This window comes from Bubalus bubalis, chromosome 9 (assembly GCF_019923935.1).
Source record: "Bubalus bubalis isolate 160015118507 breed Murrah chromosome 9, NDDB_SH_1, whole genome shotgun sequence".
In the NCBI taxonomy this organism is placed as follows: domain Eukaryota; kingdom Metazoa; phylum Chordata; class Mammalia; order Artiodactyla; family Bovidae; genus Bubalus; species Bubalus bubalis.
In genome coordinates, this window is record NC_059165.1 from 21,860,876 (window position 1) to 22,149,233 (window position 288,358).

Sequence of the window (288,358 nt, forward strand, 5' to 3'; positions counted from 1 at the left end):
ATTAATCAAGCAGGATAGAGGATGCCTGGGAAGTGGAAAGACACTTAGAAGCAGGGAAACAAGACAGGCTATTGTGAAAAGCCTAGAAGTCATGGGGTTTAAACTAGGGCAGTGGCAGTGGGAACCAATTTGGCAGAATGAATGGAACAGTAATTTGCAGGTCCTGGCAACTGATGAAGCCCAAGGGACTTATAAGTCATTCCAAGATTTTGAGCCTGGATGACTGTTAAGACGGTGCCACTGCCACTTAAATAGTAAGCAGAGAAAAAGGAACAAATTTGAGAGGAAAAAGCACAAATTTAGGTCAAGCATGACACCCAGCTGGCAATGACCAGTAGAAAATTGGAAACAAACTGAATATAGATTTGAGAGCCATTTGGGAAGTGAAGCCACGATACAAATGAGATTGTTCAGGGAGAGAGACAGAGGAAAATTAAGGACAGAACTTTGTGGAACACTACATTTAGACAACAATAAGGAGAAGAAACAGAGATATCAAAAGAGGTATATTTTCACAAAGCCAAGAGATGAGAAAATTTCAAGGAAAATGGGGCAGGCAATTAATAGCACCAAAAGTAAGGATGCTTGAAATGAAGATGCTTTTTATTCTATTAGATTTGGTGACTTTTAAGGGAGCAGTTTCAGGCAATAACTGCAGTTAGCAGGTGATAACCAGAGGAGGTAGCCAATATTCAAAAGACTGAAGTAAACAGTGGAAAACAAATTGAGATGTGGTTTCTTCAAACAGCAGAAAAGTATTTAGCAGTTAAAATTAATGAACTAAATTATTACATAAGAAAACATATCTCATAAAATATTGAGTAAAAAAGCAAACTGCAAAATTACGCATACTGTATAATGATTAAACTTAGCAATAACAAAGGCAGTTAATGTTTATGAGTGTATATATATGTTATTTATATAACATAAACTCATGAAATTATGGATAGCAATTACATGTGGGGAAGGAGGGCGAAGCGATGCAAAAGATGTAACAGTATCAGTGTATTGTTTCTTAAAAAAAAAAATCAGAAGTAAACCAAAAAAAAGATGAAGAAAGAAAACATACTCTCTTCTTTAAATACATTAAATGTCAAAAGGAAAGAAAAAATATATATTGCAGATTGAAAGAAAAGAAAACATAATGGAAATGTATATATTTATCTTTTCAAGATTCCAGGAGATGAGAGAATATTTGTATGATGGAATGATGTACTTCTGGATGTATTTCTTTACTGACAGACAATGAAAAAATATGAAGAAGCAAGATATCAGAATCCAGAAAAGGAATGAATGAAAGATGTTATGTGTAAGGGTTAGGCTTAGAGAGAAGTGAAATGCTTTATAGTACAACCTCATTTACCCTTGTTTCTTCCATCATACGTATTTTATACTCCAGCCAATATGGGCTTCTCACTGCACCTTGAAGCCTACTTTTCTCACCTCTTTGCCTTCTCATGCCCATCTTTCAATATTCTTATCTAAGGTCAACTAGGGCAACTATTCCATTAATCCTAATTATCTTGTCATATTCTGCACTTTTATAACACTTTTTATTTTTTTTCTTCTGGCTCTTGTCATACTTGATTGTCTTATTTATTTTTTCTAACTCTGTCCATGTCTTATCTCCCTAAATTTGTGTCAGTGTTCTTATGTACAAGCATCAAAAAGCACTTTACCTAACTTGAGTGGAAAACGAATTTATTGAAGAATATCAGATGACTCATAGGATCAACAGGAAATCTGAGAACCCATCTCAAAAAGGGGCCAAGGACTAGGGAAGCCAGCCAAATGCAATCATGTCCAAGGTTGAAAGATGAAAGCGATCTGGGTCCAAGTCAGCAAGTGGCACCACTGACCCTGCATCCTCAAACCCCGCTGCATCTTCTTGAGTAGTTTTGCAACTCTTCGACGTTTATATCACTTTCTCAGTATTCTAGTCTCAGGACAAGAGCACTGACTATATGCTTGAGTTCCAGAAACTTCAAAAGGGAAAAGAGCTTCTTCATCTCTACTAATTGGAGGCAAAATGCAGATTGCTGTCAGGATTCATATAGTGAGGGTTTTTTCCCCAATATAAAATATTAATCGATTAGTTAATTGGCTGTTTAGAATTTAGGCAGCAAGAAATACAAGAATATACCAAAGCCTCATTTGATTGGGTCATTTTCATTTTTGGATTTCCTATTATATTGTAAGTGCTCAATATAAATTTGCAGAGTAAATCAAACAACTATGGTAGCAGGCATATAGTTAATTTACAGCAAATTTCAAAGAAAAAAACTTTTTTACACTGATAAACTGTTTATGATATGGTGTCACAAAGAGGTTTCTGACTTTGGAATTACATAAATGTATTCTGTGACCTTAAAGAAATGATGACCTCCTTAGCTTCAGTTTCTTCAATGAAGAAGGGAAGATAATAATTCCCACTTTGAAGAGTTTTTTCAAGGGCCAGAAATAACCTAAGTTACTTAATATAGTGTCTGGCACACAGACAGTACACAATAAAACTGCAGCTACTGCTTTCCCTTTCCCCTTTAGAGACGAAGAAGACAAAGCAAATGATATTATCTTTTCTGTATGCTAGACCATGAGCCAGAGGAAAAGGGAGCCAGACTTTCCAGATTCAAATCATAGCTATGCCATATATCAATAAACTAGCTGAGTGATCTTCAACAACTTACTTAACTCTGCTGTACCTCCATTCATGCACCTGTAAAACGGAGATGATGAAGCTGATGATAACTATGATAGGATAATGTTGACAACATTGGCGGTGGTGATTATAATTATGTTAACAAAATCCCCTCAGGGTTATGTGAACATTTACTAGATAAGCAAACTACTTTTTAAACAGCGTTGGCACATATTAATGAATTTATATGTGTATGCTAGCTATTGTTATTAGTATCAGGATTTATTTTAACTGTAGAGTTTTTCCTCCCTTCTCATGACAGGCCACAAATTTGCCACTTCACTGCCCTTACACGAGTGAAGTATGACTCTGTGATCATGCAATAGCTCAAATTAATTACACTTACCCAGATAAGGAAGTACTCCAAAGCTTGTCCACATTAGCACAGTGATCAAACCGCAAAGAATATTTATATTACCTTGTTCATTCAACAATGAACTGAACTATTAAGGACTTACTATAGTGCCACACACTGTTCAAGATCTTTGGGACATAGCAATGAACGAAAGCAGCAGCGTCTTTGTTCTCATGGAGCTTCTACTTCTCATGCTCTGTAAAATCAACAAATGATATGCTAAATTTTGACAAACATTTCAGACTGTTCTCCTAAAAAACATACGTCTTAGATATAAAATAAATAAAAATCCCCATAGTTATGGAAGTGACATTTCCTTAAGCTATAACCTTTAATATCTATTCAATTGTAAGATACAATGATCCCACTAAGCACAAAAAAGATCTTCATGACCCAGATAACCCCAATGGTGTGGTCACTCACCTGGAGCCAGACTTTGCACAGACCTTGCACCTGTAATGCAAAGTCTAGTGGGCCTTAGGAAGCATCACTATGAACAAAGTTAGTGGAGGTGATGGAATTCCAGTTGAGCTATTTCAAATCCTAAAAGATAATGCTGTTAAAGTGCTGCATTCAGTATGCCAGCAAATTTGGAAAACTCAGCAGTGCCCACAGGACTGGAAAAGGTCAGTTTTCATTCCAATCCCAAAGAAAAGCAATGCCAAAAAATGTTCAAACTACCACACAATTGCACTCATCTCACATGCTACCAAAATAATGTTCAAAATTCTCCAAGTCAGGCTTCAAAAGTATGTGAGCCATGAAATTCCAGATGTTCAAGCTGGATTTAGAAAAGGCAGAGGAACATGAGATCAAATTGCCAACATCCGTTGGATCATTGAAAAAGTAAAAGAGTTCCAGACAAACATCTACTTCTGCTTTATTGATTATGCCAAAGCCTTCGACTATGTGGATCACAACAAACTGTAGAAAATTCTGAAAGATGGGAATACCAGACCACCTGACCTACCTCCTGAGAAATCTGTATGCAGGTCAAGAAGCAACAATTAAGACCAGACATGGAACAACAGACTGGTCCCAAATTGGGAAAGGAGTATGACAAGACTGTATATTGTCACTCTGCTTATTTAACTTATTTGCAGAGTAAATCATGAGAAATGCTGGGCTGGATGAAGCACAAGCTGGAATCAAGGTTGCCCGGAGAAATATCGATAACCTCAGATATTCAGATGACACCACCCATATGGCAGAAACTGAAGAGGAAATAAAGAGCCTCTTGATGAGAGTGAAAGAGGGGAGAGAAAAAGCTGGAGAGAGAAAAAGCTGGCTTAAAACCCAACATTTAAAAAACAAAGATCATGGCATCTGGTCCCATTCAGTTCAGTTCAGTCACTCAGTCGTGTCCAACTCTTTGTGACCCCATGAATCGCAGCATGCCAGGCCTCCCTGTCCATCACCAACTCCCGGAGTTCACCCAAACTCATGTGCATAGAGCCATCTCATCCTCTGTCGTCCCCTTCTCCTCCCGCCCTCAATCTTTCCCAGAATCAGGGTCTTTTCCAATGAGTCAACTCTTCACATGAGGTGGCCAAAGTATTGGAGTTTCAGCTTCAGCATCTGTCCTTCCAATGAACACCCAGGACTGGTCTCCTTTAGGATGGACTGGTTGGATCTCCTTGCAGTCCAAGGGACTCGACTTCATGGCAAATAGATGGGGAAACAATGGAAACAGTGACACACTATATTTTCTTGGGCTCCAAAATCACTGCAAATGGTGACTGCAGCCAAGAAATTAAAAGATGCTACTCCTTGGAAGAAAAAAAAATGACAAACCTAGATAGTATATTAAAAAGCAGAGACATTTCTTTGCCAACAAAGGTCCATCTAGTCAAAGCTATGGTTTTCCAGTAGTCATGTATGGATTTGAGAGTTGTACCTTAAAGAAAGCTGAGTGCCAAAGAATTGATGCTTTTGAACTGTGGTGTTGGAGAAGACTCTTGAGAGTCCCTTGGACTGTAAGGAGATCCAACCAGTCCATCCTAAAGGAAATCAGTCCTGAATATTCATTAGAAGGACTGATGCTGAAGCTGAAACTCCAGTACTTTGGCCACCTGATGTGAAGAACTGACATTTGAAAAGACCCTGGTGTTGGGAAAGATTGAGGGTGGGAGGAGAAGGGAATGACATAGGATGAGATGGTTGGATGGCATCAATGGACATGAGTCTGAGCAAACTCTGGGAGTTGGTCATGGGCATGGAAGCCTGGTGTGCTGCAGTCCATGGGTTTCTAAGTGTTGGACATGACTGAGTGATTGAACTGAACTGAAGCACCCAACAGAGAGTAGTGATATGGCCCCTCAGTGTTTATCAACCAAGATGTTTTTAGTATTTTTTGTTGTTGTTGTTACATGGTACTCTGTTAACTGTTTTACATATATTTGTCTAATTCTCATAATAAGCCTTCAAGCTAAGTTCTCTATTGAGCCCCATTTTAAGTATGAGTGAGCAGAGGCAAATGTCATCTTGGGAATAAGTGGTAGAGCCCGATGATGAACGGAGGTTCCCACCTTACAACTTACAACACCTTTGACAGGATTTAAAGAATGGCCACAAAGCTCCATGGGCTACCTCATCCATGATATTCCCCACTCCCACATACTAATTTCATGGTTATCCTGGATTTAAGTTATTAATATGACTTCCGGTGCTCTATGACTCTTGGTGAGATAAAGCATTCTCTTGGCCAATACATAATCCTCAACAGAATTTATGAGAGGCCTACAGACTGGTGCTTTATTAAGTTCATGTTCTTGATATACACCAGAGCTGTTAGCCTCCTATCCCAAAGCCCAAGCTTCCATGGCATATATACAGCCCCTCTAGGGCAATCATTCTAAAAGACAAATGCCCTAAAGTTATATTGGCCTTCCCTAAAAGACCATCTGGACCAATTTTACCATGGCTTACATTCCTATCTATCAATACCTCAGTCCTCAGCAAAAACTCAAATTCTCCTGGGTCATTCATCAACATCCAAACTCTATTTTCTATTTATCTTTGAATCTAACCCAATCCTCATTCCACCCATCTCCACACTCCTTTAATATGCCCTCTGAAAGTCATGGCCTGCCATCAGCCATGAACACCTCTGTGTGCATTCTGAACACAACTTTCTAAACATTCCATTTATCACCTCTCTTTAACCAAAAACCGGCTTTCCCATAAGGGTTCTACTTCCCCTGATTCTCTTGCAAGTGGTGGATGTCTCATTCCCACATGCCACAAAACAGCGAGTCTGAAAGTGAAGATATTTCTTTTGAAACATACAGAAAGCTTCTACTCATTCCCTTAAAACCCTAACTGTTTCAGCTCGGGCCATCAAACATCTATCATCATCGTCTTAAAGCTGCCTACCAAAGTTTTGTCTATTCCTCCTATTTCATAGTTATCACACTTTGTGATCAGAATAGATTTAAGAGAAAAATGGAAGAGATTAATTGAAAACAATGAATATGGACACAGTTTGAAGGAATTCAGCTCAAAGAGAGAGTAGAGAAATGAGGAGGTGCCTAGAAAGGGCTATGAAGTTAAGAGACTGCCCTTGTTGTTAACACTGTTTTATTTTTATTTTCATGATAGGAAAAATACTGGCATATGTATAGCTGGGAAGAGTTTTTCTGTTTTAAAGGGAGGCAGAAGATGGAGGAGAAACTTGCTAGAGCCATATCCTTGAGTAGATGAAAGAGAAGGAATATAATGATGTGCTAGACACAAGTGATAGACCTGTCATTAGAAGCTGGCTCACTGTCCTCCACTACTCTCAGCACCAATCTTTTATTTTAACAACCATATAGATGACCCATTTGAAACCCTGGCCCTCCTGTCCTTTAGGAAATTATCTTTTTTCCTATCTCAGCCACCATTCCTCATAGTCCTATCCTACAAATTGTGTATAATAATTACTTCTTTGCCTACAAAGCTCTTCTTCCCTTTATTGTACTCTCTTAGCAAAACTCCAAACCTGGTTAAATCCATTACACAAAGGGATTTTTAAAAAAATTACAAACATAAAGCCACAGTGAATGGTTTCACATAAATATATGACCACAAATATCAAGTAGACCCTCTGAAAGCTGGGCTTTCTGATCATATATTTCCCTAGTTAATTCATTTCCCATTCTCTCAGACTATTTCATGCCTTTTCTCTTAACTTTCAATACCTCTTCCATCCACTCACTCTTAGCTGATGATTCTCTAACATTAATGAGCTTTAATATTAATGAACTTTAATTTTAAGAAACTACCAACTTTCCTGCAAATATTTCAATATACATTTGACCTATCTCCTGATAAAATGAATGAAATGTCTCCGCTTCTGGCTAAGTCTAACTTCTCCACACTGTGCCTAGATCTTATTCACATTTACCTCCATTCCCTCCTACACTATTTATCTCTCTCTGCTGAAACATTTGTACTTGCATAGTCATGTTGTAATCTCTTTCTATACACACACAAACACACATATATAATAGTGCTTATATATTATATATATGTATATTATATTAAATACTTATTAAATATATTTAAGTATTCATTAAAGCCCAACTGATACCTCTTTTGTTAAGTTCATCAACAAGCTCTGTGCTGCCAAGTCAATAATCAATGAATGATCTTTATCTTTCATCACCTCTTTATAGAACTCAATGCAGATGATCACATTTCACTTCTTGGAACACTTTTTTTTTTCATTTTATTTTCTTGATATTACTGAATTACTGACAGTCTATTCTCTTTCTGGTTTGTACTCTATATGTTAGCATATCTCAAAACTTTAACCACCTCTTTTAGTCTATTTATAATATCTCCTTAATTTTCTCATCTAACCTCATGACTCTCAAATTTATATCTCCAGTTTCAACATATTTCTTGAAATCCATATTTTTTAATCAATTTTCTACTCAAGATGGGCTTACTTGGTGGCTCAGTAGTAAAGAATCCACCTGCCAATGTAGGAGATGTGGGTTCGATCCTGGGTCAGGAAGATCCCCTGCAGAAGGAAATGGCAACCCACTCCAGTATCCTTGCCTGGGAAATCCCATGGACAAAGGAGCCTGGCTGGCTACAGCCAATCGGGTCACAAAGAGTCGGACAACTTAGCGACTAAACAACAAACAATTACTCAATACTGCCACTGGAAATCTTTTAGTTTAAGTGTAACATGACTAAACCCAGAACTCCTATTTCATCTCCCTAATTTGTTCTTGGGAGAAGGCAATGGCACCCCACTCCAGTACTCTTGCCTGGAAAATCCCATGGATGGAAGAGCCTGGTAGGCTGCAGTCCATGGGGTCGCTAAGAGTCAGACACGACTGAGCGACTTCACTTTCACTTTCCACTTTCATGCATTGGAGAAGGAAATGGCAACCCACTCCAGTATTCTTGCCTGGAGAATTCCATGGACGGAGAAGCCTGGTAGGCTGCAGTCCATGGGGTCACACAGAGTCGGACATGACTGAAGCGACGCAGCAGCAAAATTTGTTCTTACCATCATTCTCACTTCAGTAAATGACACTATCCACCATTACTCCAGTTGCATGAAACAAAAACCTGTATGTCATCCTTGAAAACTTCTTGTCTGGCTCCTCTTGTCCAATTCTTCCTTCAAAGCATAACATGAACCTAATCACACCTTGCCACTTCCACGGCTACCACTGGATTCCAAGTCATCTTCACCTCCCTTTTAAACTACTGCAATAACCTCATAACTTAACTTATAGAATCCACTCTTTCCCCTATACAGTAGCCAGAGGAAACTTATAAAACCTCCATCATATTACATTTTATTACTAACCATCTAAACTATTCTCAGAGAAATCCAACATACTCAGAACCAAATGAAAACTCCCAATTCTCACCTTCATCATTCAGTTCTTGCTATTTTTCCAGTCTCTTTTCCTGTTATGTTCCTTTGTGCCCATGACAATTTATCTACAGTGTCTTTCTTACAATTCCTTGAATATATCAGTGCTTACTCCTACCATAGTACCTTAATGCTTGCTGTTCTCTTTATCTGGAACAAGTCTTTGATCTTCTAATAAGTTGTTCCATCATTTTATTCATGTCTGTATTCAAAGATAATGAACTTAGAAAGGCTTTTCCTGACCAACTAGTCTTTGATATCTCCCCTTTCATTTGCAATTCCTTTAAACTACTTGATTTTTCCTTACTTAACAATTACTAGAAACTACATTAAATAATTTGTTAATTTGGGTTTTTTCCCTTGTCTCTGTCACTAGTATATTACACCTATTAAGGCAAAAGAGCAGTGCCTAAAACAACTTCTAGCACTTGTAGGCATTCAATAATTATTATGTTAAATTAGTGAGTAGGTGAATGAATTAAATTTTTTAAAATGCCTTTTACCTGGACAATTCAGATTTAAGATTTTATTCCCCCATTACAGTTAAGCTGTATCTTCATTTTATTTTTCATTTTATTTGGCAAATGTAGACATAATTTTAAAATATTTTGTGTATAACTTGAATGATTTCTGATTAAAAACTTAAAGGCCATGAATAAATGGAAGATCAAAAGTAGCTATTATGTAAGTTGAAACATCTAAGTAAATGTTTTCATCTGTTGGATCATAGAAAAAAACAGAAGAATCCCAGAAAAACATCTACCTCTGCTTTATTGACTATGCAAAAACTTTTGACTGTGTGGATCCCAACAACCTGTGGAAAATTCTTCAAGAGATGGGAACACCAGACCACCTGGCCTGCCTCCTGAGAAATCTGTATGCAGGTCAAGAAGCAACAGTTAGAAACAGACGTGGAACAATGGACTGGTTTCAAATTGGAAAAGGAGCACGTCAAGGTGTATATTGTCACCCTGCTTATTTAACTTATATGCAGAGCACATCATGCAAAATGCCAAGCTGGATAAAGCACAAGCTGGTATCAAGACTGCCAGGAGAAATAACAATAACCTCAGATATGCAGATGATACCACCCTTATGGCAGAAAGTGAAGAGGAACTAAAGAGCTTGATGAAAGTGAAAGAGGAGAGTGAAAAAGCTGGCTTAAAACTCAACATTCAAAAAACAAAGATCATGGCATCTGGTCCCATCACTTCATGGCAAATGGATGGGGAAACAATGGAAACAGTGACAGATTTTATTTTCTTGGGCTCAAAAACTACAGTGGACAGTGACTGCAGCCATGAAATTAAAAGATGCTTGCTCCTTGGAAGAAAAACAATGACAAACCTAGACAGCATATTAAAAAGCAGAGATATTACTTTTCTGACAAAGGTCCATCTAGTCAAAGCTATGGCTTTTCCAGTACTCATGTACGGATGTGAAAGTTGTACCTTAAAGAAAGCTGAGTGCCGAAAAACTGATGCTTTTGAACTGTGGTGTTGGAGAAGACCCTTGAGAGTCCCTTGGACTGCAAGGAGATCCAACCAGTCCATCCTAAAGGAAATCAGTCCTGAACATTCATTGAAAGGACTGATGCTGAAGCTGAAACTCCAGTACTTTGGCCATCTGATATGAAGAACTGACTCACTGGAAAAAACCCTGATGCTGGGAAAGACTGAAGGCAGGAGGAAAAGGGGACAACAGAGGATGAGATGGTTAGATGGCATCATCAACTCAATGGACATGAGTTTGAGCAAGCTCTGCAAGTTGTTGATGGACAAGGAAGCCCGGTATGCTGCAGTCCATGGGGTTGCAAAAAGTTGGACATGACTGAGCAACTGAACCAACTGAACTGAACTGACTGAAGTAAATATTTCCATTTTAACACAGTCCTTGCAAAGCAAAGACTCACCCCAAAAATGACTATTCATTTTTACAGAATAACATATAGAATTGCTGCTAAGGGTTAAACATAATTGAATTCAGCAAGAGAGAACAAACTTGAATCGTCTGATGTCACACAGTCAACAGCTTTTAAGAATATCTATTGTACTCTAAGAATCTGTTCTGGGCATTTGTGTTTTGTGTGGAATATAGAAACAATGACATAAAGTTCCTTATAAGAAAAGTTTATAATTCAGTAGCTTCTACAAAACACTGTACAGGAACAATTCTTAGAAAAATGTCCAAGCCACATACAAATAAGAACACACTTGAACTAGTAAAGTATGCTAGACTAGGAGAGGGATAAAACCAACACATTCTTTTTAAAAGGGGCCAATTTAATCATAAAGGTGGATATTTTTTCAATGAATGTATTCAATGAATACTGCAGAGAAGTAAGTGAATGAAGCATGGACAATGTCATTTTTCCAGAATAAAGAATGGTAAAGTTGTGTGGAAACAATCTGATCATCTCACTTAAGAAGAATTCAGAAACTGTGCTGATTAGATGAGTAATAGGAATCTTGGCAAGGCCTTGATATAGGAAAAATGAGTTCAGATTTAAACCCATTTGCACTCAACTTTCAAGATCAACAAGATCCCAAAGTCAGATGCATTAAATCATGTCTGAATATCTGTGGAGATTCTCTATGATTATAAGGATTCCCAGTGGGTAGAGATTTAGTTTCCACAACAGTAAACTAAATAACTTAGACCCTCCCATTGATAAGGACAGCTACATTAAAAAAAAAAATCTTTAACTTGAAAATAAAATTATGCTTGAAGGCCTAGAAATCTAACCCAATAGTAGAAAATTCCAGCACCAGGCTCCTAGAGAGGACAGAAGCAGGAAATGCACCAAGCATTCGGGGTTGGTTCATCCCTGAATATATATAGCTGCTGCTCCTGGACAGGGCCCCTGAAAGATGGAGGGACACTCTTCCTCTCCCATATACACTAAGATGTATTAAGTACACTAATCCTAAACTCATTGATCTACATAAATGTAGACACCTATGTAACAACTACTCGGGTTAAGACACAGTATTTCCTCACCCCATAAATTTTCTTCCTCAAGTTACTGCTACTGTATCTTCTATCATAATCACTTTGTTTTGGTTGTTCTTGAACTTCATACAAATGAAATCTTTAAAGGTAATCATGTCAAAATGCGGAGAAGGCAATGGCACCCCACTCCAGTACTCTTGCCTGGAAAATCCCATGGACAGAGGAGCCTGGTAGGCTGCAGTCCATGGGGTCGCTAAGAGTCGGACACGACTGAGCGACTTCACTTTCACTTTTCTCTTTCATGCATTGGAGAAGGAAATGGCAACCCACTCCAGTGTTCTTGTCTGGAGAATCCCAGGGACGGCAGAGCCTGGTGGGCTGCTGTCTATAGGGTCACACAGAGTCGGATACAACTGAAATGACTTGGCATTAGCATAGCATGTCAAAATGAGGTCATTAGGATGGTCCCTAACCTAATCTGAGTACTGTCCTCATCCAAGTGTTTCTTCACTTTGTTATGGCAGCCCCAGGAAACTAACACAATATATAAGAAAGATTTGAAGGCACTGGAAATTATCCAAAGCAGGGGAAAACTTAGGGATTGTATCTGTAAAAGAAGAGAGGCCCATTAAACAAGTTCCACCGTTATCTGAGTCTTTGCCTGAAAGCCCTTTTCAGTTTGGTGCCACAGTACAGGTAACAGAGATCAAGCAGGAAGCAGGATTTTTAGTAAATTAACGAAACACACAAGAGCTGGAATTTAGGGCTGAAAGAGTGAGTACAAATTGAGGGAAAATCTGGAGAAGAAGGAACTGAACAGAAGGGAGCCCTCTGCAAATGTACACAAATAGCCATCAAGCACTAGCTGACTCTAAGACAGCACACGCGCTCCAGAATTAAGCAACAACTTGGAAACTAAAGAATTGAACAAAGATTTCAATAGCTGCTTGATGCTTACAAGATAGTTTTGAAATACAAGTCTTACCAATTTAAAGGGGCTTGTAAACAACTTAGATTTTCACTAAAACAGCACAAGAGCCACTCCGTAATACTAGCATACTACATTAAGTCTGTCCTTACAAAGTCTAAAATTAATCTTCTATGGATCACTAATCGACTGCTACTCTAGCTGCCCCTCTTCCTCCACCTCAAATCCCCACATTTATTTGTAGGAAAATAACTTCTAGAATTTCTAAAATTGGTCATTCACAATGTCTAGAATCCAATCAAAATTTGTGAGACATGCTAAAAACATAGCTAACTGATTGGAAATCATTGAAACAAAGAGAATATTAGACCTAGAGATGCTTCACAAACTTAAATCAGTGAAAAAGTCTTAAACACACCTTTCATTAATTTGTTAAAGGAAATATAGAGAAATAGCTACCATGGAAGAAAATATGAAAAATTTCAATAGCAATCTGAGATCTATTTTTTAAAAATTCAATGGCCTTTCTAGAAATGAAAAATATACTTAAATGAATAACTCATTTAATGCTTATCACCACAGGTTCAACACAGCAGAAGACAGAAACTGAGAACTGAAAACCAGGTCAATAGAAAATCCAAACTGAAACACACAGATTAAAAAAAAAAAGAACAACAACAAAAAAGAACAATGGGGCATATGCAACATGATCAAATGTTCTATCATGCATATAATCAAAATCACAAGAGTAAAGAGAATATAAAGCACAAGAAATATATGAAGATATAATAAGCAGGAAGGAATTTCTCAAAGCTGATTAATTTAGGAAGCCTGAGGAACCTCAAACAGGGGTTATTAGGGAAAAGAGTTCTCTTGCTGTTTCAGTCATCTAAAAGAAATATGTTATGTGCACTAAGCACTGAGGATATGTCACTGTTGGGCAGTGTCTCTCATGCTCAAAGAGCTTGCAGTCTAACAAGTAAGACAAACACTAAATACTCCCATATTTGGTCACTGATTAACAGTGTGAAGTGAAGAAGAACGAGGAAACATAACTTTAATTCGAAATGAAAGACTGAAGACTATGATAGCAGTCTGGAAGGAGTTACACAAATAGAAAGAGATGGATATGCACTAAGATGTAAGTGAAAACAATCTGTTCAGATGAATGGAAACTGACAGGTAAACAAAGGTTAAAGAGTCCTGGTAGAGCTATACAACCATCTCTTTCTTCTTTCTACCACTAACATATTTTATTTCATAGCAGACATTTTTCTCAAAAATTTTGGGCAACTGACTCTCAAATCCATAATCCTTTTGCCTAAATCAACCACTTTCAGCCTTGAAGGAATGTAAAATGCTTTAACACATCCTTGAATGATGAATGTAATAGAATTAAGGTCAATATTTTTTTATATCTTTAAGTGCATAATAAAATCTTACTAAAACAACATAATTTTGTTGGATAATAACCATAAATATTGTATCTACCACACTAAATGACAAACTGACTACTTGTCTACTGAGCTACCCAGACTCACATTCTTTGATCTAGGAGAGAAAAGCAGGAAAAGGAGGGGAGAATGAGTCACCTTTCATGCCAAGAATGAATTATATTTCTCTCCCCCTAACTAACAAAAGCACTAAGTTTGAGTTATTTTTTTCAATTACCATCTCCCAGAAATATTTCTATCACCTTTTCAAATAAACTTTTCCCATCTCTTCCAGCAATAGAAAATCTGCATTGAAATCTCAGAAAATATAAGAATAGCTTAAGAAAACAAAATCACTAATAATTCCACAACCAAAGACAATTGCTATCAGCCTTTGTGTATTTTCTACTATCCTTTAACAAATTATTAATTACACTAATTCATTAGACAGTGATTGGCCTACTTCTTTTTCTTTACATGAATTTTACATTTAAAAGAGCATTTTTCAATACTATAAATCTCACTTTAAGGAATTATATTGTATTATATAGACACGCCATAATTTATTTACCAAATTTCTAGACTTCTCCCAAATTTTTCACTACTGCATTATTTGGAACTAGAGTTCAGTAAAATTATCCACTTGGGATCCACAAATTTAATAGTTTGTGCTATCCTTTCTACTACCCTTGAAAATAATATGAATTGTTTCTGCCTTGAGGTTTGTGATTAAACAATCTATTTTTTAAAAGTTTATTTTCATTCCAAAAGCCTTTATAATTTCTTCCTTTTAATAATACAAAAGTTAACATATAGATACCTATTGCAATATTTTTTTCATATTAACAATATATACCTGCTGGAATATTTCAATTTCAACATATCAATACATAAAAAGTTCCTTCTGTTTTTCTCCACAAATGCAGATTACTGCATTGTATGCTACAATAAGGAGCCTAATCAAATCTCATGCTCATGTGCAGAAATATATTTATAGGAAAGATTTCCATAAGTATGATTGCTCACTGAAAGTAAAACTGCATTTGTAACTTGTATCCATATCTTCTTTTATTTGTGTTAAAACACACACACACACACCTAGTAATATACACAAAAAAAATATTAATGCAAGTGATGATTAACTCATCTGGAGGGAGGGCTTTGGGCCAAGTATCAGGAAAAAGCATAAGATTAAAATTTTGCATATTTTAAAATTTGTATTTTTATTGTGATCCTTGTATGTCAGTTATTCAAAAAGCACATTTTAAATGCCTACCTGCCAATATCACCCAATACCCTCAACTCTTCATTCTAGCAGGATAGAGGTTTAAGAACTGTTACAACACTTGAACTGGTACACTGTGTACTAATTCACAAGGTTTTGTGACAAGGAGACATGTAAAAAGGCATCACCAATTCAGAGAGAATGTGGAAATGGCTGGACTGAATTAGAGAAGGGTCTTGAACACAATTTTAAGGTTTAGCCCACCATCAGTCGATTCCATATTCACAAGTTCCCAAGTGTATCTACAAATAAATCACCGCTGAGAGCATTTTTCCAATAGTACTAGTCCCAGTGACAGTGTTCAACAGTATAATGTGAGAACTGGTCTCAAGCATGGGGTATAGCCATTCTAAAACAGCTTTTCATTTCACAGTTTAGGACACTCTAGCCAAAGCAGCCACAGTGAAATCAGAGATCTCTCTAGGAAAAATGTCCTGTACACAGTGATCCCTATTAATATTAGATTTTTCTGGCCTAAAACAAAAGGCCTGAGGGGGTCAGGAGATAATTTTGTATACCCTAGGATGAAGCTTTTCTCTCCATCTCTCTATTACCCTTTGCCTCGCTCAGACATAGTAAGAATTAGAGGAACCATATGATAAAACCATCATTTAACTCTGCAGTATCACAATCTAATGATTTCTAATCTGCTTCTTTTTTCTTTCCTTTGTTTTTCCTATTTTGAACCATTTGGCCATATAGTAGATGCAGCAGGGGTAGGAGAAAGCTCACATTGGCTTAGAAAACTACCTGGGGGCAAGGGGTAACAATTCTTGTTATGCTGATATATGTAAAAAAATTAAATTTAATTTAAAAATTGCTATTAGCTTTAAAAATTAAATTTGCCCAAATTTATATGTAAATGTACAGGTGTATGTAAACAGATGAGCAACTGCTATCAAAGACAAGGGCCCCCGAATGATGGCTCAGAAAGGCGCCCAGGATTCTGTAAAGGAAGAATTCTCATCAAAACAGCACTTATAGGAGGAGCCTAAAAGTGAAGTAAGTGTCCTGCTGCTAAATAACTTTTACAAATATGGAGCCCCTACACTGAAAAAAAGGAGTTCATGCTACTTTAGGAAAAGTAGATGGCACCTCAATAAAGTTTACTTCATGAAGCTGAACAATTCTTTTTCAACAAATGTTCTTTTCCTTTCAGTTCAGTTCAGTTCAGTTCAGTCCCTCAGTCGTGTCCAACTCTTTGCGACCCCATGAACCACAGCACACCAGGTCTCCCTGTCCATCACCAACTCCTGGAGTCCACCCAAATTCATGTCCATCGAGTCAGTGATGCCATCCAGCCATCTCATCCTCTGTCGTACAGCGTGTTGAGGTAATTATCACCAGTTTTGCAACAGAATTGGTCAAATGTAGCCCCACCCTCATGTTTTCTCAAATACTCTTCTGCTGCTCTGTCTGCTCAGTCATGTCCGACTCTTTTGTGACCCCATGGACTGTAGCCAGACAGGTTCCTCTGTCCTTGGCATTTTCCAGGCAATGGAATTTTCCAGTTACCAGGAGTGGGTAACTATTCCCTTCTCCAGGGGATCTTCCAGACCCAAATCTGAATCCACATCTCCTGCATCTCTTGCATTGGCAGGCAGATTCTTTACCATTGAGCCACCAGAGATTTCCATACCTACATATATGAGGTAGGTTTTTTTTGTAATAAATTTTACCAATATAAAGACTGCATAGCACAAAACTTACCAATGATAATAAAATGAATGTGATATAATGAATTCATATATCAGAATGTCATCTACTCTATCAGTAACGTGTGAACAATTTTTTTGCCAAATTGGATAACAGTTTTCTATACTACAAGAAATATTTCTTCTATTTTGGTGCTATTTAAAGTATAACAAACACATACGAGGCATTTAAATTTAATATGCATTGTTAACATTTTGCCCATCACTTTCGTGAGCTTGTACAAACAACAAAATAGTAATTCAATCCCCTATTATTAGCATTTGGTGATTTCTGTGATGTAAATACACCCACCACAGCCGATTTCAAGTTACCAGTGTGACACTGATGAAGAGGGTGTAGGGAAAAAATGTCCAGTAACACATCACTGCATAGCAATTCCATTGTGTGATACAGTAGATATAAATAATCTCCAGCACATAGATAAAAGTAAACTGCAGTGAATTAGGAAATGATGATTTTGTATTTATTAACTTAAACATTTATTATAATGTAAGCCTGAATATTTTAATTTCTAATAATGGCCTACTGAAAAACTAGTTTGCAAAATTACTGAAAATTTAACAACTGATTCTCATGAGCTAGTAAAAGCTGACTCTAACCCATCTTTGGGTATTCCAATAGGCTATTCCCAACAAAGGTTTATTTTCTAAAATGTTTATCCTGATGTGATACCTTGGACCTCCTAATTTCTATTACCTATGAAAATAATATTATTAATAATGGTGGAAATAGGCCATAAATAAAGCTATGCTTTTATAATAATAATTCTAAACAACAAGGCAACTCCTGAGGTGCCATTTTAGTAAACAAAACATTTGAACTTGGAAGTCCATTTATTTGTAAAATAAAAAAGTGAAGGCAGAAGTTTCTGGTAATTTCAAAGGTGACTTCTGAGCATACTCCAAAGCTTCTGAAGTTGCTGTCACTGCACCTTTATTAAATCTAATTTACACTGGAGGAGTGGATATGGGATAAGAAAAAGGGAAGCTCTACGTCAGAGGATATAGGCAAGTCATCTTCTCAATTTGGAGAAGTATACTTAATGTTTGTTCAATTGTCAACATCGCCTCTAAGACTATCCACATCCACAGGGTCATCTTTTGCTGTTGCTGCTGCTGCTGCTAAGTCACTTCAGTTGTGTCCGACTCTGTGCGACCCCATAGATGGCAGCCAACCAGGCTCCCCCGTCCCTGGGATTCTCCAGGCAAGAACACTGGAGTGCGTTGCCATTTCCTTCTCCAATGCATGAAAGTGAAAAGTGAAAGTGAAGTCGCTCAGTCGTGTCCGACTCTTAGCGACCCCATGGACTGCAGCCTACCAGGCTCCTCCGCCCATGGGATTTTCCAGGCAAGAGTACTGGAGTGGGGTGCCATTGCCTTCTCCTCTTTTGCTGTTATACTCCCTTAAAACAAAAATACTCTCATACTAATCTGTTATATACATACCGACAAAGGATTTTTCGTATGTATGCTTATCGACCACCTAGAGTAAATAGAACTATTTTCTGTCCATGGGTAAGAATTTTAGAATTCTTTCCTAATAGATTTTTTAATACTAATGCCCAGCCAAATCAGAAGACAAATCATGTGAAACAGCCTTTAATGCTTATCTAAGTTGAGTCCTTAATCATAAAGCTCAGCATGAGCTTTGAGTTTACAATGAAGGGGGAAGGAAGATTTTAGTTTTTGCAGCATATATATTTCTAGTACTCCTTTCTGATTTTATGGGCAATTCTGTCTTCATGCTTCCTTAATCTTGAAGCTCTTTCAAAGGCAACATACTGTGCCAAATGTACAGTGATTATGTAATGTGGACAAAAAATCCAGTGGGAAACGTGTAGAGCAGATCAAAATCATTCCACTTAAGACCTTTTACAGTCATTTGATCTAATGATGTTCACTAGGGTTTGATGTACTAAAAGGCAGCCACTGTGCGAACATAAGGTTTGCATCAGCATATGACTTTTCAGTGAAACCGGGATCAGTGTGGCATTTTGAAGACTGTTTTACATACAAAATAATAATATCCTTACAAAACAAATCCCATGGCAAACTTTCTGAATCACTGATTTGTATGCTTTTTGCTAGGAAAAATCTCTTTCTCTGGTCAAATAGACATCAAAGTAGTATGTTATACAGATGGAAAGCAAAACAGAGAAATCCACTGATTACCCACATTGGAAGTATGGCTCATGTGAATTTTTGAGGAAGAGTAAAATTTTATATAGCTCACCAATTCAATTTACACTTACAGACACAGATCAAATTATTACACGTGCCTTCCTATTTAAGCTAGAAAATATTCTCATTGTTTTAAATGTTCTATTCTTACTTTTTCCAAAGCTCACCAATATTGTATATTTCAGAATTTTAAAAATACATGCCTGACTTCTACTTTCAGTTCAGACATATGAAGAGTTTGGAAGTCATTACTCACGTCCTTACAATAATAAAAACCTGAATAAACTGAAAAGCAGTGATTTCATGGACCACAGAGAACTGAGGAGGCAGGGCAAACTGCCACCCAGAAATCTGGAGAGACGGGCAAATCCAGAGCCAAGATCCGCTTGCCTGGAGTAGAAGCCGCCGAAGCCATAAACCGGTAGGACCGCGTATATGGTAATTTTGACAAATTGCTGGAGGCTGAGTAGACTAGTGTGAAAACGAGAAACTTGGGGAGGAGCCACAGTGTTGGGGAGACCCCACACAGTTTACCTCAAGGAACCCCACCAGATTCTCACAGTGAAGTTCTGAGAAAGATCCCTCAGGGCTCTGGCAAGAACAGGGAAGAATAATCTTGGTGAAACACAATCAAACTCTTCTTCCTAAGAAAGGTCTAAAAATGTAGGGAGAAACACTTTGCCTGAGGCTTATCCCAGCTGAGAGAAGGAACTTCCTCAAACTCCAGCTCTCTCCAGCTTTCCTACTCCACCTAAGGAAGGGAAAAACAAACAAGCTAGGAATCAGAGATTCAAATAGAATCGGAATCCTGAAGCCAGAGAAGGAGATAGGAGACAAGGGGGACAAAGTTATACCCCTGGAGGAACACAGGCCTAAAATACAGATCAGCTAAAAGAATTCTTCTCCTCTTCCATGTCTTATCATATTGTGGACTGAAAAAAAAAAAAATGCACAACTAAAAGTTACGTTTTACTTGGTGGACATTTGAGGACTTTGAGCCCAGGGGACAGCATCTCAGATAACACAGAGAAATTGTTTCAAAGAGGCAAGGAAGGAAGCCAGGATATATAGGAGATCTGCAACAGAAGACCAGGTATTCAGAATATCAATAATTACTGTTAATAAAAGAAAACAGATATGTCAAGTTAAGGAATTGAATGCTTTTCTACTTAGGGAAGATGCAAGAGTCTAGGCTCACTGAAATCATTCCTTTGATATGCACCTCAGCTATCTGAGGCCAACATGATGTGCTTTCTAATCCTGAGTCTCCTGGCGTGCACTGTAGGAGGTGGCTGGAGCAGTTGACTGCTAGATTGTGGGTATCCTGCATGTATCTGGAGTTCCCTCGGGGCTCACTATTGGGGCATCTGTAATGTGGTGGCTTGATGGCTGCAACATCCTTTGTTTACCGATATGGCAGGCAATATTTAATTCACATCAGTAGGGCTTGAGCATAGCACAGAGGATTATACTTGAGCTACAAAATGCTGACTCTCTCTGAGGAGTATTTAGGGAAGCCTAAAGCAGGAGGAGAAGGGGACAACAGAGGATGAGATGGTTGGATGGCATCACCGACTCAATGGACATGAGTTTGGGTAAACTCCGGGAGTTGGTGATGGACAGGGAAGCCTGGCATGCTGCGATTTGTGGGGTCGCAAAGAGTCGGACATGACTGAGAGACTGAACTGAACTGAACTGAAAGTCAATAGGGTAGATACAAGGAGAACATGAAACTTCTTGTACTTATAGCTATAGCAAATATAAACACAGACCAACTTATAGCCAGATAAGCATAAATCACCACACTACAGACCTGTTAACCTCAGTACCTATTACCCAAAATATCATGTCTGATTTTCAACAACAACAACCAAAAAAAAAGTTATGCTACAAGACAAGACAACGGAGTTGAAAGAGCCAAAGCAAGCATCAGTACTAGACTCAGATATGACACATGTTAGAATTATTAGTGAATTTTAAATAAGCTGAATAAATATGTTAGGGCTTTGATTTAAAAAGCAGACAACATACAAGAATAAATGAGTACCATAGCAAAGAAAGGGAAATCCTAAGAAATAAAAATCAAAATGACGGGTCTCCCTGGTAGTACAGTGGTAAAGAATCTGCCTATCAGTGTAGGAGATATGGATTTGATCCCTGATCCAGGAGGATCCCACATGCCTCAGAGCGACTAAGCCTGTGTCCCACAGTTATTGAGCCTATGCTCAAGAGCCCGGAAAATGCACCTATCGAGCCCACATTCCCTAGAGCCCTCTTTTCTGCAACAAGAGAAGCCATTGTAACGAGAAGCCTGTGCACTTCAACTAGAGAGCAGGCCCCACTCACTGAAACTAGAGAAAAGCCCAAGCAGCAGTGAAGACCCAAAACAGCCAAAAATAAATATATAAATAAATCAATAAATAAAATTAAAGAAAATAAAAAAAAGAAGTATCAGATATCAAAAAGTATAAAAGAAATGAAGAATGCCTTTAGTGGGTTTATCTGCAGATTGAGCATGGCAAAGTAAAGAATCAATAAGCTTGAAGATAGGTCAGTACAAACTTCCCAAATTGAAATAAATAATTAAAACTAAAACAAACAAAAAAACAGACTACTCAGGAATTGTGGGACTTTCAAAAAGTGTAATATATGTACAATTTGAATATAAAAAGAAGAGAAAATGAAGCAAAACAAGCATTTGAAGTAATAATGGCCAAAAAAGCATCTACTTCTGCTTCACTGACTATGCTAAAGCCTTTTGATTGTGTAAATCACAAAAAAACTGTGGAAAATTCTTAAAGAGATGGGAACACCAGACCACCTTACCTGCCTCCTAAGAAACCTGTATGCAGGTCAAGAACCAACAGTTAGAAGTGGAAATGGAACAACAGATCAGTTCAAAATTGGGAAAAGAGTATGTCTAAGCTATATACTGTCACCCTGCTTATTTAACTTGTATGCAGAGTACATCATGCAAAATTCTGGGCTGGATGAATCACAAGCTGGATCAAGATTGTGGGAAAAATATCAATAACCTCAGATATGCAGATGCCACCACCCTTATGGCAGAAAGTGAAGAAGAACTAAAGAGCCTCTTGATGAAAGTGAAAGAGGAGAGTGAAAAAGTTGGCTTAAAGCTCAACATTCAGAAAACTAAGATCATGGCATCCAGTCCCATTACTTCATGGCAAATAGATGGGGAAACAGTGGAAACAGTGGCTGACTTTATTTTGGGGGGCTCCAAAATCAATGCAGATGGTGATTGCAGCCATGAAATTAAAAGACACTTACTCCTCGGAAGGAAAGTTATGGCCAACCTAGACAGCATATTCGGAGAAGGCAATGGCACCCCACTCCAGTACTCTTGCCTGGAAAATCCCATGGACGGAGGAGCCTGGTGGGCTGCAGTCCATGGGGCCGTGAAGAGTCAGACACGACTGAGCGACTTCACTTTTGCTTTCACTTTCATGCATTAGAGAAGGAAATGGCATCCCACTCCAGTGTTCTTGCCTGGAGAATCCCAGGGACAGCAGAGCCTGGTGGGCTGCCATCTATGGGGTCGCACAGAGTCAGACACAACTGAAGTGACTTAGCAGCAGCAGCAGCAGACAGCATATTGCAAAGCAGAGACATTACTTTGTCAACAAAGGTCCATCTAGTTAAGGTTATGGTTTTTCCAGTGGTCATGTATGGATGTGAGAGTTGGACGATAAAGAAAGCTGAAAGTGAAGTCGCTCAGTTGTGCCCGACTCTTTGTGACCCCATGAACTGTAGCCTACCAGGCTCCTCCATCCATGGGATTTTCCAGGCAAGAGTACTGGAGTGGGGTGCCATTGCCTTCTCCAGGGGATCTTCCCAACCCAGGAATCGAACCCAGGTCTCCTGCATTGTAAGCAGATACTTTACCATCTGAACCACCAGGGAAGTTATAAAGAAAGCTGAGCGCTGAAAAATTGATGCTTTTGAACTGTGGTGTTGGAGAAGATTCTTGAGAGTCCCTTGGACTTCAAGGAGATTCAGCCAGTCCATCCTAAAGGAGATCAGTCCTGTGTGTTCATTGGAAGGACTGATGCTGAAACTCCAATACTTTGGCCACCTGATGTGAAGAGCTGACTCATTTGAAAAGACCTTGATGCTGGGAAAGATTGAAGGCAGGAGGAGAAGGGGACGACAGAGGATGAGATGGTTGGATGGCATCATTGACTCAATGGACATGGGTTTGGGTGGACTCCAGGAGTTGGTGATGGACAGGGAGGCCTGGTGTGCTGCGGTTCATGGGGTCACAGAGTCGGACATGACTGAGCAACTGAACTGAACTGAGACGGGAAAACAATGGAAAACAGTGACAATGTTATTTTCTTTGGCTCCAAAATTACTGCAGATGGTGACTACAGCCATGAAATTAAAAGACACTCCTTGGAAGAAAAGCAACAACATATTAGACAGCATATTAAAAAGCAGAGACATTACTTTGATGACAAAGGTCCATCTGGTCAAAGCTATGGTTTTTCCAGTAGTCATGTACAGATTTAGGAGCTGGACAATAAAAAAGTCTGAGTGCCAAAGAATTGATGTTTTTGAGTTGTGGTACTGAAGAAGACTCCTGAGAGTCCCTTGGACAGCAAGGAAATCAAAACAGTCAATCCTAAAGGAAATCAACTCTGAATATTCATTGGAAGGCCTGGTGCTAGAGCTCCAATATTTTGGCCACCTGATGTGAAGAGCCGACTCACTGGAAAAGACCCTGATGCTGGGAAAGATTGAAGGCAGGAGGAGAAGACGATGACAGAGACGAGATGGTTGGATGGCATCACCAACGCAGTGGACATGAGTTTGAGCAAACTCCAGGAGATGCTGTAGGTCCATAGGGTCATCAAGAGTTGGACACAAACGAGTGACTGGAATAACAAATAATGGCCAAGAATTCTCCAAAATTAAATGACAGACACCAAACCACAGACTTAGGAATCTTTAGTGAACACCAAGCAGGATAAGTACAAAAAAATCCACAACTGGCCATTTTATTCAGACTACAGAAACCAAAGACAAAGAAAAAAAGTGTAAAAGAGGAAAAATACACCTAACCAACAGGGAAAAAGGGGCTTCCCTGGTGGCTTACTGGTAGAAGAATCCACCTGTCAATGCAGGGGATGCAGGTTTGATCCGTGGGTCTCATTTCCTGGAGAAGGAAATGGCAATCTACTCCAAGATTCTTGCCTGGGAAATCCCATGGACAGAAAAGCCTCATGGGCTACAGTCCATAGAGTCACAAAAGAGTGAAATAGGACTTAGCAACTGAATAACAACAACAGGAAAAAGATAGAACTACGCTGGACTTCTCATCAGAGACCATGAAAGCAAGAAAAGAGTATATCGGAACTGTCTATACTACCCTTGTATTTTTTTTCTGTTAATCTAAAATTGCTCTAAAACAAAGGGTTATTTTTCTTTAATGTAAAACAATAGGCTTGTGACACTGACTGTGCTCAGAGGACATTTCCCTCTTGTCAAGATGGGTTTTATAATCCTCAGTGTGGTCAGATATTTTGGTGTTCTTTGTAATCAAGGAAGGACAATGAAAATACTGAAACTAGAAAAGGAAGAAATGAAGAACCCTGGGGTCATTAGAAGGAAAGAAATCTTAAAAATTTGGGCAGAAATAAATGCAAAAGAAACAAAAGAGATCATAGCAAAAATCAACAAAGCCAAAAGCTGGACTTTGAGAGGATAAATAAAATTGACAAACCATTAGCCAGACTCATTAAGAAACAAAGGGAGAAAAATCAAATCAATAAAATTAAAAATGAAAATAGAGAGATCACAACAGACAACACAGAAATACAAAGGATCATAAGAGACTACTATCAGCAATTATATGCCAATAAAATGGACAACTTGGAAGAAATGGACAAATTCTTAGAAAAGTACAACTTTCCAAAACTGAACCAGGAAGAAATAGAAAATCTTAACAGACCCATTACAAGCACAGAAACTGAAACTGTAATCAGAAATCTTCCAGCAAACAAAAGCCCAGGTCCAGACGGCTTCACAGCTGAATTCTACCAAAAATTTAGAGAAGAGCTAACACCCATCCTACACAAACTCTTCCAGAAAATCGCAGAGGAAGGTAAACTTCTAAACTCATTCTATGAGGCCACCATCACCCTAATACCAAAACCTGACAACAATGCCACAAAAAAAAAAAAAACTACAGGCCAATATCACTGATGAACATAGATGCAAAAATCCTTAAGCAAATTCTAGCAATCAGAATCCAACAACACATTAAAAAGATCATACATCATGACCAAGTGGGCTTTATGCCAGGGATGCAAGGATTCTTCAATATCCGCAAATCAATCAATGTAATACACCACATTAACAAATTGAAAAATAAAAGCCATATGATTATCTCAATAGATGCAGAGAAAGCCTTTGACAAAATTCAACATCCATTTATGATAAAAAAAAAAAAAAAAAAAAAAAAACTCCAGAAAGCAGGAATAGAAGGGACATACCTCAACATAATAAAAGCTATATATGACAAACCCACAGCAAACATTATCCTCAATGGGGAAAAATTGAAAGCATTTCCCCTAAAATCAGGAACAAGACAAGGGTGCCCACTTTCACCATTACTATTCAACATAGTTTTGGAAGTTTTGGCCACAGCAATCAGAACAGAAAAAGAAATAAAAGGAATCCAAATTGGAAAAGAAGAAGTAAAGCTCTCACTGTTTGCAGATGACATGATCCTCTAGATAGAAAACCCTAAAGACTCCATCAGAAAATTACTAGAGCTAATCAATGAATATAGTAAAGTTGCAGGATATAAAATCAACACACAGAAATCCCTTGCATTCCTATACACTAATAATGAGAAAATAGAAAGAGAAATTAAGGAAACAATTCCATTCACCATTGCAACGGAAAGAATAAAATACTTAGGAATATATGTACCTAAATAAACAAAAGACCTATATATAAAAACTATAAAACACTGGTGAAAGAAATCAAAGAGGACACTAATAGATGGAGAAATATACCATGTTCATGGATCAAAAGAATCAATATAGTGAAAATGAGTATACTACCCAAAGCAATCTATAAATTCAATGCAATCCTTATCAAGCTACCAACGGTATTTTTCACAGAGCTAGAACAAATAATTTCACAATTTGTATGGAAATACAAAAAACCTCGAATAGCCAAAGCAATCTTGAGAAAGAAGAATGGAACTGGAGGAACCAACCTGCCTGACTTCAGGCTCTACTACAAAGCCACAGTCATCAAGACAGTATGGTACTGGCACAAAGACAGAAATATAGATCAATGGAACAAAGAAAGCCCAGAGATAAATCCACGCCCCTATGGACACCTTATCTTTGACAAAGGAGGCAAGAATATACAATGGAGAAAAGACAATCTCTTTAACAAGTGGTGCTGGGAAAACTGGTCAACCACTTGTAAAAGAATGAAACTAGAACTCTTTCTAACACCATACACAAAAATAAACTTAAAATGGATTAAAGATCTAAATGTAAGACCAGAAACTATAAAACTCCTAGAGGAGAACATAGGCAAAACACTCTCCGATATACATCACAGCAGGATCCTCTATGACCCACCTCCCAGAATATTGGAAATAAAAGCAAAAATAAACAAACGGGACCTAATTAAAATTAAAAGCTTCTGCACAACAAAGGAAACTATTAGCAAGGTGAAAAGACAGCCTTCAGAATGGGAGAAAATAATAGCAAATGAAGCAACTGACAAAGAATTAATCTCAAAAATATACAAGCAACTCCTGCAGCTCAATTCCAGAAAAATAAACGACCCAATCAAAAAATGGGCCAAAGAACTAAATAGATATTTCTCCAAAGAAGACATACAGATGGCTAACAAACACATGAAAAGATGCTCAACATAACTCATTATCAGAAAAATGCAAATCAAAACCACAATGAGGTACCATTTCACATCAGTCAGAATGGCTGCGATCCAAAAGTCTACAAGCAATAAATGCTGGAGAGGGTATGGAGAAAAGGGAACCCTCTTACACTGTTGGTGGGAATGCAAACTAGTACAGCCACTATGGAGAACAGTGTGGAGATTCCTTAAAAAACTGGAAATAGAATTGCCATACGACCCAGCAATCCCACTGCTGGGCATACACACCAAGGAAACCAGAATTGAAAGAGACTCGCGTACCCCAATGTTCATCGCAGCACTGTTTATAATAGCCAGGACATGGAAGCAACCTAGATGTCCATCAGGAGATGAATGGATAAGAAAGCGGTGGTACATATACACAATGGAGTATTACTCAGCCATTAAAAAGAATACATTTGGATCAGTTCTAATGAGGTGGATGAAACTGGAGCCTATTATACAGAGTGAAGTAAGCCAGAAAGAAAAACACCGATACAGTATACTAACGCATATATATGGAATTTAGAAAGATGGTAATGATAACCCTGTATGCAAGACAGCAAAAGAGACACAGATGTCTCGAACAGTCTTTTGGACTCTGTGGGAGAGGGCAAGGGTGGGATGATTTGGGAGAATGGTATTGAAACATGTATAATATCATATGTGAAATGAATCGCCAGACCAGTTTTGAAGCATGATACAGGATGCTCGGGGCTTAGGCACTGGCATGACCCAGTGCATAAGGATGGTATGGGGAGGGAGGTGGGAGGGGGGTTCAGGATGGGGGACACGTGTACACCCATGGCAGATTCATGTTGATGTGTGGCAAAACCAATACAATATTGTAAAGTAATTAGCCTCCAAAAAAAATAAATGAATTTATATTAAAAAAAAAAAAGAAAGTACTGAAAAATCCTGGGAGGAGCTACTTTGCATATCTATTTCCACACTGTTTCAAGAGGTAGTATGACATAGAAGTTAAACATATGTAAACTTGAATCAAATTGTCAGGTTTCAAATACTGGCTTCACCAATTTCCAGCCATGTCAACTTGCCCAAGCTATTTAATTCCTCTGTGCCCCAATTTCCTCATGTGTAAAATGGGAATAATTGTAGTATCTACATTACAGAGCTACGATGAAGATATTTACACACATAAAGCACACAGATTGGTATTTAATATATGCCTTGTTTATCTAAGTTGAGGATTGAAGGTTTTATTTCTTTAACTTTCTTCCTAGTCTAACATATCGGATGTGTTAAATGTATACAGGCATATATTGTTTTATTTCATTTTGCTTTATTTTGCTTCACAGATACTGCATTTGTTACAAATTTAGAAGTTTTCTGATAACCCTGTATGGAGCAAGTCTATAAGCACCATTTTTCCAACAGCATTTGCTCACTTCCTATCTCTATGTCATATTTTGGTAATTCTTACAGTATTTTAAACTTCTCCATTATATTATATTAACATAATAATATGATGCAATTAATATGATGTATATTATATTAACATAATACTATAATTTTATAATAACATAAAAATATAAGATGGTGAACTGAATCGATAAACGTATGTGTTCTGACTGTTCCACTGACCAGTCATCACTGCTCTTCCGCCTCAGGCTTCCTTATTCTCTGAGACACAACATTATTCAGATTAGGCCAATTAATAATCCACAATGGACCCTAAGTGTTCAACTGAAAGAGCTGCATGTCTCTCAATTTAAATCGAGAGTTAGAAATGATTAAGCTTAGTGAGGAATGTATTTCAAAAGCTGAGGAAGTCTGAATGCTAGCCCTCTTGAACCAGTCAGCCAAGTTGTGAATGCAAAGGAAAAGTCTTTGAAGGAAACTAAAAGTGCTACTCCAGTGAACACACAAATGATAATGGTAAGTGAAGCAGTCTTATTAGTGATATGGATAAGTTTTAGTGGACTGGGTAGAAGACTAAATCAGGTACAAGTGTCCCTTAAGGTAAAGCCTAATCCAGGACAAGGTTCTAGCTTCCTTCAATTCTATAAAGGCTCAGAGACATGAGGAATCTGCAGAAGAAAGGTTTGAAGCTAGGAGAGATCCGTTAATGAGATTGAAGGAGAGAAGCCATCTCCATAGCACAGAAGTGTAAGATGAAACAGCAAGTGCTAAGAGAGAAGTTGCAGCAACTTATCCAGAAGATCTAGCTAAGATGTATTAAGCTACAAACTTTTCATGTAGATAAAACAGCCTCTTATTGGAAGAAGATGCCATCTAGGACTCTTATAGCTATAGAGGAGAAGTCAAGGCAGGGTTCAAAACTTCAAAGGACAGGTTGACTCTCTTTTTAGAGGTGAATTCAGCTCATGACTTAAAATTGAAGCTGATGCCGATTTATCATTCCAAGACACTAGGACCATTTAGAATTATGCTACATCTACCCTGGCCCTGCTCTATAAATGGAAAAATAGAGCCTGAATGACAGAACATCTGTTGACAACATGTTTTACTGAGTATTTTAAGCCTACTATAGAGAACTACTGCTCAGAAAAAAAATTTCTTTCAAAACATAACTGCTCACTGACAATGCACGTGGTCACCCAAGGGCTCTTAAGGAAATATAAAGCAAAATTATGTTGTTTCAGGCCTACTAGCACATCTATTCTGTAGCCCATGGCTTGTGGAGTAATTTAAAGTTTGAAGTCTTATTATTTAATAAATACATTTCATAAGACTATAACTGTCCTAGAGAGTGATTCCTCTGATAGGAAGTAAAGGATTCACCATTTTAGAAATCATTAAGAATATTCAAGACTCATGAGAAGAGGTCAAAATATCAATATTATCAGGAATTTTGAAGCAGTTGATTCCCTCCTGTGGATGACTTTGAAAAGTTCAAGACTTTAGTGGAATAAGTCATTATAGATGTGGCAGAAATAGTAAGAGAATTAGAAGTAGAGTCTGATGATGTGACTGAATTGCAGCAATCTCTTTTTAGAGGTGATCAAACTCTAACACATGAGAAGTTGTTTCTATGGATAAGCAAAGAGTGGTTTCTTGAGATACAATCTACTCCTGTGAAGATGTTGTGAAGATTGCTGAAATGACAACAAAGGATTTAAAACCATCACATAAACTTAGTTGATAAAACAGTGGCATGATTTTAGAGGATGGATTTCAAATTTTGAAAGAAGTTCTACTGTGGGGAAAATGCTATCAAACAGCACTGCATGCCACCGAGAAATCTTTCATAAAATGAAGAGTCAGTTAACGTGGCAAACTACATTGTTGTCTTATTTTAAGAGATTGTCACACAGCCACCCCAAGTGTGAGCAACCACTACCTTGGTCAGTCAGCAGCCATCAACACTGAGGCAAGATCCTCCACCAGCAATGAGATTATCACTTGCTGAAGGCTTGGATGATGGTTACCGTTTTTCAGCAATAAATTGTTTTTAATTAAAGTATGTACATTGCTTTTTTTAGACATAATACTGCTGCTAAGTCGCTTCAGTCATGTCCGACCCGGTGCGACCCATAGACGGCAGCCCACCAGGCTACCCCATCCCTGGGATTCTCCAGGCAAGAACACTGGAGTGGGTTGCCATTTCCTTCTCCAGTGCATGAAAGTGAAAAGTGAAAGTGAAGTCACTCAGTTGTGTCCGACTCTTAGCAACCCCATGGACTGCAGCCCACCAGGCTCCGCTATCCATGGGATTTTCCAGGCAAGACTACTGGAGTGGGTTGCCATCGCCTTCTCCAAGACATAATACTACTGAACACTTAATAGTATAGTGAACACTGCACAGTATAATGTAAACATAACTTTCATATACATTGAGAAACCCCAAAATTTGTGTGACTCACTTTATTGTGATATTCACTTTACTGCTGTGGTCTAAAGTGACTTCCCTGGTGGCTCAGATGGAAAAGCGTTTGCATACAATGCAAGAGACCTGGGTTCAATCCCTGGGTCAGGAAGATCCCCTGGAGAAGAAAATGGCAAACCACTCCGTACTTTTGCCTGGAAAATCCTATGGATGGAGGAGCCTGGTGGGCTATAGCCCATGGGGTCTCAAAGAGCTGGACATGACTGAGCAACTTCACTTTCTTTTCTTTCTTACTGCTGTGGTCTAAAACCAAATCCTCAATATCTCTGAGGTATGCCTGTATTCTTTGGAAAAAATATCATATCTAAATCAAGCTCATTACTCTAAATAATTCCGTATTTTGCATTAAAGCTTCAGTATATTTACATTTAAAATGGCACTGGACATATGTTCAGCAAGGTACAAGACTGATATACAAAGTCAACTGCACAACAGTAATGAACAATTTAACAGTGAAGTAGAGAAAATAATTCCTTTTATAATAGCATAAAAAGAGCAAGATACTTAAGAATAAATTCAATCAAAAAAGTGCCAGGCTTGTACACCAAAAGCTACAAAACATTGTTCAAAGAAATAAAAGGCCTAATAAATGGAAAGATACTATGTGTTCATACAACAGAAGATTAATATTATCAAATACTGGGGGCAATGCTACCTAAATTGATCTACAGATTCAACAAAAAGCCCATCAAAATACCAACAAGTTTTTTTAATAGAAATAGACTAGCTGAACCTAAAATTCATATAGAATTGCAGAGAACACAAACAGCTCAAACAATTTTTTTTTTAAGTTGGAGGAGTCATAGTTTTATTTCAAAACCTAATATACTGCTAAAATAATCATGCCAATGTGGTGTTAGTATAAGGACAGACATTGAATAGAATAGAATTGACAGTCCAAAATAAACCCATACGTCTAAGGTCATTTGATTGTTGCCAAAGATTCCAAGACCATTAAATGGAGAAACAGTACTTCCAAACAGTCCCGCTAGAACATTTGGCTATATAATGAAAAATAAGGAACTCTCACCATTATGTCACACCACACACAAAAATTAAATCAAAATAAATCAAAGATCTAAATGTAAGAGTTAAAATAATAAAATCCTTAGAAGAAAATCTAATGGTTAATCATTATGACTTCATATTAGGTAATAATTTCTTAAATATGACACCAAAAGAAAAAAAATTAAATGAGTCTTCATCAAAATGAAAAATTTAGTATGTCAAAGAACACTATCAAGAAATTAAAAACAACCCACAGGAGAAAAATATCTGCAATCAATAATAAGATAATCTTTAGAGTTTAATAATAAAAGGATAAATAACTAAAGAATGGTCAAAGGATTTGAACAGACATGTCTCTCAAGAAGTTATACAAAGGGCTAAGTACATGAAAAGATGATACCAGCTATGAGGCAAACACAAATCAAACTATGAGATACCACTTCACACTAAGATGGATATAATAAAAACTGAAAAATGGCAAGTAATGGCAAAGATGTGGAGAAATTGTCATCCTCACACATTGCTAGTGGAATGTTAAATGGTTCAGTCACTGCAGAAAACAGTTTACAATTTCTCAAAACATTAAGCATAGAGCTATTGTATGATCCAGCAATTCCACTCCTAGGTATATACCAAAGAGATTTAAAAATATAAACTCATACAAAAACTTGTACATGAATATTTATATCAGCATTATTCATAATAGCCAAAACATGGAAACATCCTAAATATGCATCAGTCAATAAAAGGATAAATGATATGTGATCCAATGGAAAATAATTAGGCCACAAAAAGGAATGAAGTACTGATACATGCTACAATATGGATGAACCCTGAAAACATTATGCTTAATGAAAAAAAAAGACAAAAAAGTGATATATCATATGATTCCATTTATATCCAGAATAGATATAGAAAGCAGATTAGTGTTTGCCAGGAAGTAGGAGTAGAGAGAAAGGGAGGGATACAAGGGATCCAAAAAAACATATTTTTGTTTTATTTTTTTAAGGTAATGAGAAATTCTGGAATTAGATGATAACAGTTGTACAACCTTGTGAATATACTAAAAACCACTGACTTGTACACTACTGATTTATACATTTAAAATGGTAAATTTTATGGTCTGTGAATTATATATCTCTCACTCTCTCCTGTATCAGTCAAGGACATGGCAGAAAGTAGATGGCATATTTAGATGGCTTAATGAAAGTGAATTTCATAAAGGGACTATTTATACATATAATAATAGTGTTAAGGTGGGGAAAGTAGAGCAGTTCGAAGTGTATTGGAATTAGCAATAGTGGAGCAGCATTATCACTAGGACTGAAAGGGCAACAAGTGAAAATTGTCCAGAACTTGGGAAGAGTTACAGCTGAAGGAGAGGGCCACAAAACAGACCCTGGGCCTCCAGTAGAGACTCATTCCTCTGCCAAACAGTCTTGGAAGAGAAGGAGGCTGGGTAATAAATATCCAATCTACTTTCTCCTCCCTTCCACTGATTAGTAGCAGTACCTCCACAATCAACAAAACTCAGTAGAAGTCAATAGGTAAGGAGCCCCATCTAACTCAATAGAAGTCAGCGCTCTGGGGCACAGAGCTGAAGGGAGAACAATTTCAATGCACCAAGAGAGGGCAAAGAGAAGAGACAGCAGGATCATTCTGATTACTGTCTGGAGAATCAGTTCTAGGGAGAGGGGAACTAGAGTAGCATCCTGAGAACAGGAAGCTATGTCAGAATTCCAGGATAATGGTGATGATGATTTGTTCAGCCATGATAGTCACAGACATGAAAGATTAAAAAGAAGCCTCCAATATCTACTTTGACCTTTAAAGCAGTACCTAGGAACAAAATATATGGTAAATCACAGACCAGAAATGTCAAACAACCTGATTTTCCAGTGTTGAGACGAGAACCTAAGTCCAACCCAAGTTGACTGAAAGCCAAAGCAAAAATACCTTGTGGGAAGATGAGGCCCCACAGAACTGCTATATTAATTGTTTCCCCAGCCCTGGTTCCCTTTTTACTGGGATTGCAGTCTTGAGGCTGAGCCTCTGCTGGCTGAGCAGAGCAAGTGATTATCTGAGGACTTTTTTCTCATAGATTTTTGGAATGGAAAGGAGCCTTTCAATAATTTAGTCCATTCTCAATTTATAAAGGAGGATGCTGAGGCCAATGGTTTGGCTTATCTTACCCATCAAAGCTGCTCAGTGAGCAAACGGCACAGCTGGTCCTAGAATCTAGGTAGTCCCATTGCTAACCTGAAAGGCTTTCAGTCATATTTCCGTAACTGGGAGGTGTCCATCTCAATTGCCTTGTCTTTCAGCAACCTTCTAATTATCTAACCTACCTAATTATTAAAGGTGATCCCAACCACGACAGTCTTCTTTTGGTCTTTAATCCTGCTGTGTTGGAAGAGGAAAAGCGAGCACACAGTTTAAAGTGAGATCAACAGTGAAAGGATTTCCAAAATATTAGTAGCATAACTCAGTGGTTAAAAATGATGTTTTTAGGTATCATTTTCAGGAGCGATGTATTTGTTTGGCATCCAATTATGATTCAGCATGTCAGACTGTATTACTCATGTAGTTTTACCTTCGGATATCACAGTTACAGCTCAATATAGTTAGTAGAGACTTCTGGAGGGAAAAGGCAGCTTTTGATTTAACTCTGCTTTCACATATGGAGCACACATTGTGGTGTCAGGGCAACAGAAAAAGAGTTAAGAAAAGGCTGAAACCTCCGGAGAAATGTGAGGCTTGTGGTCAAAATTGAAAGTGCCACCTGAAAAATGCATCCTGAGAGAATGCTGTATTTGCGCCTCGTATTGTGACTTTCTTATCTCACTTCGCCGCCAGGAAAATCTTGAGACTCCAAAGTCAAGATGAGAGTTACCTCTTCTCTCCATTCCATTTTTGTAGCATTTAGACCCAATTTGATTGTAAAGTTTATGGGTTATTCATTTCATTTTAAAGTATGTAAGAATATACATCAGTGATCAAGACAGGGATACTTTTCAGGTGCTTAGAATCCTAAAAAATATTTGTTGCAAGCCTCTATCTAGATGAACAATTTGAACCACCTCAAATCAGCTGTGTCATATCTGGGACTGTTCTGGCAATCCCATAGTACCAGACATTGAGAAAGAAATTGCATCAATACTTTCACCAGTGGGAGGCCCCTGACAGGCCTCTCTGTTGGAACGAGCTTAGCTGGGGGTCCCAGGATGACCCCACAGGGGTAAGACTCACAGCTGCTCCAGGATCTGGCTGACTGAACTACAGAGGGGCTGGTACTTCAGTGCAAAGTGGGAAATAGGACAGGGCCCATGCCCATTTCAGTCTGGGCTTGAGTTTGTGCTATTGCCGAAGAACAGAGGGAGACAAGAGTAAATTCCAAGGAAGTCACTTCAAAGGCAGATTCTTCTAAGGGTACGGTTAGGCCAGGTCCTTGCGTGTCAGTCTAAAGGAAGTTCTGAGGACAGATCTAAGTTCCTGTGTCAAAGACCTTATCACGTCCATGGACCTTTCCATCCAGTGGGAAAAGCAGACATTCCCCAACTCTGTACAAGTGAAATTGTTATTTTTCAAGGTGACGTTGATATGACATGGTTATCCTTAGCCCAGGCTTGAAGGGCATGAATGTCTTCCCTAAGGAGAAGATGCTTAGATGAGATGCAAGGGTAGGCATGGACTAGGTGACAAGTGAGGTTTTTTCCAGAGAGCATGCATAAGGGCTCTGAGCAGGGGCACCAGGATGTTCACCAGGAACTGAAAGTCCAGAATCAATGGAAAGAACAGAGTAAGGGAAGATGACCACTATTGAGTAAGACTCACAAGAAGGCAATTCTTCCTGCTTGCTAATCATTTTCTGTGGCCTTGTTACTCCAAGTGTGAAAAATGGAACCATGGCATTAATACCTTCTGAGTTTGCTAGAGATGGACAGCCTCAGGTCTCACTGCAAACTTACTGGATCAGAATTTCACTTGAACATTTCCCCCAGTGAGTTTAAGAAGCACTGGTCTATGATATTCAATTCTTTTAAGGCACTGAAACATAATTAGGAAGTAACTACACAAACCGTCCTGGCTACACTTGGCCCACACAATGAAGGAGATCACCATAGTTTTAAGATAACAATGTAAAATCTGTTTGGAAGGTGTGATCCCCACGAGCAATGTATGAATCCTCATTTATAACATTTATATACACCAGGTTAGAATGAAATTATAATTTCCCAGAGAGAGATGCTTTTTGTTAGCCTGGATTGCGGGTAATAGTACTGGAGATGGAAGTTGACATTCCTCCTTCTAAAGCAGTGCCCAGAAACTTGAAATTCTACACAGCACTCCTGTGTACCTCCCATTCAGAATTATACATGCATTTAAAACAAAGAGTTTCTCTCTTAAGGTTAACATGTCATTTCAGCATTATTTTAAAGGCCAAATCCTCCAGGAACCAATTTCTTTTTTTTTTTTAACTAAACCTTTGTTAACTAAGTAAATTTACATAGCTACACTTTTTAAAACAGAAAAAACAGTATCTATGTATATAACAATGCCACAAAAGTATGATTTCTACTAATTCCAGGAAGAAAGCCTATATAAAATGCAGCACCAGAAAATAAGAGGAGTTGCAATTCTTAAAAATGAAAATAGCTAAAAAACAAACAATAGATGGTACATTAAAAATCAAGACTTTTTGCTTTTCTTCAGGAGACAAAACCGCCAGCTTCAAAAAGTAATTCAACAAAATCTGTATACCTATTTTTCTACCAAAAACATCTAATAAACATCAGAATCCATGTATTCTTAATTCTTATTTTTAAAATGGTAAAAATTTGTATGCAGATGGCCAATAGGCACATGAAAAGATGTTCAACATCACTAATCATCAGGAAAATACAAATCAAAACCACAATGCAATATTACTTCACATCTGTCAGAATGGCTATTATCAAAAGACAAGAAATAACAAACACTGGTGAATTGGTGAGGATGTGGAAAAAAGGGAATCCTCATGTATTATCGATGGGAATGTAAACTGGTACAACCACTATGGAAAACAGTATGGAGGTTCCTCAAAAAATTAAAAATTAATCTGCCATACAATCTAGCAACTCTATTCCTGGATATTTATCCCAAGAAAACAAAACCACTAATTTCAAAAGATACATGCACCCCAATGTTCAGAGCAGCATTATCTACTACAGTCAAGATACGGATGCAACCTAAGTTTCCATCAACAGATGAATGGATAAGGAAGATGTGGTATACATTTTCAATGGAATATTACTCATCCATAAAAAAGAATGAAAGTTTGATTAAACGTAGATGGATTTGGAAGATAGAATGCTTAGATAAATAAGTCAGAAAGAGAAAGATAAATCCAGTATGCTTTTACTTATATGTGGAATCTAAAAAATAAAATAAACAATTACACCAAAATAGAAACAGACTCATGATACAGAGAACAAAATAGAGGTTACCAGAGGCTAGAGAGGTGGGAGGAAGGGCAAAATACGTAAAGGGGTTTTAGAGTATAAAGTAAGTTATAAGGATGTAATGGACAGCACAGGGAATATAGTCAATATTAACTGTAAAGTTAGTATTATTGTCATATCAAATTACCATGTTGTACACTGAAATAAGTATAATATTGTAACTTAACTATAATTCATTTTGAAAAAATCTGTATGGAATCAAGAATTAAGAAATCTCTAAACCCAAGTAAAATTTCTCTTGACAATGAAATTAGTAACACATTTCTTTAAGATAATTTTCTTTAGACAATTGTGTTTTCTTAGTCTCACACTTAGTGTGTAAAAAACACATACATACACACACACACAGAGTAAATAAGCCTAGTTGATAGACAGCAATGAAAGAAAGAAGAGTCCTAAGAGTCCAGGGATTTCAATGAGCTAGAACAAGGAGTTTGAGATCATTTAGGGTTATGTTTAAGTGAGAATCGACAAGTCTTAAAGTTCTATGCTTATTATTAAACATATATATTCTTTTAAAAATATTTTCTAAGAAAGTTTAATAATTTCCCTAATTTAAATTGATTCTTCCTTGAAAGAGTCTATGAAACAATACAAAAAATACACTTATAACAAGCAGTGCCTGGTATAATAAATGCCCAATAAATGTTTCTCAACATTAATTTAACTGAGAATGGCCAGCTATAAACAAAATTCCATCTTCTATCCAGTCTTTAAATATCTTCAAATCATCTCATCCCCTTCAAGAATTTTCTGATTCCCTGGCTCAAAATTCAGTCTATAAGTACACACATATAATGAGCCCTAATAATGTTCTTGTCACAGTGCTTCTTTTGGGATAAACTTTCAGGTTTTCTATCTTTTCCTCTCCTCTTGTTCCCACCAAGTGATCAACTGTTAATTGGCAAAAAAGTAACTGTCACGATAGTTTTAAAAGACAATAAAAGTGGCAATGTAGGTCTCCTCATGTGGCATAGAAACTTTTAAATATGGATCAAGGTAGTCACCTTGTCAAAATTTCACATAGGTCTACACCTCTGGAAAAAAATACCATTACATTGTGCTTCTCATTGTGCTATAACTGGTCCTGGGGCTACCAACGTGATACAGATTGTATGTTACAAAATGCAGATCAGATTTGAGTGCTTCTTCTTAAATGCCTAATGGGAAACAGAAAAGCCCTGTAATGCTACACTAACTTATAAGGGCTGTGGCTCCACTTACAGAAACCAGAACAGCTTCCAGCTGGCATGGAGCCCACAGCTCAGACTCAGTCTCACATAGAGAAAGCCCTAAGAGAAGAGAAAGGGAACTCCGATTTGACAGAGGAGTTCAAATAGCTTTCCTTTAATCTATTGAACTACATGAAGTATAGTATATGCCTAACGATTCTTCGAGGAAAATATTCTATGTAAATGTTATCATTAAATAATAGTGACGACAGTCATAAAGAACCGAGTGACCCTAAAGCATAATATTGAAAGACAGTGGAATAATAATGATACCAACTGAGGAGAAAATTGATGTAAGTAAATGGCCTGATAGACAAGAAACGAATGCAGAATTATAATAAATTTTCACTGCCATGGTTCTGAGAAACGTCTAATACAACCCAGTCATGTATAGTTAAGCAGTGTTTGTAGTACTGCTCCTTAGTTTTCCTTCCATGATCCTCAAAAATTTAAAACTTTTAAGATTATGTAAAACATACAGCTAAGAAGTGCGAGTTCAACTGCAGCCTCTAATAAATTGGAAATTGATACCTGGAGCTTGGCGTTAAGAAATATTCTAAGGTCATCTCAGTGGGGAAGGGAGGACCAGGATCCCTGAGTGTCTGTTGCATGAAGTAAGGAGTAAAGCAGAAAGAGACCATAGGAGAATGTTTCATAGTGGCCAGGACTGCCCTAGAGATTTGCTGAAACCATCCAGTGGCTGTACGGGTATCAGTAGTTTTGCTATTTTACAAAACGTAAGTTTCATGTCAAAATTAACAGCTTATTTGAAATTTTTAATTTTTTTCTAGTACTGTGCATTTCTTCCTTAACCCACCATCATTAATTTTCTGCCTTTATTATTATTTCACTGATGAAATGACTCCATTTCTCTCCTTGCTTCTACCTGTCCTGCTACAGTCGCTCCGTGTCCTAAGTGTCCCTTCTGTCACGTTGATCTTATTAAAACATTTATTTCTGACTTTGGACTCAAAAACAGTGTTACATTTATGAGATAAAAGTCAAGTTCTTAGCCTGAACCACTAGGTTCTTGATATGGCTAGCTTCTATCATGACCATTTCCAATGGCTAATTTGAATAAGAATTTATCTGTGACTCATGTAAATTCCAGCTGAAACAAGAGAAGGGCCTCAGCTCCGTGCAATCATTCAGGAACAAGAAATAAAGAGGTTCTGTGATCTTCAATGTGGGTATAAAATCAAGTCACCAAATGAGAAAGAGAGAAAGTGGAGATTTTTGTTAGTCAGACCTCCAATTCACATTCTACTAGCCAGGTTCAGTCATGTGATCAAAATATCTGCAAAGGAGTTTGGAAAATGTGCCTGGTAGCAGAAAGAAATGGATTTACTGAACAGCAAGGCACTGTCTGTCTCAGATCTACACAGTCTGCTAAAAACTTCCAAACAACTTTAAACTCTTCATCAAATACAGTCTTGCTGTTATTTAGCTGCTTCAGTCATGTCTGACTCTTTCCCAACCCCATATCTGCAGCCCATCAGGCTCCTCTGTCCATGGGATTTCCCAGGCAAGAATACTCAAGTGGGTTGCCATTTCCTTCTCCTTATCTATTTATTCACTCCTGGCTATGCCCATCCTATTTATAATGTTTTTCAGCAACTAAGGCTGCCCTTGATCCACCTTATTTGGTCTCCACTTTCTCGGCACATCTAAACTCTATATACCTTTCAGAACAAGGTTTACATTTCACATTGCCCATGAGGCTTCCATGGCTTCATGGTCATCCCTGCTTCTTTAAAACAGAGAGCACTATTTTTCATATTATTTATTGAAAGATTCTGCTTCAAATATTAGTAGGCATCGTGAAGAGACTGTGTGTGCATATCCAAGTCATGGAATGAACTATAGGGCTACCTGTATCAAGAGTTAGCTGTATCAAAGGAAGACTGGCTTGTTTCAAAGTACGAACCGACTACACGCACTCCTCTGCATGTTGTGATAGTCCACGCCACCCTGTGTACTCCATGACTTTTGGACAGACAAGACATGGAATCTGCCCATTCCATGGCCTAACAGGTCCGCAGTCTCTGGGACCCACTTCTCATTGACAGCAGTGAATCTCAGCTCTCACATTAGTGCAGAACGACTTCCTCCTCCTTTTTCCATAACTATTGGATACTAAGCTATTTTAAATAGGTTGGATGATGTAAAAGGCAAATTTCTGCCATGTGGCACAGCAGAGAAAGCCAGCCTGCAGAAAGAAAGAAGAAAGCATCTGTTCAGGAAGAAGTGACACAACAAAGAGAAAGCTAAGAAAAGCCTGACATAGTTCTAATTTCTGGTCCATCTTCTCCTGAAACTTCACTGCATTTCTACCCATTGGTTCTGAGAAGCACCCCTATATCCACATAGCTGTTTTCCTTCTTTCCTTTTGCCATGTCGGCAATGTACACAGCGGTCAAGGACATGGGACCTTGAGTCAGACAGACCCAGATTTGAATCTCAGCTCTGTCACTTACTACCCTTGTGATTGATGCAAACTATTTACCTCTCTGGATATCTGCTTTATGTTTTAAGATCTCATAAGTTTATAAAAAAGATACCCTTTGTGAAATGTCTAAAATAGTGGCTTAGAGTAAATGGTCATTAAAAAGTCATTGTTATCTTTTAAATACTCTACTTCATCTAATATTAACTGCTATTGGCTAGAAAAGACATCTTAATTATGGAAATGTTAAGTGAAATGTAGAAAGATGTCTCAGGATTGATGAAATATAGTGATACTGTTATTACTAAGCCTCTGAAAAGTATCCAAGAGTCCTTAGCACGCATTTTTCATAGGTCGTTTCAACTAAAATCCAAGGGTCACCAGGCCAGGTAGACCTAGAGCTCTTGCAACTGTTCTCCTCTCTTGTTAGAGACACAGACACTGTAACTATTATTAACATCCAGGTAAGTTTCTTATCAGAAGAATTCCAAATGCTACGTGTAAATTGAGTTTTTGTCTTTGGAAAAGTAACACTTCTCCACTTAGCTCAATGCTTCTCAGGTTGGAATGACAAGCAATAATTATTTGAGAATGAAAACTTTTTTATTCTGTTTTTCAATTTAGTGTGATAATTAATATGTGAAAGAGAAAAAAAAGGACATCTCCATTTTCATATGTTAGTTAGAATTAGCAATATTGACAAGATCAAGTAACTGTTTTGATCATTAAATAATTACAGATGCTATAGAATTTTGCAATAGAATAAAACACATGCAAATGCCAAAATTCTGTGTTAGTAAGTCACTGCCTTCAACATATGGAAATTTAATTTAATACAAATGCCTGAGAAGTATCTAACCACAGAAACAATACTAGTATCTAATGTATAAACAGTTCAGTTCGGTCGCTCAGTTGTGTCCAACTCTTTGAGACCCCATGGACTGCAGCACGCCAGACCTCCCTGTCCATCACCAACTCCTGGAGCTCACTCAAGCTCATGTCCATCGAGTCAGTGATACCATCCAACCATCTCATCCTCTGTCGTCCCCTTCTCCTCTTGCCTTCAATCTTTCCCAGCATCAGGGTATTTTCTAGTGAGTCAGTTCTTTACATCAGGTGGCCAAAGTATTGGAGCTTCAGTTTCAGCATCAGTCCTTCCAATGAATATTCAGGACTGAATTCCTTTAGGACAGACTGATTGGATCTCCTCGCAGTCCAAGGGACTCTCAAGAGTCTTCTCCAACACCACAGTTCAAAAGCATCAATTCTTCGGCGCTCAGCCTTCTTCACAGTCCAACTCTCACATCCATACGTGACCACTGGAAAAACCATAGCTTTGACTGGACAGACCTTTGTTGGCAAAGTAATGTCTCTGCTTTCTGATATGTTGTTCAGGTTGTTCATAGCTTCTCTTCCAAGGAGCAAGCATCTTTTAATTTCATGGCTGCAGTGATTTTTTTAGCCAAAGAAAATAAAGTCTCTCACTCTTTCCATTGTTTCCCCATCTATTTGCCATGACGTGATGGGACCAGATGCCATGATCTTTGTTTTCTGAATGTTGAGTTTTAAGCCAACATTTTCACTCTCCACTTTCACTTTCATCAAGAGGCTTTTTAGTTCTTTGCTTTCTGCCATAAGGGTGGTGTCATCTGCATATCTGAGGTTATTGATATTTCTCCCAGCAATCTGGATTCCAGCTTGTGCTTCATCCAGCCCAGCATTTCTCATGATACACTCTGCATATAAGTTAAATAGGCATGGTGACAATATACAGCCTTGACGTACTCCTTTCCAGATTTGGAACCAGTCTGTTGTTCCATGTTCAGTTCTAACTGTTGCTTCTTGACCTGCATACAGATTTCTCTGGAGGCAGGTCAGGTAATCTGGTATTCCCATCTCTTTCAGAATTTTCCACAGTTTATTGTGATCCACACAGTCAAAGGCTTTGGCATAGTCAATAAAAGAGTGTTTTTCTGGAACTCTCTTGCTTTTTCGACGATCCAACGGATGTTGGCAATTTGATCTCTGGTTCCTCTGCCTTTTCTAAATCCAGCTTGAACATCTGGAACTTCTCAGTTCACATACTTTTGAAGCCTGACTTGGAGAATTTGGGGCATTACTTTGGTAGCATGTGACATGATGCAATTGTGTAGTACTTTGAACATTCTTTGGCATTACTTTTCTTTGGGATTGGAATGAAAACTGACCTTTTACAGTCCTGTGGCCACTGCTGAGTTTTCCAAATGTGCTGGCATATTGAGCGCAGCATTTTCGCAGCATCATCTTTTAGGATTTGAAATAGCTCGACTGGAATTTCGTCACCTCCACTAGCTTTGTTTGTAGTGATGCTTCCTAAGGTTCACTTGACTTCGCATTCCAGGATGTCTGGCTCTAGGTGAGTGATCACACCATTGTGCTTATCTGGGTCATAAAGACCTTTCTTGTATAGTTCTTCTGTGTATTCTTGCCACCTCTTCTTATCTTTTGCTTCTGTTAGGTCCATACCATTTCTGTCCTTTATTGTGCCCATCTTTGCATGAAATATTCCCTTGTTATCTTTAATTTTCTTGAAGATATGTTTAGTCTTTCCCATTCTATGGTTTTTCTCTATTTCTTTATTTACATTGATCACCAAGGAAGGCTTTCTTATCTCTCCTTGTTATTCTTTGGAACTCTACATTCAAATGGGTGTATCTTTCCTTTTCGCCTTTGCCTTTAGTTTCTCTTCTTTTCTCAGCTATTTGCCAGGCTTCCTCAGACAACCAACAGTAGTAGGCAGAAAAAAGAACAAAAATACACATAATGTTTAATTGTGTGTTACATGAATAAAATTTTATTTGTTTTAAAGAAGTTTTGTATTGTCTAAGAAGTTTGCAGGAGTGCAAGTAGCTAGTTCAAAGACAGAAATAATGATTCCTAATTCTGCAGAAAACTTGAAGTCATAAGTACTTACACATTCTCTAAGAGTATCATAGAACTTACCCCATGAAATTTGTCTCTACCTCTCCAGCCCAACTGGAAGGACAAATCAGAGCAGTGGACATGTTGAAGATTTCTTTTTTAAAAAAGTGTAATTCATATCTAATATCATGGTATTACATTAGCCACATTAATTGGCAAGGGCAAACGTCAGAGGCCTTGCATAATACAACAGCATTAACTATTTTCATAAACATTGTTGACTACCTATTCTGGGCCACAAGCAGAGTGCTATGGATTCTAAAGCAAATTAAAGGATCTCAGAAAGATATAAAAACTCAAATTTTATTTCATTTTAAAGACCTATGCCAAAGAGAAAGAAAAAACAATAATAATGAGTGATATAGGGTTCCAGGTATCCCAATTCGAAACCTACTTTTAGTCTCCAAATATCTTTCAGGACACAACTCCCCTTCTGACAGCAACTGTGTAGGTGGTGAGGAAGGAAATCCAACTTACATCTGAAAAGTGTTCTTTATCACAATGACACCATCTGTCTCTCTGTTTCCTCACTCTGGTAAGTCCAAATCTTCTAGAGAGCTCCTAAGACACAAAGTTTACTATCCCAAGACATACCTAAGGCTCAAATGCATCTATGAATAATGGGGATGATCTCTTGTCTAAAAATAATTGTAATAGGGAAAGGAAACAACCTGAGAACAAAATAAGACATACGACTGTGAACCAAGTGGAAAGATGAGCAAAAGTTGGAGTTTTCCATATGGGAAAACAAAAGTAGTTGGGAAATTCTCAAAATCACAGCACCAAGCAAATGATAGGTGCTCAATATATTTCAATAAATACATTAAACTATAGAGATAATGTCTTCCTATATAACAGGAGTCAGCAAACTATGATCCAAAGGCCAAGTACAGGTCCCTGCCTCTCATAAACTTTATAAAATTTTACTGGAACACAGTCATGGTCATTTGTTTACACAGTTCGTAACTGCATCTGAGCTAAAGTGGCAGAGTTGACTTGTCAGTATAGAGAACAAATGATCAACAAAACCTGAAACAGTTGTTATATGACCTTGTATTGAAAAAAGTTTATTTACTCTAGACATAAGAATCAGAAACTCTCCCATCCTCCTTGCCAAACCTACCAGAGTATTCTCTCCCATCCAAACGCATTTTTCTTATTTTCTTATTATTCCAAGGCTGGAGTTGCCTTTAAATACTCTCTGCTTTCTTCTTGTAGGGTCTGACTTGCTGCAATTTATCACCTGTTAGGTCCATAAGGAGTCTACAGAAAGCCCATTCCTTATTCTTTCTTGCATAAATACATTCCTACTGTCTAAAGGGTAAGTTTGTACTGGAGCAATTTCTTTGAAGAATCATGTGGAAACAATAGATACAGTGGTAAAATATGCACAGTAAAATAATATGAGATTATCCAGCATTCCCAAGTCTTTGATGAAGCAGAGAGAAAAAGAAAGAAATGAGTATACATATATGCTAAAGATTTAAAACAAATGAAAGAAAATCATGAATCATTAAGATGGAGCTGATTCTATGCTTGAGATCCACTGATCTATTTACTTCAGTAAATGTATAAGTAAATCCATTTGATATTTAAATCTCCCTTTATGTAATAGTTTTACAGATATCAAACAAATGGCAGGAAATTTTAAATGTGTTTGCTAAAGAGGGAACTTTTGTAAAAGTTTTAAGAAAGTATGACTAAGTAGAAATAATTTTATTTATTAGAGGCTGTACATTTAAACTAGTAATTATTTTTGAACTACTAATTATAAGACCCTTTATAATTAGTATAAAATATTATACTTATTTTGCCAATATAACAGAAATTAAGTAAATTAGGAATGGGGTATATGCTTCACAAACATTTACTGAATATAAACCATATTCTCGCTCAGTCATGTCTGACTTTTTGCAACCTCATGGACTGTAGCCTGCCAGGCTTCTCTGTTCATGGGATTATCCAGGCAAGAATATTGGAGTGGGTTGCCATGCCCTCCTCCAGGGGATCTTCCCAAGCCAGGGATTGAACCCAGATCTCCCACATTGCAGGTGTATTCTTTACCAGCTGAATCACCAGGGAAGCTCATGAGAGTCTAACAGCTGTTAAAAATGAAAGACTCTAAGTTTACTTTTATGAAGTTTAGAATCTACTAGAGACATTAGTGCAAATAACTGCCCCCACCCAAACTGAGTTTTATAATAACAAAGACCAAAGTTTTTTTGGTCTTTTTAACCAATGTTAAAACCAAAGACCTATTTTCTTCCTAAGAACACATTCACATCACCCTCTCAGAGACTCAACCCTAAGCAACATGTTCCATTAGGCATGTTATTTCAGTAATTGACAATTATGGCCAGGCACTGTGCGATTGTTCAGTCACTAAATTGTGTCCAACTCTTTGTGACCCCATGGACTATAGCACGCCAGGCTTCTTTGTCCTCCACTATCCCCCAAAGTCTGGTCAAACTCGTGTCCATTGAGTCGGTGATGCTATCCAACCATCTCATCCTCTGTCGCCCGCTTAGCCTCCTACCCTGAGTCTTTCCCAGCATCGGGGTCTTTTCCAATGAGTCAGCTCTTCACATCAGGTGGCCAAAGTATTGGAGTTTCAGCTTCAGCATCAGTCCTTCCAATGAATATTCAGGGTTAATTCCTTTAAGATTGACTGGTTTGATCTCCTTGCAGTCCAAGGGACTCTCAAGAGTCTTTTCCACCACCACAATTCAAAAGCATCAATTCTTCAGCACTCAGCCTTCTTTATGGTCCAACTCTCACATGCATACATGAGTACCGGAAAAACCGTAGCTTTGACTATTTGGACCTTTGTCAGTAAAGGGATGTCTCCACTTTTTAATATGCTGTCTAGGTTTGTCATAGCTTTCCTTCCATGGAACATGCATCTTTTTTTTCATGGCTGCAGTCACCTCTGCAGTGATTTTGGAGCCCTAGAATATAAAATCTGTCACTGCTTCCACTTTTTTCCCCTTCTATTTGCCATAAGTAATGGAACCAGATGCCACGATCTTAGTGTTTTTAATGCTGAGTTTCAAGCCAGCTTTTTCACTCTGCTCTTTCACCCTCAACAAGAGGCTCTTTAGTTCCTCCTTGCTATCTCCCATTAGAGTGGTATTATCTGCATATCTGAGGTTGCTGATTACAATTAAATGAGTTAATGCAAAGGAAACACTGGCCAGGCACTGTGTTAGTGTTTTATTTGCATTAATTCATTTAATCCAAAACAGAACCCAGTAAGGAAGTTCTGATTATCATACTTCATCACAATATCCATGGTTAGATATGCCATTACATTATGTACCACCAATAAAGGAAAAAAAAAAAAAAAACATTACCAATTAAATCATGACATTCCACCAGCTCTAAGAGTCAACCTGACTTCAGAGTAGTTATCTGTACTGCTTAGATACAATTAATGATGGATATACATGCCATTTTTCAAGCGAGAAAATCAGAATGCAAACAGGTAAATTATTTTGTGTTATGTCACTTAGGTAAAAAGTGGCAAAACAGTCTGACTTGAGAGTCCATAACCCTAAATACTGAGCTTCACTGCATATTACAGAAAACTGGGAGTAACATAATGGATTTACTAAGAAACACAAAGCTGTTGGCTGCAGGCACAAATGGCAGGAAGCAAAGTCATAGGAAATATAGGAGCTGCCTCAAAGAAGTCTTTTTCTTCCTGTATTCTGTGATTCATTCTATACAAGCTTCTGTTATTTCAATGGTATTTGGGCTATTCATACCTCCCTTTTATTGCATTATAATCATGAGTTGAGAGAGATCAACCAAAAGAAAGAGAGCAAGTCCAATCCATAAGTATGTGTTAATTCAGAACACATTGGGGAAATAGTAACAAGTACCATACACCCAGGACTTCTACATAGCAGCCACGGATATATGGATATATACAAGACTAGAATCTAATATTTTAAGTGGTGAGGCACATATTTATATATTTATATTCTGTAGTAAGGTATAAATTTATAAATTACATATTTAATGCATATAGGATTCTTTTTGCAAAAGGCCTTTGGGAACAGAATATTAATATAGGGAGTATCTGATTTAGGTTACTACCTGCAAAGAAGAATAAACTGCAAAGCTGAGAAGTGCCTAAGGGCCAAGACTGTATGTTATCCTAGCACTTAGCACAGTAACTTCCACAAGTCAATAAGGTGTTTTCTTTTCCCTGAAGCAAATTCATGACTTTTAACACTTTCATCATAAAAGCAAACTCTTTGTTCATTTGGCAAGTCTTGTGTTTTGGTAAAAGATTGCTATCTATATCACACACAGTGTGTTGGCTGAGTATGCCTTCTTGACATGAAATGTAGGATTTCAGGATTTCCAGTGTAAGTGTGAAACTGAAGTACATTTTCAATTGTTCATGACTCCAATGGGCCAGAAAAAGAAAGAACCTGTACATATTCCAGACAGCCTTAGAGATCAAAGCATACTTAGATCCACAGTTTGTAAACTTCCTGAGACAGAAGAACAAGAAATAGGACTTTGCAATTTATGGATCTTTTCTATTGACCCTCCTTTGGTCATTAGTAACCATGTCTCTTGCAGTGAAGTTTGAAGTTATTTTATGAGATCTACTTTGGATGAGACCAAGGCCACCCTAGATCATATGTTTTGGCTTATCCAGTCCTAAAGAATTTGAACCCAAAATGAAACCTCATTGCCTTACATCATGTTCAAACTGAATTTTCCTTTCTAACGCCAGAATGTACTTCAATCTAATTGCAGTTATTTTGTCCTATCTCATCCCCTATAATCAAAGTATCATTTTAAAATGTTAAGAAACTATAGATGTCAAGAGTAATTGGAAATGAAACAAAATGTAACAATTTGTTCTTTCATGAGTTAGTCTCCATATCAAAATATAAACGAAAAAGGGATTTTATATCTGGCATCCTCTAACATAATGCTAAGCAAAGAACTGGACCGAGAGAAGAAAAGTGGCAAAGGGCAGAAGGGAAAAATTAAAAGTCTGTGTAGAACAATGATTGTTTACTTTAAATGCAAGGGATATTCTTTTGAAGTGAATATTGTGCTAAGTGTTAAGCCAAAACCAAAATTATATGAATGGAAAGAAAGTAAAGGCTTTGAGTCCCCGATGGATTTTTTAAATTCCTGTGGAAAGTTTGATGGGCTGTCTTTCTTCTTATAAATAAACTATTGTGGTTTCGAGACATGTGTTGCGTCTTGGTTTATTTAATTCTGAATAGCAGAAAGAAAGAGTCACTTGGTGGGTAATACACAATATATTAGCATTCAAAGTAAATACAACAGATCATGTTTAAATTTAAAAGGGTCTGCCTCAGAATAAAAGCCAAAAGCCAATATTAAAAAGGGCATTGTGGTTGTGAAGAAAATCCAGTCTCCATAAAAATAATTTAAGCTAAATTATGGCAAGAGAAATGTTCCTCGCTGGGCAGAACTCAGCCTAGCCTAGTCAGTTTGATTTAAAAATCATTCAACATTTGCTCTATTATTTGAGAAGGTAGAATTATTTGGTTGTTTGCATTTCATCTAATTTATAAATTTCAAAATTTTCCTCACAGTTTCACTGTCTCATATCAATGCAATATGTTAAAAAATTGCCTAAGAAACAGGCATAATATAAGAATTTTTTTTCAATTTAGAAAAAACATTTTGATTTTTAAACTTACAGAGTCTTTATTTTAATTCTAAATGAACCTTTGGAGAAGGGAAAGGCTACCCACTCCAGTATTCTGGCCTGGAGAATCCCATGGGCTCTATAGTCCATGGGGTCGCAAAGAGTAGGACGCGACTAAGCAATTTTCACTTTCACTTTATGCCAATGACCCTTGGAAATACAGATATTTCAGAAAATTTTTCAGTAATCTTAGTTTGATATCACCTAAACAATATATTTTAAATCAGATAGGAAATGTTCAAAATTACAAAAAAAAAGAGAAAGAAATCTGCAGAAAGAAACAAGAGGGGATTTCAAATCCTAGGGGGAAAAATAATATTTAACTGATTGATCCCAAGAAAATTACATTCCAAATTTATACCAATTTTGAAAACCTCAGAGAATCAATCTTTATGCAATGCAGAATCTAGAAATCTCCATTGAATTATAATAAGGTGCTTCTCTTCTTTATCTATTTTTCCTTTATTGGGGTCATAGCCCTCTATTCACTATTTATAATATTTGGTGGGGGGTTGCATGCAGAGATTGACAAGGATAAACAGGAGAGAAAAATTTCTAGGCCACCATCTAATCATTTTAACTTTCTTTGGATTAAAAGATATAACATTTATAACTAATTTACAGCAACTACCTTGCATAATCATATCAGCATTTTTTTTCTGCCTTCTCCATTTTACAACATACATAAACTGAAGGCAATTTGCCCCATATAAGAAATCATTCATTTTATCTTCGTATGAGTTTGAAATTACAGTCTTTCAATATTTGCTAGTGTTGTAAATTCAACATATCCATGTCCACAATATTTCAACTTACATTTTCATTCCATTTTTACATGTTCACTCCAGTAGGAATTTCCCAAAAGTGTGCTCAGAAAACCACCTCCATCAGAATTACTGGGGCACATTTGGAAAATGCAGATTTGGGGGTTCAAGCCCAATCCTGCCATGTCAGAACCCCAGTGGATGGGATCTGGAAATTAACCTGTTTTACAAGTTTCCCAGATGATTCTTGTAGGTATTCCATTTTGAGAATCACTTATATAACATATATTCAGAGGTAATTGAGAATGAGAGGATGAAGGGAAACAAAAGCTAATTTTATGAATATGTATAACAAAACAAGAAAAGCCTATATAAAAGTAATTCAAAGTAGTGGCGAGAGCAAAAATTTGGGCTAATGGATGCAAAACTCAAGTCCAGATAAGAGACAGATAGATAAATAGATAGACACCTATGTATACAAATAGAAAGACAGACACTCCTGATCCATCAGTGCCAGCAGACACCTAAGGAAAAAGCATTTTTATAAACGGATGCATTCCCTCTTTAATGACTTGCTTACATAGTATGCACATTATTTTCATTTTCATTATCCAATTGCCAGTATTTTGCAGACATTGTGGGATCTTGTTATAAAAACTGTTAATTTTATTAAGGCAAACTTTCCTGTGTTATATGTAATGATTTGAGTACTGAATTCTAAGCTTTAGTGTATAATATAGAGGTTTATTGGGCTGTCCCATGAGCAGGTTTTTTAAAATACTGTATGAAATAAAATCACTCCCTAAATATCCCTGATCTAAAAACCCAATAGCTGAACATCTCTCAAATTATAATGAGCTCAACTAACTAAAGAAGCTCAACTCACCACATTACTAGGTTTAAGAAGGAATGTTAATAATAAAATTATACCTTTGCTTTTGGACATAGCAAACAACTTAATAATTTCATTCAAAATACCATTATAGTTCAAGCTATATTTGATAATAATTTTTCACCAAGCAATATTTAAATTGATGTGCCGCCTAACATGTTCAAAAAACATTTTTGGATGAACTAATTAGTTAAACGATTGGCTAGGAAATCCATACAGCATTTCATGCAAATTTAACCTTTACCATTTAAGGGAGGTAAAAAGTTATTAGAAATTGTAGTGATTTAACTCTGAAAAGGAAATACTCTAATCATCGCCTTTAAATTGTATGCATTAATATAGTTTAACAGTCTTCAGAGATTTCATGGCAACTATTTTTTTTTTTTTTACAATGTCACTACTTATCTCTGTGTCAAGATTACCAATACTCTGAGTATAAAACAAAATATAGATTGGCTGCAGAGGCACCGAGATCCCGAAGATACAGGCTCTAGTAGCATACTGCTTGCGCTGGAATCTCACCTCCCACTTCACTATGGGTTCTAGAGAAAACTAGCCCATCTTGGCCCCATTGCCTTTTCTGTAAAATGGGAATAATGGTGATAATAGTAACTGTCTTTTAAGATTGAATGACATAATTCATCCCTACTGAATCACACATCTTGAGCAACTGTTGGTTATTATTGAAATTTTTATCCAATTTTTGTTTTCATCATGCCTTACTTTTCTCCTTGCTTACTTTAAAAATGATTTGATGTGAAATTTAAAATATATTTATAGTAATATACTGCTTTAAACTGTTATACACGTATATATATGTACACATACGTATATATGTACATGCGTATATATGCATGTTTGTGTGTGCATGTATATACACGAACATATATGTATATACATGCACATATGCATATATACATGCACATATATGTCTATCGCAATATAAGACTGCATTCTAACTGTTAAATAATGTTTGAAAGCCAACATAATATTAGTTGCCCTGTTAGTTGAATTAAAAATTCAAACTGTGCCTAGTTATTTATATATATTATCAAGTATGTATTATAATAGTTCTTTAAATTATACATTCTTATTTTTATTCTCATTTTACAGATGAGGAATGTGAACCTCATACAAGAGAATTTGCCCACAGCCACAAAGGCAGAAAACACCCAAGCCATGATTAAAAACATTTTGACTCCAACATATATGGTTTTTGTATTGTTATAATGCTTTCCATCACTGTGGGACTTTTAGCAGGTAAGACATTTAAACGACCTGTACTTAGGAAACTTCTTTTCAATGCAGGTAAGGAGTGAACCAGAGCAGTAAAGAGTGTTAAAGAAAACCAGTGGAGAAGATAAGAGACTAAGCTGGTGAATGGCTGGGATCTGCATATTCTGGCCAAACTAACCCTCTGCGCTAGGTTGCATTCTAAGATGATTTCGCCCTGGTGTCCATTTCCTTAAATGACTGCTGTCCACAGCTTCTTAAATCCATGCAGTAGCCATCCTGGAGAAGAATGCCTGAAATGAAACAGCTGCAAGGCTTCAGATGCCCTGTCAATCTCATGCGTCATTTTCCATCAAAGCCTTCTTAGCCCGACAAGCAGTTCTGTGGTATTCTTAGTTAGGGCCTACTTAGTCGGCTCAAGCACTGTGACCTTTCTTTTTATGGCAACCTATTCAAACGACTTCACTTGCCCAGTATCTCCCATTCACACTATTGTTCTACAACCCCTTATTTCACACATCTCCTTAGGAGAGATGTTTTTTGAATTGTGTTCGACAAATTAGCATCATTTTCTTCTCTCATTTTTAAAAATGACTGATAAAAACCTATCTCACCAACAGCAGGTCCTGATGACAAGCTATTTTCAAGGCCCATCCAGAGAGAAGTTTGAATTACTATGGTTGATGCCCTGAGTAAGTTAGAATTATGTTGTGTTGCTTAGGAATACAGAGTTGGCTCTAGCCTAGGGATCTCAGAAACTCCCTGTACTTGGTTAAGTGTCTTTCTACCATTTCTGATTTAGTTTTTTTTTTTTTTTTTTTTTTTTTTTTTACTGCCTACCACAGGAAGCTAAAATTGCAGCAATTTCCAGGGTCAGATGGGGAGAGAAGTCCTGGATGAAATTTAGACAGAACCACACACTTCCCTTCCCCAAACCCCCCAAGATGTGGCCCCTGGAAAAGGCCTTTCATAAAAAGAACCTATCAGTTAAACGTCTCCTTTGTGGGCAGATCTGGCTCCGGCTAAGTCTAAGGTGTATAAAGAGAGTGGAAGTTTTTACAGCAATTGCCCAAAATTGTGTTTTAATTTCCATACACACATTTGGAATCTTGCGTTATTTTTAGTTTTTGCCATCACTGTTCAAACAAAGCAGCAGGTTAAACTCTTTCCTCTCCAATCACATGAAAACCTCACATAACAAAAGTCCAGAGCTTCTTTTTTAGACCAAGCAAATACAGACAAGCAGACCTTAAAGCTCCTCTTGTCTTTTCTCTCAGCTTCAGTCTCAACTATGAGAAGTCTTTCTGGGGGGAAAAAAAATTATAATTCTTAAAATGAGTCTTTAAGAGACCTAATAAGCAACCGTTCTGCCTACAGTTGTTCTAAAGTGCATGAAGAATAATCTATAAAATACAAGACACGAGGTACCATGTCCTTCTGAACTGTTTCATTTTTAGGACAGTTCGTGGAGATGTGTATTCTGACAGCTTGTTTTGACATAATAACCATAAAGACTACTTCAGTCCTTTAATCGCATAATCAGCAAATACGTGTTAAATGTGCACTATGTACGGAGCCTTAGGCTGAGTTAAGAAGAAAACAGTGTCTTTGTCCAGACCTGGCCTTCAATGAGCCACAGTCCAGAAGGGAGATCAAACTATAAACAAATCATTACAACACAATGTGGGAAGTGTTGATATGTGTATGTGTGTAAAGTGCCATAAGAACACTGAAGAATGAACAATTTGCCATGCAGGAAGTTAAAAAAAAAAAGCAATTAAGAAACACTTTACCAAAGAGGTGGTATTTTAAGCTGAGTTGTTTGATCAAAATCAGTCAGAGTATCTCAGGCAAAGGTCTAAAGAGAATAAAACACATATTACATTCGGACAATCAAAGCAGTTTATGTTAGATTTCAAGACGAAATTTTAAAAGTAGAAGAGAGACAAGGTTTCCTGACAACTTCTGAGGAATTTGATCATTAACTGGAAGCAGGGGGGAACCTTTGAAAAACTTATTAAGTATATTCAAATAAGAGATACATATTAGCAAGTCAGTGCAGCAACATAGATAGGAAAACAGAAGGATCCAAAGTAAGCCAGTAGGAACCGAGACAAGGGGACAAAACCAGGAACAATCGAGGAAAAATAAGCAGAAGCCTTGGACGCCTGAGTTGTTGAGCAGGCTGAGAGAGAAAAAAAAATGGAATCAGAGATAATTTCAATAACTTCAGAGGAGGCTTTTAGCTGCAAGTGGTAAGACACCCAGCTCAAAACAGTCAAATAAACAACAATCTCATACCAGTAAACTGTGCAGAGGTTGGGAGAGCCACAGTTTCATCGGGGCAGACCTGATTATCTATGACTCTCTTGCACGGTTCACTTCCACCTGGCAGGCTTTTTGCTAGGTTGGCCCTCCAACGTGGCGGGGAGAGGACTGCCAATCCTACCTAAACTTCACACTTTCTGGTTAACACACAGGAGGGAGAGTCAATATCTCTTACAACCTGAGCTTTAGTCAGACCGGCTTTAGGTCTCTGCCCACCCTGGATCAGTATTCGTGGCAGTAAGAAAGTCATTTGTTAATTACTTAGGCGAAGGTTTCCAAAAAGCAATCAGTATGTCAAGAGAGACAGAATTATCCTAAATTTAGACTTACCTGGTCCCAGCTATGGAGCTGGAAATCATATCACTTCCATTGGAAACTCATGTCTGCTACATAATTGAATCTAGAGAAGAATATATGCAATGACCATTAACATGCAATGCAAAATCACTGTTCACACACATTACTATGTTAGCAAGTGGGCAAGACTGACTTCTACAAGCAATGTCAAGGCTGAAGAAGTAACTGCTTTATTTCCTGCCTGTTTTTGCAGAATCACACTATTCAGTAATTTGTAGATTACTACCTGAAATCTGCAGACAACAGGCACTTAGATGAATAATTATACCTTTTTTAAAAATATGGTATCTTGGAACATCAACCACAGAATTCTGTAAATTTGGATCAAGTCTCTATTTCTTCCTAAATACTATCCCTGACTATTTAGGAATAAATCAATTAACAATCTCCATTTTAAAGAATGCTCTAATACATGTTCCTAATGCAGGGAATAGGAAGGTAACTTTTCTACTATTTTCTATTTTCTGTTGTTTTTATTTTTATTTTTTTTGGTAGATTTAATCAACTTGTAGGTTTCTATTGGAAATATACTTATCCAGGTTAATCTCACTGTTGGTTATTATAAGGAAACTATGAATTGGTTTGAAATTAAATGCATTGCCTTAGAAATTGAAAACATATGTTAACTTTTCAAAATATTAATTTTTTCAACCAAAGAAAGTAGCCAAAAGTCTTGCTTAACTGAATTTTAATATTTCCTTTGCTATCTGATGAAGATTACACATTTTTTATTGTGTAAAGGATGGAACATAGTTTAAAATGTGATTTATTTTACTTTGGAATTTAATAGCACCTGCTTTGTTTTCACTGAAATCCATTAACGTATCTTCTCTTAGTTAAGCCGTATACTTTCTTAAAGAGAGCTGAATATCATGAGCTTAGCTGGATGCCATTATGAAAAAAAAAGACTATTTCACCATATATTGTGTATTGCATTATATTGAATGTGAATTGATTACAAAAACCATCAAAATGTTACCAATGTTTAGTGTGATATATATATAAGTGCAGATTGATGTTTAATAGTCATCTTGACACAGTCGTCTAGTGTCTACATTGTTAAACTTATCTGCAGAGCATTTTCAATTATACAAAACTACAGGGATTTCAGTCTCTGGTGCATTTTCAGAATTCCCCCAATGATACCACTGTCTAAACAGCAACCTGTCAAGATGAAATGACAGCTGGGACAACTGCAGAAAAAGTATCTGCTCCAAGGACTTCTGCCGAGTTCCCGACCACACCTTTCTTCTCAATGCACCCTCTCCGTGGTTTCCATGGCTCTATTCTTGTGTACTTTTATGATTTTCCTCCTAGTTCCCAGTATGCTTTCACTCTCTTTAATTGCCTCTTTTTCCTCACTGCAGAACTTAAATATTGCTATTCCCCAGGCCCTTGTATAACAGTTTTTGCCCTTCATTAATACCTATCTACCAATAGCTACATTCTAAGATATGTTCCAGGCAAGATACCTGATGCAAGGGAAAAAGTGCAAAGTAAGCATCAAACCAGACTGTGCTCTAGATGAGCTTGTAATATGGTTCAGTCAAATAGATAACCAGGTTCATCCAAGTTCCTTCCTGTATTAGAACATCTACATTTATCTTCTCACCTGAGTGATATAAAGTGCTGTACCTGAAGACTGTATTTTATTACATTGTTATGACATCTTAGGAACACATACAATAAAATCTAGTCCTGAATTTCCCTATTACTCGACAGATTCAGTTATGTCTGACCCATTCCTATTGTGTGGGGATTTTTTAAGAAAATTATGCTGAACCAAGCAAAACAGCATTGTATGATATACTTTAAGTAATCTGATTAAAAGTCTAAATGCCTAACCAGTTTTACTGATGCAGAATTTGTACTGGGAAAATAATGGAGACACTTAATATAAACAACTCTGAAATGGAGCATTTTAAAAAATCCTTTTTTCCTCCTCAACCCAGACAAAAAGCCACACCACAAGTTAAAGCAAAACATCCTGATTAGATTAGCACCAACTTCACTGGTGGCCAGCAACTGACTCCCTAACAGGGTGGGGCAAGAAAAGAAAGTTACTTGTTCTTTTCTAGGGCTGACTGCCTGCAACAGCCTTTATTTGGGCAGTAGCCTGAAGCAACCCGTCCATTATTGGAACCATGACTGAGGCAGGTTTATTGTTTTCCTTTGTGGAACCCCAAAGGACATAATGTTTATTGTTCATTTCCTCTACATAGTGACTATCTATCCAACCTAAGTAATGTAGGGTCCAAACTTGGGTTTGGCAACCTCTAGCCTCCAGGCTAAATCCCATAGGGATAGTACTAGTGAATGCCAGGCCTGGCTTCAAGTTTAAAAATTCCCTTGGCCAAATCTCATAACATACATGGTTTAACCAGATGTTGGGAGTTAGTCCCAGAGACCCAATCCTTCTCCAGACTAGGGGAAAAAATAACCACAACTCTCCTACTCTTTCTGATATCCTTGAAGGTCTTGCCCTTAACATGTTGGCATTCTATCAAGAATTCTGTACTGGGCATCCTTATAAGTTATATGTTGCCCAAGGACAATGATTTTGTCTTACTTGTATCGAGTGATCTAGAAGTATATGTTGACTTGACTTGTGTCCCCACTGGACACCAGAGCACCACTCAATGTGCCGCTAGAACATGCCTTCTCCATTTCTTGAGTCTTATCATGCAATACTTTGAATAAAATGCAATGACCAACTTCATGAGAGCACTTAGTGCTATTTTTACATTATGAATAAATTAATGAAAATGTTGTCAACTACACACAATTCACATAAGTCAGATAAACCTCTCAATGACCCTTTGAGCCATAAAGTATCAATAGGAAGGGAATACCGGTCAGCTAAACTTCACTGTCTCTAAAATTCCTAAGCTTCTCTCTAAACCTTCTACCCCATTCTAACTCCCAGCTTTTAGCCAACACTGAAGTTAGGCTATTCAGGCAATGGAGAATGAGAAAGTCAGATCATGAACATGATCTGTCTTTGTGCCAATGCTGCAGAATCACCCCACTGGCCAAGCCGAGGAATGTGAGTCCCTAGTACCATCCCATGTGTCTGGCTCCAGGCCCCAAAATACCATTGGCAACAAGCATCCAGTTGGCAACTGTATCTTTCAGACTTGCTCATAAACACACACCTATATATACACCCACATATCGCATTTCCTTGCCCAATGAGGTAAGGATGCCTTTTTTGTCTTGAGTTTCTAGTAATAACCCTAAACTATGGTGGGCTAAAATGTCATCCAGCTTATGGTCATATCCACAAGTGCTTTCTTAAGAGGTTTCCTGACACCATGGCTTCCAATGTCGGTATTTTTAAATCTGCTTGCACATTAAAACTCCCATACCTCTGGTATCAAAAGCAAGTGATCACATGAAACAGAAACATACTCTGCCCATGAACAAGGAGACTGTTAGCTTGTTTCAGTGTCAAAATGTCATCTGTGCTGGTATATATATTTTTTAATTCTCTGAAAAAAAAATATGTTTCTCTTCATCTGTTAAAAATTTAAAGCGAATTGAAAACTCTTTGGGAATGCAACCCCTGTGTGATTGACAGTGACAAGCACACATACCTTGAAAGCTCCACTGTAATGTTTATACTTAATAAAAACAAATACTGTGGCATCTGAGAGTAGCCTAGTCAGCCATGCAGCTTTCTACCTGGCATCTTGTAAATTAACCTGGGTGTTTATGCTGTAGATCATTCATGATGAACATATTGCTATAGCAACATGCATTTCTTCCATTTTTTTTTCCTGCTAATTACACTAACATCACCATCAGCTACTAAATCTTTGAATTACTAATGAATGTATGTGAAAAGCAATGTCTTGATAACACTCTTTCAGTATGTCCTTCTCTACAAAGTAAGGAAAGAAAAGATGCATATAATTTATTTTCAATTTTTTGTTAAAATTTGTCAATATAAGGTTAATCCATACTCAAATTTGAACATGTTAAAGAATTTGGGAGGTGTCTATTTAGAGCAACATGTATATCAAAGCGGAAGAACATGGTATCCTACATAGATTTCTTTCCTCCCATGTCCACACCACGCTATCTTTGTACCTACATTACATTAACATTTGACCACAAGGAAGTTTTATTTAAACCCATGAACAACTCAGGCTCCTATATTTCTAAGTAGCTCAGCCAACATGCATCACAAACATCAAATCTATTTAAATTAAGCTTTTAGTTGAGCACCTAATAAAAGATTGCAGAAAATTTAGTTGATATGCAGCATAGGTAGACACTTCTATAAAATTCATATTCATCAACACTAAGGATAAAGAAGGACCAGTTGAGGTAATGCCCTGACCCATTAATTTAAAAACTGCTGCTGCTGCTGCTCCTAAGTCGCTTCAGTCGTGTCCGACTCTGTGCGACCCCACAGACTGCAGCCTACCAGGCTTCTCCATCCATGGGATTCTCCAGGCAAGAACACCGGAGTGGGTTGCCATTTCCTTTTCCAATGCATGAAAGTGGAAAGTGAAAGTGAAGTCGCTCAGTCGTGTCCGATTCAGCAACCCCATGGACTACAGCCCACCAAGCTCCTCCGTCCATGGGATTTTCCAGGCAAGAGTACTGGAGTGGGGTGCCATTGCCTTCTCCCAATTTAAAAACTATTGATGTATAACTGACTTCCAGTTTTATATTCGCTTCAGGTATACAACATAGTAATTCAGTGTTGTCTGTTTGCTCTGCACAGCTTTCAGAAGCCTAGTTCCATGACCAGGGATTGAACCTGAGCTATTGACAGTGAAAGCATGGAGTCCTAACACCGTGAATTTCCCGATGTTTTTATACATTACAAAACGATTATTAGGAAAAGTCTAGTTACCATACAAAGTTACTACAATATCATTGACTATGTTCCCTACACTGTATATTTATTTTATAACTAGAAGTTTATATACCTTTATCCCTTTCCCTTACTATACCCATTCCCCCAACCCATAGCTTGAAAAGGCTCTATTAAGTATTCAGCTCAGTTGCGTATTGAGTAGTTTGGAAAGTTCTTTATGTGGTCACACAAACAGGTATTTTCTAGTCATCTATGGATTAAATTACTAGTGCTTATTCCAAATATGTCTAAATGTAGTCAAGTTGTTTAGGCCGAAAGCCTGTCTCATCCTTAGTAAAGTTGAAAATTTCTGAGATGATTCAACAAGGGTGAAAATAGAGGTTTCACCTATTCAACACATATTTGAATGTCAGAAACAAATGAGGAACAAAGGTGGGAGAAAGACAGCTGGATTCCCCTAGCTAAATAAACTACTTCAATAAAACTTAATGATCTCTGCTGACTGTTAGCCAGATTGACCCCACACAACTTCCTCTTTTTTAGGTTTTCCCATCTATTCTAAGTTAACTAGTAGTGAAAGGCTATCAAAAAGGTAAGAAAGGAATTGAGTCACTGCGGCTTTAATATGCTACCCAATATCCTAATTCCAAAGTTGTTTGTCCAAAACTTAAGAATTTTGATGTATTATTGAGCATATTTCACTGTGCGAATCATGAATATATGAAACTACTTCTGAGTCTTTCAATGTTCATGTGTAGGAATAAGGATAAAATGTTTGTCATGCAGCAAGAAAAAAATACAATAAATTAACCATAAAAGGAATGAATCATGAAGACCAAAGCAATTACCATTTATCTGTTGAGGTCAGTATCATTATTTCTCTTGCTATTTATTCCAGCGTCACTAACTTAAACGCTGAAAAATCTGAAATGATGGGTTCATCCAACATGTGTCTCCTTCAGCAAAACTGTTCTAGCTGTGCTCACTGTATTCTGTAACACCTACATTTTCCTACCAAGAGTAGGGAGGAGAATCTAGAAAAGATTTCTATCTAGTCATCAAAACATTCAATGAGTGTTATTTTGGGAAACGTGGGTTCAGGAGAAACCATTGAAGCTAAAATGAAGGGAGCAGTGAGTCTCAGCTGTTTTCCTCTACAAGAGAATGGAGGATTCACAACCAGTTCATTGGTGATAGGGTTACTGTGCATTCACCATGAGCCCACACTGGCCTTCAGGATTTCTTCTGTCAGGACACAAAGAAGTGGTGTGAATGTGAGTGGATTTGATGGAAGTTATTTGAGGGTAAATAATACAGGATGGCAGGCCATTATTTTTATTACTTGACACTAAATTCATGATGTATATGTATGGAGGTAATTTCTCAAAGAAAAGGCTGAAGAATGAGCACTGCTCATTGAGCCATCTATCAGTCTTCACGGAAAAAAAAAAAAAAAAAAAACCCCAACTCTACAACTGGAATGCAATTTAGAAGACATAACTATAAAGCTGACTCTCAAAAATGTGGTGAAAAAAAAGATGTGTTTGTACAAATACACGGAAATGTGTAGGAGAATATGCGACAAAAACAGATACCACTGAGGTAGAATTAAGAAATAATCGGGAAGGTTTTCAATGTGTTCCTTATACACCTATTATTTAGCCTCTGAGAACAAGGATGAGTTCCTCTTTTAACAAAGGAGTCTTCTACTTCATGAGAAAGGACACTAAATGTAGAAATGAACTATTTCCTCTTTTACTTCTCATGTATCAGGAATTTTCCACTTCGTAAGTGAGACACATGCCTGAAACTTTTTATCAAAGGAAAAGTACTTACAAAGCTTACAGAGAAAGACTTAAAAAAAAATTATAAAAAGGAAACTGCTTCCTAGCTGAGATCACGAATGGCAAGTTGCAGCTGAGAGTGATTTTTAATACTTAGTTAAAAGTCCTTGGTAATAGCAGCTGTATTATACAAGAGTTAACAAATCCTTAATTAGATCAGAGTTTGCAACAAAGTCCAACTGCATTATCCCAGTAGTTCAGCTCCTTATGTATATATTATGTCTATCTGATTCAATTAGACCTGCAACATAATCAATATAGAAAAGACTAAAACAATTGTCTTCCTTTTCACACTCTCAAAGTTTATCAGAGAGTAGCTTAGAAATAAATCTTTATTCTCCATAATTTGGGTTGTATGGGCTGCCAGTACCCAAGAGGTTTCCAACATGGTTCATATAATAGTTATCACTGTGTAATTTAAGTTCATTCATACTCATTCTGCTGTTTCAGGAGGTGGGAACCTAATCCTAAATGCTCTTTTAAGAATACTAAATGAGAAAACTCATTTTCAACTTTGTGAGGCAACAGGAATTATTACAAAAATTAGAAAATTATAAAAATCTGCTGTTTTTTTCTAGAAAAGCAGAAACTAGCCTTGCCAGTTATCTTCTTTACTGAATCTAACTATGGTCTGATTGAACCAGGATTTTTTTTTTTTTTTTTTTTTTTTATTGTTCTGTGTTTTGGCCAAAAAGCCACATGCTTCAGATTTGCTTTTACCATATAAGCAAATACAATTGTTCAAATATTTAAATATGAATAAAACCTCATTAAGTTTCCGTACAGAAAACCACTGTCCCTTTCTAATAAAAGGCAAAAACCCAAGGATGCCTTATTTGGAGACTGCCTGAAAAGTGCCTTCCAAAATGTGATTTGAATTCACATCAGAGGAAGCTCCTAACACGCCAACTTTTGTCAACTAACATCTTCTTTGCACCAACCACATATTAGTGAGAGAAGCGGTGCAATCTTCTGCCAGAATACTATGCTGTGTAAGGAGCACCAGCTGAGGAATCAGAAGACTCCAACTAAACTAACAAGCCCTTCACCCACCAGAGAAGTTAAGCTGTTTCCCCATTGGTCAGAGGCAGATAGCTTTCCTTATTGATCACAAGGAATTACCAGAGGGCTCAAACAAGATAAAAATATCAGCATATTTCCTCTCCTCTTCCCTATTCAAAATTATTTACTAAAATTCATAATGGGATATTGTAATTTAACCTAATTATATATGCCTATTTCCCACTATATTATTCATTCTTTCAGTGCACAGGTATTGTGCCTTTTTTCTTTATAACCCAATTACTGTAGGGTCACGATATATGTTTGTGATACGAAATATTGCTGTTTAAAAGTAAAGCACCGTATAAATGCAAAGTTGTTATGTATGATTTTGCCTCAGTTTTGACAAAGGGAGCAAGTCTTAAGATGAAAATCCCTCTATTAGGCAGTCATGCTCTGAACTGATGGAATCTGCATTCCTCTCTGAATTCAGTACTACGACCAAGGCCATAATCTCCTAGGCCCTGGCTTCCTTATGAACAAGTTCCTAGTTTTGTCAGTTTATATTTTGTATCACTCACATTAGATGAAATGCATTCCATGATGGAAGTATGTGTTAAAAGGAATCCAAGTAAACCGAATAAAAATGATTATCAAACTACAGGCTTTCTAAATAAGGTCCCCCCGTGCACCCACAAGATCACTACATATTAAGGACAGTCTGCACAAACATGAGCCCTTCCTTTTCAAACAGACAAGAAAAAACCCACATTTCCAACAAACATTAGAAAAACAGTCTTTTTTTCTTTATGTACGAAAAGAAATCTACTTCAAAGGCAGTATAGCTGTCTATATTCTAACACTGTATATACATTAATAATGATTTCTTTGCTTCGTTTAAAGAATAATAAAAATTATTTTCTTAGCTGTGTAAAAATTCCAAAAGCTACTGACTCACATATCTTCACATATACACATATACTTATATTAAAAGTTTCTGGATCACTCAAATAGTACATAAAAAGTATCATAGCAGAAGACCAAGACAAAGTAAAAAATCAATGGATGTGGATAAAATTATCCCTTTTAGTAGTAAAGAAAATTCCCCCAGCAAAACTGAGTGTTCTTTACATAAAATTTAATAAAATAATTTTCGTACCACCAACACCTGACATAGTCAGCAGTCAACAAATATAAAATAAATATTAAAAAATCAATACAGTGACTGAGAAATATGTTTAAAGAAAATACAAGGCTTTGTTTCCAGTTTCACTGCTTAATTGTTAATATAAAGTTCTAATTTAGCATTCAAGGTTATTCATTTCCCTTTTTATCTGTTTTGTGTGATCTAATATTTGTCCTATTTTATCAAGACTTTCTTGCTGCACCATTTTGCAGGTGTGAAATTAAAGAAAGAGAATTCAAATGACTTGAATAGAATCAAACAGTAAATTCATGACAGAGTTGCCAGTGCACTAGAATTCAGTGTCAATCTTCATTACCACTTCAGACCAAGTGTTGTTCTATTCACTCCCCTAGTAATTCTCACACCACTGAAAATAGATTTATATTAAATATATACTTATATATATGTGAGACTTTAGAAGTGGTACACTAATTTTGATGGGAGGTAACACACATTTCAATATACTGCGTAGAATTATTATTGATTCTCTGGTAAAGGGTCATGTGTACTTTTTAAAGGGCTATTTTTAAAAGAAACGTTTAGATTTAATACTGAAAACTGGAATATGGATGATAATATATTATTTTATAAAAGCTATTTGTTTTGGACTTCTGAGAAAACTCCACACATGATTAATTTAGAGTCACTGGCATTCCTTGCTCCTTTACACAAAGGCTAACAGAGTGAAGAGTTACTGGAAAGCAAATCAGGTGAGGTGGGTTCCCAGGTGGAACAGTAGGTAAAGAATCCACCTGTCCATTGAGGGTACGTAATAGACATGGGTCCAATCCCTTGGCCGGGAAGATCCTCTGGAACAGGAAATGACAACCCACTCCAGTATTCTTGCCTGGAAAATTCCATGAACATTGGAGCCTGGTGGGTCCATGGGGTCGCAATTACATAAATATCCAAAAATCTACCAAGGATATCAATATTTAAATATTCTCCATCAAGGGATCTATGTTTTGAGAGAGCTACTCTATGGCACAAATTACACTAAATAAGTTAATTAAGTATGAGCTGTCTTACAGTACTAAGTTGACAAAAACAAAGACTCTAATTATTCTCCATAGCTTTAGCAAGGGTAAATAGAGATTTCCTCTGAGGTGTACTGAAACAGTGAAAAGGCTCGTCCTAAGATCTCTAAGGTTTCATACCATGAACTGTTATACTGGGGAACCCAGTTTTGCCTCCACCCCCCAGTGTCCAGATCAGATCAGTCGCTCAGTTGTGTCCAACTCTTTGCGACCCCATGAATTGCAGCACGCCAGGCCTCCCTGTCCACCACCAACTCCCGGAGTTCACTGAGACTCACGTCCATCGAGTCAGCGATGCCATCCAGCCATCTCATCCTCTGTCGTCCCCTTCCCCTCCGGCCCCCAATCCCTCCCAGCATCAGAGTCTTTTCCAATGAGTCAGCTCTTCGCATAAGGTGGCCAAAGTACTGGAGTTTCAGCTTTAGCATCATTCCTTCCAAAGAAATCCCAGGGCTGATCTCTTTCAAAATGGACTGGTTGGATCTCCTTGCAGTCCAAGGACTCTCAAGAGTCTTCTCCAACACCACAGTTCAAAAGCATCAATTCTTCGGTGCTCAGCCTTCTTCACAGTCCAACTCTCACATCCATACATGACCACAGGAAAAACCATAGTCTTGACTAGACGAACCTTTGTTGGCAAAGTAATGTCTCTGCTTTTGAATATGCTATCTAGGTTGGTCATAACTTTCCTTCCAAGGAGTAAGCGTCTTTTAATTTCATGGCTGCAGTCACCATCTGTAGTGATTTTGGAGCCCCCCAAAATAAAGTCTGACACTGTTTCCACTGTTTCCCCATCTATTTCCCATGAAGTGATGGGACCAGATGCCATGATCTTCATTTTCTGAATGTTGAGCTTTAAGACAACTTTTTCAGTCTCCACTTTCACTTTCATCAAGAGGCTTTTGAGTTCCTCTTCACTTTCTGCCATAAGGGTGGTGTCATCTGCATATCTGAGGTTATTGATAATGACATCAAGAGCCATGACTGAATTCATCTATTATTTACTTTTTGTTACTTAGTCCATCAGGAGTTCCTGAGACATCTACCTCCCTGGTACATCTCCAGTTTTTCTATTACCCTGTTTTCTCTCCCACCTTTTTCTGTTCAAAGCACTATCATCCTTTTCATGGGCCATGTAACAGCCGCCAACCAGGGCTCCCTGCCTCCATCTTCCTCTCCCTAAAACTCATTTTTATCACAGAGAATGTGGAGCTTTCTCTTTAATGTGTCAATCATATCTTGCTGCTCATGTGTTTAAAGTTCTTTTAGTGATTTCTCATGACATTTATTTTTGTGGCTGTCTTTGTGGCAAGTTATTTTCTTTTTATTGAAGTATAGCTGATTTACAATATTGTGTTAATTGCTGCACAGCAAAGTGATTCAGTCATACACACACACACACACACACATTTCCCTTCAGATTCTTTTCCATTATGATTTATCACAGGATACTGAATATAGTTTCCTGAGATATACACAACCTTGTTGTTCATCCATTCTATATATAATAGTTTGGATGTAATGTTAGAGAACTATAGGAACTTGGTCTCCATGGGTCATACTGTCTCTAAGCCAGACCCGGACACTTTTCTGGAGCAAATGAAGATTCCTTGGGACAGGAAGGAAAAGACCATAGCCATACACTCATTACATTTAAAATAAAACTCAGACTCCTTACAATGACCTACAAGGTGTGATAATGATCTGACCCCTTCCTTCTGCTTCAACTTAACTTTCAAACCACTCCTTCCCTGGATGCTGATCATCAGCCTAACTATATTTTCTTACTTTCCTCAAAGAGGTCAAACGCATTTCTTGTACTTGCTGTCACCTTCACTTAGGGTTCCCTTCTCTGATCATCCCATGACTGGCTCTTTCTTCACTGCTCATCTCACTTCAAATGACACCTATTCATAAAGGCCCTCCCTGATGCCTCAATCTGTCAGAATCCTTTCATGAATCTTCTACCCCATTACTTGATTTTATTGTTTATCAGGATTTTTATCATTATCTGAAATCACATTCATTTATTTGTTTACTTGTCAATCAGTTCAGTTCAGTTCAGTTCAGTCACTCAGTCATGTATGACTCTTTGCAACCTCATGAATTGCAGCACGCCAGGCCTCCCTGTCCATCACCAACTCCTGGAGTTCACTCAAACTCATGTCCATCGAGTCAGTGATGCCATCCAGCCATCTCATCCTCTGTCGTCCCCTTCTCCTCCTGCCCCCAATCCCTCCCAGCATCAGAGTCTTTTCCAATGAGTCAACTCTTTGCATGAGGTGGCCAAAGTACTGGAGTTTCAGCTTCAGCATCATTCCTTCCAAAGAAATCCCAGGGCTGGTCTCCTTCAGAATGGACTGGTTGGATCTCCTTCCAGTCCAAGGGACTCTCAAGAGTCTTCTCCAACACCACAGTTCAAAAGCATCAATTCTTCAGTGCTCAGCTTTCTTCACAGTCCAACTCTCGCATCTGTACACGACCACTGGAAAAACCATAGCCTTGACTAGACAGACCTTTGTTGGCAAAGTAATGTCTCTGCTTTGGAATATGCTATCTAGGTTGGTCATAACTTTTCTTCCAAGGAGTAAGCATCTTTTAATTTCATGGCTGCAGTCACCATCTGCAGTGATCTTGGAGCCCCAAAAAATAAAGTCTGACACTGTTTCCCCATATTTGCCATGAAGTGATGGGACCAGATGCCATAATCTTCGTTTTCTGAATGTTGAGCTTTAAGCCAATTTCTTCACTATCCTCTTTCACTTACATCAAGAGGCTTTTTAGTTCCTCTTCACTCTCTGCCATAAGGGTGGTGTCATCTGCATATCTGAGGTTATTGATATTTCTCCCAGCAGTCTTGATTCCAGCTTGTGCTTCTTCCATCCCAGCGTTTCTCATGATGTATTCTACATATGAGTTAAATAAGCTCCTCCACTTAAAATGTAAGCTCTATGACAACAGGGATTGGCACATAGTAGGCATTCATAAACACTCACTGAACAGAAGAATTGATGCCTAAGCTAACTCTTTTAACTGAGCCTATTTGGAAATATGTCTGATCTCTACTACTAGAAGTGTTTATTCATGATGAATGTTCACTTTTGTTCTCTTTTTCCTGCACACAGTAGATAATTCATCAATTCTTTAAGTAAATGAATTTTAAAAATGCATAAATTACTTCAGTTCCATCAGAGACTTCTATTCTAGACACAACACACTCTGGGTTATTACAGGGCATAGAATTCATTAAGTGGAGCATTGAGAAGGAAGATAAGATCAGTTCTTGCCTTCTTGGCTGGAAAAAGGCATGGAAACAATAAACTATATTACAAAATAGGCAGAAATAAATACTACACAAGTGGAGGATGAGAATTAAGATCAGAGGTGGAGACTGATTAGTAAAGATAGACTCAAGTCTAAGGCATGTTCAAGGATACAATGAAAAAGAAAACTGAAGGTTGAAAAGATTTGAGTAACATCTTAATTTTGCATAAAGTGAGAAACTCCTAAAGAAGAGGAGTAAATGATGAATTAGTCCTCTGTTGAGATCTGCTTCAAGGAGGCCTCTCCTTTCTTCAATACATTGGTTAGGAGACCCCGCAGAATCACTTCCCAATAGAGAATCTATTACATTGAACTGTAATTGCCAGTTTACAAGTTTGATTTTTTTCATTGTCTGAAAGTTCTAAAAAGGCAGAATATAAGTATCTTACTCACCATTTTATCCCCAAGTTCTGGCAAAGTACATAAATCATGCAAAGGGCTCAATAAATGGTTTTTGAAAGAAAAAAATAAAGAAGATAAGGAAGAAGAGAACACAGAGGGAAGGAAAAAAGGAAGGAAAAAGAGGAGGAAAAGCAAGCCAGCCTCCTTTCTAATCTGTACCACCCCTCCCCACCCAGCAGTGGGGTGAGCAGCATCTACTGTACTGCCCACCATTTGAAAATCTGGATACAGTTCACCAAGTGAATGCAGTTGGCAGAATAAACTATTAGCAGCACATCAAATACATCATATTCATAGTAACAAAAATAAAGCCAGTTCCAACAGTTGTATTTATAGGTTATATCTTTTGCAGGCTTTAACTGAAGAAAAATTTTAAACATTTATCCACATTTCAAAACCATGTATTAGTCATTGATTCAATATATTCTCATACATGTGTTCAATATTTAGGCACTTTACTATTTTTATCTTAATTAAGACTTGTCTTTTTAACTTGCAGCTAAATCACACGTGTTGTCACCGTCAGAATTCTAAACTCTGAACTCCATTTGTTTGGGTACATCCTTAACATAAAAGCCATTCAATAGAGAGGGCATCTGAAAATATAAATGTACATGGTGACTTATTTGAAATTATGCATATATTTAATACTTGAAACTGAAGAAGGAAATGGTCTGAGAGAAGTTTTGATTCTATCCCGTGTGTGCTACAATCTTTTTTTGCAGTAAGACAAGGTCACTCAGAGAAACTAAGGGAGTCTATACAGGAAACTGCCTGCCTTACCCTTTTTCTAACAAGGAGACTGTGCTTTTAGTTCTACCGTTTACTCTGGAAGAACATGTACTGCCCTGGTAAAATGGCTCCTTAGATAACTCAAGAATGGGCAATTGCAGTTTTAAACTCAGGTCTATGAAAGACTTCCATTCAGGAAATCAGTGACTTCCTCAATATCATATCCATGTTCAGTTATAACATGGACCTGGTAAGTGAAAACAATCAATGAATAGTTGATATAAATATATAAAACCAATCTACTTATTCTGATATTAACATATTTACTTTTAAGTGATTTCCACTTTTAATTTGGTGTAATGAGAACCACATTGATTGTTTGCCTGCCAATTTAATGTGCTTGTGGCACAAAATTTATCACAAACCTCTAGACTTTTTAAAACAAGAGTAGAGTATTCCCTGCCCTCACAATCAAAATATCACTTCCAAAGAAGACCCAGAATACATTCAGACATACTGAAGTGAGTCTAGCCCATTCAATTTTTAGATCTTGAAAGGTCTTAGTCTTCTAAGACTTGTACTATACTTTCTCCTTCTTGATAAAATAAGCTAAATCTTAAGTTGTTGATGTACTGTTTCTTTGCTTATTGTGTTGGGAAGGAAAGGCAATAGTATGGGCAAAAGTGAGCACAGACTTTTGACCCAGAGCTCCCAGTTTTGAGTCTTCGATGTATCATTTACTACACATGCAATCTCGGAAAATTCATTTCCTTCCTCTGAGGGTGTCAGAACCCTCAGTTTATTTCTCAGCACACAGGTAAGAATGCACATGCTGGTATAACTCAACTGACTGCAGTGAAAATATCTAAGGAGTTATGTGTAGAATGCTACATAAATGCTTGTCATTACATTTCCATAATCTTTAAGAATCATTATTTATTATGGAAAACGTTTTAAACATTCCAAAAGCAAAAAATGGTAATCTGACAAGCTTTTTGATCAGGCGTTAGGTTATCTGCATGGATCTGGATGCTACCAGATCTAAACAAAGTCACAATGCACAGACTCCTCTCACTGAGTATTTTCCTTGACATTGATAAATTCCTTGTTGCCAAAGTATACAGAAGATGAATGCACTTGGGTGAAATAAGAGGAGTATAAAAGCACTACCCTTTGCACAGTGGCTGGCAGGCCCTCAATACAATGACTGAATGAACCTTCTCTACGAGTAAGTTGAAGGTCTTTTTGGACAAGGATCTCATTGGAAGAAATCTATCAGTCAATTTCTTCCAAGTTATTTTTTTAATCCAACTTCTTTGACTATGTCTGATAAATAAGAAAGTGAAAGTCACTCAGTCATGTTCGAGTCTTTGCAACCACATGGACTATACAGTCCATGAAAGAATTCTCCAGGCCAGAATACTGGAGTGGGTAGCCTCTCCCTTCTCCAGAGGATCTTCCCAACCAGGGATCAAACCCCGGTCTCCCGCATTGCAGGCAAATTCTTTACCAGCTGAGCCACAAGGGAAGCCCAATAAATAAGAAAGGTTTTATATTAATAAGAATGGTTTTACATTAATATCCTACAGTCTCACACCAAGCCAGAATTTGCAATACAATCAGCAAATATGGGGCAAATTTTCCTTCTCTAATTAAGCTTTTGACTTGCGTTAACAACTTATCTAACCAGTTCAAACATGTAGTAGTATTTCATGAATCTTTAGTCTCCTTTATAACAGCATGAAAAAAAAAAAAAATGATGTTTGTGAGATAAATCTTTAAGCATGGCTCCTTCAAGCAGATTTTGGAATTCTCCTAAAATAAAAACATGGAGAGTCATGGAAGATGATTGGGATAGCCAGCAGACCAGAGTTGGCACTAGCGAATGCCAACTAATACAGTTTTTATGGAGCAAATATATTCTTTTGCTGTTTTTGAAAATGAATTACAGAAACTGAAATATAATTCCCTTTTTAGGCAATTTTTGTAACTCTAATGGATTTAGAAAAGACAAGAGGACTAAAAGAGCTCTCTGACATCTGGGACTTTCCGACCTTATTATCAGTTCCAGGGTTTGCCACTCTGCTCTTACTGATCATGTGTTTCTTATTTGGTCTGGTGTTTGAGAAATGCCCTTTTCTTAATTAAAAATGAAGTCAGCTACCCTGCCTTCATGGTGCCTCTCCCACCATTAGTCTCTGCTTTACACAGCTCTGTCTTACTATCTTACTACAGTTCCAGCAGTCGTGTACATTTCTCCCTCAGATATTGTTTAAAATAAATAGAGGTTTAGCAGAATGTGGCAATGGGAAAACAGCCTGAAAATTACAGGGGCCAGAGTTGAACAAACTGTATGTTGTTTTCATGAAAATATAAATTGCTGGGAAGAATTTATAAAACACAAATATATCTTACAGACGTTCTAACACTGAAATCTTAACTTTTGGCAGTTACATACACTTCATTATTACTTTAACATTCAATTATATTAATGGCGAGGGATTCCCATATTTCCATATGTAGCTTGAAAGACCTGTATATGAGAAAAACATGGATAAATCTTGCCCAGCTGGGGCAAGAAGCTGACAATGTTATAATGTGTGACATTATAACATTGTTATAATGTACGACATTATAGTGTAGTGGTAGTGGTGTTGTTCACGATGGTGGTAGTGGTGAGGTAATTTTTGTTTTAGCTTTTTCATTTGATATAAATTTGTACCAGAATTGCATGGAAAACTGAATTCCAAACATATGTCTTCTTTATAGATTAAAAAACTTTTTAGCTATCTTTATAAATATATAATTATGTAAATTGAATTAAAATAGAGTAAATACAAAAATATAACTATACCCATAAGAAATATTAAAAATCTTAATGTCTTTGCAAAATAAGCCATAGACACAAAGTGATCATAAATTTGTGACATATTTTATATTTCATGTATTTTCCACATCAACATCAACAAAATTATAAAGAAAACAAAGCTTCAGACATATCATTTGTCTTCAAGAAAATATACGTTTTAGTAAACGGATGTAATGTGATATGACTGAATGACTCCCAGGAAAGAACTGAAACTCAGAGAAATTAAGGGACATTAGAGATGGCACATTAATAAATTTTTAAAGGATTTTTCATAAATTTTTATTGGGTATAATTGCTTTTCAATATTTTGTTAGTTTCTACTCTACTGTACAGCAAAGTGGAACTGCTTATATGTACACATATATCCCCCCTCTTTTGGATTTCCTTCCCAGTTTGGTCACTGCAGAGCACTGAATAGAGTTCCCTGTGCTAAATGCTTCAGTTCAGTTCAGTTGCTCAGTTGTGTCTGACTCTTTGTGACCCCATGAACCCCAGCATGCCAGGCCTCCCTGTCCATCACCAACTCTGAAAGTCTACCCAAACCCATGTCCATTGAGTCGGTGATGCCATCCAACCATCTCATCCTCTGTCATCCCCTTCTCCTCCTGCCCTCAATCATTCCCAGCATAAGGGTTTTTTCCAGTGAGTCAGTTCTTCTCATCAGGTGGCCAAAATATTGGAGCTTCAGCTTCAACATCAGTCCTTCCAATGAACACCCAGGACTGATCTGCTTTAGGATGGACTGGTTGGATCTCCTTGTAGTCCAAGGGACTCTCAAGAGTCTTCTCCAACACCACAGTTCAAAAGCATCAGTTCTTCAGTGCTCATCTTTCTTTATAGTCCAACTCTCACATCCATACATGACTACTGGAAAAACCATAACCTTGACTAGACAAAGTAATGTCTCTTTTAATATGCTGTCTAGACTGGTCATAACTTTCCTTCCAAGGAGTAAGTGTCTTTTAATTTCATAGCTGCAATCACCATCTGCAGTGATTTTAGAGCCCCAAAAAATAAAGTCAGCCACTGTTTCCACTGTTTCCCCATCTATTTGCCATGAAGTGATGGGACCAGATGTCATGATCTTAGTTTTCTGAATGTTGAGCTTTAAGCCAACTTTTTCACTCTCCTCTTTCATTTTCATCAAGACACTCTTTAGTTCTTCACTTTCTGCCATAAGGGTGGTGTCATCTGCATATCTGAGGTTATTGATATTTCTCCCGGCAATCTTGATTCCAGCTTGTGCTTCTTCCAGCCCAGCATTTCTCATGATGTAATCTGCATATAAGTTAAATAAGCAGGATGACAATATATAGGCTTGATGTATTCCTTTTCCTATTTGGAACCAGTCTGTTGTTCCATGTCCAGTTCTAACTATTGCTTCCTGACCTGCATACAGATTTCTCAAAAGGCAAGTCAAGTGGTCTGGTATTCCCATCTCCTTCAGAATTTTCCACAGTTTATTGTGATCTACACAGTCAAAGGCTTTGGCATAGTCAATAAACAGCAGGTTCTCATTAGTTATCTGTTTTATACATAGTAAGAAATATGTCAATCCCTTCTCCCAATTCATCCCCTCTCCATCCCTTGCTGCTGCTGCTGCTAAGTCGCTTCAGTCGTGTCCGACTCTGTGTGACCCCATAGACAGCAGCCCACCAGGCTCCTCTGTCCCTGGGATTCTCCAGGCAAGAACACTGGAGTGGATTGCCATTTCCTTCTCCAAAGCATGAAAGTGAAAAGTGAGTGAAGTCGCTCAGTCATGTCCGACTCTTAGCGACCCCATGGACTGCAGCCTACCAGGCTCCTCTGTCCATGGGATTTTCCAGGCAAGAGTACTGGAGTAGGATCCATACATCCATTCTCTACATCTGTCTCTATTTCTGTTTTGCAAATAAGTTCATCTGTATCATTTTTCTAGATTCCACAAGTATATTCATACTCAGTCACTCACTCACTCATGTAACCCTTTGTAACCCCACGGACTGTAGCCTGCCAGGCTCTTCTGTCCATAGAATTTTCCAGGCAAGAATACTGGTGTGGGTTGCCATTTCCTACTCCAGAAGATCTTCCTGACCCAGGGGTTGAACCTGCATCTCCAGCATTGACAGGAGGATTCTTTACCACTGCACAGCCTGGGAAGCTCCAGATTCCACATATAAGTGATATTATATTTGTTTTCCTCTTTCTGACTTATTTCACTCTATGTGATAGTCTCCAGGTCCATCCACGTCTCTAAAAATTACACAATTTCATTCCTTTTTATAGATTAGTGATATTCCACTGTATATAGGCATATTAATAAATTTTAACATCCTACAATTTTGTTCCTTTTTATGGCCCAGTAATATTCCATTGTATACAGGCACATTAATAAATTTTAAGATCCTGGCCTTAAACACAGGTATTTTGACCCTAGTATTGGTGTGCTTTTGACTTCCCATTACTCTGTTCCCAACAATTGACAATGACTTTCATCTGCTCTTCTGCTGTAGGTCTAAGACCTCCTGGGCAAACTAAGTTCAATGCAATTTTCAACTTTATAAACTATATGGCCAGTAATTTATAGCATTTTCTCTTTAATCTCTGGACGAATCTGGACTATGGGAAATATACTGGGGAAGAGATGCATAGAGAGCAAGGTATTCAAATCAAAATCAGGAGAGAAGAAAACAGAGAGCACTTCCTGATTTAAGAGCAGAATCAAAGAAGAAATACTGTGCCCATCTTCAATTCATACTGGGGATCCTACTAAAACCAATGATAAAATTAGTAATCTTGGTTTTTCCCGCTTAAAGAACAGAAAAGTTTTGGACCTTTCAAGAACCTAGAGTTTTCAACCAGAAAGACTTGATCAGTTAGGGGATGGGTAGACAGTAACTTTGGAGAAGGCAGTGGCACCCCACTCCAGTACTCTTGCCTGGAAAATCCCATGGATGGAGGAGCCTGGTAGGCTGCTGTCCATGGGGTCTCTAAGAGTCGGACACAACTGAGCAACTTCACTTTCACTTTTCACTTTCATGCATTGGAGACGGAAATGGCAACCCACTCCAGTGTTCTTGCCTGGAGAATCCCAGGGACGGGAGAGCCTGGTGGGCTGCCATCTATGGGGTCGCACAGAGTCAGACACAACTGAAGCAACTTAGCAGCAGACAGTAACTTGTTTCAAATTGCATCCAGGTATTATTAAATATTATAAACTTAAGTTTCAAATGATTTAAAGTAAAAGTTAGAATCAGTTTAAGCTTATCTCTATAATAAAAACACCTGTTTATGTGCATCTCAATATTGCTTCTCAAAACTTAAAGATAGGGTGGAATAACCATTGAAACTCAGTAAATTGCTTAGAGTCCAAAGCTCATCTGGGTGTGTCTATGGAAAAATTGAAGAATTAAAAATACTCTTCTACTAGAACCTATTATACAGAGTGAAGTAAGTCAGAAAATGAAAGATAAATATCATATTTTAATGCATATTTATGGAATCTAGAAAAATGGTACTGAAGAATTTATTTGCAGGGCAACAATGGAGAAACAGACATAGAGAATAGACTTAGGGACATGGGGAGAGAGGAGGAGAGGGTGAGATGTATGGGAAGAGTACCATGGAAACTTACATTACCGTATGTAAAATAGATAGCCAATGGGAATTTGCTGTATGGCTCAGGAAACACAAACAGGGGCTCTGTATCAACCTAGAGGGGTGGGATGGGGAGGGAGATGAAGGGAGGTTCAAAAGGGAGGGGATATATATATACACCTATGGCTGATTTCATGTTGAGGTTTGAAATAAAACAACAAAATTCTGTAAAGCAATTGTCCTTCAGTTCAGTTCAGTTCAGTCACTCAGTCGTGTCTGACTCTTTGTGATCCCATGAATCACAGCATGCCAGGTTTCCCTGTCCATCACCAACTCCCGAAGTTTACCCAAACCCATGTCCATCAAGTTGGTGATGCCATCCAACCATCTCATCCTCTGTCATCCCCTTCTCCTCCTGCCCTCAATCTTTCCCAGCATCAGGGTCTTTTCCAATGAGTCAGCTCTTCGCATCAGGTGGCCAAAGTATTGGAGTTTCAGCTTCAACATCAGTCCTTCCAATGAACACCCAGGACTGATCTGCTTTAGGATGGACTGGTTGGATCTCCTTGTAGTCCAAGGGACTCTCAAGAGTCTTCTCCAACACCACAGTTCAAAAGCATCAATTCTTCTCTGCTCAGCTCTCTTTATGGAGAAGGCAATGGCAACCCACTCCAGTACTCTTGCCTGGAAACTCCCACAGACAGAGGAGCCTGGTGGGCTGCAGTCCATGGGGTCGCTAAGAGTCAGACACGACTGAGCAACTTCACTTTCACTTTTCACTTTCATGCACTGGAGAAGGAAATGACAACGCACTCCAGTGTTCTTGCCTGGAGAATCCCAGGGACGGAGAAGCCCGGTGGGCTGCCATCTATGGGGTCACACAGAGTCAGACACGACTGACGTGACTTAGCAGCAGCAGCAGCAGTTGCTCTGGACAACTAAGCCAATGGACCAAAGGGGATTATTCTTGAATAATCATCTTGCCAGCTACTGTCTGAAATTTAAGAGTAAAGTAAACATGAGTAACTGGGAAATATTACACTGCATATGGATTGCAAGTATATTAATTCTATCTTTGTCAATGTTCCTTTGGTATGTTCAGAGAGTGATGGCATTTTTTCCAGTCAAATAAAAAGAAAAAAGTTTTTCTTAGACAGGAATTCCATCATTTCTGAACTTTTACAACCGTGTGCTCTACCTATCATTTTCATATGCTTCCTTAACCAGCAAATGATGTGGTAAAATTGTGGGTAGTGGCATCATGAAGAACAGAACCATTTTAATTTCTCCCATCTGGCATATTAGCATTAATAAAAGATGTTTAAAAAGAGAAGCACTGAAAGGCTTTCACCTCTTGATTTAACAAGATAATAAGGAAAGCTTACAATCTGCCACTAAATATAACTGATAAGAATAAGAGTGAGTATAATGTGATGATCACCAAGATTAACCTTTGAGACAATTTTTAAAACCCTGCTGATTACAATACAATTATGTTAAGACTAGCACTGAAACTGTTGTTGTTACTTTTTAGTACAAATAGGAAATTTTCCATAACATAGTAATATCGTCTACATAGATTAACACAATCAAAATTAAGAGTATACTTATAGCTGTTCTGTTCAAGTGACCATAATGGATCTCCTAGTCAATGGTTTATTTGCCATAGTATTACTATGAGATTGTAGTAATACTGGTTACTTACTGGTTTAATTAAGTAATTAAACATTACTGGTTTAGATTAAGTACAGCATAATAGTGATTAATCCATTTCTCCATTTATCTGTTTCAGCTAGTTTTGTTTTTATACAAACATTCCTCTTGCTAACAAGTCATTACCATTTTCTCATTCACCCTGGGTTTTCAATAGGACAGAAGCAATGATTTTATTTACCCTACCAGTTTCTCAATTAAACGGTGATTTGAGGATCTCATTCTTAATTAGAAAATTATCTGAGTTATTGGTCCAAGTTTTTCATAGCTTTGTTGGCTGATGTTTTGACCACAACTAGGGTTCAGAAGAATACCATAGCTAACAACAACACAGAGGAATAAAATCAACAGCTCACGAGGGAGTTTAACACACATGTAATCTCAATCCCTTTTCTTCAGGTTACCCTTGACCGCACATCAGATGGTGTATTTCAGATAGTTACAGGATTTTTAAAATAAACAAAGGAAAACTTCCCTGGTGGTCCAGTGGTAAGGAATCCACCTGCCAATGCAGGGGACATTGGTTGGATCCCTGGTCCGGGAAGATGCCATATACTGCAGAGCAACCAAGCCTGAGTGCCACAACTACTGAGCCCACATGCCGAAGCTACTGAGCCATGCACTGCAGTTTTTACTGAAATCTGCACATCAAGAGCCCAGGCACCACAACAGAGAGTAACCCCTGCTCACTGCAGCTAGAGAAAGTGTGCACAGCAACGAAGACCCAGCACAGCCACAAAGAGATAAACTAAAAAAAGGGGGAAACAGGCTGGGAGTAAACTTCTGCTTACAAATATGCTTTTTTTCTACAGAAACTTTCATGTAGGGCCAGTGAGGGCATCTGTTGATCCTGTTCTCAAGAAACATCTAGAAATCAAGGACAGGCTTGGTTACATAAGCCATACTCATATTAACCATTACCTTAAATGAAGGCAGAGTTGTTTGTTTCACTTATTCAAGGCAAAAGTAGGTCGCATGCTGCTCAGAGCTTAGACCTGGGAGTGATAGAGAATGTTCCTAAGACAAGGCAAATTTTTAAGTACCTGTAGGACAAAAAAATGTATTTATATAATGAACTGATAAGCACACAGGGAGTGTATGAGGACTTGCTAGTTAGGGTTGCACATATGGCATTCAATCCTCAAGGCCACCTTTGTGTTACAAAAATACAAATAAACCTGTAGCGATCACAATGGATATATACATGCCATGTAATCATCTTTATATCTTGTTTAATCTCTCAATTGAAAGCAACTGTGTATATTTAAAAGTCCAATGTAAAAAGCAGTGCAGACTGAGGGACAAATAATGAGAATTCTGTGCACAAAAAAAAAAAGGGCTGAATGTGGTCCATAGGAGGAATGATAAACCCATGGTAACCATGGCAGAATTTTATTTTTAGACAGTCTCAGTCAAAATCATTTGGCTAGAATTTTTTTTTAGATTGAAGACTCCAACTATAAAAAAAAAAAATGCTGCTCTATAGTCAGGGCTAGAAGAATACATAGTGTACATAGATTGTTGATAATTAAGAAGAAATTAAGTCTTCATTCATTCTGCAAATGTAGAAAACAAGGAATACAGAACTTGTATAGTACCTAAGAAGAATCATAACTTCTCATTTACTGTGTTTAGTATTAAGTAATCCCAAAATTAAGCATATTTCTTATTTATTTTTTTAAAAAAAATCTAAAAATCATTTAAAGTGGAATTTCATAGGTATACAGAATAGATCACATATACTAATGAGTAATAAGTACTATATTTTAGATAAAAAGATTCACCTATATCATAAGATCCTTTTATTTCTCTCAACTTTTTATTAATAAAGACTGCTAAATATGCTAAAAAAGTACACTATTACTATTTTCATTTGAAATAATTGTGTTTAGACATGAACTTAATGTTGAATAAGGATCATTGGCTAATTTTCCTAAAGCTAAAAGATATGTACATTCATTGCTTTCTGTATTTCAAAGACTTTAAAAAAGATACCAATTGAAAAGATTTTTTTTTCAATTTCCCTTAAGCTGCTATATTTTACAAAGTAAAGAACACTCGATTCAATGTTTTCCAACAAAAAGAAGTTTAAAAATCTCCAATGGGAAATCATTCTCTATGAATCTGTCTTCATGGCAAGTTTTTCTGGAAAATTTGGAACTCCCTTGATGGTGAATTTTCCAAGAATTATACATAAATTTAAGACAGTTTCTATAATGTGGATGAATCGTAAAGTAAACTCTTTGTTTAAGAATGCCACTGGATATGTATGTTTATCATATTGCTTGCGTGGCTTTGGTTTTGTTAAGAAGCTAGTGTGATGAATTCAAGGTTTCCACTTCTATTCCTCTAGCCAAAGGATATGGATGAATCACCAACAATCCATTACCACTACTGGAAAAGTAATACAAAGCACATTCCAGGTTAATTCCACATTGGTAGCTTCAACTTTGCATATGGAAACTGATTAAAAAAAAAAAAATTCCCTTTAATTAACTAAACAGAAAGCCAATACAAGTCATTTTGAAATAAAAAGAAATATATAACACTGAAAAGTTAATTTGTGTCAGTTCTTGGTTTTTTAATATCACTGTTAAAAAAAAAATTCAGGTAACTAGAGAAATGGAAATATGACTGATTCCAGAGCTAGGGCAAGGAAAATACAACATAACCCTGGAGTGTCTTGTACTAACGCAAGAAATGAAGGACTAGAGCATGTGCCCCAAGGACAACCTGAAAGAGCCCCAAAAGCCAAAGCTGGAGAACTTTGCTGAGACAAAAATAATGGATAGTGGGTTACAACCCAAAGTAAAAAATAAATATCCATCCATCTGTCCATACTTATATAAATAAATGTATAATTTATCATTTATTTATAGGAAGAAGAGACAAATCCTTAAAGGATTCTAACTGTATCTTTAGATTCTCCTACCCCCAGAGCTGGGGGCTTCCCAGATGGCAAGAGTGGTAAAGAACTTGCCTGCCAATGCAGAAGACATAAGAGATGTGGGTTTGATCCCTGGTTGGGAAGATCCCCTGGAGGAGGGCATGGCAGCCCACTCAGTATTCCTGCTTGGAGAATCCCATGGACAGAGGGCTATAGTCCATGGGATCCCAAAGAGTCAGACAGGACTAAAGTGACTGAGCACACATTCCTGGAGTTGGGTGTGAGTTCCCCTCCTCTTGAGTATGGACTGTAAATATTGATCACTTCTAATAAACAGAATATGGAATAGGAAAAATAGGAAGCTTACAATGGAGAAACCCTGAAAAAACTACTTTAACAAGCAATGAAGATTAACATCAGTGATGCCATGTGTGTATTATGTGTCCTCTTGATGTAGCAGATGAGAAGGGTACTTCACCTCTGTAATATTCTTTAGAAAACTTACAATCCCAGTATAATCATGATAAAAAAACATCAGACAAACCCAGATTGGGGGATATTCAATAGAATGCCTGGATAGTACTCCTGAAGACATTCAAGGTCATGAACAACAAGGAAAGATTGAGAAACTATTACAGATCAGAGGAGACTGAGGAAATATGGTCAGCAGATGCAATGAGTTACTCTGCATTAGATCCTGGAACATTAATGAAAAACTGGTGATATTTGAGTAGTATGGGGTTTAGTTGGGGTTTCTTCATTTCAAAAAAAAGTAGTATGGTGATATAAAATGTTAATAATGGGGAAAACTAGATAATGGGTATATAGAAACTCTTTGCACTAACTTTTCTGTAAACCTATTTTCTATAAAATATCCCCAATTAAAAAGTTAATTAAAAAGTAACTGTTGCAGCAGGGGCAAGGGGGACATGGGAAATTTCTGTACCTCACCTTCAATTTTGCTGTGAACCTTAGCTGTTCTAGAAACTTGAGTTTTAATGGAAATAAAAAATGTATTGTTCCCTTGCAGGAAAAAGTAACTGTCATAAACAGAGAGCCCAGAAATAAACACTTGTAAATGGTCAAATGATTTTCAAAAAGAGTGTCAAGACCATTCAATGGGGAAAGGACACCATTTCAACAAATGATGTTAGGAAAACTGATATCCAGCTGCAAAAGAATGAGTTTGGACCCTGACCTTACATGAAAGTGAAAGTCTTTCAGTCGTGTCCAACTCTTTGCAACCCCATGGACTATACAATCCATGGAATTCTCCAGGCCAGAATACTGGAGTGGGTAGCCTTTCCCTTCTCCAGGGGATCTTCCCAACCCAGGGATCAAACTCAAGTCTCCCACATTGCAGATGGATACTTTACCAGCTGAGCCATAAGAGAAGCCCAATAACACTGGAGTGGGTAGCCCATCCCTTCTCCAGCGGATCTTCCCAACCCAGGGCTTGATCCAGGATCTTCTGCACTGCAGGTGGATTCTTTACCAACTGAGCTATCAGGGAAGCCCATGATCTTATGTAATATAAAAGAATTAATTCAAAATGAATCAAAGACCTAAACAAGAAAGATAATGCTTTTGAACTGTGGTGCTGGAGAAGACTCTTGAGAGTCCTCTGGACAGCAAGGAGATCAAACCAGTCAGTCCTAAGGGAAATCAACCCTGAATACTCATTGGAAGGACTGATGCTGAAGTTGAAGTTCCAATGCTAAGTCACTTCAGTCATTTCCGACTCTGTGCGACCCCATAGACGGCAGCCCACCAGGCTCCCCCATCCCTGGGATTCTCCAGGCAAGAACACTGGGGTGGGCTGCCATTTCCTTCTCCAATGCATGAAAGTGAAAAGTGAAAGTGAAGTCGCTCAGTCATGTCCGACTCTTAGCGACTCCATGGACTGCAGCCCACCAGGCTCCTCCATCCATGGGATTTTCCAAGCAAGAGTACTGGAGTGGGGTGCCATTGCCTTCTCCGGAAGTTCCAATACTTTGCCCATTTGATGCAAATAGCCGACTCACTGGAAAAGATCCTGATGCTGGGAAAGACTGAAGGCAGAAGGAGAAGTGGACGACAGAGGATGAGATGATTGGATGGCATTGTCAATTCAATGTACTGGAACTTGGGCAAACTCCAGGAGATAATAAAGGACAGAGAGGCCTTGTATGCTTCAGTCCATGGTGTCTCAAAGAGTCAGGCATGACTCAGCAACAACAACAAAAGTATAAAACTCTTTAAAAAAAAATAGGAGAAAAGTCTGATGACAATGAATTTGGCAATGATTTTTGGATATTACACCCAAATCATAGGCAACAAAAGAAAAATAGACAAGTTTGACTCCATTAAAATTAAAAATGCTTTTGCATCAAAAAACAATATCAGCAGATTGAAAAGGCAATATGCAATGCAAGAAAATATTTGTGAATCATATGTTTGATAAGGGATTGATATCCAGAATATACAAGGAACTCCTACAACTCAATGACAACAAAAAATAATCCAATTTAAAAATGGGAAAGGACTTGAATAGACATTTCTCCAAAGAAGATAAACAAATGGCCAATAAGCATATGAAAAGATGCTCAACATCACTAATCATTAGGAAAATGTCAATCAAAACTATAATGACATACCACTGCACATAAAATTGATGGAAATTATCAAAAACAAATAGAAATTAACAAATATTGTTGAGAATATGGTCAAGTATGGTATATCAGAGAAGGCAATGGCAACCCACTCCAGTAGTCTTGCCTGGAAAATCCCATGGATAGAGGAGTCTGGTAGGCTGCAGTCCATGGGGTTGCTAAGAGTCGGACACGACTGAGCAACTTCACTTTCACTTTTCACTTTCATGCATTGGAGAAGGAAATGGCAACCCACTCCAGTGTTCTTGCCTGGAGAATTCCAGGGACGGGGAGCCTGGTGAGCTGCCATCTTTGCGGTCACACAGAGTCAGACACAAATGAAGCGACTTAGCAGCAGCAGCAGCAGCAGCATGGTATACAGATAAAATGGAATATTATACAGCCTTAAAATTTTGACACTTGCTACAACATGGATGAACCTTGAAGACATTATGCTAAGTGAAATAAGCCAGTCACAATAGGACAAATACAGTATGATTCCACTTATATGAGATACCTAAAGCAGCTAAAGCAACAGTTAGAACTGGACATGGAACAACAGACTGGTTCCAAATAGGAAAAGGAGTACGTCAAGGAGCTGTATATTGTCACCCTGCTTATTTAACTTCTATGCAGAGTACATCATGAGAAACACTGGCCTGGAAGAAGCACAAGCTGGAATCAAGATTGCCGGGAGAAATATCAATTACCTCAGATAAGCAGATGACACCACCCTTATGGCAGAAAGCAAAGAAGAACAAAAGAGCCTCTTGATGAAAGTGAAAGAGGAGAGTGAAAAAGTTGGCTTAAAGCTCAACATTCAGAAAACGATCGTGGCATCCGGTCCCACCATTTCATGGGAAATAGATGGGGAAACAGTGGAAACAGTGTCAGACTTTATTTTGGGGGGCTCCAAAATCACTGCAGATGGTGATTGCAGCCATGAAATTAAAAGATGCTTACTCCTTGGAAGGAAAGTTATGACCAACCTAGATAGCATATTCCAAAGCAGAGATATTACTTTGCCAACAAAGGTCCGTCTAGTCAAGGCTATGGTTTTTCCAGTAGTCATGTATGGATGTGAGAGTTGGACTGTGAAGAAAGCTGAGCGCCAAAGACATGATGCTTTTGAACAGTGCTGTTGGAGAAGGCTCTTGAGAGTCCCTTGGACTGCAAGGTGATCCAACCAGTCCATTCTGAAGGAGATCAGCCCTGGGATTTCTTTGGAAGAAATGATGCTAAAGGTGAAACTCCAGTACTTTGGCCACCTCATGCGAAGAGCTGACTCATTGGAAAAGACTCTGATGCTGGGAGGGATTGGGGGCAGGAGGAGAAGGGGACGACAGGGGATGAGATGGCTGGATGGCATCACCGATTTGATGGACGTGAGTCTGAGTGAACTCCGGGAGTTGGTGATGGACAGGGAGGCCTGGCGTGCTGCGATTCATGGGGTCACAAAGAGTTGGACACAACTGAGCGACTGAACTGAAAACAGCTAAATATACAGAGATAGATGAGAGATAATATTTGTGGATCATATATCTGATAGTAGAACAGTGGCTACCAAGGGCTAGATGTAGAGAGTAAAACATGAAGTTAGTGTTTAATTGGTAGAGAATATCACTGGAGGTGTTGAAAATTTCTGGAGATGGATGGTGGTGATAGTGGCACACAACATGTTTGTACTTAATGCCACAGAACCGTGTGTCCAAAAACTTGTTTAAATGTTGAATTGGTATGTATAGTTTACTACAAAAATTAAAAGGTAATTTTAATAGAATGTGCAATTTTTTAAACTATCTTAATTGATGTATACATGTTGTTGTGAATATTTCCAGAAACATGAATCAGGTTGCTGAACATAACAAATCAAGATTGGAAACTACTTTGTAAAGCCATTTATGACTAAAAAGCGAAGTAGTGCCCAAACCAGGTAAAAACAAGTCATTTAAACGTGTAAGAGACTTAGTAATAGACAACTTAATCTTGTTAGATTACCCAATTAGGAGAAATCTCTAGAGATCAGTAGTGGCTAACACATTAATAACTATTTTTTAAAAACAATAGGATATCACATATTAGTTTTCTTGATAGTCAAACATAAAAATGAGAATAACAATAATAAAGTATACCTTTATATAAGTAAAAATACACTCTGTCAAACACTCCACCTTTGTAGAGATATGTGCCTAAAGAACAACATTATAATAAGTGGAAGTAATGAACAGACCTGAAGAAAACGATTGAAAAACATCATAGTAATTTTTTTTTCTTTCTTCCTGAGGATATTTTCTTGTTCTCTTGATATGATTTTCCTCCCTCATTATAACTCCTGTCCTCCCAATCCTCATTGTTTCTCTAGTCAGACAGTCAATAAAAGGCAGAAAGATTTTATCTGTCGAGTTTGTCAGGGTACATAGAATATGCAGTTGAAAGAAAAGCCATTCATTCATTCAGTCCTTATTTAATACATACTATTAAGGACTTAATTATGTGTCGGAGTCCAGTACCAGCAGCCAGGGAATCAGCCTGAAGGGGTGAGTGGTGTTGGCGGACGATGGTGTAGTCTCTGACTCCTAGTATGGAACTACATGTTTATTTCAAGCTTCAGGTTCTCTTTTATACTTTGACAAAAGCATTAAGTCAGAGGTTTGATATTTTCAGTTTGCCCCACCCAGATTTACTGTCTCCAGAAATCACTGTTGTCCTTCAAACAGAGTTCCTGCTTCAGGGATTCTCTCAGAGTGGGCTTTACTATTATCTACTTTCTCTTATGTGTCTTATACTTAACTTGTGATTACATTGTAACTCATGCCACATTCCTCAGTTTATATCTTACCTTTCTAAATCCTGTTTGCCCCTAGAATCTTAAGATCACTATCTCCTAAAAAGGCTTCTAGCTATTCTTAAGTTCAGTTCAGTCGCTCATTCCTGTCCAACTCTTTGCAACCCCATGAATCGAGGCACGCCAGGCCTCCCTGTCCATCACCAACTCCCAGAGTTCACTGAGACTCACGTCCATCGAGTCAGTGATGCCATCCAGCCATCTCATCCTCTGTTGTCCCCTTCTCCTCCGGCCCCCAATCCCTCCCAGCATCAGAGTCTTTTCCAATGAGTCAACTCTTCGCATAAGGTGGCCAAAGTACTGGAGTTTCAGCTTCAGCATCATTTCTTCCAAAGAAATCCCAGGGCTGATCTCCTTCAGAATGGACTGGTTGGATCTCCTTGCAGTCCAAGGGACTCTCAAGAGTCTTCTCCAACACCACAGTTCAAAAGCATCAATTCTTTGGCGCTCAGCTTTCTTCACAGTCCAACTCTCACATCCATACATGACCACAGGAAAAACCATAGCCTTGACTAGACGGACCTTTGTTGGCAAAGTAATGTCTCTGCTTTTCAATATGCTATCTAGGTTGGACATAACTTTCCTTCCAAGGAGTAAGTGTCTTTTAATTTCATGGCTGTAGTCACCATCTGCAGTGATTTTGGAGCCCCCCAAAATAAAGTCTGACACTGTTTCCCCATCTATTTCCCATGAAGTGATGGGACGAGATGCCATGATCTTCGTTTTCTGAATGTTGAGCTTTAAGCCAACTTTTTCACTCTCCTCTTTCACTTTCATCAAGAGGCTTTTGAGTTCCTCTTCACTTTCTGCCATAAGGGTGGTGTCATCTACATATCTGAGGTTATTGATATTTCTCCCGGCAATCTTGATTCCAGCTTGCGCTTCTTCCAGCCCAGCGTTTCTCATGATGTACTCTGCATAGAAGTTAAATAAGCAGGGTGACAATGTACAGCCTTGACATACTCCTTTTCTTTTGGAACCAGTCTGTTGTTCCATGTCCAGTTCGAACTGTTGCTTCCTGACCTGCATATAGGTTTCTCAAGAGGCAGGTCAGGTGGTCTGGTATTCCCATCTCTTTCAGAATTTTCCACAGTTTATTGTGATCCACACAGTCAAAGGCTTTGGCATAGTCAATAAAGCAGAAATAGATATTTTCCTGGAACTCTCTTGTTTTTTCCATGATCCAGCGGATATTGGCAATTTGATCTCTGGTTCCTCTGCCTTTTCTAAAACCAGCTTGAACATATGGAAGTTCAAGGTTCACATATTGCTGAAGCCTGGCTTGGAGAATTTTGAGCATTACTTTACTAGCGTGTGAGATGAGTGCAATTGTGCGGTAGTTTGAGCATTCTTTGGTATTGCCTTTCTTTGGGATTGGAATGAAAACTGAAAACTGACCTTTTCCAGTCCTGTGGCCACTGCTGAGTTTTCCAAATTTGCTGGCATATTGAGTGCAGCACTTTCACAGCATCATCTTTCAGGATTTGAAATAGCTCAATTGGAATTCCATCTCCTCCGTAGTGATGTTTCTAAGGCCCATTTGACTTCACATTCCAGGATGTCGGGCTCTAGGTGAGTGATCACACCATCGTGATTATCTTGGTCATGAAGATCTTTTTTTGTACAGTTCTTCTGTGTATTCCTGCCACCTCTTCTTAATATCTTCTGCTTCTGTTAGGTCCATACCATTTCTGTCCTTTATCGAGCCCATCTTTGCATGAAATGTTCCCTTGGTATCTCTAATTTTCTTGAAGAGATCTCTAGTCTTCTAGCTATTCTTAATTATTCCTAAACCCTAAACTCAGCAAACTACTTTTGCCATAAATATTTCCCTCACAAACAGGTCTCAGAAAACAATTCTTCCCATGGCCTCAAGCTGCGGCCTACGTGCTCATCCTGGGACATTCTTTGTAAAGATCCTTGAACAAATGTCAATGGTTACTCTATAGATTTTTTTCTGGGCACAACTGCAGAAAGCTTTGTGTTTTCTCGTGCTTCTCTCAAGCACCTTAACATTCTTTCCAGCCAACTCAACCAAAGAAAGAAAAGAACAAGTCAGAATCACAAGATCTAACTCCTTCATCCCAGGGCCGTGCCTGCAAGATGAGGAGAGGGGGTTGGGGGCCGTGCCTCCATTTTGTCAGTAATGCCTAAGGCGGCTCCTGACGATTATGGCAAAGTTTGTTCCGGATACTGTGCTCTAGACAGATATTTTATTTCTGCTCCTAGTTTACCCTATAGAATACGTCTGGGTTCAGGATGGGGAACACATGTACACCCATGGCTGATTCATGCCAATGTATGGCAAAAAACACTACAATATTGTAAAGTAATTAGCCTCCAATTAAAATAAATAAATTATTTTTAAAGATAAAAAAACAGAATAAGTCTCCTCTTTACTATTATTAGTCTTGCTTTTTTTCCCCCTCTTCCAACCATAAGGCCCATTCTTTCAAAAAAAAAAAAAGCTTTCCAAAATTCCTTCTGATTTACCATTTCTTCCTAATGAATCTGAATCCTGCATGCAAATGCCTAGTACATAGTATAATAGTTGCTAAGTAAGCGTGGTGAATGCATCTATTGAATGACTGAAAAGAGGTGATCTTAGTGATACATTCTAACCATCAAAATGTAGAATGCTAATCGATCTATCCTGGGTTATAAAAATTTTAAACATAACCAAGTAACTACCCTCAAATCATTTGTGTTAAATTTCAAAGTTCAGTTGAAAACAAAGTCCAATTTATCTATATTAAAAAAAAAAAATCTGCCCCACGTGTTCTTTAAACTCATCTTAATGAGTAAAAAATAACTTGTAACTTATTTTTAAAACCAGTAAGCAATCACAGTGCTTGAAATACACTGCATTTATGTTTGATCACTACATTATCGATTAATTCAAAAAGCATTCAACAACCTTGTTTACATTTCACACATGTCTAGTAAAGGGAAAATAAGAAGTATACATCTGGTTAATTCTCTGAGTTATAAATTTACAATTAAAATTTGACCAAGCTTCAGATACTTAAGAGCTTAATTGACCGTGTAATTCTGAAACATGCTACAAGGATTTTATTATAGGAAACGCATGGTTATAGGTACATAGCTTAATGATGACAAATCCTGCACATCAAATTCTACTTTTATTTACATTTATTTTTTTTAAAAAAAGGCTTACCCTTGAATCAGAGACATAATCTCTTATAACATACCATATGTCTTTCCCTTTGTAGCACATGTTTAAAAGCAGCCTTGATTAGAGTCAATGCATTGTTTTGTTTCTCCACTGCTACTCCCCTCATACTGTTAAGTGAGTGTTACTTGCTCAGTCGTGTTTGACCCTGCGAGCCTATGAACTATAGCCCGCCAGGCTTCTCTGTTCATGGGATTCTTCAGGCAAGGATACTGGAGTGGGTAGCCATTCTCCTCTCCAGGGGATCTTCCTGACCCAGGGATAGAACCCAGGTCTCTCGCACTGCAGGCAGATTCTGTACCATATGAGCCACCAGGGAAGCCCCATCCTGTTGAGCACTATAGCAAAGTTAGCTCTGCAAACTTGTGCAGGATACAGATCACATTAGTGGAGACTAGGCTCTGAAGGATCCAGAAAATCTAAGGGGGCTACCACAGGACATTAACCAAAATTCTTTCAAGGAAACAACATAAAAGATCTTACTTTTTGTTCATGAACAAATATTTATTAGACAACAAATGCTTTTCTAGCTTAGTGAGGATAAGAGACATCATTAAATATCAAGTGAGAGGAAATAAGGAATAAAATAGTTTCTTACTTATGACCTTCTGTTTCTTATTTTGTCCAGTGAGCTAGGAGGATAGAATTCTATAATTATATGACCTTAAGAAAGATCTAAGGCCAAGTGTCCTGCTTCTAACTGTAAAGTTCATCGTGGTCAGAAGAACTGAACGTTGAAAAACGATCATTCAAGAAAGCTTAGTCTTTCATTTAATTTTTTAAAAGATTTTTTTTAATGTGGACCATTTTTAAAGTCTTCACTGAATTTGTTACAATATTGCTTCTGTTTTTTATGTTCTGATTTTTTGGCCACTAGGCATGTGAGATCATAGCTCCCCAACCAGGGATGGAACCCTCACCCCCTGCCCTGGAAGGCAAAGTCTTAACCTCTGAAAGTCCCATTTTGATTACTTTAAAAGCACTGAAAATACTAAATTATGTTCTTTTTCTTGATATCCCTCATTCCTTGTCTCCTCATCTTCCAATTTTCAACTCATCATTGTTACATAAATAAAATTATTTATATTGTTGTAGAAGAGTTTATTTAGCCTGGCTTCTTATTTAATGTCTTTTTCTATCCAAAGCCTTTAATTCCAGCCATGCTTGAGCTCTGGTTCTTCTCCCTTCCTTGCCTTTATAGCCAATCCTTGAGACTAGATAAATTTTTATCTAAAACTATCCAGTAATATCATGAGTTCCCTATAAACCCATCCTCATCAACAATACATCTGTGAAAAATTAAGAAATTAAAATGTAAAATAAACAAATACACAACATTATTTTCATTGTTTCATCTCAGAATTTAGGTAAAGAATCTGCCTGCAATGCGGGACACTAGCGTTCAATCCCTGGGTCAGAAGATCCCCTGGAAAAGGGAATGGCAGCCCACTCCAGTATTCTCTCCTGAAGAATTCTACGGACAGAAGAGCCTAGAGATACAGTTTATGGGGTCACAAAGAGTTGGACATGACTGAGTGTCTAACAATTTTATAAGATATTTAATTAGACAACAAGAATCATTTTTGAATGATGCTTTTCTAAAAACATTGGCTAACATCTGCTACTTGCATATGACTATTCTAGACACTTTTGTAGAAACTGAAACACCTGAATTCTGTCCTCAAGTATCTCTGAACTGCAAAGCAGTCATTAACAGAAGAAATAAATTCCTCCAGATTCCAGGAAATTGAATGGACAATCGAAAGTTAACATTTATAGAGAACATTTAGTTATTTTCATGGTTTTAATACATTAAATTTTTAAACTCATCTTTACTTCTTTGCTTCCTCACCAGAGCCTTCACATTTCTTAACACGTTGTGGTTCTCATGGCCCCCCTAAAAATCCCCAACACTCTTCTTCAAAGATGTGCTTATCATCCTTAAAAATACACACACACACACACACACACCAGGCAGACTGATGATATTATACATTTACATTTGAAACTGAGGTATTTTCATCATCCTAATTCTATTATATAATCATTTTATGTGCTGCCAATCATATCTGTTTATAACCCCCAAAACAGCTCTTCAAAACCATTTTTAATCTCACCCATATCAATGGCCCCTCATTCGACCCTTCAATTGCCTGCCTCCCCCTAAATCCAGGAATTAGAGGCCCTTAAGGCTAAACTCCCTCTGCTCAGTACCTCCTCTTCACAGCACCCTCCTACCTGAGAAACACACATCTGTAAGTTTCTCTACACAGGTTCTCTCTCTCTCCGTCTCGCGTTCTGTCCCTTCCTTGTTCCCTCCCTTTCTTCCTTCCCTAAAATCCCAGATTTGCTCCTCATAAAATATTGCACTGCCCCCTAGCATTGTTGTATATATGTTTACTTTCACCTAAAAACTTACACTTATGCTCACTTAGGGTTGTTCCTCTAAACATACACACACATCCTTTACCCTCTGCCCACCATGGACCCCCTTTTCATCTCTAATTAATAAATTCAGTAACTCAAAGACTCCAAAGGGGAAACGGCAGCCATGTGAAATGAAGTTCAGAGTTTCCTCAACCTGTTCCCCCCAAAACATACACACATATAAACATACCTATTTTGGTACCTGTATTTTACTCAACTTTTTCTGGTCTCAGAGGGGAAGATGTGGTTCTTTCTCCTCTCCTAGAGTAGTAATTATATTTCCTTCTACCTTACAAAGCATCATCATCTTTTCCTGTACACTCAAGCTCTCCCTCTCTAGTAGCTCCTTTCCTCCCATTTCAAATACCTTCAGATATCCCATCCTTCACCCCCAGCCCCGTGAAAACAAACCAAACAACAAAATAAAACAAAAAACAAAGATCTTCATCTTGATCCTAAATCTTTTTCACACTACTATTGCATTTCCCTTCTTGTTTTCATGATAAAATTACCACAACGGATTTTTTCCCATCTTTCCTCAGTACGTCATCCTTAGACGTCTGCCCCACAACCTAACACCTCCTGATATCACAAAGGTCAGCAATAGCCTCCTAACTGCCAAATCCTCATCAATTCTCTTCTTCCTCACAAATCCTCCATCCCTTAACATTCATTCACTACCTTCTTCTAACTCTTGCGCCTTTAAGATTGACTATCTCCCTTCTATTTTTGCTACTTCTCCTTTGCTTGCCTTCTATACGCTGGAATTTCGCAAAATCTGATCCACTTCTCACTCCCTGAACTGTCTGAGGGGCAAGATATTCTGAAGGAGATGTTTTACAGAAGTCCTGTGACGCAGTTTCCTCAACTCTGTGGTTCTGATGTCATTAAAACTTTTACTAATTCCTCAAAAATAGCTATTAAGTGTTAGGTAGCTTTTTCAAACTTACTAATTCTAATCCTCTTGTGTACCAAGTGGATGCAAACAAAATGGTTTCATCCAAGTATCCCTTGAGTAAAAATGAAAACATCAAGCTAATCAAGTCGAAATGTAATCTAATCTTACTAAATGTCACCTCTGTATGAAGATTTATAATCTAGTCCTCAGACTTCCTCTGTCTTTGACCTTTAGACGTAAATTTTTTAAAGTTTACTAGACCTGTCTACATAGATGTCTTACTGGTTCCTTTAAATCAACGAATCCAGAAGTGAATTTCAATTTTTCTTCTCTTCCTGAGTTGATCACTCTCTTATAATCCTCTCTTGGTTAACAGCGCCAAGATAAGCCATTTACCCCAGTCAGAAGCTCAAGAGCCATCTGTGATTTCTCTCTTTTTCCCACATTCAAAAGCTCATTAAATCCCATCAGTTATTTTTTCATTTAAAATCCGTCAAATATTCCCACCTTTCTCTCTCAATGCATGGTGAGAATTCAGAGCCCTCATCATCTCTGGGTGCCACAGTCTTCTAAGATGTCTCTTAATATGATTTAACCATTCTTCAATCCATGTTCCATGCCAGAAACCTCTTTCCAAGAGCAAATCTGCCTAAAAATGTTTTCCTTCTTGGCTTAAAACTGTGATCTGTTTGCTACAGTCCATAAGAATATGTTCTGCTTATCTCTGCAAAGTCATCATTTGCTACTCCCTCATGCGTATCCTGAAATCTAACCATACCAAACTAAGCACAATTCTTTTAACAAATACATTCATAGTAACTCCCTGGTTTTGCAGATGCCCTATTTCTCCCTACCTGTATGTATCTAATGAATACCCAATTAGTTCAGTATTCCCACTGGCCCTTAAACACACTTCCAGGAGTACATATACTACTGCAATTGTCTTTTTTTTCTGCTAAAGTTATTTAAAGCATAGTATCTTCTTTGTCTTTGTGTATCAAATGCATACCAGAGTGTGGACATTTTATACTTAGGAAATTTTATTAAGGAAATAAAGGCAATCAATATGTACATTTGGACAGTATAAAATTCTGATTATATTCCTTTGAGACAACAGCAAATCCATGGAGGACAGAGGTGAATACATGTGTGCAGTAAATTTGAATCAAGAACAAACTGTGATAGTACTGTATTTTTGGCATGCAAGAAACAAGTTCTTTCAATTAGATTTTCATTTTATTACTCTATTTACTTAGGATTAACCTCATCTTACTCTCTAATATTTCATCTGCAAAGGTAATCACTGGAAATTCAACTTCCTTTTCAAGATTCTCTCTTAAAAGTCCATTGACTGCTTCCAAGCAATACAATCATTAGAAGAAAAAATGTAGGCAAAGGAACAATCTGATTGTTTAGAAATAATCATGACAAAAGAGTTTTCAATGTGGTTAACTTACCCAACACAGACAGTTCACTAATTCCAGATTTATAAAAGTTACAAAGAATAAATTTTGCTTTACCAAGCTTTTGCTAGCATTTAATTTTCCAATGCTGCAAAATAGACTTGATCAAGTGTTTTTCCTCCATAAGGTTCTACTTTAAGACCTCCATATGCTCATTTTTAATAATCTGCTTTCAAAACCAGGAACCATTCCAAATATGAGTTATGGAAATATTGTGCTTCTTATTAAAAACAACATGAAAAGAAATATCTGAAGCCCAGGTATCAATCTGTAAAACACACAGCGGCAGATCCATGTGAAAGGTTTGTATGAAGAATTACCGCTGAAAATCACTTTTACTGAGGCAGTTTAACTCGTTTCACTACAAGTGAAAATTGCTATGACAAATATGTCACTATGGAGGTCAAATGGTAATTTGCACATGCTAAACAGCTCAGCAGGAAATTACATGTGATCCTCGCAATCACTAGCATTCCCACCAGAAATCATTTTAGAAGACACGGAGGTCACATGGATTGTGTTAGGGATAAAATTCTTTCAAACACATGTTCCACCCTCCCACTCAGGAAGAAGAATTGAAAGGTATAGAGAGAGGTATGGTCAAGGTGTTTAAAGTTGGAGAAATATTGTGATTTAGGGTAGTTACAGAAAAGGAAACTAGAGAAAAGTGTCATCGGAGACCAATGAAAATAACTGCTTAATGACCTCAATATTTTGATACCATTTTATCTCTTATTATTAGCAAAATGCAGTTATGCTTACAAACCCTGTGAAAAATCTCTCAGGGCAAAAGATCCAGAAAAGAAATAACACTTTCTTTTTTGATCAAGACTGTTATTTGTTACTATTTCATCTTAAAAAGTATTTACTTCTCATGCCTTACTCCAGTCTTGCATATAACTTCCTACATCTAAACATATTCCCATTTACTGACTTATTCTTAAATGAGTACAAATTTTGTTCTAGGAACTATACCCCAGTGGTGACCAAGATAAACAGTCCCTTTTCTCAAGGAGCAACGGGTTTAACAAGGAGTACAAATGGGATGATGAATAAAAGGAGAGAAACTATAAGTTGCTATGGCAGCACAGAGCACAGTTTTCGAGCCCAGTTTAAGTGATTAGGAAGACTTCCCTAGAAAAAGACCTGAAGAGTGTGGGGGTGGGGTGGAATTGGGGAGCAAAAATACTTCAGGCCAAGAATAAACTTATAGAACAGCCTAGAAGTGATATGAAGCCTGGTTTAACCATCACAGAAATCTTAATAGAGGAATAGGGATTGCTGATGTGAGTTGAGAGTCACTAAAACATAGATGCTATAGAGACTACAGCATAAATTAGTATACCAAGTGAGAAAAGTAAAGGACTAAATAATTTGAACCACAGGAAAACAAAACTTAATGGGTAGTTAAATGATGTTGCAAGACATCAGATCAGTTCAGTTCAGTTCAGTCGCTCAGTCATGTCCGACTCTTTGAGAGCCCATGAATCGCAGCACGCCAGGCCTCCCTGTCCATCACCAACTCCCGGAGTTCACTCAAACTCACATCCATCGAGTTGGTGATGCCATCCAGCCATCTCACCCTCTGTCATCCCCTTCTCCTCCTGCCCCCAATCCCTCCCAGCATCACAGTCTTTTCCAATGAGTCAACTCTTCGCATGAGGTGGCCAAAGTACTGGAATTTCAGCTTTAGCATCATTCCTTCCAAAGAAATCCCAGGGCTGATCTCCTTCAGAATGGACTGGTTCAATCTCCTTGCAGTCCAAGGGACTCTCAAGAGTCTTCTCCAACACCACACTTCAAAAGCTTCAATTCTTCAGCACTCAGCTTTCTTCACAGTCCAACTCTCACACCCATACATGACTACTGGAAAAACCATAGCCTTGACTAGACAGACCTTTGTTGACAAAGTAATGTCTCTGCTTTTCAATATGCTATCTAGGTTGGTCATAACTTTCCTTCCAAGGAGTAAGCATCTTTTAATTTCATGGCTGCAGTCATCATCTGCAGTGATCTTGGAGCCCCCCAAAATAAAGTCTGGTACTGTTTCCGCTGTTTCCCCATCTATTTCCCAGGAAGTGATGGGACCAGATGCCATGATCTTTGTTTTCTGAATGTTGAGCTTTAAGCCAACTTTTTCACTCTTCTCTTTCAATTTCATCAAGAGGTTCTTTAGTTCCTCTTCACTTTCTGCCATAAGGGGGGTGTCATCTGCATATCTGAGGTTACTGATATTTCTCCAGGCAATCTTGATTCCAGCTTGTGTTGCAAGAGATAAAGAGAGGTAATAGAAAAGCAAGAAAAATGAGGTTTCTAAAGCCAAGAAAAGAGAACATTTCAAAGAAGTCCATGCTCTATAGTATCCAATATTTCTTAAAAATCGAGTCAAGTATGGATTATGAACTGTTCCTTGGACTTAATAGTAAATACATAGATCCATAAACTTGGGAAGAACAAATTCATCAGAGTACCAGAAACAGAAGCCAAGTTATTTAGATTGAAGTGTAAGTAAAGGTGAGAAATAAGACAGTTGAGCTTACAACTCAGTAAATAACTTTAACCATGAAGCAGAGAAGAGATACAAGAAGAGATACATGTCAAGGTAGAGGGGCTCTGAGAGAGAAAGTTTGTATACAGTTTATTGTTTTTTGTTTTTTAATGAGAAATATTTGAGCGGTGAAAACTGATTGATACGGAGAGAATGAAGTGAAATGAGAGACAAGGCTGTTTCAGACCATGGTTAGCAGCATTAATCACACACAAAAGGAAGCACTGCTGCAGTTGAAAGACGGCACATTGATCATAGTTTCTTTATGATGGCTCACATTTTCTCTCTGAAGTTAGAGACAAGATTATCTCTAGAGGAGGGAGGAGAAGGAAGGATAAGAGGTTCAAAGAACATATAGAAGAGTTGAAGGACCACCCTGGAATACATTGGAGGGAGCCAATGAAGGAAACAGAAGTATGGCTGGACCCTATCCAAGGACATTGATTTTGGACATTTTGTGTATACAGTGGCATCTATCTTCAAGTGTGCTTGATTTTCCCAAGCTGTGGAACTGCACTGATCTAAGATTGGCCCAGTTAGATTTATCCAGCACTGAGACTTCTGAAAAGTTATGATAGGAGGACAAACGGGAAAGACAGTTAAGGACACTGGCAGCATATCTAAGTTGGGTTGGGAAAGACATGATGACCAAAGCAGACTTGCTTAGAGGGACAGGAAGAAAAACAAGGGGGTCAGAAGTTCCCACATTTCCCAGACACTATGTGGTAGAAAAAAATAAATGTAAGAACAGAACCCATGAAACTCAAACACTGTGGAGCATGATGGTTGAATTCTATACCTTGGAAGAAGGCTGAGGTTATAACAAGATCTGATGTTCAGCAATAGAACAGCTCAAGTGGCTTACAGACAAACATACTGGCATTGAGGACCAAGATCTGGCAGTCTAGGTAGTTGGACAGGAAGGTCACCCAAATGGATACTGAAGTCCCCTAGAAGGAGAGCAGTATTAGAGACTGAGAAAACCCAGTACTAACATCTTTGCTGAAAGAAGAGATATAGTCCTGAAAGATTGTTTTCAGTAGTTTCATAGTTATGCAAATAAAGATCATTCCAACTGAAATTCCAACTAAAATAACGAAATATGATTTCTAGAAGTGCCTGTTTTCTCCTTGATGATGATAATGATGAAGAATGCTATTTATGAGGAGCTCAAGCTTAATCCAAATCATGTCATTCACAATCCCCACAGGTTCTTCACTGAGGATGGCTCTCTCTACACTTGTCTCAATAAGCAATTTGTCAAGGAATGATCAATAATAAAGAAGTGAATCTTAGACCTACTAAAACTTACCCTCCCTTTAAATAACCCGTTGTTCATAGAAATACTTCAATAACATGGCCAAACTATCCTTTAACCATTTCCCACTCCTGTACTCTTGCCTGGAAAATCCCATGGATGGAGGAGCCTGGTAGGCTGCAATCCATGGGGTCGCTAAGAGTCCGACGCGACTGAGCGACTTCACTTTCACTTTTCACTTTCATGCATTGGAGAAGGAAATGGCAACCCACTCCAGTGTTCTTGCCTAGAGAATCCCAGGGACGGGGGAGCCTGGTGGGCTGCTGTCTATAGGGTCACACAGAGTCGGACACGACTGAAGTGACTTAGCATAGCATAACCATTTAAACAGAGAATGAAGCATATGATTAAGCCTCTTCTTAAGGTCCTAGGGCTATCTCTTATATAAGCTCAGATACTTTTGAAGCAGTGTTTACCAAACATTGCTGAAAACTGTTTGCATTATTTGTTAAATACGGATTCCTGGGTCCTATCCAAGACACACTGAATTCTCCAAGAGAACTGGAAAAGCTGAGTGTTTAAATAAGTCTCCCTGGTGATTCTTATTACCAGGGATGTTTGAGAAACAATAAATAGCCTTAGGGTGTATAGCCTTTGATCCACATTAAACAGATCTAGTTTACAATGTCTTTTGAGTTCTTTAAGAGCTTTTCTGTCATTTTCCTTGTTGTCAACTGTCACTTCTTTTTGCTACTGACATTCCTATCTCAAGCAGGTTTTTCCTTCTAATCACAATGTATAAATTACTGCAATGCAGGAAGTGAGTTAGCCAACTTTGTTTTAATTATAAATGAAGTAAGAATATGTAGGTGCTGGCTGATGATCAGAAACCACACCCAGAAGTAAAACTATACAAATTTTTAGAGAATTTGTAGTATCCAAATTTTACTCACTTGCAGATTTTTTGGCAATTATCCAGATAAATGTCAGATAATTTATTCTAATAGAAGCAGAAGTTTGGAGTTGGACAATACACCCAGGTTTGGTTTGTTTTTTCAATCTTACCAAATGGTCTAATTCCTATCCAAATATTTGCATCACTGTCTAAATTCCTTTTTTTTTTTTTAATAATAGCAGGACTAAATTGTATTTGATGTTTGGTTTCATGCATTTGACAGAGGAAAAAAAGGTTAAACAGTACACATACACACACACACACAAATTTCCCAAAGAGGAAACCATTCAATGTGGTTTCCTAATCGAATTACTGAATTTCACAATGAAGCCAATTCTGTTTTATTTGGGTATCAGTCCTCAATCAAGATCCTTAATCTAGGTGATCTGGCAAAGCCAGGAGAAGAAACCACCACAGAGCACTAGGAGATGAACCTATTTTAGAGTCCATTAAAACTGAGATTTCTGGTTCTTTGGAGATGCAGACAAATATTCAGCAACTGGTGTAAAACTACCATTAGTTTGTAATGATGTCAGAGAAAAATTAAAGCTGATTTTGCTTTAAGTCTTGGTATTGCCAGGTCTAAAACCTTTGGACTCCATGTTTAGAGCAGGGTTTATGTTCTCTTCAAGATTTGTTTAAATATACCTTGTCAGACCTTCTGCTTGAAAAGAGAGGCTGAAGAGTCTTCTTGAACTGTAATTCAAGTCCCTAAGCATTCCTAGTTGGCTTTCTTGAAATGCTGAGCCTCACCCTCCAAGTTGTTTGTGTTAGCGTACCAGGGCCAATGCAACCTGTCCCCCTCTTCCTTGCTGTGCTATTGAAACACAGTAAGAAGACCCTTTGAGCCAACCATCTGCTCTTCAATTAAACTCGCAAGCATTTTCTTTTCAATAATTTATTGTGGGCGTCTTTTTGTTTCCAAGTAACTGTTGGTTAAAATTCATGAATTAATTGGGAAAATGAACTAAACAAAGACACAATTTCACTTGCAAGATGGAAACTTAGCAAAGCAAGGTATGACAAGACCACATGGTGTTCTTTGCCATGATCGTTGGCCCCATATATTCCTAAACCCTATAATTCAGCCACTTTCCAATGAGAGTCTAAAAACAATTACAATGGTTGTGGCTATAAGTAAGCATGATGCAAGCTTTACTAATAAATTGGACTGCTTTATAATTACCCGTGAAATAACAACACTTGACCCTGATTTATTTTGTGGGCTGCCTTTTTCTCTCGAAACATGTTGAAGTTGATTTTTTTTTTCTTAAAACCAGATGTTTTAACATTTCAAAGAAGATGGATGGAATGCAAACTCAAGACCAAAACTGTTTTAGGTTTGCATTTGTTATTATTGTTATTATAGAAAGGACCAGGACTCTACACAAACTGGAAACAAGCCAAAATTCTAATTTAGATGACAGTGGCCATCTTGAAATTTTCTAAACATACCAACAACTTTGTTTCCATTTTCTGCAAGCACAGAAACAATGTGAAAACTAAATCAGACAATAAAAGAATTTTTATCTCTAAAGGTCAGCATGATTTAATGACAGTCCATTGGACCTCATTTATAACTGTTCGGGGCGGGGGGTCCTATTGCTTAGAATATGAAATTAAAGATGTTTTAGTTTATTTAGCAAAAAAAAAATGTATCAGCCCATGTTTATTTTTGCAAGTATCTTGAGGGACAATTTTGTCCCTGTGTTTGTGACTGGTCCCTTTGACAAAACAAGGAATTTACAATAACCTGCAAATTGGGACTTGGGAAGTTTCCAAGAGCCTTCTCCAAAGTGAGAAACGCAAAGAGCTCCTGTTCTGCTCCCTTGACTCCCTTGACTGTATCCAGCTGGTGTCAGAAAAGCAAGGACTCTGTCCACTCTAGGGCCAGAGCAGTGGTTCCAAATAGATAAGGACAGGGAGGGGGAGGTAAAAGATAAGATAGAAATGCTAGGACCATGCTGATAAGTGCAGTGACAATAATGAGGAAGGCTGACAGAGTGACATGTGGAAATGCAAGTCCATTCTAAGCCAGAAGAGAAGGAGCCCTTTCCAAAATAATGATTACTTAGGTAATCTCTCTTAACTAGATTAGATCACTGCATTAGTGCTTCATTTCACTTTATTTATTTTAAATAGATGGCCTTTGCTAACCAACCAAGGTAAGTACTTAGGAGAAGTGGACTGACAGAACATTTCTGATAGCATTTGCACAATATCAGGTTGTAATCACTGGTTTCTAGCTGGCTGAGAGTCCCTTGAAGCACTGAGGATTTAGTACAACATAGCTATTGGAGAAACAAATGGAAGGCTTTTTAAAAAATGAGGCAGGGTTCCTGTTACCACAGAATCACTGTTTGCCAAATCACCTTGAGAAAAAATGATCCTCAGAGGGGAGTGCTTATGGTTGTTGTTGTTCACTCTCTAAGTCGTGTCTGACCCTTTGCAATCCCATGGACTGCAGCATACCGGGCTTCCCTGTCCATTGAGTTGGTGATGCCATCCAACCATCTCATTCCTCTTTCATTCCCTTCTTCTCCTTCCCTCAATCTTTTCCAGCATCAGGGTCTTTTCCAATGAGTCAACCCTTAGCATCAGGTGGCCAAAATACTGGAGTTTCAGCTCCAGCATCAGTCCTTTCAATGTATATTCAGGACTGATTTCCTTTAGGATGGACTGGTTGGATCTCCTTGCAGGTACTCTCAAGAGTCTTCACCAACACCACAGTTCAAAAATATCAATTCTTCAGCGTTCAGCCATCTTTATGACCCAACTCTCACATCCATACATGACTGCCGGAAAAACCATAGTTTTGACTAAACGGGCCTTTGTTGGAAAAGTGATATCTCTGCTTTTTGATATGCTATTTAGGTTTGTCATGGCTTTTCTTCCAAGGAGCAAGCGTTTTTCAATTTTGTGGCTGCAGTCACCATCCACAGTGATTTTGGAGCCCAAGAAAATAAAGTCTGTCACTGTTTCCATTTTTCCCCATCTAGTTTCCATGAAGTGATGGGACTGGATACTGTAATCTTAGTTTTTTGTATGTTGAGTTTTAAGCCAGCTTTTTCACTCTCCTCTTTCACCATCAACAAGAGGTTCTTTAGTTCATCTTCACTTTCTGCCATAGAGTAGTAACATCTACATATCTGAGGTTGTTAATATTTCTCCAGGCAATCTTAATTCCACCTTGTGATTTATCAAGCCTAGCATTTCACAAAGTGTACTCTGCATAGAAATTAAATAAGCCGTACTCCTTTCCCAATTTTGGACCAGTCCATTGTTTCATGTCCAGTTCTGCTGTTTCCTTTCCTGCATAAAGGTTTCTCAAGAGATAGGTAAGGTGATCTTCTATTCCCATCTGTTTTAGAATTTTCCATAGTTTGTTGTAATCCACACAGTCAAATGCTTTAGCATAATCCATGAAGTAGATTTTTTTTTTTTAATTTCTTGGCTTTTTCTATGATCCAGTGGATGCTGGCAATTTGACCTCTGGTTCCTCTGCCTTTTCTAAATCCAGCCTATACCTCTGGAAGTCCTTGGTTCACATACTGTTGAAGCCTAGCTTCAAGGATTTTGAGCATTACCTGGCTAGCATGTGAAATGAGCACAACTGAATGGTAGTCTGAACATTCTTTGGCATTGACTTTCTTTGGAACTGGAATGAAAACTGACATTTTCCAGTCCTGTTACCACTGCTGAGTTTTCCAAATTTGTGGACGTATTGAGTACAGCATTTTAACAGCATCATCTTTTAGGATTTTAAATAGATCAGTTGCAATTCCATCACCTTCACCAGCTTTATTCATGGTAATGCTTCCTAAGGTCCACTTCACTTCACACTCCAGGATGTCTGGATCTAGGTGAATGATCATATCATCGCAGTAATCTGGGTCATTAAGACTTTTTTTTTGTATAGTTCTTCTGGGTATATTTGTCACTTCTTCTTAATCTCTCCTACTTTAGTTAGTTTCTTTCCATTTCTGTCCTAAATTGTGCCCAACTTTGCATGAAATGTTCCCTTGGTATCCCCAATTTTCTTGAATAAATCTCTAGTCTTTCACATTCCACAGTTTTCCTGAATTTCTTCACATTGTTCATTTAAGACAGCTTTCTTATCTCTCCTTTCTATTCTCTGGAACTCTGCATTCAGTTGGGTATCCTTTACCTCTCACTCTTCTTTTCTCAGGTATATGTAAGGCCTCCTCAGACAACTACTTTGCCTTCCTGCATTTCTTTTTCTTGAGTATGGTTTTGGTCACAGCTTCCTGTACCATGTTATGAACCTCCATCCATAGTTCTTCAGGCAGTCTGTCTACCAGAGCTAATCCCTTGAATCTATTTCTCACTTCCACTGTATAATCATAAGGGATTTGATTTAGGTCATACCTGAATGGTGTAGTGGGTTTTCCCTACTTCCTACAATTTAAGCCTGAATTTTGCAATAAGGAGCTCATGATTTGAGCCACAGTCAGCTCCAGGTCTTGTTTTTGCTGACTGTATACAGCCTTTCCATCTTTAGCTGCAAAGAATATAATCAATCTGATTTTGATATTGACCATTTGGTGATGTCCATGTGTAGAGTCATCTCTTATGTTGTTGGAACAGAGTGTTTGCTATGACCAGTGTGTTCTCTTGGCAAAAATCTGTTAGATTTTGCCCTGCTTCATTTTGTACTCCAAAGTCAAACTTGCCTGTTACTCCAGGTGTCTCTTGACTTCCTACTTTTGCACTCCAATCCTCTATGATGAAAAGGACATCTTTTCTTGGTGTTAATCTAGAAGGTCTTATAGGTCTTCATAGAACCATTCGACTTCAGCTTCTTTGGTGTTAGTGGTTGGAGCATAGACTTGGATTACTGTGATACTGAATGGTTTGCCCTGGAAAGGAACCGAGATCATTCTGTCATTTTTGAGATGCATTTCAGACTCTTGTCGACTACTAAGGGCTGCTCCACTTTTTCTAAGGGATTCTTGTCCATAGTAGATATAATGATCATCTGAATTAAATTCACCCATTTCAACCATTTTAGTTCACTGATTCCTAAAATGCCGAGTCACTCTTGCCATCCCGTTTGACCATGTCCAATTTACCTTGATTCATGGACCTAACATTCCAGGTTCCTTTGCAATATTCTTCTTTACAGCTTAGGACTTATCTATTTATTTATTAATTTTTACCACCAGACACATCTACAACTCAGAGTTATTCCCGCTTTGCCCCACCCTCTTCATTCTGCTCTTCTCCAGTAGCATATTGAACACCTACTAACCTGGGTGGGGCGGGGCTCATCTTCTGGTGTCATATCTTTTTGCCTTTTCATACTATTCATGGGCTTCTTGAGACAAGAATACTCAAGTGGTATGCCATTCACTTGGCCAGTGGACCACAATTTGTCAGAACTCTCCGCCATGACCCATCCATATTGGTTGGCCCAGCACGTTTATGCTTATTTGAAACAAAAGGAAATACTGAAGCAGAATAGAAAATATTTGATGGTTGTATGCCAACTTTGTTAGACAAGACACATTTCTAGGCATCATAAAGCAGCAATATATTGCTCTTGTATATCCTGGGTAGATAAATACAATGGCTAGTACATATCCAACAATACCTTGATGAAGTCTGAGTTGCAAGGAAGGAAAAAGTTGATCAGAAAGTAAGACTTGTTTTTGTTAAGTTTCCTGGGGTCTGGAAGAAGAAGTGGTAGACAGGGAGTCCTTTCAGTCATTCAGCATATTGGGAGACTTCCATGTGCAGGTATGCTGCTGGTATATTATCATGGTGAACAAAGTTCCTAGCCTTGTATATTGGCAAAGAAATATGGTGACCACGTATTACAGTTGTGATAAGTGCTGCAAAAGAAGTGCATGGTGATGAGAGGAGAGTAATGTGGGGGACTAAGGAAGGCACTCCCCTTCATGGATCACTGCCTTGTCATGGAGAGAGGGCTTTCATAACTCAATGAAGCTATGAGCTGCACCATGCAGGGCCACCCAAGACAGATGAGTCATACTGGAGAGTTCTGATACTTCATGGCAAATACAAGGGTAAAGGCAGAAGCAGTGACAGATTTCCTCTTCTTGGGTTCCAAAATCACTGCAGATGGTGACTGCAGTCTTGAAATTAGAAGATGACTGCTTCTTGGCAGGAAAGCTATGACAAACCTAGACACTGTGTTAAAAAGCAAAGACATCACTTTGCCAAACAAAGTCCATACAGTCAAGGCTATGATCCTTTCAGTGGTTATGTATGGTTGTGGGAGCTGGACCATAAAGAACGCAGAGCACCGAAGAATTGATGCTTTCAAACTGTGGTGCTGGAGAAGATTCTTAAGAGTCCTTTGGACTGCAAGGAGATCCAACCAGTCAGTCGTAAAGGAAATCAGCCCTGAATATTCACTGGAAGGACTGACGCTGAAGCTGAAGCTCCAATACTTTGGCTACCTGATGGGATGAACTGACTCATTGGAAAAGGCACTGATGCTGGGAAAGATGAAAGAGAAGAGCACGACAGGGGATGAGATGGCTGGATGGCATCACCAATGCTGCTGCTGCTGCTGCTGCTAAGTCGCTTCAGTCGTGTCCGACTCTGTGCGACCCCAGAGACGGCAACCCACCAGGCTCCCCGTCCCTGGGATTCTCCAGGCAAGAACACTGGAGTGGGTTGCCATTTCCTTCTCCAATGCATGAAAGTGAAAAGTGAAAGTGAAGTCGCTCAGTCGTGTCTGACTCTTCGCGACCCCATGGACTGCAGCCCACCAGGCTCCTCCATCCATGGGATTTTCCAGGCAAGAGTACTGGAGTGGGGTGCCATCGCCTTCTCTGATCACCAATGCAATGGACATGAATTTGGGCAAACTCTTGGAGATGGTGAGGGTCAAGGACACCTGGCATGCTGCAGTCCACGGGGTCCCAAAGAGTTGGACACGACTGGGTGACTGAACAACAACTACTAAGAAGGTAGGAGCAGGCCTAAAAGAGGAAGGAGGAAGCACAGGAGGCCTTCCAAGTGGAGGATATGGCCTGTGCACTAGTCCTACGTTGAAAAGCAGCTCTGGCAAGAAGACCAACTGCAAGGAAGCCTACGTGGGTGGAGGGTGAGAAACAGGCAGGTACCCTAGCAAGTGAATGTGGAGAGCTGGAAGAGGAGCAGCCTGGAAAGCTCTGTTAAGGATGAAATCCCAAAGAGCAATGGGAAGCCACTGATACATCTGAACTAATCAGAAGATCCCAGGAAATAGGATTTAGTGTTGCTGCCCTATCACACTTCAAAAACACTTTTTTTTTTTTTTTTTTCCAGGATTCCTAGCATTATACATATTATCAGATACTCTGCTCTTAATAATTAATACTTGGTCTCAATTAAAAAAAAATTCAAGAGACCTTGTAGACCTGAAGCAGAGCTCATTTTGCCCTTCTGCTTAGCACATTAAGAAAGGGTCAGAATAGGATTATTTTAAACACTAAATGCAGTGAATTCCTCAATAATTTTTCATAACAATAACCAGAGAAACCAAAAGGGGCACTCTGTGGGGGTCCCTGCATGATTATTTTACCATTTCTCTTAAGCCATTTCTAAGTTGTGGGGAGCGGCTAATACTTTCCTCTCGTATGCTGATGGTAAAAGCAAATATTTACAAGACAGGCTGTCCAGGAAAGAAATAGAATCCACATATAATCTGTTTTTATTGCACTGTCTGCTGCTCAATTTTATAAACAGCTGCTGGCCAAATGTAATTCGAACCCAAACCCAAAATTTTGTGCCTTTTTGTTGAAAGGAACAGAATATTTTGCTTAAATATGTCAAAGAAACTGTTGAGAGTCATTAGGGTTTTGGGTTGGGTGGTTTGTTTTTTTGGCAATTTGGAATCTCATTTTGAAACAGCCTACAGAACCATGTAGCAAAATAAGAATTATATTGTTATAAAAGCCCAGTACAAGCCTAAATCAGAGACATTAAAGTATGCGCTTCCAATCATGAGTAGGTGGCACAAACATGAATCCTACTGAGAAATAATGAGATGTGTGTACATATGAACCTCCTGTGTATCATTTTGAAAACATATCCCCAAGAGAAAATGACATAAAACAACTTGCAGTTAAACTTTATTTGATGCCAGATGAGAAACAAATGTTTTAGAAACTCTAATTTTTAATATAATAATTTTTCCTTTGCATGTGCAGACCAGCAGCTTCTTATAATGTACCAGTTTCTTAGCCAACATTTATTTCTAAAGTAACTCAATAGAAGCTGAGCTTTTAATTGCATTTTTTTATTTGTATATCTACTTTGTAAGATTTTTTCTGGAGAAATGAATTATTTCAGCTTGACTTTAGAGGTCAGGGACATATACACTATTATGAAAGTAAAGGCTTTATAGTCATTCCATAACCAAAAAAAAAGCAAATTTCTCAATCTACGATACGTAATAGCTCATAAATCTATTCCAACACTAAAGTCAGGTTCCTTTGGATTTCTGAGTACTATAGCAGTTGTTCCCAAGTGTTTCCAATACTAGGACTCATGGCAAAAATATTCAAGCATCTCTACCCACAAGATAAAAGACCTTAATAGTACATTGTTCATTAACTGGAAAAAAGCACAACGCAATATATAAGAAAATATAATAAGAAACACAATAATCCTGTAATAGTTTTAATACAATGTATGCTTTTGGAATATGTGAGGCAAGTTGTTAAAAAATCACTCTGGCTGCTATGGCAGGACAAGGATGGAAGCAGGCAAACTGGTAGGAGCCCACTGACATAGAAAAGTGAGGAAGGAAAGTGGCATGGACGCACTGGGTATACAGGATTTCCAACAGAATTTGCTGATGAACTGGACGTAGGGTATGAGGTAAAGGAGTCCCAGGTGACTCTCAAGGTCAGAGAGCTGGCACTTAGAGAGAAGACTTAAACTATATTTCACCTTATTTTTCATTAAATGATTTTTTAAAATCACAAGTTAAAATTCAAAAGAAATATAAGAATTTTACTCCCAAAACTATTTAATCAAAGGATATACAAGAATTCTTGAGCTTGTATCACATTACTACTACATCTTTACATCTGGAAATGCCTTTGCCAAACTAAACACTTACTCAATCACCTAGGACTCTCTATATGTCCTTTTATTTGGCCTCAAATTGACCAGACCATTATTTAGAACAAGAAGATCATAAAAAAATAAAATAAAACCTAATTTGCCTTTTTTTAAAATGTGTATTTTGTAACCACAAATACTTATGTACATATTTGAAAAATAGCAGTACAAACGCATTCAAAATATACTAGCTATTTGTCCTAAAGGTAATGCTTGTTTCATATGTGAGTCCTGGTAACCTCCATAATCTCTATCATCACTTTTCTGAGAAACCCCAATACCTGATAAAAGCAATCAGGCATATAAAATACTGGCGTGGGTAGCTATTCCCTGCTCCAGGTTGTCTTGCTGACCCAGGGATTGAACCCAGCTCTCCTGCACTGAAGGCAGATTTTTACCCTCTGAGCTACCAGGGAAGCCCATGTGCCTAATTATTTATACACACACACACAAACACAGAGAGAATATTTATGTATTTTATATATATATGGTCTATAAGATCATTATAGGTATGTATATGTGTTATAAATAATCTATAGGCTAAAAATAATCAACAAAGTGATATATAACCTCCATTGAAATAACCCTAAAAGTCTTAAATTGTGAATTTTTTAAACTGTGATATTTTTCATGGAAAATCTTGTAGTAAAAGAGATGAGAAGCTGGAAGCAGCTTCTGCAATATATCACTTGACAGGAAGTTAAGTTATCAGAATGAAGTCTTATAGGTAACAATCTCATAACCATACATGGTATATGTCTTAGCTACCACACAGATATGAAAGGTCCATTAAGGTTCCTTATCAGCTGCATATTGGTGTCATTGAGAGAGTTTGATAGCATGAACCTGAACTGCAAAAGTCTCCACACAATGCCCTGTTATCCGTCATCTAACCTTTGAGTTTAAACAGCCACAATAACTATCTCCTGTCCCTACCAGAGGACACCGTCCTCCTAAACCATTTAGTTAAAGCTATTAATTTCATTACCTTCTAATATTTTTTTTAACCAGAACACCTAAAAAATATTAGACCCTCAGGATTAAACAATACAGTGCAATCAAAATTAAACACACTGTTCATAGCTTGTTTCAATATACAGCAATTATGTGATGCAATGAGCAGAATCTCTATAGAAATCTCAGATTTTCAAATTGATCATATGTATCTTTAAGTCCCTTCACAGAGAGTTTCACAAATGGCTGAATTTTCATGTGTTTAGTTTCCACCACTCAGATACTTTTAGACCATGCTGAATAAAATACTGTTGCCAACTCACTGCCTACTAGGGCTGAAAACGAACCATCTGGATGCTCACTAGATGGCCAGAGACAAGGGTTAGCTTCTGAGAAGCTGTACTTCACAGTGAATCACAGAAGGGGAAAGAACCAAAGCCATATGGGAAAGGTAAAATTAAAAAACAAAAACCAGCTAGAAGAAAAGTTCAAGAGGTTTTTTTAAACAATGACATCAGAGACCGGAAGTAAGGCACTGAGAGGTAAATTTGATGGGAAAGTGACTACTGGATTTGGGAGCCACGGATGAGATGAGGAAAGTAGGAGTACCTAGACTTTTATTTATATTAGTAACTGTGCTTGAGAACCAGCAGGACTTGTGCCTAGGTGGGTTTCCCAGGCTTAAACAGCCAGGAAAGAAGGACTATAACCTACAGGTTAATCTTGCCTCTAAACCAATGGTTGTTCTTAACTAGAGCTCAAATTACAAATTCCACTTACACATTCTCATCTTGGAAGACCCATTGAGTCAATCTGTATCTCGCTATTAAATTCATTATCAGTTTATGTAAATATTAACTTTTTTTTTTCAGGCTGTACCACTCAGCAGGAATCTAGAATTTTAGAGGGCCAGGCTCCTCTGTCCGTGGGATTCTCTACAAGAATACTGGAGTGGGTTGCCATTTCCTCCTCCAGGGGATCTTCCCAACCCAGGGATCAAATCTGCAACCCCTGCATGGGCAGGCAGGTTCTTTACCATTTGAGCCACAAGGGAAGCCCCTCTAGGTAAATATGAACCTCTTTTTTTTTTCAGGCTGTACCACTGTAGTAGGAATCTAAGGGCAGAGCTATTGTTGCTATAAAAAAATTAAATTCTTATACTGAGTTATCTTGGCTTTACCCACACTGGCTCTCTTAATGTGAAATATTTATTCTTTCTCCCAAGTGAGAAGCAATAAAATCACGATGACATCATTATCGTCACCATCGACATTACCATCTCACTGCTCCCTCTCCTGATGTCCCCGTACCACCCAAATATTAAGTGAATCTCTCCTAAGGGAGTTGTCTTGATTCAAGAAAGAGGAGCAAAGACTGCACAATTTCATCTTATATCTTCTAAGGCTGTACTTAGTATGAAATGCCCAAGAATGATCCCCTTCCACAGTAGCTGCTTCTCTCTGATGCCTTTCAGGGACAATCCTTGAACAGGCAGCACCAAACAGGTGGGGGCCTCTAGGAAACAGTAGCAACGTCTAATGTCAGTTCCCAAAGGATTTGATTCCTATTTTATAGCATTCTTGAATCCTTCTTTAATTGACTGGATAATGGACAGCTTTACACTGCTCTCTATAACAACTACGAGCAAAGATACCCCGACTTCCTTCAGGGTTCACACAGGCACACACACAGTACCCCAAAGCCAAACGCATACACAGCCAGCAGTGTTGCTCTCTCTGTATTTTATCTCATACATGAATTTTTTAAATATATGAGAATAATGAATAAATGTTTAAAGAACTGTAATTGTCACGCAATTCCCTGCTTTTTAAGAACTGCATACCAGGACACCCAGAGGTTACAACTTTAATCTACTTCAATCTACACATTGATGGAAAGTTTCCTATTTTCCAAATAGGAAAAGGAGTATGTCAAGGCTGTATATTGTCACCCTGTTTATTTAACTTATATGCAGAGTACATCATGAGAAACCCTGGGCTGGAGGAAGCACAAGCTGGAATCAAGATTGCTTGGAGAAATATCAATAACCTCAGATATGCAGATGACACCACCCTTATGGCAGAAAGTGAAGAGGAACTCAAAAGCCTCTTGATGAAAGTGAAAGAGGAGAGTGAAAAAGTTGGCTTCAAGCTCAACATTCAGAAAACGAAGATCATGACATCCGGTCCCATCACTTCATAGGAAATAGATGGGGAAACAGTGGAAACAGTGTCAGACTTTATTTTGGGGGGCTCCAAAATCACTGCAGATGGTGACTGCAGCCATGAAATTAAAAGACGCTTACTCCTTGGAAGGAAAGTTATGACCAACCTAGATAGCATATTCCAAAGCAGAGACATTACTTTGCCAACAAAGGTCTGTCTAGTCAAGGCTATGGTTTTTCCAGTGGTCATGTATGGATGTGAGAGTTGGACTGTAAAGAAAGCTGAGCACCGAAGAATTGATGCTTTTGAACTGTGGTGTTGGAGAAGACTCTTGAGAGTCCCTTGGACTGCAAGGAGATCCAACCAGTCCATTCTGAAGGAGATCAGCCCTGGGATTTCTTTGGAAGGAATGATGCTGAAGCTGAAACTCCAGTACTTTGGCCACCTCATGCAAGGAGTTGACTCACTGGAAAAGACTCTGATGCTGGGAGGGATTGGGGGCCGGAGGAGAAGGGGACAACAGAGGATGAGATGGCTGGATGGCATCACTGACTTGATGGACGTGAGTCTAAGTGAACTCCGGGAGTTGGTGATGGACAGGGAGGCCCGGCGTGTTGCAATTCATGGGGTCACAAAGAGTCGGACACGACTGAGCGACTGAACTGAACTGAACTGAAGATCACTAAGTACATTCATTCTATAAGTGCTTCCTGGAATAGTGACTCTTTGGACATATTTTCTTTTAGTGTTTAAAATAGTTCCTGTGTAAAAAAGAATAGTAAGTTTCATTCTTGCTTTCTCTCATATTGTCCTCTTTAATTTAGTGACTTTAAGGGATGTAGTGGGGAATTGTGTGAGAGTATGTGTGTTTATTCTAACTCTTTTCTATAAAGTTGACATTATATTTATAACTTTCACTAAAACATCCTGCTTTTCTGTAAAAATCTGTGATCAGTAGACTAACTGCTATGCTGCCGATATCATTCATCGTGGCTGTCTCATCTTTCATTTCCTCTCCCCTTTCCTAGACCTACATGATTACAGATTCCTTCCTTCCTTCCCTAAGCTGATCATAATTAGAGATTTAGATCCAGAATATACACAAAAGAATGTTCCATCAATAGGCTTCAAGCGCACATTTTTCCTTTATCTAAAATGTCATTCTCTTCAGTCTCTGTAGTGGACAAGGTGTTACGTAGAAAAGGATTTTGGCTCAAATCATCCAAAGCCTTCTTCATTTATCAAACCACTGTCCACACTTGGCAAAATGAATAGCAAATGGCCCTCTATTCCTTTTGAACTGATAACTTGGATTAAAAGTCATTGACATCCCTGCTAAAAGGCAAGGAAAATTCCCACACTCCACCACCAAACCCTCACTTGGGAGATTTTTTCTAATGTTCACAGGAAGCCATAAATTGTAGAATACATTCTGCCCTGTTGACTCATAATTTGACATGGAACATTATAAGGTTTACACAGCTCTATTCTCCCCAAAAGTATCTTAAGGACACATAATGCATCTAAAATCCTCAAGGAAAATGTATCTTTCCCTGACACAAAAGGCACAGTGCCACTAAGTACTCATAGTCATATTTCCCAGAGAGTGAGAGAAAATAACAGAGTGAGACAGCAAGACAGAGAATTGATTTGGAGACTGGAGAAAGTTGATAAACTGCAGTGTAATTCCAATAACTTGCCTGCATTTTTTTTTTTTTGACAACTGTCTTTCAAACATATTTAAGAGTAAATTTTCCAAAGAATACATACTGCTCTAGAATATCTTTGAGATACAATCCAGGCTGGAGGAAACAGAGGGCATATACATATCTGAAGAGAGTTTTCTGTTTGTACACGCAAAAATTTAGTCACCATACCCATCCAATTTCTTTGCTAAAATCCTTGGGACCTTCTTTTAGCTCTACTCTCAACACTACCCTAGAAGCAACAGTTAATTTTTTTATGTCTATCGCCATAATTTCACTCTTAACTTTTCATTTCTTTCCAACGCTTCTCCATCTGGCCTGGCAAAGACTCTCATCATCTTTCATAACCTCCTAACAGAATTCCCTGTTCCATATTCTATACTGCTACTGGAGGGATTTTCTTGAAACACAACTCTAACCATGCCACTCAAAGCTAAAATTCTCTGATGGTATCCAATTGCCTCTAGGGCCAACTCAATCTCCTCAGAAACGAGACCCTAGCAATCCAGCCTTGACATCTTTTCAGATGACATTGAGTGAGACTCCTCACCCACAGCCTCTCCCTGAGGCTGACCCTTCTCTTATCCTTCTAGAGATGTACAACATACTCTTCTATTTTATCTATTGTCTGAAATGCCCCCGCCTCCCTCAAACTGCTTTATTTGATCAATTATTACTTTATTCACATAGCTAATATATTTATTGAATCACATATAACTATTCATTCCCCCTCAAGAGTAAGAGTTTTTCCAAGTTATATCTTGTCTAAATCATCTCTGGCTTATATTGCTTATGAATCACTAGTACAAAGTAAATATTAAATTAAAAATTTTGGAATAAATAGAAAAATAAATCCATGTTTGAGAATTATGATTTTTCACATAAGAAAACTAATCTCACTCTCTTCACCTCTCTCATCAACTTTCCGAGAACATGGCCCCTGGAAGAACGTTCCACCACCATCAAGCTTTTACTCCCACCATGGCTAGCTGAATACTATCCTCAAGGTCCTGAAACATTTTCTGGTTTCCTTTATTTTGCTCTGAGATTTCTTTCTCTATAAGGATGTGAGCTACAGGTTAATCAAGTATTTGTTATATCCCATTGGTTATGTAAAATTTCCAACGAAACAAAGAAGAAATAGAACCTTTTTTTCCCCCTTTGGTACTGATCTATAACCTAAAGAATGGTCATTTGTTGATAAGCACCTATCTACACAGAACCTCTATTCTAGAATCACCCAAGCGTAAGGAAAATGTCAGGACACTTTTAAATTTGGCAAGCTTTTAACTACAGTAAGTCAATGAAACAAAACAGTAACCATTAGAAAACATCTATGTAGTAATCTGGTCATGAGATAATTTTGTTTTGATGACTTTTACAGTTGGAAAGGCAGCCAAAGTGGCCTTGACTTTGACAGTTTTTCTTACTTCATGTAACAGGAGTCGTATCAATTAATCAGTAGCCTAATAGTTTGAGATTTCTGGCACTGCTCTTTCCATATTACAACCAGCCTGTCTAAAGGGACCATTTCTACTCACAGGCAGTAATACAGACAAAGGTAATACCAAGTAATTCATTCCACTTGAGGTATTAAGTCCATGCTACATTTTTAAACAGCAACATCACATTGAATTTGGTTGTCTTAAAGCAAGACCATCACCCTCTTCTGCCAGATGACTGTGTTTTCAACTGAGAAAGGCCTTCCTTGGATGATGAACAGGAATCCGAGTCACTGGGATCACTCCCTTTCCCTCATTTACCTAAGAGAGGTGTCAGACACTCTATAATCCAGGTCTGCTTCAAAGTCCTCTGCAAACTCATTTCCTTTCTTATAAGATAATATCCACTCCATCTGCTTAGAGTCAGAGGTTGAATTTTTTCCTTTCTCTTTTTGGTCCTTTTAAAGTATGCGTGTGTAGTATTTACTATGTATTACAGTTTCACTATCACCAAACCACTTTTCAATTTTTACCAAATGTCCCCCTTTCAAGGACAGGGCTGAAATGCCTGTCCATGTGAATACTTGAAGGGCTGATTGGAAAACTACAGGAGATTTTCACTTGCAGTCTTCATTTTCTCAGAAGGCTGAAGTACTTTGTCCCTCACAAATTCTGAAACGTAGTCATTCAAGTTAATTAATGGCCACGACTGGCTAGCTTCCAGGGTCTATGCACCATCCTGCACCCCGCCCCCCACCCAAGCTGACTGTGGTAAAGGCAACCACAATATGCCATCCACCCCCAGGCCCCACACCCTTCTACCACTCTGCAGTTAAAACTATGATCAGCAACTAAAATTACCAGGAGGCTTTTCTTTTTCTTTTGAGTCATAAAAAAACTGGGTAAATGTACAAACGCATAAGAGAGAAGGAAACTGTTCCTTTTTCTTTTCCTGGTTGTTGTACAGCTATGTGTGTTTGGAATTCTGCTTTCTTTACTATCATGGAATTGAAAATAAGATCTTTTGGCTGATATGCCATTTCTCTTCTAAATGCTGTGCTAGATTTCATAGTCTTCTGAGTGCTATCCTAAATTTTCTACATGACCGTCCTAAGTACAGGAAGGGTTTTTTTGGTTCCTTATGATCCAGAGGAATTTCTTACCAGCTCTCACTTTCTGCACCTAGAAAGATTTGGAACTTATTCTGAGGATAGAGCCTAAAAACCTTCTGTACACTGTAGCTGTCATGCCAATGTGCTTTTTCCTTCATATAATACAGAATAAGTTCAACTGAACTCTGAATTAAGTTAAATGCCATGATTAAATTCTTTTATAAAACAAAACTTACACATGAATCTGTAACTGGAGATCATTCAAAACAAAATATGAAGTTAAAAACCAATGAAAGTTGTTTCAGTAAACCTTTCTGTGATCTATTCATTAAGCAACATAAATATTTCAAAGAGATCTATAAATTAGACATGTAACTGAAACAAACCGCTGTAAAGCATAATTCTGTTTTATAAAAGCTGAAAAATGGTATTACAATATTTTGCTGTAAATAATAGTTTTTCTAGGAGAGGTAGATCATTTTTTCATTCATATAAATAATATGAATAACACAATTAAAATATTGAGAAATTAGCTAAGACAAATATATCTTGCAAGAGCTGTGTCCCTGCAGCAGTAACAGACAACTGCTGCTAAATCAAATTAATTTTTTCCCTCTTTCATTTTACCTCAAGTTTTGTTTTTTGATAGTTCTTGCTATAAAAAGGACAATTATCCAAAAAAGAAAAAAAATAATGAATAATTTTGTTACAAAGCCTTATTCTTCATATCCACTCTATAGATAATCAATTAGAAAAACGCAATGTATTTAGTCCAAGCACTTTAGAAAAGTTTGGGTCTAAGAACATTTGCCTCTTTTATACCAAATCTAAGATATGACTGAGCGACTTCACTTTCACCTTTCACTTTCAGGCACTGGAGAAGGAAATGGCAACCCACTAGAGTGTTCTTGCCTGGAGAATCCCAGGGACGGGGGAGCCTGTTGGGGCTGCCGTCTATGGGGTCGCACAGAGTCAGACAGGACTGAAGCGACTTAGCAGCAGCAGCAGCAGCAGCATACCAAATCTAAAAGTATCATTTCACATGCCATGATTTTTAACCCAAGATTATACTCTTTCCTTTTGCCCAGAATGAATCAGAGGTAGCTAGGTACATACTGATCAATTTAAAATTGTTAGTTCAATGTCTTTCCAGAGCCAAGCATCATGCTGAAAGTTTGATTAGAAGATAAGTCAAATCATGAATCCTTTTGAAAGCTTCCAGACATTCTTGTGCAACAAAGTCACATAACTCAGGTCCCAACAATTCAAGAAAATTAAAGCATTTTGTGATTCTTCTTTTACAGCTATCTGAGAAGAATCAGTGAAAGAAAAATATACAGAATTTTTTTTAAATAAAGTTGAATAATTCATTTGGGAGAACAAATTATTCTCAATGGTCAAGTCAAAAGAGTGATAACAGAGAGCTAAAACAAAGAATGGCAACTTAATGATTCACTGTCGAGGACGCACGTGTACTTTGCGGGTTTTCTCTTCTAAGGTTCTCACAGATCCTCCCAGGGGCTCCAATTTTCCAACACAAACATGGGAACTGTAACAGCTGAGTCCCTAAAGCCAAGTCTGTCACTCAAGGCTAACCTGATAGGAAACAAAACTCAAAAGATCTTGCTATCTTAAAACATGTTTTAAATCTGACAATAAACCCATCTTCTTGGTTCCTTTTCCTTACAAGCCATCAAGAAGAGTGATTGTCTCTTCCCATCACTAGGGTTGCTGACCACTTTTAATGTATTAATTTTAGGAGTACATGTTCATGCTCTATTATGTTCCCTATTTCAGCTTTATTTGTATGGCATTGTTTTTGGTTACACACACACACACAAAATTCACCAATAATTTCTTATACTACCCCAAGAATATCATCAAAAGTCTGAGATAATTTAAATTCAGAAATAACCCCCACATCTCAATTTCTGTCTTTCCAAATCAAACATTTTCTTAAAGCAACTAAATATTAAGTAAACTAAGTCATGTGTGATTGATTTTATTTCTTCACTTTCACCTGGTGGGTAAAATGGCAACAAGATGGTGAACCAGAGACTGGGGGCTAAATAATTCACAAATTGGACACCATTCTCTAAATAATTGATAGTTTATTGTATTTTACTGCAAATCTCTTTTATATATTTCTATCAGTTGGTTGTAAGAATTTGGAAAGTGTAAAAATACAAGGAGAATAACTACTATTAATATTTCAGAAAAATCACTCATTAATGTCTCAAAGGTTGTTAACTTTTTAATAACAATTGCTGTACAGAACTTATCAATAATTTTTGTATCAAGTTAATGAATTTTATAATTTTCTGTGAATATTTTATGGTTTTTTGCCAAAATTATTTATAACATATTAATTAAAAAGTTTATTATGACACAATATATGTTTACAGAATATCTGGTCAGGAAAGTATTAACATATTTTTTTAAACAATGTGGCCTCATCTGAGGCTCAGTTACATAGGGCACATGACAACTAATTTTTTTCTATTGCTATCCCATTACACAGATTTCAGATCCAAAATATGTTTTACTTATGCATCAAATTATATCACTGTCAGTGGAGAGTATAACCCATATCCCCAGGAAATAGTGTTTAATAATCACTATCTTAGTAAAATTCATTAGCACCCTGTCTACCTGATCAATTCTTTGTAAAAAAAATCTTCTCGAGCCTACTGTTTCATCTTTTTTTAATACAGTTAAGCTTCAGAGGTATTTTCTTATCACAAAAGAACTCTTTACTCCTAATAACGTCCATTGTATCACAGGAAAAGTAAGGGAATTCCAGAAAAACATCTACTTTTGCCATTGACTACGCTAAAGCCTTTGACTGTGTGGATCACAACACACTGTGGAAAATTCTTAGAGATGAGAATATCAGACCACCTTACCTGCAACCTGAGAAACCTATATATGCAGATCAAGAAACACAATTTAGAACCAGATATGGAACAACGAACTGGTTCAAAATTGGGAGAGGAGTACATCAAGGCTGTATATTGTCACCCTGCTTATTAAACTTCTATGCAGAGCACATCATGTGAAATGTCAGGCTAGATGAAGCACAAGCTGGAATCAAGACTTCTGAGAGAAATATCAATAACCTCTGACATGCCAATGACACCACCTTAATGGCAGAAGGTGAAGAACTAAAGAGTCTCTTGATGAAGGTGAAAGGGGAGAATGAAAGGGTTGGCTTAAACTCAACATTCAAAAAACTAAGATAATTTTTTATTTTATTTTATTTTTTTGGCGGGGCGAGCTCCAGATTCACTGCAGATGGTAACTGCAGCCATAAAATTAAAAGACACTTGCTCCTTGGAAGAAAAGCTATGGCAAACCTATACATTTATTAAAAAGCTGAGACATCACGTTGCTGACAAAGGTCCAGATAGTCAAAGCTATGGTTTTTCCAGCAGTCATGTATGGATGTGAGAGCTGGACCATAAAGAAGGCTGAATGCCAAAGAACTGATGCTTTTGAACTGTGGTGCTAGAGAAGACTCTTGAGATCCCTTAGACAGCAAGGAGATCCAACCAGTCAATCCTACAGGAAATCAACCCTGAATATGCATTGGAAGGACTGATGCTGAAGGTGATGCTCCAATACTTCGGCCATCTGATGCAAAGAACTGACTCATTGGAAAAGATCCTGATGCTGAGAAAGATTGAGAGCAGGAAGAGATAGCTGGATGGCATCACTGATTCAATGGACATGAGATTGAACAAATTCTGGGAAATAGTGAAGGACAGGGAAGCCTAGGGTCGCAAAGAGTTGGACAGGAGAGCGACTGAGCGACTGAACTTACTGAACTGAATATCTGTTAACTGTTTGCAGGAGGGACCAATTTAACCTCCTTGAAAACTGTACAAGAGCTCATACCATCTAGCCTTCTAGGTTGAAATAAAACCTAATTGTGGTGTGATTCTGGGAAAGTTACAAAGGTGTTCTAATAGGACAAATTTGAATACTGCTATATAAAAAAGATCTTCAAAAATCAATTTATGATACAAACTGTAAGTATGCATTATTCAAACTTAACTATTTTTCACTATATTAATAAGTTTTATAAATATGAAATTTGAAAATATCCATTATCACGATATTGGAATTTTATTTTTTTTATTTTATTTAAAAATATAGTGAATAAGCAAAGAAATAAGGAAGCAAAACTTGTCTTCATGAGACACTGGGGACAATAGCACATATCTCTAAGACGACTCAGGGAGAATTAATTTCTTTCAATTACTGTTTCATAATATTATATGAAGTATTGTTTTTGCTATTACAGAAATCCAAGATTTTTATTAAAAAAATACTGATAACACTGAAAGTGACCATAAAAGCACATATAGACCTTTCTGGAATAAGAAAATATGCATAAATTAATAAGAGTCAGAATCTTACAAATGTAAGCTCTAGTCAAGTAATAACCTTACTAAAATAGTTCACATTGGAAAGGCTCTAAAACCTCTCATTTCATCTACTTCATCTCCAAGAAATACAACATGACTATTCTGAGCTACCATATGGCCTTAAGAGCTGCATATATATTTATTAAGCACTTCTTTCTTCTGAGCATTAGTAGGAGCTAAAGCTGTCTAAAGATATATTACTTAGATATTCCAAATCTAAGATAAGAATCACTTCCCATGCACATGCATTTTTCAAGACTGTAAACAATGAAAATATATGAATGCTTTAGCAGTCTCCAAACATTAAACATTACTGTTCATCCCTGTTGCTTTTCTTTTCAGAAATACAAAATCCCTGCAATCAAAGCACAAAATCTGCTCTATTTCAGTGGTTCTTGCTATAGTGTTAAATTTATCAACATCAACTTTTTAACATGTAAATTGTGTTGTGCTTTTTTGTCAGAAAATAACTATATACTTTAGATAATAAGAGTGCCCATTTAAAGAATTTTGTTGAAGTAGACAAAATAAAAAACATTTTAAAATTTATTGGTATAAAGTATTCCATACTGAAAGCAACAAATGAACAGAAGCCTGTTTCTCCAACTGTGTGAACACACAAGTGCCATTAACACTGAAGCAAACTGTATATCCAGCCCTAAGAATTCAATGGGTCTGCCTTCTCAATAAATACTTTCCTTTTAATGTCATTCATACCCCAAAATTACCATGCTACCTTGGTACAAGGACTCATTTGTTTGCAATCCAGTCTGATATGAAATTGTTCCAATACAGCCTATGTTTTAATATTTGGTAGTGGTGCATTGGTAAAGAATCTGCCTGCGAATGCAGGAGACACAGGAGGTGCAGGTTTGATCCCTGGGTCGGGAATATACCTTGGAGTAGGAAACGGCAACCACTCCAGTATTCTTGCCTGGAAAATTCCATGGACAGAGGAGCCTGGCGGGCCACAGTGTGGGGTCGCAGAGAGTCAGACACGACTGAGCACACACACATTTTTAATAAGGTGCTTGTGGCTCTGTGAAAGGAAATTAGCAAAATATTGAACTCTTAGGAATGCAGACTGAGGAGTCCTAGGAGACGATACTTTTAAATTTTATGGACCAGAATAAACAAATGTGTATCAAAATACAAAACAATAGCAGATAAAATTCTAATCAGTAAACAGTTCATTTAAAAAACTTGTGATTCATTATACCTACTTCTTATAATGCTTCTTCAGAGACATAGGAGAAGAAACTATATTTCTGTTCAGAGGCTGAATTTTATAAAAGACCAATGTGAATGAACACCTATCTACTTCACATTATAGACTGCATATGTAATTACTTAATGCATAAATAATTTAAGTTTGAACTGGACTTGAGCTTTTCATTTCCTAGAACTTTGAGATACACCAGCAAGAGAAGTTTGACCCTTGAGTGAATCCATTTCTCTAAAACATCTATGTACCAGAACCTGGTTCAGATCTAGAAAGCCTCAGAAGCATGAGTTTATGTCCTACTTCTCATTAGAGGTTCTCAATTAGAGAACTCACTGCAAGGTATAGATTCTTTAAATTTTCTCAGACTTAAGGGTAATTTTCAGCCAGGCATTCAAGGCTGAATGCGAAGTATATTTTCAGAAAAGTAGACGTTATGACAAAATAGTCAGAAATATCTTCATTTACTTCCTGCTACAACTCCTACAAGGATTTAGGTATTGCTGATAACTCCCTTGCTGAATTGCATTCTCTAAGACTATGGTAGTCACAGTACTGCTTTTAGCTAGATAGTAACTTAAAGTCACAGTACTGTTTTTAGTCACAGATACTCATTTCGTTATAAAAACAATGTCCCTCCAGTTTTTTAAAGATATAACTGCAACTTAAGGGTTGTTTGAGGTATAGGAGTAAATAGGTTAAGTGCTGCCTAGTCAGAAATGATAAAGAAAAGGACACATATTGGCTGCTTCCTCTAACTTCTATTTCTCTTTTTGATAGGAGAAATCAGAAAGGAGAGCTTTGGAAAAAAATTTAGTTGGGTCGTCAGCGATAATGGGTTTGCCTGATGTTCTTAGCAGCATCCTGACTTTGGGGAGGTATTCCATCTGGTTCAGAGGTGGACATTTGTGGCTTGGATAATTCACCAAAACATGCCTGCTTTGAGAGGAGAAATGCGACTTTTCAACATTTTCTTTACAAGGCAAAGCACTTCTAGGCTTTAGCCAGTTTTTTTGGTATGTTGGTCAGATTTCTTATTTTGGCACTTTCAAAAATCACTGTAAGCAGACCATAGTCACTGAAGGCAGGGAGGGCCTGTGAGGATCATTTCTCTAAAACCTGGCAGCAAAATACAGTAGATAAAAGCACAGACTCTGTATCAGACCGCTTCATTTAGGTCCACCAGTAACCCTGGAAAAGTACATAATCTCCAGTTTCTTTATAAACAGGTCAGTATACATAAAGTACTCAAAATGGAGTCTGACATATAGTAACCACTCCTCTGTTCATGGAATTCTCTAAGCAAGAATACTGGAGTGGGTTGCCATTCCTTCTCCAGGGGATCTTCCTCTGACCCAGGGATCCAACCCGCCTCTCTCACATTGAAGGCAGACTCCATATGAGCCACCAGGGAAGCCCCATATAAACGACTTATTATTATCATCATCATCATCATCATATCATTTTCTCAGAAGCTAAACCTAATATATATCAATATCAGATGATGACTTAATCTAGTTGGTCAATAGTAACATAACATTTTCAAAATTACCCTATTTTAAATATTTCTTTCTATTTCAAATGCTTGTGTGCATTGAAATGAAACAAATATATCTAAAAGGATAGGCAGCATGAGTACATCAGTATATCCGTACTTTTCTGAAGCTCTGCATCACAGTTATCACAGTCGTTTTACTTATTTTGGTGCCAGTTTTTACCTAGTGATTAGTTAACCTTTCTGTGAAGGGAGTTTTATTAGCTTTTAAAAATCAGAGAGACTGGGAATAAAAAAAAAAAAAAGTTTCTGTTTGTCATTAGGGATGACTTAAATAAATGAGTATACTTGATAGAAATATCTCATCTTTTATTGTGAACAAACGTATCAGTAAAATTCACAACTTGCTTTAGGACAGCTTAGAGCAGAGAGTTCCTTGAAATCTAGCTTTGGCATTTGTTGAAACTGTCAGTACTCAAGTAGCCTTTAGGAGTTTGTTTTAAAGATGTCATTCTAGGAAGACACTTACTCTAAAAACCTATGATGAAGGCCAGCTGCAGGAAAGATGCGAGCTCACATATATCCTAGTGAGGGATACTGAGGAAGAAACTGTCCCTACTTATGCACCAAAGTTATCTAAAGGTCACCAGGAGAAATCATTAAAACATTGTTTTGTGTGGGGTCATCTTTAATTTTCTTGTGCTGTCTTTTACAAGATACATAAATTATAGGTCTACTATAGCCTTCTTGGAGAAGGAAATGGTCTACCATAGCCTTCTTGGAGAAGGAAATGGCAACCCATTCCAGTATTTTCGCCTGGAGAATCCTGTGGACAGAGGAGCCTGGAGGGCTGCTGTCCATAGGGTCGCACAGAGTCGGACACGACTGAAGCGACTTAGCAGCAGCAGCATAGCCTTCTACTTTTCTATCTATACATTCTACTAATTTTTGAGAGTCTGATATTGAAACTCCAACTAAAAATCTTAATTTATCAACTTCAAAATAATTGTAATAAATGGTGTATATATAACTTAGTTCTGTAGTTTCCAAGGTTCCTGTAAATGTGTTATCATTCTCTCATAATTTTAAAAATAAAAAAGAGAGAAAATATGCAAATCAATTACAATTGTTTCCAGCTCTGAGTCAAAGAAATTTCAAAATTGAAACAGAATATGGTGTGGGAAAGGGAAGAGTGAAAAAAATTCTTTGCTTGAAAACATTTTCCAGACTGTTCAGCTTCAGAAGGGCAAGGGCGGCAGTGATAGGAGGTATGCAGTATACGGTTATATCTTTAGAAGAACTCTCATGCTCCTTCCCTTTTTTTTTTTCCCCTTTTTTCCTTTCATGAAGGGGGAAAAAAAAGCAACAGGAAGTTTTATCTTCCACTATGATCTAGATGACTTACAGTTTTGTTTTTTTTTTTTTTTACTATCTAAAAGGGTAGAGAAGGAGTTGGCAGGTTTTAGTTTAGATTTTTCTAGTGTTTTTTTTAAAAATTAGCACTATTTTTATATCTCACACCATTTAAACTAAAAGATACCAGCAATCAAAAACCACTAAGTCCTTTCAACTTTTAAATGTGCACATATACCAGTGTTGCATATCTTATACACACTCATGATATTGCTTAAACAAAGCCATAAAGGAACGCAGTTCTTCAAAATCTACACATGCAAGATCATCTGGCCAAGAACACTGGCAGGATTCAACTGTTACTGCCCAAAGGTTGCTTCATCCTAATTTTTTATAGTGTATGGACATTTAACATAAATTTTAATACTCAAGTCCTCTATGATCGAGTATTCAAATTTTCCTTAAAGGAATTCTAGCCAGGTGAATCTTAGTCACATGCTCTGTTACTAACGTCAGTGGTAACCTCAGCCCAATTCAGGAAGTTTGGGCCACCTCACCAGGTGAAGAACCATGATCAGCTGAGGAGCTTGGTGAAGGAAAAGGGAATATAGAATGGGTAGTTAGAAATACCAGTGACAACCACACAGTCAGTTATAGAAATGAGTACTGTAATTATCATGAGTATTTCCTCCTTAATTGTTACATGTTTGTGTCTGTGTACATATATACATAATGTAACATATGAAGTATTGACTGTATATCATGGCATTCAAGTTATAGGATATCATGGAGAAGAGCAAACATCATTTAAGGACTTTGGATCCTCTTCCTGGGGAAACAGCACATTTTAGGTTGTATGCAGGATAGTTGCGTTGTGTTTTGTGGATGTATAACTTAGTTATCATCTTTATTTGGAGCTAAGTATGGTTTAAGGAGGTCTGTAGGGATGCCAACTCAACAATGCGTATACCTGAGATGGTTAATTGTATGTGTTAACTGGGCTGGGCCATGGGATACCCAGATATTTGGTCAAACTCTATTCTGGGTACTTCTGCGAGGGTGTTTTGGATGGGATTAACATTTAAGTTGGTGGACTTTGAGCAAACCAGACCATCCTCCAAAATGTGGGTGGACCTTTACCAATCAGTCAAAGGCTTGGACAGAACAAAAAGCCTAGATTCCTGCAAGCAAAAGAGAATTTTCCAGTAGACTGCCAGCAGACTTCACCTGCCATGTTGTTCCTTTCTGGTTCTACATCAAATGGCCTTAAGACTCAAACTGAAACATTTGCTCTCTCACGTCTCCAGCTGCTGAACCACTGTGCAGAGTCTGGACTTGCCAGTCTCCACGTTCATATAAGCCAATTTCTTGTAATACATCTTTTATTTTATATACATACACATCCTAGTGGTTCTGTTCCTCTGGAGAATTTTGACTAATATAATGGGTAAATTACCTTTTCTTTTTCATGACCAAATGAATACGTCTTTCTTGGTCCTTCTCCTAATTCTTGTTTTATTAAATCTCTTTTTTGTTTCTCTCTCTCTCTGCTATCCAGCCATCCTCCTAGTTCTGAAATTCATGATATTCACCAAACAATTCTCCCCTTATAAAAAATTCTTCCTTGATGATTTCATCTTACATCATCTTGAACTAGTACCTCAAATAATTCTCAAATATATACTTCCAGCCTGACCTCTCTCTGAAATAATGGATCCTCCTTTCCAACATCTTAATACTGATCTCCATCTGATTATTCACCACATACCTCAATATGTTTAAAACTGAACTATTTTTTCTTCTAAAAACTACATCATGTAGCATTTTCCTTATTCTGTTAATAACACAAGAAAATTGAAGATGACCCCACACAAAAGAATATTTTAATGCTCTCTCCTGGTGACCTTTAGAGAACTTTAGAGCATGAGTAGGGACAGTTCTTACTCAATATCCCTCACCAGGATCTCTCATCTTTCCGCCAGCTGGTCTTAATAACACAAACTTCCACCTGGGTTACCCCAGGTGAACTCAAAGTCTCATTCATTCTTCACTTTCTCTGTGTTCCTACACAATTGGGTTGGTGAATCCTGGCACATTTTCATCTGCAGCATCTCTGTGATCTTTTCCCTCCCCCTCCATTATTCCTCTTCCTCTGCCATTCACACTTTGGTCCAAGCCCCAGATAAGCTTCCCTGGCTAAAGAACTCTAAGAACCCTCTAACTGGTTTATCTTATTCTAGGCTCTTCCTCTTCATCCATTTTCCTTATGATTCAGGAATCATTTTCCAGAAGAGGTCATATAGAGATCTTAAGAGGAAAAGGAATGAATAGCCAATAGTTCACAGAAAACTCTTCCTACCAAATAAATATATCCAATTTCTTTCTTCATTTGGAGGTCCTGGCCATCATTAAGTCAATCCAGATTTTGAGGGAGCTATGTTACTGATGCAGCCCCAAAGCAGTTAGCCACATGCAAAGAATTTAAGGATAAAAGACAGAGTCAAGACAAATGCCAGATTTAGGATAATTCCAAGGGTTCAACAACTTGAAAAAGAAAGATGAGAAACCATGGAGGCTTCAGGGGCTACAGCTAATGAGAAGGCAAGAGACAGGACTATGACAACTAAGTCTCTTTACTGGGAAATTGGGAAAGGAATACATCAAGGCTAGATATTGTTACCCTGCTTATTTAATGTCTATGCAGAGTACATCATGCAAAATGCCAAGAGGGATGAATCACAAGCTGAAATCAAGACTGAGGAGAAATATCAACAACCTCAGATATGCAGATGATATCACTCTAATGGCAGAAAGCGAAGAGGAACTAAAGAGCCTCTTGATGAAGGTGAAAGAGGAGAGTGAAAGGGTCAGCTTTAAACTCAACAATCAAAAAACTAAGATCATGGCATCCAGTCCCATCACTTCATGGCAAGTAGAAGGGGAAAAAGTGGAAACAGTGACAGATTTTATTTTCTAGGGCTCCAAAATCACAGTAGACAGTGATTACAGCCACAAAATTAAGTCACTTACTCCTTGGAAGAAAAGCTATGACAAACCTGGACATTTATTAAAAAGCAGAGACATCACTTTGCTGACAAAGGTCTGTATAGTCAAAGCTATGGTTTTTTCAGTAGTCACGTAGGGATGTGAGAGTTGGACCATAAAGAAGGTTGAGCACCAAAGAACTGATGCTTTTGAATTGTGGTGTTGGAGAAGACTCTAGAGAGTCCCTTGGAGATCAAACCAGCCAATTCTGAAAGAAATCAACCCTGAATATTCATTGGAAGGACTGATGCTGAAGCTCCAATACTTTGGCCACCTGATGTGAAGAGAACTCACTGGAAAAGACCCTCATGCTGGGAAAGATTGAGGGCAGGAAAAGAAGGGGTCTACAGAGGATGAGATAGTTGGATGGCATCACTGACTCAATGGACACAAGTTTGAGCAAACTCCAGGAGATAGTGAAGGACAGGGAAGCCTGGCATTCTGTAGTCCATGGAGTCTCAAAGAGTCAGACACATCTTAGTGACTGGACAACAGTAACTCTCTTCAGCCTTTTGGAAATACATGGAATTGCCCTTAGATGCTGCTCTTTAATTAACACTGGGAGGGGGGTGCCCATGAGAATGATTTGGTGTATATCTTTGATACAACTCCCAACTATAGGATTCTTGAAAGCAAAGATGATCATTTCCATAACTATATCTTACACTGGGTTGTCAAAAAAAAATTGAACACATTTATGTTGGTGAGAAAAAGTCCTTTAGCCTAACATTCAGGTTTTCCATGAACTAATTCTAGTTCACTGCTTCAAACTTATTTTCCATCATAGATTCTTGGCTCCAGGAAACTTAACTAGTGTTTCAAGTACAAAGTTCAGATTTCCAGCCATTATTCTAGAACTGTTCTCTCAGTGACGAAAAAAAATTTTTTTTTCCAATTCTCTATATGTCTAAGGCATACTCAGCCCTCATGGACTCTATTCAGTATCACTGCCTCCAAGAAATCCCACACTTCAGTATGAGGAAACCTCCTTTCCCTTCTCTCCTCTTCAAGTTCAAGGTAAAAGCGAACCCTTTCTGAACTCATTGATAATTCTCCCCTTATATTCATGGTTTCTGTTATACGTCATACCTTCCTACTTTTCTGTCAGTTCCTTGACAACAATCTCTATCTGAGTCATCTTTGTATGCCTCCCCTACAACAGCAGTTGCCCTGTACACAATGAATGCAATACAAGTTTCTTAAAATAAAAAATTTCATGACTCACAAGATTTCTACCCCCGTTCCTTTGTTTCCTGGCTATAAAAACAAGCAAGTGAGCTATGCTCAGCACTGGCTCTCCCTACAAGAAAGTGGCTGGCTGTTGTGGCAGCAACCCCTGCTCGAATAAACTTTATTCTCCTTCCAAAAATATATAAACAAAATAATAAATTTCAGTTAAACTTAAGTTTTTTACATCTATGGTTTATGTAAAATTTTTGGTAACCTGGTACCCCCACAGTAAATGCAACTTTAACAAAGTAATTATTCCTTTCCCTTTTCAATTACATATATTCCTGTCATAGCTTTCTAAGAATCCAGTCATACATATATGGCAATAGATCTGTCATCCAGTACCTGGGAAATCCAAATAAAGCCAGCCACCCATTTGGATGATGATGATAATAATGATTACACACATATAGCACTTCTGATGTGCCCACTAAGTCATTTAATTCTCACAACACACCAGTGACATCAATACAAAGAAGAAACTGAGGTAAAAAGAGCTTAAGCTAGTAAGTGGTAGGGTTAGAATTCACCTCCATGTAGCCAGGACCCAGAATCCATGCTCTTAATACCATGCAGCAGAATACGTATTTCCCCTTATCACTCAGAAAAAGGCCCAAGTAGAAGGGATGCTCCCTGGCTTGCAAGGCCCATCATCTTCTGGCTCACCCCAGAGGGTGACCCTTGAGCCCCCCTTCGGGGTGAATGGAAAGCACTCTAGAGCAAAGAGCATGTGAGGGATCAAGGACTCTGCTGGGTATTTTTTAAATGGCATTTGTGCAATGAAAATTCTAGTAATACATCTCCAATGTCATTATATAAGGCTTGGGGCTCAGGGAGATATAGAAAATGACGTGTTTTAAGGGTGTTGCTTTGTAGTAGCCTCAGAACCAAATTTTCTAAAAAATAAAGTAGAATATATGAGAAGACTGGAATCACGAATATCCTTACTGCACACACCCTGCTGTGAGTGACTCTTTGAACAGAATTGCTGCTTAGACTTCAAACCACCACTGTGACCTCAAGAGGTTAGCAGAAAAGAGAAATTCTTTGGTTCAGAAACCATAACATGGGTATATAATGCCATTTAAAGGCACAAGATTTAGAACTCTATGTGGCTTTTTGGGAAAAGTAAGTGAATCCTCTTCTGAAAAAGTAGGAAACTCAATGAAGGATAATGCTTTTAATTCCAGATCAATATACAGGCCTAATAGTAAAATCTTATTTTGCTCATAAAAATAGATGCTGTGTTCTTAAACATCGTTAAATAAATTATGTTCTTCAACTGACATGGTCGTACTTGACATTTTTTGAATTTGTGGCAGTCTTTTCAGTGAAATGGCAGGTATCTGCTAGCACTCTAGAGTAAGAAATAGTGAAATATATTCTCCATGACATGTGCTGGGCCCATGGAGAAAACAAACAGAGCAACTGGAAGAACCTAAAGAGACTCAAGAGGTCAGCCAGGCAGCCCAGTCCAAAACAGTGGATTTAAACCACATATCTGTAGATCTGATTGATCAAGGACAGAGACTTCTTAAAAGATTATCATAGAGCAGAGGTCAGACATATCTACGTTAAGTTTATCATTGAGCTGGGGGAAAAAATGACTCTCATGTTTCCATTCAAAGGGAATTTTGAACTCACATCTCACAGGATCATACTTTCATGATGATCTTCCTGCCCTCCTCCACTGAACTCAGTAATTTTTGAGTATCTAACCAAAAGGGAATCTACTCTTCTTTTTCTGAAAAGCAGGAGACACAAACAATAAGAGAAATAGCTATTAATGTTATAAAGATAGCAAGGTGAAAAGGGGGTGGGGAAAATTGAAGAAAAGTATAATTTTAGTTTGCCTCATTTTTTACAAAATGAATCACGTTACATCATTCCCTTCTCCTCTCAGGGAAATTAATAGAAATAACACCTTACTAGTTTTCTGCAGTGTGTCATTCTGACTATGTTCATTGATATGAGGACAACATTTTGTTACAAGAGTATCTGATATATAATGATTGAATCTTCACTATTCATGATAAATGTTTGGTCAATATAGCAAATGTTAGATTTCCTTCAATGGATTGAGTAATATAAAAGTACTGGAGAAATACAAAGAAAAATAAAAGTAAATTCTAGTCACTTTTGAAAAAAAAAACTATTACTATAAGACTTACATGATGTTCACAGCCTCAAGTGAGTGATTTTATCATTCCAAGCTGTTTAAAATAATCAGCCTCATAAAACTTTAATGACCACCACTTTCTCACTCTGTATTTATAGCGAAGCCTCCTCATTCATTTACAAAGAGACAGACTAAATTCTCAAATACTTGCATTATTCAAGTCTTACATGGCATGAGCTTTCTCTGTTCCAAGTTTCAAATGTGTCCAAGTCAGTTTTAACCTCAAGATACAAACTATATGACTATTCTATACAAATTTCAGACTCAGGCTATTGAGAGCATTTAAATATTATTGATTTTTTAAATCTAATTAGCTTACTATACTGAGTCCACTGCCATATAGCTTTACTATTATTCCTTGGACTAAGAGATTATGATTTATTGGAATGATGCCAAGAGCATATAGCTAATAGATCATCTGTAAAAGTGGAAAAGCATATTCCTTCTGCACAGGTGGATGGTGGTATTTGTGCCAAATAATATAGCATGTCTCTCCCTACTTGGTATTTTAAACATGCATTTTGTTGTCAGGCTCCCTGCCAACAGGCTGCATGGGTCGAAAAGGAGCCTAGCTGATAATTCAAAAGGTGAGTTAATTAGGGGTTGCAGCTTGGAGTGTTATCAAGCGGCTGCTTAGACATCTATCTGCTTTCCATACAGGTGTGAAATATTGACAGCAAATTTTAGAAATGTAATGACATTTTACCTTTCACTTACTTGATTAAATTTTGATATGACTCAGACTTTAAGGGGAATAGAAACTATATCTTTGTTCAAGCAGCTATTTACGATGAGACAGCACTTGGGGTGTTCAAAAGGAAGTAATATTAAATCTATTAACAAAATATTCTTCAGGCCTCATACACTCTGCCAATATAGCACAAAGGCTGATAATGAAATATATCAGTCAAAATTAACCATTTATGCCTCAGTACTTTTTATTCACAGATTCTAACACTGAAGGCACGTCACAATGAAGCTTTTCCTAGCTTATATTATATTCACATATGATCACATATCCTAGATGAATAATAGACCACAGCAGAGAAAGAACTTCAACTGTGCAGCTATTTTTGCCTCAGGAGAAGCAAAGATATAAAGAGGCTCAAATCTTGATGTATATCTGGTAATTTATCTGGCCACAACATAAAGGGAGAAAATTCTATAGCATATATTTTGCCATCCCAATTCTAGGAGTTGAGTTTTTTAGAAGAGTGCATTGTGATTAGTGAGTTTTAAGTCAGATCAGATCAGTCGCTCAGTTGTGTCCGACTCTTTGCAAGCCCATGAATCGCAGCACGCCAGGCCTCCCTGTCCATCACCAACTCCCGGAGTTCACTCAGACTCACGTCCATCGAGTCAGTGATGCCATCCAGCCATCTCATCCTCTGTTGTCCCCTTCTCCTCTTGCCCACAATCCCTCCCAACATCAGAGTCTTTTCCAATAAGTCAACTCTTCGCATGAGGTGGCCAAAGTACTGGAGTTTCAGCTTCAGCATCATTCCTTCCAAAGAAATCCCAGGGCTGATCTCCTTCAGAATGGACTGGTTGGATCTCCTTGCAGTCCAAGGGACTCTCAAGAGTCTTCTCCAACACCACAGTTCAAAAGCATCAATTCTTCGGTGCTCAGCCTTCTTCACAGTCCAACTCTCACATCCATACATGACCACAGGAAAAACCATAGCCTTGACTAGACAGACCTTTGTTGGCAAAGTAATGTCTCTGCTTTGGAATATGCTATCTAGGTTGGTCATAACTTTCCTTCCAAGGAGTAAGTGTCCATTAATTTCATGGCTGCAGTCACCATCTACACTGATTTTGGAGCCCAAAAAAATAAAGTCTGATACTGTTTCCCCATCTATTTCCCATGAAGTGATGGGACTGGATGCCATGATCTTCAGTTTCTGAATGTTGAGCTTTAAGCCAACTTTTTCACTCTCCTCTTTCACTTTCATCAAGAGGCTTTTTAGTTCCTCTTCACTTTCTGCCATAAGGGTGGTGTCATCTGCATTCTGAGGTTATTGATATTTCTCCCAGCAATCTTGATTCCAGCTTGTGTTTCTTCCAGTCCAGCGTTTCTCATGATGTACTATGCATATAAGTTAAATAAACAGGGCGACAATATACAGCCTTGACAAACTCCTTTTCCTATTTGGAACCAGTCTGTTGTTCCATGTCCAGTTCTAACTGTTGCTTCCTGACCTGCATACAGATTTCTCAGAGGCAGATCAGGTGGTCTGGTATTCCCATCTCTTTCAGGATTTTCCACAGTTGATTGTGATCCACCCAGTCAAAGGCTTTGGCATAGTCAATAAAGCAGAAATAGATGTTTTTCTGGAACTCTCTTGCTTTTTCAAAGAGGATCCAGCGGATGTTGGCAATTTGATCTCTGGTTCCTCTGCCTTTTCTAAAACCAGCTTGAACATCAGGAAGTTCACGGTTCACGTACAGCTGAAGCCTGGTTTGGAGAATTTTGAGCATTACTTTACTAGCGTGTGAGATGAGTGCAATTGTGCAGTAGTTTGAGCATTCTTTGGTATTGCCTTTCTTTGGGATTGGAATGAAAACTGACCTTTTCCAGTCCTGTGGCCACTGCTGAGTTTTCCAAGTTTGCTGGCATATTGAGTGCAGTACTTTCACAGCATCATCTTTCAGGATTTGGAATAGCTCCACTGGAATTCTATCACCTCCACTAGCTTTGTTCATAGTGATGCTTTCTAAGGCCCACTTGACTTCACATTCCAGGATGTCTGGCTCTAGGTCAGTGACCACACCATCATGATTATCTGGGTCGTGAAACTTTTTTTTGTACAGTTCTTCTGTGTATTTTTGCCACCTCTTCTTAATATCTTCTGCTTCTGTTAGGTCCATACCATTTCTGTCCTTTATCAAGCCCATCTTTGCATGAAATGTTCCTTTGGTATCTCTAATTTTCTTGAAGAGATCTCTAGTCTTTCCCCATTCTGTTGTTTTCCTCTATTTCTTTGCATTGATCGTTGAAGAAGGCTTTCTTATCTCTTCTTGCTATTCTTTGGAACTCTGCATTCAGATGTTTATATCTTTCCTTTTCACTTCTATTCTTTTCACAGCTATTTGTAAGGCCTCCTCAGACAGCCATCTTGCTTTTTTGCATTTCTTTTCCATGGGGATGGTCTTGATCCCTGTCTCCTGTACGATGTCATGAACCTCTGTCCATAGTTCATCAGGCACTCTATCTATCAGATCTAGGCCCTTAAATCTATTTCTCACTTCCACTGTATAATCATAAGGGATTTGATTTAGGTCATGCCTGAATGGTCTAGTGTAGCCATCATGGTCAACAAGAGAGTCCGAAATGCAGTACTTGGATGCAATCTCAAAAATGACAGAATGATCTCTGTTTGTTTCCAAGGCAAACCATTCAATATCACAGTAATCCAAGTCTATGCCCTGACCAGTAATGCTGAAGAAGCTGAAGTTGAACGGTTCTATGAAGACCTACAAGACCTTTTAGAACTAACACCCAAAAAAGATGCCCTTTTCATTATAGGGGACTGGAATGCAAAAGTAGGAAGTCAAGAAACACCTGGAGTAACAGGCAAATTTGGCCTTGGAGTACGGAATGAAGCAGGGCAAAGACTGATAAGAGTTTTGCCAAGAAAATGCACTGGTCATAACAAACACCCTCTTCCAACAACACAAGAGAAGACTCTATATATGGACATCACCAGATGGTCAACACCAAAATCAGATTGATTATATTCTTTGCAGCCAAAAATGGAGAAGCTCTATACAGTCAGCAAAAACAAGACCAGGAGCTGACTGTGGCTCAGACCATGAACTCCTTATTGCCAAATTCAGACTTAAATTGAAGAAAGTAGAGTTTTAAATACTGAGTATCTAAATATCCTTTAAGAACTATCCTAATTCTTTCCTAAAATACTAGGAGATTATGCATAATCAGAAGATACAGCAATTAATTGGAAAAATGGTTTCTATTGGGTTGGCCAAAAAGTTCATTCGGATTTTTCTGTACGATGGTATGGAAAACAAACAAACATTTTGGCCCACCTGATATATATATTTTTTTCCCTTTTCCTCGTCTCTTCCAGGCAGAATCAGACATCAGTTTCAATCTCATGTCCCGATGTTGTTCCTTCCTTCATTTCATGGTCTCTTCCAATGAAAGGCAATTTTGCTAAACAACTAAGTATTAGATTTGTAGACTTTCAGGAAATACTTTACATGTGTCCCTTAAATAGGTTCACATATTTTATTCACTTTTACTAAGAATGATAAAGGTTACGATGGTGATAATTAAAAATGATACCAACAGAATTAAGGATAGCCTTGCTTTAAAAATTAAACCAAAAAAACAAAAAACCACCTAATTTAAATCTTTTTATGTATTTCGGGAAAATGTGTGTCTTAATTTGGCTCCACTGAAAGCAGAGCCTCAGACAAGGATGTGAGAGCATGTAGCTTAATTGGAAGGTCAGCCCAGTAAGCAGAAGTGAGGGAGTGGGGAGAGGCAGGGAAGTAAAAAATGCAAATATAAGAGCTTATTGTTGAGTTTGCGTCTGTCATGACTCAATTTTTCTGGGACCTCTGGAAGGCATGCAGAATGCGTTCTAACACAGTCTACCTCAAGAGGAGGAACTGACAGCTCTTATTTTCCCATTGCTTGAGGGTTGTCCTCAAGGGCAACGTACACCCCACCCTTAAAGACTCCATACTTCTCAGTAGTGCTCACTTCAGGCCACAGCTCAGAGAAAACCCAGAGGATAAAAGCTGAAAGATGCATATCATGTGCTTGAAGCCGAGGCACCATTCTGAGAGAAGTCACAAGGAGCCACTCAATACAAATGCTACTGTAATCACAGGTAGCCGAGGCAGTGGACAAGGGAGACTAAAAATGTCCACTGCAATAAAATTATTTTTTAAAAAAAACCCACTTTTTTTTTTTTTTACAAGCTTGCCTGTTGTTGAAATTTTGAATTCAGTCTTCAATCAAAAAGTGATTAAGCAATGATATCCTTGACTGTATTTATGTGGGACAGGAAGGGATTAGCTAAGACTTCTTGCCTCTGAGCATAGACTGGTGGTCTTAATTATATTAGAAAAAAATTGGTCTTCTTTGACAAAGTAGCCCGGGTGAAGATAATAATAGTAAAATGGTCAAAATGTATACAGCAGAGAGATGTTAGAAAAAAGTCCAAGAGAGCTTTTAAATTGCGGCAAATGAGATTTCACTGGCAAATAATTACTCCCTTCTTTCTCCATAGCTATGGTAGAATGGTACATCTGTAGCCTTAAACAAGTCATACTCTTAGATGTTCAGTGTTCCTGTGTAATGACCATGTGACTCTGGCCAATGAGACATCATTAACTATGATTCAAGCACAAATTTGATAAACATTTGCACATGGGGGCAAATTCTTCTAGAATTCTTTCTCATGAAAGGCAGCTACCATGCATACACCATGACATAAAGACACTCAGACTAAACAACTAAATGAAAATCCCTGGAGGAAAAGAAGCCATCTTAGATTTTCTGGCACTATCTGAACTCTTAAAACATTCAGACATTCAAAAGTAATTCAGTTACACCATGTGCAGTAAAAGAATTATCCATAAAATCATGAGAATAAAGCACAGTTGTTCAAGCTGTTAAAATCAGGTAGTTTGTTCTGTATCAATATATATCTGATACAGAAACTGATGCCAGACATGGAATTCTATAATAACAAATACCTAAAATATATATCAGTGATCTTAGGGATAGGAAGTGAGCAGAGGCAAAGAGACTGTTCTGTTCAGTTCAGTTGCTCAGTCATCTCCGACTCTTTGCAACCCCATGAACTGCAGCACACCAGGCCTCCCTGTCCATCACCAACTCCCGGAGTTTACCCAAACTCATGTCCATTGAGTCGGTGATGCCATCTAACCATCTCATCCTCTGTCATCCCCTTCTTTTCCTGCCTTCAATCTTTCCCAACATCAGGGTCTTTTCAAATGAGCCAGCTCTTCACATCAGGTGGCCAAAATACTGGAGTTTCAGCTTCAACATCAGTCCTTCCAATGAACACCCAGGACTGATATCCCTTAGGATGGACTGGTTGGATCTCCTTGAAGTCCAAGGGACTTGAGAGTCTTCTCCAACACCACAGTTCAAAAGCATCAATTCTTCTGCACTCAGCTTTCTTGATAGAACTGATCAATTTCCAAGCAGAATTTAGAAAGGATATTTCCAACCCAAACTTGATGGGTGGGAAAATGAAACTCCTTCTTAGTTTCAGTCTCCCCAAATAGCAAAAAGTTCTCTTGTAAGAAATGATCTCATGGCAAAGATAAAATCCACAGTACTACCAAAAAACATGATTTTGGGGTCAAGATCAAATAAAAGGTGAAGATGTAATCCCCTTCATTAAAACTGTAAAAGATTTAAGGAAATGCTTTACAGACCCTCTCTGCTAGATAAAAATGACTTCTAATAATTCTCAGGGAATTGTTCTACAGCAGGCAGTCTCAAGTAGAGGGGAACTGGTCTTGAAGAGATTTATGAATGTGGCTTTTTCTAAATGGAGTAAATTTGTAGTTTGATATATAGAAAACCCATAACTTTTTTTAAAGGAGTTGAATCAAGTTGGAGCAAAAAGAGTTCCAAATTAAAAGATGTCCTTGGGCCCTTACCTCTGCAGGGAGGAAATAGGCTGGGAAATTTCCTCAGCTGCAAACATATGGAATTTCTTATGGGAAAAGATGGATGAATCATAGAGCAAAGCCAGGAGCTGAATGGGTAAAGCTAAAGAGTCCAGAGTGTGCAGACATGAGCCATGGGTTGAACAACCAGTCCCAAGAAGTGTAACTGGATCCTGCTTAAGGAAAAATCCCTGAACTCAGAACAAGGGGAATTGAAAACATGTGCCCAGATTACAGAATTGCTATAGACAATAACTAGTCTGTGTTTTCAATTTCTCCCCCTCTTAAATAGGATCCTCTATTGGGTTTATCTTGCTGTAGTTTCACCACTGAACACTGGGTGTGTGTGGAACAGACAACTTTCTTAGTTTATAACCCTCTGCTACCCACAAAGCCATGCCTGAGGAATAATATCCAAGTAATTATATATGAGGAAGCATAGCAAGATACCTCACTGCACCTGTACCTGATTTGAATGATGAGATTCAGCAGTTCAAGCCTGAGTTTGATGCCAAAATGGGATTAGGATTTCAGAGTCTTAGAAGTTATTGAATTTTACAAGTGGAATGAATGTAAATCATTAGGGGCCAGTGAATGATCTGTGGTATACCATCACATTGCTGGCTCCCAATAAAACCCAACTCCATTTCTTCTGTTTCTTCATGTGCCTGTATAATCCTCTATCCTACTGACATCTTGGCCATGTGACCTACTTTGACCAATGGGACATTACAAGTGTGATGTAAGCAGAAATTTGGTGGGCACTTAAGTTTTGCTGCTTGTGACCTTAGAACACTTCCTTTAGGAAGTCAGTTGCTTTACTGTAAAGAAGTTCATGTTAAGCTGCTGAACTGAGAGCCATGTGATGAGAACTTCTGTTCAGATGAGACAGCATCTTAAATGATTTACACCTAGAGTGCTCCCAGCTGAATGTAGCCATTTATTAATACATGATTGCTGCAACACTACACGGAGCAATAAAACCACCCAACTGAGCCCAGTCAACACAGGATTGTAAGTGATAACTCACCATGATTTGTTATACACCACAGGATAATATGAGAGAACCATGCTTCCCCACCGCATCAGTCTTCAGCTTGGCCTGGTTTCTTGCATCTTTGTATTTCTCTACCTACCAAGGTCTTGCTGGATCAGCTTAATGTGCACAGAAATGACAGTGCTAGTTCTAGAGTAGGCTTTAAGGGGCATCCTGTATTTCTATTCACCCCTTTAACAACCTCTGACTTCTGCCACAAGAAGAACATTTTATAGGTGGCTACTGCCTTTCCAGCTTGGGTTCCAGACCAGGGCTAGGTCTAGACTAAGACAAGTAATTTCTCTAGGGATAACTTTAAGGTGCAAGAAGGTGGCTGTCTGCAAGTCAGGAAGAGAAGAGAATTGGTTTCTTACCGATTGGGAAGAAGAGTTCCTGACTTCCTTACCAAGTCAGGAAGATAAGAGAATTGGCTTCTTACCAGAAACCAAATTGTCCAGTATCTGACTTGGAACTTCTTGCCTCAAGATCTAGAACTGCAAGGAAAAAAAAATTTTTTTTTTTTATAAGTCAGTCTATGTTGTTTTATTATGGCAACCCTAGCCAACAAATACATATAACATGGCATTTAACACGTTTAAAGTTTGTTAAGTAAGAACTTGCCATCTCTCCTCCCAGCATAAAGTGTATCCTACCTTGAAGTAATTTAAGTTTCCAAAATCCTTCATTCAAAAAAAAACCCTGCTCACTAGTCATATAATGAAAATTATATCACTTAAACAGGACTCATTTAAATTTGTATTTGGGTTTTTAACTCTTGTGTTTCTTTGAGCCAAACTTCCTGGAATACAACCTCTATGTTGTCGTTCTTGTTGTTTAGTCACTAAGGCATGTCCCACTCTTTTGTGACCCCAGGGACTGTTTTCCACGAGGTTTCTCTGTCCGTGGGATTTCCCAGGCAAGAATACTGGAGTGGGTTGCCATTTCTTTCTCCAGAAGATCTTCTCTACCCAGCAGTTGAACCCATGTCTCCTACATTGGCAGGGGCTTTTTTTTTTTTTACCACTGAGCCACATGGGAAGCTATCTTTATACTATCTTTCTGTAAACCATACCATCTAACCCTTTTCTCCAGCATGCTGTTCTTTGTAATTTACCTAGTAGATTAAAATATGGCTGTTTAGCCTTCATGATTTTCCTAAGAATTTAATTATTATTAAGAAAAGGAATATGATTGTTCAAGTGGCAGAGCTGATGTTGGATAGGGGAAAATGGTTTGCTTAGAAACCTAGCCACCATAGTTAGAATCTTGTCACTTCAATCTCAGGTAAAGAAATGAAATTCTATTTTCCATGATTTTCTCAACTGTCAAAATGAAATGCTGAACTAGTGATTCCTGAAACCACTTTTTTTTTCCCCCTAAGGTTTTATGATAACTCTTAAGTCCTAGGACATACAGTTGCCTGATTACTTGATTTATAAGACATACTCTCATGTTATTTGTTAATGCTTTGGCCTGATCCTAGAGTATAGCACATGATCTTTTTTTTTTTTTACTGTAAATATACGATGTTCATTTAAAATATATCTACAAATTAAGTGTAATTTTTCTTAGAATTTTTGAACATGAGAAAAATGTACATCAGTGCTACATAATTAAGTACCATTTATTTTTTGCACTGTTTAAGCAAGCTACAGATATTCAATTGCCATTGAAATATTTTTGTAAACCATGCAACCTTTTACACAAAAGATAATTATGAAATAGCTAACATTCATTTGACCACAACCAATAAATAATTTATGAACTGGGTGTTTGAAATTATGCAAATATTCTAAATACTTTTTGTTGCCTGTACATCTGAGTAAGTATGATTCAGAAGAAAGTGTGCAATGGATTAATAGATTCAACATTGAAGAGATTTGCATTTCTACAGCGTTCTTTTCTTTGCTGGCTTCTACTATCTTTAGTATCATGGCTCAGAAAACAAGCTTGACAATACTGTCTCTAAATGTATTTGAATATCCTGGCATCCCTATTCATCAGCCTCTTTGATGCTTTAAATGTCTTTTGCTTTCTTTCCAGAACTCTTTATGAAGGCAGAGAGATATGCTTTTAGTAGAGTATCCAACTATCTTATAATACACACTAAATGGGGGAGAAAATGGATGTCTTTAAATATTTGATATATCTGTGATAGCCCATAACAGAGTTTAGTGAGAGTAAGTTGCAGAATGGGCTCATTACTAAAAGCATATTGCATACCAGGTGCCACACACAACATCCCAGCAATGACCAAGAACTGAAGACTTCATTAACTCCCTTTGTCCTATGGAAAGCTTATTGACACCTGTAAACTGGTGGACAAACCCAATTAGCAGGTACATATATATTGCCTTCAGTATGGAAGAACATTTCATGAAGGAGATGTATTTGATTTTGGTATTTAAAAAATCAGTATAAAATCAAGTATAAAAAAGATTTTATCACATATGATAGTATATCATCCAAAAATATTTCTTAGAAACTACTAAGAAACCTGGAGGTCATTTATTTTCATTTCTTTCCACACCCCGGGTGGAGAGTGGGTGGCATTTCTGTCAATAAATATATTTAGATGTCTTCAGTTTTATGACCCAGCTGATATTAACATACTAAGAAAAGACACAATATTTTTATTGCTAGTATATGTACTATTGTTTCATCCAGCTTTCTTTACCGAAATGCCTCTTGGTCTCTGACCAAATTTCATCACACAAGGTAACACATGTATTGATAGATTAGTACCTTCCATTGTTTTGTAAACTCAACAAGTCTGTAAGGAATAAGAAGGGGGAGCTACACAGAGTTAAGGATGGGTATAGACACTTGAGTATTGTTTATTCGGAAAAGCCTTTTTCCTGTAGTAATACACAATTGCTTAAGAGCTAACATTTTGCATATACCCAAAAAAGAAAATTCACATCATGGAAGCATATATCTCCACTAATAGTGACACTTACTTTCTCTGAAAGAAATAATTTTAGTTAAACCTACTACTCAGCCTTTCACAATCACAAATCTTCCTAAAGCAATCATTAGGTTTAAATATTAATCCAAACACAGGATTTTCTTCAGTTATCTCATTACTTAGTGCCCTGCTTACATCCTTATACATCTCCCTCTCAATCCAATCAACATTTACCTCCTTTATTTAAGTGTTTATTTTTTGTTTTTCTCCTCTGAACACCCAAAGCCACAAACTGACAACTTGAACAAAGAACTCCCTCTCCTTGGCACTGCTGTATGAATAAAACTTGCTTATTTGAGTTTTATTTAAATGTGCTCTGTCTTCTTCTATGGTGGCACAGCACAAAATCACCCAGCCCACCTACCCACCTCCCAAAAAGGGAAGGTGGCAATGTTTCCTTAAGTTATCCATAAATAGTGGAGTAAGAGAACACATCAAAAGCTAATGCACCCTGGGGGACTGCTTACTCTGTTCTACATAGAACTCAGCTGAGTTAACTTTAAAACATTCCTTTTCATTTAAGTACTCCCTTAAAACAGCATCAAGGATAGAGCACTATATAAGCTGCTTACAATTTCTACTGCACATTTTATCAGGAAAGCTATCTATCCCAGATTTCTTCTCTTCAGAAAAATTTTAATGATCTGAGGTCACACCTCTTAAAAAGAATGAGGTCTAGTTTTACATAAGAAGGTCCAACTTGTAGGGTTTTATTTTCTTTTTATGCTCAGACCTCACAAACCGAGGACCACAATCTTCAAATAGCATTCCTTGTTAAAATTGAACTCAGAAAAGGAGGTTATTCTACCTCAGAATTTTAAATAAAGCTTCTACAACAAAGTTCAGTGTTCCAAAGCTTTAAATAAATCTGAATTAAAGCAGCACTCCAACACTGAAGTGTTCAAATCAGGTTGCTAATCCCATACTCTTGAAACATGGCCTAGTGTTTTGGGGAGAGTCCGTGTAGACCAGAGATAGCTTCTCAAAAAGCTAGGGGCCTCAGAATATTTGCATCACAATCACCTACAGTGTTTACTGAAAACAACAGATTCCTGGGCCCTGCCATCTCCAGCTAAATCAGAATCCTTGCCTTGCTGCTGTTTAGTGGCTAAATCGCGTCTGATTCTTTTGCGATCCCATGGACTGCACCCTCCCCCAACCCCCACCCCCAGGCTCTTCTGTCATAGGATTCTCCAGGCAAGAATGCTGGAGTGGGTTTCCATTCCCTCCTTCAGGGGATTCTCCCCACCCAGGGACTGAACCCACATTGAACTCCTGCATTGCTGGCAGATTCTTTACCGCTGAGCCACCAGAGAAGCCCGAATGCTTGTCTTGCGGGGCCCGAAACCCGCATCTCTGACATCCTCCCCAGGTGATGCCTCCACACAGTACAGTTTGAGAATCACTGCTGAGGGACCCGTCACGGTGGCCAAGGAAGTCCAGGTGGCATCTTAAACCTGTTACATTCTCCCATTTTAAGAGACTTGGTGCTTCTAGGCTGAACCTCACTGCCACCATTTCGAGGCCTGGATTATGCTGGGAAGATTAAGGTCCCTTTGGATATTCAGAACTTTTGTCTCCCTGCTGTCAGCACCCAAGGAAGCTGGCAAATGCTGGTCCCTCACAGTAACATTTAGTGCCGGTCAACACACCGTATGGGCTAACATCTGAGCCCAGAAATAGGAAAAGCGAGTATAAATAGATTTGAATTGGGGTTGGACGAGGATTTGGCAGGCAAAAAATGACTGTGTGTTGATGGGGTGGGAACGGACAGCTGCCAATTCAGGGATCCGTGGTCGCGGAGCTTCCTGACCCCCGTCCAGCCCAGAAGTTCCTGTGAGCTCTCTGGACTGCGCGCCTCTGGCTATAATTAGGGGGGGTGCCTCTTTCCCTGGCTTCTTCCATATGCATGTTAGTTGTGTTTGGCATTCAGCAGCAGTGTTTGAAGAGTGTCTGGCCCCCACCAGCGTTGAGTTGAGTCAGTCAGTGGAAAAAATGACAATGGTATCTGGCATAGAATTCAGGTGTTAAAATACCTTTATTAAAATAGAGGAAATAGCACCTATTAGGAAGTGACCCCGAGCTACCAAATTTTATTAGATTGGGAGGAGGTGTTCCCCCCACCCCCAACCCCCGGTTAAAGCATACTATAAATTCTCTTATGTCTTCCATGGTATTTAACTACAGAAATGGATGCATTCAGTAATTTCAGATTTGCAAGTCACTTTTGTGTAGGTATCAGGAAATAATGAGCTGAGGCTTGGCACATTTCAATAAAACTTATTGTCCATGTTTAGCTAAAAAAGAAAATCTGTGATGGGGTAGGAGAGACAGTCAACCCTCTTGGCAATTTCCCACTAGCAGTGAAGGAGGTAAAAGTCAAAAATAAAGTCTGTGGGATAATGAACATGGCATCCAAGCTTAAAAAGAAATGCCATGTCTCTTTTTCATCCTGAGGTGGGAGAGGAGGCTTGACAGAAGTGAGTGAAACCTCACTCCATAATATTCGTCTGAACCAGCCCTGATTGTCAGCAGTGAGCACGCTGAGCAGAGGGTGAAGAGGGCCATGTCCGCCCTCCACAACTCTACAAAACCGCTTTAAAGTCAGCACGAGGTGCCGGCTTCCCCCTCTCTCAATGAAAAGCATACTTCTTGATTTAAAAATGTATGTTTCTACTTTATTCCAAAACAAGAGAGCATTATTTTCAGGATGATCACAGAAACCAAGTTAAATGTGTTTCTCATTTCGAGAGATAAAAAAGCATCACAACTCGGCGAAGAAACCTTTCAGTGCTGGAGGTTGGTTTAATGTAGCACTACTATGCACGTAATTTATTTTGAAACACAGTGATGCATGAAAATCTTCAGCATTTTTGACAGAATGAGATTACACATCCATCCCCCTCTATGCTTTAAAGGAAGAAAACCTTGACTTAGCCTGCCAATGTTGTGGATAATATGTGTGTGCATGTCTGCAGTGTAATACCCTCCTGTTAGATTCACTTCCAGAGATAGTCATTCCTGGGATAATTTCATTCACAGAGGGTTCCCGCAGGAGCAAGGTGGACGCCCAGGAAAAGATACCGAAAATAATTTGTAGCCCTGTTAGACAACTTCCCACATCAGTTGGCTTCTCCCTTGTCAGTCAGGAGACTCCGGATAGTTTTGGATGGAGAGCGACTGTGCAGGGGACCCAGGCATCTCTTTTCCCAGAGGGTGAACTATTGTATAAGAGGTCAGGCTCAACTGGTATGTCTACCTTCATATAAAAAGGCTCTTTCTAAACTGGAGAAAAAAGTGACTTACTGTCTGCCCTGGGAACTAAGTTACTAGATGACATTTTCCTAACCCTTGCCTTCTCAAGCATGAAGCAGAAATTATAGGTGAGTGATGTGCTATGCAAAATAGAGGGAGATGCAAAGAAAAACTAAAAAGTAAATTTGAAGCTTTGTCTTCCACAACAGGATGGGACAACGCCTGCATTATATTTTGGCTACTAGCTTGCTCCAGAACAATACTTAAAATGACTATCAGTTGGTGATTTTTGGCCTTGAGAATACTTTTCCCAGTAAATTCATCTACAAAGACAAATATTTGACCATATTCTTTTAGATATTTTCTCCTCTAGATAGCTTTTAGTCAGTTTATATAATTAAAAGCTTATTTATCCATCATTCTACAAACCAGAAGTCTCCATCAGCAGCTCTTTTTTGCTTTCACTAGTTTTGTTGACCTATACTAAAGAGACCTCTCTGGGATCATTAAGGTTTTACTTTGTTTAATTTAGGTTTAATATTAAAACACATGTCAAAGCAGGAAAACTTCTTGAAAATTATTTATCCATGAATAATATTCAGAATAAATATTTATTAGTCAGGATACTTGATTAAACAGCATAATGCATAGCACAACCATTCCAGACAATACACTTTTCTATAATAATGCTCTAAAAAGACAGACAGCAATATTAGAATGTGCAAGAATTCTAATATCAAGAATAGCTACATTCTAAAATTATATGTACAGCTATTAATATGTAGAAACCTTACAACAGTGGAGAGAGGCAAGGAGGGAGGAGAAAGAAGGGGAAGTGGGATTAAGGGATCCAAAGTACTAGGTATAAATTAAGATATGAGAATGTGATGAACAGGACATGGAATATAACTTAATATTTAATAGTAACTTTAAACTGATTTATAAACTGTAAAAATATCATATCACAATTTTGAACACTTGAAATTAATATAACTATAAATTAACTATACTTCAATTAAAAATATGTAAAACCTTAGAAATACGGAATTTAATTCATTTAGATTAGTGTCCACTAAAGACTAGAGATCTCTTCAAGAAAATTAGAGATACCAAGGGAACATTTCATGCAAAGATGGGCTCGATAAAGGACAGAAATGGTATGGACCTGACAGAAGCAGAAGATATTAAGAAGAGGTGGCAAGAATACACAGAAGAACTGTACAAAAAAGAGCTTCACAACCAAGACAATCACAATGGTGTGATCACTGACCTAGAGCCAAACATCCTGGAATGTGAAGTCAAGTGGGCCTTAGAAAGCATCACTACGAACAAAGCTAGTAGAGGTGATGGAATTCCAGTGGAGCTATTTCAAATCCTGAAAGATGATGCTGTGAAAGTACTGCACTCAATATGCCAGCAAATTTGGAAAACTCAGCAGTGGCCACAGGACTGGAAAAGGTCAGTTTTCATTCCAATCCCAAAGAAAGGCAACGCCAAAGAATGCTAAACTACCGCACAATTGCACTCATCTGACACACTAGTAGAGTAATGCTCAAAATTCTCCAAGCCAGGCTTCAGCTGTACATGAACCGTGAACTTCCAGATGTTCAAGCTGGTTTTAAAAGGCAGAGGAACCAGAGATCAAATTGCCAACATCTGCTAGATCATCTTTGAAAAAGCAAGAGAGTTCCAGAAAAACATCTATTTCTGCTTTATTGACTATGCCAAAGCCTTTGACTGTGTGGATCACAATCAACTGTGGAAAATCCTGAAAGAGATGGGAATACCAGACCACCTGACCTGCCTCTTGAGAAATCTGTATGCAGGTCAGGAAGCAACAGTTAGAACTGGACATGGAATAACAGACTGGTTCCAAATAGGGAAAGGAGTACGTCAAGGCTGTACATTGTCACCCTGCTTATTTAACTTCTACGCAGAGTACATCATGAGAAACGCTGGGCTGGAAGAAGCATAAGCTGGAATCAAGATTGCCAGGAGAAATATCAATAACCTCAGAATGCAGATGACACCACCCTTATGGCAGAAAGTGAAGAGGAACTCAAAAGCCTCTTGATGAAAGTGAATGAGAGTGAAAAAGTTGGCTTAAAGCTCATATTCAGAAAACTAAGGTCATGGCATCTGGTCCCATCACTTCATGGGAAATAGATGGGGAAACAGTGGAAACAGTGTCAAACTTTTATTTTGGGGGGCTCCAAAATCAATGCAGATGGTGACTGCAGCCATGAAATTAAGACGCTTACTCCTTGGAAGGAAAGTTATGACCAACCTAGATAGCATATTGAAAAGCAGAGACATTACTTTGCCAACAAAGGTCTGTCTAATCAAGGTTATGGTTTTTCCTGTGGTCATGTATGGATGTGAGAGTTGGACTGTGAAGAAAGCTGAGCACCGAAGAATTAACTGATGCTTTTGAACTGTGGTGGTGGAGAAGACTCTTGAGAGTCCCTTGGACTGCAAGGAGGGCCAACCAGTCCATTCTAAAGGAAATCAGTCCTGGGTTTTCATTGGAAGGACTGATGCTAAAGCTGAAACTTCAATACTTTGGCCACCTCATGCAAAGAGTTGACTCATTGGAAAAGACTCTGATGCTGGGAGGGATTAGGGGCAGGAGGAGAAGGGGATGACAGAGGATGAGATGGCTGGATGGCATCACCGACTCGATGGACATGAGTTTGGGTGAACTCTGGGAGCTGGTGATGGAAGGGAGGCCTGGTGTGCTGCAATTCATGGGGTCACAAAGAGTCAGACACAACTGAGTGACTGAACTGAACTGATGGACCTTATATCAAGTATTAAAATGTATCCAAGCAACACACGGTAGTCACTGTTTCTTTCCTCAAGACATTTACAACAGAGATCAGATTTTCACAGGGACTAGAGAAAAACACCGGAGAAGGCAATGGCACCCAACTCCAGTACTCTTGCCTGGAAAATCCCATGGACGGAGGAGCCTGGTGGGCTGCAGTTCATGGGGTCGCAAAGAGTCGGACACAACTGAGCAACTTCACTTTCACTTTTCAGTTTCATGCATTGGAGAAGGAAATGGCAACCCACTCCAGTGTTCTTGCCTGGAGAATCCCAGGGATGGGGGAGCCTGGTGGGCTACCGTCTATGGGGTCGCACAGAGTCGGACACGACTGAAGCGACTTAGCCCCAGCAGCAGCAGCAGCAGAGAAAAACACACTACAGATACACTTAAGAGACGATAGAGAAGAACACACCACAGAATGTACACTTAGAGACGAAAACACTGCTGTCTATGGGGTTGCACAGAGTCGGACAGGACTGAAGCGACATAGCAGCAGCAGCAAGGAATATACACAGTAAGAGATCAGCAGACAGAGACTTTTATCTAGGAGGAAGGAGAACAAAGCTGAATCTCACTATTTCAAAACCAGCAGCATTACTGTTTTCCAATCAACAATACTTACAAATTGCTATAACTCAACAAAAAATATCTAAATGGATGGATGCCACCCCAATATGTTTTAAAACTTTGCACAACTCACTCAGTTCAACGTCAGCACAAAATTATAAGACTTAACTGCATTCTACACAAATGGCCCTTAATGTTTCACATCCTGAAAAATCATGGATATGAAAACCTTAGTCCTATTCCTCAGGCTGAGTGGCCCAGGCACGGAAAATTGTTAAGACTGTTGGATTGGAGCGTTTTGGGACTGATGCTGTGCTACCACAACTTCTACCCAGGCATAATTGGTACTGCTAGTTCTTTAGTTATTGTTGTAGCTGCTAGGAGTCTTTTAATAGTTTATTTAGAGAAAGAAAAGAGGACAATTGACCCTGGGTGATTCTCAAATGGTGCTATTACTGGTTTGTTTTCATAGATTGGCAGTACCCCCACAACAAGCAATGTTCAAGAAATAAAATTACAGTTGTATTAACAGCTTCAAATTAGGGGTATTTTTTCAAATCATTGTGTGGGGTTTTAGTGGCGCAAGAATGAGTGGTTTTAATTGGGCCTTCTTCCTCAGAAGGCTTGAGGAAAACTCTTCAGCCCAACAACAGAAGGAAAAGGAAACCAGGGCAAGAGCCGCATTATCACTTTATGAAATTACTGGTCAGCATCTGAGGACACATTTTCATGATTTATTCAAAGAATTAAAATGCTGGGATCTGGGCCTTGGTAGTAGGACATATACGAAGTTGACAGATCCCATTTGACGGAAAAATCTTCAGAAGCTGAACTGCCCCAGGTTCCTGCATAATAAAATGATCTTCTGAAAAGTTGACTAGCATATTTTGGCTGGGAGCACCAGAAAATACCACAAACAAAATATTTGTATAGCTTATAAAACACTCAAGCTGAATATTAAAAGCATCTGTTTTCAAGGAATATAATTATAAAGTACTTGAAGTGAATCAAGAGGCAGGATTCACAAAACATTAAACATGTCATAAACAAGCCATTTGACTCATCCAAATACTATGGATAATAGATGGACTACTGACTTACAAAGGAATACTTTCACTGAAGATTTTGACATCAGAAATCATGACAGCAAGGGTCAAATGCTCTCTGATGTCATTCTGGGAGGGATAATTCTGGGCCACTTACTAAAGCAGCCTGATAATCTTTTTTTTGTTGTTTTTAAGAATAACACATGGTCAAGGATAGCCTTAATATTTTACCTTTTGAGAAACATGTAATCTGGCCAATTTATGCAGCCAAGACCACTCTTCAAAGTATGTGTTGATGGTGAACACTATAACGATTTATATACTCATGAATTGTGGCCACACTTGATCTGTAAAAGGGCATTAGCTGTCATTCAGGAGTGTAGAACTCAAATGTGACAAAATACAATGTATTTCTTTTGTTTTTTTATTTGAGCATACCAAAAACAAGAAACTTTACTGTGGACATTCCGGAGTCAAATGTTAATTCATAGTGCTATTGCTGTTTTGTGAAAAGAGAGCAGACAGAATCCACTTTCTAAGATTAAATTGAAACTTCCTTCCCCAAATGTTAAGCTAAAATTATGGGCAAAACTCTTTTCTCACATTTGCATCATGGGACTTAAGCCTGTTATTCTTTCCTCCTACGAGACAGGCTCCTAGGAGTCCTACATACTTATCAGGAGCAAAATACTGGATTTGACATCTGCAATATACATCTTTGTTGAATTTTGTCCCAAATCAAAATAAAAGCCTGTCGTATATTGTCCTCCAGAAGTCTTAGGAAAGAGTTTGTCATTGTACGGTCTCAAAAACTCATATGAATTTTCAGAAAGATAGCCTCTGAACGCATTAATCCTGTAGGAATATGCCAATTAAGATAACAACCTCACACACACACATGCATAAAATTTGTACAATTTACAGGAAAAGAGAGCAGTAGGAGGAAGATGAAGAGGAGAGGATGATGAAGAATAAAATACCATGATGAAAAAGCAAAAAACAAAAACAAAAAGTGATCACTAGGTGTAAAAACTAGATGTTTCCGAAAGCAATGGGATTCTGAGTGCATAACCTGATGCACTCAACAGAAAGTTCATGGGGAGCAGTTGCTAAAATTGTAAGACTCTGAAACAAGTCCTGAAGTTTTATGTCCTCTTTTATAAAATTCTCACTTTCCTTTTTTGCTCATTTAATGTTCTTTATTTGACTGCTGATTGGAGTATTCGACCCTGACAGTTCTCTTCACAGACCAAATACTAAGCCTGAGAACTTTTAGCAAGCCACACACAAGACCAGCCTGGGGACCCAATGACATCTTTGAACTCTGTCTGTTTCCTCAAGCTTGATTAGAGATTTTATCCTGACTGCCAAAGGGAATGGGAACCTTTAATGAGAAATGGTGTTTCATGCAGCAGCCATTGATACAGGGAGGAGAGGGACTCTACAAATTAGAGGCTAGCTGGGCTGAAAAATCGCTTTAAAGAACTGAACCATTATAAATCACCATATAATTAGGCATGTGATATATGGAATGAGCATAAAACATATGGAGAACAATCTTTGTAGATATTGTTAAGATGAGTCTTAAATGCCACCATAAATGTTTTGCTATCTCAAATTCATAGCGCTAGCCTGAATCAATGAAAATCCTACCATATGAAAAGTGAAAATATATATTACCACATCTCGTTATTTGATGTTCTTTTTACCAAAAGAACACTTTTCCCATTTTGATATGTACGGTTTCTGGGGGTGGGGGGGGGAGGTATTTCCATTGGTATCATTTTACCTGTACTACTTTCTTGATTTTATTTATATAGAAAATAACTGAGAAATCATTTTTTTAAAGAAAAAAGTGCAAATGCTTTCTGTAAAGCATCATGCTCTGCACTCTAGTAGGTATACCATTAAACATGAACTCATCTTGTTTCAACTGAGAAATAGCAAGCTTAAAATTAAAAATCTGAACTAGAGTGCCAAAAGACCCAACTAATGTGGTGAATATTATTTTGTAAATTAATAAATTATCAATGGAATTAGTTGTTAAGATGTGACTATATTTTTCAGTACAGGTGATCCATTATTCTATAGGTCTCCATTAAGTTAATACAAATTTTTCTGATGTCTCTTGGATATAATTACATGCATTTTCTGTATAGACTGTGATATTTAAGTCACATTCACAACTGCCTAGGAGATCATCAGATCACTCAGAGGAGAGAAGCATACCCAGCTTCTAAAGCTTTGTTTCAATGGTTGCTAATATGCAAGATGAACTTAAAAGAATGCTTTATTTTAAACTTTGTCAAAATTTCAGTGCTACCCATTCAGGAAAATAATGTTCAAAGTTTCAGACGAACTCAGGCATAGATTTTATATGGTCTGCAACATGACGAACTCAGCAAGAACTGTTGGGAGATACCATGACTCTTGCTTATTACTCTAGCAAATTGATTACGCCTACCACTTCATGGAAGGCAAACTTGTACTGTGATCTCTATCGGGGCCCTAGTTTTTCTTTTTTTTTCTTTTCCCTTTACCCATATTTTCACAATTCAATGCAAAGCACCACTGAGACACTCTTCTCTTTACCTTTCTTACAGGTCATCTTTTCTTTGTTCAGAAAGCAGAGCTATGCTCCAGCATACTAGATGTTTACCGTGGTTACTCGAGCAGGCTGAGCATTTTGAAGACAAAGAAACTAGAGCTCTCTATTTAATCTACTCCACCCTCCAGTGCTACAAAATGAAATAGGAAAATGTTGTTTTAAATATTTAGCAGTTACTAGTTGAATGAAAAATTAAGAGTCAGAAAAGATATAAACTTGATAGCATATTGGACCACCATAATTAATTGTAACTTTTAATGACCGTTCAGCATGGGAGTCCCACATAGACATAATGGAACAGTTCTCAACAGTCCACATGCCTGATCCCAATTCATTTTGACTGTTACGGGCACCAAGCTCAGGATTCTTTGGGGTGTTTGCTTATCACCTAACATATGAGCTGTCCCTTCCATCTCTGTGTTGTATGCAAATTTCACCAGCATTACTTCAACAATTTTGTTTTGAAAGTGAAAAGTAAAAAAACAGCTAGATAGTTTGTGTGCACGTATGCATGTTTATACTCTCAAGTGTACACACATTCATCTTGGGAACCACTATTTCTTTAGAGTATTTTTTGGGCCAGTGTCGGGGTCAAGAGGAATTTTTAATTTTCCTTCTTTTGCTTTTACAAATATTTAAACCCTCATTGCTACAAGAGTATAACTGATAATCGTAAAAGTCAGAATTCGAGTTTCCCCTTCAGAGTCACTATTTTGGAATCATTCTGGTGTTTTTGTTTTCGTTTTGGTTTTTTTTTAAGATTACCAGTTATGCTCTCTAGCAGTGAGTGAGTGAGTGAGTGAAAGTTGCTCAGTTGTGTCCGACTCTTTGCAACCCTATGGACTATACAGTCCATGGAATTCTCCGGGCCAGAATACTGGAGCGGGTAATGTTTCCCTTCTCTAGCGGATCATCCCAACCCAGGGATTGAACCTAGGTCTCCCATGTTGCAGGCGGATTCTTTACCAACTGAGACACAAGGGAAGCTCTCTCTAGCAGTAACAAAGGTTAAATATTTTAAATATCAACAAAGGTACCAAAGGAACCCAATGGAGGAAAGGCTAGTCTTTTTAACAAATTATGCTAGAACTGGATATCCATATGGGAAAAAAATGAATCTCAACACCTACCTCTCACCATACAGAAAATTATTTTTGAAATGAGATATAGATTTAAATGAGAAAGTTGAAATTATAAAGCTTTTAAAGGAAAACATAGAAGAGTACCTTTATGACCTGAGTGGTAGAAAATATTTTCTGGAGAGGACACAAAATGTAACCAAAGGAAGAGAAATTTAGAAATTAGACTATCAAAATTAAAAAACATCTGCTTATCAAAAGACATCATTAAGAAAATGAATAAGCAACCACAACTGGGAGAAAATAGGTATCTAACAAATAATCTGCATCTAGAATATACAAAGAGCTCTCTATGACAGCTTAATAATTAAAAGATAAACAACTCAAGTTTACCACATAAGCAAAAGATTTGAACACTTTACAAAACATATATATATAAATGACTAATATACACATGAAAAAGTTTATCATCAGGAAAATGCAAATTAAAATCACAGCTACGCATACCCTGAGAATAGCTAAAATTAATAAATGACCATAACAAGTGTTGGTTTGGAGGTGTAGAAACACTGCCCATGGCTACTTAAAATTGTATTAGCACATTTGTTTCTTACACGATTAAACACCCACCCTTTGGCCCAGCAACTCAAGGCATTTATTTACGAGGAATGAAAACATATGTGAATAAAAATACAGAGCAGTGTAGCCTAAACTAGAAACAACCCAAATGAGTAAGACGAAAATGGGTAACAGCATTGTGGTATGTTTATACAATGGAATACTGCTGTGCAATAAAAACAAACCAATTACTGATAACGTACAACAACATGAATGAATCCTGTAGACATCACACTGAGGGGAAAATGCCAGACAAAGGATCACAGATTGTATGACTCCATTTACATCCCAAAATGGCATGAGGAGGTGACTCCCCTTTGCTGGAGATAATCAAAAATAATCAAGGTGATCACTTGTTAGGGACACCATAAGCTAAATTAGTCCAGGCGACCCTAAAGAATCTTTCCAACATTCATCTTCTCCATTTATGTTTGTTTGAAAGTGCTTCACTTTCCTAAACTTCAAAAGTCAGTCTTAAACTTTAAACTTTAGCAGCAGACTGAATATAATTGCTCTGGCAGTACTTGTATTATTGCTATCTTGACAATATATCCAAAATATTGTTTGGAAAAATCGGCCGGATGCTGTTCTATGAGAAAAGGCAGGTAAGGACTCAAGCCCATTGCTTAATAAACATGGTGGCTTATATCCTGTAACAGTAACGTTGACACATTAGTTAGCGGTCAAATCAAATCTTAGTATGGGCTGAGAAGTAGAGGCATAATGCTGCCTAGAACCTGTCAGAGAGAAGAAATTTATCTGGCTTAACAAGCAGCTGCAGTTTCAAATCTTATTCTGCATGCAATCTGTTGCAACATGTTGTTTTGCTTGAATGATAGGAAGAAAATTTCGCCTCATGCAGGTAAGTCTGTTTCTAACTATAAACATAGAGTTAGGGAAGTATCTTATTAATATTTTTAGATTGTTGGGAATATTCCTTGATACTATACCAAACCCAACAAGTGGTAATTTCTTAAAGATTAGTTGCAATGTGGAATTTAAAGCAATATCAATGGATTTTTTTTGGTACCATTTCATTAAAATCAATTGGTCTACATTGCAATTTGAATGGATCTTTTAACTATGAATGATTTTGTAACATCATATATTGGTCAAATGAAAAATCTAGGTTCACTGAATTATAAAGATCTTCCAAATAATGGCATATTTTATTACACAAGAGCAAAAACCTCACATCACGGCTAAGCAGACAACACCATCTTCTGAATGACAGAGGATTAGAAGAGCTATCTGGCAGCAAAGGTTCTGTTATTCTAAGCGATCTTCCAGAGTGACCTTGTTTCTGAAGATGAAAGTATTTGAAAAAGATAACGAAGAACCTGCAATATATAAAGAACTAACTAACATTTAATACCACTGCTGATAACATCAGGGGAGCTTCCAAGTTCATAGTGGCAACTACAAATTTTCAAAAATTCTAATTTTCGCTTGAAATGTCAAATTTTTATCATTGGCAACAAATGCTATCCTTGAATCGTCATTTATTTATGAGAAAATACTTGCCAAATACCTAACTCTAAATAACCATATTGTGTGCATCAGTCATTCTTTCAAGTAACAGTGGTCTTCCGTTAACTTGCAACTCAAACAGTAGCACAACTACACTTTGTCGATAATGATACTTAAGGATGTAGCAGTTGTGCCTTATGTGTACCTGCCATTTTGTCACACAAAATATTAAAAACATATATACCGAAGGGTGGAGGCCACTGCCTTTCTGCTAAGATTTCAACAATTTTTTCCATCACTGTATCAGTGCAAATGTCGACATTATAAAAAAATTCAGTAACAGTTTACTATTATTGCGGAAATAGCTTTGACTTTGCAATCTAGCTGAAAGAGTCAATGGGATTCAGGGATCCGCAGACTACACAATTAAAACTACAGAAAAAGTGGGAGAGAAGGAGAGAGAGAGAGTGATTGACTTAATTAAATAAATATCATTCAGCATACTGAAGTGTGGGCTTCCCCCATGGCTCAGTGGTAAAGAATCTGCCTAGCAATGCAGAAGCCACAGGATACGTGGATTCTGTCCCTGGATGAGGAAGATCCCCTGGAGGAGGAAATGGCAACCCACTCCAGTATTCTTGTCTGGAGAATCCCATGCACAGAGAAGACTGGCAGGCTACAGTCCATGGGTTGCAAATAGTCAGACACGACTGAAGCAACTTAGCACACATGCAGCATATTAAAGGAATTATTATTAAGAAAAGCTATTAGTATATAATCAGTGTCTTAGGAAGGAGATAAATGCCCACCCATTCTCACCCTGGTTTACAGAAAATCAAGACTATAATTTCCCATTATCTAAATCAGAAATAAAACATATTTACATAATATACATACATATATATGTATAGACACATGTGTATAGGTATATACACACATACATGATAAACATTTTGACTCCTATCATCATGGTTTTGAATAATAAAGAGTATAACATGGTCTTGAACTGAGAACTTTAGTTGGTTTTTCTCTCTTGTGAGATGGTGATGTAGCTTTAGTCACTAAAACTAGTCAAGTTCTGGTTTCTTACTGTTCAGAGGTCAGATTTCCATCCACCCCAATCTCTGACCTTATCACTAAGCATCCCACTACACTGTATTATTCAAGAAAGACAGGACCATGATATTTAACTCTTCGATCTCTTAAGTGCATCATTTTATGGGACAGGTGCTAAGGAGGAGGGAAATTTGCCAAGAAAGGCTTTAAAAAGACAGTAATTAGCTAGAGACATCACTCCTCCCCCAGGACTAAAGAAAGACAACATTCCTGGGTTTTTTTTTTTTCTTTTTTAATGCCCTTTTAAAATATACCATAGCTCTCTGCACTTTTTAGCTCTCATCTGCCTGCCAACATAATAACATTTCTTCCCACACACGTCCACATTAGGTCAAATATGGATTTTGGAGCCGGGTGAATAAAATACAGCATTTGTGAAAGAGCAAAATATCAGTCACATCCAACCAGCCAGATATTATCAAATATCAAGCAGCCAACATTCAGCTTCTTTAATGTTGAGACTGTCAGTTAATAGGACCTCAATGAATTGAAATCAGACTCCTCTTCTCGTACTTTTCCTTTTATATTTAAGTAAATTTATATGAAAAAGATTACTACCTTCATTTTCCTAACAGGTCACACTGACTTGCTTGCTTTCTTCCTTCCTTCCTTCCTTCCACAAATATTTTTTTTTTAGTACCAGGTGCCTGATACTGAGTATTGTAGCATCTCACAGCACAATATTATGCCTCAATGTATCTAGCATTTTCAATCTATAGAAGTGATTAAAGAATCTTTGGGAACCAATGCAATAGAAACTGCACCTATAATACATAATTATCTAAGACAGTAATAGCTTATTTCCTGTCATTAGGAGCTTTCCCCCAGCCTCAGCTATCTTTTCTTCCATTGTGTCCCAATTCTGTGCTGATGATTGTATGCTGTATTTTTCAGTATCTCCTGTACTGTATGCAATTTTTCGTATTGTGTAATTTCCTATCTTTCACTTAGTTCCACTCATTTATCAACACTGTTCCCTTTGTAAATAGTTTACTTTTTCCTGCTTGGCTGTTTTCATTGCTGTTGCTTAAATTCTGACTTATCTACTGCCATACTTATAAACTATACATAAACCTAGGATGACAGTTTATCGTGATGTTTATTTAGTTTTTGAGGGTTTTTTTAAAAATTATTTAACTTACATTTTTTTTAATTTTGGTTGTGCTGGGTCTTTATTACTGCATGCGGGCTTTCTCTGGCTGCGGTGAGCAGGGCCTACTCCTGGTTGCAATGTGCCGGCTTCTCATTGCGTGGCTTCTCCTGCTGCAGAGCACAGGCTACAGGTGCACAGGCTTCAGTACCTGCAGCTCACGAGTGCTGGCTCAGTCGTCATGGCTCACAGGCTTAGCTGCTCCACAGCACGTGGAATATTTCCAGACCAGGGACTGAACCCATATCCCCCACCACATTGGCAGGTGGGTTCTTATCCACCTGTACCACCAGGGAAGTTCCAGGTTTTTTGAGGTTTTATCAACGTATAATTGACATGTAGGGCTTCTCTTATGGCTCAGCTGGTAAAGAATCCATCTGCAATGTGGGAGACCTGGGTTCAATCCCTGGGTTAGGAAGATCCCCTGGAGACGGGAAAGGCTACCCACTCCAGTATTTTGGCCTGGAGAAGTCGATGGACTGTATGGTCCATGGGGTCGCAAAGAGTCGAACACGACTGATTTTCACTAATTAACATATAACATTATATCAGTTTCAGGTGTTCACTAATTGGTATCTGTGTATATTGCAAAATAATCATCACAATAAGTCTAGAGAACATCCACCATCATACGTGGTTACAAAATCTTTTTTTCTTACAAGAGCTTTTAAGATCTCTCTTAGCAACTTCCAAATATGCTATTACTCCCTATTGCTGACTATAGTTACTGTGTACGTATACAGTATATGCTCTACATATACATCCCCAAGACTTATTTCATAACTGAAAATTTTTATCTTTTGACTGCTTTCTCCCATTTCACCATCTCCTTTCCATTCACTCCTCACTTCTGACAATCACCAATTTGCTCTCTACCTCTATAAGCTCTGTTTTCTGTCTTGTTTCAATTCCACATAGAAATGAAATCATGCAGGATTTGTTTTTCTCTATCTGACTTATTTCACATAGCATAATGCTCTCAAGGTCCACCCACGTTGTCACAAATGGTATGATTTCATTCTTTTAGGAGAGGATTATTATGGCTGAATAAAATTTATGATGTTTTAAGTAAAATCTTGGCTATGAAGTTTGAATTCTAACTCAGTGATGTCCTAGCTTTGGGACCCTAGGTAAATCACCTAACCTAAGCCTCTGTTTTCTCAACAGCAAAATGGGGCTAATAATAATAACTTCTTCAGAGACTGCTTTGAAATTCAATGAGATAATGTACACAGTGCTCTTAGCATACTACCTGGTGTAGAATACATGGAGTGGCAAATACTAGTCCAATGACATTTATATGGTAAATAGACTACATTCTTCCTAAATTCACTTATTGTCTTATTGCTCTGGCTTAGTTAGTATACCTCCCACTTCCCTTCAGGACACTGCCTTATACAAGGGATTACACCTTTGGTGGAACTCAAATACTCATTTGGAATTTAAACAACAACATAAAAGAATATATGACTTAATTGCAGTAAATGTGATCCAGATTGAAAGTATCATGAGATTTCAGAGAAGGGAGGAATCACTCTAGTCTGAACATTAAGAAGTTTTCACTGAAGATGAAAATAGAATAGGCTGAACTTAGCAGGAAAGATATTAATTAGCCAATGGCCAAGACAACAAGAACCTTCATAGTAAACAAGAGAACCAAATACAAAGGCAGAGAGAGTATGGTCTTTCCCAGAATATTCTCGGAGAAGGCAATGGCACCCCACTCCAGTACTCCTGCCTGGAAAACCCCATGGACGGAGGAGCTTGGAAGGCTGCAGTCCATGGGGTTGCTGAGGGTTGGACAGGACTGAGCGACTTCACTTTCACTTTTCACTTTCATGCATTGGAAAAGGAAATGGCAACCCACTCCAGTGTTCTTGCCTGGAGAATCCCAGGGGCGGGGAGCCTGGTGGGCTGCCGTCTATGGGGTCGCACAGAGTCGGACACGACTGAAGTGACTTAGCAGCAGCAGAATATTCTATGGCCTGATTTGATTTTTTTCTTCTACTCAAAGATCAGGTTGGAGAAGTGCATTGAGGCTCCATGGTGGTGAACTTGGGGTGCCTGGTTGAAGAACTTAAATATTGTATTATAGAACAACACTCACATTAATTTATTGATTTACTCAATAAACACATATTAAGTGTTTACTATGTTTGGCTCTAAGTGCTAGGGATACAACAGTGGGGGAAAAAAATCCCTGAAAAAATCATTATGAAATGTATTATATTCCATTCTCAAACCCAAATGCCCAGTGGTAGAATAGACAAAACAAGTGAGAAAGCTGACAGGATAAGTCACTAGGGACCACAGCACTGGGTGATCATCAATTTTGTGTGCCAACCTGATTGAGCCACTGGGTAGCCAAGTATTTGGTCAAACATTATTCTGGGTATGTCTGGGAGGCTGTTTCTTGGTGAGATTAACATTTGAATCCACAGACTGAGTAGGTAGTTCTTCCTAACGTGGGTGATGAAGACCTAAATAGAACAAAAAGTCTGAGTAAGAAGGAACTAGGCTGGCCTTAGAACTGGGACATGGATGTTTTCCTGCCTTCAGATTCAAACTGAAACACTGATTCTTCCTGGGTCTCAAATCTGTTGGTTTTCAGAACAGACCTATACCATCAGCTCTCCCAGGTCTCCAGCTTGTTAAATGCAGACCTTGGGATTTGTCAGTCTTCATAACTGCATGGGCCAACTCCTTACAATAAATCTCTGTTTATATACATAACTAATAGGAAACACATAATATGTGTGTGTTAGTTGCTCAGTAGTGTCCAACTCTTTGTGACCCACGGACTGTAGCCTGCCAGGCTCCTCTGCCATGGGATTCTCTAGGCAAGAACACTGGAGTAGGTTGCCATTTCCAGATCCAGTATTCTTGCCTAGAGAATCCCATGGACAGAATCTAGAAAAATGTATTTTTTAGTAAAATGTATCATAGTAAAATATACTGTATTTTAATTATACTATACATGTATTATACATATTATAGTAAAATGGAATTGAGAAAAATTATATTGATGAACATATTTGCAGGGCAGGAACAGAGACACAGATGTAGAGAATGGACTGTCCACAGCAAGAGAAGGAGAGGGTGGGACGAGTTGAGAGATTAGCATTGAAATGTGTATATTACCATGTGTAAAACAGACAGCCAGTAGGAAATTGCTATATAACGCAGGGAGCTCAGCCTAGAGGGATGAGATGTGAGGGAAGGCTTAAGAGAGAAGGGATATATGTATACCTGTGGCTCATTCATGTATGGCAGGAACTAATGCAACACTGCAAAGCAATTATCCTCCAATTAAAAAAATTTTTTTAAAAAGAGAAGTTTTCAGAGCAGAATTAATCTTCAGTACACAGTGAGAATTAGAAGACAGGCAAACTAAGGACTCAAAGACCAGTTGAGAGAGGCTCTTGATACGATTGAAGTTCAAATGATGAAAGTGCAGAACAGAGGCATGACAGCGAGACCAAACAGGTGCACTCGAAGAAGTGGCGGCAACAGAGAACGATGAGGAACGGAACCTACCATTCCAACACAGACTGACAGTTAAGGCTGCTGGCCGTGTTGCAAGTGTTAAAGTAACACTAATTAATATAAGGGATATATTTCAGAATTTCAAAGGCCCAAGAAATAAGTCCATTGCTCACCCTAACACAGTCCTGTGTAGCTGCGGAGTAGCTGTCCTCATCACAAAGATTCAGAGTCCTAGACTTCCATCTATTCCAACTACACCACATCATAGGGTCTTGGAATCTTTCACTGATTCAGAAGACGGGTAAATCAAGCCTGGAGAATCAAGCAGGGAGTTTTGGATGGGCCCAGTCTGAGAGCAGAGGACATCACACCTGCTTGCATTTTACTGAATAAGAATTTAGGCACAAGGCCATACCTAACCATAAGAAAGAAAGGAATTTGATAAATAACCCAGTTGTCACATGAAAGGAATGGGACTTTATTCTCTTTGAGCCTATCTTTACAACTATAAAATGAAATGTCTGGAATTTCTACTCTCTGCAATTCCTTCCAGTCTTTTTAAATTTTTCGATATTTGAGTGGTTTATTAACCAGTAGCAGAAAAAATATACAGAAGCCAGAACACTTCTACCTTAATTTACTATACTACACATACAGAATAAGGTCATGTCCTTAAGACTGCACCTTATAACATTATTTTAACTGGTAAAAGCAAGGTTCAAATTAAATATTTCATGACATTAGCAATTATCGTAATACTGATCACACACAATGGATTGATATCACACGGTATTTCCTTCCTATGCTCATGGATAACCATAGATCTTTCTGTAGTAATGGCAGTGAGTACATACAAAAGGATAATGTGCTTCTTTAGACTTTTATTTAATTAACACCGAATGGAATTATGCTTAGAATAAATAAAAGACGAGCAGCTTTCTTTTCATTCTCTTATCCTCTCTTGTTCCTAACAAAAATAATTTATAATTTCAACTTTTCCTGCTGCTACTCCAAAATCCCAGTTTTAAAACCCAATCAAAAGATGCCAACATATTCCAAAGTGAGAGAATGCTTTGGATTCTGTACTCCTCCTGTCTTCTACATCTTTAAGAGATTTTTAAGTCTTTTCTTTCCCAAGCTGCCAGTTACACTGAATTGTTCTGAAATGTGAATGATTTTTTGTGTAAATATGAGCTTCCATCGACTAGAGCAACAATAAGCACTTCACACTTGTCATTTACTAAAACCTGCCTTTTGAGCCCTGTCAGTCATGTGCCTCTACATGTGTGTTTCTTGGTTGGAGCAGCAATGTTTTATGGCAGCTTCTGTTCAGGAATTCATGTCGCTACTTGGCATTTGTGTAGTTCAGCTGTTAGAGAGTCAGGGTAAAAGGATAGAAAATACACAGGAGTGAAGGTTTCAGGAGCAAAGAGGGAAATAAGAAAGGGCTTTAGGTTATGAAACAACAATGCCAGTCAAGTGGCACCAGTGAACCACAGGCACACCCCTTGGGTTTAGGGAAGACACTGCGGCGAACAGATGTAGCTCACACCCATCCTGCTGATCCGGGTGGCCGAGTGCTGCTGTAGAGGGCAAGGGCTGCAAGAAGCATTAGCAGTTACGTTCACCTCTCAAGATTTTTTATCCTTGCAACACTAAGCTTGATTCCAATGTGTGCCTCTGAGCTTAGATGAGCTTAAAGCAAAGACAAAAGGAGCTATGGAAGAGACAGGCATATGAATAGAAAGCCAAATACTTTCCTTGTTAACCAGGGTTTACCGAACTGTGCATTATTCGTAACGTGGGTTCAAATATGCCCAGAAGTTCAGATATTTATCCAACTTTTATCTGCATAAAATCATATCCGTTGGGGTTGATGCATTTTAATGGGAAAATAATAGGAATAGGCTTTCCTCTGGAGTTCCCAAACACTCTTTGAACTTCTTCTTAGTGTCAAATCACTAGGAACCTTGTGTGCTGTGCTTAGTCGCTCAGTCGTATCGGATCCTTTGCAACCCCAAGGACTGTAGCCCACCAGGCCTCTCTGTTCATGGAGATTCTCCAGGCAAGAATACTATAGTGGGTTGCCATGCCCTCCTCCAGGGGATCTTCCCAACTAGATCGAACCCAGGTCCCCTGCACTGCAGGCAGATTCTCTACTGTCTGAGCCACCCGGGAAGCCCCTAGGAACCCTGAGTTTAGAGATTTAAATTTCAGGGAGCAACCTCTTCTAAAGTAGGTAAACAAAAAGTAATGCAAATTCAATTTCACCCCTTTCCCACATAACTCCAGGAAAGATAATTCAGGTTTTCACCCTGGTTTAACTGACATCTTCTATTTGTGCATGCCAAGGAGAGAACGTAGATTCGAGGGGTTCTTTGGAAGATGTAGGTTATAAAAGACAGAGGTAAAGACGCAGAGAGAAAATTTTAAATGTACAGAAGTTAAACATATTTTCTCCAAAAACCATTGCTTCCACACAACTGCTCTTTCACATCTTTAACTAAACTTGAGTCTTGCAAGTGATGCATTTTTAGATCTGTTGCAAAGTTTATACCATAAAATATCCATGTCTTATTCATATTTTAATATTAACATATTAATATTTTCATATTATCTTAGTAGAAAACCTCTTTAAAACAATCAAAAGGAAATGACTGTGAATAACCAAAACATATTAGATTTTAAGACATGAATACAATGTAATACTTATAGCAGATTCTCACTCATCTTCAACTCCCTGGAGCACTTACATGTATTCTAGCTTCATTTGTGCTTATTCATTTTTAGCTAAAAAAAAAAAAAAAAAAAAAAAAACACCTCAATCTAATAACTGAAGTAGTATTATCCATTATGGTCATGTGTATTGATAGTGCCCAACAAGAAGAATGTTTTGTATGTGTACACAATGAACAATGTTCTTACACTCAATGTCTCTTCACATATAATAGAAAAAACTGTCAGCCAGGGGTATATACAGCAATTTTCACACACTTATCGTTTCCTTCTTTTTAGTCATTTGCCCAACCAAAGAGTAAATTAAATTGCCTTGCTTTTCTCTTCCACACTTAAAAACTGTATTTCAACAACTCCTTGAGCCTTAGAATTTTGTTTTAATACAGCAAAGTGGTTAACAAAGTCATACCATCAGTCTGTTTCAAAAACTCAGCAACAGAAGTATTCCTAAGATAACAAAATAAAAAAAAATGACTGCAGGAAGCTAATTATCAACTAACACCCAAGTACTTCAAAAACAGTGAGGAGCTGGTCATGAGACCAGGAGAGCATCTCAAGTATCGAGTAACTCTATGCATGTCACAAAACTGGGGAGTTGCTCACTTTTTTCTCCAAGGGACTGACAGTATATTTCTAATCCACTATTAGAAATTGTATCTTAAAAGATTTAGTAAATGAACGCTGTAAAATGTTTTACAAACTAACATCTATCTAGTCACACCTTACTGCTGAAATCTGTGTTAAGTACTGAGGCAGCACATATATACCACAATGGGTATAATACTGAGAAGATTAGTGTGGCCTCTGTACCCAGAGGACGTTTAAAATTATGAAGTGATCTGTTTTTTCCAGTGATTACCAGGGACCAGGGGATGTAAGGGGAGGGTGGCGGTAATGACCACAGAGAGCCTTGTGAGCGGTAATAAAAATGTTTTATATCATGGCTGCAGTTGTGGTAGTATACATTTGTCAAAACTCAAATTGCAGTCCCAAAACCGGTAAATTTCAATGCATGTTAAAGCTTTCAAATATTAAAAAAAAAAAAAAAAAAAAAAACCTTTGTAAGATTTTTGATTCTGCCATACTTTGCGCTAATTGGGGTGATACAATTTCACAAGAAGCACAAGGACTTTACCCCTCTATTTGTCTCTGTTTGAGGAATCTGGGCATGACAGAACCAGCAGGTCTTATACCAACGCATCAATCTCTTCCAATGAGATAAAAATTCACCATATTTACTGCAATAAATACCTGTTTCAGTGGAATGTGTAATAGTTGCACATCACTGACCTAGGGCAAATATGGAAGAAACATGGAAAGTAAAATGATTAATCAATGATGTGCTGCTGCTCGGGAAAACAAAATACTTTTGAAGATAATGTCTTTCTCCAAGATAAAAATGATTAAACCTTTGATCACAAAAATCTATTTCTCTAGCCATTCATTAGATTAATCCTTTAAAAATACATAGGTGTGTGCATACATCTGCACATGTTATACAAAGAAAACTGGTATGTGTTTGTCTGTCTCCAGGACATGCAGTCAGGAGGGCAGCAGAAGTTTGTTTGGTAAGAGAGTTGCTTATTGTCTTTTCTCCCTCAAGGCTTTCTTTTTTGGGGGAGACAGGGGGAAGGCATATCAATCTGATGAGGTGGGAAAAATAAAGCTTGAACAGCAAACAAAACTGAAGCTAAAAACAATAGAGAAGATTGATTAATCCCATGTTATCAAGTAAGTGTCAATAGCAAGAAGCTACTGGGCATCTGTGCTGTTTTCCTCTAAACTTTGAGCCTTCCATCCGTCAAACCTCAAGATAACCATCCATCATGGAGTCAAAGAGGCGAACAACTGTGTGGTCTTTTGATAAGGGACAGTGTCACAATCTGTCTCCTTCTCTTCCCACATCTAATGGGGTAAGGCCCGGCCGCAACAGCTGCAAAGAGCCCGAAGACATTCTTTAGCATAAAAAAGTCTCAGAAAATATGTACAAGAGGAATCTTAGCCACCATCAAATAAAATCTAAACTCAATGATTATTTAACTTAGATGTTTTAAGTCAATTGTATGTTTTTTTCTTTCTAACACTAGTGTCGATAAACCAATTTTTATTACAATTAAATGGCAAAACTGGCATTTAGTGCCAAAATGCTAATACATTTTAAAATGTGATGATGTTAACAATCTCCTGAGAGCTACAATGCAGCATCTATGTAAGTAATATTTAAAATCTGTGGCTGAACTCTACTGAAATTTATCCAATGTCTACAAGAAGTAATTCAAACGTTTAGATGAACATTATGCCATTCAAAAAATGAAGAGGAAGCCCCGCCTCCCAGCAAAAAAACTGGCCTAAAGAAGAATGTTCAGCAGCATAAAGAAAATGACCATGTCACAATATTAGGAGAAAGTAAGCAAAATTTTAAAATATGAGCTGTGACTATAACTATGTTAATAAATACTCAGAGGAAAAAAGTGGTTGAAAGTTTACAATGAGCTCAATTGGTATGTTAGAGTGGTGCGATTATGGACAATAACTTTTTCTGCTCTTATAAATTTTTTCCAAAAATTGCTTTATTATTTCTTGACATATTTTTTTCTCTACCCACGTGAAAGCTTAGCAAGTTTATATTAAATGATTTCCTAACAATCTCTGTCAGCAGATATTAGCTTTACGAGAGTTCTGTATCATCACCTGTAGTGAAGATGTATGTCATATCAGTGCAACCTGTAACTATCCTGTTGTGGACAGCAGGTAGCAGCCTCTTGAAAGGAAGCAGTTCAAAGGTGGTGAGAAGAACTGTAATTCCAGGTAAGAGTTCTGTGGCCTTGTCTTAGTATTCAAGACCTTCCAGGGGAATGGAATAAAGTGGAGACTGGGAGAGACACTCTGAAATGTATGTAATCGGTTCAGAGCCTCATAGAACACCCGATGTTCTATGAGGAGATATTTGCCCCACCCTGACCACATTTCTCCACTTAGGCTATAGTCTGTGACTTCTTTTGCCTTCAGATCTACTTTGGGGGTTCATTTTTTACTTATTTTACATGTATAAAAAAGATTTAAGGGAAAACATTGAGTTTCCTCAGGCCTGCAGCCCTCTTCTGAGACTCCAACTGTTGTGATATCTAAAGTACTTTTTCTTATCCTGAAAGCATTTCAGCATTTTGGGCTTCAACCAAAATATACACACCTAGCAGAGAATTGTAATGATTTGGCATCATTATCAGTTAACATTAATTTGGGAGTGGGCAGGGATATGGGCAAAATAAAACCTGTGAGAATAGGACCACCAAAAGGGAGGAGAAGTTTACAGAAAAAGAAGGGAGGAATCATACAAATGAAATTTTGCTTCATTCACCATTTGATCCTTCGTCAAACCTGTTGATGCTGGTTGGGTAAGAATGTGAACTTAAAAATCTGACCAATCCGGACTCAAACTCCATCTTTATTGCTTAGTAGTCATGAGGTCATAAGCAAGTTACCTAACCTGTTTCAGAAGTGTGCTTCCGTTACTGTCTATTAGGGAAAGTAATACATACTTCACAGAAATATCTTAAAGCATAAATTAGGTAATTATGTATTTAACCATAATGGAATAAAAACCTCATAAATGTAGTTATTAAGTATTCATTTTATTTTCCATTTTAGTTTCTTCTGCAAATTAGGGATACAATGCGCCCCCTAAATCCATATTTGCAATGAGCTTTGAAACTTCATTAAAAATATTTGATTACAAATAAACAAACAAAACCTAATCAAACTTGAAAGTTTTTACACAGCAAGTGAAAGTCACTCAGTCGGGTCAAACTCTTTGCAACCCCATGGACTACATAGTCCATAGAATTCCCCAGGCCAGAATACTGGAGTGGGTAGCCATTCCCTTCTCCAGGGGATCTTTCCAACCCAGGGATTGAACTCAGGTCTCCCACATTGCAGGTGGATTCTTTACCAGCTGAGCCACCAGGGAAGCCCTTACACAGCAAAGGAAACCATAAACAAAATGAAAAGACAACCTGCAGAATGAAAGAAAATATTTACAAATGATGCAACTGACAGGGATTTATTTCATAAACATACAAACAGTTCATACAACTCAACCTAAAAGCAACCCAATCAAAAATTGGGCAGAAGACCTAAATAGATGTTTCTCCAAAGACAGACATATAGATGACCAACAGGCATATGAAAAGATGTTCTACTTGCTAATTATTAGAGAAATGCAAATTAAAACCACAATACGGTATCTACCATATGATCCAGCAATCCCACCCCTGGGTATATATCTGGAAAAGATGAAAACTCTAATTTGAAAAAAATATACATATCCTTATGTTCATAGCAACACCGCTTGCAATAGCCAATACATGAAAACAACCCAAGTGTCCATCAGTGGACAACTGGTTTAATATTACATAGTATGTACACCGGAGAAGGCAATGGCACCCCACTCCAGTACTCTTGCCTGGAAAATCCCATGGATGGAGGAGCCTGGTGAGCTGCAGTCTATGGGGTTGCAAAGAGTTGGACACAACTAAGCGACTTCACTTTCACTTTTCACTTTCATGCATTGGATAAGGAAGTGGCAACCCACTGCAGTGTTCTTGCCTGGAGAAATCCCAGGGACGGCGGAGCCTGGTGGGCTGCTATCTATGGGGTCACACAGAGTCAGGCACGACTGGTGACTTAGCAGCAGCAGCAGTACGTACATACACACACACACACATATATGCACAACAGAGTATTACTCAGCCATAAAAAAGAATGAAAATGCCATTTGCAGCAACATGGATGGACACAGAGAATATCATAGTGCGTGAAGTAAGACAGATATCATATGACATCACTTATATCTGTGGAATCTAAAAAATAATACAAATGAACCTATACACAAAACAGAAACAAACTCACAGACAGAAAACATGATTACCAAGGGAAAAGGGAGGAGAAAGGGATAAATTAGGAGTTTGGGATTAACAGATACAAACTACTATACATAAAATAGACAAGAAACAAGGATCTACTGTGTAGCACAGGGAATTATATTCAATATCTTATAATAAAAGAAAATTATCAAATATATAACTGAATCACTTTGCTGTATATCTGAAACTAACACAGCATTATGTTAACTCTACTTCAGTTAAAATATCTGATTACCTTCCCCTAAGTCCAAATTTGCAATGAGTTTTGAAACCTTATAAAACATGGTTAACAACATCACTGGCCTCACGATGGTCAAGACTTGGTCCCCAAAGGCCATGATGGTTCCTGAGGATACTATTTTCTGTCTTGAGAAGCTCTAGTTCTGTTTCCTAGCTGTTTGTGAGAGGGGCATGGACACTCCACTTATATGCTTCTTGGATGAGTAATTCCAACTGCCTCTTCCATACTCACCTGTTACAGGATGTGAGGCACTCCCCAGATGTGGCACTAATGTGCCACATGCAAACACCAGTAGAGAAATGACTCCCAACACGCATCCTCAGAAGTGGCCTCTAATATTCAGAGGGCTGAGCGAAGAGCCACAAGAAGCCCAGTTATGAGTGTGCAGTGTCAGCTGACTGTCCTGAATCTAAAGGTTTGCTCAACCTGAAAAACTGCCAGAGATGTTGATTCTTAATTAGCAACACATAGCTCTTGAAAACTGAATAGCAAAGAGGTTCTAATTGCATGTCTTTAGTTTGTCACATACAAACTGTTTGGAAGTCCCAAGTTCCAAAACATTATGAAAAAAATCTTCCAAGAATGTATAGCAAGAGATAATTAGAGTACGAGCAAATTGGGGTTTTTTTATTAGGTTTTTTCTTTTTTTTTTAGCTCTATAGGTTAGAATAAATTCAGCTTTAAACAACGATCTATGGCATGTTAATTGATTTATCCCTGATGTTCTCATGAAGTTAGCAGGAATTTTGCCCACAGAAGAACCATCAGAAAGAGCTCTTTGCTAGGACCAAAAAATACTACCTATTTTCTATTTGCTGGGAAAATTAAGTTCATATTGTATGTAATAATAACCCATGATGCTCTCATTATTTAGCATGCAAATATTACTCCTTCGAGTATTTTCAAATAAAAACAAATGTAACTCAACTTTTAAACATGGGCAATTATGAAACTTGGATCTATTAGACTAGTAAGTAGAATAAAATTCCTAACATTAAAAATGAGGGAAATGTTGTATTTTTGTTTACTATACATCTCAATAGCCAAAGAGGAAAAAAAAATTATTTTTACTGAAGCATTTCCATCTATGAGGAGCTACTTCACACACACACACACCCTAATACATAGGGTGTGAGTGTGCAGCAGTTTCTTCCAGGAGAGCTAAGCATATGATAGCCATGATAAAGCATTGCTATACCAGAAATACAGCTCTGACATAGTGATATGTGACTATTCAGTGAGGAGAGTGTTCAGGATAACCCAATTTGAGAAGGCTGTGTTACAAGATCAGATTCTATTTTTAGGCTGGATGTTTCTAGACAGATGTTGAAAACCTATAAGGAGAATTTTAAAAGTATTATTACTGGTAAGTTATTGCACCCTTAATGTGGTCTGTACTGTGGCAACAGAAGCTTCAGGAAAACATCTTTTCTTTCTGTCTCTTTCTCTCTTTAAACTTTATTTATAGCCTTGCAAAAGACTAGCATTCACATAACCCGCCTTTGCAGGCGTGCCAGAAGATTAATGATATCGCAGTGTTCTTGAGAACAAAAATGTGTCTACCACTGTGTTGAATAATCTCTCCTTTCACACATTAAAAGTGAGATGAGGCCTACTTTAGAAAGCAAGGACAATGTGTCACAAAGAGTTAGTTGGCTTAAAGACATACCCGTATTGCTATCCTGAATCACAAATTGTTTTCATGCATGTTATCTTGAGAGTAAGAAAGCTTTTATCACCACTTTTTAAAAATTTACATAAAGCCTCAAAATCTGACTTATTCCAGCATTTTTTTACAATCTGTTGCTTCTAAGAATTGAAAATTTAGAGAAAGTTGTACACTGTGACCTCTTTTACCTCTACTCTCCTTAAATTCAGCTAGGGCTGAAAGCTATTTCAAGATTTAAATATTATAGATGCAGTCATTTATGTTAAAGCTACCTTTGCCTAATTTATAGTAATAATAATAAGGTAAATTTGATTGGAAACTTTCCTTATGCCATGGCATTTTAAGTGTTCAACATGAATTATCTCATTTAATCCTCGTGACAATCCTAAGATAGTTGCTGCTATTACCCTTTGATGGAGGAGAGAATTTAATGTCTAGGGAGACAGATGACTCACCCTGAGTTAGCCCTCTAATAAGCAACAGAACTACATCTCAAATCCAGGTCTTCAAAGTCAAACTCTTAACCACCATGACATAGTGCCTCTTGGGCTATATGTAATATAAACCTTTATTCAGCTAGGTAATACTTATAGATTATGTATAACTTCCAGGAATTTCATCACCATATTTATGTGCATGCCATATCCCAGTCACTGCCAGTGACTTTTGGAACTATAAAAGTGAGTAAAACACAGTTCTTGCTCTCAAAATGTACTATGGCCATGAAGCAAACTTAAGACTTTATCGGGCTCTAGTAACTCAGTTTTCTAGATTCACATGACATCCTATAAAACACTACAACTCACATCTCACACTGAATAGAATTCACACAACTACATGTGAGTTGAGGGATGCTTGCCTGTGATTATTTTATAGGCATTTTACTATTCATTAATACTGATGTATTTTTTCATAACTTATAGCCAGTATGTATTTTCTCAAAGTTTTGGATATTTTTGCCCAAGTTCTATGCCAATAATGCCTAAAAGTACTTTGGCCTTAATGGGGAACACAGAAAGGCAATCTAGGAAAGTAACACAATGTGGTAATAATAGAAGGTGTGCGAAGTGTTATGGGAACCAAAGGTTATTGCTTCACAGAACAAAAGAAATTTGAGGGAAATCTTGAGATATAAATATGATCTCACCAAGTAACAAAAACGACCATTTACAAAGCTATTGAGCTATGTGATGTCCAAAAAATGTCAAGTAATATTGTGTGACTTAAGAAGCACATTTTGGCAGCATGACAAGAACATAGGGATAGAAACTAAATACAATTCAATGTCTTTTCACTGTACATGTTTCCCCTTATCTGAAGGAATTTTTGATATGTATTATACTCTTCCTTCACTGTACTGAACAGCTTGTTTTTTTCTAAAGCATAATTCAAATGATAATTAATATTCTTTTTCAGACATCTTTATTGCCAATTTTCCTAAAGGAACTAGCTATACAGTTAATTCAGAATATTAAAACAAGTATTTATCAATTATTTAGGATTATACTATATATATTCACATATAAACATAGTATTTATAGTTTATATGACATATATAGTACAAATATCATTATATAATGTACACATGAGGCTTCCCAGGTAGCTCAGATGGTAAAGAATCTGTCTGCAATGCAGGAGACCTGGGTTCAATCCCTGGGTTGGGAAGATCCCCTGGAGAAAGAAATGGCTACCCACTCCAGTATTCTTGCCCCGAGAATCCCATGGACAGAGGAGCGTGGCGGGCTATGGCCCATGGGATCACAAAGAGTTGGACACAACTGAGCAAGTAACACTTTCACTTTTTTTCCATGTACACATAGTATGTAAAATATAAATATAGAATAGACAAAAATATAACTACAGAGTGTATTTCTGTGTATGTGTATATATATTATAAACTAAATATTCAGTTCAGTTCAGTCGCTCAGTCGTGTCTGACTCTTTGCAATCCCATGAATCACAGCACACCAGGCCTCCCTGTCCATCACTAACTCCCAGAGTTCACTCAGACTCATGTCCATCGAGTCGGTGATGCCATCCAGCCATCTCATCCTCTGTCGTCCCCTTCTCCTCCTGCCCCCAATCCCTCCCAGCATCACAGTCTTTTCGAATGAGTCAACTCTTCGCATGAGGTGGCCAAAGTACTGGAGTTTCAGCTTTAGCATCATTCCTTCCAAAGAAATCCCAGGGCTGATCTCCTTTAGGATGGACTGGTTGGATCTCCTTGCAGTCCAAGGGACTCTCAAGAGTCTTCTCCAACACCACAGTTCAAAAGCATCAATTCTTCGGCGCTCAGCCTTCTTCACAGTCCAACTCTCACATCCATACATGACCACAGGAAAAACCATAGCCTTGACTAGACGGACCTTTGTTGGCAAAGTAATGTCTCTGCTTTTCAATATGCTATCTAGGTTGGTCATAACTTTCCTTCCAAGGAGTAAGTGTCTTTTAATTTCATAGCTGCAGTCACCATCTGCAGTGATTTTGGAGCCCCAAAAAATAAAGTCTGACACTGTTTCCACTGTTTCCCCATCTATTTCCCATGAAGTGATGGGACCAGATGCCATGATCTTCATTTGGTGCAAAAGTAACTGCGGTTTTTGCACTGTTGAACTTTGTCATTTGATATTAGAATACATTCCTAAATAAATGCGGTTATGTTGTACATCATTTTAATGCACATTTCTCAGTTTATGGTTTCTCTGCTAATGACATTACTTGCTGTATATTTTATATGTATTTTAGACTAGGGAAATTATATCAGACAAAAAGCAAATTTGAGCAATTTTCTTATTCAAGTTCAAAAGCAGCAGAGACAATTTGCAACATCAACAATGCATTTGGCCCAGGAACTGCTAACAAACATACACTGCAGTGGTGGTTCAAGAAATTTTGCAAAGAGGACAGGAGCCTTGAAGCTGAGGAACGTAGTGGCTGGCCATCGGAAGTTGGCTACTACCAATTGAGAGGATCATCAAACATGATCCTCTCATAAATACATGAGAAGTTGCCAAATAACCCAACATCAATCATCCTATGGTTATTCAGCATTTGAAGCAAATTGGAAAGGTGAAAAAACTCAGTGAGTGCCCCATGAGCTGACCACAAATCAAAAAATATCATCATTTTGAAGTGTTGTGTTCTTATTCTATGCAACAATAGTGAACCATTTCTCTATCAGATAGTGATGTGCAATGAAAAATGGATTTTATATGGACAACTAGCTCAATGGTTGGACCAAGAAGAAGATCCAAAGCATTTCCCAAAGCCAAATTTGCACCAAAATAAGGTCATGGTCACTGTTTGGTGGTCTGCTGCTGGTCTGATCCACTAAGTTTTCTGAATCCCAGTGAAACCATTACACCTGAGAAGTATGCTCAGCAAATTGATGATATATACTGAAAACTGCAATGCCTCAGGCCAGCATTGGTCAACACAAAAGGGTCCAAATCTTCTATATGACAACATCCAACCACACGTCACACAACCAACACTTCACAAGTTGAACAAATTGACCTACAAAGTTTTGCCTCATCTGCCATATTCACCTGACCTCTTGCCAACTGACTACCATTTTTTCAAGCAGCTCGACAATTTTATGCAGAGAAAATGCTTCCATAACCAGCAGGATGTAGAAATGCTTTCCAAGAGTTCCTCAAATCCTGAATCACGAATCTTTACACTATAGGAATAAACAAACTTACTTCTCTTTGGCAAAAATGTGCTGATTATAATGGTTTCTATTTTGATTAATAAAGATGTGTTTGAGCCTAGTTATAGACAGATAGGGGGAAAAATGCAAACAGTGATAGACTATTTTTGGGGGCTCCAAAATCTCTGAAGATGGTGACTGCAGCCAAGAAATTAAAAGACACTTGGCCCTTTGAAGAATGCTGTGACAAACCTAGACAGCACATTAAAAAGAAGAGATATCATTTTGCCAACAAAGGTCCATATAGACAAAGCTATGGGTTTTCCAGCAGTCATGTACAGATGTGAAAGCTGGACCATAAAGAAGGCTGAGCACTGAAGAACTGACACTCATGAACTGTAGTGCTGGAGAAGACTCTTGAGAGTCCCTTGGACTGCAAGGAGATCAAACCAGTCAATCCTAAATATTCACTGGAAGGACTGATGCTGAAGCTCCAATACTTTGGTCACCTGATGCAAAGAGCCAGCTCACTGGAAAAGACCCCGATGCTGGGAAAGATTAAGGGCATAAGAAGGTGGGGGGGACAACGGATGAGATGACTGGATGGCATCAACAACTCAATGGACATGAGTTTGAGCAAACTCCAGGAGATAGTGAAGGACAGGAAGCCTGGTGTGCTGCAGTCCATCGGGTCGCAAAGAGCCGGGCATGATTGAGTGACTGAACAACAATGATCTAAAATTCATTCTCTGAAACTGCAATTATGTTTGAACCTATTATATATACACACACACATATATTTATTAAACAAATAAATCAGGGATTATACACACACACATAATATATAATACTTTATGTGCATAACTTTAAAATGACTTCTTAAATTGCAGAAAATGTCCACCGGAAAAAAAATGACCAAATTCTGTATTTCCCACTTAGAAATGTGACCAAAAAACTGACCCAAAAAATGCTTTTAAGATTAAATAGAAAGCTTTGAAGTAAAACAATCTGTAAAAGTAGGGAGGAAATCTACCCTGTAACTGTTTTGTTTTTTTTAAGTAGTTCTTTCCAAACTATTCAACACATTAAAAATAATTGTCTCCAATAGCTAGGTAGAGGAGTCTCTGAATTAAGTATCTTTTAAAATGCTCAAGTGAAGATGCTGTACTGAAAATAGAACCTAACTGAAATGATAACCAACCAAACAGAAACAATGGTATATCACGAGTTCAGAGCTATACCATCTGAGAACTCTTGCTGTAAATGGAAAGGAAATATTCGTTTGGCCAAAAAGTTCATTCAAAATATTTCATGGAAAACCATGAATAAACTTTTTGGCCAACCCAATACTATGGAATTGGGAGTTTATCATATACATAAGTTTTCTTTGTAAATAAAGCAGTAGAATAAAAGGGTGAACATGTATTTTAAAATACAGGCTGAAAAAAATTTAGGCCATAAAGTACCAAAAAATTAATATGAAAAAAGCATAAAGAACTGGAAAAAAAAAAAAACAACTCTCCTTTTCAAATTATAATGATGTGACGCCTCTAAACCTCTGCTTATTAAAATAAATAAACTGAATAAAGTATAACATGCATAACTGTAGACAGACAAGACTTGGGTTGCTTCCCAATGCCTAGATATTTGTGCTGAGAATAACACCAGGATTAAGTTATGTTGTTCTATCATTAAATGGTACATTACCCCAAGGCAACATAACTCAATGCTTTAAAATCTTATTCCTGGTAGAGTAGTACCCTCAGTTTAGCTGTACTGATGTTTTAATAAAATTCTGTATTCTCTTTTATTTAAAAAAGAAAAGCAAATCATGAGCTTTGACCCATTACTCAGTTATTCTTGCTTGAAAGTCATAGCCTAATATATATGCACTTATACATTTTTATCCTATACATTTGAAATGACTAACATTAAGCTAGATGCCAAGAATATAACCTTGAAACACACAGACATGAACTTTCCTCTTTTCGAAGGTAAGTGTAATAAGGACAAACACGCAAATGGACAATTGCAAAGCAACATAATACATGCTATGAAGCAAAAACTAAAGGGGTCATGAGAAACGTCAAGAGAAATGACTTGGAGGAATCAATGCCTAGGAAGGCTTTTTAGAGGAAGTGAAGTCTAAGCTAACACCTACAGTATTACTGTCAACTGAAGGAGAAAAGGGTGAAGGAATCAGAGAAGTTTTTTAGGCAGAGGAAATAGCGTCTGCAAAATGCCAGAGGTAGGAAAGCAGGGATTTTGTGCAGGTGGGGAAATTGGAGAGTTAAGCAAAGATCAGTTCACATAGGACTTAACATGTTGCATTAAGAAGACTGAATATTTTTAAGCTAGGGAAGAACATAAGTATACCTGCTTTGTGAAACGGTCTTTCATCTTCTCTATAGAGAACTGAAGACTAGAGGTGGAGAGACCCACTATGAAACTGTTGTAATAGGTCAGGCAAGAAGTGAATGAGAGTAGGTACAGTCAAGATAAAATGAGATTAGTGAAAATGAAAGTTGCTCAGTCGTATCCGACTCTTTGCAGCCCCATGGACTATACTGTCCATGGAATTCTCCAGGCCAGAATACTGAAGTGGGTAGCCTTTCCCTTCTCCAGGGGATCTTCCCAACCCAGGGATTGAACCCAGGTCTCCCACATTGCAGGTAGATTATTTACCAGCTGAGCCACAAGGGAAGCCCAAAACAAGAATTAAAAAATATTTAAGATGAATAATACATAGGATTCACACTGTATGTGGGTTAGTCCGGAGGAGGAATGGTAGAAACAAATATAAACCTCAGTTTGATGAGAAACTAGGAAGATAGTGGTACCATTTAATGGGAGTTGGGTAGCCGACAAGCCCAATTCTGAATGTGTTGAGCTACGAGAATATTCAGGGCATCAAATAGGGAATGGTTAGGAGACCAGTAGACACAGAGATCTGGTGCTCAGTATTGAGGTCTAGGCTATAAACAGAAATCTGGAAAGCCATCAGTTTACAATAGTAATTCAAATTCTGAAACTAAACGAGATTGGCCAAGGGGAATGGGTGAAGCAAGAGCAAAGTGTCAAAGGCTGAGCTCTGATAAAGTCTAACACTTAATGAATAAGAGGAACAGAAGCAGTCAAAAAGAAGTGTAATACAATTATGTAAAGTTTAAAAAATAAAATAAAATTAAAAAAATAAAATAAAACTCAAAAAAAAAATAAAATAAAATACTTTAGTGCTTTAAGAAACAAACAAAAAAAAGAACTGTGGAAGAGATGGAGAAAACCTGATGAAAGTAAGAGTAGGGAGAATTTCTGAACAAGAAACTCAACAGTGTTCACTACAGCTGAGAAGTCAAGCAATACAAAGATTAAGAGGTGTCCAACTTCCCTGTAGCTCAAATGGTAAAGAACCTGCCTGCGATGCAGGAGACCCGGGTTTGATCCCTGGGTTGAGAAGTTCCTCTGGAAAAGGGAATAGCAATCCACTCCAGTATTCTTGCCTGGAGAATTCCATGGACAGAGAAGCCTGATGGGCTACAGTCCGTGGGGTCGCAAAGAGTTAGACACAACGGAGTGACTAACACACATTCTCAGACAGGCCACCAAGTGACACAGAAGATGGACTATCTCTATTAGTGTACACACAAATACATATATGTGTATATACATATATATGTAGGTATGTGTATCTTCACATAATGACACACATACATTCAATCCTCATTAACAACATTATAGGGTAGGTACTATTATTATGCTCTTTTCAAGATGAGAAAATGGAGACAGAAAGCAGTAGCAATTTGTCTAAGGTCAAACAGCCAGTAAGTGGTAGAGGCAGAAACTCAAAGAGGTTGAGGACTTGAGTGGGAGGGGGTACAAGTAAAGATCAGGAGTGCACATAACTCTTTCCAGCAATATCACTGTGATTTTCTGGAAAGACTGCATATCTGGGAAATACTACCCATACCACGGACTAATCTCCAAGGATACCAAGTGGAGAAATCCTTTTAAAAACCCAGTGCATTTGAATGAAAGTGGTAATAACATGGAATTTTTTTTTTTCCCAATATACCCAATGCTCCTTAAACCAAAAATTTAAGTATAACCCTGCCTGAAGCTACTTCAAGAATCAATCCAACAAAATTCTCCAAAAGGATCCAAAGTAACTAGAATCTTGAACACTGAGTTTTAAATTCTTAGGATGTCTTTTTATTTGTTTTTAATTGGAGGATAATTGCTTAACAATGTTGTGTTGGCTTCTGCCACACATCAACATGAATCAGCCACAGGTATACATATGTTCCCTCCCTCTTGTCTTTATGAAGTATCAATTGTGTGTATGCATAATCTGTTAGAACACTCTGTTCATGCAGAAATATCTTTACGAAGCCAGGATATGTTAGACTGACTGGCCAATCTGCTTCACCAGGAAAAATGAATTAATGATAAACTGTGCAACGAGGAGGGTTTTTTGTTTTTTTTTTAGTATGGGTGCAACACCACTGATTTGTGAAAGAGAAAAGAAATTCCTCAATAATTTTCATTTCCAAAAACTTTGAGAATATTGTATAACCACACTCATCATCTACTAGTACCTTATTATAAACCATTGTTGGATGAAAAACCACACTAAAGTATTTGCTATTTACATGATTTACCACCCTCATATATGCAAATTCTACCATGGTATGAGAGTATGTTTATAATTACATAATCTATTTTTAAACAGATTTAGAAACACAAAGTCATCTCCGTAGTAAAGAAAATACGAAAAAGATACTTAGGTAAAATAGTTAAAATAATGATGGATCAGCAATTTTTGGAAAATTTAGGAAACTATTCAATTACACTTATAATTCCAATTTTCAATTTGGTAATCTGTTTTCTGTTTCTTCACTTAAAAAAAATTTTCATTTCTCAAAAAGAATACCAATAACGTTTGCAGTTGCCTCAAGATTTTTCTTTGGCCACAACTGCTATTTTCCATAATTAAATTTCCCAATGACAGTCCCATGAACTTTACTGTGAGGTTGGCTAGCCAAAGACACTGTCTTCTCCCCTCCCCAGATGAAGAACGTAAGGGATGCTGAACACAACTAAAGATGAAATTGGGAAAGACAATGACTTGTTTTTAACCACAAAAAGGCATAATAATACTTGGTAGAGCCAAAATTTTGGAATAAAATAAGTTCTCTTCCAATATTCTGAAATGTTACATTGGCCATGTCAAAATGAGGTTGCTTTGTCCCTAAGACAACCCTGATGTTCCTAAGAGTCACCTCCCCCCACCCCCTGCCCCAAACCTCACCACTCTACTAAACCTGGTCTGTCACTCCCCTAAGAGAGAGGTTATGATGCCCTCCTCCACTGACAAAAGACACATTGGGGGCTGGAGCCCTGCGCTTGGCTGCAGATCTTATTTTAGCCTTGGACACCTGATTTTCAAAGGTTACCTTTCCCAAATTAAAGGATGGGGCAGATAATGTGAGGGCTCCCCTGTGCTGACTGCAGTTTGCTTGCATAAGATCCTTTAGTTTCTCAATAAGAAACTATACTTCCAGGTGATAAATGGGTCAGATTCACAGAATATTGAAAGTGTGGGAGGGAGGTTGGGGGAGAGAGAGAGAGAGGCTTTCTTTTTTTTTCTATTTCCAGAATGTGGTATAACTGGGATACTCACAAGATTCTGGTCTAAAGAAAGAAAGAAAGCCAGGAAGTATTAGAAAAGTGTGAATATAACAACTGGGAAACACCTCTGTGATTTCTTTCCTTTTATTTTTCTACTATTAATACTAAGTATCTTTTGGTACTTTTTTTTATTTCATTGCTTTTAACTGCCTTCTATTTGTCTTCACCTATCTCCTCTTAAATGTAAAATACTCATAAATTGCCACTGTGGTTATGTGATTCAGTGATATCTATTCATAAATATTGATTCAGACAATTACCATTAGATTCAAGCATAACGTTCCAGTAGACAGACATCTACCTTATAAGAAATCTCACTCCTACCACTCACCTAGGACACAGAAAATCTACTGGTACTGCTCTTCCTTTATTCCAAGTGCTTATTACTGAGACTAGAGAAGGATTACCCCTACACCATTTCATTCCACAGTCAAGAATCCTCACTGAACACATGTTTCCACTCTACTCCCATTCTCTTTCTCTTCTGGCTGATGACTGAAGTTCTGAGTCTCAGGCCAAGCTACAGAGGAATGTAAAGGAACAGAATGGAGAAGGGGAAAAAAGAAGGAAAAACCTGCATAGAAGTTAGTTTTTTTTGAGTGAGGAATCGCTAGCTCACTTTTCTGCCTTCTAGTCTCATGTTAGTTCTGCCTCTTCTCGTGTTAGTGAAGGATCTATCTTCTTTTTGCTTTCTCAGTAAAAACCATCAATCTTAACAGAACCTTTCTTCAGCGCCCCAAATTAGCTTCAGTTTTTGCAATACAAGTTGGCATAGAAGACTCTTTTTTTTTTTTCCCAGAATGATATATGCAACTAGAAACCTGGTACTCTGAAGCCCACATTTTTCACTCATTAAAGACAATTAATAATCCACTTTGACTCACAAAAACTAAACCTTCCATCAACAATTTCTTCTTCCATTTCTTAAACAGAAGCTCTTACATATACCTGATGAGCACACTGATTATGACTCCAGGGTCAGCTGATGTGGACTCTATCTTAAAGGGAGTTCTTTGCAGGCTCATTACCTGTCCCCCAACCCCCACTCCAGGCTGCTTAGTCAATTTATAAAAAGCAGCTGTTTTTCAACCAATTACATCATATTGTTGACTACAGTACCAAGATCAATGCCAGAGAGAGGCAGATTTTTGGTGGATTGGCTCTGCATCCTGACACAGATATGACTTGTCTTTGTTATTGTATCAGCAGCATCTTAAAACCTAGAAGGAATCCATACAGACAGGCTGATCCACCCCCATGTCTTCACACTGTTAAAGGATTATTTTTCACATTTGCATTTGAGGCAGCTGAGGTTCAAAGAGGTTAAGAGACTTGCTGAATATGTTTGTTAAAAGGCAACACGTAGCCCGCACCTGCATGCCCTCTTACACATGGTACTGTATACTCTTCGTTATGCCCAGGAAAGACAAAGGAAAAAGGCCTGCTTCATACCGTCGGTAAGTTTGTCATCTTGAAAAAAGTAATCTTCTACACATGAAACCCCAAATATTATATTCCAGTGAGCAAATATACCAGCTACCTGACCTGGATTAAATTGTACCAATTTCTTGAAACCCTCAAAGTCTATTTTCATAAAATGAAGAAAATAGTAACTGTTTTCATAGAGCTTTTTGAGGACTAAATGAGTCAACATACAGAAAGCTCCTCCTAATCAGTGCCTAGCATATATAAACAGTAGCTACTCTTATTCATCAAATCTTGGTGAGTTACTTAAATTTCCCTTACAGCTTGAATGAGATATATTTAGCAAACACAAGATAAAGCACCACTTTCAACTGCATGTAGTAAACATGAAATACTAACTTGAGGAAGAGATCAGGTATGCAAGCGGCTTCATTAAGTGTTACATTATATGGCATAAACAATGGACTCAGACAAATGAGAAAGAAGGTTGTCAAGAAACATCCAGCTTCTGAGGCTGTGCATTAGAAATGAAAACTTGACTCTCTTATAATGTCCTCTGCAGTTACCAGATTTAGCCTGAAGTGACTCCATTAGATAGCAACACAATTTCTCTCCTACTAACTAGAAGCAGGCGATCCAAAATGCCTGACTTGTTTCAACACGTAGGATGGGACAGAGCTCAGAAGCCTGGATGCATGGTGTGGAGGGGGGCAGAAAACAGTTGCACCATGCATGTCCAAAAGACGCAGCTTATGGGTAGGAAAGATGATAAGAACAACAAAACCCTCCATATGCCAACCATTGTTCCCACGGAAGGCTCCAGAAGCTCAGGGGAGACCTCTTCGTCTGGTCCTTCACTGGCCAGTGCAGGAGAGGCACAACCTAGGGACGCAGAGTTGTTTATCTTACCTTCTAATGTGGTCTATTTCACTGTGTGTGGTGTAGGGACTGCTTCGGCTGAACCCCGGTGTTCGAAGATCGTCTACATGATGTCTTATTCATGAAGAGCTAGCTCTTTACCGCGAGAGAAGGCGGACTGCCGAACCACCTAGTCGCCATCTTGATGCTGCCGCTCTCCCAGCTGCAGGTGATAAACCCAGCGCCTTCCTTTCTTTCAAATGCTATCTTCATGGGCAATTGAAGACACCAGGCCACCAGATCATTTTTATTTTTAACCACTCCCTCCATCCAACTGTGGCTGTCCAGTGCTTGTGCCAGTTGACCCAACCGCTTTCCTTGAAGCTCTACAAAATAAGCCCCATTTCAAAGACTGGGTTTTTTAATTTCTTGGTAAATGAAATTCCTTTTATTGGTGGAATTTGGCCATTTCTACTTTCTGCTCATGCCGGGACTGAATTCTAACAACAGTTAGCCAGAATTTATAAAACTGCATTTTTACAAGGGGACCAGTATCATTATAGCTCAGCATTCTTTTAAGAAGGTGGGTTCAGATGGGATATAACTTTGTTGGAACTCATTCACCCCCTCAGCTACCTAAGCGTCCTGAGCAGAGAGCAGTGAAGTGGCTAGGAGATGCTCACTGCCACCATTCGGGGTTCTGTCAACCTCTTTATTTCAGCTCCTCTGCATACAGAAGAACAATTCATACCCTTGCTAAAGCCAGAGAAGTGAAGCATCCAGAGATATTGCTTTCCAATAAAGTAATAATGTTCCATTAGCTGTTTGCTGTTACACGTTTTACCACAGACAGCTCTTCTTTACGCTGCCTGCCCGTATGTGGCCCTGTGATAAATTTTATCAGTGGTCAGCGGGACAGGGTGCAAGCTGGGCAGGAGCACAGTGGCTTTTTATCTAGCTTAGTTCCCTCTTCCATGCCCCCCACCCAAAGCGGCATTTTCTGGGCGTAATTTATGTTGTGGCATTTCTGTCAGTAGATGTGGGGTCAGCAATTTGTGTTCCTAATGGAAGTTTACATGGAAATGAGATACTTAGCCACAGAATCAAATTAAAGATGGGATAAAACTAATAAAAATTGTACAGCAAAGGTGTTTGTGCCTGCTTATATCTATAAAAAAGTTTGGTTTTTTTTTTTAATGAGGGTTGTCTTTTGCTGGGGAAGTTTGTTTTCCGTGTCTAAAGTACTAGTATAAATAATATGAATAGAGTTAAAGCTAAAATTGTGTCAGCGCTTATATTAAAAGCTGCTACATTCCAGAGGCCTTATAGCACTGGGATAATATTTTAAATTAAAATGATATTTAAAAGTTTTAGAACCCAGAATGTTTAATCAAAACCTGTGGTATTTGTACCTTGGGAAAAAATATGTACATACGATGTATATTTTTTTTAAGTTAAAAAAACAGCTCAGTGCAAATTTTATTGGAGAAATGATTTCCCTGAATAAATAGTCTTTGTCCCCCATATAGTTTGCCATAATAAGATTTTCAATAATCCCATTGCAGGATACTGAGAGTATTTAGAAATAGCTGCATATTGCATTAGAAATGAAATAGAAGCATTGTTTAGACTTCTTAGCAAAAGGCCCCTGAGATAGCCCGAGCTCTAGTTATTTAGACTCTCAACTTCTCCATCTTAGAAAGAGCTTTTACAGAAATGGGATCCTTATTCACTCTGAGAGCAGACAGTGGGGGCACAGTTAGTGTCCTTCCATGCAAATGGCAACCCACTCCAGTGTTCTTGCCTGGAGAATCCCAGGGACGGGGGAGCCTGGTGGACTGCCGTCTCTGGGGTCTCACAGAGTCGGACACGACTGAAGCGACTTAGCAGCAGCAGCGGCATGCATCTACAACCTGTCTGTTCCTGGCTCTTTCTTTTCCTCATAGAGCACAAATTCGCAAGAAACTGAGTGGCTCATAGGCATCGTGAATCCTCTAAACAGAGTTTTGCTATATTATCATAGGGAGCTTCCTGCCATTGAATTAACAACAGATTTTTGTCGCTTAAATTTCCATGTGTTTCTAAAGTATTTTCTTAAAAGATCTTAATGGCCTTTTCTGCCTTAACTAAAATTTCCTAGTCTATCCATTCATCATATGGACTGTATCTTTGAATATTTGCTAATATTTTAAGCTGAACATGAAATAATGGTTGTGTTTTGCATAAAAATGTTCAGAAAGATTTACTTCCGTGAAGGATGTCTGTATTTCTGAACCAGTTTTCCTCAAGTCACACTGGCGAGAAAGACTTGCACTCCATTAGTTGAATATTTTCACCCTTTTCAGATGATTTAAGGGCCTGTCCTTAGTAATTTTGATTAAAGACGAATGTTTTAAAACTCGGTCCCAGTATCCAAGGTGTATCCCCCAGCACCCTGCTAGGATTCTGAATAGACAGCAGAGCAGCATACACAGTTTACACATACCAAAATGCCAATATATGTATTCAGCTTTGTAAATATGCCTTTAAAAATACCTCGCCGTATTTAGCCACTCCTAAATATGTATTTACACAAGTCTACACACTGTAAGTGTTTACCTGGGAGACAGGAAAGGTCTCTTTGGTAAATAATATGGGTTTTATAGCCTTTCATGAAGGAATTTTTTGTTTGCTATGTTAAAAAAAAAAGGCATCTCCTCTCAGTTATAATTTAATAAATTTTTTCTTTCCCTGTAAATTTACAGCATAGCACTTGAGGTAAAGCTTTGCAATGTTAAAAAAAAAAAAAAAAAAGACAACACTGGTATTAGCTTTGGGTACAGAGTGGCTTTGATTCATTTTGCTAAAGACTATAGAGAGTGCAAAACATGGATATGATTTCTGAAAAACAGACAAATAAAAATAACCTGTCAGGTATATTTTAGAGCTAAGGCTATCGAGTAACTACCTATTTTTTTCGGATTAAAAAAAACCAGAAACTCTAGGAAGATGTAAATGATTTAAACTATCTTGCCCTGAATTTTCTAGATCACTGCTTAAATTTACACTTTCTCTTACATGAATAGATGTTGGTTAAATATTTTCAACTTATAAACAAAACTGTGTTAAATCTAAGATATGAACAAATTCTTCCAGAAAAGCAGCACTGCCCACTACACCAGTCCAAGGACAGAAAATTTTCAGTGCTTACTCTAACTTGCAAATACATGGCCTTGAGCAATTGAGTTGATCTGACTTAGGGTTCTGAATTTGTAAAATTAGGCTGTGACCTACCATAGACCTAATGAATGATGGATCTGTATTCAGATATTAAGTACTGAATACTAATAGCAAAATTTTGTCTTTTTTAAAAAGGTTCATTTTTCTTTTCTTTTTTTAAATTGAAATAACAAAGTGAAATAGAACATGATGCTTAAGAATTAAAGGCATGTCCCATTACTTGGTAGGTGCTCACAATTTATTCACCATTCTCCTCCCCACCTTTACTCTCCCCTGATTAAGGCTTTTGAAATCACTTAACATTAAGCAAGTGACATCAGCTTTTGAGAGCCACTTCAGGGTCCCAGAAATGGATATGGCTTAGTTTGGAGTCCATTTTTAAAAGAGAGGCTCTCTGAAGGGATCACTCTCCTCATCAGCTCACTTCCTTCTAGGAAATAAACGTGCAGGATTTCCAGCTGCTTGTCACTGGAACCACTGAAGATTTTCCTGTCATCATGGACTTAGAGACCTAGAAGAGAAGAACAACAGGAGAGAAGCCCCTTACATCAGTTCTAAAGATGCTTAATAAATTACAGTTTTGCATTTAAGGAGACTCCTCTTTCTTTGTTCTACATGTTTCAAAAATGTTCTCTTTCAGGATTTTCTGTATATGAGTGCCTGTACACAGAATGTTTGAGCGTGATTTATGTTCAGGTGGTGGGAAATGTGGGCATATTTGGCAAGTCCAGATATGAAAAATTTCAGACACTTTTCAGGAGAGAAACATATCAATTTTTTAATGGGCCTAATTATTTTACCCCCAACATAAAATGCTGGTTGAAATTTGTCAGTGCAAAACAGGTGCTTACATACTTTCCTATCTCATCTCTAAATGCAGCTTGGAAGAGATCAAGTTTATATATATATAACATACATATTTTAAAAATAGGTGTGAAACTGTTTACGTCTCAGATTCAGATGTTTTAAGATACTTTACTTTTAAGTCTTTTTCTTCCATTTATTCTCAAAATGTTGAAGGATACATCCTATTATAAAAGAATAAAACAATCCTTTAAAAAATAAAATTATGATTTGTTTTACCCTTGAATGTGCTAGAAATTTAAATACAATGATGTGCTTGATGAACATGGAACAAGGGGTTTTGCAACTAGGTCACCAATTCAAATTTGATCCAGAGAGTACTGAATACCCTACAGCTGTCTATTATGAATTTCTAAAATGAGTGCAACAAATAAATATCTGATTATATTTCCATACAGATTTTATACATACTCTACTAATTGAAATGGAGCATAATGTGCTATTTGTGTATTCAGCTTACACTTTTGAAAATTTTTCTGTATCATCTAACATTTTCGCAAAAGGAATAGTAAATCCACTGTCATGCTAATGATACCCACGCATATGTCCCAAAGGACACAATATATTCCGCACCTTCTGAATATGGACCGAGAAGATATAATTCTTTCGGCTCCATTGTAGATTTCTCACACACCCATGGACATGGCAGACAAGAAGGATCGCTCCTGTGTACAGCAAATTCATCCTGGCCATGATGAATGATGTTCCAGGGTACTGCAAGAACTAACAGATGAGCAAAGTCACTAACCATTGTGTTGGCATCTGAGTCTGTAGGAATAGTACTGCCTTCTGTCTCTTAATATCTCGCAGACATTTGGCAGGGGGAGTACAATTTCTATTCATTTACTTCTGACCAGTCATTCCACACCTTATTCCCGCTAAGACTCAGGCACACGTGTGGAGTGCCATAGTAGGGAAAAACACCTGCTCTGCTAAGAACTGCCCCTCCATCTCCCTGCCTGTCTTCCTGGAAACAAAGATGTGCACTTTGACTCTCTTCCCTGAGGGTTCTTTCCTGAAACTATGACAAGATTTCAGAATTCTTGAGTTTGGCTGGAAACTGAGACCTGCATTTGTTGAGGTGAAGGGAGAATGTGAAGGGGGCTCAGCTAGAATTAAAATCACAAGCCTTCATGTGGCTGCCAAATGTAATCTTAGAAGTACAGTCTCTATAATTCCTAGGTGGCAGTCCCACTGTAGTCTATACTGTTGAATCAGCCCTAGATGTATTTGCTTAGATCTTAATGCTACCTTGTAAGGCTGCACAGAATTCAGGGAAGAGAATATAGCTTCATAAGGGAAATACAAACATATCCTATAGAGCTCAGCTAAAAGCACTGGGACTGCTTAGAAAAAAAAAAAAATAGAAGGAATTTGAAATCCCCTTTAAATATCTCTGCTAAGCAGAAGCTGTGTTAGGCTTATTCTGTATGGAAGCGTCATGGGATGGAGACTGGCTGAATATTAAACACTTACTCTAAGTTGTGCTGTCCTAAGAAGGAAGACTCACTGCCTCAACAGAACTTACGCTTCCAGGCACAGGCTAGACGGTCCCTTAGGAATTGGGGCAGCTGACCTCAAAGCCTCTTTCCAGTGCCGAAGCTATATGGATATGTAAAACCAAATCACCTGTGGAAGGTCCAAAGGTGCTCATGGAGCAGTGTCAGGATACTTGAGAGTCAGGCTGTATAGTCTGGCCATTCAAGATGGCTGTTCTCTTGCTCTTTGTACATTCCCCTGGTCAACCAGACCCTGCTTCACCTACAGCCTGCCCCAGCAAGTGCTTGCTCTAATCCTTAGGCCAGAATGGCTTCACCTGCTAGTTTCTTAAAGGGAAACATCTGCCCTAATAATGGTCATTAATCTGAGGAGCTATGAGAAATGTGTCCAGCTGCTGGTTTCCCTGGTAACTGGTGAGCCAACCTGATGTCAATTCCTCCTACAAATGGTAGCCTCCTCCTTCCTTGAGTAGTGAAGATTGCTGTCATGTCCTGCCTGCTGCCTGCCATACATGGAGGGGTATTGCTTTAAGACCCATCCGTTTCAGATGTGTAAGACCCCTATCCAATAAACCACTGACTTCTCTGTCTCTGTTTCTGGGCTCTTCCTTTGGTCTCGAGGCTGGGCAAGTACAGGGTGTGCAGGCCTGTGGGGTACAGCCCAACACATGCCAACCAGGCATAGTCTCATTTTGGTCTAAACCCAGGACTTATTTCAAGGAGGATAAATTCCCAGCAGTGAATGTGACTGTAGAAAGAACATGGGTTCTACAATCAGAGATACCCCGATTGAGAATCCTGGCTCTTCCATTATACTATTGTGTACCTTTGAGGAAGCAATGAACCTAAGAATATCAGTCATAAAACTGGGGATTATTATTCCCAAGTCCCAGGGTAGTTGTGAGCATAGAAAATCATCTGTACACTGCCTGGTATATGCAGTAGGTATTTATTGATGCAGGCACATAATTCTGTGGTACAGACAGTGGCCTAAAAAGCCCACTTCTAGACATCATGGGCAAGGATGGTCATAATTACTGTAAGTTCTGAAGGCACTGAGGTATGATGATATGTGTCAATTGCCTACTTCCTAAAAGGCACCTTTTCCCATCAGGAATACACCCATGTATGTTAATGTGGACAAGGAAAAAGATCCTACTGTGGAAATTGTGCTATAAACACATAAAATGTGGTAAATGAAATAATAATCACAGTGATGAACTTTATCAAAATTTACATGAAATGAATAATGCAAAGGCAGAGGAAATTATTCTCTATGAGCAGCAGAAATCCTTCTACACAGCTCCCCCTTAATTTCAAGATTCTTCTAGTGAAGCAGAGTATGTCTGATTATTAGCACTCTATCTTTTTAAAATCAAATCACCTAAGGATGGAAGCAGTGGTCACAATGACAGTAAGAACTGTCTGATTTCTTTGCTAAGGAGATACTGTTCATATTTGGCACGTGATTCTTAAATCCCCAAACTAAAAGTTTCAATTTTCCTACCAGGAGGGATTATTTTCAAATATGTGATTATTTTCACATATAAATAGTTGGTGAGTTTGATCCAATTTAACTGCTGAGTTTATTAACTAGCTATTCGGTAAAATATAACCCTCAGCTATAATTATTATGTATAATTATCTCTGTGTTTATTCTACTTGCAGGTATTAAGCCTATGTTTAACATGGCTAGTCCTCTGAAACTCGAGTCAAAGATCTTTGATCTGGTCAGTCTTCACCACACATATGGGTATATTTCTGAAAGGAATTTGGACTTTTACCATCCCCTGAAGGACATTAACAGTAGAACTGGGTTCTTCTCAGTTTTGACAGGAACATGCAATTCACATGGAATTAGTAGTACTAGTTACAATTCCTCCTAAACGATTCTGTATGCCCAAGAAAGGATGACTAGATTTGACGGAACATTCACTCCTAACTTAAACCGGTAACCTCTCATACACAGGCAAGTTAAACACTCATTTTACTGTTTCAGTTTCTTCAGGCAATCTGGTTACAATACATGCCTTAATGCAGCATCTATAGTTGCCTGACTTTGAACTTGTGAGCTCTAAAGGGCAGTGGGGAGCTGGCATTCCAGGAGTACAACTCTCTTGCTCTAGCACAGGCGTTACTTCACACAGGAGAGGGGGCAAATTATTCGATGGCGAAGGCTCTGGGGAAGCCCCTGGCTTCCTGCCCTGCCTTCATGTGGCAGTAATTGCCCTACACAAGGAGGAGAGGGCCTCTCCTTGACACACGGTGCCTGCCTTGCCTCCCACACACAAACCCACAAGAAAGTCTGAACCAGCAAGTATTAAGAAAAAAAGTCCTAACCTGACCACACAGCAATTCTGGAGCATGAGCAGTAGCCACTGCCTCGCTCCTGGCAAAAGCTTCATTGCATCCAACTAGAAGTGGGCATAATAAAATTCCTTTGTCAAGAGTCCCGGTGGAGTGTTGGCAATTGAGCGCATATTCTCCCCTTGCTAGGAACGACTATGGAACAGCATGAAATCTATGCTTTGGCAGCAAGGGAACTTGGTGCTAACATTTTTCTAAACTGAAACAAGACGGATGAGTTGGCCTGCTACTTACAAGTTATATGATATGTTAAATCACCTCTAAAAATAAAAACAAAAGATTTGAAGAAAGTTGTGAATCTTATGAGAGGAGAAGAACAGTCAGACAAGCTTTCTGCTTGTAAAAAAGTAATTTTAAAGCATGTTGAGAAGCATGAGTAGGGGGATCTAAAATACAGAATTGTGAACCTCTAAAATATGTTCTCGGAGAAGGCAATGGCACCCCACTCCAGTACTCTTGCCTGGAAAATCCCATGGGCGGAGGAGCCTGGTAGGCTGCAGTCCATGGGGTCGCTAAGAGTCGGACACGACTGAGCGGCTTCACTTTCACTTTTCATTTTCTTGCATTGGAGAAGGAAATGGCAACCCACTCCAGTGTTCTTGCCTGGAGAATCCCAGGGACGGGGGAGCCTGGTGGGCTGCCGTCTATGGGGTCACACAGAGTTGGACACGACTGAAGTGACTTAGCATAGCATAGCATAGCAAAAGATGTTCTAGTGTGTTTAGAATTCAAGAACAGAGGGGTCTGGAAAAACTCCCACAATAATCCAGAGAGTATTTGTTTGCAATTGGTCAAAATTTTCTCTTATCCAGTAATCTATTACAGAATTCAATAAAGGCCAGGCATGGATCATAGACACTAAACAAACACAAACGTAAAAAGAAACTGCCCCCACAAAAATCTATTCACAGATATAAGGTATTAAACCCTCCGGAAAGCAAAAGATAAGCACTATAAACTAGAGAAAATTGACTATACGCATGAAAAAGAAATATTCTACAAAAACACTCAATTTTTTTTTTTTTTCAAATTTCTTAGTGTGATACCTGGTATTCACTTTTGTCCCTCTCCAGCTATTTAGATTTCTTCAGTGGTCAGAGACACTGCCTCAGTTTTCTGCAAAATCAGGATCATTGCTGTGTCTCTTTTTCCTAATTACTGACCCAAAGAAGACAGCCCTAGAATAACACAGTCACAATGCTTCTTCCTTAAAGGATGTTTGGAGATTTCTTTCATCAGAATATTGTGCTTTCTCAAAGATCCCCAATGAGTGCAGGGGACAGCCTTGCTCCTGGTCCCCACTAACCTCATGGAGCAGATCCAGGGGAAAGAAAGAACAGGGCAAAGCTTCCATTCTCTGAGTTCCCAAGACTTTGTGATAAAGCCACTTCATTGTTTGTCGTCTAATTCAATCTCAAGCTGTATTTGATTTGAAAAACACAATGCTTATTAGATCAAAAGCCTGGAGATTATTCATAAAATACAGGACAAAGAGACACAGAGTATGCACGAGCATGGTGCAGAGTGACAAAAAATAGAGCACAAGACCTGCACATCTTTTCCCTAATATGCCCAAGATTTTAAAAATAAAATGAAGAACCTGTCAATGAGGCTGAAATTGAACCACTCAAACCAGGCTCAGTGTTTACAAATGAGCAAGAGCCAAACCAATAATAATATTGTGGCATTGATTCTTCATGGTTCTCAGTCACACCCACCTCATCACTTAATATATTTTTTTCTCCTAATGTGTGTTCAATCCTTTTGGATGGCTTGGCTCAGAGCTTAGCTAATAGAGCCAAACCATATCCCTTTGGTTGGTCTTAAGCTTGGCTGGACTTTCAATGACTTCCACATATTAAGAGCCACTCTCACAAAAGGGCTTAATATAATAATGAAGCCACCTACCTAACAAGTAGGAAGAATCAGCGTTTCCCCATTGGTCCTGTAAGCCAGGCACTAGGCGAGTGTGTCACTTAATCCTCACAAGACGCTGAGGTAGGCAGCATTAGCCCCATTTTACAGATAAGGGAACTGAGGCCAGGAGGTTATTTTCCCAAGGTCACAAAGCTCACAAGCGGTGGGACCCTGGTTCGGTCCATTACATTCAAATTGCTGTAGGTCCACAGGCTGTTGGTCTGCTACACTTTGAGGCAAATTTCCTGACAAATTAGGATTGTCACTTGGAGAAAATTTGGAAAGCTTCACATGGCTGGCATCCTGTGAAGAACAGCCAGCATTTCCTGGGGAGACTGAATGAGAAATAAACCACTCACCTTCAGTTGGTGCAGAGGTCTAACGTTCACAAACAATTACAAACCCCCTTCCCTCAGCCACCAGCACCTCGGTGGGTGGCAAGAAAAAAATCAGGAAGGTGGCACACCCAGGATGCAGGTTATTTTCTGTGATTGGTGATTTTTTTTTTTAAATTTCTTTTTTAACGTAGTCAATGGAGGCTGAGGTCTCCTGTATGCAAACACTGGGGGGAGGGGTTACACACTGTGTGAGTTACCTCAGGCCAAACCCAAAATAGCCCAGATACTCCCATCACTGAACTTCAAAGCCAGCCACTTCTCCCCAGTGGTCACTGGGTGGGGCCAGGCAGCCTGGGTGGTCCCCCTACCCAAACACTCCCCCAGCCAGGGAACAACAACACATGCTTCGCAAAAGACCCAGTTGATAAATACACCCTGCCTTCCCCTAACTGCCCACCCTGCGACCTGGGGAAAGTCTACTATATCCAAACCCACCATGCTCGCCCAAGGCAGCACTTTTCCACAGTAATGCACCGTCCTGCATTGCAGGAGGCCACGTGGCACCTCAATGGTGGAAAAGGATAAAATGAGAAGCCAAGAGACCCAAGTTCTGACTCCAGCTATCACTCTCAAGCCCCCAAGTCCCAGCATTCTATGCCCACATTACTTTCCCTGGTGGCTCAGTCAGTAAAGAGACCACCCACAATGCAGGAGACACGTGTTCGATCCCTGGGTGGGAAAGATCCCCTGGTGAAGGACTTCCCACTCCAGTATTCTTGCCTGGAGAACTCCATGGGCAGAGGAGCCTGGCTCATACAGTCCATTGGGTCAAAATGAGTCTGTCATGATTTAGTGACTAAACCACCACCACATGCCCATGTCTGATCCTCCTCTGGGTATGGGGCATTGGAGCTTATTAGTTTGTTTCCTGAAGATGGGAAAAAATATAAAATATTTCCCGAAAATTTCCTCCACCCCTGACTCTATTAGATAGCACCGAGTTGCAGCAAACAAGCTTCAGTCCTCCAGAGAACTCAACTGGGAATCAGCTCTCACATTTTCCAGAAAGCAGACAGGTGGTCTCAGGGAGAACCCAGGCTCACCTCAGGCATACTTTTCGGAGGAATCAGGAACTGAGCAGTAACATGGTCCCTGCTGTGCACTGGAGAATCCTCTTTCTCCAGCCTCTTATTGAGCTTTAATCTGAGGGATGTTTTCTGGAAAAGCCTGGGAGAAACAGAGAGCCACCAGCCTGTGCAGCTCTGGGGGGAGTTTCTTTTCTTTATGAAACTCACAAAGGAATCAGTCCTATAGGATCTGAAAGAACACTAAGGTTTTTTAATTTTTTTTTTTAATGGCCTCTGGATGTTCTAAGACCACGGGGTACAGAGCAGGGAGGAAGAACTGGCTTTTCTTTGAAACCAGAACATCCATTTGGCATCGCTGTCCAGTAGACACAAGGAAAAGATCCCGTGGTCGCAAGTTGTTTTATCTAATTTTTTCCCCTCCTGGTTTTCTTTGTTGTGAGTTCCAAGCTGCTTTACACCCTCCCATCCTTTACAACCATTGAATCTCTTCTACAGATCTGTAAAAATAAACAGGCCATTTCCAGATTACCAGCCAGCAACACCACATCCTGTGTTCGAGCTGATGATAAATAAGAGTGAGGCAGGTAGTCCCCCAGACACATCTGGGAAGCATCCTCTGCTCTGAACAGAAGCACACAGCATTCAGTTCCAGCCAAAGCTTGTTTGGCCTTGTGGTCTGCTGAGTTGAAATAGTTATGCTATTTTTTTCTGAATCTAAAGATTATGTTTTTCCTCTGACACTTTCCCTTTTTAAAATCACATACACACACACACACACACACACACACACACATATATATATATATATATATATATATATATATATATATATATAAACCCCCTGGGGGAAACTCTATTGGCTTTAGCCATGAATCCCAGGTGTATTCTAATTAGCTTTAACTTATTAAAAAAAAAAAATAAACTTCAAGTTGAAGACAGCTAAAGCAACCAGCAGCCACAGTTTGGGCTAATTAACTCTTCTGGTAACATCCAGTGACTAGAAACTGTGGTCTCAAATATTCTGTGATGCTGTAACTATTCAGGATCCTATCTGCTCTTTTAACTTCTTTTAAATTAATCAGCTTTATAATGATTAACAACCCGAAATTATTTTTAGCTCTAGTTCTTATTTATTCTTCCATGTATGTATTCTTCACTTCTCCCAGCTAAATCCTCCAATCTCTGCTTAAAACACACAGGAATTTCATGAAAGCAGCATCACTCTGTCTCCTCCCCACACAAGTGCAAACATACACGGGGGTAAGTGTAGGGAATAATCTTCCTGAATGTAGCATCCTCAGAAGCAAGGGCAGACAGCAATAGGGAAAGAAAGGGGAAAACATTGCCAGAATTCGCATTTTGCTCCCCAGTATCTTAAGTTGTCCTCTCCCATCTTTGTCAACCCTCAAGGGAATGTGGCTGCCACTCAGCACCGTCTCCTGGTAACTGTGTAAGGAAAACCTCACCTGTGGTTACAGGGCAGCCCCCAGAGGGACCAGCTATAGATGCCTTAACCATGGCCCGCTGTCTGTCCTTCTGGGCAAGGCTGAGATGGCAAGTGGGCTTGGAAATGCTGCAATAAAAATGCACTCGATCCCGTTGACCTCTCTCCTGTGAGGGAAGCTTTTCTTTCGGCATGACTTCTGTTTGATCCAGCATACAATTTACATGACCTGAGAAGGCTATTCAGAAAACTTAGACAAGAAACAAAAATCTCTGATCTTCTAATGAGAAAAGAGAATACTGGCCCAGAAATCAAAAGAGCTGGCCTGTAATCCCTTCTTGGCTGTTTGCCGGTTTTTGTGACCGGGAAACATCGTTTCTTCACATGAACATGAAGCCAGAATATTTCTAAGGCCTTCCATCTGCAAGGATTCTATGAAGGGATGTGCGCTCCCCTTTGTCCTTTTGAAGGCCAACTGCTAACTTCTGTACAGCTATAAAGTGGAGAAATCAGACTCAGGGACCCCAAATTTACATGTCATAGGACCTAAGAGGGAATTTTTAAAGATACACGTTTACCACTCTTTTCTAACATCAAGAGATTTCGCAGGCCATTGCTAGTTCTGCATGAAACAAAGAGCCACATGAAACAAAATATTTCCCTGATGCCTTGATCACCAGTCAGAAGGTTAATTTGCGATTTCTTGGTAAGACAAGAAAGCAACTCTAAAAGTTGGACTAAAATGAATAAATATGACTACAACAATAGAAACAGCAAATGAACATTTTAGTCCTTATTTTGTGCCGACACTAAGCTAGGGATTTCTGCATGTGTTATCTCGGCTGAGTATTATAAACACGCTCTGTCCTTTCGTTCAGTTCTCCAATTATCCCCCCAGGCCGACCTGCCATATGCGCACCTCCTGCCATGGAGACGTTGAATAAGGCAAGACCTTTATACACAATCACACCAGACCAGTCCAAATCCACCCTGAGAACTTCCACAGCCCTAATCTCAAAGCATTACTTCCCAGTGGGAGGAAAAGAGCTCCATATTTGTCAAAAAGAAAAGTCTCCATATTCGTCTGCCTTTTCCAGGTGCACTTCCTTGAAGTCTCCGGGAGTATTTTATCTACACAAGGAGGAACACTCTAGTGTCTGGATCAATATCTGTAAAAGCTTTTAAGCTATAATAACCATGATCTTCAGCACTCAGTATATTCTGACAAGACCCCCCTCTATGTCAAGTGAAGTGGGTAAATTCTTAGGTAGGGATTTTTAGACCCACTCATTGCCTACTGGTTCTTCCAGTAGAAAAGTCCATAATCATTAAGCTAAATGCAAAGGGACAGGAATTCCCAATTATATAGTTTTAATTCCCTATAAGTCCGACCAGCACAAACTTCATCACTACGTTGCAGTGTTGCTAACTAATGAGTTGAATTTTGGCAGCCCATTAATCTTAATTTTGTAAACATTGATTTTTTTTTTCTCTTCCCTGGGTTTTGAATGGAGCTAAAATTAGCATTTTGCTGTTGTTTTGTGGGGTTTTTTTTTATAGTATAACCTCTATTTCAACTTCCTGCTACTGTATATTTATTACAACAAACAGCTCTATCCTTGACCAGGGTCTAAAAAGAAGTCAGAAGAGTTCTGGGAATAATGGTCCCACCTCTCATTTCACACACTTCCCCTGTCCCTTCTGGGACACAGAGCCGCCATTGACTTCTAAGGAAATTCACTTGAGGCTCAATTAAAACTACAGAGCACAGAGAAGAGGAGGCCTGTCCTCACCTTTTCCTTCCCAGTAAGAGCTGTGTCCAGGACCAATCCTATATAGGAGGACTTTTGAGGGCTTATGGTAAGAAACAAAACTGGGAGGTTCAACCTAGATCTCATTCATTTGACAACAGAGGTTCATCTCAAGTTTCTCTCCTAAGAGCAAATGCCAAAAAATGAAAACTTAAAGGCTGTCTCCCACAAAGAGAGGACTCACAGCTTCCAATTTCCCCCCACCGGTTCTCTCTGGCTTCTTGGTCATTGCCATTTAGCAAACAAGTTTAGGTAATAGTAGTTGTACTGAATAAGAGATATGGGGTATAAACTATACTGTTAAGCTGTCTGAGAAGGTCACTTCATATCACCCATTTTCTCACTGTGGGTTTTCTTTAGCATGCATGTGTGCATGTTAAATCATGTCTGACTCTTTGTGACCCTGTGGACTGCAGCCCACAGGCTCTTCTGTCCATGGGATTCTCCAGGCAAGAATATTGGAGTGGGTTTCCATGCCCTCCTCCAGGGGATGTTCCCAACTCAGGGACTGACCCATGTCTCTCATGTCTGCTGCATTGGCAAGGCGGGTTCTTTACCACTAGCGCCTCCTAGGAAGCCCCTTCTCTTTAGAATGTTCTTACTTAAATCAGGCTATCTACTCCTTCTCCTTGTTTTTTGTCTGTAACAGTACATTCTAGAAGGCTTTCATCCCTTTCCTCTTATTTTCCCCAGATCTACCACCCTGTGGCCTCCAATGCTTCCTTTCTCTATTGGACCCCTTTAGTCTGTTGCCATCATCATATTTCTGCTGATGAAATACCAGTTCAATCACTAAGCATCATCTGCTCACTTATGACAAACCCAGCAATCAGATTTCTTCTGAAGCATTCTGACATTTATTATTTTCCTTTGATATTCCATGTTACTCACTGAAAGTCTGGAAGCAGTCACCAAATCAATCTTGGGGGGATAAAAAGGATTTCCATGCAGAAGGCTATACTTGTGATGAAGCATAAAGGCCCCAAAGTCTGCAGCAGACAGCCAGGTAGAAATCTCAGTTCCACGGTCTACCAGCTGGGTGTCCTTGGACACGCTGCATAAGCTCTCTGTGCTTCCTTTTTTCCCCATCTTCAATCTGAAGGTAGGATAGTCTCTGCTTCACAGGTGGTTATAGAGATTCAACAAGAACCTGTATGTAAACCCTTACTTAGCACAGCACCAGATGGAAAGTAAATTATTAATAAATGATAACTACAAAACAAAGATGTTAACTACATTGTTTTAACTGAAGGTTACATCAGTTCCCAGTTGCCGTTTGAGAATTATTACCGTACTATATCATCTCATTTGCAGTAACATTTTATTCTATGGTATGAGGAACAGTGGAAAGGTATGTATATATGTATGGGGGGAGGACTTCCTAGGTGACGCTAGTGGTCAAGAACCCGCCTGCCAATGCAGAAGACAAGACGTAAGAGACGCAGAATCGATCCCTGGGTCGGAAAGATTCCCTGGAGAAGGGCATGACAACCACTCCAGTGTTTTTTGACTGGAGAATCCCATGGACAGAGGAACCTGGCAGGCTATGGTCCATATGGTCGCAAAGAGTCGGACACAACTGAAGCGACTGGGCACACATGCATGCATGGTTGTGTATGTGTGTGTGTGTGTGTGTGTGTGTACAAATATATATAAACACATATATATATAAAGTTTTTTTTACTGACCTGCCTCATGCAGTAAATGCCAGTATTTCATGACATGCTGTCAATCAGCACTGTGAAGGTGGGAAGAAGTAGGAAACCGAGTTCCTGCCCTCTGAAATCCAGCTGGAAGAGAGGACACACTCTCTACAAGAAAACAGCAGCCACACAAGGGCCATCTCACACACCCATAGTAGTCATTGAGTAAGCAAGTGGCACAGACAGTGCTTTGAGAGTTAATACAACGCCTGCCTGACAAAGTCTATGGAGGAGGCAGGGAGTGAGAAAATTAAAGCTGAGCCCTGAAACGCGGACCAAACAAAAGGAAGGTGAACATAACCAGCAGGGAAGTTTCAGAAAGAATGGTCTCAGAGTCTGGACAGACTGGTGCATGTTCAGCAGACAGTATGGTTCTGAATTCTGCCAGAGCAGAGCAGGAATATTTTCTACCCATACGTAATGGAAATTAGACTGGGATCAACTTATGTTGGGTTCACTGGATGTGGACTTTCACTTTGAATTTGCTGTTGTGGTCCAGGGGAAGAAGTTTCATCTGAAGAACTATCTCCCAGAGACCGACAGTGGTTCATGAGGACTGTGCTGAGGCCGCTGAGGCCACTGGCTCTTAGGAAAACCAAGCATGACTGATCATAAATGTCTGCCATGAGGAAGGAGCAAGAGGTGGCCGACATGCTTTATGTCTGCCATGCAGGCAATGTAAACAATCGAGGTCAAGGAGGGCGATTTTAGCCGGAGAGGGACATGATAAAAGAGATGTTTTAAAGAGATTAATCTGGCAACAGATCATAGGATGGGCTGCTGAGAGAAGAGAGGAGGCAAGAAAACCACTTTGGAAGCTTCTGCCAGAATGAGGACAGCAACGATGCAAGCATAAAAGGAGGAATATAGTTCAGAGACTGTAAGAACAAATCGATAAACCCAGCATGGCTTCTAAAGAGCCTTTAAACTGAGTGAGGGCGATTTTTAACAGGTCTTACCTTTTAGAGCAGTTTTGGGTTCACAATGATATGGCCCAGAAGGTGCCAAGATTGCCACACCTCCTGACCTCCCACTTGCATAAGCCTCCCCATTATCAACCTTCCCTAACACAGTGACACATTTGTACAGCTGATGAACCTACGATGACACAGCAGAGTCACCCAAAGTCCATGGTGACATTAGGGTTCACTCTTGGAGCTACACACTCCGTGTGTTTGCACACATGTTTAATGACAGGTATCTACCATTATAGTAACATAGAGTAGTTTTACTGCCCTAGACTCTGTGCTCTGCTTGTCCCCACCCTGCTAGCCCCTGGCAACCATTGATCTTTTCACTGTCTCCACAGCTTCATCTTTTCCAGAATGTCACCTAGTTTGAGTCATACAGTACATAGCTTTTCAGGTTGATGTTTTTCCCTTAATCATATGCGCTTAATTTTTCTCCATTAGAAGGAGCCCGATAGCTCACTCCTTTCTCGTGCTGAATAACATCAGTTGTCTGGATGTACAAAACTTTATTTATCCATTTACCTACTGAAGGACCCCTTGGTTGCTTCCAAGTGTTGGCACTTATGAATAAAGTTGCTATAAACATCCACATGCAGTTTTGTGTGGGGACATAGTTTTTAACTCTTTGGCATGAACTTTGAAGGAGCCCAGCTGCAAATAGATGGGGAAACAGTGGAAACAGTGGCTGACTTTATTTTTGGGGGCTCCAAAATCACTGCAGATGGTGACTGCAGCCATGAAATTAAAAGACGCTTACCCCTTGGAAGGAAAGTTATGACCAACCTAGACAGCATATTAAAAAGCAGAGACATTACTTTGTCAGCAAAGGTCCGTCTAGTCGAGGCTATGGTTTTTCCAGTGGTCATGTATGGATGTGAGAATTGGACTATAAAGAAGGCTGAGCACCAAAGAATTGATGCTTTTGAACTATGGTGTTGGAGAAGACTCTTGATAGTCCCTTGGACTGCAAGGAAATCCAACCAGTCCATCCTAAAGGAAATCAGTCCTGACTGTTCATTGGAAGGACTGATGTTGAAGCTAAAACTCCAATACTTTGGCCACCTGATGCGAAGAGCTGACTTATTTGAAAAGACCCTGATGCTGGGAAAGACTGAGCGCAGGAGGAGAAGGGGACGACAGAGGATGAAATGGTTGGATGGCATCACTGACTCAATGGACATGAGTTTGGGTAAACTCCAGGAGTTGGTGATGGACAGGGAGGCTTGGTGTGCTGCGATTCATGGGGTTGCAAAGAGTCAGATACGACTGAGCGACTGAACTGAACTGCTGGATTATGTGGGAAGAGTATGTTTGTTTATACAGGAAACTGACAACTTATATTCCAAAGTGACTACCATTTTGCATTCCAACCAGCAATGAATGCCAGTTCCCATTGCTCCACATCCTCTCCAGCATTTGTCATCAGTAATCTGGATTGTGGCCATTCTAATAGGCATGGAGTGGTATTTCATTGTTGCTTTAACTTGCATGTCCCTGAGGTCATATGATGTGAAGCAGAGTTAAAGCATTTTGATTCTTGAGAAGGGTTATCATTTTGGCTAGTTCTTACAATAGCAAAGACTTGTTTATTTCATTCATCCATTACCAAACATTGTCACCTAGGAGACAGCAAGGTAAGAGGGTGTTTGAAATACAGTACAGGTGAGTTCTGACACATAGCAGATAAGGACAAATTTGGATGAGGTGTATTTCTAACATCAGCGAGTATTCTGGTACAGATGGTAAAAGCTTTTCCCTGGTAAAGCAGAGACCACCAAAAGGGAGCCAGTGACCTTGAGCAGAGGTGTTGGAAGATACTAAACATCATTTTGCCTTCTTTATAATTTTGATGAGCCCTCTGGCCCTGCCTCAGTCGCCCGCTTTTGCCTCTCCATCTCGTGTGCATTTGTACAACGTGTGCCATGGCAGTCATGCCAGAAGTAAACCCAGATCCCATTTTAAGGACAAGTCTCTAAAAGCTTCCTGGAGGATGGGGCAGAGGGAAAGAAGGAAGACAGTCATCATCAACCCTGAAAAATGTATTTGTTTGTTTATTTATTGAGGACCGCTATGTATGAAGCCCTGAATTAAGAACGATCTCAAAAATATAGGGATGATATATAACCTCCCCAAACATAAACTCTTCCTAGAAGAAAAAAACACATGTTAGACTTCCCTGGTGGTCCAGTGGTAAAGATTCCGCCTGCCAGTGCAGGGGACACAGCCTCCTGATCCCTGGTTCCACACGCGGTGGAGAAACTAAGCTCATGTGCTGCAACTACCGAAGCCCACATGCCCTAGTGCCCTTGAGCTGCAACAAGAGATGCCACCGCAATGCGCAGGCCACACAGGCAACTAGACAGGAGTGCCTGCTCGTTACAACTAGAGAAAGCCCACTCGCAGCAATGAAGACCCGGTACAGCCGAAAATGCTTTTGAACTGTGGTGTTGGAGAAGACCCTTGAGAGTCCCTTGGACTTCAAGGAGATCCAACCAGTCCATCCTAAAGGAGATCAGTCCTGGGTGTTCATTGGAAGGACTGATGTTGAAGCTGAAACTTCATACTTTGGCCACCTGATGCGAAGAACTGACTCATTGGAAAAGACCCTGATGCTGGGAAAGACTGAGTGCAGGAGGAGAAGGGGACGACAGAGGATGAGATGGTTGGATGGCATCACCGACTCAATGGACATGGGTTTGGGTGGACTCCAGGAGTTGGTGATGGACAGGGAGGCCTGGTGTGCTGCGGTTCATGGGACACAGTTGCAAGGAGTCAGACACAATTGAGTGACTGAACTGAATTGAACAGCCAAAAATAAATCAATTTAAAAAATTTTAATTTATTTAGTTTTAAGTGAAGGATAAATGCTTTACAGAATTTTGTTGTTTTCTGTCAAACATCAGCAAGAATCAGCCCTTTAGAACACATGTTATTATAAAAATTAAGGAATACACACAAGAGATCGCATAGACCATACACAGCAAATATTCCTGCCTTGTACTAAGCCGGTAATAGTTTTTAAAAGTATGACCTGGGGGACAGGAATAGCCATTCACCTAAGTGCTAAATCACAGAGATTTCCCTAAGCTGGGCAAATGCTAGCAAGAGGGCATAACAAATGAAGAAGAGCTATTTGGAGGATGGGCATAGACTGGGCCCCTCTCCTTCCTGCACAAACGTGTTGATTCTGTGACTCCAACCAGGCTGAGGGAAAGATGGTTGGAACATTTCCTGAGACAATGGCCCGATTGAAAGGTCACTTCCTGCCACTTTCCATCTCCCTGAGGGGAAATCCCACACTGGCCCCAGTGCACAGGGATGGCTATGTTGAAAGCCAGGCTTTGAACAAATGCCTGCCTGCCAGAGTCACTGGCCTCTACTTCAGGATTTAGAGATGAATCAAGGATAAGTATTCATGCCTAAATGTCCACTCGAATATAATGCAATTGGTATCATTTTCAACTCACAATCGCTATAAAGTAGCTGTGAGCGTTTTCTTATACTTCATTGACTCTATGATTTTTCATATCATCTAAGAAACAGAAATTCTTCACTCCCAAATGAGCAACATTTTGAACTCAACCCTGACCCTAACATGATAGAAATCTGTGCCGTTGAAAAGAAACATAAAGTGTTTTGTTGTTTTGTTCTGTCTCTTCCCCTGAAAGCCATCCAAGGGCAGAATCCTGTTGCCTGTGTTCACAATGAATATGACATAGAAAGAACATGATATTTTAGACAGAGCTTTCAGAAAAATCCATATAAGGACAAAAAGAAACATTTGATGCTGAATTCTTTCCTAATTTAAGACATTTTGAGTCCAGTTTTTATTTCTTTTTTTTTTTTAAAGGAATAAGACAAATTCCAGGGCAAATGCCCCTGGGATTTCTTGTGTGAGCTGAACATAGTGATGAGCAGACATTGTCTAAGTCATTGCAGGAACCCTAGATAACCTAAATGTTCCCGCTGCGTGGCCAGCCAGCGCCAGCCTGCACAAGAGGTCTCTCCCTTCCCCAGCCACATCCACACTCCCTGAATTCTGACACATTTCAGTACCCTACCATTTTAAGCATGCTGGTGTGTTGTTTTGAAATTGCTCTCACATTATTTCATGGCAGCATTTAATAATTGAATGTGATGCTTATCAAAGCAAATGATCTGTATCAGAATCACCTGGCATTTTATTAACATGCAGAATCCTGAGCCCCTGCCTGGAATTGCTGACTGTGGAACACCTAAGCAAGAGGCCTGGGTATCTGCATTGTTATAGACACTCCTGTGGTTCGGATCCACAGTGTAAAGAACCCTGGACTTGAACTATAGTCTTAGTTCCAGTATTCACCATTCGTTACAGACTTTCAGCCAATCACTTAATCTCTGGACAGTTTGTCAACTATAACATAGGATTATTGTGAAATACATACATATATATATATATATATGCTAAAGTATTCATAAATATAGAAAACTATTCACATGTGTACTTGTGAATTCCCTGCTTCTGCTGCTGCTAAGTCGCTTCAGTCATGTCCAACTCTGTGCGACCCCAGAGATGGCAGCCCACCAGGCTCCACTGTCCCTGGGATTCTGCAGGCAAGAACACTGGAGTGGGTTGCCATTTCCTTCTCCAATGCATGAAAGTGAAAAGTGAAAGTGAAGTCGCTCAGTCCTGTCCGACTCCTAGAGACCCCCATGGACTGCAGCCTACCAGGCTCCTCCCTCCATGGGATTTGCCAGGCAACAGTACTGGAGTGAGGTGCCATTGCCTTCTCCATGAATTCCCTAGTTAGGTGATAAAATCTTTGAGACCCAGGAGTTTCTTTATTGTATTTTCCTTATCAGTAATGTCATTTTAACAGCAGGATTTCAGAAAATAGTTGTTTAATTTACCATACAGTACAAGCCTTGGAAGCATTTGTGCCCTGATACTTAGAGAAAGTTAATTAGCCACCAGGAAACCGTATCAATGTGGAATTTACCTTGGACCAGGGTCATCCCTAGGATGTGCAGGTTAATCAACTATCAGAGTTTCTTAATCTGAATGAAGTTGTTGCTTGCTGTCTAATAGTCTATTAAGATGGACACGTAAGGCCTCCTGGCCTATTTATTTAATTTTCCAGGATAAAAATAATTCAGGTAGCCTTACAAGTCAGGTTGACTACCCAAAATGGATCAGAGTAAGAGTAAGGGTCTTTTTTTGTTGTTATTAACTTAAAAAAAAAAAGAAAGAACTTCATTGGGGACATTATTTTAATGCTTTCTGAAGTCAATACATTTAGTACTGTGTTACATCCCTATTTTAAAAATGAATAAACTTAATTCACAGGAAGTTAGGTGGCTTTCTCCAGTAGGCTGATTTGTCTGTCTCCACAAGAGGAAAAGAACCTATCAAAGGGTTAGGCTGAGCACGTGGGTCTGGCAGGGTATCCTGCACCCAGAGACCCATGAGTCTGCTGCTGACAGTCACTGAGAGACTGACTCACCTCTGCTGTGTTCTATGGTTGACCAATTTCTTTTTGTTTTCATTGAGAAATGTATTTCTTTAAATACGATAGCAGACGGACTGGTTCAAAATTGGGAAAGGAGTACATCAAGGCCGTATATTGTCACACTTATATGCAGAGCACATCATGTGACATGCCAGGCTGGATGAATCCCAAACTGGAATCAAAACTGCTGGAAGAAATAACAACGACCTCAGACAGGCAGATGATACTACTGTGATGTCAGAACTAAGAGCCTCCTGATGAAGGTGAAGGAGGAGAATGAAAAAGCTGGCTTAAAACTCAACATTCAAAACACTAAGCTCATGGCATCACTTTATGGCAAATAGATGGGTAAAAAGTGGAAACAGTGACAGATTTTATTTTCCTGGACTCCAAAATCACTGGGGACACTGACTGAGGCCATGAAATTAAAAGACACTTGCTCTTGGCAAGGAAAGCTATGACAAGCCTAAACAGCGTATTAAAAAGCAGAGATATCACTTTGCCAGCAAAGGTCTGTATAGTAAAAACTATGGCTTTTCCAGTAGTCATGTACTGATGTGAGAGCTGGACCATAAAGAAGGCTGAGTGACAAAGAATTGATGCTTTCGAACTGTGGTGCTGTAGAAGATGCTTAAGAGTCCCTTGGACAGCAAGGAAATCAAACCAGTAAATCCTAAAGAAAATCAACCCTGAATATTTACTGGAAGGACTGATGCTGAAGATGAAGATTCAGTACTCTGGCCACCTGATGCTAAGAACTGACTCATTGGAAAAGACTTTGATTCTAGGAAAGACTGAGGTAAGGCACAGAAGAGGACAACAGAGGATGAAATGTTTGGATGCTCTCACCAACTCAATGGACATGAGTTTGAGCAAACAGCAGGAGGTAACTTCAGGAGTAACCTGAAGAAGGACAGCGAAGCCTGTTGTGCTGCGGTTCATGGGGTCACACAAGTAGGACATGACTTAGCAACTGAAAAAAACAACAAATACAGTAAAGTCTTCACTCAGGTATAGGTCAGTTTTATAGCCTTGGAGTCATTTTCATTTTGTAAAGTCAGCGTTTCCACAAGTTCGTGATACAGGATAAAAAGAAGAGGACTTTTTTACATGAATAATTATGTATTTATGATATGGTTATTGGAAAAAATGAATAACCAGTGTACCAAATCTTAATTTCAAAAATAGTATTACAGAGATGAGGTCAGTAATAGCAGCGATAGTTGCTCAGTCGTGTCCAACTCTTTGGGACCCATGGGCTGTGGCCTGCCAGGCTTCTCTGTCCACGGAATTCTCCTGGCAAGAATACTAGAGTGGGTAGCCATTTCCCTCTCCAGGGGATCTTCCCAGGCCAGGGATTGAACCTGGGCCTCCCACAGTGCAGGCAGATTCTTTGCCATCTGAGCCCTAAGACTTCATCAAAGATGAAGTTAAATACTTTTAAATGGTGAATTGATATAAGGCTAATTTAACTGAAAACATTAAATAATATTTTGGGTATTGTGCAGATTATTACCAACTTGTGGAAGAACAGTTTGGGGAAGACTGCTGTAAATTGACTCTGCATACCTCTCTGTTTCATTTTGAGCTGCTTTTGCAATTTAACTTGAAGAAAAAATATTCATTTCTCTATTTTCAAGTTCTTTAATGGCTGTCACAAAGGAGCCCTTCTTGAGCCAACAACCTATCTGTACTTCATTTGAAATCATACTATTGATTATGTGATCCCAAATCACACTAAATACAAAGAGAGTAATAATAGCTTCATGTATTGATTATTAACATGAACTATACACTAGGCTAGTCATTATACATATAGTGTTATTAACTGTCAGAATACCTGTGGGGTAGGTATCATTATCCGCCACTCCCCCCAACATGGGCTTCCCATGGCTCAGAGGTTAAAGCATCTGCCCACAATGCAGGAGACCTGGGTTCGATCCCTGGGTTGGGAAGATCCCCTGGAGAAGGAAATGGCAACCCACTCCAGTCTTCTTGCCTGGAAAACCCCCCAACATGCTAATGGAACTCAAATCTGTCATTCCATTAAGTCTTTATTCTTTCCTGGATACACATTGCCTTTCTGTACTAAATATTTCCGCCCCCCCTCCTTGATGAAATTCTTTTTTTTTTTTTTTTTAAACTTTACAATATTGTATTAGTTTTGCCAAATATCGAAATGAATCCACCACAGGTATACCTGTGTTCCCCATCCTGAACCCTCCTCCCACCTCCCTCCCCATACCCTCCCTCTGGGTCGTCCCAGTGCACCAGCCCCAAGCATCCAGTATTGTGCATCGAACCTGGATTGGCGACTCGTTTCATACATGATATTATACATGTTTCAATGCCATTCTCCCAAATCTCCCCACCCTCTCCCTCTCCCACAGAGTCCATAAGACTGATCTATACATCAGTGTTTCTTTTGCTGTCTCGTACACAGGGTTATTGTTACCATCTTTCTAAATTCCATATATATGCATTAGTATACTGTATTGGTGTTTTCCTTTCTGGCTTACTTCACTCTGTATAATAGGCTCCAGTTTCATCCACCTCATTAGAACTGATTCAAATGTATTCTTTTTAATGGCTGTGTAATACTCCATTGTGTATATGTACCACAGCTTTCTTATCCATTCATCTGCTGATGGACATCTAGGTTGCTTCCATGTCCTGGCTATTATAAACAGTGCTGCGATGAACATTGGGGTACACGTGTCTCTTTCTCTTCTGGTTTCCTCAGTGTGTATGCCCAGCAGTGGGATTGCTGGATCATAAGGCAGTTCTATTTCCAGTTTTTTAAGGAATCTCCACACTGTTCTCCATAGTGGCTGTACTAGTTTGCATTCCCACCAACAGTGTAAGAGGGTTCCCTTTTCTCCACACCGTCTCCAGCATTTATTGCTTGTAGACTTTTGGATCACAGCCATTCTGACTGGCGTGAAATGGTACCTCATAGTGGTTTTGATTTGCATTTCTCTGATAATGAGTGATGTTGAGCATCTTTTCATGTGTTTGTTAGCCATCTGTATGTCTTCTTTGGAGAAATGTCTATTTAGTTCTTTGGCCCATTTTTTGATTGGGTCATTTATTTTTCTAGAGTTAAGCTGTATGAGTTGCTTGTATATTTTTGAGATTAGTTGTTTGTCAGTTGCTTCATTTGCTATTATTAAATGTCTTACATAGAAAAGTTTCAGCAAGAGTACTGAAGTTTTAGAAAAACTATAGGCTATATCTGTATGTGTCTTTAAGTGAACTGAATTGATTCTATTTGTAAAGGGGTTACCTTCAAAGGGTTTGCCAACTCATTTTATCTCTTTTTGATGAAGCCAACGGTCCCTTTCTTTCCCATGGAGATCAAAACGTGTCAACCATATTTGCACATGAGACCCTACCTGGTTGTGGCCAGCTAGGAGTCAACACCTTTCCTAAGTCAAAGTAGCTCTGATTGATATTCTTTCCTGTAAATCTGGACTGAAGACTACTTTGCTAAACAATGTTAGTTGCTCAGTCTTGTTTGACTCTGCAATTTCATGGACTGTTACCCACCAGGCTCCTCTGTCCATGGAATTCTCCAGAGAAGAATACTGGAGTGGGTTGTCATGCCCTTCTCCAGGGGATCTTCCTGACCCAGGGATTGAACCTGGGTCTCCTGCACTGCAGGCAGATTCTGTACCATCTGAGCCACCAGGGCTCTGATGGATTTTATTTCCTGCAAATGTGGACTGAGGACTACTTTGCTAAACAGAGGACATGTAAATTGAGGAGCTGTGGATAGTAGAGAGTGCAGAGAAGCAGAGAAGGAAACCTGAGTACCTAGAACTCAAGAATAAGACCTTGAGATGAGAGAGAAAGAGAAAGAGGCTATGTTACACAACAGGAAATTTAACACTTGGTCTCTAGCCAGAAATTTTTGAATGAAGAAAAATATTTCAAGGCGTGTGAGTTCCTCACGAGCTCTCCTGCCCTTGTGCCCTGTGAAGTATCCTTACAATAAATTCTTATGTTTTAACGAAGTCAATCTGACATGGAACTCTGTTATTATAACCAAAAAGGTGTTAAGTAATACACTTGTAATGTTGGAAGGAAATTTCTCCTTAAAGACTCTCCTTTGAATGATTGTGTACTGTTCGTTTCTTTCTGATCATTTACTGGTGATGACCATATTAGAGATGATTTCAGTTAGTTCTAGAAGCCAGGCCATTTAACTTAATTGTAATGTAACTCAAGAAGCAGTCAAATGACTCAAGTTCTCTGATGGGTTTCATTAAATTGTCTAAATATTTTTGCATCATAAAGATATTCAAATGAGAAAATATCACATTCTCCTCAAAAGGGCAGAATCACAAAAATAATGGCTTTATTTATCCAACAAACACCTATTCATCTCATTTAAGTGCTCCTCTACTCATCCTGGCTTAACCATTCTTAATGGAAACTCCAGAATAATTTTTGGCCCAGACAAAAGTAGAGCCACATTTAGCAACCAAAGCATGTATGTTTAAAAACTGCCCCTTACTTAGCATGTGTTAATATGATGGTGCATACCAGAGGAACAAAATAAAATCATCACAAGAAGTGACTGCAAAACACAAGCACTCTGGATAATTCAAAAGAAGCCTTTCAGCTGGCTTGGACAATTTGGTTTTGATTTCATACATCACCAAAGTGAGACATTAAAGAATACTCTATACAGGGTACTTTTTTTTGTTATTCATCTATGTTTTCTCTTGAGTTTAAGAAAGAAAAAAAAAATAGTGGAAAATCATAGCATTTTTTTCATTGAAATGATTTTTTTTAATGAGTTTGGCAATTAAAATCAGATTTTTTTAAGCAAAAAAAAAAAACCAAATACATCTGAGTAAGAAACTTCTACTCAAAGTTTTAGCAGAATGTGGATTAAATTATTGGTTTTTAAACCACCCTTTAAAAGTGGCACTGACTCTGGAATGGAAAAATCAGTAGATCCAAAGTAGAACAAGATTTCAACACCAGTAAAATTGAAGGCTAAATTAAAAGTTCATGTACATTATTTACAAATTAATAATCCTTGGGAGGCTCTGACTATAACATCTTCCTAGTTGAAACTAATCTTTTCCTAAGTGTTTGCTTTTACCAATTGTTTCTAGTTCATTAGAGAAATTCTTCAGGCTTTAGCCTTTATTGAAATCTGGAGTTTGATCCTTCAAGTAGATTTTGGGTAGCAACTCCACATGAGCCTGACTATCCAGTCTCTTGACCTTATTTCTTTTGGCCTAAAAGTTTTCCTTTCAATACTTCTGCCCTGGAGAATAAAAGCAGAAGTGGGACGTACCATTGCTTTGTGAGCTGCCATAAAAGTTGGCATGTGTTAAAAGATCGGAGTGCTAGGAGACCACTGAAGCTATAAATACATGTTTTAAAAAAAAAAAAATCTGGTGAGTAGTACATTATTATTGTATGTCGGGTTGCATATGAGTTTACATCTACAAAGTGAACACCTTGCTGAAAAATGAGCCTGTAGAGGTTAACTTTGAAAGGAAGAATTAATGCAGAAGGCTTCAACTGAATATTTCTGTTTGAAACCTAAAAACTCAATGTGCATTACTTATCGAATTTATCAGACCATTCAGAGTAATCATTAAGCCACTGTTAATATACAAGTACATAGCAGAGTAATCGGAGAAGGCAATGGCACCCCACTCCAGTACTCTTGCCTGGAAAATCCCATGGACAGAGGAGCCTGGTAGGCTGCAGTCCATGGGGTCGCACAGAGTCAGACATGACTGAGCGACTTCACTTTCATGCATTGGAGGAGGAAATGGCAACCCACTCTAGAATTCTTGCCTGGAGAATCCCAGGGACAGGGGAGCCTGGTGGGCTGCCATCTATGGGGTCGCACAGAGTCGGACACGACTGAAGCGACTTAGCAGCAGCAGTAGCAGCAGCAGCAGAGTAATGGACCAGGCTGACCCTACATGGGAGAATAAGCAACTTCCTGTGAAGAGTCTATTAGAGACAATATCTCCTTAAACTCCCACAGTGGCTAATGCCAGCAGAAATCTGTAGCTGTTAAAAAGGAAACCCTTTTAAGGCTCCATGCAAACTCTCTCTGCTGCTTACTCCTTTATCTGGGAAGAAATATTTTTTTCCTTTAGCCTCAGTTTCAACCACATTCCTTATCTGAAGCTTTTCGCCTATCAGCTCCTTCCTTTCACCCAATCCCCACTGCAGCTGAATTAACAAATCAATCTCGAGCTCCTCTGTGTTACCATAGCATTGTGTTAATACCTGTAATACAGCGCTTACCATGTTGTATTAAAATTAGCTCTGTGTGTGTGGAACTATCATCACGATCCTGGAGATTTTTGAAAGTGGAGACAATGAGTTATTCATTCAGCATTTTCTTAATAATGTGCCTGAATCTTTTGTGACCCCGTGGACTGTAGCCCACCAGGCCCCTCTGTCCAAGGGCTTTCCCAGGCAAGAATACTGAAGCGGCTTGCCATTTCCTACTCCAGAGGATCTTCCCAACCCAGGGATTGAACCCACGTCTACTGAATTGGCAAGTGGATTCATCACTGCTGAAGCACCTGGGAAGCCCTTGTGTACAACAGGAACCCAAAAGATGTTCATCAGAACAAGTGAATGAAATCCTCTTGATAAAAGTTTACTCGTGCTTTCTCTCATTCACACCTCTATTCAACAAGTAGTGTTACTTAGGATATATTTTGTGTCTTACTGCAAAATATTTTCTCAGATCCATTTCTGAAAAGTAAAGGGTAGAGGCCTGGAGGCCACTGGAAATTTTTCAAACACATGACATCATGTCTTGCAGGGATCCCCAATATCTAGTATCTAAGGCCCGATGATCTAAAGTGGAGTGGATGTAATAATAAAAGAAATAAAGTACACAATTGTAATGTGCTTGCATCATTCAGAAACTATCCCTCCAGCCCCAGTCCATGGAAAATCCATCCTCCACGGAACTGGTCCCTGATGCCAAAAAGGTTGGGGACCACTGTCCCCAGGTGGTGCAGAGAAAAAGAGATAAGAATACAACTTCCCCTGATTAAAATTTTTGTTTATGGCTATCTCTGATACTAAACATATAGCATGTGTTTGATGCTTTTTGAATGATTGATTAATTGACTACAACTGAAGTTCAACTGTTTTCTGTGCAAGCAAGGGATAATAATTTCTGCTAAAAATTTCATCCTCTACAAAAACTTTTTTAGGTTTTGTCTTAGCAGCTAACCTACACAAGACTGATGCCATTCCTCACTTTAAATTTTCTGGTATATATATATCTTCATACTCTAAATATATATCCATCATGATTATATTTACACAGTATTTGCTGAGACTTTCACTCTCCCTCTTTTCTTAAAGACTTCCTTCTCTCTTTTATTTTTGGCTGTGCTGGGTCTTCACTGCTGCACGCGGGCTTTCTCTAGTTGTGGTGCTCTGCAGCTCCTCTGCATTGTAGTGTGTGGGCTTCTCATTGCAGGGGCTTCTCTTGTTGCAGAGCATGGGCTCCAGGCAGGCGGGCTTCAGTAGTTGCAGCTCACTGGCTCAGGAGTTGTGGTGTGTGGGCTTAGCTGCTCTACGGCATGTGGAATCTTCCCAGACCAGGGATCGAACTGGTGTCTCCTGTACTACAAGCTGGATTCTTAACCACTGGGCCAGCAGGAAAGCCCTTACACCCTTTATAATATGCTGATTTGCAGGGAGGGGATATATGTATACCTATGGTTGATTCATGTTGAGGTTTGACAGAAAACAGCAAAATCCTGTAAAGCAATTATCCTTCAATAATAAATTAATTAATTAAAAAAAACTGAATCACTATGCTGTATACCAGAAACTAGTATCATATTGTAAGTAACTATACATCAATAATAATAATGTGAAGAAAGCTGAGCGCCAAAGAATTGATGCTTTTGAACTGTGGTGTTGGAGAAGACTCTTGAGAGTCCCTTGGACTGCAAGGAGATCCAACCAGTCCATTCTGAAGGCGATCAGTCCTGGGTGTTCTTTGGGAGGACTGATGCTAAAGCTGAAACTCCAGTACTTTGGCTGCCTCATGCAAAGAGTTGACTCATTGGAAAAGACTCTGATGCTGGGAGGGATTGGGGGTAGGAGGAGAAGGGGACGACAGAGGATGAGATGGCTGGATGGCATCACTGACTTGATGCACATGAATTTGAGTGACCTCCGGCAGTTGGTGATGGACAGGGAGGCCTGGCATGCTGCAATTCATGGGGTCGCAAAGAGTTGGACATGACTGAGCTACTGAACTGACTGATACATCAATAAAAAAGATGATCAGATCAGATCAGATCAGTTGCTCAGTCGTGTCTGACTCTTTGCTACCCCATGAATCGCAGCACACCAGGCCTCCCTGTCCATCACCAACTCCCGGAGTTCACTGAGACTCACATCCATAGAGTCAGTGATGCCATCCAGCCATCTCATCCTCTGTCGTCCCCTTCTCCTCTTGCCCCCAATCCCTCCCAGCATCAGAATCTTTTCCAATGAGTCAACTCTTCACATCAGGTGGCCAAAGTACTGGAGTTTCAGTTTTAGCATCATTCCTTCCAAAGAAATCCCAGGGCTGATCTCCTTGAGAATGGACTGGTTGGATCTCCTTGCAGTCCAAGGGACTCTCAAGAGTCTTCTCCAACACCACAGTTCAAAAGCATCCATTCTTCAGTGCTCAGCTTTCTTCACAGTCCAACTCTCCCATCCATACATGACCACTGGAAAAACCATAGCCTTGATTAGACGGACCTTTGTTGGCAAAGTAATGTCTCTGCTTTTCAATATGCTATCTAGGTTGGTCATAACTTTCCTTCCAAGGAGTAAGTGTCTTTTAATTTCATGGCTGCAGTCACCATCTGGAGAAAAATATCTTCTCTTTGAACTGAAAAGTAATATTTTTATGCTTTTATAAACTGGGATTTAAAAAATCCCAGCGCTGGACCATAAAGAAGGTAGAGTGCTGAAGAATTGATGCCTTCGAACTATGGTGCTAGAGAAGACTCCTGAGAGTCCCTTGAACAGCAAGGAGATCAAACCAGTCAATCTTAAATGAAATCAACCCTGAATACTCGTTGGATGGACTGATGCTGAAGTTGAAACTCTGGTATTTTGGTCATCTGCTGTGAACAGCTGACTCACTGGAAAATTCCCTGATGCTGGGAAAGACTGAGGGCAGAAGGAGGAAAGGGCATCAGAGGATGAGATGGTTGGATGGCATCACCAATGCAAAGGACATGAACTTGGGCAAACTTCGGGAGATAGTGATGGACAGAGAGGCCTTGTGTGCTGCAGTCCACGGGGTCACAAGGAATCAGACATGACTGGGTGACTGAACAACAAGCAAGAACAACAAACTGGGATTGATTGATTGGTTCTTTACTAAGACAGCAATCACATATATTAGCAATGATCAAATTTGGGGGCTCCTTCTGCAGTCTTATCAAATGCCAGAATTACATTTTGTGCCATGTTAGTATCAAGCATGGATAACCAAACTCATAACTTCTTAATCTTTCACAGTTGGAAGAAACATAAGGAATGATCTATTTCAAGTTCAATATAAGAATCCCTTTCACTCCATTCTTCACAGCTAAAATCTATGGCTATAACTAGGGGCAAAATTGTCTTCCTGACAGTCTATTCCATTTCTGAAGAATTCTGATTCTTAGAATGCATTCCCCTTTACTGAGCCAAAATCAGATTCCTTGAACTTCAAACATTGATCCTGGCTCTAGCCTCTAGTATTTCAAAGATCTAATCTAATCTCTCTTCAAATATTGAAAGGCAGCCATGCTTCCCTCTAGGTATTTTCCAGTACAGCCTATAAACCTGGTTAAATCTGTATCATCTAGCACACATGTGTCTATTAACCACAAGGACATCATGAGAGATCACTTCAAAGTCCTTGCTCATGTACTAACGCCAGTATTTCTTCCACCACCAATTAAATAAGCAAAGTGAACCAGTCACGATTGTGCTTAAGAAACTCATGTTGGCTCTTAATTATCATTGCTTCCTTTGGGGTGCACATAAGCAATCTGCTTGGTAGTTTATTTGGAAATGGGCTCATTTTTGTTTCCAGAATCTCTATTTTGTCACAATTCAACTGGTGGGCATAGAGTGGAGTCTAAGTATTTGCAGTGGAGGAAGGGGATAGATTTAATAGAGGGAATTGGTTATATAGAAGCAGAAAGGCTCACTCAACTGGGGATTGGTGAGGTAACCCAGAGATTAGAAATAGCAGGAAATTACTGGGACTTCTAGGTTAGAAGGGAAAAGGGAAAAAGCCTGTGAGACCAGGGTCAAGTCTTAGGATCACTCAGTGGAAGACAGGACTGGGACAAGAAGGAAGAATAGGAGCTGCACGTACAAAGAAGACATGACTTGAGACATTCCAGAGATACTACAGGAGGCACAGAGAAACAGGGAAAATCACCTGGCTTCCCCCTTCCTCCAGCACTCTACTCTGCAACTGGGGTTTCCCACTGGCTGAATCCACTGGAAGGTCAGCTGACATGCAAGTCTGGGAAATGCAGCCAGCATGGCAGCCAGAGCAGAGCAGGGGAGAGGACTTGCCACAGTTCTCCAGGAAGTCTTCAAAAATTAAACATGGAGAGTATTGCAGTACTTCTGATGACAGCCTTATTGTGGTTTTTTTTGGAGGTTGCTCCTCACACAAATGTCTTGGCCAAATCTGAATATGGCATTACCTGTGTTGCTATTACTGTTACTGTTGTTGTTGTCTACCTCCACACTGGTATTTACCCGTGTGCCAACAAAGGTCCATCTAGTCAAGGCTATGGTTTTTCCTGTGGTCATGTATGGATGTGAGAGTTGGACTATAAAGAAAGCTGAGCACCAAAGAATTGATGCTTTTGAACTGTGGTGTTGGAGGAGACTCTTGAGAGTCCCTTGGACTGCAAGGAGATCCAACCTGTCCATTCTAAAGGAGATCAGCCCTGGGATTTCTTTGGAAGGAATGATGCTAAAGCTGAAACTCCAGTCCTTTGGCCGCCTCATGCGAAGAGTTGACTCATTGGAAAAGACCCTGATGCTGGGAGGGACTGGGGGCAGGAGGAGAAGGGGATGACAGAAGATGAGATGGTTGGATGTCATCACTGACCAATGGACATGAGTTTGGGTAAACTCCAGAAGTTGGTGATGGACAGGGAGGCCTGGCGTGCTGCAGTCGATGGGGTCGCAGAGAGTCGGACACGACTGAGCAACTGAACTGAACTGAACTGAGCACATGGGAGACATAAAGTTAAGACAAATTGTCTGATTTTGGGAAAGTCAATTCCATGCATGCATGCTAAGTCGCTTCAGTCATGTCTGACTCTTTGTGACCCTGCAGAGTATAGCCCACCAGGCTCCTCTGTCCATGGGATTCTCCAGGCAAGAATACTGGAGTGGGTTGCCGAGCCCTTCACCAGGGGATCTTCCCAACCCAGGGTTCGAACTGGCAACTCTTATGTCTCCTGCACTGGCAGGCAGGCTCTTTACCACTAGCACCACCTGGAAAGACCTCCTCCTCTGTTTGATGTTCAATTTCTGCTTAATCATGTTTGCACTGTGTTTTTTTAATTTGTAGTTGATGTTAATAATAAATTAACTGGAATTATCAGATCTAGCTTTTCCCTTCTTAGAGGGTTTACTTGACAATATCTGCACTTAATTGCTTTTCTAATAATACACACCCAACTTTCATTGTTGTGAGGAATATAAAATGTATCGTAAAACATTCAACTGACATTTCAATGGTGTACATCAAAAGGCCTTTGATATTATATTTTAAAAGTAATTCCCTGTATTCTTTTGAGATTTTTAGAATATTTATATAGTATCCCTGGCACAAACATTTTAGCATTTTAACAGCCAGGGAGCTTTATAAAATCATAAGTCAGCTGACTGAGTTTATGAATTTAATCTTTCCACAACAAAACGTCTGGCTTTAACAGTAATTGGGGGAATTGAACAGCAATTGCATCTTGGTGTTGTTTCAGGATGCATATCCAGCTTTTCCTGACTATCCAAAGGGAACATTTTAATCAAGGACACTTCACTGATCTTCAGATGATGACACTTGGAGCTGTGCTGTTTCTTATAGTAGACACTGGCCATGGAAAACTACCAGAAACTTGAGATGTGGTTCTTCTGAATTGGCATAAGCCCATTCTCTGACTAAGCATAAAATACCCCAAATTTCAAAGACTTAGTATGAAGAAAAAAAATGCAAAATACCTTATTTTATATTGATCCCATGGTAAAATGATAGTCTAGATAGACTACATTCAGTAAAATGCTATTAAAATTCATGTCACCTGTTTCTTTTTATTTTTGAAAACTTGGCTCCTAGGAAATTTAAAAATATATATATGGCTAACATTTGTGGCTTTGGTTGTATTACTTTTGGGTGGTGCTGGTTTAGAGTCAATGAAGAAGTGACTGTCTGCTGAGACAGGACATAGCAACCAAAGGAGAAGTCATCTCTCCTTTTAATTAGTTTTGTAGTAGCAACAGATTCCATGTCAGACAGTTAAAAGAGACAGGGCTATTCTCTTCAGTCAAGCAAAACTCCCACTGTGGTTCCTAAGAGTTCTCTGCCTGAGTGAAACAAATGAGATTAGGCCCATGATGTTTACTTCAGAAGAAAACATTCTCTTTTCTGAAACTTTCTTAGTACATTGTTGGCTACCAGGCTATGGAAGTGCAGAACCAAGACATGATGAAAGAACAATAAAGGAACAATTTGAAAGTGTTGTTTTGAAACATGTAACGAGCGCTGTCAGCCGCTGGTTCTTTCCATTTTGTACATTTCCATTTCCTGACTGCAGTTTAAGAACATTTCACTGCATGTTACTATCAATCATCCTTAACCTACAAGTGCACTGTACATTTGTAACAGTTAATTGGCATATTTAAAGTAAATAGCTCCTTAGTTTTGTTGTGAAGGTTTTGCATACAAATCTCTAACACCACACGCTTTGTTTGTTTCAGTAACAAATACCCGTGTCTACACCACTGCCACGTCTGTCAGTAGATGAATAGAGATGCAATCACACTGAAATACCCGGCCCGGGAAACGACAGCCCGAGTGATGCGCAGTGCGTAAGCAGGCCCTCCTTGCTCCTCAAAGATGCCCACACAGAGGGAAGAACACAAACACAGGAAAAGGAGAGCCAATGGCAAGTTTGAGAAGGATGGTCAAGAAGAAAGAGAGGAAAAAAAAAAGTTACAACTTTGCCTATGCATTTTCTGTGTGTTAAGCTGAAAGTCAAAGTGTTAGTTGCCCAGCCGTGTCTGACTCTTTGCGACCCCATCGACTGTAGCCCACCAGGCTCCTCTATCCATGGGATTCTCCAGGCAAGAATACTGGAGTGGGTTGCCGTGACCTTCTCCAGGGGATCTTCCCAACCTGGGGATCAAACCTGGGTCTCCTGCATTGCAGCCAGATTCTTTACCATCTGAGCCACCGGGGAAACTCTAATAAGCTGAAAGAGACATTGTTTAGCTGACATCGTCTTGGCCTCTGCCATTTGTTCAATGTCAGGTTCACACTCGGCAAGCTTCCCGAAGCTCAGGGAGAGATATCACTGCAATCTTCTTTCCGCCTGGAGCCCAGCAGCAAGTGGAGTTGTGCCTCTTCCTTGGGCACCAGAGCTAAAATGGGAATGGGTTAGATATTTGACTAAAAAAAAATAAGATTAATAATAAGATGACATGAACTTCTTTCCAAATGAGACATCAATAGAGTTATAATATATACCTTAAGAACAAACAATCCACATTACATTTTGGATGAACTCCTATATCTCCAATACCTAGGAGGATGAATGCTAACCTGAGTCCCAACAATTTTTTACTACCCACGCCAAGAAGTCAAAAGAGACCATATGGTAGTTATGTGTGTGTGTGTGTGTGTGTGTGTGTGTGTGTGTGCGTGCACGTGTGCACATGCACATACCCATATCGTGAATTATATGAAGTGCTACTGATTCCTGTGGTCACAATTCTGAAATAGATTTTCCAGAGAAGAAAGAATACAAATGGTTTTTCCACGTGGATCATTATTAGATTCTATAAGAACCCTAAATGGCAACCCACTCCAGTACTCTTGCCTGGAAAATCCTATGGGCAGAGGAGCCTGATGGGCTGCCGTCTATGGGGTCGCACAGAGTCGGACACAACTGAAGTGACTTAGCAGCAGCAGCAGCAGCAAGAACCCTAAAAACTTAGAGGGTCTTAAATAAATTAACAATATCATTAATAATGGTAGTAAAATTAGAAATCAGAAATCACAGTAATACTATTGTTACCACAAATAACATTATTTCAATTCTATTCAAAGGTTAAAGAAGAAAAATGAACAGTTGTTATAGAAATAACCTGGAGATAATTTCTATTATTATTTCTTTGACAAAATTCAAATCTGAGATACCAAAAAACATTTCACTTAGAACATCATTGAGATATATCATTACTAAGCAGGCTTTGCCACTTTTATTATGCACTACCAGCAATGGCATTTTTTCAGTGTCTGGAACATGCCAACACATCCTGCAAAGGCAAGAGTGACCTGAGCATGTGTCCTTCCTCCACTTCCATGCATTATGTCTATCTTATAAGGAAAAAGGAGGAATGCTGCAAATAATGTCTTTTCAAACATCAGAAAATGTGAAGAAGGGAACCTCTCTTTCTCAATAAAACTATCAGGAAGAATTTCCCATCTGTTTCTAAGTTTCTAGTATTGAACTCTTCAGTTGAGGTCCACAGTCTTTCATGATTCACTGTCAATTTCTAAATAGATGTTTGCCATCACTAATTTAAAACTAAAAAATCAGAATTCCTGTTGTTGCCAAGGTCCTATTTCCAATGAAGCTTTTCCATATCTATTGGGAGCAACACCCACCAGGCTGATATGGGGGAAGTACGTGCCTCTGTGTCACACAGCCTGTTCACTTCAGGACTTCATCCTATTCTTTCTCCTGTATAGTATTTCCAAGATGTATTTCCAAGTATTTCCAAGATCCCTGTCCTTTCACAACTATGGTTGAAGCTCCCGAGTAAGGGTTAACACATAATAAGTAGATGACTGCTCTAACCTCCTTGCTGTGGATGGATTCATTGTCTCTATTTTGATCCGTCTTATATAAAATGAAATTATGAACTCTACAGTGGTGCTTCTCACAGACACAGAAAACAAACTGTGGTTACCAAAGGGCAAAAGGGATGGGAGAGGGATAAATTAGGATTTGGGGATTAGCAGATACCAACTACCACGTATAAAATAAACTAGGACCTACTATAGAGCACAGGTAACTATATTCAATATCCTGTAATAAACCATAATGGAAAACAATATGAAAAAAATTACATATAAACAGATAAACACTGAATCACTTTACCAGACACTAACACAACATTGGAACAACTGCACGTCAATCAAAAACTAAATAAAAATAAAGTGGTGCTTCTTAAACTCTCTGTGCTAGTGAATGCAGTTTTTTTTCCTCCAATCTATAAGGGACTGAAACTTTGGTAAACTGAGACAAAACAAGTTTCTGAGAAAGTGATCACCTGCTTGGATGTCACAGTTAAGTCAAATTACTATGCAAATTGCTAAACAATGACTCTCAATTTCTGTGTCTATCATAGACCTTTTACCAGTCTGTTCATCCGATTCAGTCTTCTGACAACACTCTGATTAGCACCAATGAGCTACCTTCTATTAAATCACCATGCGTTTCTAGGCTTGCCATTTATATACTTCTAGTCCAAGCACCAAAAGTAAATACAAACCTAAATTAATTCTTCAAATGAGTTGTATTTAGGAAAGACCTGAAAAGCTATTTACTTGCCCATTAAATAATCTCTGATCACAAAATGCTTTATAATTATACAGGTGTTAGGAGAAGGGGGCAACCGAGGATGAAACTGTTGGATGACATCACTAACTCAGTGGACATGAGTTTACACAAACTCAGGGAGACAGTGAAGGACAGGGAAGCCTGGCATGCTGCAGTCCGTGGGGTCATGAAGAGTCGGACACGACTTAGTGACTGAACAACAACAAACATACTAAAAGACCAGAGATAAAATATTCAAAGATCTTTTGGCAAAGAGGCAACAGTACCAGGATCAAAGTATTAGAGGGCAGGAGAATAACAGAAAATATTGTGGCCACAAATGTCACATGGAAAAGCAGAGAAATAATAAACAAACAAACAAAAAACCCATCCAAGCTTCTTTTAAACATTTTTAAGAATGTTCTGCAAAGGGGACACACAAATTGTACCCAAGATCTCATCACCAAGATGGCCAAATCCATAACCGCGGGCAATATAGTAATAAATACTAAACAGTTAAGTTCTCCTGTGAACTCTCCCTTTATAGCTAGTAAGCTTTTCAAAAGTCATCAAACTGTTTACTCTGTTTTAAATAAACAAAATATCCAGATGAATCCCTGAAATTTCAACCGTATTGACTGATAGCATCACACTGCAGAAATACAGAGAGACATCTCAGTGCGATGCTCACCCTCCAGCTGTGCCTGGGTACACCATTTGTTTTATGGATTAAAATTCAGAGCTAGTGGTACCCTCACTCCTGGGCTCAAAGAGTCATAATAATCCCCTTGCTTCTGGGTTCCCTTGCTTGAGCCAGATTACTTTTCATACTGTTACTTCATATACTTTGCAACGCGATCACATCGCATTTTTCTTCAAAACTCTGGCAGATTGTTTGGGCTAGAGATAGATGGAGACAAGAGGCACCATCTGGTGCAAGATCTTTATTCCTTGTTAACACTACAAGAGTTCTGGTATTTTACATGGTTCATGTAGTAGCAAAGATTTTTTTTTTTTAAATATAAAGATTGAGAAGGTGTAAGATGATCAAAGGGCCTTGGCACTGTGTGATCACATCACTGCTTTCCTTGGTGTGGAGTTTTTTGTTGTTGTTGTTGTTATTGTTGTTGGGTTTTAATTTTTTTTCAATTCAGATAACCAGTGGCATATGGTTTCACGATTCACAAAGATGGTCCTTGACTATAGATTTGACGATCTCAACATAACTTCCGGGCTTGCCAGAGCTATGTTACAGCAGAGAGAGCAAATAGCTCATGATATTTCTCCTCTGATGAGTAAGCTCCAAAATCGCAGGTTTAAATTTGATCTGGTTTTGAAAGAAAAGGAGCTTTGTCCTCCCATGCCAGCATCCATGCTTTTTCGTCGTCAGAGATGAGTGTCTATTTCTGTATCATTGACCCATGGCTTCAGGGACCAAAAGCTCAAACAATGCCCAGGTGAATCCTGTTGACTCAGACTGAATACACACTTGCTGTTGGCCATAGCTTTCTATTCTTTGGAATTCCAAGCACTTCCTGAAATTTAGCTTATGTTCTAAAAATCTGGTGGCTGTTCAATAGAAAAAATGTTCACCATCCATATACAATTAAAGTCAGTAGTTTCTAACAGAATTAGCTAAGCACTGGGAGCCAGGAGATTTGCCTGATGATGCTAAACTAACTCACAGCTACCTTGTGAGGATAAGTGAAAAAATGAAGTGGAATGGTGTGTTGAAAACAAACCAAAACACCTTTAAAAAAAGGTGTGGTTTATACAAGTTAATTTTGACTGTAATTTAAGAATGAAGTTAAAGGAAGCCTTCACCTGTTGATCCCTGATTTCAGAAGGCTACTTGGAGTTACTGCTCTTGGTATGTGTTGCCAAAAAATCCAAAGCATCTTTCCAATGAACAGATTAATTCCATCTTAATCACTGTGAGCTGCTCTGCTATCACCCTCTACACACATGGTCCTCATTCCCATCTCCTCTTACCTATTTCTGATGCTTTTGTTAATCCCAAATTAAACCCTCACTTCTGTCTCATGCTTCCTCTGGATAATTTCTTACCTCAAGGCTCACCTTTTTACACAGTGTTCAGGTCCATGAATTAAGGTATTTTTTCTACTGAGTCCTTTGATCACTTGGCCCTGCCTTCCACCCCTCCCTCACTGAAAGCCTCCTTTATTGATATCACAAAATGGTGCAGATATCAGTGGACATGACTTGAAACAAAGAAGGAAAAGAAGAAATAGCAGAATATGTCTAAGAGAAAGAAGGTGCTATGTTGAAGGAAGCAGATGTCAATATGACAGCAGATGGCGTAGATAAACTCGGTACTAATACGGTCAGCTTGTTGCATTTGCCACATGGTTACAACTGCAAACTCCTTACGTACAAAACTCAGAAGTATAGCAAGCTTTGCAGGTAGTTATTCACTGATGCTCTGAGATCAAGAGTGATGCCACAATCAATTCTTTCTATATTTGTCCAAGAGGCAGAGTACCTCACAATGTGTAGGTCATTCTTCTTAAAAGCTAATGATCTGTGAGGAGTCTTATTTTTGTGTTAACAGTAAACAGTCTCCTTCAAAGTTCAAAGGAGACATATCAATATACTCCTCACATCCCTCAGATTCAGTTTTGTAATAGGACACATGTTTTTCTTAGGCAGATATCCCCAAAGAAAAAGTGAGTGGACTATCACTCTGTCTTGATAATTAGGTAAAAGCAATGTCCCTGTGGCAGTCTATTCCTTGTCCGCTCTGTGTGTGGTAGGTGAAACAGAAGCTGGAGTCCAAGCAGTGACCAGCATCACTGTGCTTTAAATTGCAATAACTTTTGAAATCCAGACTTGGGAGAGAAATCTGAAACTGGGGACAAATTTAGGTTCCCAGTTGCTGTTAATAAGTAGATCATCCCCAAATTGCCAATGGTTCAAAGTGAAGTGAAGTCGCTCAGTCGACCCCATGGACTGTAGCCTCCCAGGCTCCTCCATCCATGTGATTTTCCAGGCAAGGGTACTGGAGTGGGTTGCCATTTCCTTCTCCAGGGGATCTTCCCGACCCAGGGATCGAATCCGGGTCTCCTGCATTGTAGGCAGACGCTTTTATCATCCCAGACACCAGGGAATTAATGGTTCCAAAGTAAATATAAAATAAAGACCACACTTATCAAATTGACATTTATAGCTCTCTGCAATCTGATAGCAACCTATTGCTCCACAAAAAAAAAAAAAAAAAAAAATTTTTAACTTTCCAAATGCTGTTTACTTCACTGAACCTGGGGACAGGAAGAAGGTAGGTGAAAGTCTGGGACGCCAAGCCTAGGCACGCACGTTGACAACGGCAATATACAGGGCCGAGGTGCTGAGGGCCAGAAGCCCGGTCACCAGCAGTACCGTCCAGCTGCCCAGGGAACACAGGTGGACGAAGGTCTCCATGACAAAGGCCTTGTAGACACTAAGGAACATCAGGAGGAGGACTGCTGGTTGATAAGTGTGGTGCAGGTCGCAGCGTGTTATCATCCACACCTGGGCAGAGCCGACGATGCAATGGACCAGACTGATGTTGGAGTCGATGCTCATCTGGATGTATTTCCAGTCAAACTCAATGCCCCTGAGCTCCAACCAAGAGGGGGATGCCGCAGGACATAATGAGCTCAGCAGTGGCCCAGCCCAGGGCAACCATGATCTTGTATTCCCCCTTGCCAGCATTCCGGGACACGACAAGGTTTAGGTCTATCAGGGTCTGCCATGTCCACGCTGGCCTTCATGAACTCCCCAATGAGGTCACAGATGCCGCCTTCCCAGGTGGGAAAGAAAGTGACCAAGAACAGCACCTTGCACAGCTGCATGAACAGGTGGGTGACCCCGGGCTGGATACACTTCCAGAAGGCACTGGACTCAGGCCACCGTACTTGTAGGTGGTGGAGTAGGGGAAGTAGGCCAGGGCAAAGCAGTTCCAGAAGTGGAAAAGCGTCATGAAGCCGGCTGCCCGGCCCGCCGGAGCGCACCTCTCAGCCTCAGTGGCCTGGTGCCGGAGCCCGGGCCTGGCGCCTGCCTGCCTCCACCATGGCCCGCACGGTCTTCTGCGAGCCGAGTTCCTGTTCCAACATTTTAAACTGCTGTTTTCATTCCATTTCCTGTAGAAAAATCTATTTACTGTTACTTCAAAACACATTATATGGACTCCAAGGGCTACAATTCTGTTTACATGTATCCCTTTTTGAGACCCCCACCTCTTTAAGTCAGTTCAGTTAAGTTCAGTCCAGTCTCTCAGTCGTGTCTGACTCTTTGCAACCCCATGAATCACAGCATGCCAGGTCTCCCTGTCCATCACCAACTCCCAGAGTTCACTCAGACTCACGTCCATCGAGTCAGTGATGCCATCCAGCCATCTCATCCTCTGTCGTCCCCTTCTCCTCCTGCCCCCAATCCCTCCCAGCATCAGGGTCTTTTCCAATGAGTCAACTCCACTTGAGGTGGCCAAAATATTGGAGTTTCAGCTTCAGCATCAGTCCTTCCAAAGAACACCCAGGACTGATCTCCTTTAGGATGGACTGGTTGGATCTCCTTGCAGTCCAAGGGACTCTCGAGAGTCTTCTCCAACACCACAGTTCAAAAGCATCAATTCTTCGGCACTCAGCTTTCTTCACAACCCAACTCTCACATCCATACATGACCACTAGAAAAACCACAGCCTTGACTAGACCGACCTTTGTTGGCAAAGTAATATCTCTTTTTTCAATATACTATCTAGGTTGGTCATAACTTTCCTTCCAAGGAGCAAGTGTCTTTTAATTTCATGGCTGCAATCACCATCTGCAGTGATTTTGGACCCCAAAAAAATAAAGTCCAACACTGTTTCCAGTTTCCCCATCTATTTCCCATGAAGTGATGGGACCAGATGCCATGATCTTCGTTTTCTGAATGTTGAGCTTTAAGCCAACTTTTTCACTCTCCTCTTTCACTTTCATCAAGAGGCTTTTTAGTTCCTCTTCACTTTCTGCCATAAGGGTGGTATCATCTGCATAGCTGAGGTTATTGATATTTCTCCTGGCAATCTTGATTCCAGCTTGTGCTTCTTCCAGCCCAGTGTTTCTCATGATGTACTCTGCATATAAGTTAAATAAACAGGGTGACAATGTACAGCCTTGACGTACTCCTTTCCCTATTTGGAACCAGTCTGTTGTTCCATGTCCCGTTCTAACTGTTGCTTTCTGACCTGCATACAGGTTTCTCAAGAGGCAGGTCAGGTGGTCTGGTATTCCCATCTCTTTCAGAATTTTCCAGTTTACTGTGATCCACACAGTCAAAAGCTTTGGCATAGTCAATAAAGGAGAATAGATGTTTTTCTGGAACTCTCTTGCTTTTTCGAAGACCCAGCGGATGTTGGCAATTTGATCTCTGATTCCTCTGCCTTTTCTAAAACCAGCTTGAACATCTGGAAGTTCACGGTTCACATATTGCTGAAGCCTGGCTTGGAGAATTTTGAGCATTACTTTACTAGCGTGTGAGATGAGTGCAATTGTGTGGTAATTTGAGCATCCTTTGGCATTGTCTTTCTTTGGGATTGGAATGAAAACTGACCTTTTCCAGTCCTGTGGCCACTGCTGAGTTTTCCCAATTTGCTGGCATATTGAGTGCAGCACTTTCACAGCATCATCTTTCAGGATTTGAAATAGCTCCACTGGAATTCCATCACCTCCACTAGCTTTGTTTGTAGTGATGTTTTCTAAGGCCCACTTGACTTCACATTCCAGGATGTCTGGCTCTAGGTGAGTGATCACACCATCGTGATAATCTGGGTCATGAAGCTCTTTTTTGTACAGATCTTCTGTGTATTCTTGCCACCTCTTAATATCTTCTGCTTCTGTTAGGTCCATACAAATTCTGTCCTTTATTGAGCCCATCTTTGCAGGAAATGTTCCCTTGGTATATCTAATTTTCTTGAAGAGATCTCTAGTCTTTCCTATTCTGTTGTTTTCCTCTATTTCTTTGCATTGGTCTCTGAGGAAGGCTTTCTTATCTCTCCTTGCTATTCTTTGGAACTCTGCATTCAGATGCTTCTTTCTTTTTCTCCTTTGCTTTTCACTTCTCTTCTTTTCACAGCTGTTTGTAAAGCCCTCTCAGACAGCCATTTTGCTTTTTTACTTCTCATTTTATCTGAACCATGTCTTCCCTTTATATCCATCCTAAAAGGCTCACCCTAAGTTCTCTTCCCATTTGCTCTGGACGGTGATGATCCCTTCTCTCTTCTGATCAGTCAGAGAACTGATCTCCCACACATCTCATTAGGCTATCTTTGCTTGCTACTTAACATTTTTTCGTATGTCCCATCCTCTCCACCAAATTCTGCTATGCTGGGGTGCTGTGAACAAGTCCCAGAGTGTAAGTTCCTTGTAGGCAATCACACATTTCTATGTGCAGCCTTCATAGAGCTTTAAAAAGGCATTCATGATGTTTGTCAATGGATCATTTGATTGAATTTTTAATTTCTGCATTTTAAATATGAGTATAATCAATGTTGTGTTTGACTCCAAATTTATCCAATTCTGGAGATTTTTGCCAAGTTGATACTGGATTTACAAAAGCATATTGCTAGGCATTAATGTAAGCCTGAGATAACACCCTAACATCAAAGATAGAAAAAAAAATACAGATTAAAAACCAAAGAAATAATTTAGAGATAAAATTTTAAATTTCCTTTAAACTTCTGCAGTAATGTGTTCTGGTTTTTAAGATATCTTTTCAATATAACTAATAGTCTGACCATCAACACATTACTACAAGAGATCTTAAAAAAAAAAACAAAAACCAAGCTCTATAGAACTGATCCCAACAGGTACTAACAAAAAATTAAACATATAAACTTGACTGTGTTAAAAATACTGACACAAACCTAGTCTTGTACACACTCAGTTAAGCTCTGAAAGAAGCTCTCTTCTCAATAAGCTAGGACAATGGAGCATTTTTAAAAGAATTTTGGAAATGAAATTAGGGAAGGTAACAGTGTCTAGAAAAACAAATGTAGTGACAAAGACAAAATTTCACACCAGCTGCAATGGGATTGTATCTATCTAGGACTACTGCACAGACTTTATGCCAAAGTAACCATTCCATTCAGCCAAACAATTGGAAATTCAAACAATGAAGTGGACTGACTTCACTCAGTTAATTGGCCAGTCAACTGAACTGACTGAATATGCAGGCATTAAAAAACTTTGCTCCTTAATTAGAGTGACCTTAAAAATTCAAATAGTATACAGCTGTAAAAAGCATTTTCTAAGCTGAAAGTAACATACAAAATGTGGTGCCATGAACCATCAGCTGTCCACCAGAGACATGCTCCTCTCCATAGCGTAGAGATGTTACTGGAAAGTGACTATATGCCAGAATTTCCATTTCCCAGCCCCCTTACATTTAGGTGAGGCCATCTGACTAGTTCTCATAAAAACAAAAACCACCAGCCTAAGTGGTCCTGGTCACTGGGGGATGATTTCCTCAAACCCATCTGTGCCTTCACCATGATCCTTTTCCTCCTATCTGCCCAGACTCTTCTTCTATGCCTGCTTTCACCATTGCTACATTTTGGCCCTTGTGGTTGGAAGAAATTTTTCCATAAGCTAAGAGTATTAGTGGGGCTTCAGCTCAGCCTCTACAACAAAACAATTACCATAGACTGGGAGGGTTAAACCAGGGGTTCCCAAACTCCAGGTGGCAGACCAGCACCTCCTGTCGTATCAGTGGCAGAATTAGATTAGAAACAAAGCGCACAATATATGTAATGCACCTGAATCGTCCTGAAACCAACCCCCTGACCCCTGGTCCATGGAAAAATTGTTTTCCATGAAATTGGTCCCTGGTACCAAAAAGGTTGAGGACTGCTGGAAACAACAGACATTTATTTACCACGGTTCTGGAGGTCAGGAAGTCCAGGATCAAGGCACTCACAATTTAGATCTGGCAGTATCCTCATACGGTGGAGAAAGGAAGCTCTAATGTGTCTTCCTTCTGCTAGAAAGGCTTCTCTGGTGGCTCAGATGGTAAAGAATCTGCCCTCAATGCGGGATACCCAGGGTCCATTCCTGGGTTGGGAAGATCCTCTGGAGAAGGAAATGGCAACCCATTCCAGTATTCTTTCCTGGAGAATTCCATGGACAGAGGAGCCTGGCAGGCTATAGTCCATAAGGTCGCAAAGCATGAGACATGACTAACACTTTAACTTTTCAAGGGCACTATTCCTATCACAGGGGCTCCACCCTCATGACCGAATCTCAACCAAATCACCTCCAAAAACCTCTAACAATACCTCCAATTACCATCGTGTTGCGGGTTAGGACTTCAACATATGAATTTGGGGGGAGGGAGCACAAATATTCAGTCCATAAGAGAAAATGTCTATAACTAAATCTGATATTTATTCATTTGTATTTACCTATTCAAAGTTTGAACAGAGGCTTAGAAAAGAGCCCAATTATTTGAGGAAAACTAGGACCACTGTCCGTGCAATATAATTCAACATTAGATTGTAATAAAAATAATCATGGTGGTGATGATAACATAAAATGAAAGTTTTTTTTTTTTAAAAAAGAGATTCTTTACAGCAATTTGTTAAAATAAATATCATGTTCTAAAGGCTAAGTTCTTTCAAAAGGAAAAACAATTTCTGTCAATTAAAACTGAACTAGCCAGAGCTTAAGAAATTCTTCTGTAATTATGTTTAAGCCTGTTGCAATTTATTCCCCCCAAGATATACACTGGTAAGGCCTCTGGAGCACTGCTATAGCCTAGTGTTAAAGTTCGGAGAAGGCAATGGCAACCCACTCCAGTACTCTTGCCTGGAAAATCCCATGGATGGAGGGGCCTGGTGGGCTGCAGTCCATGGGGTCGCTAGGAGTCGGACACGACTGAGCGACTTCACTTTCCCTTTTCACTTTCATGCATTGGAGAAGGAAATGGCATCCCACTCCAGTGTTCTTGCCTGGAGAATCCCAGGGACAGGGGAGCCTGGTGGGCTGCCGTCTATGGGGTCGTGCAGAGTTGGACACAACTGAAGCGACTTAGCAGCAGTGTTAAAGTTAACTGATTCACACAACAGTCCATCCAGGTTAGCCCCCTGCAGAGCCCTTACTCAGTGCAAAGAACTACCTTGTCTTCCTAACCATCTAATTTAGAATGCACTTAGATGATTCCTTATCTGCACTGCAGTCTTGTGGAGCCAGCAACATTACCCAGAAGCTGGACCAGGAAAAATAGAAAGTCTGGTCCCGTGACGTGCAAAGGCATGGGACAAACCCTAAGAGTCCATAAGACCTTAGAAATAAAGCATACTTTACCTAATCACCCTAACATTTCTTTCACTGATAACTAATTAGCATTTAGAAAGTTAAATAAGAAGTTGCTTAAGCAAACATCTCATTTTTTTTAAATATTTAAGAACTAGTTTTCCTTGGTTTAAACTGATTTTCCTATTTTCCCCCCAACTGATGTTGTTATTTGGGGCTTCCAAATATAATAACGCTACTGACCATTCTTAATTGCACCCTGATGGATGTTAAGCACAGGAGTGTGTGCAAACAGACTCGACTTTTCTAGTCTTTGACTGTTCCTTGCCTCTGGCCTCTGTCAGAAAGGCTTGCTAACTGCATCTCAGGGGAGCAATCACACAGCTTGACTCAGCCTGTGGCCCTGACTATTGGGACTTCCTGAAGTCACAACCACTTTGGCATCCAGAACTGGGGCACGGCGTGTCTACTCTTCACAAAATCCAGAGATTGCAAGGGAAGTGTGAAACGTGAGAGCTGATTAGGGATGCACCTTAAATGGTATCAAGGGAGCCAGTTAGCAATGCAAAATATGAGATAATATAAACATAACATTCACTGCCAGTTGATCACTTATGTGAGCACCACAAAAAGCAAAATACAACGGAAAAAAATTGGAGATGAGCAACAAATACAAGATTTCCTCCAAGATAATTTTGCACGGAAGTTCAATTTCATGGGGAAAAGTACATAATAAAATGATGTGGAATGATATGCCAGAAAAATATGATATGTCTATTTGTCTTTCTGGACCTTTCTTGGTATTAATCATTTCTAATGGCTATATCCAAGTCATCTGTATACATACACCCTTCCTTTCTTGCATGTTATTGACATGAGGATTTAAAGTTGGAAGATGCAATTATTTTGGCTGTATTTAACTTCCTTCTGTGACTACAATAGAATGATTCTATTTTCATTAGTAAGAAGCCAAAGTAATTCTAATTCAGGGATTTCTCTTTTAATTATTAGTTTTTAAGGAACACAGCATCATGGTTAGCAGAGGGTCCCTTTCTTCCTCAATATTCTGGTGTAGCTACTCTCCTGTCAGCCTAGGCTTTCAGAGAGAGGAGAAAAAATCTTCACAAAAGCCTTGGCCTAATTAACAAGAATGAACTAGATTTTATGATGAACAATTTATAGGCAGTTAATAGAGCTCATACACGGTAGCCAGGAGCTAGATAATTTATCATAAAAGGAATCTCAGTTACACTCCTAATCCTCATTCTCTTGAAACTGCAACCAACTGCATTCACAATTGCCACTTTTATAAGCTTTGATTTCCTGACAAATGATGCTGCATTTTATAGAGTTATAATGAAACTTATAAATGCAGTAAATTCTTGTATCTCTGCCCATATGCTTCAAATTCTTTGCCAAACAATTTACTCTTCTACATTGTTATCTCCAGATAAAAATAATTTTTTCAAAGATCTCCCAAGGATTCTTCATACTAGCACAAATTAGAATAAAAAAAACAGCAAACTGTTTATTAACCATTCTAAGTATTTGTTGAAAAGAAACTGATTTATGCCTAAAAGAACAATGCAGCTCTTGTAATGAATTTTGAAAGATACTTTTCAAAATTATATGAGGTAAAATAGCAAATATCCAAACGTAATTTTTTAAAGGACAAAATTTAAAGTAGTTGAGACCCAGGAAATCATATTGTCTCTTCCCACTTGGTATCGTACTGCTATTTTTGTTTTAAAGTTATAAGTATAGCCCATTGGGTGGGCAGAACTGGATAACTGGAGATATACTGTCATCAGATCAGTCACATTTTGTTTATCCATTGATCTACATAAGGGTTTCTGAAGTTCCTCAAATTAAATAACACTTCCTCCAGGAAGGCTTCCCTGATACTCCTTTCCCTTTTATATACCATCTACCATCCTATTCTTCCTCTTACCACGAAAACTAATGCTACTGGATTGTAACAGATACTACTGCCTGTTTGGTGTTCCATCCCCTCATCGACCATGAACTCCAGCACAGTAAGGACCACCACTTTCTCACTCTGTAGTCTAACACAATGCCTGGGACGCACTGTATTTGTGACTGAATGATGTTCTTGGTTTCCAGAGCCTGTTATTGTAAGTAAGAATAAATCATTCTGGTTGTATGATCCAGGAATAAATTTGGTCACTGAAATGTACAATGAATAAGTCTGTGTTTTAAAAAGTTGAAGAGTCAAAAGTCATGATATTCTCTACTCCTTTCTTATGACCAGCCTTATAAGTCCTTTTAAACTCTGTTTATGCTCTGTTTAGATGTTCTGCCTTTTAAAAGGGACATGTTACAATTTTTTAAAAGGGTGATATCGAAAATAATAAAAATAAGAAATGACTAGAATAGAAATCCAAGGGAGAAGGTCAGAGAAATACAATTGTCTGACCTGAAACAGATGTGCTACATAAATATTACATTAATCAAGGTCTCTGGGGACACAGGGCCAGTGCTGCCTGTTTCTTGAAGGTACAGAGTCAGGGGCCGTTGCAAGGTTGTTAAGGCCCCCAGAAGTAACAGCTTTCTAACCTAACAGGCTATGAGATGCGAGATTATGTGTCTATGGGTCCACTCAACAGACCATTTTTCAAATGATTAGGGATTTAGTTCTGCCTGCCAGACAACCAATTTTTGTACAGTTGATCAAATTACAGGCACGTGGTCAAGTTTAGTTTATCATCAACTGTTCCAAAATATGCTGAAGCTGAAGCTCCAATAACTTTGGCCACCTGATGCAAAGAGCCGACTCACTGGAAAAGACCCTGATGCTGGGAAACATTGAGGGGAGAAGGAGAAGGGGGCGACGAAAGAGGAAGAGATGGTTGAATGGTATCATCAACTCAATGGACATGAGTTTGAACAAACTCTGGGAGACAGTGAATGACTGGGAAGTCTGGCGTGCCGCAGTCCATGGGATCACAAAGAGTTAGACACAACTGAGCAACTGAACAGAAAAAAACAACCTCTCTTTCAACCAGGTTTCTCCTCTTCTATTAAGAATTTTTGAAGATAGATTCTATTATTTTTTAGAGCAAGATATTTTTCTAGTTAAAAAACAAGAAGTGATCCTCTTCCCTCTCAGATTCACTCTATCACTACAGAGAAGTTGAGGCTCAAACAGCTGTTGCAGAAAGCAAGTCCACAGAAAGATAGCATCCTCAGCACACTCAGAATGGCTAGTAGGAGCATGCAGTTGAAAATCTGTTTGTTCCCTGACACCTTTTCTAATTTAGTCCCTGTCACAGATGGGCAGAGACCCAGTGTAGACCATGCCCCTGGCAATGTCTACTGAGGTTGCTAGCCCAGCAGGGCCAGGCCAGCCCATGATACCTGGGAGAGATGGAACCAACAACTCTTCTGCCCTGAGTCAAAGTAAAGCCTAAAATGCTATCTTTTATGATTCCTAATGTCAACTAAAAATAACAGAAGTGCTTAGTTCAGACCTAAGATTCACCTTGGAGACTTTTCCTAATCTTATATATTCTCCAAAGTGTCTTTTTTCCAAATGGAATTGGTCACTGACATGTGGATGTGCTCCTAATAGCAAAATAAAAATATTCCCTGCCTGAAGCATTATAATAAAGCTGTCTTTTTCCATTTCATTGTCTCAGAACATTTAATCAATTGACATGACATCTGGGGCAGGTCAAAAGGAGCCACCTCTATTAATTTACAATTGCAAGAGTCGACATATTGATGGCCTTCTCATTACTTTAACTTATTTTTATCAGTTTTAGCTTTTTGAATGTTGTTAAACTGGGAAGTCTCTTGGGGGTCAAGGATAAAAACCTATACCCTTTTAAACCTGTGTTCCCAAAAAAAAAAAAAAAAATCCAAGCCCAAGGAAAATTTTGACATGGACACACTTGTCTGCACAAAAGCTGGCCTTCTATTTAGGAAGGTTTCCAATTGCTTACCTAATTTTAAGAGATTAATAAGATCTTCCACCTACCAAATTCTCATCAAAGTTTTACATAAAATGAAAATTTGAAAGTGTATTTAATTCTTCTAAGACAGATTCAGGTACATAGCAGAAGCCACCTTCTTTCTCCAGCTCAGGAAAAGACCTATTATAAGTTATTTCCAAATGCATGAGAACATCAATCAATAATTTTCTTCCACCTGCAGTATTGTCTCTTCTCTAGTTATAAAATGAAAGCCTTGTCTCCTTATTAAAGAAAGTGTGTGTGTGTGTGTGTGTGTGTGTGTGTGTGTGAGTGTGTGTGTTTGCAGGAGAAGTGGGAGAGGAAGAAATGGAATGAAAGAAATAGAAACACCTTCCAGGATGCTGAATGAAACAAAGTCAGCAGTTGTCTCACTCTCCTACAAATAAAAGCAAATTTGCCCTTTTGTCCTCCCCTCTCCCTCTTCCACGTCCCCAACCCCATCCGCTCACCAGCCTGACTCTTGGGCAGGAGCCAACTTCCCTGCCTTTATCTTCCTGAATTTACAAGAGGATTCTGATGACCCTATCTCAATTCTGGCAGCAGAGAGCTAAGTACTTTACTGACAAGACAAGGCTGGTCCCAGGCAGACAATGGGAAGTAGATAACTGTTAAAAATGCTTAATTCCAAACATGGGAATGAATTAGCTAAATGGCTTTGGTAATGATTTTCCTCAGTAACAAATACCAGGAGGAAAAGCATTCCTTAGCACAGTGGTGTATACATGACAACTGGTTGGTTTCATTTACTTAATATGCTTTGCATAAATTGTGACAAATAGTCTACATTTTTCTGATATTGTCTCCATCTTCTTATGAATTTCAGGTCTTAAACAATGGCTGTGTTTTCAATATTTGAGAACATACCAGACAGGCACCCTCCACCCTATTACCAAAAATATGACAAAAACTAGCTAACTTGGGGAATCTGCATCCCATATTTGTTACCCTACCAAGCTTATAAAATGTCTGTGCATATATGCAAGTTTTCTTGCTGAACATAAGTATACTCACAAAGCCACAGTGACTCCCTTATTTGTGCAGCCAGGAAGTCTGTTAGAATAAGGGCTACATTTCATGCACAGTTCAGGGCACCTTTGAATGGCATATCCTCTCTACAGAATGTGGGCCACTCATCTAGACATCCTAGTATTTTGACATAAGCCCTGTCAGAGAGAAGATTCCATGCTACCAGATACACTTCTTTTGAAAATGTCATCCAGGGTAGAAATTGATTTTCTGCCTCGAATACAGCTGCTGCTCTGAGAAACCACCTATCCTATTAAAAGTGTCCTTGTTCCACCTCCACCAAGACATAGGGCACATGATGAAACTGACATATTTGTAAGAATATAAAATTCTCACTGATCATTCATTCAATCATTCATTCAACAACTGTTTACAAATCACTGCTGGAGATCTGGCAGTGAACAATATGGTGAAGGCCCTAGCTCCTGTGGAACTACTTTCTATGATTTCAAACAGCATATTGTTATGAAAAAATTATGTGAAACAGGGTAATTGCTAGAGAAAGATGATTTTCGATTGAATGGTCAAACAAAAACCTCTCCCAAGGCTGTGATATTTGAGCAAATCATATACAATTACACATATTAAATACCCTGGTAGAAAGGACACAGGATTTAGAGACAGAAGACTCAAGTTCTAAATTCTCAAAAGTCTTCAGGCAAGTTCCTGAAAGCTTTCTACCTTTTAGCGTAGAACTGTTATCCCACGGGGGACATTTCTCATTCTTCCTAAAAGGGTTGAGCCTGGTTCAACCTGATGAGCTTTTCCCATTATGATAGTTATGATTGAACCCCACTACATCCTCCTTTTTAAATATGAACACTCAAAATCAATGGTTCTCAACCCTGAATGAACAGTAACTTAGAATCCTAACTCTGCTGGCATTGTTTTAAATGCAGAAGTAAATAATGTAAGACAAATTACTAGAATGGATTCAGAGGCACAATCCATAAGCAGCTAAAACAAAGGGGGCAGGGTGGGGTCTTCCAAGACTGATGAGTCTAATGTCTCTGGATGCTCCACTGTCTTGAGAGTACCACCTGATAAAAGTAAAAAAAAAAAAAAAAAAATTGAAGCAATTCAACATTTCATAGCAGATTTATCCCAGGTGATTTTGAGTTAGATATCTGTATCAGGGGCAGAAAACAAATCCGTGATAACATAATCAAGCGACATTGGAGTTGGAGGTGATGTATATGTTTGTGGTATTACCACATTTGTTACCACATTTTTTTCAAGTTATGCAACAGCAATCACACTCTTTTGAGGTTAAATACTGCCCTACTCTCTTCAAAAGATTTTAAATTTCACACCTCCACCCACACATTAAATTAGTCGTCCAAACCAGATGGAGGTTAGCGTTTTAGGTTAGAATGACTGTCTGGCGAAAGTCTTTCCTTGCGTTGCCCATAACTATCACTTTACCTTCAGGCTTACTAGTGCTCTGCTTGATTTCTGACATTAAAGTGCATTTAAATGGTCTGAGTCTTACACAATTTTCCATACCATAGCCATGTGAGGTGGCTCAAAAACAGTTCTAGGAAGAACCAAAAGAGAATTCAGAGATGAATGGGAAGCATTTCAATAAAGAAATACATTCAAAAGTCAGCCTCTTTTCTCATGGTGCTTTCTAGCACCCCCACCAAGTATGCATTTCTTCTTTCTATTCATGTTTTACCCAATTTTCAGGGCTGAACTCTACCCTCATCTCCTTTCTCCCTCTACCAGCTTTAATTTTTGATGTATATGTACTTCTCATCCTTCTCACTGTTTCTGTATTTGATTGATTTAACTAAAGTGTAAGTCCCTACAAGATTAAAAAAACATTATCTTACACTGTTGCCTTTTAATTGATTCCAAGTAATCAGACTAGAATAAGCCAACACATGGAACCACTTTTGAAGAAGCCTTCTTGCCTAGGGCTATAGAATTAGAGCCTGACCTGAATCATGTGTTCAAAAAGAAGTGGTAGAATAGACCCACTAAACATGTTCCTGGCTAGAAACTAGTAGTTTTAAAGACAAGAGGAAAGACTTCAGAATCTGAAGGCAGAGCTAGATTTGGAAGTGAGTTCAATCACTCCTCTGGAAAATGGGCTCATCGGATTCCAATAGGAATAAATGTAATATGTGTAAAGCAGCCTTATGGTGACCTGGTGACTAGTATACAGTAAGTGCTTGGTAAATAACAGCTGTTATTAGGATGGCCCAGGATTATTTGAAAAAAAAGGCTTTTAATATATTTTTGCCTGACAGGATGAGATGAGATATAAAACATTATAAGCAAAATTAAAATTTGGGAGAAAGATTAACTGGGTCACACTGAGCACTTGGCTCCAAGTGAAATTTGGATCAGTATAGGAAGAGGACTTCTCTCTGACTTCTCTCTTATTATCGCAGAAATGTATCTTTTTGCCCTTCCTTTTTTTCTCTTTCCTTTAACATAAAGTGTTAAAGTTTCCATGTTCCAGAAATTACAACAATATGGTACAAAGGAAAGAGTCCAGTATTTGAAACCAGCATATGTGAGTTCTGGTCTCACTGAAAGGAAGTGAACAAGTATTTTAAAATTCTGTACCTTGTTTTGAAGGGCTTCCCTGGTGACTGGTTTTGATCCAATATGAAATGGACATACCTACTCCACAATGCTGTTGAGAACATCAAGATGGTTTCTAAACTTTATCAATACCTTGGAGTTGATCAGCCAAACAATTCAGTAATCAAATAAAAAAAAATCATTAGATAGTGAATTAGTACTTACTGTTTACCATGAGCAAAGAACCATGAAAGACATAAAAGAAATGGGAGCCAGAGAATCTAACTAAGAAGAACCAGTCACCAATGAGAACACAATTCAGTTAAACAGGGCACAGTGCCAACTGTGAACATAGAATATTCTGTATAGAACAATGATACACACAGCTTGATCATTAACCCCCCTTCCAGGGCTATCACTCAAAGGCCACCTCAACAGAACTCTAATCTACTTCCGAAAGCCTCATTTCTCAAGTCTTGCTTGGGAATTGCTTCAGCCAAGTTGTAACACAAGCTGTCCCCAAACACGAGCTGAACTTCCCTCTGTCTGCTCATGCTCTTTCTTTGTACATCTAATTACTCAGCTACCCAGAATCTTCCCCCCCCTTTACATGTCTCCCATTCACAACCATACATCCTACTGGTCACTTTTTCCATGAAGCTTTCCTAAGTCTTCATTTTCCACTTTTGAACCACCCCTGCCCCCCGCCGCCATTCCATTTTGTTAGTGACTCTTTGTGGCAGTCTGCACAGTCTACTTACACATTATTTTTTTTTTCTCAGATTATAAGAGAGAAAATTTAACCTCCTTCACCTTGTATCACCCCCACCAACTTGTTCATAGTAGGTATTAACTAACATTTTAAAAATGAAATTTACTAATGGGAATGAATTGGGATGCTTATAAATCATGAAATCTTAATCTTGATATAAACAAAACAACTTCATGCTACCTCATTCATTTGCCCCTTAAATAGGTATTGGCACCTATGATGTGTAAGCCAAGGGGATGAACGCAAGGAAAGAGCTGATTGCAGAAGCAGATGAAAGGGCTTTGATAGAAGTACAGGATGGGTCACCTGGGGGTGGGGAAGAGATACAAACTCATTCCTGAAAGCTCTCCGATGGACTTTTAATGACTAAAGAAAGGAGTTCTCTCAGTAGATGATTTACAAATCAGAAGGCTGACTTCAGCATCAACCCTCTCTCTCCAAAGAGGGAAGGAACAGAATGATTCAAGTTCAGCTGGACAAGAGACACAGAGCCAAGGCAGAAAGACCTCTTCCCTCTCTGCATATTGAACTTGTAGTCCTTATCAGAAGAAAATATTGGGAAGACTGACAAATATTTCTCTCTCTCTAGTCAGTCCTAAAGAAAATCAACCCTGAATATTCATCAGAAGGACTGATGCTGATGCTAAAGCTCCAATACTTTGGCCACCTGACACAAAGAGCTGACTCATTAGAAAAGACCCTGATGCTGGGAAAGATTGAAGGCAGGAAAAGAAGGGTACGATAGAGGATGAGATGGTTGGATGGCATCACCGATTCAATGGACATGAGTTTGACCAAACTCCAGGAGATGGTGATGGACAGGGAAGCCTGGTATGCTGCAGTCCATGGGGTCACAAAGAGTTGGACATGACTTAGTGACTGAACAACCACCAATAAAAATTCATGTTACATACCATTATTACCACTATTACATGGTTTTTCTCACTTTTTAAAAAACTGATTCAGAATAACTGAATCTCAGAAATAATAGTGTTGAAACAAGGCAAACATCTTACTTGCATCATCAATAAACTTGAGGCTGAAGCCTAATGTTTTTTGTGTATTCCTTCTCAATTTTTCCTTTTGGATTATAGATTATGAAAGAGGGATTTTATGCAGCAGTTGGTGACAAAATATATTTCTTATTAACGTGTAATATTTGCTACATTAATAATTTTAAGGCTTTAATTATTGATGAAAACTTAATTGTGCCCCATGTCCCTTTTTCTTGCAGCTCAATAAAAACTATATATTTCTTTAATTAGGCTTCATTTGAAGACTAGAAGACAATGCAGGAGTGATTTCTTGCTAATTCACCTATCTACAGCCAGGAAAGAGATGGAATTAGCATCTTCAGTGCAGTTTAGTGAGAAAAAAATAGCTAACTATTCTGAAAGTGTGACTTTCCTTTGCATAGTTAACCTCACCCAGAGGCCAGGGATATAGAGCCAACTGAAAGCAAACGCTGCAACGAGGAATGATATTCCCTCCTTCCTGGCTCTGGGGAGCGAGTTCATCGATTTTAGTAGAGATGGAAAGGAACAATTGGGGTCACCTACATGGTTTTCATACTGCCTTCCCTCTATGGTCTCTGCTTTACTCAAAATATAATCTTTGTCTTCCCTGCCTGATTCAACATTTTGTTGTGGTATTCTACTTACAATCACCAGGAATGTTATAACCACTTTATTCTGTGTCCAAATGTTTCAAAACAACTACCAGAAAGCCTGGATGGAGGGAAAGTCACATTTGCTAAGCATCTGGTCCGGGTTATGCGAGGTGCTTTCAATCAATTATTGCTTTAATCTCCAGGGGTCACAATCACAAATGCCAACAAGTTCAACAATGAAGAAAGCAGATAGGGCTTGAGAAACAAGGAGCCCCCAAGCTCCATTTTTCCTTTTCCACTTTTGATAGAGAAGTGATTTCAGGAAGAAGAAAAAAAAAAGTTTAAGAATAATGTTTGCAACACTCTGTGAGAATAACAACAGACCCATGAATTACACATCTCAGTGTCAGGTGTGACATCAGGAGAAATAGGGCTGGCCAATTTCTCACATCCCATTCCAGTGAGATTTTCAACTCTAGACCACCATCGCCTGGTTGAGAATTATTCTCAAATTTTAAAGGAAGCTTAAAAGCTTCATTCTTAACTATATCCATTTTCTACTGTTACATGAAAGATTACCACAAACTCAGTGCATGCGTGCATACTAAGTCACTTTATTTGTGTCTGACTCTTTGTGACCCCATGGACTATAACACACCAGGCTCCTCTGTCCGTGGGATCCTCCAGGCAAGAATACTGGAGTGGGTTGCCATGCCCTCCTCCAGAGGATCTTTCCGACCCAGGGATCAAAGCCAAGTCTCTTACGTCTCCTGCATTGGCAGGTGGGTTTTTTACCACTAAGGCCAGTCTAAACCAATACAAATTCATTACCTCACTGTTGTCCTGCTCAGGAGGTTAACCTGGAGTTAGCTGGGTCCTGTGCTCAGGTGTCACCTGGCTAAACTCAAAGTGTTGGCAGGGGCTATAATCACATCTGTGATTCTAGAATCCTCTTCCAAATTCACTGACTGATGCCACAATTTCTTTCTCATAGCCACATGGCCAATAACCCTGTTTTCTTGCCTGCTGTTTGTTAGGGACTATGCTCAGCTCCTAGAGGTTACCCTCATATCCTGGCTCAGTAGCCTTCTCCACAGACCCTCTCACCGCATAGGAAGCTTAGTTTCTCAAGCCTAGCAGGAGAATCCAATGCTTCATACCTCTCTCTCCTCTTTTAAAAGCTCACCTGAGTAGCTCAGGTTCACCCAGGAATATCTCCCTCTTGATGAGGTCAAAGTGAAATGATTAGTGACCTTAACTACATCTGCAAAATCCCTTCTGCCATATAATGCTCATGAAAGTAACATACATCGTATTCCCAAGACTCATTCCTACTCAAGTTGCAGGGGATGATATACAAGAGGGAGGGGTCTTTGTGGCCACCTTGGAATTCTGCCCACCCTGACCTATTTCTCAAGCTTCCCATAGAAACACAGCACTCTTCAAAAAACGAGCAGCTGTATAGCCATGAATACTTCAACTTCCTTTCATTTACGGCTTTGACCTCTTGGCATTATCTTACCATTATCTGATTGGTCCAATGCCCATCGACATTCAGTGCCTGTCACTGTTTTTAAATTTCAGTGTTGGAGCCTTTTCCTGCCATTTGATAAGTATAATAAATAGTTGTCACAAATGAAATTTGCACAAAAGCTGACTGTGATGTCAATAACGGGTATAGTTTTTGTAACTGCAATGTAGGTTGATTCTTGAAATCCTAAATTTATCATTAGTACGCTCTATTCACAGAGACTTACTCGCTTGATAAACATAAAATATTCAAACTTCAAAGCATTTTAGAAAATGACAGGCATCCGAAAGTCCCATTTTTATTCTAATGAAAATATCTTTTACCAAGAAGTTAAGATTTCTCACAAAATGTAAAGAGACTTAAAAATAAGGGTACTAAAAAGTGTTATTATTTGCAAGACAACTCCTAACCATGTTGATTTAGAAAAATCTTCAAGGATTTACTTAGGCGATTGTAAGGTAAACTCAGTTCTTACAATGAAAGGAAAATGCTTTGAGTTTTCTGGGGTTTCCTTTCAGCTTGTTTGCTTCTTTGCCTATGAGAATATTTACTATCGGTTTTCAGGGCAAACTATAAGAAATATTTATGTTCAGAAAAGAAATCCATCTATAGGAATTCAGATTTAATTTAAAAAACAGGTAAACAATCCTATAAACAAAATCAATGGTCTCCCTAGGTACTTTTTGAAAATAAATAAAAACAAACTTGCTCTGGTTGTCTCATGTGTTGTTTGAACACTAAAGAGCAAGGCACTGGGATTTTTAAGAGCAGCTGTATTATTTTAGACTTTACAAATCATATACAATAACTCATGATTTAGAAAAGAACTGTTGTGCTATCTAGCTAGTATTTTCTAAGAGTAGCAGTTGAAACAAACAATCAGCTCGCTTCATGCATGGAAGAGAATTCTTCAAACTCTTTCCCTTAAACAAATCTTCAATCAGATAAATGACAACTTTGTTTAAAAGAGAATTATTTGGTACTTCTCCAATTCTTATTGATGAATCTCTCATTCTCAATTTTAAAATTTGTTGTGTCAACTAAATGTCTAAAGATGAACTAATATACTTTTTATAGTACATATATTACCTAGATCAATTCAACCAAATACCAGTATTTCACTCTATCAACACAGCATGTTGGTAACTGTTTACAGAAAAATGTTTCTGTATATATTGTTTCCAGCTTGAGAAGATTAATAAGGTTGCACAAATGTAAGCCTAACTTAGAAGTATCATGTGATAAGCAACATTTCCAGGCACTTTTTGATTGTACCAAGGGTGATTTTTGAAAGATGTGTGATAAGTTTCTTGTGGTCATTTGGTAAAAATAATAATTTCAAAAGACTCGAGTAAGAGGTGGGATTATTAATAGCAAAAACTTCATTTTGAAAGCACACTCTTACTGATTTTTATTCTATTTAAAAATAAAAGCAAAACCAACATTAGCTCCTTGTCTACTTCTTCATTCCTGTTGAATAAATAGAGAAATTTCTACATGGTATAATTTGAGAAGCACTGAGCAACTTCAACTGGCCTTGCCTTAATCCTGGTGACTAAGACTTCAAGACGTAACTTTAAAGGCACTGGCAACCACCATTTAAAGGCAGAAGTTATCTAGCAGGGGGAATAAGTAAAGTCATTATCACTTAAGATTCGTTCTGAAAGATAAATTGTGGCCTTCTAATGAGCCCCTAGCAAAACAGGAGCCATAGCAGTTGGATTTAAAGAGGACAGGAAAAGGAAAAAATCATCTACTAAAACACCCCAGCCATAATAACTATCCAGTGAATAACTGCTGAGCTGAATCAACCTGAACAGAGAGCAACAAGAGCCTACCTCTGGGACCCTGTCAAAGGGTAACTCTTTGTAGCTGAATTTCAAGGGAAAGGTGGAGGGCCAGGAGAAGGAAAAGAAACAGAAGCTGCAGAATGAGGTAAGGAGAGCATCATATCCATGTCTGGACATTTGATGTAAAGTAGGAGTGAGGAAATAGGAGATGTTGTACAAATACTACCCAGAGATATGCCTCTCGTTCCATAAGTATAAAATTCAAACTTTTTATGGAGCTGATAATTCATCTTAGAAACCCATGAAGGTTGAACTGACATCTAGAATTCTTTACAGAAATTTTTCATACATCTAGGTAGCCTGTAAGTGTAATTTTCTTATCATTTAAATAAAACAGAATTTAAAAACTTACCTTTTGTATTGTGAACCCATGGGATAATTCAGCTATGATTAAGAAAAAAACAGAGCTATGGGTTAGCAACTTGAACAATCACCACGACGTATAAGATTAAGCCAATTTTGTAGTTTTCAGATTGGTCAGAGCTTGAATTAGGCTGTAATCACAGAATATATTTTCAGTTTCACTACTGGGTCATTTTATCCAAGATAACATAGTTTCCAAAGTTCAACTTTATACTTAGAATCATCAACTTTTATTTTTCTTCAACAGAGTATCAATAATTTCTGTCAGTGAATTGGCCAAGTCAGGGGCTTTCTTATTTTTTGCCTCTCAATAATTTTGCAACCCAGCTCTGTTTCTAAGAATTCTGCTTTTACTTCATGCTGGAGAAAAGAAATTTGTTTGCATAAGGCAACAAGATTTAGGGATTGGTAACATGGGAAATAGATGGGGAAACAGTGGAAACAGTGTCAGACTTTATTTTTTGGGGCTCCAAAATCACTGCAGATGGTGACTGCAGCCATGAAATTAAAAGACACTTACTCCTTGGAAGGAAAGTTATGACCAACCTAGACAGCATATTCAAAAGCAGAGACATTACTTTGCCAACAAAGGTCCGTCTAGTCAAGGCTATGGTTTTTCCAGTGGTCATGTATGGATGTGAGATTTGGACTGTGAAGAAAGCTGAGCACTGAAGAATTGATGCTTTTGAACTGTGGTGTTGGAGAAGACTCTTGAGAGTCCCTTGGACTGCAAGGAGATCCAACCAGTCCATCCTAAAGGAGATCAGTCCTGGTTGTTCATCGGAAGGAGTGATGCTGAAGCTGAAACTCCAATACTTTGGCCACCTCATGCGAAGAGTTGACTCATTGGAAAAGACCCTGATGCTGGGAGGGATTGGGGGCAGGAGGAGAAGGGGACGACAGAGGATGAGATGGCTGGATGGTATCACTGACTCGATGGACGTGAGTCTGAGTGAACTCCGGGAGTTGGTGATGGACAGGGAGGCCTAGATTGCTGCAGTTCATGGGGTCGCAAAGAGTCAGACACGACTGAGCGACTGAACTGAACTGAACATGGGAAACTGAGATATTGTTTCAATATTTCCACCAGTAGTTTTCCAAGGGTAGGATCATGTAACTATATTTAATCAGAAGAACTTATCACAGAAGCTTAGGATACAAATGTCAAGATATTGCGTATAATGCAGTGTTGCCTGTTGGTATCCAGGATCTTCAGAATCCAAAGGGAAGACCCCCCAAAAATCCTTCCCAGAAAAGTCAAGAACTCCTGGATATTTCAAAATGCTTACTCCTTAGTTGAATAACTGATCATATCTCCTTGATTCAAGATACCCATTTTTGACAACTATGGTTTCCAAAATCAGGAAGCAACTTGTAAGTAAAGTACACATTTAATTCATCCATCCATTACTTGCTCAGTTGTGTCTGATTCTTTGCGACCCTATGGACTATAGCCCACCAGACTCCTTGTACATGGGATTTTCCAGGCAAGAATACAGGAGTGGGTTGCCATTTCCTTCTCCAGGGGATCTTCCTGACCCAGGAGTGGAACCCTTGTCTCCTGCAAGTCTCCTACATTGCAGGCAAATTCTTTACCAATTGAGCCATTAGGGAAGCTCCTTTTAATATGGTGGGGTTTTTTTGGGGGGGGGAACCTTTTTTAATCAGCGTGAATCTTAAATTATTAGTGATTACTTAGACTCCAGAATGGAGAAGGCAATGGCACCCCACTCCAGTACTCTTGCCTGGAAAATCCCATGGATGGAGGAGCCTGGTAGGCTACAGTCCATGGGGTCACTAAGAGTCAGGCACAACCGAGCGACTTCACTTTCGCTTTTCACTTTCCTGCATTGGAGAAGGAAATGACAACCCACTCCAGTGTTCTTGCCTGGAGAATCCCAGGGACGGGGGAGCCTGGTGGGCTGCCGTCTATGGGGTCGCACAGAGTCGGACACGACTGAAGTGACTTAGCAGCAGCAGACTCCAGAAAATAGGCATTCTAACAGACAAACATGAGACCAAGAATAAGAAGAGCAAACCTTATGAGAAGATCAAGATTTGCCCTGATATGTAAAACCTTAGAAAATGAAGAAAAATTAGAAAAGGAAAAGTTCTGTACTGTGGTAGAGATCTTTGTTATTAGACACTAGAACTATGTTTAAAAGCATGTGGAATGTGCCTCCAGACTAAATTTAGTATCCTTGTGGGGGAGAGAATTTACTTGTTATTTATAAAAGCACTGAGTGTGTGTGTGTGTATGAGTGTGTGTGTGTGTGTGTGTGGTTTCCAAGTAATTCAAAGCACACTAGAGACCTTAATATCATATCTACAATATGACAATTACTGTTTTCATGAAAGATAAAATGGTTACATGTGGTTAAGAGTGGTGATAGCAGAAGAATTTTTTTTTTCATTGATAGCTGTAGTTTGACCTGTTTTGACATATTAAGGGGAGACTTCAAATCTGAAATTTTTTTCTTAATTCATAAGTCAATTCAGTAATTCTAACTGAGGCTGTAATTGAGCATTTTGGCAATGCAAAGAGACTTAGAGATTATCTAGAACATCTGGCTCATTTTTCAAGCAAGAAAAATGAGGTCCAAAGAAGAGAGTCATTTGCTTCATCTGGTGTTGCCTAATTACTTAGTGACAAAACCACAGGTCGAACCCAGTACTTCTTTTTCCCAATGTAATGCTTTTTGTCTATGGAGAAGAGACTAGTTCTGTCCACACATATGCCAGAAATACTGTGGTTCTGGGTACCTTTGCCAGAACCTACAAATTGAGCCCAGGTCTCAGAGGAGTTTTGAGAAAGCACAGCTCAATACTATCACAATATTTCAAGTGGTTCTCTGTATGCCTCTAGCCACTGCGCAGAGATTAATGTCTGTCTACATGATTTTTGTAGTGGACCTGGGAACGCTTTCCTTCAAACACAGCATTTTAAGTGGTCAAGGAAGTCTTTAATAAGTCAGAATCATATATCATTGTGAGAATCGGAAGAGCCTTCTGCCATACGTTGCATTTCATTCCCTCGGTTTACAGAAGAGGACGATAATGTCTGGGAAAGGAACATGTCTTATGGGTGTAGGGTCAGGACTGGAACACAATTTTTCTAACTCCTTGGTCACTGCTTTTCATGACAGCACATAGCTTCACCATGACTTATGCCTAGGAAATGGAAAGGCGCAAAGGTGAAATAACCAAAGACAGCTTTCTAGGAGAGACGTCTCAAACGACGCAGTGAAATGGGTGATCCTTGTCCTCAGGCCTGGCAAATTCTCTAGCCCCGTCCCTCTCGTCAGGGTCCTCCCTCATGGGCTCTCCCCCTCTCTCACTACCAAAATACACTTTTTTAGGAAAGGTTTCTCCAGCTGTCTTATTTATTCTTAGCCACATATGCGGTAGGCACTGGTGTTAACCTTGCCGTTTAAAGATGGTGGAAGTCGAAGGTGTCTGAGGAGTGAGTCACTTCTCCGTGGCTCCACAGTTTGTAAGTGGCAAGCAAAGATTCAAGCCCAGAACTGTCAGGATTCTCTTAAACATTTGCTAATTCAGCACGGTATCTAGAACACAGTATGTGCACAAGAAATGTGAGCTACGGTAAAAATAAAGGGAGAAGGAAGGAAGGGAGGGAAGAAGGGAGAGCAGAGAGGAGGTAGGGAAGGAAGATGGATGTGGGAGGTGGGAGGAGGGGAGGCAGGGAGGAGAGAAGGAGGAAGGAAGGAAGAAGAATTCTATTAAGACCAAGTTGTGATGAATAACATTTGAACTTGCTATCTTTCCGTTTGCATGTGAACAGGAAAAAAAAAAAATCTTAAACTGAAGAAATAAATTAAAATTTCAGACATCTTCCAGCAGGGTGAGAAATTTGGCAGAAGATAAAGGTGCCCTAAAATTCCATGTTGGCCTTTTCAGAGCTTAGCAGTTACAAACTCATGATAAAACAGTTCTGTGATTATTTCAGAGAGGACTTCTCAGGATGCAGCAAAATTATCAATCCTGTTTCTGCCCAAAGACCACAGACAAAATGTTCCATGAAGCCCAAGGGTGGTTCCTTCCCTCGGTTTCCAAAGGGAGAGCTCAGGGAGCCTCAAATGCCAGAGGTGGACGCTGAGAAAAGTGGGTTCAAAATGTCCTGGTTTGTGGCAACACAGTGGAAAGTAGGGAGGGCGAACCTAGAGCCAGAATCCAGGTTTTAAAGAAAGTGTCAGCCCTTCAGTCGTGCCCGACTCTTTGGGACCCCAAGGACAGTAGCCCACCAGGCTCCTCTGTCCATAGAATTCTCCAGGCAAGGATACTGGAGTGGGTTTGGGTTGCCATTTCCTTCTCCAGGGGATCTTCCCAACCCAGGAATCGAACCCAGGTCTCCTGCATTGCAAACAGATTCTTTACTGTCTGAGCCAGCAGGGAAGCCCAGGGAAGGTTTTATTGAACTCATCTGCAATATCTTTGGGTTAATTCCTTAGATTTTGCTAAGGCTTTTAGGTTCAAAGAAGTGTTTCCAGGTAGGCCTAGCCATGGAGTCAAGCCCTGCTTCTGGAGATTTCAAGTTCCCCCCTGTTCGTGGTTCTGTCTGTATGAGTAGGCCGAGGAGGGGAAGGAGAGGCAGAACCAAAATGCAGAAGCTAACAGGAGGCTATTGATGCTTTTGAACTATGGTGTTGAAGAAAACTCTTGAGAGTCCCTTGGACTGCAAGGAGATCCAACCAGTCCATGCTAAAGGAAATCAGTCCTGAATATTCATTGGGAGGACTGATGTTGAAGCTGAAACTCCAATACTTTGGCCACCTGATGCGAAGAGCTGACTCATTTGAAAAGACCCTGATGCTGGGAAAGATTGAAGGCAGAAGGAGAAGGGAACGACAGAGGATGAGATGGTTGGATGGCACCATTGACTCAATGGACATGAGTTTGAGTAAATTCCAGAAGTTGGTGATGGACAGGGAGGCCTGGCATGCTACAGTCCATGGGATCGCAAAGAGTCAGACACGGCTGAGTGACTGAACTGAACACAACTGAACAGGGAAGGGAAAAGGAGGAAGACTGGGACCTTCTTCAAGTCAACTTAAGTGAGCCACTCAAGGATCCCAAAGTCTGAAGGTCCTCTGGATCACTCTAATGTCATTTTCTTCGTCATTTTCTTCATCTTCTTTCCTTAGATTACCTATGGCCTACCATCTGAGAATCAAAAAGCTAGGTCAAAGGCTCAGCACAGTATAAGTGCTGGTCAAATGGTCTGGGACAAATCAGTATTATACCTCAAATTCATACATATATTGATGACAATTAATAGCTGTGTGATCCACCTCACTTGATGTGTGTTTTTAAAAAAAGCCTTTTATATTTAAAACATTCTGCAGCTGTGACTATTATCATTGCTTTATAATATGAATGTTCCTTTGTAGCTGTTTGGCCTTGTTCTTTTTCCCCTAAATTGGGATACTTGGAGGCCACTCTTTACAAATAGGTGGAATGGCTTATCACAATGATGGCATACCCTAATGCCTCCTTATATTTAACATGAGTTGCAAAGACCATTGCTATAGAAATAGAATCATATTTCTACCTACTTCAGGTAGATCTCACCAAAGGTAGCACATACCTACATGTAAATTCATAAACCTCAGGAAAGGACATAAGACATATATGTTTTAATAAAATATTCCCTAGGAAAACAGTTTGAAAGTGAAGAATATATAAGCAATTTCTACCTTATATTAATAACTACACAATATGTAAAATAGAGGAAGGATTAAGGAAAAGACAACTTCTAGATAACAAATGAATATATTTCACATATTAATCTCATATGTTCATTCATATATATCTTATACCATCTTTACATGTATATATTGAATCTAAAGGTAATAAATGTCACACAGATTGCAAGGTATAAGCCAGAGTTCATTTTTTAATTGTTGTCCAATTTTTTAGAAAATAGAATACAAAGAGACAAAATTTCTTTAATATTTCAGAAAGCACACCATGGCTCTAATGAGTAGATTGAGAAGTTAAAATTTGGAGATCTTACTGTACATATTTTAATTTTAAACTTTTTCTATAAAAGTCAATGAGTGTATGCCTGCCAGTGAAGTTTAAAAAGAGAGAGAAAAGTTGAAGAAGTAAATGCTGTAAATGAAGTGAAGTGAAAGTGTTAGTCACTCAATTGTGTCCGACTCTTTGTGACCCCATGGACTGTAGCCTGCCAGGCTCCTCTGTCCATGGAATTCTCCAGGTAAGAATACTGGAGTGGGTTGCCATTCCCTTCTCCAGGGGATCTTCCCGACCCAGGGATCAAACATGGGTCTCCTGCATTGCAGGCAGATTCTTTACCATCTGAGCCCCCAAATGCTGTAAACATTTAAATAAATACAACATATTTGTACATACACAACTTGCTGGTAGGTATATTCCATTTCTGCCTGATAATTTTCTGTCTCTTCTCTGTGTCTTCCACCTGAACACAATACACTTTCTACAGAAAAACAAATGATACCACTTTCTCACTAGGTTCTCTGCAGGGAATAAAACTAATGGACAACTGCATAAGGCACCATGGGTGAGAAGTTATACCTGGTTGATAGTAGCCTGGAGCCTGACAGGACCAAGGGTTACCTAACACAGTGAGGCTAGAGGAAAGAAAAGAGTAAAGTTGAGGCAACAGGACTGATTTGAAAAGGCAGACAAAATGATAATGGAGTCCATGTGCAGAAGATGAAACATAAGGTTGGAGACTGGAAGAATGAGGACTGGAAGGCTTGGTGAAAATGGGTTCAAGACAACACAAAAGAGTCACAGCCCTGCCTCTGTGCAGGTCCTGATGTGAGGGAGGACCTGATGACTTAGGAAACTAGATAGTTACTGACATGTATTTCTCAACTCACATACTATGGAGTCTATGATGACACTCTCTACTGTGCAGACATGCCAATGGATCAGACATATGTGGTCAACTTCAATAATTTTCTTGCTACTGCTAATTTGTTCCCAAACTGAATTTTTAGAAAACTTTGCAATGTATTTATTGGGAGAAACATTGGGATTTCTAGAATCCTAAAATGAGAATGCATATAACCTTCATTTTAAGAAAAAATATATTTCAAAGAAAATCTTCAAAGGGTTATAATAAATATCCCTCTTAAAATCTCTAGTAATTATTAATAATTTTAACAATGGCTTTCATATCTTTCTCAGTTGGGTATTTTGTTTAGCTCAAAAAAAGAAATAACTATGATATTTCTTTTCTAATAATGTCAGGAAGTTTCTATTATTGGCCAAAATGAAAATATTTCACGGTAGCCTAATTTCCTTCTTCATTATATAGCATAAAGATCAGGTGACATAAGAGTAATTATTTTCCTGATGACTTCAATCTTCCTATTTCATAAAGGAACACTACCTCTCAATATTCCCAAGCCAGTTTGCTTTTGGATTTTGCATATTCAGGCAACTAACTGTTGGCTGTTTTACTGGTTTGAATAACCCAACAAGGTACAAGAGAATCTAACTTCTATGTTAGAACCTACATCTGCTTATGCTAGAATGAAAACCCATCTGAGAATCAATGAAGCACATGGAGAGGGTCTAATTAAACCCCTATGCCATTTCCTTTAAAACTGTCAAATTGAAATTGTAATCGTGTATTCATTCACCCCCAGTGGTGTAGTGGTAATTTTAGAAGTGGGAATATTTAAGCAATAAGAGCCAACAGGGTGTGTTTTGCTAGGATATCAACAAGCCTGGATAGTTCCTAGGTAAGCAGCCAATAGGCTAAAAACAAAACCTTTCCTATACGGTGAGTGAATCAGGAGACCCACTCCAAGTTTACAACCACATTAATGACAAAAACTTAATTCTGTATCAGGAATGAGAACTTATAAAGTATGTATGTATTAAATAATAGTATAAAATCACACAAAACTACTGAAATGAAACAAAGCATTGGCATATTAAAATCAAAATGATAATATGTTCAACAAATTAAAAATCAAACTTCCGAGATTTCTGGCTTTTGAATTCCAAATACTTGTTCTCTTTCTTCGTTGTCCTTTTTCTTCTTTGTCTGATTTTGTGGCTGCATTAATCCTCCAACAAAAATCTAATTGAATAAGTATGAGAGGGATATATGCTCTGCAGTTTGTTGTTGGGGTATCTTTTGACCTCATTTTAGGGAACAGCAATACTTTAAGGATGAGCCTCTTAAGAGTATGGCTATGCTCTTCACATATACTAAAATACATGGTGGCTCAGACGTAAAAAAGAATCTGTCTGCAACACAGGAGACCTGGGTTTGATCCCTAGGTCGGGAAGATCCCCTGGAGAAAGGAATGGCTACCCATTCTGGTATTCTTGCCTGGAGAATTCCATGGACAGAGGAGCCTGGCAGGCAAGAGTCCACAGGCTTGCAAAGAGCTGGACACAACTAAGAGACTAATACTTAACACTTTGGGCTTCCCAGGTGGTGCTGGTGCTAAAGAACCTGCCTCCCAATGCAGAGGATGCAGGGGATATAAGAGACACAGTTTTGATCCCTGGGTCAGGAAGACCCCCTGGAGTAGGAAAAAGCAACCTGCCCCAGTATTTTTGCCTGGAAAATTCCACAGACAGAGGAGCTTGGTGGGCTACAGGCCATGGGGTCACTAAGAGTCAGACATAACAGCATACACACACCCCTACATCATCAGCTAAGACCCAAGTTACCCAGGATGGTTTTTGTACTGTGTTTAAATAACAAATAGGGAAGAAAGGCAACCACATTACACAGGTAATTCACTGGCTTCATATAGATTCAGCCTGAGTTAAGAGACCACCAGGGTATCTCCAGACCTCATCATTAGTATCTACACATTCTTGCTTCTAGGCTATGGTGTGGTTTACTCAATATAGAGAATGATCAAAAAAAAAAAAAAAAGTTATGCAGGTTAAATTGTTAAACTGCTTTCCTTGATATACTTGTTGACCAGAGAATTTGGTAGCTGGTGGTGGTTTAGTCACTAACTCGTGTCCAACTCTTGCGACCCCATGGACTGCAGCCCTCCAGGCTCCTCTATCCAACAGATTTCCCAGGCAAGAATCCTGGACTGGGTTGCCATTTCCTTCTCCAGGGAGAGGCCAGTAAAACAGGCTAGTGTGATGGTGTTCAAACAATCTGCATATTAAAAAGTCCTCCTTTCACTCACTTTCTCTCATTTGATACCCTCCCCTCCTTCTCCAAGCCCAACCCCAAACATGAACACATCTGCAGGGATGGGTGTCTGGCTGCTCTGCAGATGAAACCAGGCAGCAAAGATCATCAAGGAGGAGCAAGAATGGATAAAAAGGAAAATAGAGAATTTGGTTCACTCTGTCCTCCCCACTCTTTATGCCAGCCCTTGCACCACACAAAGGCCCCTTCGAAAGCCTTCCTCAGTCAAGCTGGGCTATCCTCCAATGTCACTGTGTACCAGTATAGGGACTTCAGAGGAAAATTAAAGGGGGGTTTCCATTGTTTGTCTAGGATATCCTTAAGGAAAGAATTAAAGTAAGCAGTATTGGTGGTTAAAAAAATTTATATAAAGTAAAATAGACTTCTGTACAAAGAACTATGGAAAACTGAGTAGAACTAGAGGTCACATGAAAGAGAGAAACAACTGGACAATGGCTAGGCATGCTTCCCACCTTTCTTGCCACTTAGATTAAGCCTGTTTAACTTCCGGTGTCTGGGAATGGGGGAGGGTTTGGAACACTTGAGAGAAAGGACATCTACTGCTTTGACCAAATAAATTCACCTTTTCTGATCTGATTCTCCTAGAATATGAAAATCACTCACAACCACCAGTATGAAGAATCACAACGCCAACTCACACAAGACGTTCTCTACCCTACACAGGCAACTATACAGAGAGTAAGAATTTATAGACAAGTTAAAGGAGGATAGAATTCAGAAATAATGAACAGGAATTAAAAACCATCAGAATGCCAAGAGAGTCCATAAATTACATCTCTCTGCAATGTCAGATCCCCAACATCAATCAGTGACAGGGAGAACATACACAAGGTTAACATGAAATTCCAACACTGAACTAACTCTTGTAAAAAGCATCATAAACTTTTCAAGCACAAGCCAACTTTTGAATTCTAAGGGATTGCTCTTCGGGCTCTTATGTTACCTGAGCCACTTTTGTCCATTCTTATAAAGAAGACATTGCCTTCAAAGAGCATATATTCCCACTTTCCAGCATTAGTGATAAATTTCTAAAACCTCTGCAGGGAGGGAAAAAAAGCAATAAATAACTTGTTTTCAATTCTCATCTGACAACAAGTTTGAGGACTCAAGTTAACTGAATATTGTCCAGTAGACCATTTCAGAGACATCAAACACATGATCCTAAATTATCAGTATATTTTATATAATTTATTTCCACAAAAAAGTGATAAGTTTTGCTGAAATAAAAGCATTATCCCTCAACTTGTATTTTCCTTTTTTTGGCAAAGAACCATATAAATGGATTTCAAAAAATACCTTTCACTTATCACAGGATATACTTTTTCATTTTTGCTAGGTTTTCATTTTTACATATAATATAAAATATCATAAATGTCTACAGTGAAAGGACTGTATCTCCACTTAAATAAATGTGCTGATTACTAGCATTTTATATTAAAAGGAAATAATTTTATAGCATCAGATGATTCACTCTTTCGTATATATCCAAAACAAAAACGAACCATTAATAAGTACTATTAGCACCTTAAAACATAAGTCAATCTGCTACAATGTAAGCAAGTTAATAATGAAAAATAATTAGTTATCAAGCTGGTATTTGGCCAGAAAAGAGACATGTAGAAGACACGCGCTCTAGGCATTTTAGACTAGATAACACCTGACTTGCCTTGAGAGAGAAAAAGAGCAAAACTTGTTAAAATCTCTGCTGTTTTAATTAGAGATGTTACATCATGAAATACTTACTAGTTGATTTTTTTTTCCTGCTGCTAGAAAAACACCTGCTTCTCACCCATTACTTGATCTTTCCAGTGCCCAAAGAGTGGAGAGCAAATGTTCATTACCAAAAGGCTTTCTGAGCAGTATGTCTCAACTAAACTTGATACACAGAACACAGGCTTGATAGAGGAATAATGATCCCAATAACCCTAGCAATAATTTTTCTTTGGAAGCCAAATGTTTATAAGTTTTCTTATTTCATGTGGGTTTTGTCACACCTGTGTAGCTTTGCCAGAAGGCATGCTGGGAGTTCATGGATGGCTAACATGAGAAGTTACCTAAGGTGAAATTATGTTGAGCCAAGCCTGGGAACACTCATTAAGCTGTAGATCCAGCTCTCAAGGTGTTCAAACCAGTCAATCCTAAGGGAAATCAACCCTGAATACTTATTGGAAGGACTGATGCTGAAGCTGAAGCTCCAATACTTTGGCCACCTGATGCAAAGAGCTGACTCATTGGAGAAGACCCTGATGCTGGGCAAGATTGAAGGCAGAGGGAGAAGAGGATGACAGAAGATGAGATGGTTGGATGGCATCACCAGTTCAATGGACATGAACTTGGGCAAACTCTGGGAGTTGGAGAGGGACAGGGAGGCCTGGTGTGCTGCAGTCCATGGGGTCACAAACAGTTGGACACAACTTGGTGACTCAACAACTACAACCAGCCCTCAAGGAATCAAAATGTTATACTTAGGAGAGCACCACAGTCTGAGATGTATTCCTGCCTCGTGTTTATACACAGGAAGCCATGCATGGGAAGCATGCAATAGCTTATGCTCAACAGGATGGACTGGAAGAGGAATGGTAAGAGTTATACGAGAGGTAAGCTTATAGCCGAGTGGCCTGGTGTTTGTGGCAGGACCCCCTCACAGCAAACTGAACTGAGTGACACCTGAGAAAGAAAGCACAGTCATGGAAACAGCACAACCGGGTCAGGAGATGTGGTTGCAGCTTGGTAGGTAGCACATGGGACTGACTCAAGACAGGAAGACCTATGCCAAGCTCCCCTGAGGGCAGAGAGCCAGTTCATATTTCTCTTTTAGTCTTAATTCTCTCTGCTCAAACCCGATGGAAATGAGCCTACAAGGTAAAGGGTTTTGATATCTAAATTTAAATGAGGCTAGAGAAGTTGTATATCTACCTCCACATGGTCATTCATAATTTTTTTTCCAACAAATGCTAAATTCTACATTCACATAGGACTGACACATATATACATGTGCTAACACACTTCTGTAAATATACTATGAATGATTTTCTTATACTGGACCTTTCAAAGGTCCAGATTTATTGCTGACTGCCAAGCCTTCTTGATTTAGGATAAAAACTAATAAATTTTACTTAAGAGTAGAAAGGCCACATTAAGTTTATGACCTTTCACATCTGAGCATATTGTTTAAAATGTTCTAAAAATGATGTACTTGACTGAGAGATGTGCTTCCGGCTTATATGCCAGAACAGATTATGAAAATGAGTGGGAAAACAGAGCTGTGGAATAACCAGTGGAAATATATACACTTGCAATTCTGGGTTTCCTAATTTTAAGCTCTTGGTATCTTGATTTATCAAAAGCAAACTTTGAGCTTCTCCAGTTGAAATATTTCTTAAATTCTAACATAGAAGCATTTACGTATACTCCCCATTGTTCCATTTACTTAGAAAACCAATTGAAAAACAATGATGCTGGATTTCAAATGTCTGGAGGAAATACTGCATGCATGACATCTGTTTTCCCTGGGGATTTGACACACATTTGCTTTAATGTACTGGTGTGTTCTTCAATACCTTAGAAGCTATATGCTAAAAACAAGTGTGTCTTTCAGTTTTCAAGGAAAAGAAAAAAAAATTCATAAATCCCAAAGCCCTTGTCTCTGAAGAAGAATAATTTAAGTGTTAAGCTTTCACAAAATAAAAAATGCAAATGATCATGTTTCTATATGGCCCAGCTTTTTAAAGATTATGTGTAAATCTTCTATAGACTTCTATATAAGTCTTCTTCACTACTGAAAAATTATCCAGAGTCAGAAAGAACGGGCCTTTGAAAATCAACAGCTAAAAGAAATAAGATCTTCATTTCAGTTTGAGATGTTTGAAGTATTAATCTTCTGGAAAATTACTTGGCCTCCAGAAGCAGTCAATTGCTAAACATTTTTGGTGGATACCCTGGAGTTTTGCCACAAACTGACACATGAAGTTTCAGGCGGAACACAGAAATCCAGCACTGTACACTATACCAGCTGGCTTGGGACATCTACATCTATGAAGAAATCCCCTTAATTAAAAACATATAAAATATCCAAATTACTTCCATGATTCTCACTCAGTATATGTTCAACCAACTTGCAAATTAAGAAACACCCCTGCTCGGCTCACCTGAATTTCAAAAGCTTTTGTAAAGATCCTTCATAGTGAAGGAACACAGTTCAGTATGAAAGCATGAAGAATAAAGTACACTGCAAGTTGAAGTTCACACATTACATGGGTAGATGAGATAAAATCTTTTTTCTTCCACTTTATTTGTCCTTTGCCTAAAACAACCACATTAAATGATCAGATGTTACTCTGCAGCATGGGAACTTGATGGAGCTCTGAAATCAACAGTCTCAAATCATTTCCTAAGTCCAGACAATGATAATAAACATCTCTCGAAGGGTCTAAACCAGACCCATTAGTGAACATAAGCTGCTTCACCTCAGCTAAAAGGAAAACTGTCTCCTCCTGAAATTAAAGGGCAATTGATATCAACATTTGCTTTCTCCTGGCACCATCTTTAGAATCTTGGATTCAGACCTCTGACTCATGTATCCTGGTGCACTTAAATAAAACTGAAAAGACTTTAAAATCCCCCACTCAGTGAGCTGAAGTGTATAAGTGAGTAGACATAATAAATTGCATCCATATACTTAATTTAATTCAATTCACAACTTAAGTTGGAGAATTAGACTTAAGTTTACATTTATTGTAAGTGTCTTTTCCTATTAAAAACGCAGACACCAAGAGAATCAGGATGAGTTAGGTACAGAGGTTAGAAGGCTCATACTAAAAAAACTAATAAAAAGTGACTTAAATGTCACCATCTCTCTGCCAAAGTGTGTGAGTGATATTTTCGGTTTGACATGAAAATGCTATCCTTGTTTGTTGGTGTTGAATTCTAAACATAAGTTCTACAGTTTTCAGAAAGAGAGGATATGTATGTACTAAAAAGCTGAAATACTGACATCTTGGAAACCAAAATCTTCTGTTTATCCAAAGGTTAGGGACAGTGTACTCAACCACATACAAAGGCAGAGTACCTACAGAAGCTTTCCAACAGGAATCTTTAGGGTAGAACAGTAACTCAATGCCCACCTTAGCTAGGCATTCAGCAGGCATAGCTGGCTAAGTCTAGCTGACTAAGGCAAGTTACTATTAGCAAAGATTTCCGCTGAAGATGAGATTTGGTAGTTTTTATGGTCTATGTCTCTTCTGGCTTGAATATTTTCAAAGCCTAGGAAACTATAAAAATATTAGAGTGCGAGCTCTTTATTGATTTAATGAATAAAACAATACATTGATTAATTGATTGGTAGAGACTGAAAGTATAGATGGGTGGACAGATGAATCTCAAAGACTGTAATTTATCATTTGTTCTCCAGTTTGTGGGTTGCCCACCTGTGGCTCTATGGTAGGGCTACAGATTCTATGGTAGAGCTAACGGCAACCTCCTCCAAGAGGACTTATGCCATACACTGCACCTCCCAGGACTGAGGCTGCCAGGGCCCCTGTCCCCAAGGAAGGCCACTGCTGACCCATGCCTCCATATAGTTTGTACATAAATAAGAGACCAAAATGCTTTTCTTCTTTTTGTAGTATATGGTCTGAAATTGTACCTAGTATATGGAAGACAGCTGAAGGAACCACTAGAGAAATTTTTCTTTAAGAGGCTATAATGACTCAACAACTCATTTTGCATGTATCATAGACATTATCATGGAAGGCAAATTGAAGAGATATTCCAAGACACAAAAGATGTCATGACCCTAGGTATTAATTCTTCAGTCAAGAGTTTGCCCTCACGAAACTCTGTTTACATTTTTCACAAAACTAGATTTCAAATCTCTTGGCTGGATATATGCAGTGCATCAGAAAAAGCAACTAATTCATGATAAGCTAGATTCTCCATACACCAGGATCATCTCCAGTTGTAAATTAAGTACCAGTGGAAGTCAAATCAGCAGAGTATAATTTATTAAGCTACTGCTGTGTTAATGCAACTTCCAAAGGTAGCTCATTTACTATCCAGGATTTGATTAGCCCCTAGAAGAACCTGGTTCATTTTATTCAAATAAGACTATTTCAAACCATAAATTCCACAAACTGACCCTCAGAGGAAAAAAAAATGAATTTAAGTATATTGGAAATCTGTAAAATTCTAATGCATTCATTTGCCATCCATATTGACACCTTGCTGTTGTACTGGGAGTTATAAAACATGTAATCCTGCTGTTTTTCAAAGATAAGTAAGGGAATATCATGGGGAGGCATATTTTGCTCAGGGATCCTTACTCCATTATGATACTACCCAATATGTTATGGCAATTGTAATACTTTGTAGACTGGTGGAAAATATATCTAAAAATAACTGTGCCATTTCTGAGCAAAAGCAGAAGTAATTGATGTTTCCTAGAAAAATGATCCCACCTGGCTTTGTAGAAGAGCAGCATGAGCGTTTCAATGACAGGTAGATCCAGAACAGAGCTTTGTCCTCAATATCATTCCAATTCTCTGAAACTCCAAAGCAAGGCTCATAGAGATTCTTTAGAATGCTCCACTTGAAAGCCAGATTACACTATTTAAGTGGCCCATGGAGTTCTGTATTAAAGGCTCCCTGCTGCTCAGGCATTTTTTCCCATTATAATATATTGCTGTAGATTTAACACTGTAAATGTTCTATCATTTAACTAATATGGCTCAAAAGGTTGTCATCCGGGACGCTTCTAAATTATTATCACTGCAAATAAACCTTGCTACAGAAGGAACTGCTTATTTAGCAAAGACATTTCATGGCATATTTGCATAAAAATACTACTGCTGTCTTTCGAGTTCATCTGTAACATTGCTGCTGAGCAGAAGAGCATTAGATGTGTTACAAATACAAGCAACTTTGGCAGCAAGCTAATTTGTAAATGCATATTTGCAAACTTAAAGTGCACTGCTGTGCCCTAACTGATGCCCAGCATAACCCATAGATGTTTGTATAATCAGAAAAGAGGGGGAAAAATGCTTATTACTCAGCTTTCCCATTTAACTTACGGGAAATTAGTAACCAATCGTTGGATGTTAGTCCCCCATTATATGTGGCCTGCAAAGCAGGTGAATGAAGCAATTCAAAGCAAGGCAAGGCAGTTTCCAGAGGAGAATGAAATACTGGTCACCTGGTTAGATTATTTGAAGAGATTTTTTTTTTTACCACTCGTCTGAAACCAACCAACAGTGAACGTGAAAGCAGACGTGAGAATAAAGCTATTTACCAAGTATTTCCAAGGCCTCTTGATCTCAGTTGAGCGTCTGTGCTTGTTGGATACTGCAGAACATGCTAATAGCTTAGATTTCAGAATCAGAGAAGGCGAGGTTCAATATTTGTGTTAACGTATGTGCTATGTGATCTTAGACAAGCTGTTTGACCTAAGATTCAACTCCCTCATATCGTTTTAAATGTTCATAATACTCTGATCTTTGTGGTTAAAAGAAGTTAATAGCCTTTTGAGTTAGATGAGGCAGACACCTTCACTTAGGTTGTTTAGACAGGGAAAGTAAGGCTCAATGAATTGAAGAGATTTGTCCAATGTTACATACCTAGGGAACAGAACAGTTGGATACAAATTCCCAGATTCTGGCTCTTGACTTAGTGATATTTCTGTTCCATAAGGTTTCTCAATTTGCTTAATTTTTCACTGGGGAGTCCAATCTCACAAATGTATATATTTTCATTTTTCATTATTTTTCATTTTCATTTTTAATCCAAACAAATCTTTATTAGATTCAGGCATATTAAAAAGTGGGGAAAAAAAATCAGACAGTAGTCATGTCAAAAACCTCATATTTGCTATTTTGAAAGTCGGTCCCTAGTTCTCCTAAACTGTTCCTACTTTTTACAGAGTCTTCATTTCACTTCTGAACAAAAAAAAAACATAAAGCTTCAGTTTCTCTCTGAGAGCCAGTCATGTCCTGTGACACGAGGGAATACAGGATGAAGGAGGCCATTTGTAAGTATGTCATCATGGACTGCATGTTAACTGGGCAATGCCGTGGTTGCCACATGTTTGCTATAATTTTTCCCTAATTAACATGTTTATCTCAAAAACAGATGAAAACAATAGTCATAACAAAAATACATGCCTACAAATTAATTTACACATACAATGAAAAAGAGTTTTAAGTTTGAATTTATCCATGTCTTTTGTACAATATACCATATTATATAATTCATGTATTTATTTCCTTTATTTGCTGCAGAATTTGTAATGACTATTGTCATACTACATCCCCAACACCTGGAAAGAGTGCTTCAGATATAGACATGTATTAAATATTTGTTAAATTAAATAAATGAATGAATGAGTGACTGAATGAAGGCATCTCTCAGTATAATACATCCCCCTACCTTTCTGTACACTTGTACTCTGACTTCCCTGGGTCAGGAAGATTCCCTGGAGAAGGAAATGGCAACCCACTCCAGTATTCTTACCTGGAGAATCTTTCATGGACAAAAGAGCCTGGAGGGCTACAATCCATGACTCACAAAGAGTCAGACACGACTGAAGAGACTGAGCACACACTCTGACTTCCACCCATACCCTAAATGGGGGTATAAATTCCATCTAATGCCAATCCAACTATTTTTGTACTGTATCATCTTTTCTCATCTATTTAAGGTTAGGTTATCATCTGTTTAAGGTACAATTTCCCCTACACCATCAATTTACACTAAATTCTTCCCATACACATACAATTATCCATTGATATCTATCAACTTTAAAACTAATACCTTGAACCCATAGCTCTCTCCAGCTCTGTCCTCATTTGTCTGCTTCCTTTACATGAATCTTCTTGAAAAGGAAGTCTCCACTTCCTGATTTCACTTTCCATTATTTCTTGTCATACACCTCTAAAACTGTAATTGTTTTTATTCTTATTAATGATCTCATGTTGTCAAAGTCAGTGGTCAGTATGGTTACTTTATCTGACTTTATCTGACTCTTGGGACACCACTTATCTGTTTTCCTCTTCCTTTCTCATTGGTATCTACTTATCTTTTGAAACTTGAATCACTGGAATTCTAGGGCATTCATCAAGGCTCTTTGCTTCCATTTTCTATTAACACTCACCATCTAGGTAATCTCACCCAATACCATTGGCTTTAAATATCATCTATGTGAAATTATTCAAATTTTAATCACTAGCACTAATCTCCCCCTTGACTCCAGAGTCATATATACAGTTCTTATTTAACATGTTTGCCCTGATAGCTGAAAGACTTCTCAAATTTAACTTGCCCAAATGCAAACTCTTGATTCCACTTCAACCCTCAAAACCTACAACTTTTTCCAGTCTTTTTAATTTCAATAAATGGCATGTCCATGATTTTAACCATTTGAATTTACTGTCATATAAAATTTATGGTCATAATAGATACCCTTTCTTTCATACCCCACATTCAACCCATCAATAAGTCCCAAAAGCTCTACCTTCAACACATATGCCTAAAAAACAAAACAAAACAAAAAAACACATATGCCTAATGAACTACTTCTTAATGTTTCTAACTCCCTAGTTGAAATCACTGTCATCTGTCACCTATCTTACTTCTATTCTAAAGCTTCCTAAATGTTTTTCCTCTGTGTTTCTAACCATGCCACTCTAGCAGCCTATTCTCCATACAGTATCCAATAATATTTATAAAGCATAAACTGAATCATGTCAAAACTTTGTTAACAGCCATCCATTGGCTTCCCATATCACTCAGAATGAGACCAAAGTCTTATCATAGCATTTGTGAGTTGTTGTATGTTAGTTACTCAGTTGTGTCCTCCTCTTTGCAACCCCATGGACTGTATCCCACCAGACTCCTCTGTGCATGGAATTCTCCAGGCAAGAATACTGGAGTGGGTTGCCATTCCCTTCTCCACTGTCATTCCCTTTTGCCATTCCCTTACTGACCCAGGAAATGAACCTGGGTCTCCTGCATTGCAGGTGGATTCTTCACCATCTGAGCAACAGCATACATGACTCTAAATCATCTCCTTCTACCCATCCTGCAAATTCTCTGATTTCATCACCTATCATTCTTTTACTAATTCTGACCAAGTAAAACTAGACTTCTAGCTATTCCTCAACTATTCCAAGCACCCTTCCCTCATTGCAATTATATTTTCCTCTCCCTAGAAGAGGCTTCCTCAAAATGTTTCTGTGGCTGATCCATCACTTCCTCAAGATCTGTGCTCAAATGCAGCTCTAGCTGTGAAGGCTTCATTGGTCATTCTACTAATACACAAAATAATGTCCAATCCCCTCTCTGTATCCCTAATCCTTCCTTCCTAGGATTCATCATTAACTCCTGTACATTATTTGCTTGTTTTTTTCTACTTTAGAACATAAGCTCCAAGAGAGCAGAAACATTATCTTAAGTGTGGACTGCTATATCCCAGTCTTGGGACAGTTCCTGGTATGTGGTTAACACTCAGGAGACAGCTATTGAATCAGCCGAAGGGCCCCTCGTAATTATGAAAATACAGTGTAAGAAGAAACTGATGTCCAAGGGAAAGTTAAAATACTATGACCTTGAACTTCCTGGTGGTACAGTGGGTAACAATCCACTTACCCAATAAGGGGACATGGGGTCGATCCCTGATCCTGGAAGATTCCACATGCTGCGGAACAACAATCCCCTGCACCACTACTAAGCCTGAGCTCCACAGCCCACGAGACAACTACGGGGCCCATGTGCAGCCACTGCTGAAGCTCGCACACTCTAGAGCCTGTGCTCCCCAACCAGAGAAGCCACTGCAGTGAGGAGCCTGCCTGCTACAACAAAGATTAGCCCCCATTTGCCACAACTAGAGAAAGCCCTGGTAAAGCAATGAACACCTAGCACAGCCAAACATCAATTACTTTTAAAAAATACTATGATCTTGGTCTAACTTAAGGAGTCTACTTTTCACTGCTATTCTTTGACATTCAGAGCCCTGGGGATGGGTTCAACCAGTCTGAAAAGGGAAACCCTGGGCCTTCAGGGAAGAAAGTTACAAAGACTCTATCACCTATTACCCAAATTTGAGGTTAGAAAGACTGTTAAAATAGATTAAGCTGATTCTGTCCATAGTCTTCTGGTCCAAAAGAACATGAAGTCACCAAGCAGGAACTCACTAAGAGGGCAAGGGGAGTCTGAGCTAGAGATTCTGATATTAGAGCCTATGTACTGAGGTAGCTAGGCTGACCCTGGAGTCAGACACTCTACATTGTTTTATGCTTGATGTGTCAGTGGCTGAGAAATTATTATAAAATGGCATTCTAATATTAAGGTCCCAGTACAGTGCGCCAGTGATCAATGTCGGGCTAGCAAAGAGAGGCATATGGATCATCTTCTGTGGGTTTGTACAAAGCCACACTTCAGCAAAGGAAAATGTGGATTGTGGTTCACTCTCTGCTCTGTATTCAGAAAAATAAAACCCTCGTTTAGGACTGAGTAAATATCAGAGTTCTTAGACAACTTGAGAGACTGAGGATAGGATGGGGAGTGCTGGAGATGTTGATCCAATACAAGCGAGTTCCTGCACTAATGGCAAATCAAGCCTTCAAAGAAATTTTTAATGAAAAGATGTATGACTATATTTGCATATAGGGTTGGTGAAACAGATCAATTACACGAACATGTCACAAAATATATTCCATGGACTATAAATGGAAGCTACCTAAAAAGAATTTTCATGGCCAAATAAAGTAAGAAAACACATAAATTTTAAAAACTTCCTTTACTGGAGGAAAGAGGAAACAGGATAGAGTGCAGCATTTCCCAAATGTATAGGGTTAGCAAAACCTTCTTTACAAGGGAGATTTCATTAGACTAAAATTCTGGAAGTACACTGGAGGAATGCTGTCAATTTTAAATTGTATAGAATGAAACATATTTTGCAACAAAGTTTTATTAATGACTTGAGTGAACACTAGTGGGGCCAGTTAGATATGGCACCAGAGTTTGTATAAAATAATGTATTCAATGAAAAATAGTTTAATTCTATAGACATGGAAAAAATATTTTTAAACACCTAAAGATGGGAAATTTATAAGGGAATGAGCTACTGTGTATGGCAGGCATAAATTATTCAACTCATAAAGTCCCTCACTTCATTGTCATGGGAACTCTATAAGATGTATACTGTTATCTCTACTTGTTATATGAAGAAAACAAAACTTGGGCTGTTCAAGTGACATCCTAAAAAATTAATGGCAGGAGGACTCTGACCAGGTCATTCCATTGCCAAAACTCCCACGACTGACAGACTGATTGATTTCTTCCTTTTTCCCAACCATCCTTCCTTCCCTTCTTTCTCTTCATGATACCTCACCAGAACTCAAAATCAATTTTAAAAAAATCAGCAATATCACCACCAAGGTTATGGGAGAGATACTCTGTCTTACAAATCCAAACTATTTTGCAACTTACATAAAAAAACAGATCCCATTTCATTTTACAGTGATCCATTCTTTTATAAGGACCACCCTGCACTTCCTATATTCTCCCCAGGCTCTCTTTATTTCATGGGAGCAAAAAAATTTTTTTCTCTTAAAACAAAAGTTTCATTTAAAAGGAAAATTAACTATTATTTAAGGTGCAGTTTAAATTACCATTTCAAACCATACCCTATTTCTCTACATCCAAGGCACACTATATAGAATGCAGACTAGTTTTAACACGGTCACTTTTTTCCAGTCCATGTTTCAATCACTTATGTGGCAAGCAGGAAAGCAAAAGTGTCATGCAAATGTTCTCAGTTGCCACCTAATACTGGTATTTTGCATTCTTGTTTTAATCCTCCTTTAAAACCAAACCAAGAGTTATTCACATTTGGAAGGTATGATGGATCAAAAACTTATATAAATTCAAACAAATTGCTGGAAAGAAAAGAAGTTAATCTGCTTTTATGCCTTTACATTCTCCCCACTGCCTATAAAATTGATTATGATTTTGCTATTTCATGACCAAATTCTGCCTTAAATACAGGTTCTTTGCCCCAAGTTGAGCTCTGAAATACTACTGCTGTGATAAATCCTGACTGTAAGATTTGTCTTAATAATACTTACTTTCTAGCAACTTGAGTAATTTAAGCGTTATGAGGATAAATGATAGTATTGCCAAATTTGTAGATTCGTTCTCTAGTAACTTTAACTTTCACTTTCTCTTACAGCATCAGTTCAGATTGAGATTGAGATTTTAAATCCATATATATAAATCCATCAACATAAATAAATACATAAATATTCATAAGTAATGAAGAAAATGCAGATGTAAACAATAATGCATACCATTTTTATGTAAGGGGATAGAGTTACTAATACCACTGTGATAATCATTTTGCTGTATATAAGTGTATCAAGTCAACATGGTACACACCTTAAAATTATACAATGCTATATGTGAATTAAATAAAGCTGGTGAAAAAATGAGATAGCATGCTGCAGTTCTTGGTGAGGGCCCTTTTCGGGTTTATAGACTGTCACCAGCTTGCTGAGTAATCACATGACCTCATCTCTGTTCTCCAGCAGAAAGCAAGAGCTCCTGGGTCTCTCCCTCTTCTTATAAGGGGACTAATCCCATCATGAAGGCCCTACCCTCATGTTTAATCTAAACCTAATTACCTCCAAAGGCGCTACCTTCCCATATCATCACTTTGGGGGTTAGAGCTTCAACACACAATTTTGGGGTGGGAGAGGACACAAACATTCAGGCCATAATACTGACCAAGGACAACTTTAGAGTATTTGTCAGTGGAGACACAAACATGCATAATCCTCAAGCACAATTCCTGCAGTACTGCTGATGCAAATAAAATAGATTTAATTATACTGAGAAATTGTAAAAAAAAAATAATACCAAGTGAAAACAGAAAGTAAAAATTATAAATACAGTAGTGATACAACTAACATTAAACATTTTTAAACACTTATAAATTATTCATAATACATATATGTATATAAAATAAAAATGAACTAGAAAGACATATACCAAATTCATGATAGAGATTTCCCATGGGAACCAGTACAAGGCTGATACTGGTGGATAATAGTAACTAAATATGAAAAATTTTTTTAATTGTTCATTATGAAAAATACAAAGTAGCTTACTCAGCTACTCTTAGAAGAAATGACTCCCAAGTCCATTCTTTGTATTTTTGAAATATTCTTTGTATTTTTTGGAAATATTTACATTTTTAAGTATTTTTAAAACAATTACATTATTAGAATCTAGCTACTTTGTGCTTTGTAATAAATTACTAACTACACCAGGGTTCAGGAGGCTAAAGGAGGTCATGTTATCTTTATCATGATTACAAATAAATGGGACATACATTTGCAGATAACCAGAACTGTTTCACAGGATTGGTAATTATATATTGAATGTTCCAATGAAATATTTACCCAGTTTGGATGTTGGAAAGACATTTTCAAATATAAAAAACCTGTGAAAATTTATACTATAATATGCTAAGACCACGCTGGTTGGCATTAGTAATGTGTTACATGATTGCATGGATTGCAATATGGATAAAAGTAGTGTAATCACACCCAATACTGAGCAACCTAAGGAAAGATTATAGTGTGATTGGAAGGTGGAAAATGTTGTTTTATTCAAAGACAATGTTGGCATGCATTCTAAAGTAAACCACCAGTGGATTTAGCCACTTGAGTTTCAAAACAAGTTTGAGATTAAGGATAGTTTACAGGAAAGTGTACAGAATAAAGGAGAAAGAAAAGAAGCATGGATTTATGTGACTTAATAATACATCTTTCTAAAAACTCCACCTGAGCTAGTGGTAAATGTTTTGAGCCTATGCTTCTCTAAGCTGCACACTCAAGAGTATCTACTGTCAAAATTTTAGAATTAGGTAATGGTGGCCACTGGCATTTTATTGAAACATGGTATATGGTAATTCATTACTTATTTGAAGCTTGTATGGCTTCCCTGGTGGCTCAGATGCTAAAGAATCTGCCTGTAATGCAGGAGACCCAGGTTCAATCCCTGGGTCTGGAAGATCCCCTGGAGAAGGGAATGGCAACCCACTCCAGTATTCTTGCCTGGGAAATCCCATGGACAGAAGAGCCTGGCGGGCTATAGTCCATGGGGTCACAGAGTCGGACATGACTCATTGGCTAACACACATGTGCTAAGAATATGTCCTTGCCAAAACTGAAGGCCCCATAGCTCATGCCCCATCATTTGTTACCTGCTTATTTACCAATTTGCCTCCCTCCTCTGGGTCCTACCCGCTTTCTAGCTCCTTGTTCACTCCAACATGGTATCTCTGATAAAAGATATTCTAGTCACATCAGTCTCTACCATGAGCTCGCCCTATGGACTTGGGAGTCATTTATTCTAAGAGTAGCTGAGTAAGAAAAGCAAGACATGGAAAAATATGTAAAGTATTCTTTCATAAAGCAAACAATGGCCAAAAAAAGCTGTGTGTATGGGTACTGTATATAAATATATTCACACATATTTGAATACGGTTATATAATCAAGGAGAAAGAAAAAGGATACAAAATAAGTGTAAACATGAGTTGGGAAGAAAAGAGGTGATTTGGGAAGGGGGAGAAGATAGAGAGGAGACAGAACAATGGGAGGGAGGACTCAATATAAAAGGAAAAGGAGAAACCAGTATGTATATGCTCACTTCTGCACATACTGAAATACAGTATGTGTGTAATATTTTTAAATAAACACTTGAAAAGCAAAACAATAATTGTAACTTCTCTCACACGCTAGTAGAGTAATGCTCAAAATTCTCCAAGCCAGGCTTCAGCAATATGTGAACCGTGAACTTCCAGATGTTCAAGCTGGTTTTAGAAAAGGCAGAGGAACCAGATATCAAATTGCCAACATCCGATGGATCATCAAAAAAGCAAGAGAGTTCCAGAAAAACTATTTCTGCTTTATTGACTATGCCAAAGCCTTTGACTGTGTGGATCACAATAAACTGTGTAAAATTCTGAACGAGATGGGAATACCAGACCACCTGACCTGCCTCTGGAGAAACCTGTATGTAGGTCAGGAAGCAAGAGTTAAAACTGCACATGTAACAATAGACTGGTTCCAAATAGGAAAAGGAGTACGTCAAGGCTGTATATTGTAACCCTGTTTATTTAACTTCTATGCAGAGTACATCATGAGAAACGCTGGGCTGGAAGAAGCACAAGCTGGAATCAAGACTGCCGGGAAAAACATCAATAACCTCAGATATGCAGATGGCACCTTCCTTATGGCAGAAAGTGAAGAAGAACTAAAGAGCCTCTTGATGAAAGTGAAAGAGGAGAGTCAAAAAGTTGGCTTAAAGTTCAACATTCATAAAACTAAGATTATGGCATCTGGTCCCATCACTTCATGGCAAACAGATGGGGGAAAAGTGGAAATAGTGACTGACTTAATTTTGGGGGCTCCAAAATCACTGCAGATGGTCATTGCAGCCATGACATTAAAACACTCCTTGGAAGGAAAGTTATGACCAAACTAGAGAGCATATTAAAAAGCAGAGACATTACTTTGTCCACAAAGGTCCCTCTAGTCAAGGCTATGGTTTTTCCAGTAGTCATGTACTGATGTGAGAGTTGGACTCTAAAGAAAGATGAGCACCAAAGAATTGATGTTTTTGAACTGTGGTGTTGGAGAAGACTCTTGAGAGTCCCTTGGACTGCAAGGAGATCAAACCAGTCCATCCTAAAGGAAATCAGTCCTGAATATTCATTGGAAGGACTGATGTTGAAGCTGAAACTCCAATACTTTGGCCACCTGATGCAAAGAGCTGACTCATTTAAAAAGACCCTGATGCTGGGAAGGATTGAAGGCAGGAGGAGAAGGGGACAACAGAGGATGAGATGGTTGGATGGCATCACTGACTCAAGGCACATGAGTTTGGGTGAACTCCAGGAGTTGGTGATGGACAGAGAGGCCTGGCATGTTGCGGTTCATGGGGTCGCAAAGAGTCGGACACGACTGAGCAACTGAACTAAACTGAATATCTTTGGGGAGAAGCCAAAACTCTGGTATAAAACGAAGTCTTTCCAATCACTAAGTTTGTATCTCACAATCGCACCAGCCTATGTACCAGCTGCTTCATTGTCCCCACACCACAGCATCCGAACGCTCCCTTTCTACTTTAACACAACCAGTGTGCATCTGGAATGCCCTTTCCTCCTTTCTTCCCAGGGAATCCCTATCTCCCTTCAAGATCCAGTTTAAATGTCCCTTGTGAAGCCTTACTTTTTTTTTTTTTATTGATTTATAATTTTGTGTTAGTTTCTGCGGTAGAGAAAAGTGAATCAGTTATATATACATGCTGCTATTGAGTCACTTCAGTCGTGTCTGACTCTGCGACCCCATAGTCGGCAGCCCACCAGGCTCCCCCATCCCTGGGATTCTCCAGGCAAGAACACTGGAGTGGGTTGCCATTTCCTTCTCCAATGCATGAAAGTGAAAAGTGAAAGTGAAGTTGCTCAGTCGTGTCCAACCCTCAGCGACCCCATGGACTGCAGTCTACCAGGCTCCTCTGTCCATGGGATTTTCCAGGCAAGAGTACTGGAGTCGGGTGCCATTGCCTTCTCCATATATATACATATGTCCTCTCTTTTTTAGATTCTTTCCCCATATAGACCATTAAAGAGTATTGAGTAGAGTTCCCTATGGTATACAGTCGGTCCTTATTAGCTATCTATTTTATATATAGTAGTGTATATATGTTAATCTCAATCTCCCAATTTATCCCTTCCTTCCCTTATCCCCAGGTAACCATAAATTTGTTTTCTACATCTGTTACTCTATTTCCATTCTGTAGATAAGTCTTTATACCCTTTGATTAGATTCTGCATATAAGCGATGTCATACAATATTTGTCTGACTTACTTCACTGGGTATGACAATCTCTAGGTCCATTCATGTTGTTGCAAATGTGAAGACTCTCTTAAATTCAAATACTCTGTCTTCTGGGCCCCCTTACATCTCTACAGATCCCTCTACTGTGATGTTAAATTATATTGTGATTACTTGGGGACTATTTTAACAAATGATTCTCTCACTAGATGATTACTTCCATAAGGAAAAGTACCATATGCAACATTTTTGTACATCAAGCACCTAGGATAATCCCAGCATTTAGGAGATGGTAAGGATTTTTTGGTTGAATGAATTGACTTACTGGTTTCTATGTGATTCTACATTTCTTAAATGACGTGCAATATTGTTTGCCTATTGTGTGCCAAGTTTAAGCATTTAAATCTCCATAAACAAATTAGCTTTATTCTGGTCAACAGCCATGTTTTACACATATCTCACAGTTGCCTGTGTAACAGGTATTAGGGAGGGATCCCTTCTAAGTTTTGCAGGAGACCTGCCGTAAACTAAGAACAAAACAATAGGTAGCATGTTCCCCCATCTAAAATGAGGCTCTATCTCTCCTATACAAGACTTGAAAGGAAGTGCCTTAACTACCCTCAAGGTCTCAACGAGGTGAAATTGAGGGTGACTGAAAGAAAGGAAAGACCTTCTCTGGAGAAAGTCGCTGGGGGCTGCCACAATATTCCATCTCCCTCACCCATGAGAGAGGCTTTGAGAGCCCCTCTCAGACTGGTTGCTGTTTACTCCTTAAAGTTGGGAGGACAGAGAAGACAAGTGCTCAGTCCACTTTTGGAAAAGGTCAGGCAAAAGACAGTAGCACCAGAACGGTCTCCTCTGCAGCAGGGCGAAGAGACCAGCTGTACTTGGAGCCAGCAGCATTCCAGACGACAGGGTAGAGTTGTGCGGTTCTTCCGACCCAAGGTGGGGGTATAGATGGAAGCTGGCGAAGGGGCTCTTTTGGGAGGGGTTTTCTAGGAATGTGGGAGACCCGGATTCGATCCCTGGGTCGGGAAGATCCCTGGAAAAGGAGATGGCAACCCACTCCAGTATTCTTGCCTGGAAAATCCCACGGACGGAGGAGCCTGGCAGGCTACAGTCCATGGGGTCGCAAAGAGTCAGACAGGACTGAGCAACTTCACTTTCTCGTCTTTCTTTCTTTCTAGGGATGAGGTAACCTGAGCATCGAGAAGCTGTGAAAGTATTAGTTGCTCAGTCGCCTCCAACTCTGCAACCCCATGGACCGTAGCCCACCAGGCTCCTCTGTCCATGGGATTCTCCAGGCAAGGATACTGCAGTGGGTTGACATCTCCTACTCCAGGGATCTTGCCGACCCAGGGATCCAACCTAAGTCTCCTGCATTGCAGCCGGATTCTTGACTGACTGAGCCACCAGGGAAGCCACCATAGAGAAGCTACAGGGTCCGAACTGATGCCAAAGTTGAGGAGCAGTTAAAACATTTGAGCAGAAGAGAGATGATTGGATGGCTCTGGTGAGAGAGCCTCTGAGGAGCTCACAAGAGTGTCCACAGGTCAGCCATATACATGCCACAAGGCAAGCCTGATGTTGTTGCCCCACACATACCCCACCTTGCTCCCTCCCGCCCCAGCAAGCAAGGGCGAAACTCCAGAGCTGGTGGTTAGGGAAATGGCAGGATGGCAGCAGAACCACAATGGGGATGAGAGGAGCTTGGAACTTTACATGAAACTGGGAGTTCATTACTGAAATAGGCTTGTTATTGTGACTATATATGACTAGAGTAGTTCCTTTACTGTACAAAAATGAATGAAAGAACTATGGAACTCACCTGAGATTTCAACCCAAGGTGGGGAAAGAGCTAATCCATAGGCAAGTCTGAATTTAACATGTTCTACTTGCTCAAACTGCTGATGCATGTTACTTTACACAACAGGAATGGAATGAAAAATATGAATTAATTTGTATACATTTATTGCCACTAGCTAGGGGGGAAAAAACCTCAAATGCATGCTTGGCTCAGAGAGAAATACTGGATCATTGTTATTTTGAAGGCCAACATTAGAGTAAATTGCCTAATTCATATCATATATATATATATATATATATATATATATATATATATTCATGATTGAAACTTGCAATTAAATCACTGCAGCAATTCTAACACCAAAAAAAAAATAATGTTATCTTCATAAGGAATTTTAAATGTTCACACAATATAAGATACTCTCATAGTCCAATAGAGTAATTAAGAGAATACTACTTTTAGAAACTTTTTTCTGCTATATTAATTTACTGCATGTCAGGTATGGTAGTAGGCACTGGGGAAATAAAGATGAAGATAACACGTCCTTATTACCAAGAACTTCACAGCCAAGAAGGAAGATAAACACACAGACAAAAAGTGCCAGCCACTGGGTAGTGTCTGGCCACATCACATCTAGACTATTATAGTGTCACCTAACTGTGCTTCCTGCCTCTAGACTCACGGCTCTCATGCCCATTTACATTAATTTCTAAAATAAATCAAATGTGCCTACAGCATACACGTGTATTGAATGTCTACTAGCTTCCAGTAAACTTCAATGTTCAGTTCAAGTGCCTGAATCTGGGATGGTGTTTACGATCTGCCCCCTAACTACTTCTCCAGTCTCCCTTCTAAACACTCCCCTTTTGTAAACTTTATACTCCCCTGCCTCAAACCACACATATTGTTTCACACCTCTGCACCTTGGCCCATGCTATTCCTTCTCCCGGAAATTCCTTCCCTATCTGGTGTGCTCAATCATGTTTGACTCTTTGCAACCTCATGGACTGTAGCCCACCAGGGTCCTGGGTCCATGGGCTTTTCCAGGCAAGAACACTGGAGTGGATTTAAACTTCCATCCTATAAGGCAGCAGTCCCCAACTTTTTTGGCACCAGGGAGCACTTTGGTAGAAGACAGTTTTTCCACAGACTGGGGTAGCGTGGATGGTTTGGGGATGATTCAGGCACACTACACTTACTGTGGGCTTCCCAGGTGGCTGCTGCTGCTGCTGCTAAGTCGCTTCAGTCGTATCCGACTCTGTGCGACCCCATAGACGGCAGCCCACTATGCTACCCTGTCCCTGGGATTCTCCAGGAAAGAACACTGGAGTGGGTTGCCATTTCCTTCTCCAATGCATGAAAGTGAAAAGTAAAAGGGAAGTCGCTCAGTCGTGTCTGACTCCTAGCGACCCCATGGACTGCAGCCTACCAGGCCTCACTAGTGGTAAAAACCCACCTGCCAATGCAGGAGACATAAGAGACATGGCTTCAGTCCCTGGATTGGAAATATCCCCTGGAGGAGGGCATGGCAACCCACTCCAGTATTCTTGCCTAGAGAATCCCCTGGACAGAGGAGCCTAGCAGGTACCAGTCCATAGGGTTGCAAAGAGTCAGACACGACTGACATGACTTGGAAGTGAAAGTGAAGTCGCTCAGTCGTGCCTGACTCTTTGCGACCCCATGGACAGTAGCGTGCCCCAAGCTCCTCCATCCATTGGATTTTCCAGGCAAGAGTACTGGAGTGGGTTGCCATTTCCTGCTCCAGGGAATCTTCCCGGCCCAGGGATCGAACCCAGGTCTCCCGCATTGTAGACAGACGCTTTACCGTCTGAGCCACCAGGAAAGTCCGACGTGACTTAGCATGCACAGTTATTGTGTACTTTTATTTCTATTATTGTTACATCAGCTTCTCCTCAGATCATCAGGCACTGGATCCCGGAGGTTGGGGACCCCTGCTATAAGGACTTGGGAATTCGAAGAAACAATTAGCTCCCACTACTGAGAAATTAAACAAGAAATCCCTGCAGCTGGGAACAACGTTCTTCTGAACTCTGCTCAAGCTCTACATGCCGTTTGTTTTTTCATATGGCTACCATGTTCCCCTAGCTTTCCCTAAGGCACACTCGTGTTTGGAGAACCTGCAATAAAAAGATTAGATAAACAATAACAATGGCTGCTTTTCACTTATTGGAAATTCACACAATTTATATAAATGTATAAATGTCAGGAAGAATTATTAACCAGACACACTCCCCCACCACACACACACACAATTCTTTGGTATCTTTCTTTTCTTCCTTGATCACATTTTTTAAAAACAAAAAAGACTTGAACATTTCCTCCTAATTTTATTATTCCTGAATAGCAAATAATAATAAATTGTTCCTGAGTAATAATAGCTGCATGGGAAATATATATTTATCTTTAATTTATATATTTTGGCCATCCCACATGCATACAGAATCTTAGTTCCCAGACCAAAGACTGAACCCACGCCCCCGAAAGTGGAAGCATAGTCTTAACCACTGGAGTGCCAAGGAAGTCCCATGAATGGGAAATACTTACATTAATTTTTCCATAGCACCATGATTCACATCTTCATTTTAACATCCATAGTTGCGATTAATGGTTCCTCATCTCTACCACTATCACTATCAGGAGTAGTAGAACATTTTTAGGGTCTTCTTATCCCAGAGACCAACTTACGTTGGTTTATAGATTATGCACCTTGGTTTTTACAGTTCACATATACAAACAAGAAATCTAGTCCATTTAGACACAGATCACGACCTTGGCTTTACATATCCCAAGAGGCAAATTACTAAGTAACCTATTCCAAGCTAACTGAGAGCCTGCAGCCTAACAACAGTTTCCGACCATTGATTTGTTCAACAAATACTTAGTGAGCTGCTACTGAGGATCAAGTACTAAAACTACACTTCATAAATACTAATATACAAAGAACACGCATTACCTTCAGGGAGTTCCACAGTGAATCCAGATAGTGACAGATACCTGAGGAAGGTGTATGTTGGAAGATTCTGAAGGAACCGAGGATACATCTAGGAAGCCTCCTGGAAGAGGTTGTGTTTTAAGTGTTGAAGGATGAATAAGAATTAGCCCAAATAATGCAGAAGAGAAGTCTAAGCAGCAAGAACCACGGATATTAATGCATGAACGCATGAGCCTGATGGTGCATTAAGAAGCTTCATGCTTTTAATGTAACTGGGGCCTGGTGTGCGGGAGGATGGAGAATAGAGATGAAGCTGAACGAGCAGGCAGGCCTTGATGGTCAACAGCCTCTTGGGCCATGTTTGGATTTTCCCTGAAACTGATGAAGAGTCACTTCAGAAATTTTACCAGGCGAGTGGCTAGATCAAATCGGTATTTTTAAAAAATCATTCTGGTTGAAGTGTGAAGGAGAAAGAAGAACCAGTGGCAGTTGTTGCAGTAACTCAGGTGAGATAGGGAATCCTGAGAATGAGCTGTTGGAGATGGAAGACGCTGAAGTCAGTTTGGGGTGAGCTGAGATAGCTACTAGAAGATTAACTAGAACAGACACTTTCTGATTTCTATAATTGTATAGTGTGCCCTTCTAACTAACCCTAGGTTCAGTCTAAACTGTATGCTTTCTATGCAAGTAGTACACTAACCAGTTTACTGTACGCCTGCTAACTCCAGCTGTTGTGTAGTTTTATAATAATATATCTGGATGATAGAGTTTGTATTATACCTGAATTACCCACACTGCAAAAGTCTGTTTTTGGAATTTCAGCCACTTTTGATTTAGCCTTAAATCAGGAACGAAAAACTCTATCCTTGATGTCTTGCTTCCTGGAAAAAAAAAAAAAACATCATGGAAATCTTGCTCCATGGCTATTTCTTAGCCAGAGCTTCATGGCAGAACCAGGTAAAGTAGAAAAGATACCCAGAAGTGAAGAACTCTAGTTTTTGGTGTTCTGGTTTGGTTTGCCAATGAACAGAAAATTAACAAGCAACTACACTGCTTTGAAAATTTTATCATAAAGTCTTTTGCCATGATTTCTTAAAGGAAAACTGTTTTTGATAAATGCATTTTTGGATTATACATCCTCCAGTAATTCCATCACATATGTCAAAGAGTTACTATATATGTGTCTAGAAACAAGGATAAAAGATCTAAGCAAGAAATATTCAAATATAATTTGGTTTAAAAACAACAAAAAACAAAGGAATTAACTTTTTAAATATGAAAGAATTACTGTCTCTGATTCCATCTTAAAGGCAAATGACCAAAAAAAATTAATGAATGTGAGTGCCAAATATCCTAAATAATGGGCTCTAATAACTAAACGAGCATGTTGGAATTTTTATTTAATGATCCAACTGTCACTATGCAATATTTTCTTATTTGAATAGATGCACGAAGTTCAGCAATTCAGATACTTCACAAATTCCAATTTCCAAATTAATTTTGAAAACTTTGAAATGTTTTAAATATGATTAACTCCAAACTTGTGATTCCGTACTCCTCCCCCAAAAAGGGAATACTTCAGAAACATTGATTTAACAGGCAAACTTAAAATGATAAGATTTTTAAAGTCTGAGACTCTACTCAGACTAGTAAAAATCAAACTAAAAAAGCTATACTCCCGCATTGCAGGCAGATTCTTTACCAGCTGAGCCACCAGGGAAGCCGATGCTAACCACTAGTTCATTAAAAAATGATGTTATTTTAATTTCTAAACATGCATTATGCAAAAAATAGAGAATATTTATGGTGATTTCAACTGGTATACTAGAAAAACGCTGAGAGAAGTATTGTTTTCTGTTCGTGAAATTCCAAAATGTAGATGAATTTTATTATCTTCGTAAAATCACCTTATATAAAAGGCCAATATGAAGCAACACAAGAAATCAGCACATTTTCTACCCCTTGATAGTAGTGACTAGAAATAGAATTCTTGAAAAAAAATTAAGTAACATAAAACTGCCTTCTTAGTTAGCAACTCTGGAGTTTCCCAGTCTGTTATGTGGTTGGACTATTGCTGGTTTGTCTGGGTAGGGTTGACCACCCATCTAGCACTCAATCCACATGCTCAGTCTTGTGGGCGTCTTTCTGTTCTCCTGTTTTTAAAGCCATGTTTGAGTTTTCACTGACCTCCTGTTATGATGACCTTTGAAGCAAAAACATTATTACTCCCCCCGTGCTCTTATGTGTGATGTTGTAAATGTGAATTAAGTATTGGGCAGACGGGTTTTAAAAAAAAGGCTAGAAACCCATGTAGGAGGCCAAACCAGTAGGGGAAAAATGCAAAAATCTAAATTTGCAAACTTCTGAGAACTTCTCAGGACCATCACATCATTTCCACATTTTGAAAAGAATGTAGTAAGACGTTTTACAAAACAGAGACAGACACAAATAATAGCAGAAAGACAGAGAAATGCAATTCATTTGTTGAAGACCTAAAAAAGATAGTATATTTTATACACAGTTAAAACAATGCCTGGATGTATTCAAAGTGGCACTAAATAGGTTCATAGGGCAACTAGAGTTTAGTCCCTATGTATGTACAAATGACACAGAAAGAGCTCAGAATCAGTCTCTTCCCGTAGAGGCTTTGGGAAGAGACCCAACTGGGACTTCTGCTCTACCACCACCATATGTCCTTCAATCCAAGGAGTACGATCTTAACTATTTTTTTGAACAGTGTTTCATAACTTTAGGAAAATTTTTAAAAGTACTAATCATCTCTGGTACTCTGAAAGATAAATTTACAAGTTACAAAAAGATTGGAGAGTAGATCCCCTTTCTCCTGGGCATCCCTGGTGGCTCAGATGGTAAAGAATCCACCTGCCATTCAGGAGATGCAAGTCTGATCCCTGGGTGAGGAAGATCCCCTGGAGGAGGGCATGGCAACCCACCCCAGTATTCTAGACTGGAGAATCCCCATGGACAGAGGAGCCTGGTGGGCCACAGTCCATAGGATTGCAAGGAGTTGGACAGGCATGCACACACCCCTTTCTCCTAACTGTTCAGCCAGGTTCTGCTTATCTACCTCATAGTAGCTCAAGTTAATTCAGCTAACAAATATGAAAAAAATCACCACAATACAGTACGGTTAGGCAGTGAACCTGACTTTCCTCTTAGACAGCCTATTCTTTCATTCACTTAGACTTTTGTTTTATTTTGAAACTCTGAGCCAGATTTCTATTTTTCTTAACTTAGAGACTTGCAGCTGACATGACTAGTTATACTAGTTATACAATGGATATACCAGTTATACTAGATATACTAGTTATACATGATTATAGATAGTTATGTATTCTGCACTCCTCACTAACTGGTCCCAGTTTAGTTGAGGGTTGCAAAGTGTTCAGCTAAAAACTGTATTTCCCACCCTCTCTTGCAGGTGGGTGGTCCATAACAAAATTCTGCCAATAAAATGTAAGCAGATGCTACTGGAGGGCGTGGGTGGCGGGGGCGGTTGCTGAAGAGAACTAGCTCTATCACAGCTGTGAAGCAGAAAGCTGGAAGAATCTTGAGGCCTGGGTGACAATATGGCACTAACACACTAGCCCTAGAACTTTGCACTTTCCTCACAGTTAGGTCTGGTTAATCACAGTCCTACCTTTGGTACAAAAATCACAGTCCTACACCTTGGTACAAAAACATATGGTAAAAATTCTTCAAATTCTCCCACAGTTTAAAAGTAGAAGAATAACAATACCTCAAATGTGTAAAGTTACTTTAATAGAAATGTATCACTCATTGATAGGGACAGTTTACATCTTCTACTCCCACTTTGAAAAGAATCTCAACTTCTGAAAGTGACAGTAAGACTACAGCATTTGCTTGATATGTGGAAAAACACTTTCCTGTGAAAGTAAATCTCTGTGTAGTAACTGATTTTAATCAGATTCCTTGAAGAGAAAGTCCCATGCTAGTCCAATATTTCAATTTTGAATTGTGTCTAAAAAGAAACATAGTTTTATTGTTTTCCTAATGATAATATCTATTTATTAATAGCAAACACTTTATGGGTTTGTTCCCTTATCTTAATTAAATATATAAATCACATAATTTCTTCAGAGTCCTGAAGAAATATTTTTATGTTCAACTTCGTTTTCAGCTTTATTGAGAAATAACTGATAGATTTTACTGTATAAGCTTAAGGTATAGAGCATGATGGTTTGATTTACATATTTTATGAACTGACTACAATAGGCTTACTTAATCATTGTCTCATATAGATATAATAAAAAGAAAAGAAAAAAAATGTTTTCTCCTTGTGAGGAACTCTTAAAATCTACTCTCTTACAACCTTCCTATATGATCATAGAGTGGTGTTAACTCTACTCATGTTATATCCATTACATCCAAGCACTTATTTCTTTATATAATTTTATTTATCTATTTATGTATGGCTGTGCTGGGTCTTTTATACCCATTACAGCCCAGCACTTATTTCTTTATATGATTTTATTTATCTATTTATGTACGGCTGTGCTGGGTCTTCACTGCTGTGTGGGTTTTTCTCTAGACACCGTGCATGGATTTCTCATGGCAGTGACTTTTCTAGTCGTGGAGCACAGGCCCTAGGGCAAGCAGGCGTGAGTATTCGTGGCCATGGGCTCAGTCGTTGCAGTTTCTGGACTGGAGAGCATAGGCTCAGTAGTTGTGGTGCTTGACCTCGGTTGCTCTGTGGCATGTGGGATCTTCCCAGATCAGGGACTGAACCTGTGTCTCTGGCACTGGCAGCCAGATTCTTTACCACTAAGCTAACAGGGAAGACTCCAAGCACTTATTTATCTTATAACTAAAAGTTTGGACCTTTGGACCACCTTCCCCTAATCCCCCTCCCACCCACCCCCTGCCTCTGATAGCCACAAACCTGTTTCCTTTTATTGTGAGTTTTATGGGTGGGGGCAGGATTGTTTTGTTCTGCTTTAGACGCCAAATACATGTGAAATTATATTTGTCTTTCTCTGACTTATTTCACTTAGTATAATGTATTCAAGGTCCATCCATGAAGCTGCAAATAATAGGATTTCCTTTTTATGACTGAATAATATTCCTCTGTGTGTGTGTGTGTGTGTGTGTGTGTGTGTTATAATTTTAAATCTTGATGATACTCTAGCCAATGCTCTCATTTTTTAAAGGAAAAGGGGAAAAAAAGCCAAGGGATGCTAACTGGTACTTCTTAACTTTTCACTATTCACTGAATTCTTTCTCAAATGGAAGAATTTTATGAAGTAGTGAAAGAAGAACATACTTCTACCACTTGCTTAGGGTTCCCCTTCCTTCTTTTCCTTTTCCTTTGATCTGCTCCCCCACCTCAAGGACGAGGCCCTTCCATCCCCCACTTATCAATTCTGCCCTCTTCTAACCCAGATGACTGCAGCTCAGCCTTTAAGACTCAATGTGGTCTCAAGCAGAAAGCTGTCCCTGACTCTGCCCACTCCCCATACGCCTAGGCCCTGGCCAGGCAAGGAGCGTACCTTTGCTGGCTCCACACTGCACATACCACCATCCCCACACCTACCTCGGATCATGGTGATCTAGGTATGCCTTCTCTTTCCCAAAAGGAAATGAACTCCCCAAGGGCCAGGGCCAAATCTGTATGTTCCAGCATGAAGCACAGGATCTGGCAGAATGTTCCTTCCACTAATACTTCTTTTTTAGAAAATATATGCCAGTGACCCCAGAAAATGAGGATACATGCTGAATCAGTGGTATCTCACTCAGCTCTTTAATGTAGTTTGAAACCTTTCTTCTTCTGACTTCCATCCTACAGCCAAACAGATGACCATAAGCTCTCAAGAAGTGGTTCCCAAAGGCGACAAGGAGGTTTGATAATACTGGAAATGTTGTGAACAACCTATTTTAACATATGGGAGTTACCCTATGCACAATTCAAAGTACACAGGTTGTCTCTGGGGAGAGGTATAAGAATTTAATTATAAGGAGCAAGTAGGGCAAATAAACAGAACACACTCGATAAAATTGTTTGTGCAAGGCTCTGGTTGCTCAGGCTTGGTTTCCTAGCACATTGTGAAAGATACGGCTTTTGAAATTAATAGGTTAATCTAGGCTTACGAAAGGAAGATACAACAATGGAGAAAGCTCTGATGCAAAATGCGGCAAGAAATCAACTCTTGGAAGAAGCGTATTTCCTAGAACAGAGATAAGGGAAACTAGAATGTTCCAAATTATATTCTGTAAGCAACATATTAAATTTGTTCTTTATCACATCAACTATAATTTAGTTGAAGAGATTTCTAAATGAGAGTTCTCTGGTAATTCCCCCCACCTCTTTTTTAATGAGTACTCTTTTTCCATTCATCATATTTTAAATGATTCTATAAATAGTTTTTTTTTAATGTTAAAAAATAGTTTTCTCTTTAAAACAGAGTATGAAATGGGGGTCCTATATAAAACATCCTACAGAGTGAAATATTAGGAAATAACTTAACCAAATAATTGATGCAGGCATTTTAATTGCTACCTTGTTATCTGTGACCTAGTTTGCGTAGTGGTTTTTATGGAGCCTGATTCTGATTTACTGGAGAATCTTAGGTTCAGAGTGCATGAGGGAATATTCTGATCTCTTTCAGTTCTATTGGATTGACAGTATTTCTGTAAAAACAAATCAGGCCAATAAAATTTATATTTAGTAGTTTTTCTAAACAGTAAGTTTTTATTAAATTGTATTTAATAAGCTAAATATAAATTGTATTTAATAAAAAGGAAAAAGTAATGTTTCCATGATTATTATTCCCTATGGGGTATATATAAGAAGGCAGACAAGACAGAAAATTATCTTATATTCTCTTGGAACACTATTACAAACAATCACACAAAATTAACCTGAAGTCCACTTTTTTCTTTATAAACTAAAAACTAAATAAAGAAAACTTATTAAAACTTCGTTTCTTAAAAACTAACTCAAGAAAACTTAGTTTCTTTATAAACTAAGCCTGACAACTTCTGGAGTCTGTGTCAGGCCTCACACTGACACAGTTGTTTGCTCTTCCCTATAGCTTCCCTGGTGGCTCAGATAATAAAGAATCTGCCTGCAGTGCGGGAGACCCAGGTTCGATCTCTGGGTTGGGGGGATTTCCCTGGAGAAGGGAATGGCAACCCACTCCAGTACTCTGGCCTGGAGAATTTCCATGGGCAGAGGAGCCTGGCAGGCTACCGTCCATGGGGTCGCAAAGGACATGACGGAGCAACTAACACTTTCACACAGCCAGTCTTTCGTCTGCAAGTGCTTCTTAAAAGCACTCAGCTTTATGAGTCATCCCATCTAACCAAGGCACAGAATGGCATTCATTTGTGATTACTATGTTCGCCGTGCAAGCACTCCATTCCCAGAATGTGTAAAGGTCTAGATGAAAACTGCAGAATCGTGAAAAAATTGCAAGGTATGCAGAAAGGCTTTTTTATGAAAAGCAGTGAGAATAAAAAACAAATGATGACAAAGTAAAGAGAAAGAGATAGGACAGGGTATTGTGAGACATGCACATGCATGGGGACGCTCCCGTAGGCGTGCCTGTGGCATCTCTGCTTGTAAGATTCAGTCTTACATGAACAGTCTCTCTGATCAGCCCCCATACTGGACAGTGTGGCGTTCCTTAGCAGTGACAGTTTCTCGTACCAGAGAAGGTGAACACTCAGCCTGAGGTGCGGAACCCACCTCTCAATATTTTGCTTCTCTGTGTCCAAGCATCTGTGGAGACACCAAGCACACAGCTACCTAGAAGGTGATAATAAAGCGAGAAATTAAAGCCAGATCACCTGAAACTTGTAACGCCATAGGACGCCATAAAGACCAAGCTGGATAAAACTGTGACGCTGTTGATTAGGTTCTTCTGAGTCACTGGTGGTGAACTGAAGGGTTGCTAAAAAGATTAGGGTCATCTTTGTGGCTAAACTTGCCTCTAGCCTCATTGTGTTCTCTTATTTTGGTCTTTTCTTTGGCTATGTGATATCTTTTCTAATGGGTTCAAGTCATTTTTACTGACTTAATGGTATTTCCCTTGTGAACCACTTGACTCTTCAATAAAAGACCAGATGGGAAGGATGAGAGGAAGGCAGGGAGAGAGGAGGACAAACAGGAAGACAGTAAGTGTGTGATCTGGGCGGTGGAGCTCAGGCAGCCCCAGGTGAGGAGCCCAATGTTCTCCAGTTTCGTTTTTTTTTTAATTTTGGGCACATTGTCTAAGTCGTAATTTGCTTAACTGCTCTGAGCCTCAAACTCATCTAAAATGGAAGAACATTAGTACCTACCCTGAATGGAGAAAATACCATAAGAGATCAATTACTTTTTGTTTATCTCTTTCTTCCAGATATTCCTATCAACATCAAAATCCCATGTGTGTGAGGGCATGTATATATCACAGAGGGCACACAGAGACATCTCATAGATATCTCATCTATAGGTAAACATACACGTCTGTATTTACATGTACACATATATACACCCTCTTTCTCCACTTCACCCCCTCTATGTACACACAAACCAGATTTCTGGGATGAAAGCCTCATTCAGAAGGTGCCCATTCATCAATTTCGAAAGAACTTCTAGATATGCCATTAGGAAAATAATCCATCCTTCATTACAAATGCTGTTTTGCATCTGTAATGCAATACCTACTGAAGACACTGGAAGTAAGTCTAGGAAATAAGCCATTTTACTACGCAGAGTTTGGGCAGCCTCTGTGTTAACCGGAGCCTAAGAGAAACGGGCTCCCTCTGGGTCCCTCACCTGCCCGTCTGCTACAACCATCGCCGCAGGCATGCAGCGCTCACCACTGACCTATCGCAGACAGGTAATCAAGAGCAGAGAGAGCAGCCTTCGGAGGACAAGCAGTTACTTGTTCTCAACTTTTTAAAGTTCATAATTCAGTCTTACTGTCATTTCTTTCCTCATGCTGGTGCTTTTATGAAAGGTAAAGCTGAACAGAAAGAAAACCAGAGTCATTAACTGTTTGAAAGTTTAATGTGCTACCAAACCAGAATTAGATGTGATAATGAAATTTCCACTGCTGAAAGCAGACTTTGCTAACTGATGTATGTAGTGAGAAGGTGGTCACATAACCAATGAAAATAAAAACCAGGCTCATTTTTTTATATTTCTCATTCATTTATTTAAACTGGCCAAACACCAAATTAGATTTGAGGTAAAAATTGGATGTAGTAAAGTTCCTCTTGTTTCTTTTAGAAAATATATATTCTACACTCGTAGTATAGATATTGATCAAGTAATTTAATATCTAGAGACATTCTAGAACAATGGCTCAAGACTTATGGCTTAATATTGCTAGACTTTATTCAGCCATCCCATGGATCAGAAAGGCCATCCAAGTCACCAGAGTCCATGGCTGTGGGATGGCCCACCCTATGCACGCCACTCCTTAGTCTGGCTCCCAGGGTGTGTCTACAAAGAATTCCTATTCACCTTATCTAACTACAGTCTACCCATGAACAACATGGTTTTGAATTGCATGGGTCCACTTACACGCAGATTCCTCCCAACAAACCCTACAGTACTAAGCAACCCCTGGTTGTTTGAACCCTCAGATGCAGAACTGTGTGTGTGTGTGTGTGTGTGTGTGTGTGTGTGTTAGTCGCTTAGTTGTATCCAACTCTCTGTGGCCCCATGGACTGTAGCCTGCCATGCTCCTCTGTCCATGGGATTCCCCAGGCAAGAATACTGGAATGGATTGCCATTCCTTTCTCCAGGGGATCTTCCCCATGCAGGGATCAAACCCTGGTTTCCTGCACTGCAGGCAGATTCCTTACCATCAAAGCCACCAGGGAAGCCCAGAACTGTGTCTACCAAGGGCTAACTATAAAGTCATGGGCAGATTTTCCCCCGTGTGGAGAGCTGGTATGCCTAACCTCCACATTGTTCAGGGTGAACTGTACTGTGTTCTATGCTCAGAATTGTCAAAATGGACCATTAGCTGTTGCCCAGATACAACACATTTTTTCCTTCCCCCATTTTTGTCTCTGCATATCCTCTGTCTGCTCCTGAAGCTCTCTACCATGGCTTGTTTCCCCTTCTCCAGGCACCCTGGCCCCTGTGCCCTTCTTCCCAGTACTTCCACTCAAGTACCTCTGACAGATCACCATCTGTTGAAATGACACCCATTTAAAGTTCATTTAAAATGCCCTTTTTTCAAGAAATTATTCCTTCCTACCCTGTGCTTCCCAGGTGGCTCAGTAGTAAAGACCCTGCCTGACAATGTAAGAGACGCAGGTCCAATCCCTGGGTCAGGGAGATTCCCTGGAGAATGAAATGGCAACCCACTCCAGTATTCGTGTCTGGAAAATTCCATGGACAGGGGACCATGGCTGTCTACAATCCACCGGGTCACAAAGAGTCAGACATGACTGAGCCTGCACACGCACAAACACACCCATGCCAAACTGACCTTATCTCTTTCTTCTCTCCAACCAGAGTCATTTTGCTTTAACTCTTGTACATCACTTTCCCCAGTTTTTGGCACAGAGTATATACTCATTTACTGTATGATAGGTGAATTAAAGAATTATAGGTTATATTGCACTTTCATCTACTCCCTAACCTTCTTCTCCTCCTTAAGCATCTAGCTTCTTAATGGCAAAGACGGAGTTGGTGGGAATAGGGTGCTTATTAATCTTCATAACCTTTAAATTTTCTAATAGGTTCATTGCACATAATGAAGGCTTGATAAATATTTCTTGAATTGCATGATTAAACCGGGTCGGCTAGGCTGGGCTTGGTTAGAAGCACTTCGGGATCGCCCCTTGATTTAGCAGGAGCAGTGCAGTGATGCAAGAGGTAATTTTCTTTGCTGAATCATAACTGAGTTTATATCACCCTAAGCTTTGGAAGGTACCATTTTTCAAATTAAATATAAAAACAATAACCTTTCTGTTTGTGACGGTGTAAGTTCTCCTGGCTCCTTTCAGGCATAGGGGCATTTCTGTAAGGTGTTGACCTAAATTTCTTGTGACCTAATTTCCTTGTTGCAAAAGGAATTCGGTGCAGCCAGCCCCCACTGCGGAAAGGTTTTGTTCTATATCACTGTCACATTTCAATGACAAATGGAATGAACTTTGTTAGTCCTTTTGAGATTGCAGAATAGCTCAGGATATTCCCCTCTAATATCTAAGAGGATTTCAGTGATTTGTCCTGCTGGCTACAGAGCATAAAGGGCCTCCCTTTGTCCCATGCATTCCCCAAAGCAGTCTGGCTTCCTCCATGGAAGTACCAGACAGCACTTGCACACATTTTTACTGCACAGCAGCTGAAGAGATGCTTGTGATGAAGTAGAAAAAAATGCAAGTGATATAAATGCCCCATTGGGCTCTTGAATTAAAAAAACCTCTTTATCAACAATAACCAAGTGTACTTTGGTTCTAGTCCTAAGTATTTTGAAGCAAAACCAAACTAACCTCTACTCCTCTTATAGGAAAAGAAGTTTCCCCCTCAAGATACAAATGAACCAAAAAACCTATTTTTCCTATCTTTGTAAGCATGTGTGTATGTTTGTGAGCCTATGAGTTTGTGAAAGAGTAAACTAGTGAAAGAATAGGATTTATCTCAAATAATTCAGTAAGCTGTACACATCATAAAACAATAGACAAGAACGTAATAAAAATTCTTTTGCATTTTTAAAGAAAAGACAAGACAGTCTTCTATGAAGAATAGCCTCCTAGAAGACGAGTGTATTATACTAGATGACTCTTTAGGGCTTCTTTCTGGTCCTGTTATTAACACATGCCCATTATCTGAATCAGGTGTTGACATGCAGTATCAATATGGGGTAGACTGATTTTAAGATTCAGACTTTCAATACGCATTTCAGTAATATAGTGAATGTGCTTTAAAATGCTTAAGCTGACTGGGATTCTCTCATGCTGAGCATAAATTATAACTCAGAAATGTTACTCCATTATTTCCATTTGGAAACATGTCCCCTGGAAGACCTCAAGGCACCACACCCTGCCAGTTGGTGATGTGGTCGGCAAAGTCTAGAGCAGGTCAAAGAGAGCAGCTGGCCCAGCAATTTAGCCTCAGCCTAAATGGTAACATGAAAGAGAGTAACAGAGAAAAATATCAACAAAGGAAAACCAAAGAGTCTGTTTCAAAAAGAAAAGATGCAAGAAGAGCAATAGATAATAAAGAAGCACGGGAGGGGAAAAAAAGTTATTTATAACAAACGATGAGAAGGAAAGTAAGTTTGAAGCACAGATGGAATTTTCTTTAATTAATTAATTTATTTTAATTGGAGGCTAATTACTTTACAATAGTGTAGTGGTTTTTGCCATACATCGACATGAATCAGCCATGGGTATACATGTGTCCCCCATCCTGAACCCCCATCCCATCCCTCAGGGTCATCCCAGTGCACTGGCCCTGAGCGCCCGAATAGAGGGAATTTTAATGAATAAAAAAAAAAATTACAGAAAAAGGATCAAAAAATCATGAGTGAAAGACACACCTAGACAATAGCTTATACGAATAGAAAACCCATCAGATGAGAGCCTCAGTGGTCTAGCAGTCTCTGGGCAGACACGGCTCTGTGTGTCAGGGCGGCTGGGAAGACTAAGGCAGGCAAGCCCGTTGCTTCACCATGACTCTGTTGCCAAGGGCAGAAAAAAAACTGAATGTTGTTTGGACGTGCATTTCTTATATTATAGCCTGGTGCCTAGTACTAAACCAAGAGTAAATCCTGACTATTCATTGGAAGGACTGATGCTGAAGCTGAAACTCCAATACTCTGGCCACCTGATGCAAAGAACTGATACATTTGAAAAGACCCTGATCCTGGGAAAGATCGAAGGTGGGAGGAAAAGGGGACGACAGAGGATGAGATGGTTGGATGGCATCACCCCCTCAATCAACATGAGTTTGAGTAAGCTCCGGGAGCTGGTGATAGACAGGGAAGCCTGGCATGCTGAAGTCCACGGGATCACAAAGAGTTGGACATGACTGAGTGACTGAACTGAACTGAAGATGAGAGCAGATGCATACAGATACTGAGACTATTAGGCGGGTTGGCTCTTGAGCAGAGAAGGCTAATATAGTAATCAGATCGGATTACTGAATAGA

At 38.8% G+C, this 288,358-nt stretch overlaps 1 long non-coding RNA gene and 1 pseudogene across 1 annotated transcript; both read right to left on the bottom strand.

The window, feature by feature from the left end:
* Window positions 1-53,777: 53,777 nt before the first annotated feature.
* Window positions 53,778-183,046, bottom strand: LOC123334989. Its single transcript, XR_006553179.2, has 5 exons — window positions 181,871-183,046; window positions 138,810-138,929; window positions 55,634-55,703; window positions 54,769-54,833; window positions 53,778-54,279 (listed from the first exon to the last, which is right to left on the bottom strand). It is a non-coding gene; the product is annotated as an uncharacterized LOC123334989 (long non-coding RNA).
* A 40,483-nt stretch (window positions 183,047-223,529) lies between these two features.
* On the bottom strand, window positions 223,530-224,744 carry LOC102404310 (annotated as a pseudogene).
* Between the last annotated feature and the right edge of the window lie 63,614 nt (window positions 224,745-288,358).